Consider the following 236975-nt stretch of genomic DNA (forward strand, 5'->3'; position numbering starts at 1 on the left):
AGCACTTTGGGAGGCCGAGGCGGTTGGATCACGAGGTCAAGAGATCGAGACCATCCTGGTCAACATGGTGAAACCCCATCTCTACTAAAAATATAAAAAAAAAATTAGCTGGGCATGGTGGCGCGTGCCTGTAATCCCAGCTACTCAGGAGGCTGAGGCAGGAGAATTGCCTGAACCCAGGAGGCGGAGGTTGCGGTGAGCCGAGATTGCGCCATTGCACTCCAGCCTGGGTAACAAAAGCGAAACTCCGTCTTAAAAAAAAAAAAAAATTCAAAGTGCACTGTCAAGTATATTTAAGTAATCTTTATTGCTCCCACTGGGAACTTAGGAATTCTCTAAGAGCTCTGCTAAGTCTTTAATTAATATAATCTTGATTATTAATTGTTGAATTAATGTACTTAATTCAACAACTGCTTATTGTGAACCCACTGATTCAAAATACTGTGCTGAAAACTGTAAAAAATATAGGAAAGAAAGCATGAACCCTTCCGCTTAAGAGGCTTAAAGTCAGGCCGGGCACAGTGGCTCACGCCTGTAATCCTAGCACTTTGGGAGGCCGAGGTGGGTGGATCACCTGAGGTCAGGAGTTCAAGACCAGCCTGGCCATCATGGTGAAACCCCATCTTTAAAAAAAAAAAAAGAAGCTTAAAGTCTAGTTGAAGGCAAACATGTATACACCTAATTACAACACAAAGAGGAAGGGATTAGATGCAGTAAGGGAGGTATTAGCAAAGTCGAATGAGAGTACAGAAGAAAGATTATAGTAATGCCAACTGGGCAGGGTGGGAAAGGCTATACGGTTATTTGTGGCAGAAAGGAGGAACAGAAAGACTTTCTCTATAGTTAATGTAGTCTGTAGGATTTCCTCACAGAAAGTTAAAGTTGGAGAACTTACATGGCTTAAACACTTAGGATGCATGTCTGGGCTAGTGGAAGCCCTCAGACCAGGTAGTCTACCCATGCCCATCCCCAGAGGATCTATCTTTTGGTTCACAAAATTCTGAATTGAAGAATCTATTTAATCATGGCTATGCATGAGTATCTGGATTAGAAGTAGCCTACCAAACAATTAAAATCAAAGTTTTGGCATGCCAAGTAAGCAAAAACAGGCAAGCAGTCCTTCGAACAGAATTCTCCTTTAATGAGGCTTGCTTCTTATTGGGTTTGCTGTCAAAGGAGAATAGACATGTATTTTGATAGAAGAGAGGAACATACAGGGAAATCATTTCTTAATTTATATCTTATATTTATTTATTTATTTCTCACATTCATTCACTGACACTTTCTTCTGTGTTCAAAAACCACCTTAGAGGAAGGTAAAATGGCTATGCAGAAGTTCCTCTAAAAAAACAAACCTAAAGTTGGCCCAAATGTCAGTAAGAATGAATGGTAAAATACCTATTCTGTTCAGTTTGGAATATAGGTCCATAAAATACTTCTCTCATAGCCCTGAAACCCTGAGAACAAATTGAGTCGATTTTAGGATGGAGTTTTAATCAGCTATTGTTGCTTTCCTGATTTAAATAAGACTCATTTTATGAGTGCTTGCATTATTTTTCAACATCTGATCACTTTTGATATGCAGGTGCTAATGAAACAAAGGATGTATATCATTGGATAAATATGAACACTATATTTTTTTTTGAGGGACGATATATATTCTTAAGACTGTTATTGAATTACGTTTTACTAGTCCTAAAATATTTAGAGTTATGTACTTAAAAGATACAGAGCATAGGTATTAGATCCACACAAAATATTTTAGTCAGTGAATGTTCAATGTAGCAGGTAGAGATGAACTTGGCACTTCTTGTAGACTGAACTGAGAACAGACTCTTCAGCCATAAAATGCACTTAACAGTCTATTTAATAGTGGTGAGGTCCTTGAAAATGCAATATCCATGCTAATCTCGCCTTTTTCTAAATCACAGATGAAAAATAGGTCAGTTAGGTAGAGCCTTCTCTTTCTATTTAAAGTGTGACATTTAATCTATTTAAACAACTACCAAAACTTTATTAATTCAATGTAAGATAAGTGTGCTGAGAAAGTAGAGAACTTTATTAAGAACACAAGGTTTTCCAAAATTTGATTTGGATGTCTTAGATCTCAGGACTCAATAAAAATCTCTACGTGGGGGTTTCAATCAAATCAGTAGCAGCAAGTAAGAACCAGAAAAGAGCAACCCAGAATGTAATTAAATCTCACACTGTGAAATGGCTTAAAGGAACTGGGTATTTTACAAAAGGTAAGAGGAAAAAATTAGAAGAGGAGCTTCCAGAGAAGGGTTTTCTGCTTCCCTGATGCCTCTAGAGAAAATTCATTTGGGAAGTGAAGTATACACAATCAGAAAGCTTCCAGCAGAGAACAAACCAAGGAGTCAAATTAGTGTTTAATGTAACTAGATACCAGCTTTGATGCATTTCATTTAAACCACAATGTTCTTTTTTTTTTTTTTTTTTTTTTTTTTTGAGACGGAGTTTCGCTCTTGTTGCCCAGGCTGGAGTGCAATGGCGCGATCTCGGCTCACCGCAACCTCCGCCTCCTGGGTTTAGGCAATTCCCCTGCCTCAGCCTCCTGAGTAGCTGGGATTACAGGCACACGTCACCATGCCCAGCTGATTTTTTGTATTTTTAGTAGAGACGGGGTTTCACCATGTCGACCAGGATGGTCTCGAACTCTCGACCTTGTGATCCACCCGCCTCGGCCTCCCAAAGTGCTGGGATTACAGGCTTGAGCCACCGCGCCCGGCTAAACCACAATGTTCTATAGAATTCTTTGGAGAAGAAAATGCAGAGTCTCTGATGAATTGTAATTAGGTTTCACTGGGGTCTGCTTTAGAGAATGTTCACACTTTTCCAGCCCCTCTCATTTCTTTGAATAGGTTTTAGCACTCTCTCTGGCCCCACCCTTCCAATCAGCCCAAATGTTTAACTAGGGTAATACAGTAGTCCATCTTTCCCGAGAAGAGTTATAAAGAACAAGGGCTCTAGTATTTGAAAAGTAAACACCACAGCAATATTCCACAACAGCTTTGGACAGGGGTTTTGAAATAATTTTTTTTTTTTTTTTTTTTTTTTTTTGAGACAGAGTTTCGCTCTTGTTACCCAGGCTGGAGTGGAATGGCGCGATCTCGGCTCACCGCAACCTCCGCCTCCCGGTTTCAGGCAATTCTCCTGCCTCAACCTCCTGAGTAGCTGGGATTACAGGCACGCGCCACCATGCCCAGCTAATTTTTTTTTTTTTTTGTATTTTTAGTAGAGACGGGGTTTCACCATGTTGACCAGGATGGTCTCGATCTCTCGTGATCCACCCGCCTCAGCCTCCCATCGTGCTGGGATTACAGGCTTGAGCCACCGTGCCCGGCTAATTTTTTTTAATTTTTAAATTTCTTCTCATAATATACTTTCTCTTTAAAAAATTTAAAAAAAATTTTTTTTTTTTGTTTTTAATTTAATAAAGACAAGATCTCACTATATTGCCCAGGCTGGTCTTCATCTCCTGGGCTCCAGCAATCCTCCCACCTCAACTTCCCAAAGTGCTGGGATTACAAGTATGAGCCACTATTTCCAGCCATTATATACTTTCATGCGTTGTAGATTTGGGTGCTACAGTTGAAGGGAGAAGATGCTTTCCTCCTTTTAGCTCTCTTCTCTGGATCCTAAAGAAATCCTAAAAGAGAAAGGGCACCTAGAGGTTATTTCTCCGGCCTTAACTGACTACTGTAGATTCAATAACAGTTTAGTTCTGTGCAGTTCAGCTATTATTCCAGAAAACTAACTCCATCAATTATAGAAAATAACTTTTTATAGATAGAGTTTTTACAAACCTATCTTCACTACATATCCAGGAAGGATTATTTTCCTTTGTGCCATCAAAGCGCCCAGGTTCTTGCCTTCATTTTATGAGAATCATTCCGGTGATATGTAGTTGCTACTATTATTGGGCACATGTGGTATCTCATTTAGATTTTTAAATCCATGTTTTTAAAGGCAGAGTTTTGTCTTGACAATATTTGCCATCTCCTTTCTCATTAAAACCAAACCCCAAACCTACTATCAAACAAAATGGTGATACAAAAATCACATCCTACATATTTTGTGTCCTGCCCCTCTCTTCAGCATTCATTTATAGTTTGGTAATCTTTTAAAAACTTTGGTGGACAAAAGCAAAAAATCAAGTAAGAAGCAAAGACTTCATTTTGTGTTTTACCCTGTTTCACTGGCATGGACTTTGATCCTTTACCATAAATAAAAATCTATTTTAAAATCTGACTTTAAATCTTGATGTATTTACTGTAAATTTTATAAGTTGGAACCTTGTACTATCTTGATTTATATGATTTTAAAATGGATTTCTTACCACTTCCCTTGGGAAGAATATTTGGTTTGAATAGTTCTTATTGGCAGGTTGCTTCCTTTATGTTTAGCCCAAATTTTCATTTTCAAAGACCGTTTTAGACAAGTACCATGATGGCTCTAAGCCAGTGGATCTGTGTGCCACATAATAGAGTGTGACAATCCACCCAGTTGTGAAAGACACTGAAGATAAAGTAATAAAGCAGCATTTGTGTCATCACATTGGCTTTACAAATCTACTTAAACACTGACCAAATAGTGTTATTCATGATTGGGAATTATGGGTGTTTATAATTGTCCCAAAATATGTTGGGCTAAGTTATACTATGTATCATAGATTTAAATTTAAATTCAAGATCCTGGGCTGAGAGAGATGCAGATTTGTGACATTCCTTGGAGGTTTAGGGGTCCATGAACCAATGAATACATTATATTGTCACATTAAAGAACTCTTTTTATCCATAAAGACATGACATGTATTTTTTTTTTTAGATGGAGTTTCGCTGTTGTTACCCAGGCTGAGTGCAATGGCGCGATCTCGGCTCACCGCAACCTCCGCCTCCTGGGTTCAGGCAATTCTCCTGCCTCAGCCTCCTGAGTAGCTGGGATTACAGGCACGTGCCACCATGCCCAGCTAATTTTTTGTATTTTTAGTAGAGACGGGGTTTCACCATGTTGACCAGGATGGTCTCGATCTCTTGACCTCGTGATCCACCCGCCTCGGCCTCCCAAAGTGCTGGGATTACAGGCGTGAGCCACCGCGCCTGGCATGACATGTATTTTTTATGGTCCACATAAATAAAATTGTTCTTATATGTATGATTATATACATAGATACAGTTGAAACATCTGTATGTATATACATAAGAATGATTCCAGCTGGCATCTGAAATTGACAGTAAAAATAACAATGATTATATTCTTCCAGACTGTGTATAAAATAGTGGTGTAAGCTCCTTCAGGGCAGGCTAGTTAGTCAATAAATATTTGTTGAATAAAGGAGTATATTCACAAGTAATTATAAATTTAACTTGATTAGCATCACTTAAACAATAAAGGAACCAAAATCGCAAACAATTCAGTTTTAGAACGGGCGTGGTGGCTCACACTCGGAATCTGAGGACTTTGGGAGACTGAGGTGGGTGAATTACGTGAGCTCAGGAGTCGAGACCAGCTTGGCCAATAGAGAAACCTCATCTCTACTAAAAATATAAAAATAAACTGGGTGTGGTTGTGGTGCCTGTAATCCCAGCTACTTGGGAGGCTGAGGCAGGAGAATTGTTTGAATCCAGGATATGGAGGTTGCAGTAAGCTGAGATTGCGCCACTGCACTTCAGCCAGGGCAACAGAGCGAGACTCCATCTCAAAAAAGGAAGGGAGGAGGGAAGGAAGGAAGGATGGAAGGAAGGAAGGAAGGAAGGGAAAGGAAGGGAAGGAAGGAAAGGAGGGAGGGAGGAGCGGGGGGGAGGGAGGCAAGGAGGGAAGGAAAGAAGAAAGGAGGGAAGGAGGGGAGGGAGGGAGGGAGGGAAAACATATTATTTTAGCTCTTTCCACAAAAAGGACTAAAATCAAAAGCCAAACCAATAGCAATGGGCATCCTCAACACATAGATTGTGGTCTTGAAATACCATTTCCTGCTTAAACGAACCAGGGTTCTTGAAGAAATAGCTAATTACAGATTTGAAAAATAAACATACAAAAATAAACCTGGAACATGTTATCCCAGAGAGTAAGGAAACTACGACTTAAGTAAAGACTGCTAGGTCGTGTCAAAAAGACTCAGAAGCCAACTTAAAGAGACTCCCACTAGCCAAGGGACACACTGAGCACCAGTAAGCACAGTAACTACACTGGATTGAAACACATCGAATGTGAATTGTCTGTCGCATTCTCCATGAGTTCATGATACTTTAAAAAAACAAAGTTGTCCGCTGGGCGCAGTGGCTCATGCCTGCAATTCCAGCACTTTGGGAGGCCGGGTAGGTGGATCACAAGGTCAAGAAATAAAGACCATCCTGGCCAACATGGTGAAACCCTGTCTCTACTAAAAAAAAAAAATACAAAAGGGGCTGGGTGGGGTGGCTCAGGCCTCTAATCCCAGCACTTTGGGAAGCTGAGGTGGGCGGATCATGAGGTCAAGAGATGGAGACCATCCTGGTCAACGTGCTGAAACCCCGTCTCTACTGAAAACACAAAAATTAGTCGGACATGGCATGCGACTGTAGTCCCAGCACTACAGGTGGTGCACGCTTGTGGTTACAGCTACTCGGTAGGCTGAGGCAGGAGAATCGCTTGAACCCGACGGGCAGAGGTTGCAATGAGCCGAGATCATACCACTGCATTCCAGCCGGGGTGAAAAGAGTGAGACCCTGTCTCAAAAAAACAAAACAAAACAAAACAACAAAAACAAAACTTAGCTGGGTATGGTGGTGCGCACCTGTAGTCCCAGCTACTTAGGAGGCTGAGGCAGGAGAATCGCTTGAAGCCGGGAGCGGGAGGTTGCAGTGAGCTGAGTTGGGGCCATTGTATTCTAGCCTGGTGACAGAGCAAGATTCCGTCTATCAAAAAAATTAAAAAAAAAAAAAGTCACCAATGGAGGAAGCTAATAAACCAACTCATTATTTTGAAACCTCTTCCCCTCCCCCTCACTCTTTCTCTCTCCCTTTCTTCACACACACACACACACACACACACACACACACACACACACACACAGTCACCCTTGTTTCAGACCACAGAACAGTCTTATAGATGAAAGGAATCTCTTTTGAAACTTCAGAAACTAACATCATATTTGGAGGAATTAAAGTGGCATCAACCTAAAACCTCTGTCACCTAGGCTGAAGTGCAGTGGTGGGGTGATCTCGGCTCACCGTCACCTCTACCTCTCAGATTCAAGCAATCCTGGTACCTCAGTCTCCTGAGTAGCTAGAATTACAGATGCCACCACACCCGGCTAATTTTTTGTATTTTTAATAAAGATGGGGTTTCACCATTTTGGTCAAGCTAATCTCAAACTCCTGGCTTCAAGTGATCCGCCCATCTTGGCCTCCCAAAGGGCTGAGATTCCAGGCATCAGGTACAACGCCCAGCCTAGTTTAATTTTTCTTCCCTCTCTCCCTCCTTCATTCCCTCCCTCCCTTCCTTCCTTTTTCCTTTCTTCCTTCCAATAATCGAATAAAATAAATCCTGAATGTATACCAATATTTAACTTCTAGGCCTGGTGTGGTGGCTCACAGCTGTAATCCCAGCACTTTGGGAGGCTGAGGCCGGCGGATTGCTTGAGGTCAGGAGTTTTGGGCCAACCTGGCCAACAGGGTGAAACCCCATTTCTAACAAAAATACAAAAAAATTAGCGTCCGCCTGTAGTCCCAGCTACTCAGGAGGCTGAGGCAGGAGAATCACTTAGACCCTGGAGGTTGCAATGAGCCAAGATCGCACCACTGTGCTCCAGCCTGGGTGACAGAACAAGATTTTGACTTTATGTTACATATTTAACTCAGTTTTCCCACGCCAAGAATCATGGTCTCAAAACACCGGGCATGATATAATTTGAATAGCATATATATCTTCATTTTCTTTATCCCACTTTACACATATAGTAGCTTCAGAATAACAATTCTTGCTGTAATACCCACAATACAATTACCAAAAATCATTTAATTAGTTTATTTTACAGATTTTTTTCCCCTTAGGGTATATCACACTGGGAATTAACCATAAAATTACTGTTTTTTTCTTTTCATTTTTTTGAAACACGATCTTGCTCTGTTGAGTGCAGTTGCACAATTATGGCTCACTGCATCTTCAACCTTCTGGGCTTATGTGATCCTTCCACCTCAGCCTCTCTAGCTGGGAACACAGGTGTGTGCCACCACACCCAGATGATCTTAAAATTTTTTTCGTAGAGATGGGGGTCTCCCTATGTTGTACAGACTAGTCTTGAACTGCTGTGCTCAAGTGATCCTCATGCCTCCCAAAATGCTGGGATCACAAGCATAAGCTACTGCACCCAGGCCCTGTTTTTTCTCTTTCCTACTCTTCTTTTTTTTTTTTTTTTTTTTTTTTTTTTTTTTTTTTTTTGAGACGGAGTTTCGCTCTTGTTACCCAGGCTGGAGTGCAATGGCGCGATCTCGGCTCACCGCAACCTCCGCCTCCTGGGTTCAAGCAATTCTCCTGCCTCAGCCTCCTGAGTAGCTGGGATTACAGGCATGTGCCACCATGCCCAGCTAATTTTTTGTATTTTTAGTAGAGACGGGGTTTCACCATGTTGACCAGGATGGTCTCGATCTCTCGACCTCGTGATCCACCCGCCTCGGCCTCCCAAAGTGCTGGGATTACAGGCTTGAGCCACCGCGCCCGGCCTTTTTTTTTTTTTTTTTTGAGACGGAGTTTTGCTCTTGTTACCCAGGCTGGAATGCAATGGCTCGATCTCGGCTCACCGCAACCTCCGCCTCCTGGGTTCAAGCAATTCTCCTGCCTCAGCCTCCTGAGTAGCTGGGATTACAGGCATGTGCCACCATGCCCAGCTAATTTTTTGTATTTTTAGTAGAGACGGGGTTTCACCATGTTGACCAGGATGGTCTCGATCTCTTGACCTCGTGATCCACCCGCCTCGGCCTCCCAAAGTGCTGGGATTACAGGCTTGAGCCACCGTGCCCGGCTCCTACTCTTCTTAATGGGATCTCTTTATGTTGCCCAGGCTGGCCTCAAACTCCTGGGCTCAAGTGATCCTTCTGCCTCACAGCCTCCCGAGTAGCTGGAATTACAGCTGCGCCGTTACACTAGCTAAATTATGTGTTTTAAAGTCACTTGGAACAGTCTCTTTGTGTAGCTGAGCCATCGGCTGGATATACAGTTAAGTTCTTTTGTTTCATTTTATTTTTGAATTTTAGGAATTTATTTTTTCCATTTTAATTTTGCTTTATTATTAATTTAATCAGAAAATTTCATATTCTGACTTCCTCTAAGTAGACTTGAAAATGAATAAAAGTAACTAAGATTTATGGGTTTATGTTTTTCTTTTTTTAAATTATACTTTAAGTTATGAGAACAGAACTTACATTTATAATTTACATGTAAGAACATGCAGGTTTATTACATAGGTATATACATGTGCCATGGTGGTTTGCTGCACCCATCGACCCATCATCTACACTAGGTATTTCTCCTAATGCTGTCCCACCCCTAGGCCCCCATCCCCTGACAGGCACCAGTGTGTGATGTGCCCCTCCCTGTGTCCATGTGTTCTCATTGTTCAACTCCTATTTATGAGTGAGAACATGTGGTGTTTGGTTTTCTGTTTCTATGTTAGTTTGCTGAGAATGATGGTTTCCAGCTTCATCCATGTCCCTGCAAAAGACATGAACTCATCCTTTTTAATCCATGGTGTATATGTGCCACATTTTCTTTATCCAGTCTATCACTGATGGACATTTGGGTTGGTTCCAAGTCTTTGCTATTGTGAACAGTACTGCAATAAACATATGTGTGCATGTATCTTTATAGTAGAATGATTTATAATCCTTTGTGTATATACCCAGTAATGGGATTGCTGGGTCAAATAGTATTTCTGGTTCTTATCCTTGAGGAACCCCCACACTGTCTTCCACAATGGTTGAACTAATTTACACTCACACCAACGGTGAATTCCTATTTCTCCACATCCTCTCCAGTATCTGTTGTTTCCTGACTTTTTAATGATCGACATTCTAACTGTCATGAGATGGTATCTCATTGTGGTTTTGATTTGCATTTCTCTAATGTGATGATGAGCTTTTTTTTTTTTTTTTAATGTTTTTTGGCTGCATAAATGTCTTATTTAGAGAACTGTCTGTTCATATCCTTTGCCCACTTTTTGATGAGGTCTTTTTTTTCTTGTAAATTTGTTTAAGTTCCTTTAGATTCTGGATATTAGTCCTTTGTTGGATAGACTGCAAAATTTTTCTCCCATTTTGTAGGTTGCCTGTTCACTCTGATGATAGTTTCTTTTGCTGTGCAGAAGCTCTGTAGTTTAATTTGATCCCACTGGGCAATTTTGGCTTTTGTTGCCATTGCTTTTGGTGGTTTAGTCATCAAGTCTTTGCTTATGTCTGTGTTCTCAATGGTATTGCCTAGGTTTTCTTCTAGGGATTTTATGGTTTTAGAACTTATATTTAAGTCTTTAATCTATCTTGAGTTAAGTTTTGTATAAGGTGTAAGGAAGGGGTCCAGTTTCAGTTTTCTACATATGACTAGCCCAACACCATTTATTAAATAGGGAATCCTTTCCCCATTGCTTGCTTTTGTCAGGTTTGTCAAAGATCAGATGGTTGTAGATGTGTGGCATTATTTCTGAGGCCTCTGTTCTGTTCTATTTGTCTATATATCTGTTTTGGTACCAGTACCATGCTGTTTTGATTACTATAGCCTTGTATTATACTTTGGAGTCAGGTAGCATTATGTCTCTAGCTTTGTTCTTTTTGCTTAGGATTGTCTTGGCTATATGGGCTCTTTTTTGGTTCCATATGAAATTTAAAGTAGTTTTGTCTAATTCTGTGAAGAAAGTCAATGGCAGCTTGATGGGGATAGCACTTAATATATAAATTACTTTGGGCAGTATGGCCATTTTCATAATATTGATTCTTCCTATTCATGAGCATGGAATGTTTTTCCATTTGTTTGTGTCCTCTCTTATTTTGTTGAGCAGTGGTTTGTAGTTCTCCTTGAAGAGGTCCTTCACATCCCTTGTAAATGGTATTCCTAGGTATTTTATTCTCTTTTGAGCAATTGTGAATGGGAGTTCACTCATGACTTGGCTCTCTGTTTGTCTGTTATTGGTGTATAAGAATGCTTGTGATTTTTGCACATTGATTTTGTATCCTGAGATTTGCTGAAGTTGCTTATTAGCTTCAGGAGATTTTAGGCTGAGATGATGGGGTCTTCTAAATATGCAATCATGTCATTTGCAAATAGAGACAATTTGACTTCCTCTTTTCCTGATCAAATATCCTTTATTTCTTTCTCTTGCCTGATTGCCCTGGCCAGAACTTTCAATACTATGTTGAATAGGAGTGGTGAGAGAGGGCATCCTTGCCTTGTGCTGGTTTTCAAAGGGAATGCGTCCTCATTTTCCAGCTGGAACCATGGAGGGTGTAGAAGAGAAGAAGAAGAAGAAGGTTCCTGCTGTGCCGGAAACCCTTAAGAAAAAGCGAAGGAATTTCGCAGAGCTGATCAAGCGCCTGAGAAAGAAGTTTGCCCAAAAGATGCTTCGAAAGGCAAGGAGGAAGCTTATCTATGAAAAAGCGAAGCATTATCACAAGGAATATAGGCAGATGTACAGAACTGAAATTCGAATGGCCAGGATGGCAAGGAAAGCTGGCAACTTCTATGTACCTGCAGAACCCAAACTGGCGTTTGTCATCAGGATCAGAGGTATCAAGGGTGTGAGCCCAAAGGTCCGAAAGGTGTTGCAGCTTCTTCGCCTTCGTCAAATCTTCAATGGAACCTTTGTGAAGCTCAACAAGGCTTCAATAACATGCTGAGGATTGTAGAGCCATATATTGCATGGGGGTACCCAAATCTGAAGTCAGTAAATGAACTAATCTACAAACGTGGTTATGGCAAAATCAAAAAGAAGTGAATTGCGTTGACAGATAATGCTCTGATTGCTCGATCTCTTGGAAAATATGGCATCATCTGCATGGAGGATTTGATTCATGAGATCTATACTGTTGGAAAATGCTTCAAAGAAGCAAATAACTTCCTGTGGCCCTTTAAATTATCTTCTCCACGGGGCGGAATGAAGAAAAAGATCACCCATTTTGTAGAAGGTGGACATGCTGGCAACAGGGAGGATCAGATCAACAGGCTTATTAGAAGAATGAACTAAGGTGTCTCCCATGATTATTTTTCTAAGCTGGTCAGTTAATAAACAGTACCTGCTTTCAACTGAAAAAAAAAAAAAAAAGAATGCTTCCAGTTTTTGCCCATTCAGTATGATATTGGCTGTGGATTTGTCATAAACAGCTCTTATTATTTTGAGATACGTTCCATCAATACCTTTATTTTTTTATTATTTTTTATTTTTTTTTTTAGCAAAAACAGGTGTTGAATTTTATCAAAGGCCTTTTCTGCATCTATTGAGATAATCATGTGGTTTTGTCATTGGTTCTGTTTATGTGATGGATTATGTTTATTGATTTGCATATGTTGAACCAGCCTTGCATCCCAGGGATGAAGCTGACTTGATTGAAATAGATGAGCTTTTTGATGTGCTGCTGGATTCAGTTTGCCAGTATTTTATTGTGGATTTTTGCATTGATGTTCATCAGCAATATTGGCCTGAAATTTTCTTTTTCTGTTGTGTCTTTGCCAGGTTTTGGTATCAGGATGATGCTGCCTCATAAAATGAGTAGGGAGGAGTCCCTCTTTTTCTATTGTTTGGAATAGTTTCAGAAGGAATGGTACCAGCTCCTCTTTGTACCTCTGGTAGAATTTGGCTGTGAATCTGTCTAGTCCTGGACATTTTTTGGTTGGTAGGCTATTAATTACTGCTTCAATTTCAGACCTTGTTATTGGTCTATTCAGGGATTTGACTTCTTCCTCTTTAGTCTTGGGAGGGTGTATGTGTTCAGTAACTTATCCATTTCTTACAGATTTTCTAGTTTATTTTTGTAGAGGTGTTTATAGTATTCTCTGATGGTAGTTCGTATTTCTGTGGGATAAGTAGTAATATTCCCTTTATGATTTTTTATTGTTTCTACCTGATTCTTCTCTCTTTTCTTCATTAGTCTGTTTAGCAGTCTATTTTTTTAATCTCTAAAAAAAAGTCAGCTCCTGTATTCATTGATTCTTTGAAGGGTTTTTCATGTCTCCGTGTCCTTCAGTTCTGCTCTGATCTTAGTTATTTCTTGTCTTCTGATAGCTTTTGAATTAGTTTGCCCTTGCTTTTCTAGTTCTTTTAATTGTGATGTTAGGGAGTTGATTTTAGATCTTTCCTGCTTTCTCCTGTGGGCATTTAGTACTATATATTTCCCTCTAAACACTACTTTAGCTGTGTCCCAGAGATTCTGGTATGTTGTTTCTTTGTTCTCATTGGTTTTAAAGATTTTTATTTTTTTACATTTATATTGGGTTTAAATATTTTATTTATTTCTGCCTTAATTTCATTATTTACCCAGTAGTCATTCTGGAGCAGGTTGTTCAGTTTCCATGTCGTTGTGCGGTTTTGAGTGAGTTTCTTTTTTTCTTTTCTTTTTTTTTTTTTTTTCTTATTTTTTTTCTTTTGAGACTGAGTTTCGCTCTTATTACCCAGGCTGGAGTGCAATGGTGTGATCTCGGCTCACCGCAACCTCCGCCTCCTAGGTTCAGGCAATTCTCCTGCCTCAGCCTCCTGAGTAGCTGGGATTACAGGCACGTGCCACCATGCCCAGCTAATTTTTTGTATTTTTAGTAGAGACGGGGTTTCACCATGTTGACCAGGATGGTCTCAATCTCTTGACCTGGTGATCCACCCGCCTCGGCCTCCCAAAGTGCTGGGATTACAGGCTTGAGCCACCGCGCCCGGCCTGCAACAACTTTTAATAAGGACTATGCATTAGTGTAATTTGACTTCAGAGAATTTTTTTTTTTTTTGGACTGGTAGAATTTATTCAAATGTGGCTTAATATAGGCATTGGGGCTTGCCCATGGTGCTCTTGACATACGTAAAAGGCCCGGACATTCTGCCAATTTTTCTTGAGCAATGACACCAAGAAATGGACAGCCAGATAAATGTTACACACAAGCTCATCGTCTGTCATCTTCACGTGACCAACAGCCACAGCCAGACATAACACCTTCTTCATTTGGAACTTGATTGTGGACTTCACCTCATCCACTTTGGCCACCATGTTTTCATTGTGTGTGAGCAGGGAGGGGAACTTTCTTGCCTTATTTAGGCCTGGGCGGAGGATTCGTGGAATCTGCTTGATTAGAGACTCTGAGGCCAAAAATGCATCATACTTCTTGGCCAGCTTCTTGACCAGTTTTTTATTCTTGTTGAGTTTTTTCAGCACCTCGATGTCCATGTGGGGGATATCCACGGCCTTGGCCTCGTCACAGTGCTGCTGGTCCCCCAGGACACACACGGAGAACTTGGGGCGAGGAGTGGACTTAAGCCTGACGGTGCCCGAGAAACGCTTGTCCTTCTGGGGGTCATAGTTCTTCAAACTGATCTGCAACTCCACCGTCTCCAGGAACTTGCGGCGCTTGCACTGGTTCCCGTGCAGGACTTCCCACACCACCTCGCACAGGGTGTCCTGAGAGACTTTGCTGCTCATGGCTTCTCCTGCCGTGCTAACCGGAAAAGAGAGCAAATTTTTTATTTTTGTATTTTTTAGACAGGGTTATGCTCTCTCACTCAAGCTGGAATGCGTTGGTGCAATCATGGTTCACTGTAGCCTCAACCTCCCTGGGCTCAAGCGATCCTCCCATCTCAGCCTCCTGAGATTCTGGGACTATATGAGCATACCACCAAACTCCACTAATTTTTAGGTACTTTTTGTAGAGACCGGGTTTTCGCCATGTTGCTCAGTCTGGTCTTTAGTTCCTGGGCTCAAAGGATCTGCCCACCTCAGCCTCCGAAAGTGCTGGGATTACAGGTGTGAGCTACTGTGTCTGGTTGTGGTTTCAGAGAAAATTTTCAGGTAAGAACAGTAGGCTTCTGGTGGGGATGTAAATATATATATATGTATGGGCTGCTATATGGTAGGGGAAAGAAGACACTGCAAAGAGAGGAAAAGGCTATGAAAAAGTGAACACATGTTAGAGTCAAATTATAATAGCTATTATTTATTGATTGCATACTATATGCCAGGCAGTATGTTCACGTTTTATATGCATGATTTCAGTTTACTCTCATTAAAATTCAAAGAAGATGACATTATTATGATTCTTTTCTTGCAGGTGAAGTAATTTTGTCAGAAACATTAGGAGACTTTACCAAGTTCACACAACTGGAAAGCAGAAGAATTGAGATTTACTTTATTATTTTTATTATTTTATTATTTTATTATTTATTATTTTTATTTTTTGAGAAGGAGTTTTGCTCGTTACCCAGGCTGGAGTGCAATGGCGCGATCTCGGCTCACCGCAACCTCTGCCTCCTGGGTTCAGGCAATTCTCCTGCCTCAGCCTCCTGAGTAGCTGGGATTACAGGCATGCACCACCATGCCCAGCTAATTTTTTATATTTTTAGTAGAGATGGGGTTTCACCATGTTGACCAGGATGGTCTCGATCTCTTGACCTCGTGATCCACCTGCCTCAGCCTCCCAAAGTGCTGGGATTACAGGCTTGAGCCACCGCGCCCGGCCCAGAACTGAGATTTAAATCTAAACCTGTTTGTCTTCAGAGTTAGACACCAGTTCTAATCACCTTTCGACACTTCCTCTAAACTTGATCTACTCTACAGTTTTGCTATGGCTTATCCTTTTTGGTTATAGTAAATGCTATCATTCAAAATGGATTTGCTGAGCATCTGTTATATAAAGGCACTGGACATTCAGATGCGAAAGATAATACCTATTGGAGGTAAAGAGCAGGAGAACGTATGCAGCTGGCAGTGGTGGGACAATTCAGCTATGAATTAGTGACTGTGATGTCTCTTCTACTATGTATTCAATGAACATTTTGAACATCAACTTTTTGTTAAATACTGGGTCAGAAGCTATTGGGTTCAGAAACAGGAAGGAGAGATTGCTATCAACTTAAATCACTTTCAGGTGTATATTTTTCACGTATTATTTTTTTCACATACAATTTCTGAAATTATATGTGTTTTACAGTAATTATTAGCTTAAATGGTAGTATTGTTTTCTTCCTCAGTGGTACATAAAATAATGGTGCTTTTTACAAGTGGTAGAACTTTAGATTAAATAAAATATGATTTTTGATCTGCCAAACATGGTTCTTGTTCACAAAATGCTTAATAGTTATGATCCTGCAATGTACTGGATTTCTTTCTATGTTTGTAACCATGTAATATCCTTCACCAGTCTACCTTCCTTCTCTTGGCCTGAGATCATGCATTTATTCAAGTAAAGTTGCTTGTTTTCTCTCTATACTGTCTCCATCACTGTTCAGCAAATGAAATGCTTTCATCTCTCTATCTTCACCCCAACTTCTTTCCTGGGCTCTGATTCATAACTGACACCTGAGTTTTATAACTTTCTTGTCTTTATGTCACCTTGAACTCAATACAGTGCTCCATCTTTCCCTCCAAGCCAGATTATTCTCCAGGCTTCCCAAGATCTATCGGTTTTTGGGAGCCATCCTTGATTCTTCTCTCTCCTTTGTTTCACTCCTACACATCTAGTGTGCTGCTATTAAGACCTGTACATGTTTCTTCTTGCATTGATCTCTTCCTTTCCGGTTCCACTATTGCCATCTCAGTCCAGGCCCTTGTCTAATCATGCATGGACGGCTTCAGTCCCTCTGTAATTCATCTGACCCATTTTTACCAATTTAGTTTTTCTCTAACATGGTATTGTACATGGACTCCCTGCTAAAAGTCATTAAACAGCCCCTTACTGATCACTAGATACATTCCAGACACCACAGCCTGGTATTCAAGGCTCTCTATAATTACCACTCCTTTCCAGCTTCATCATCCACTGTCTAAACTAGAGGAAATGTTCTGCACTTTTCAGCTGCCACAATTTTTGGCTTGAACCATTTCCTTTGTCTAGATTCCTACTCTCATTCTCTGGGCTCATCCGAGACCAGGCTTTCCTTCAAAGCTCAGCTGACTCCTCCAGGAAAAGCATTTCCTGATGGTTTGCAGTTTACAGTGAACTCTCTTCTCCTAACTCCTACAGTGCTTAGTGCATATATAAGTAATGTAACATTTAGTATGTGTTACCTTCTATAGCTTTTTATCCTTTTATGCATAAAAATGTCTTTCCAATGAGAATTAAATGCCTTGAGGGTGGGGAGCTGGCCATATTTCTCCATATTCCCATTGCTGATGGTCTTTTAGATATAATCATCTTTTAGACCTGGAAGTTCACCTAGCCCTACTGATTCCTTTCACAGTTGAAAAAAACGGAGGCCCAGAGAGAAGCTGTTCAGACTCAGTAGAAAGTCATAGTCATAGCCAAATATTTGCTAACCCTTATAAATTGTAGGGTTGGCTTACGCAGAATGGCAAGATTCATAAGTGGGGAATGAGGGCATTCTCTGAACAAAGGAAGGCAGGTAGAAATCATTACAACTGTCCATGCATGATTGGACACGGGCCTAGACTGAGACGGAAACAGCGGAACTGGAAATGAAGGGATTACTGCGAAAGGAAACGTGTGCGGGTCTTGCTAACATACTGGATAGGTATTTTTAACAAGTTTGGGAATAGGTGATTCACGCTGCCCGCTGGGGCACGTGTAGTGGCTACCTGAGGGCAGGGCTGTCCTTCTGCGCAACGCACAGGCTCTTGAAAATGGCTGGATGTTCAGTAACGTTTCTTGCTTGAGGTGGCTGCCCAGTCCTACCACATTCTTCTTCTCAGGCATGCAGCTGGAAGAAAGCGAAGCAGGTTGGCTTTCTTGCTGCTCAGTGGCACAGACCCAGAGGAAGCCCTACTTACTGCCTGGTGGTGAGGACCGGCCGAGGCTCTCCGCTCAGTGCAGCCAGCCAGGACCCGCCCCTGACAGGAATCTGTGGGCTAAGCAGCCGCTCTGGTCTTGGCCACGATCCCAGGAAAGAAGAGCAAGGGGCTTTCCACCTGCCCCTAGCCTAACCCGGGTCTGGGACCTCTCAGGTTCCAGCGGCTCTCGCCCCACCTCCTAAGCCGGCCGCCGCCCCTCCCCTCACGCTCGACGGGCTCGCTCCCGCACCAGGCGCGCGGGGGGTGCGCGGGCGCGCGGAGGTGGAAGGCCGGAGGGACAGTCGGCCGCGGGGGCGAGCGCGCAGGCGCCTTCCTGGGACCCGCTGCAGGCGCAAATTCCAGCGGCCGGCGGGCGGCGGGGTAAGGACAAGGGATCCCCGGGATTCTGGACCCGGGGCCGATATGGGGAGGTGCTGGGGGCTGGCCACACGCCACGAGGCGGCGCAGAGCTGGCGACCCGGCTCTCAGCTCCGCTCGACTCCCTGGAATGCGACACGAGGCCTCCCCAGGCCTTCCCGCAGGGTCGCCTGGGGGTCCGGTGAGGAGACGCCGTGATAGTCATGGCCCTTCCAGGCTGGGGCGGTCCTGGCGCCCTTGTCCTTGAGGTTCAGAGGGTCTGGCCCCAGGAGGAGGGGCGGAGAAACGTGAAAAGGGATCCCTTTCGCCCCGTATGCTCGACCGGTTAGCTGCACTCCGCGGTGTTGTGTCCACTGCGGGGGAAGGATCTTGCAGACTAAGAGGAGCAAAGTCGGCTCTGGGACGTGGAGGGCGGGCTTGGCACTTGTCGAGATGCACCATCAGGGTAAAGGAGGACGAAAAGCGCCTCTACTGCCTGCCTAGCAACTTCGTGGCGGGTGGTTACTGTATTCTGACTTACAGGTGGAAAAAGTCGCAAAGAACCCTTTTTCTGGTTTCAGGAAAATAGAGTGGTTAAAAGCCTCGCATAAAATCTTTAACCACATAGGGCTCAGTAGACTTAGGTATCGCCCCGCTTCATGTACACAGACACTCGCAGCTCCATTCAGCAAATACTTCTTGGGTACCTGTCTTCTGCTAACACTGGCTACAAGTAGGGAATAGAGAGTAACGACTGAGACAGGAGGATCCCTGCTCACAGGGAGCCTTTACTCTAGTCGACACATCCATCTACTTTCCTTTTATGCTTGCTTTTTTTTTTTTTTTTTTTGAGACGGAGTCTTGCTCTGGAGTGCAATGTCGGTGTCTCTCCTCACTGCAACCTCTGCCTCCCATTTTCAAGGGATTCTCCTGCCTCAGCCTCCCGAGTAGCTGGGATTACAGGAACGCGACACCACGCCCGGCTAATTTTTGAATTTTTAGTGGAGATGGGTTTCACTGTGTTGAGTGTTGTCCAGGCTGGTCTCGAACTCTCGACCTCAGGTAATCCGCCTGCCTCGGCCTCCCAAAGTGCTAGGATTACAGGGGTGAGCCACCACGACCAGCCTGTTTTATAAATTGTAACTTGTTAATTTATCCTAAAGTCAGCACATCTCCTAACTACTACTCAAACCAAGAAGCAAGATTCACAGCATTTCAGACCTCTGTGGACACCCCTCCCAATCACCATCCCTTCTTTCCTCCTCAAAGGTAACCTTTCCTGATTTTTAACACCATAGATTAGTTTTACCTATTTATGAACGTTTCATGGAACCATATGATAGATATTCTTGGTGTTCAGCATTTTTACTGAAAATTGTGTGTGTGAGATTGCACCATGTCATGTGAAAATACCATTACGGATAGTGAAAAGAATTAGAAAGCATTTTTTTTTTTTTTTTTTTTTTTGACACAGTCTGACTCTGTCGCCCAGAATGGAGGGCAGTGGCACGATCTCGACTCACTGCAACCTCCGCCTCCCGGGTTCAAGCGATTCGCCTGCCTCAGTTTACTGAGTAGCTGGGATTACAGCTGCCACCACGCCCAGCTAAATTTTGTATTTTTAGTAGAGATGGGATTTCACCATGTTGGTCAGGCTGGTATCACTCCTGACCTTGTGATCCACCCACCTTGGCCTCCCAAAACACTGGGATTACAGGCACCACTGGGCTCGGCAGGAAGCAAATTAAAGAAGGTAATGATATAAATAGTAAGGGGAGGAAGCTTTAGTAGGGTAGTCAGGGATGATGTTTCTGAGGGGGTGATTTGAGATATGGCATGAATGACAAAAGATTAGCCATTCCAATCAGTTCTAGAGTTATTGCATGATGTTTTTAAGTAAGAAAATAATTAGGACCAGGCACAGTGGCTCATGCCTGTAATCTCAGCCCTTTGGGAGGCTGAGGCGGGTGGATCACCTGAGGTCAGGAGCTCAAGACTAGCCTGGCCAACCTGGGGAAACCTCATCTCTACTAAAAATACAAAAATTAGGCAGGCATGGTGGCGGGCACCTATTAATTCCAGCTAATTGGGAGGCTGAGGCAGGAGAATCACTTGAACCTGTGAGGTGGAGGTTGCAGTGAGCCAAGATCGAGCCATTGCACTCCAACCTGGTCAACAAGAGCAAAACTCTGTCTCAATAAAGAAGAAAAAAAAAAGCAAAAAGAGAAAATAATTTTAGATCGTTAGGTGGAGGAATGTACCAAGTTTGCCTTAAAAATTTTAGTTGATTTATTATATTTTCTGAATATATTTAAAGTGTATCCTGTGGTTAACATGGTCCAACATTTTTCAAAGAGAAGAGGAAAATGTCAATTTGCTGCTGCTTTTTTTTTTTTTTTTTTTTGAGATGGAGTCTTGCTCTGTTACCAGGCTGGAGCACAGTGGTGCAGTCTTGGCTCACTGCAGTCTCCGCTTCCCGGGTTCAAGCGATTCTTCTGTCTCAGCCTCCTGAGTAGCTGGGACTACAGGGGCGTGCCAAACGCCTGGCTAATTTTTGTATTTTTAATAGAGACGGGTTTCACCATGTTGGCCAGGATGGTCTCAATCTCTTGACCTCGTGATCCACCTGCCTTGGCCTCCCAAGGTGCTGGGGATTACAGGTGTGAGCCACTGCTCCTGGCCTTTCTTTTTTTTTTGAGATGGAGTTTTGCCCTTGTTGCCCAGGCTGGAGTGCAATGGCGCCATCTCAGCTCACTGCAACTTCTACCTCCTGGATTGAAGTTATTCTTCTGCCTCAGCCTCCCAAGTAGCTGGGATTACAGGTGAGTACCACCACACCCAGCTAATTTTGTACTTTTAATAGAGATGTGGCTTCACTGTGTTGGTCAGGCTAGTCCGGAACTCCTGACCTCAGGTGATCCGCCCTCCTTGGCCTTCCAAAGTGCTGGGATTACAGGCCTGAGCCACTGCACCTGGCATCGATTTGCTGCTTACTTTAAAACCCCTAAGGAAAACTGTAAAAAAAAAAAAGTAAGTGGTTGAGTTTTACTGCTTTTGTATTTTTTCTCACGATTTGGGGCTATTCTTAATGATTCTTAGAAAGGCTCATTTCTCTAAGATGGAAAGTTGGTGTGGTTAATGCAAGTATGTTTTGGAAGAAAAGTAAAAACCAAACTAGATGAATTATTTATTGGAAGACTTCACCAAACTAAATACAAAGACAAAATTCGGCCGGGCGCGGTGGCTCAAGCCTGTGATCCCAGCACTTTGGGAGGCCGAGGCGGGTGGATCACGAGGTCGAAAGATCGAGACCATCCTGGTCAACATGGTGAAACCCCGTCTCTACTAAAAATACAATAAAACTAGCTGGGCATGGTGGCGCGTGCCTGTAATCCCAGCTACTTAGGAGGCTGAGGCAGGAGAATTGCCTGAGACCAGGAGGCGGAGGTTGCGGTGAGCCGAGATCGTGCCATTGCACTCCAGCCTGGGTAACAAAAGCGAAACTCCGTCTCAAAAAAAAAAAAAAAAAAGACAAAATTCTTCCTTCTTGCTGTACCAAAGATAATTACCCTTTTGTCCACAGTTGCAATTTTATATTTACCTGTTAGTGAACATGTTCTAAACAGAATTAACTGTGTCATTACCAACATATCTGTTGTTTTTCTTTTCTCAGAAATATTCTCTTGTGAGGTAAATCTTTGCTATAGCTTTAGATGTATTAAGTCCCACTTAATAGGGAGATCCAACTTTTGATGTATATTCCCAACTAAAGGACTAAGGAATAAGGAACTTAAAATACCACCTTTCCTTCACATTCCTTCCTACTACCCCTCCCCCGGAATTCTCTATCTATCTACGTGGTTTACTGGATTCATTGTTGTAGGTACTGTGCTCAGCTAAATCTTGGTATCTTTTTTCCCCTTAGGCTACTTCTACACAGACATAATCAATTTTTGACTATTTGGCAACCAAGCATCATTAAAACCCTCTCAAACTTCTAATTGCGAAGAATCGATAACATTTGAAGAAGTGATAACATTTCTCTGAACAAGAAGGGAAGTGACTGACCGCATTTTAAAAGTACTCTGGCACTGGTGCTGTGTTTTCTTCCCTTCCCTAAATTTGAAGAACTATGGAGAAATGGTACTTGATGACAATAGTGGTTTTAATAGGACTAACAGTACGGTGGACAGTCTCTCTTAATTCTTACTCAGGTAATACATTTTTACTGTTTAAAAGAAAAGGAAAATTTTCCTTTGTTTGGGGAAAAGTTTACTGTTTTCTGACCAGGACAGAGAAGAATTTCAGGCCTTTTTGATACGGTCGAGAAAATACATTTAAATGTCTAATTCTGGTAGAAAAAATATGTATAAGAGCTAAATAGAAGTGTGCACTTTGTGATGTAAAAAAGCAAACGTGTTCTAACAGGTAAGATGACAAATTGAGAAATGATTCTGCATTAAACATTGAATAGGAAAATGAGCTAGCACTTCAAGGGAGGGGTGGAGTCTGTTTAGGGTAGAGAAGCATATTACTAGATTAAAGGGAAGTAATCAGGAGATAAGAATAAGATTGGGAGTGAGGGAGGGGGAATTGACGGAGTATGCTTCTGGAGACTGTTGGATTGGCTTAAATTTAACTCTGCAGGTACCTATTTAGCACATTTCATGTTCCAGGCACTGTGCTAGGTTCTGAAAATAGAAGGTGAATATCCAGTACTCACAGGGTCCACATTTTAATAGTTAAGTGGTCACAATACAAGGTGATAATTATAATGTAGAAGTATGTGTGAGGTACAGAGGTGAGAGAGAAGTGAATGATCAGGATGCATTAGGGAAAACTTCAGGAAAGATGTTTGAATTCAAGGTTTGAAGGATGAGTCAGAATTTTCTAGGCAAATGAAATGGAGAAGGCATTATGGGGTACAGGAACTTGTGCAACAGACATGGTGTCATAGAGCGTGGTTATTATAAGTATTCAGTATTTGAGTAGCATAAAAGGAAAGAACAAAAAGGATGAGGAGAGAGTGACCAGAGAGTAGTTTATATAGTTAGCTGGGCAAATTATTTGGTTGTAGAAAAATAATTTTTATGGTAGTGAAAAAGGGTCACAGGAAAAAGAGATAGGTAAAAAGAAAAATGAGACAATAATAATAGTTGTAAGAGTGATGATATACACAGACACATATATATACGTAGACACATATTTATTTTGTACAATGCCTGGCTAGTACACATTTACTATATACACAGATATATATATGGATATTTACATGTAATTATATGTGTGTCTGTGTGTATAGTAAATGTGCATATACACAGACACACATATGTAGATATTTTATGCATATCTGTATATGTGTGTGTTTGTATACAGTAAATGTGTATATATGGATATGTATGTCTGTGTATATAGTGTGTATGTAGAGAGTAAATGTGTATGTGTCTGTGTATATTGTAGCTCTTTTTTTCCCCTTTTTTGAGATGCACTCTCACTCTGCTCTGTTGCCCACGCTTGAGTGAAGTGGCATGATCTCGGCTCACTGCAACCTTCACCTCCTGGGTTCAAGCAGTTCTTCTGCCTCAGCCTCCTGAGTAGCATGGGATTACAGGTGAGCTCTACCATGCCTGGCTAATTTTTGTATTTTTAGTAGAGATAAGGTTTTACCATGTTGGTCAGGCTGGTCTTGAACTCCTGAACTTGTGATCCGCCTGCCTCGGCCTCCCAAAGTGTTGGGATTACAGACATGAGCCACTGCGACCAGCCTGTAGCTTATGCACACACACACACACACACACACACACACACCTCCACACACCCACACACCCCCACACCTCTTTATATGTTTTATAAGTCCCTCTTTTTCTTTTTTTTGAAGACAGCATTTCACTCTCATGGTCCAGGCTGAAGTACAATGGCACGATGTTGGCTCATTACAACCTCTGACTTCTGGACTCAGTGATTCTGCTGCCTCAGCCTTCCGAGTAGCTGGGGTTACTGGTGTACACCACGATGCCTGGCTAATTTTGGCATTTTTTTGTAGATACAGGGTTTCACCATGTTGCCCAGGCCGGTCTTGAACTCCTGAACTCAAATGATCTGCCTGCCTCAGCCTCCCAAAGTGCTGGGATTACAGGTGTGAGCCACCATGCCCAGCCAATATTTTAACCAGACTATAGTTTTTTTTTTCTCTTAAAACATTTTTTTTGAGGGAGGCCAAGGTAGGTGGATTGGCTGAGCTTAGGAGTTCAGCCTGAGCAACATGGTAAAACCCTGTCTCTACTAAACATACAAAAATTAAGTGTGTGCTGGCACACACCTGTAATCCCAGCTACTGGGGAGGCCGAGGCACAAGAATTGCTTAAGCCTGGGAGATGGAGGTTGCGGTGAGCTGAGATCATGCCACGGCACTCCAGCTTGGGCAACAGAGCAAGACTCTGCCTCAGAAAAACAAAAACAAAAAACACACACTTTTTTGGGCTATTTTAATTTTTATTTATTTTTGATTTTTTTTGAGACAGAGTCTCGTTCTGTTGCCAGGCTGAAGTGCAGTGGGGCAATCTCAGCTCACTGCAACTGCCACCTCCTGGGTTCAAGTGATTCCCCTGCCTTAACCTCCCGAGTAGCTGGAACTATAGGCATGTACCACCAAGCCCAGCTCATTTTTTGTATTTTAGTAGAGACAGGGTTTCACCATGTTGGCCAGGCTGGTCTCGAACTCCTGACCTTGTGATCTACCTGCCTCAGCCTCCAAAAGTGCTGAGATTATAAGCGTGAGCCATCATACCCGGCTTATTTTTTTTTTTTTTTTTTTTTTTTTTTTTTGAGACGGAGTTTTTCGCTCTTGTTACCCAGGCTGGAGTGCAATGGCGCGATCTCGGCTCACCGCAACCTCCGCCTCCTGGGTTCGGGCAATTCTCCCGCCTCAGCCTCCTGAGTATCTGGGATTACAGGCACGCGCCACCATGCCCAGCTAATTTTTTGTATTTTTAGTAGAGACGGGGTTTCACTATGTTGACCGGGATGGTCTCGATCTCTCGACCTCGTGATCCACCCGCCTCGGCCTCCCAAAGTGCTGGGATTACAGGCTTGAGCCACCGCGCCCGGCCACCCGGCTTATTTTTGAATTTACTTTTTTTTTTTTGGAGACAGGGTGTCCCCCCGTTGCCCAGGCTGGAGTGCAGTGGCATGATCTCGGCTCGCTGCAGTCTTGGGCTCAAGCGATCCTCCTGCGTCAGCCTCCTGAGCAGCAGGGACCACAGGCATGTAACACCATGCCTCGCAATTTTTTTATTTTTATTTTTAGTAAAGATGAGGTCTCACTATGTTGCTTAGGCTGGTTTTGAACTCCTAGGTTCAAGCAGTCCTCCCGCTTCAGCCTCCCAAAGGTGCTGGGATTACAGACATGAGCCACTGCGCCTGATGTTTTCAAATACTTTGGCTTATAGTTTCTCTTCTGCATGAATTTAAAGGATTTACAGAAAGGACTTGTAAGCACTACTGTATTTTGAGTATGAGTATTTTCTTTTTCTTTTTTTTTTTTTTTGAGATGGAATTTTGCCCTTTCACCCAGGTTGGACTGTAGTGGTGCAATCACGGCTCACTGCAACCTCTGTCTTCTGGGTTTAAGTGATTCTTCTGCCTCAGCCTCCCAATTAGCTGGGATTACAGTAGGTGCCTGCCACCACGGCTGGCTAATTTTTGTATCTTTAGTAGAGACAGGGTTTCACCGTGTTAGCCAGGCTGGTCTCAAACTCCTGACCTCGTGATCTGCATGCTTCGGCCTCCCAAAGTGCTAGGATTACATGTGTGAGCCATCTCGTCTGGCGAGTATGAATATTTTCTTTATTTTTATTTTTTTGAGACGGAGTCTCACTCTGTCGTCAGTCTGGAATGCAGTGGTGCTATCTTGACTTACTGCAACCTCTGACTCCCTGGTTCAAGCGATTCTCCTGCCTCCTTCTCCTGAGTGGCTGTGATTACAGGCATGCACCACCACGCCCAGATAATTTTTGTATTTTTAGGAAAGATGGGGTTTTACCATGTTGGCCAGGATGGTCTTGATCTCCTGACCACGTGATCCGTCCATCTTGGCCTCCTAAAGTGCTGGAATTATAGGCCGAGTATTTTCTTTAGTACTTACCACAACCACTGAAGGCAAGTAATATCTTTGATTTACAAATGGGAAATAAGACAACCAATAAATAACAACTGGGTTTCAAATATACTTGTATTTAATTCCAAAATCAGTGCTTTTATGACTCTGCTCTATGGGTTCTGAGAAAGAAGAGTCCCTGAACTAGGCAGTTAAAAGATGCAGAAATGAATTTGAGGAATATTGAGAAAGTAAAATCACTTAAATGTAGCAGTTGACTTGGGCTCAAATCTTAGCTCTTTCACCTGTTAGCTGCCTGATCTTGGGGAAGTTATTTAATCTCCCTGAGCCTCTTCTATTAAGTGGGGTATTTTTTTTTTTTTGAGACGGAGTTTCACTCTTGTTACTCAGGCTGGAGTGCAATGGCACGATCTCGGCTCACCACGACCTCCACCTCCTAGGTTCAAGCAATTCTTCTGCCTCAGCCTTCTGAGTAGCTGGGATTACAGGCACGCGCCACCATGCCCAGCTAATTTTTTTTTTTGTATTTTTAGCAGAGACGGGGTTTCACCATGTTGACCAGGATGGTCTCGATCTCGTGACCTCGTGATCCACCCGCCTCGGCCTCCCAAAGTGCCGGGATTACAGGCTTGAGCCGCGCCCAGCCTCAAGTGGGATATTAATACACACTTTAAGAGAGTTCTTGCCCAGGCAGTGGCTCACGCCTGTAATCCCATCACTTTGGGAGGCTGAGATGGGCTGATCACATGAGGTCAGGAGTTTGAGACCAGCCTGGCCAACATGGTGAAACCCTGTCTCTACTAAAAATACAAAAACTAGCCGGGTGTGGTGGCAGATGCCCGTAGTTCCAGCTATTATGGAGGATGAGGCACATGAATTGCTTGAACCTGGAAGACAGAGGTTACAGTGAGCCAAGATCATGTCACTGCACTCTAGTCTGGGTGACAGAGCAAGACTGTCTCAAAAAAAAAAAAAAAAGAAAAGAAAAGGTTCTTGTCAGGATTGAGATTAAAAAAAAAAAGGGAGGGGAGGTTCTTGTGAGGATTGAGATAACATGCATAAATTGTGTTTTCTTTTTTAATAGTGTAGAAATATAACCAGCACATTTTATAGTTCATAACTCATCTCATTTGATCCTCACATCAGATCATTTAACCCTAAAATGTCTGCTATGTGGGAAAAATAGGTCTTGCTGGTGATTAAGTCTTTAGGGTGACCAAGAATAATAAATGATGGTTTCCCTAGAAAAGTTCACAGTCTAGTGGAAAGGGTGGGCTTACAAATATATACCACATGAAAATGTAGACTGGGCATGGTGGCTCATGCCTGTAATTCTAGCACTTCGGGAGGCTGAGGCGGTCAGATCACTTGAGGTTCATGAGTTCCAGACCAGCCTGGCCAACATGGTGAAACTCCTTTTACAAAAAGAAAAATTAGCCAGGCATGGTGACATCTGCCTGTAATCCTAGCTACTGAGGCCTCTGAGGTGGTAGGACTGCTTGAACCCAGGAGGTGGAGGTTGCAGTGAGTCAGAGATGACACCACTGCACTTCAGCCTGGGTGACAGAGTGAGACTCCATTAAAAAAAAATGTAGTGTGGTATAGGCAAATACTTCATTTCTTTTACTTCATTAAAATGACTTTGTCAGGTTTGATATAAAGGTTATGCTATCTAGCCTCATAAAATGAATTAGGGAGTATTCTCTCTGTAAAATCTGGAATAGTATGTAAGATTGAAATTGTTTGTTCCTTAGATGCTTGGTAGAACTTGATAGTAAAACTATTTGGGCCTGGAATTTTCTTCATAGGGAAAATATTTAGTGATTTAACTTTTTTTTTTTTTTTTGGAGACAGAGTCTCACTCCATCGCCAGGCACCAGACTGGAGTGCAGTGGCATGATCTCGGCTCGCTGCAACCTCCACCTCCCTGGTTCGAGCAATTCTCATGCCTCAGCCTCCTGAGTAGCTGGGATTACAGGCATGCGCCACCACGCCCAGCTAATTTTTGTATTTTTAGTAGAGATGGGGTTTCACCATGTTGGCCAGGATGGTATCGATCTCTTGACCTCGTGATCTGCCCGCCTCGGCCTCCCAGAGTGCTGGGATTACAGGCGTGAGCCACTGCGCCCGGCCTGTGATTTAATTTCTTTATTCATTATAAGACCATTTAGGCTCCCTCTTTCTTCTTGAATTATTTTTGTAATTTATATATTTTTAGACATTTTTCCATTTCACCTGAGTTTTAAAATATATTGGCTTAAGATTATTTATAATATTTTCTTACCTTTTATGTTTCTGCTGTATCAATGATTATAGTTCATTTTTCATTTCTTATATAGCTGATGTTTCATTATTTTAAAAAATCAGTCTTTTTTTTTTTTTTTTTGAGATGGAGTTTCGCTCTTGTTACCCAGGCTGGAGTGCAATGGCGCAATCTCGGCTCACCGCAACCTCCGCCTCCTGGGTTCAGGCAATTCTCCTGCCTCAGCCTCCTCAGTAGCTGGGATTACAGGCACGCACCACCATGCCCAGCTAATTTTTTGTATTTTTAGTAGAGACGGGGTTTCACCATGTTGACCAGGTTGGTCTCGATCTCTCGACCTCGTGATCCACCCGCCTCAGCCTCCCAAAGTGCTGGGATTACAGGCTTGAGCCACCGCGCCTGGCTAAAAAATCAGTCTTATTAGGAGTTTATTAATTTTATTAGTACAGTCATACATTGCTTATTGATGGGGATTCATTCTGAGAAATGCATCATTAGGCAGTTTGGTCATTGTTCAGCCATATAGAGTGACTCACACCAAGTCAGATGGTACAGCCTACTACACTGAGGCTATACATTATAGCCTATTGCTCCTAGGCTGCAAACTTATACAGGATATTACTGTACTGAATACTATAGGCAGTTGTAGCACATGGTAAGTATGTGTGTATTTAAACATATCTAAACATAGATAAAGTGCAGTTAAAATACAGTATAATTATCTTATGGGACCATCATTGCTTATACAGTATGTTTTTGACTGAGATATCATTATTGTGGCACGTGGCCATATTTTTCAAAGAACTAATTTGATGCTTTGCCCGTAGTCTCAATGATATATTTGGGATTGTTTTTCAAAAAAACTTGCCAAATTGGATGCTTTAGCTCTTAAGTTTTACTCTGTTCTTTTCTAATACTATCATTTAAGCTATATATATAGAGTCTTGCTCTATTGCCCAGGCTGGAGTGCAGTGGCATGATCTTGGCTCACTGCAACCTCCACCTCCCGGGTTCAAGCAGTTCTTCTGTCTCAGCCTCCTGAGTAGCTGGGATTACAGGCATGTGCCACTATGCCCAGCTAACTTTTTTGTATTTTTAGTAGAGACAGGGGTTTCACTGTGTTGGTCAGGCTGGGTCTTGAACTCCTGACCTTGTGATCTGCCTGCTTCGGTCTCCCAAATTGCTGGGATTACAGGTGTGAGCCACCACACCCAGTCAGTTGTTATTCTTTTGTAGGTAATTTGCCTTTCCTTTCTTGCTGCAGTTTTACTATGATGTATCTTGATGAATATGAAAACATTTGTCATCACAGGATTTTCTGTGATTTCTGTCTCTAAGGAATGATATTTTCTGTCTGTTCTAGAAACTTTTCAGCTACTCTGTCTTCTTATTTTTCTTCCTTTTAGAAGTCTGATTAGATATATGTTGGATCTTTGGTTATTTATTAATTCCATAGATATGTATAGGCCATTCACTATTGGCCAAGGGCTGGTGATACAGCAGAGAATAAAATAGACAATAATCTCTTCCCCTCATTGACTTTATTGTTCAGTCATCTCTTCAACTATTGTATCTTCCATATTTCTATTTTTGTACAACTCTTACTAGATGTATATTGGGTCTTTTCATTATGTCTTCTGTGTTTCATAATCTTGTATTTTCCATCTTAGGGTTCTTCATAGTGCTTCCTTTATAATCATCAAATCTGCTTTTCTGTTCATGACTTTTCAGCTGTGTTTTACGGTTTTTTTTTTTTAACTCCCCATTAAATGTTAAAGTTTCAGTTAGTACATTATTTATTTCCAGGAGTTTTGTTTGAATCCTTTTTAGATCTTGATCGTTGCTGGTAGTCTTGTTCCTTCAGCATACTTTCAAGGTCTTCTTTTACATTGTTAAGCAGTTAAACCATGCTTATTTTATATTCCCTATGTAAAAATTCTAATATCTACATTCTGATTTCATAGTTTTTGTTTCTCCTGACTAGCTCATGGTATTTTGTTCTTCATGAGTTTAGTGATTTTTAATAAAATTGTGAGTTTATGTAATTTGGAACTTCTATCTGTAGGAATTCCTTGAGGCTTGAGTTCCCTGTGTATTTTTCCAAATAGGGTTTATGTTGCTTCCTGGTAGGCACCTGGGGCACTATTAACAAAAACCAAACTAAATTATCAACTTGTGGTTTCTTTGGGCCATGTACTTGGTGTGAATTTGGCCTTAACCTGGGTGAATGCAGGCATATGGTTCGGAATTTTCACAGGACTCTTTTTCCTTTTTCCTGTACTACCAGAAGCCAAGGCCGAGATGAGTACTGTCTTCACTATCTTTCCAAAGGCATTGTTTCTTAAATCGTAATAGAGGGTTCTCTGACCTTGAATTCCTGCCTGTTTAGGTCCCAGGTTTTGGCTCCTTACTGATTGCACAGGGCTCCCGGTAGCCAGGCTATGGACCACCAAAGATATTGGATACCCTCAGGGCAAATGCTTACTTCTCTGAATCTATATTTCGTTGTTGTTTCTGGGAGCTCTAAGGAATTCTTTCATTTTTACTGCTAGTTCAGCCATATATTACAATTATATATTTATAACAGTAGGATATGTTTTTAATTATATAAAAACAAATATAAAACATATATATAAAACATTATATAATATATATTATGTATTGAATGTTATCTAGGATTTTTACTGGAGATGTTTTTGGACCCTTTGTCATATTGCTGGAAACCAAAGTGCCATCTGTGTTTTTAAAAGCTCCATAGTGGCTGGACGCAGTGGCTCACACCTGTAATCCCAGCATTCATTATTGCCTGTCTTTTGGATAGAAGCCATTTTACCTGGGTGAGATGGTATCTCATTGTAGTTTTGATATTCATTTCTCCCTTGATCAGTGATGTTGAGTACCTTTTCATATACCCATTTGTCATTTGTATGTCTTCTTTTGTAAAATGTCTATTCAGATCTTTTGCCCATTTTTTAATTGGATTATTCAAATCTTTTTCCTGTCGAGTTGCTTGAGTTCCTTATATTCTGGTTGCTAATCCCTTGTCAGATGAGTAGTTTGCAAATATTTTCTCCCATTCCGTGGGTTCTCTCTTTGCTGATTGTTTTCTTTGCTGTGCAGAATCTTTCAAACTTGATGTGATCCCATTTGCCCATTTTTGCTTCAGTTGCTTGTGTTTGTAGGGTATTACTCTAGAAATTTTTGCCTAGACCAATGTCCTAGAGAGTTTCCTCTATGTTTTCTTTTAGTAGTTTCAGAGTGTGAGGTCTTATATTTAAGTCTTTAATCCATTTTGATTTGATTTGATTTTTGTATATGATGAGAGATAGGGGTTTAGTTTAATTTTCTGCGTATAGCTATCCAATTTTCCCAGCACAATTTATTGAAGAGACTATCTTTACCCCAGTGTATGTTTTTGGCACCTTTGTAAAAAATGAGTTCATTTTAGGTGTGTGGAATTGTTTCTGGGTTCTCTATTCTGTTCCATGGTCTGTGTGTCTGCGTTATGCCAGTACCATGTGGTTTTGGTTACTATAGCTCTGTAGTATAATTGAAGTCAGTATAATGTAATTCCTCCAGTTTTGTTGTTTTTGCTTAGGATAATTTTGGCTATTTGGGATCTTTTGTGGTTCCATATAAATTTTAGGATTGTTTTTTCTATTTGTGTGAAGAATGTCATTGGTAATTTGATCGAGAGTGCATTGAGTCTGTAGATTGCTTTGGGTAGAATGGATATTTTAATGATATTGATTCTTCCAGTCCATGAACATGGAATATTTTTCCATTTTTTGGAATTTCTTTCATTAGTGTTCTGTACTTTTTTTTATTAAGATCTTTTACTTCTTTAGTTAATTCCTAGGCATTTAATTTTATTTGTGGCTATTGTAAATGGGATTAAAAAATTTTTTTTTTCAAATTGTTCACCATTGGCATGTAGAACTACTACTGATTTTTGTATGTTGATTTTGTATGCTGCAACTTTACTGAGTTTATTTAACAGTTCTGATAGTTTTTTGATGGTGTCTTTAGGTTTTTCCAAATAAAAGATTACATAATCTGCAAAGAAGGATAATTTGACTTCTTCTTTTCCAATTTGGATGACCTTTATTTCTTTCTCTCATCTGATTGTGCTAGCTAGCACTAACAGTATTATGCTGAATAACAGTTGTGAAAGTGGGGATTCTTGTTGTGTTCCAGATATTACAGGAAAGGCTTTCAGTTTTTCCCCATTTCAGTATGACACTAGATTTGAGTCTGTCATATATGGCTTTTATTGTGTTGAGGTATGTTTTTTCTAAACTCAATTTTTTAGGAGTTTGTGTCAGGAAGGGACGTTGAATTAGATACTTTTTCAGCATCAGTTGAAATGGTCATACGGTTTTTGTCCTTCATTTTGTTTATTTGATGTACCACACTGATTGATTTGCATATGTTGAACCATTCTTGCAACTGTGGGATATATCAGTGGAGTAATGATGAATGATCTTTTTATGTATTGTTGAATACAGTTTGCTAGTATTTTGTTGTGGATTTTTGTGTCAGTGTTCATTAGGGATGTTGGCTTATAGATTTTTTTTTTCTTTTTTCTTTGGTATGTCTTTCTCTGGTTTTGTTACTAGGGAATACTGGGCTCATAGAATGAGTTTGGAAGTATTCCCTCCTCTATTTTTTGGAATTGTTTGAGTAGGACTAGGATTAGGATTTTTCTTTAAATGTTTGGTAAAATTCAACAGCGAAGCCATCAGGTTCTGGGCTTTCCTTTGCTGGGAGACTTTTCAGTTACTGCTTTGTTGTCATTGCTTGTTATTGATCTGTTCAGGTTTTGGATTTCTTCATGGTTCAGTCTTGGTAGGTTGTATGTGTCTAGGAATTTATCAGTTTCTTTTAGGTTTTCCAATTTATTGGCATATAATTGCTCCTAGTAGTCCCCGGTGATCCTTTGAATTTCTGCAGTGTTGGTTATAAAGTCTCCTTTTTAATCTCTGATTTTATTTATTTGAGTCTTCTTTCTTTTTTCCTTAGTCTGACTAAAATAGTGTTTTAATTTTTTTTTATCTTTTCAAAAACTTTTTGTTTCATTGATCTTTTGTATTTTTTTTCATTTCTATTTAATTTATTTCTGCTCTGATCTTTATTATTTCTTCTACTGATTTGGGGTTTATTTTGCTCTAGCTTTTCTAGTTCTTTAAGATGTTTCCTTAAGTTGTTTATTTGAAGTTTTTGTACTTTTTTTATTTTAGGCATTTACCGCTATAAATGTTCCTCTTAGTACTACTTTCACTGTATCCCACAGGTTTTGGTATGTTGTGTTTCCATTTTCATTTGTTTCAAGATATTTTTAAATTTTCTTCTTAATTTCTTCATTGGTACACTGGTCATTCAGAATCATATTGATTAATTTCCATGTGTTTGTGCTGTTTCCAAAATTCCTCGTTACTGATTTCTAATTTTATTCTCTGTTGTGGTCAGAAAGGATACCTGATACGATATCAGTGTTTTGAATTTTTTTTAAGACTTGATTGGTCTATCTGTGTGTGAAGGAGAAGAATGTGTATATTTTTTAGCCATTGGATGAAACGTTGTATAAATATCTGGTAGGTCCATTTAGTTTATAAGACAGATTAAATCTGATGTTTCTTTGTTGATTTTCTGTTTGGATGATTTGTCCAGTGTTTATGTTGTTTATGTTGACATCTCCAGCTATTATCCTATTGGAAACTCTCTTTTTAGCTCTAATAATATTTGTTTTATATATCTAGGTGATCCAGTGTTGGATGCAAATATACTTACCATTGTTATATCTCTTGCTGAATTGATCCATTTGTCATTGTTGTTATATAATGACCTTGTCTTTTTTTTTTTTTTTTTGGAGATGGAGTCTTGCTCTGTCACCCAGGCTGGAGTGCTGTGGCGCAATCTTGGCTCACTGCAACTTCTGCCTCCCAGGTTCAAGTGATTCTCTTGCCTCAGCCTCCCAAGTAGTTGGGACTACAGGCATGTGCTACCACACCTGGCTAATTTTTGTATTTTTGGTAGAGATGAGTCTTCACTATGTTGGCCAGCTGGTCTTGAACTCCTGATCTCAAGGCAATCTGCCTGCCTTGGCCTCCCAAAGTGCTGGATTTACAGGTGTGAGCCACCATGCCTTGCTTCTTTGTCTCTTTTTTATAGCTTTTTGTCTTGAAATCTGTTTTGTCTGATATAAGTATAGCTACTCCTACCCTTTTTAATTTCCATTTGCATGGAATATTCTTTTTCATTCTTTTATATTCAGTCTATGTGTGTCTTTTTAAGTGAAGTATGTTTCTTGTAGACAATAGATGGTTCAAGCGATTCTCTTGCCTCAGCCTCTCGAGTAGCTGGGATTATAGCCACATGCCACCACGCCTGGCTAATATTTTTGCATTTTTAGTAGAGACAAGTTTTCACCATGTTGGCCAGGCTGGTCTTGAACTCCTGACCTCAATTGATCCACCTGCCTCAGCCTCCCAAAGTGCCGAGATTATAGGCATGAGCCACTGTGCCCAGCCTAAGTGACGTGATCTTGGCTCACTGCAACTTCCTCCTTACAGACTCAAGTGATCCTTTCACCTCTGCCTCCCAAGTAGCTGAGACTACAGGCACATGCCACCATGCTCAGCTAATTTTTATGTTTTTACAGAGATGGGGTTTGGCCATGTTCCCCAGGCTGGCATATAACATCTTATAAGTCATTATTTTAAGCTAATGATTACTTAACACTGATTGTAAAAACTAACAAATAAGCAAAGAGAAAGCTAACAAAAACTCTATACCTTAACTTTATTCCCCTGCTTTTTAAGTAGTATTTTTTTTTTTTTTTTCCCGTCGCCCAGGCTGGAGTACCATGGCACAATCTTGGCCCACTGCAACCTCCGCCTCTTGGGTTCAAGCGATTCTCCTGCCTCAGCCTCCTTAGTAGCTGGGATTACAGGTGTGTGCCACCACACCCAGCTAATTTTTGTATTTTTAGTAGAGATGAGGTTTCACTATGTTGGTCAGGCTGGTCTTGAACTCCTGACCTCAGGTGATCCACCCACCTTGGCCTCCCAAAGTGCTGGGATTACAGACATGAGGCCAAAAGGAACATTTTATCATGGAAAATTTTAGCCAAATTCTCTTCTCTTAAATGTTTAAAATTTCCATTTAAAGGCAGTAAGTATTGTTAACAACAAAACTTGTTTTTAAAATTCAAACAATTATGAATAGTTCAACAATTAATAAAATGAATATTTAAGTAGTGCTTAAGCTCATTTTTCTGAGAATGAGACAAAATTGAAGCTGGGTAAATATACATTAGTGTGTTTTCTTTATGTAATTCTGAATCTTATGTAAATGAATTTGTAGAATTAATCACTGTGGATGGAATCCTTTTTGCCCTTCCCAAGCGAAGCTCCCATAGGTACAGTTGGGTTGTCCTTCTGGGTTGCTTTAAGGGCACTTTAGCAGTTTTTAAAACTTAAGTACTAATTTCATAGCCAGTGTCAGCTGAATTTATTGAAGTAGGTCAGACTCTGGATAGGAACTTGTTTCCCAACCCTAAAGAGAGTCATTATCCATTCTTCTATTTGTTAGAGTATGGTAGTAAATTCTTCCACATTGACCACAAGTCTAGAGCAATTTCAGAAAATCTAGATAGTTGGATTTCTTCAGGTATAGAAAAATTACTTAAGATTCTGTCTGACTTTTATTATCCCAGTGGACTGAAAACAAAACCAAAACAAATAAAAAGGAAAGTCAACTCCTTTCCACCCTCAAAGAAGCCAGATTCAATGGTTGTAATCTTTAAAATAGAAACATAAATCCCCCTGCCAAAGAATATATGTACAAAAATGCAGTTAATTCTTTGGGGAATTCTTTTCTTAAAAATTTTTTTATTATTGTAGGTTATTCTTCTCTCCAGTTTAAGTAAGCTTTTACTATACTATATGCCTATCAGTTTCTCTGTCTATAGGATGAAATAGTATAATCATATGATAAAGTATATGGTAACTGAAAGCATAAGTATTATGAGAAGTCAATAATTAGTGATCAATATGTTTTTAATTTATGAAGGAAGGCTTCATGGAAGATTTAGGATTTCAGATGATTCTTGAAGGTTGGCTATGAGTTGATAGAAGAGATGTATAGATGGCCGGGCGCGGTGGCTCAAGCCTGTAATCCCAGCACTTTGGGAGGCCAAGGCGGGTGGATCACGAGGTCAAGAGATCGAGACCATCCTGGTCAACATGGTGAAACCCCGTCTCTACCAAAAATACAAAAAATTAGCTGGGCATGGTGGCGCGTGCCTGTAATCCCAGCTACTCAGGAGGCTGAGGCAGGAGAATTGCCTGAACCCAGGAGGCGGAGGTTGCGGTGAGCCGAGATCGCGCCATTGCACTCCAGCCTGGGTAACAAGAGCGAAACTCCGTCTCATTAAAAAAGAAAAGAAGAGATGTATAGAATATAGGATAAGCCGTATGAACAGAAACTTTGAATTTCAAAGTGCCAGATAGTAACTTAAAGATGTTTTTGTGTAAAAACTCATATATGGCATTGTGTTAAAGCAGCCTCGGCATAATTAATTGGTCCACCATCACAAATTAATGTTGCAGATTAATAAGTGAAAAGTCAGGGATGCACAAACCCAAGTCTTTTGAACTTAAAAGTCCTTGCTGTATTAACATTAACTGATAATCTATGAGTGTGGCATTGAGAATCTACTAGATGCTATTATATTCTGAGAATATAAAAATTAATAAGACAGTTCTTTCTGAGAGATAGAGACACACGCACATGCATGTATACTATGGTTAATTTCTTGTGCAAATCACTCAGTGTATGTATGCTATAGAAAAGTTAATCTGCTTTTCCCATCATTGTCTCATAGTGGGAGTATCTTCTTAGAGATTATAGCATTTAAAGAATATTGGTATAATTCAACAATTAAATACAAACATTTTACTTCATGTAATGTTCTAAAACTGGAGAAAATCTGGATCGGATTTCAATAATATATCGTTCTTCAGTGTGGCACACTTTCCTAATGGATTAATGAATATATTTGACTATATGTGATTTTTACCTTACGTGCCAGTTTAACAAGCTGTGATTATACTGCACCTCTTTGGGTCTTGTCACGATTTTATAGTCAACTGTTAGTTATAATAGTGGGTGGGTGTTTACTCTTTATTAAATGGAGATACCTTTATATCATTTAAAATGATTTAAGAGTAAAACTATTTAATCATGTTATGAGGTATTACAGAACAGCAGCTAAGAGCATGGATTATGAAGCTAGTCTGCCTGGATTCAAATCCAGACTTTGCTACTTAATACCTGAATGGCCATTGGCTTTGTTTTTCCATCTGTAAAGTGGGGATAATGATAGTACCTATTTCATACAGTTGTTGTATTTGGCATATAATAAGTACTATCAAGTATTAGTTATTATAAGTCCATTATCTCTTATTTGCAATTTCGAGATTTAAAAAAAATCAAACCATAAACCCACAGTTTTTATACAACTTATTTGACAGCAAAGCCTTACCTAATTAATGTCTTTGTAAGATATAGTCTGTTATTTTTTTTTTTTTTGAGATGGAGTTTCGCTCTTGTTACCCAGGCTGGAGTGCAATGGCGCGATCTCGGCTCACCGCAACCTCCGCCTCCTGGGTTCAGGCAATTCTCCTGCCTCAGCCTCCTGAGTAGCTGGAATTACAGGCACGAGCCACCATGCCCAGCTAATTTTTTGTATTTTTAGTAGAGACGGGGTTTCACCATGTTGACCAGGATGGTCTCGATCTCTCGACCTCGTGATCCACCCGCCTTGGCCTCCCAAAGTGCTGGGATTACAGGCTTGAGCCACTGCGCCCGGCCGATATAGTCTGTTTTTGACCCTATTCTTGACCTTATGTTATTTATATGTAGTTTGTAAAAGTCCTTTGTAATGGCTGGGTGTGGTGGCTCATGCCTTATAATCCCAGCACTTTAGGAGGTGGAGGTGGGCAGATCACTTGATGCCAGGAGTACCAGACCAGCCTAGCCAACATGGTGAAACCCAGTCTCTACTAAAAATATAAAAATTAGCCAGGTGTGGTGGCACATGCCTATAATCCCAGCTGCTTGGGAGGCTGAGGCATGAGAACCGCTTGAACCCCAGAGATGGAGGTTGCAGTGAGCCAAGATTGTGCCACTGTACTACAAACTGGGTGACAGAGCAAGGTGCTGTCTCAAAAAAAAGAAAAAGTCCTTTGTAAAATGCAGATACATGTTATTATTTTAGAATACATCTTGAGCAGTATAGTTGACAGCCTTATGAAGTAAAAATAAACTTGGATATAATTATTATTAAGTACAGTCAGCCCTCTGTATCCATGGGTTCTATATCTGTGGATCCAGCGAACCATGGATTGAAACTAATCAGGAAATAAAAAAGGATGATTGTGCCTGTACTGAACATGTGGACTTTTTCTCTTGTCATCATACCCTAAACAATACAGTATAACAACTATTTATGTAGCATTTTACATTGTTATGTATTATAAATAATCTAAAGATGATTTAAAGTGTACAGGAGGATGAGCAGAGGTTATATGCAAATACTGTGCCATTGTATATAAGGGATGATTTTGAGCATCCACAGAGTTTAGTATCTGTGGTAGTGGGAGGTGGGGATCCTGGAAGGAATCCTCCACAGATACTGAGGGATGATTGTAGTGTTAACAATAGCTGCTATTTATTGAAAGTTTACTGTGTGCCAGGCACTATGGTGGGCATTTTATATCCATTTTCTTATTTATTCCAGTAGTCCTCAGTAGGGAAGCTGTATTGGTCCTGTTTTTAATGTGCTGAAGTTTAGGGAGATTAAATAATTTGCCCAATGTCACACCAGCAGTGTGCAAGCAGTGCTAAGATTACAGACTTTATTTCTCTGACTTTTTTGGTAACTCCTGTGTTCTTTTTATAACCTACACTGCCTCTATAATTTAGACAGTTTTCGTAAAGAAATAAAAGTCACTGATATGCTAAAGTACATTGTTGTTTTGCTCTTTTTTCCTTTCATCTTAGGTGCTGGAAAACCCCCTATGTTTGGTGATTATGAAGCTCAGAGACACTGGCAGGAAATTACTTTTAATTTACCAGTCAAACAATGGTATGGTAATTTTAACTTGGTTTTCTTGTTTATCATAGTTAATATAGATTGTTTGAAAATATTTAAGAGGACAAACACACTATTTTTTTCATCTTGAACATCCTCATCTCTTGCATACTGATGCCACATATGGATTGTCTTGCATTTTGTAGGCCTGTCTTTTGAAACTTGATAGTCCTGAAAGTTAATTCGTATACCTAATTAGGTGGGCTATGATGCTGAACTAGCACCTGGATGATAAAAATCTGAATGTCTATATGTCCTCTGGATATAAACTATGGAAGCATCATCATAGGCTACAAACATTTCTTCCCTGTTTCCTCATTCACTGTTTCTCTTGCTAAAGATCACTGTGATTGTAGCTACAGATAAAAGTAGATGAGAGCTCTGGCAGTAGCTGATGGCTGAATTTGCAGAGCTGAAAAAGGGACCAAAGGGAGAAGCCTACAATAATAGGACTTGTTTTCAACTCTGAAAATTTCACATATATCCTTTTGGTTCACTCTTGAATACCCTGCATCTAGTATAGGGCATGGCACATTGTAGACCCTCAATAAAAACTTATAATAGGAATGAGTATTTAGGTGTTCATTTTCTTTTCTCTCTCTCTCTTTTTTTTTTTATGAGATACAGTCTCACTCTGTCATCCAGGCTGGAGTGCAGTGGCATGATCTCGGCTCACTACAACCTCTGCCATGCGTGTTCATTGTGATTCTCCTGCCTCAGCCTCCCCAGTAGCTGGGATTACAGGCACCTGCCACCACACCTGGCTAATTTTTGTGATTTTTAGTAGAGACAGGGTTTCACCATGTTAGTCAGGCTGGTCTTGAACTCCTGACCTTGTGATCCACTTGCCTCAACTTCCCAAAGTGCTGGGATTATAGGTGTGAGCCACCGCACCTGGCCTATGTGTTCGTTTTCATATGGTCTCATTTCTGTAGCCTTCTCTTTGTATTATGAAGGAGGAGGTCAGCTCTACCCTTCTTTGGTTTTATGGTATAGTATATATCGAACCTTCTGTTTCTCAGAACTCAGAAAGCTCCATAGAAATTTTTGTTAATTATTGTTCTCTATTATAATTGAGCAGTGGTGATTAACCTTAATTTTATATACAAGTCTACCTGAAATATAAAGTAGCAGTAGCTTAGTAGTAAAGAGTGTAGGTGCTAGAGTCAGACTGCCTGAGTTCACATCCTGCCTTTACTATTTATTAGCTGTGTGACTTTGGTAAATTATTTAACTTTCTCAACCACTGTTTTATCACTTGTAGAATGAAAATAATAGACTACATATTTCACTGGATGTGAGGATTGAATAAAATGATCCACGTAAAGCACTTAGGCCAGTGCCTAGCATGTAATGAACTCTCAACAAATGTTAGCTGTGGTTATAGCATCATAGAAATTCATGCTTTTGTCATTTTTATTGAACATATCCTGATAACAGTTGATGCCACTACTTACTGACTTACTAGATGGCTGGTAGGTTATTCGCTTAGAGACTGGCTATATAAACTGTTCATATTATATTGTTGACTACTTTGGCCACTGCTTTTATATAAGCCCTTTATCAGAGAGTTTTATGCAAGAACTTCATATTGAGCTTCCTATTGATAGGTTGCCTGTTCCCTAGTCAGAGTTTGGACTGTTTCAAATGAAAGAGGAACCTGAAACACTTTAAATGTCTCTTAGTAGGGGAATGATTAAATAAAGTCTATTTCTTTTTTTTTTTCTTTTTTTGAGACAGAGTCTTGCTCTGTTGCCAGGCTGGAGTGCAGTGGCACGACCTCAGCTCACTGCAACCTCAACGTCCTGGGTTCAAGCGATTCTCCTTCCTCAGCCTCCTGAGTAGCTGGGACTACAGGCACATGCCGCTACGCCCAGCTAACTTTTATATTTTTAGTAGAGATGGGGTTTCACCATGTTGGCCAGGATAGTCCTGATCTCTTGACCTCATGATCCATCTGCCTCGGCCTACCAAAGTGCTGAGATTACAGGCATGAGCCACTGCACCCAGCTATAAAGTCTATTTCTTATGTGCATATTTTTTTCTAGGTAGATACCTAGAAGTGGAAACTCTAGAGTAACACCAGAATATCTCTTTCTACATACCCTGACAAATATTTCATAACATCAGACTTTTTAAATTGGCATTCCCAGGAGCAGTTGTGACCTGAGCATCTTTTATTGTATTTGTTGATAATTATATTTGTTTTCCAAATTGCTTGTTCATTTCTTTCCCTCATATTTGTAATGGATGATCATTTTTGTAATGATTTATATGATTTTTAAATAGTTATGCTAATTTTCTATACTGTGTAACAAATGACCCCAAATGCTAATTGCTTAAACAGACATTTATTATCACAGTTTCAGGAGTTTGGGCCACAGATCAGGAGTTTGGGCACAGCTTAGCTAGATATTCTGCTCAGAGTCTCTCTCAGTGGCTGTAATCCAGATGTCAGCTGGGATGCAGACTTATCAGAGGCTCAACTAGAGAAGGATCTATTTCCAAGTTTCCTCAGGCTGTTGGCAGAATTAGTTTCCTTGCATCTGCAAGAGTGAAGGCTTCAGTTTCTTGTTGAGAACCACTTTTGGCTCCTAGAACTCACATGCCATTTGTTGCTATGTGGTTTCTTCAACATGGCCATGTACTAAAATATACCAGCTTGCTTCTTTAAAGTCAGTGAGAGGCAGTCTGACTAGTCTATCTGCTAGCAAGACAGAATCTTACGTTTAAGATTAAACAGAAGCACAAGAGTGACATTCTATCACATTTACCATATTGTATTGGTTAGATGCAAGTCATGGGTCTTGCCCACTCTCAAGGGGAGGAGACTGTACACATGCAAGGGTCTGAACACCAGGCAATGGTATTCTCGGTGGTGACCTTAAAGTCTGTCTACCACAACAGTATTGTACACTTTAATCATTTTCCTCACATGTGTGTATAGGTATATAAAATAAGTGTCGGCCAGGCGCGGTGGCTCAAGCCTGTAATCCCAGCACTTTGGGAGGCCGAGGCAGGTGGATCATGAGGTCGAGAGATCGAGACCATCCTGGTCAACAAGGTGAAACCCCGTCTCTACTAAAAATACAAAAAATTAGCTGGGCATGGTGGTGTGTGCCTGTAATCCCAGCTACTCAGGAGGCTGAGGCAGGAGAATTGCCTGAACCCAGGAGGCGGAAGTTGCGGTGAGCCGAGATCGCGCCATTGCACTCCAGTCTGGGTAACAAGAACGAAACTCCGTCTCCAAAAAAAAAAAAAAAAAGCGTGTCTTCTTTCTGTTTATTCTTTATTCTTGTCTGAATTTTTTAAATGATATCTGTTGTCTTATAAAACTTTCTACATTTTGATGTATGTACATTCTTTGAACTATTCTTGCAACTTTTTTGTACCTTTGAAACTGTTTCAACCTAAAATTTTTTTTCTTTAAACAAAAATATCAGTGATGACTCTGTGGGTTGTCAGATAAAACTACATCTTAAAGTTAATGGTAATACTCTTGAATGTAATTTTATAATTTGTGTGGCAGCGAGTTTTTTTTTTTTTTTTTTTTTTTTTTTTCCTAACTAAACATCTACTGAGATTACATGGGAATTCAGTGAGAAAATACATTTCAACATATAAATAGTGTTTAGACAACTTTTCAGTTATTAATATATCTAAAGTATAGTATATAAAGCAGGAGTATCAACTAATTGCTTTGTTTCTACTGATAAATTTTGAAGCTTTACTTGAAACACTTTTTTCTTTTTTCTTTTTTTTGAGATGGAGTCTAACTCTATCACCCAGGCTGGAGTGCAGTGGCACAATCTCAGCTCACTGCAACCTCTGCCGCCCGGCTTCAAGCAATTCTTCTGCCTTAGCCTGCTGAGTAGCTGAGATTATAGGTGCCTGCCGCCATGCCCAGCTAATTTTTGTATTTTTAGTAGAGATGGGGTTTTACCATCTTGGGCAGGCTGATTTTGAACTCCTGACCTCATGATCCACCTGCCTCGGCCTCCCAAAGTGCTGGAATTACAGGCATGAGCCACTGCTCCTGGCTGAAGCACTTCACTTTCTTTTTTTTTTTTTTTTAAATCCTCCAGTCTGATCCCACAGGCTCAGTATGCTTCACATGTGTAAAGACTCTATACACATGTAAGACAATGTTGACAAATTAAGAGAGGCATATCTTTTTTTTTTTTTTTTTTTTTAAGAATAATAAGAAAAAGAATACAGAAGAGGAAGAAAGAGAAAGAGGAAGAGAGAGAGAGAATGGGGGTATTGCTTTATTGCCCGGGCTAGAATGCAGTCTAAATATGGGTATGCCTATAATTGTCTTTAATAATGGAGACATGAAAGAAAATGAGGGAAGAGAATAACAAACAAGGAGCCAACCAACATTTCGTTTAAACTTCTAAGTTGATATGATGTGGTACTGATAAGAGTGTATATTTTGTGTAAAGTGGAGAGTTCTATAAATGTTAATTACATTTACTTGTTCCAGATCTGAGTTCAAGTCCTGGATATCGTTGTTAATTTTCTGTCTCATTGATCTGTCTAATATTAATGTTGAAGTCTCCCACTGTTATTGTGTGGGAGTCTAAGTCTCTTTGTTAGTCTTGTATGTCTGGGTATTCCTGTATTGGGTGCGTATATATTTAGGACCTTTAACTCTTCTTGTTGTTGCATTGATTCTTTTATCATTATATAATGTCCTTCTTTGCTTCTTTTGATCTTTGTTGCTTTAAATACTATTTTATCAGAGGCAAAAACTATAACTTCTGCTTTTTATTTATTTATTTTTGCTCTCTGGTTAGTTGGTAAGTCTCTCTCCATCTTTTGTTTTGAGTCTTTGTGTATCCTTGAATGTGAGATGGGTCTGGATGCAGCATACAGTTTTAGTTTTTTGTCCAAATTGGCTGTCTGTCTTTGAATTGGGGAATTTAGTCAATTTAAATTTAGAATTAATAATGATATATGTGAGTTTAATACTGCCATTTAATATTAGCTGGCTATTTTGCCCATTAGTTGATGTAAATTCTTCATTATATTCATGTTCTTTACTTTTTGGTATTTTTTAGAAAGGCTGATACTGTTTGTTCCTTTCTATGTGTAGTGGTTCTTTCAGAAGCTCTTGTAAAGAAGGCCTGGTGGTGATGAATTCTCTGAGTGCTTGCTTGTTCACAAAAAAACTTTAATTTTCCTTCACTTATGAAGCTTAGTTTGGCTGGATGTGAAATTCTTGGTTGAAAGTTCTTTTCTTTAAGGATGTTGAATATTGGTCCCCACTCTCTTCTGGCTTGTAGGGTTTCTGCTGAGAGATCTGCTGTAAGTCTGATAGGCTTCCCTTTGTGGGTAACCTGACCTTTCTCTCTGGCTGCCCTTAGCATTTTCTCCTTCATTTCAACCCTGGTGAATCTGACGATTATGTGCCTTGGAGTTGCTCTTCTTGAGGAATATCTTTGTGGTGTTCTCTGTATTACCTGGAGTTGAATATTATCCTGCCTTACTAAGTTGGGAAAATTTTCCTAAATAATATCCTGAAGCATATTTTCCAGCTTGGATTCATTCTCTTCCTCACATTCAGGTACACCTATCAAGCGTAGATTAGGTCTTTTCACATAGTCCCATATTTCTTGGAGACTTTGCTCATTCCTTTTTATCCTTTTCTCTCTAATCTTGTCTTCTAGTTTTATTTCATTAAGTTGGTCTTCGACCTCTGATATCCTTTCTTCTGCTTGATCAATTCGGCTGTTAAAACTTGTGCATACTTCATGTAGTTCTCGTATTGTGTTTTTCAGCTCCATCAATTCACTTATTTTCCTCTCTAAATTTTATATTCTTGTTGACATTTCGTCAAACCTTTTTTCAAAGTTCTTAGTTTCTTTAGATTGTGGATTGTGTTAGAACAAGTTCTTTTAATTCACAGAAGTTTCTTTTTTTTTTTTTTTTTTTTTTTTTTTTTTTGAGACGGAGTTTCACTCTTGTTACCCAGGCTGGAGTGCAATGGCGCGATCTCGGCTCACTGCAACCTCCGCCTCCTGGGTTCAGGCAATTCTCCTGCCTCAGCCTCCTGAGTAGCTGGGATTACAGGCATGCGCCACCATGCCCAGCTAATGTTTTTTGTATTTTAGTAGAGACGGGGTTTCACCATGTTGACCTGGATGGTCTCGATCTCTTGACCTCGTGATCCACCCGCCTCGGCCTCCCAAAGTGCTGGGATTACAGGCTTGAGCCACCGCGCCCGGCTAGAAGTTTCTTATTATCCCCGTTTTGAAGCCTGCTTCTGTAATTGGAACACACTCGTTCTCCATCAAGCCTTGTTTCGTTGCTGATGAGAAACTGGGATCCCCTGCTGAGGAAGAGGCGTTCTGATCTTGGGTATTCTCAGCCTTTTTTGACTGTTTTCTTCACTTCGTTGTAGATTTATCCATCTGTGGTCTTTATAATTACCGTCTTTGTAATTGGGTTTCTGAGTGGATGTCCAACTTATTGATTCTCAGCGCCGAAATCTGAGCAACCCACTGCACCGACTAAATCAGCGGCGTTAAGATTGATGGTGCTTTTCTGACTCTGCACCAAGAACCGACGCTCTGAGGCGCCGGCAAAACCGCCTCGCTGGTCACAAGAGTCGCGCTGGCGACCCGTGGGGCTCCTCAGCTGGGAATCTCCTGGTGCGTGAGCAACAAGAATTCATGTGAAGGTGTGGCATCCTCTCGTTCTTTGCGTTTTCACTGGGAGCTACAATCCCGAGCTGCTAGTGATCAGCCATCTTGGATCTCTCTCAGCACTTCACTTTCAAGCTGTCTTCTTTTATGCCTCTTTCTTCTACTTTATGAATTTCCATAAGAATGTGGAACACTGTTAAAACTCTATACATTTTTTCCTCCTAATCCAACCATTGACTTTATTTTTAGTATATATTGTCATATGCTTATCAGCTTACTGTCAATGCCTCTTTTACTCATCTCCAGTGGATCTCAAGGTTAAACTAAATGAAAAATTGGTTTTGTCTATTTTCAGAAGCTGAAAACCAATTCAAATTGTATTGGAACAATGGGATTCTTGAATTACTTGATGGTTTTCCATTGCTGTATCCATCTTAGTTGTTTTGTGGCTAGTGGCCAATTGAAACTACTATTGAGCACTTTGTGTCAGGCACTGACCTCGCAACTTTACTTGTTTACTTTATGCTTCAACAGCCCTGAGGCTGATACAGTAAAACTTTATGCTAATGTGCTCTATAGTAACATGAATTTGGAAATGACACAATTGTTACCTGTCTTCAGGTATCTCTGTCTAGGCAAGTGGGTCCTTTGGTCTCCATTATTTGCCTGGCCCAGTTTCCCAGATTTCAGCTGCCAAAAAGGGGTCCGACTAAACCCAGAGATTCTTGGACTTGCTGCTTCTTGGCTTCAAGCCCCAGCCAGACATGGAACCCTAGATTGCTCACATGGATGTTTCCAGAGGGACAGTGGCCACCAGCTGGTACCATACTGTAGTACTCTATGCCTAGATGTCTTGACTGTCTATCATGCCTTGATAATTTTAATCCCCATCTCTTCCATACAAAACTATGTTTTATGTAACTGACACTAAGAAGAGTAGACCTTCTGAAGGTGATTAATAGGTTATTTGATGGGATCATGTTGAATGCTAATTTAAAGAAATGTTTTTAATCCAAAAAGTAAGAGATTGTGATATTGAGGCATTGTGACCTATTTGAAATAAGCTTATGAACAATGGTAATTTATGGGTTATGTAATTTGGTTTGTACAGTGGTGAAGTGTTCTTATGAAATAAATTGAGTAGAAGAAGCTGCCTAGTTATAAAGGACGTGATTAAGAAATTATGTCAACTTAATTTTTATTTCTTGAGTCATGGTAGTTGTATATAGTTCCTTCACATCTGGCCAACCAGAGGAGCCTATCAATTTGTGGACATTAGACCTAGTTTTCTTCCTAAAATTCAGAGAACCTTGCATGTAAGGAGGCTCTTGTTACGTGTTGGTTGAATTCGTTGCAAACAGTGTTCTTCTTTTCGTTGTTGCATATTTTTTGTTGTACGAGTATTAGTCATTGACGCAGCCTATTAGGATGACACCGAATCCCAGTTTGCCTAGGAGAGTCCTGATTTGTGTCTGTTGTCATGGCTTAATTATTAATAGCTTAATAATTAGTAAATTCCATTATTAAGCTTAATTGTAATAAGTGAGGTGTGATATTAAATTATAAGCCTACTTCTTGAATATTGATTAATGGAATGGTACTTTCTTCTTTCTTTTTTTTTTTCAGGTATTTTAACAGCAGTGATAACAATTTACAGTATTGGGGATTGGATTACCCACCTCTTACAGCTTATCATAGTCTCCTGTGTGCATATGTGTAAGTTTTTCTTTCTTAATGTAACTCTAAACTTTGATGCCCTTGGCAGATTTAGTAAGAAACAGTGTGATTGGGCTTTCTTGACTAGAGGAGAGATTGCTTGTAGCTGCTATTATATTTAAAAAATTTATTTTGAGACAGAGTCTTGCTCTGTTGCTCAGGCTGGAGTGCAGTGGCACGATCTTGGCTCACTGCAACCTCCACCTCCCAGGCTCAAGTGATTCTCCTGCTTCAGCCTCCTGAGTAGCTGGGACTACAGGAATCTACCACCACATCCAACTAATTTTGTATTTTTAGCAGAGACAGGGTTTCACCATGTGGGCCCGGCTGGTCTCAAACTCCTGACCTTAAGTGATCTGCCCGCCTTGGCCTCCCAAAGTGCTGGGATTACAGGCATGAGCCAACGTGCCCAGCCACTGCTAATGTATTATTTATTACAAATGGGTTTTAAGAAATAACTATTGGGGCTGGGCGCAGTGGCTCACGCCTATAATCCCAGCACTTTGGGAGGCTGAGGCAGGTGGATCATGAGGTCAAGAGATGGAGACCATCCTGGTCAACATGGTGAAACCTCGTCTCTACTAAAAATACAAAAAATTAGCTGGGCATGGTGGCGCGTGCCTGTAATCCCAGCTGCTCAGGAGGCTGAGGCAGGAGAATTGCCTGAGCCCAGGAGGCAGAGGTTGCGGTGAGTCGAGATCGCGCCATTGCACTCCAGCCTGGGTAACAAGAACGAAACTCTGTCTCAAAAAAAAAAAGGAAATAACTATTGGCTGGTCATGGTGGCTCACGCCTACAATCCCAGCACTTGGGATGCCGAGGCAGGTGGGTCACGAGGTCAGGAGTTGGAGACCAGCCTGACCAATATGGTGAAACCCTGTCTCTACTAAAATTACAACAATTAGCCGGGCATGTTGGTATGTGCCTGTAATCCCAGCTACTCAGGAGGCTGAGGCAGGAGAATCACTCGAACCCAGGAGGTGGTGGTTGCAGTGAGCCAAGATCACATCACTGACTCTAGCTTGGGCGACAGCAAGACTCCATCTGAAAAAAAAAAAGAAAAAATAATTATCAAAATTTGAACATTTCTATAACTTTTTTGGAAGACATTTAGCAAGAAATGCAAAAAACCTAGTTTTGTTTTGAAGTAGAGATGTTATCCGTATGTGTAGACTACTGAGAAATATATCTAATATGTGTTAGTGTGTATAAGAAAGCTTTTTTTCTGGAACAGCTCAAAGTAAATGAAAAATATAGATCAAAATGGTTACTGACTAATCTGTCAAGTTAGAAACTAGAATAATTGTAGTGTTTCATCTTTGACTTAAGATCAAAATTAGAATTCCTCCTCCTTTTAAAGAAACTGAATAGTTATAGAGATAACTTCTATTTTGGCAGAGACCCATTTCTACTCTGTAGTGGTATTCCATCTTAGATTTGAAGTGTGTCAGCAAAAATTTGAGGAACTTCTTCACAATATCTCATGAATTCATCTTCCTTGTTTAATTTCAACTTTACAGCCATGTGTCACTTCACAATGGGAATACATTCTGAGAAATGTATGTTAGGTTATTTCATCCTTATGCAAACATCATGGAGGGTTCTTTAGTAGGCAAAATGGTATTGCCTGCTATTTACCTAGGCTATATGGTATAGCCTATTGTTCTTCGGCTACAAACCTGTACAGCATGTCACTGTACTGAATACTGTAGGCAATTATAACACAATGGTATTTGTATATTTAAACATATAAAAACATAGAGTAAAAATATGGTAGTATAATCTTATGGGATCATTGTCCTACATGTGGTCCATTGTTGACTGAAATGTTGTTATGCAGTGTCGTTTTGAGTGTATTTCATATTTTGCAAAAATAAGCTTCCTGGATTGAAAATAAACGCCCAAACATCATCATTATAGTATTCAGGGTTATTCTAATATGATTTAAAATTTCATTTATCTTTAACAATTGTGTTTAGTTTTATGCAATGATTTATTATTATTAATAGCTATTTATTATAGCCAATTGTTATGATAACTAATTATAAATTGTAAACATGATCCTATTGGATCAACACTAGCATATTGCTTTTTACAAAGTATGTGTTTAGTAAGTGAAATGTGACATGCCAGATTGGTTTTACACTGGAAGTTCAACTGTGAAGATAGGGCTTGTAGTTAGACATAGTTTTCTTGGAAGATAGCAATGCAGATGCTGTTTTATAGCTTCAGTCCGTTTCACATGATTGAATAAAAAGAGTAAAGCTTAAGCATTGACTCTGTTGCCAGTTTTCAAATATTGATAAATTCATACATCCTCAAATATCCTTATTGCTAAAAATGATGAGGAATAAAGTACCTGTATATATGCTTTGATTTGCAGGGCGAAGTTTATAAATCCAGACTGGATTGCTCTCCATACATCACGTGGATATGAGAGTCAGGCACATAAGCTCTTCATGCGTTCAACAGGTAAAAGAGCAATAGGTATTGAATGTAAAGTTTGATTTTTAAAAAAATTTGGAGAAAATGGTAAAGGCACTATTATTGTTCTTACTGACTTTAAAATTGTGTAATTACACCTACACACACACACACACACACACACACACACACACACACACATATATATATATATATATATATATATATATATATATATATATACGTGATCTAAGACCAAATGTATATCTAAGCTAAAACATGAAAGAAAGAGTAGAAAGGAATAATTCTGGGTGCTTTACATTTTTTTTAATCTTAGTTCTTTGAACACCCAAATGAGCTAAATAACTATTATTCTTATTTTAAGCTGAGGAAAATGAGGCACAGTTAAATGAAGCAAATAGCTTTACTTGAGGTCAGATAGCTATAAGTTGAAGCTTTAATTTTTTAGGCTACTGCTTTAATGTCCTAATTCTAAATCTATTTATTTTTTTCTTGATGCAAACCTTGCAGTTGTTATCTTATGCGCTATATATTGTTGTGCAGTTTCTAAATTAAATAATCCACTCCACAAATGTTCATTGAACATCTGTGTGTGCTGTTGTAGGAGCTTGAAAGTAATAAGCTTAGATTTCTTTAAAAGCTTTACATGACTTATGCTTTAATGCTAGCCCAGTCCTTTTCCTTAATTAGTCTAAATGTAGTTTTGTTCTCGTTACAGTTCATCCAGTCATGGAATCTTAGACCCAAGAGAAACCTGTTTTGTCTCCTTTCCCTCTCCCACACCACTCCCCTTCTCCCTCCAATGCTGTCATCCTTTCTGAACCACGTAGTCACCATGTGATTATTCAGCTACTGGACCAATACCTATACTTGCAGGGAACTCACAACCTTTAGAGATAGCCTGTTCTATTTTCAGAGAGCTCCGATCATTAAAAATTACCTTCCTAAATTGAACTTCCACCAGTCATTACAGATTCTGGTTTTTTTGGGTTACAGAGAACAAGTCTGATCCCTTATATCCCTAACATCCTACAGGAATTTGAAGTCACCTCTTCTCTAAGTTAAATGTTCCTATATACTTTAGCTATTCCTTAAATGACCAGTTTGTTGAATGTGATTATGGTTTTGAGGCCACTGTTTGACCACTCCTTTGCCCCACTCTGGGTATATTCCAGTTTGTCAGTTTCATCTTTAATGTGGCATCTGGAGGTGAACATATTGACAGGTTGCATGCATCTAACTTTGACAGTTTACTGTCACTTACATTTTTCTTGACACTGTACTTAGGTGTAAGAAAAAAATAAGCTCTTTAGAAGTTATGTTATACATTTGAAGATCTTATATATTTATTTTTCTTTGTTCTAAAGGATTGCATGTTAAAAATTATGAATTGCTTTCCTTTTTTTAAATTTTTTTTTTTAAGTTTTCTCACCTGTTTCTCAAGCAAAAGTTTGTATTTTTCAATAAGGACTAATATTTTAAAAAGCTTTTCTTACACATCACTGCATTTCAGTTATTCTTTATACTAGGAAATTTAGAGTATATAGATTGAGATAAAATATTTCCTTGCTTTGAGTATTTTTAATTTTTAAGTCCAAGTCAGAGCAAAGAGAGAATGTTAGAAACATGTAATTGATTAAATGTATGAATTTGTTAGAGAAAATTAAGAGAGGCCTGTGCAGTACAGCAATTGAAATTAGGCACAGGTGAAGGGATTGCAAAGGGCTGAATGTGCAAAGGACCTGTCCATAGTGGGACAAGAACCTTGTGTTAATGAATTCTCAGTCAATGTTGGAGGAAGGGAGGCAGTTAATGGGTAGTTGTAAATCCTGATGGACTCATGTTTAAAGTCATTTACTTGTGTTTTCAGTTTTAATTGCTGATCTGCTGATTTACATACCTGCAGTGGTTTTGTACTGCTGTTGTTTAAAAGAAATCTCAACTAAGAAAAAGGTAGGTTTTAAAGCAGCCTGCCAGTTCATCTCTGAAATGTATTCTTTATTAGTCTAACTATTAAATATAGACCTTAGGGAAGCCATCCTTTTGGAAATAGAGTAATTAGGAATATTATATCTTCTATCAATTAATTTTCACTTCAAAAACATCAACTTACAGTAATTATTTTAATATACTACTAATATACACTGAATTTTGGAAGTTATGTACTGTTGAACTACATGCCCTGCTGAATTTGTTACTGAACTTGTAAAGCTGAATTTTGAGCTGGCTTGTGAGAGTGACCAAACTGAAAGACATTTTGAAAAGTTGTATATGCTCAATTCATAGTTATCAAACATTATTTTTGGTTATTTTAGATAGGTTAACATTAGATTGACTTCTCTAATTTGTATATATGAAAGGACTTCCTCTGACAAAACCTTTTAGTGATTTTTTTTCCTTTTTATGGAAGTGTCCCACGTCACCTTCATGAAAACTTCATTGTCTAAAGAGTTGTATAAAAATTGAATATTTTATAAAAAGAAAGTATAACACCTCTGGAAAAGGGGAACATTTGCTCTTATGTTAGATGAAAACCACACTTTTACCCTGCTTGATTTGTGTAACAGATTATTTTCTTATTTCACAATATTTTTCTTTACAGATCGCTAATGCATTATGCATCTTGCTGTATCCAGGCCTTATTCTTATAGACTATGGACATTTCCAGTATCCTTTACTAATGTAGAAATGAAGTCAGTTGCATGTTAGGAAATCTAGGCTCAATGTGTACAATTACTAGAGCTTGTTTAAACCAAAACAAGTCAGTTGCCGTTTAGCAGTGGACTTAATATATTTGAGGCTATTACACATGATTTCATGTTTGTTTGTCACTTCTGTACTTTGAATTTCTATTTGGAAATAGCTTTCATTGTATGTTATTTTAAAATCACATAAGCGATATGTTCTATTAAATGCAAGCTTTGTCTTTTTAAATTTATTGAGATAATTTCCTTGACCCAGGAACATATATAATTCTGTGAGTCTTGGCTTTGCTTTGTGGGGTGTCCTTGGAGTATCTTGTGACTGGGACCTGCTAGGGTCACTGGCATTTTGTTTAGCTATAAATTATAAACAGATGGAACTTTACCACTCCTTGCCATTTTTTTGCTTTTTACTTGGCAAGTGTTTTAAAAAAGGCCTCAAAGGAAAAGGGTGAGTGACTTTTAAACAACAGAATCCAAAAATGTACTTCAGATAACTTTTTTGGCATATGTACTTGGAGGAAGGTGACCTTTCACTTTGCCTTTTGGTGATTTCTTATATTTTGGCTATAGGGTATGTGGGAAGAGAGGGATTAAGTCATGTTCTATATTTTCTTTTAAATTTTCCTAACTAAAGAAATATTTCAGTTCATATACATTTACTGATAATGTGGATTGGCTAGTTAGAACTTTGCTGTAGGATTTTATCACTTTAGAGTTTACTACATTATATACTTCTTAGATATACATCCCCATTTGATATTTTTCTTCATAAATGCATTTCCTTATTTCTATAGGAATGGCATCTAACATAAATGTTAATTAGGATGGTGATAACAGTCTTTTTGCTGAAGTACACATATTAGCTATTGTAAATTTTTTTACCTCTGATTTGAGCAGACTCCCATTTTAAACCTATATTGGTAACATAGATTTAGCATTACTATACATTTGCATGTATTATGTTCAATGAGACTCAGATTGATTTTGCAGAATTCTTAACCTTTCCCTATCTTACTGACTACCTTTGTTTTCATTCTAGGTTTGTATTGCTAGTTAAGCTAGCTTGTACTGTTGTGGCTTCCTTCATTCTCTGCTGGCTGCCATTCTTTACAGAAAGGGAACAAACCCTGCAGGTTCTAAGAAGACTCTTCCCAGTTGATCGTGGATTATTTGAGGCACGTTTAAAAACTTTCCTTTTCTTTCTGTTACTTTACCTTCCCTGTGACCTTTAGGGGTTTCATGTAGAAGACACAAGGAAAAGGAACTTCAGCCACTTTCCTCCTGTAATCATTTCTTGCCAGTTATTGCTTGATTGATTAATTGACTGATGAGACAGGATCTTGCTATTCGTAGTGGCTATTCGTAGGTGTAATCATGGTGCACTACAGTCTTGAACTTCTGGGCTCAAGTGATTCTCCTGCCTCTTCCTCCCAGGTAGCTGGGACAACAGGGTATGTGCACCTTGCCAGTTATTTAATCCCTTATATACTGTAACTCCTAGCTGAGCTGGCATTTTTTAGTACATTACATCAATAGGTAATAATTATGCCATCATCAGATCCATAATTCAGTTATATATTTTTGTAATGAAATAGGGTCCATAATGAAAGACAGCATGAGAAGTTTCAGCTGCCATTTTAACAGCTGTGTAATTTTTTTGGTTTATATTCTGTTTTTAGTCTTAGGAAATTATTTGTAAAACTAATAATCATGTTTGCTTCAGAAAGATGTCATAATTCCTTATGAGATATATAACCTTCATCCATTGTAATTTTTAATGAGAATCTTTCATTTCATTTAATGCTAGTTTAATCACTCTTGTTAAACTTTTATTACATGAATAATTTGGTCATTTAGATTTGGTAATTAAATTAAACAAACCATTTTTCTGAAACAAAAAGGCCTTTTAATAAAGTTAGACAGAAACAACATATTTATAGATAATTTGCTTTTGGATAACATTTCTTTTAAAAAGAATTTTAAAGGCATTATATCTTCCTAAGTTTTGAATATATAAATTTCTATAGAATATCTTTCAATGGACTTATAGGAAGATGGAACCAGCATTTTGAAAGAGACTAAGATAGGAGTTTGGTATTGTGAAGGAACAGAAATGTATGACTGTATGTCAACAGGATGATGGTAGTGATGATAATAAATAATCACTATGGTTATAACCACCACTTACTAGGTGCCAGACACTTCCATGTAATTTTATTTGATCCTTACAGTAGCTTTCTGGTAGCTATTATCCCCACTTTACAGATTAAAAAACTGAGGTCAAAGATTCCTATAACTAGTATGTAGCAGAGCTGATTTGAATTTTGAAAATTGTTTTCCTAACCTCTTCTTTGTATAACCTCTAACACTTACATAAGGAAAAGTTTAACTCTCTCTGTAAGCTGCCTATTTGTCTTACCTTCCATTTCAGAAATGGCATTTATCATAATTATAAAAATGAGTATCAGATATGTTTGATGGTTTTGCCAGTCTCTTTCATTTACTTGTTGCTTTCAAAATCTGAAGAGCATTTTCTTTGATCCAGCAGAGGAAAGTGGGATGGTATAGCTGTCAGTGATAGTTACTTTTTTGATGTTAAGTCTGCACAGCTGTAAGTCAAGCAGCTGTGTAGAGAATGGGTTTCACCAGCATGAGAGCTGTAATTGCAAACTTAATTTTGAAAGTGATCCTAACACAACTGCTAATGTCTATAGACTTTTTGATTTATTAGCAATTAGCTCTTGTCATTGCTAGTAGCTAGCAGGTTACTCTGTTACTCTAACTTCAGGTGTGTGATAAAAATGAGTCAACTGTAGTATGCATTCTATAAATGATGGAAAAAACATTTCTTAGAAAAAATTTCAAAGATGAATAACTTTAGTATTCAGGGATAGTACACTGCTCTTTGAAAACTATTAAGTATTTGGGACTGTCTGGATTATGGTGGGTCAAAACTTTTGATCAGCTCCCTTGCACAAAAATGAAAAATGCTTGAGACAATGTGTACATATATGTTTATTCCTCGAGGATTTAATCTATTTAGTTATAATTGTGACTAAAAATTTCACGTCTCAAAAAATTTATTAGTGATTACAGGCTGTACTTCATGGGTTTTAATGTTTCTTTCAATTATACCAGAATATAATGCTAACAAATCTCTTTTAAGGATAAAGTAGCCAATATTTGGTGCAGCTTCAGTGTCCTTCTGAAGATTAAGGATATTTTACCACGTCACATCCAATTAATAATGAGGTAAGAGAATCAAAGTTTGTATGTAGTATTTTATAAGTTACTCTCTAAAAGCGTTATGGTATTATTTCATTTATTTGGCATCATTAGGGAATGAGGTATTTTTCTTTTTTTTTTGAAACGGGGTCTGGCTCTGTCACCTAGGCTGGAGTGTAGTGGCGCAATCTTGGCTCACTGCAACCTCCGCCTCCTGGGTTCAAGTGATTCTCCTGCCTCAGCCTCCTGAGTAGCTGGGATTACCTGCCACCATGCCCAGCTAATTTTTGCATTTTAGTAGAGACGAGATTTCACTATGTTGGTCAGGCTGGTCTTGAACTGACCTCAGGTGATCTGCCCAGATTCAGCCTCCCAGAGTACTGCGATTATAGGCATGAGCCACCGCATCCAGCCAAGGTGTTTTTCTTTAGAAGATTTTCCACATAACTTAGACCTATTGCTCTATATAATAAAACTCTTCTATTCGAATTATTGTATGTGGAAGTTTTTCTGAATTGTTACCTTGTTCTCTCCTTGAACATAAAGTACATTAAATATGATTGATATTATGTTGAAGAGTCATGATATTCAGTGTGTATCAGTCAGGATCAATCAAAGAAGTAGGAGCAGGGGATCACTGTAGTGTGTGTGTGTGAATAAATGACAAGGAATTGGCTTATATAGTTGTAGGGGCTAGCTAAGCAAAACAAAGTCACAAGGCAGGCAGTCTGGAGGGAATATCTAGGGGGAAGGAAGAGCAATTCAGACCCAGATGCTGTTAGGGAAGTCCTCAGCGGTCTTTTAAAGGGCTTTGATCTGATTAAGTTAGGCGCCTCAGGGCAAGCTCCCTTTTGATTAATTTAAAATCAACTCAGTAGGGGTTTTACATCTGCAAAATTCTTTCACAGTAGATTAGTGTTCAAATAACTGGGAGATGAGATGGGTGTGGCCTCTCTCTGTCCTCCAGATCTTATGAGAATTTCCCTTGTAGCCCACCCTAAAAAGCATACAAGGAAATTCTAGGGACATTCCTTCAGCCTAGCCAAGTTGACAAGTTGAAAGCTGTAAGTGGGAAAATCAATTATTGTATTAGGTTATATACTTGTTTTTAGGCCTTTCAAGGGCTATGTCCCATAGCACTAAATGGTTCCAGGCCACTTTGCTTGTTGAGTCTGTCTGCTTTTTTTAGTTCTTTTTCCTCCCCACCCATTAGCCATCATTAGGCAGGAGAAGCTCTAGTAGCTTCCTGCTCCCTTTCCATCTTGTTCTTTATGATTTACCATGGGCTTGAAAATCAGATAATCAACTTTGTGAAATGAGAGCCAGAGAGACTTTTGTGAGTAAAGTTTGTGAATGTTTGTGTTGCAGATATAGCATTCTCTTATAATTCATTATGTTTTTTTATTTTGAATGTTCAACAATTGACCTTCAACTATGTATCTTTGTATATTTTCTATACATTAAATATGAAAATAAAAGAAGCAATATTTAGTATTATGAAGTTTGGTCTTTAAAATATTTAGTGTCATGTATAAAAGTATATATCTCTCAATGTATAGATTTTTTTTCAATATGTAGATTTTATTTAAATGTTATTTGGTCTTTAAATTTAATAAATAAAAATAAACTATAACTTGAAGTCAACTTAAGTTGATAAATACTACGATCTTTAGATTTAAGAAATATTTTCTTATTTAAGCTAGATTTATACCTCTACAAATAAAACAAATATTTGATTTTTATTATTTTTTTAAGCTTCTGTTTTACATTTTTGAGCCTGCTTCCTGCATGCATAAAATTAACACTTCAGCCCTCTTCCAAAGGATTCAAATTTACACTGGTAAGTTTTTCATTACTGTAGACACTTAATTCTTGCCACAACTGAACTTTTAACAATTATTTTCTTGCTCTGAACAGGATTTACTGGGTTGGGAAATAAGACATTTATTTATTTGACAGACGTTTATTGAATGTTCCCCATACTTAGATTCTGTGTTAGACACTAAGCTAAGCAATCAGAATAATCTTTCAGTTAATTCAATTATTTAATTTCTTTTCTATTAGTTAATGAGGGAATACAAAGCAGAAAACAGTGGCAAAGAACATATGTAGCTTAAATAGTTATGTGATAAAACAGATGGTATTAAGTTCTATCAGGTACAAATGGAGTCCTATGATGGTGTGGGAAAGGGAGATACTATCTCAGGGGGAGACTTCAGAATGCTGTTTAGGGCAAGTGGGATTTGAGCCCAAATTTGAAAATGGGGTAAGATTAGAACAGTAGGTTATATAGCAGAAGAGAAGTTCAAAACAGGAGGAAGAAGTTGAAGTTCCAGAGGTGGGAAAGGATGCAGGATATTCTATTAAACAATATAATTTCGGTGACCTTTGTGTGTGTGTGTTGAGAGTAGGAGAGGATATGGTGAGAGATAAGGGTAAAAATGGACCAAATTACTGAAGACCTTGAATGTCTTGGTTGAAAAGGTTTGGGGTTTGATTTATGCGCAAGAGAAACTAAAATGTATTTTTGAGAAGGGGAGGGGACAGGTGTCTGTTTTAGGAGGATGACTTGTATCACTTTGAAGATGGGCTGGGTGCATTTTCTATAGTTTAGGGTTTTTTCTGAGTAGGTTTACAAAGTCTTCTTGGTTGTATTTCTGTGGCATTTAAAATTTTGTTCCTGTTTGCCATGGTTTGTAAAATGACATTTAAAACATACATTAAACTATCAAGAACATTTAGTATATGAAAACAGTAAGTCCTAGTGGACTTATGTGAGGCAACATTTAGAAATTAGGGTTCCAAATCTGGGACTGTCAGTTAAGTACATTGCATAAAAACAAGCCAGAAAAGTACATAACAGTGAAATACTTCAAAAGTGCATCTCATACCATATGCAGAAAGGATAGTTTCATGTTCCTTTTTACTTTTTAATTATCTTTTTATTGCTGATTTCTGTTGTTTGATTCTGTGAATGAACTCTGAGCATACCAAGTCATCTGTGGTTAATATTCTATCGGATAGTTAGAACACAATGGATGTGGTATAATGCTCTGATGTCTTCAGTAGGCTTAACCTGAAATTTATTTCAAGCTTATGATAGAATTGCTGTTTTTCTAGAAAATAGAATGCTAAATAAATGCACATTTCAAAGATAATGGGCTGGGCATGGTTGCTCATACCTGTAATCCCAGCGCTTTGGGAGTCCAAGGTGGGTGGATCATGAGGTTAGGAGATTGAGACCATTCTGGCCAACATGGGGAAACCCAGTCTCTACTAAAAATACAAAAATTAGCTAGGCCTGATGGCATATGCCTATATTCTCAGCTACTCGGGAGGTTGAGGCAGAAGAATCGCTTGAACCCAGGAGATGGAGGTTGCAGTGAGCTGAGATTATGCTACTGCACTCCAGTCTGGTGACAGAGCAAGACTCCATCTGAAGGAAAAAAAGAAGGAATAGAATTTTAGAGTTTGAGTAACTTTAGCAGTGTTACAGATGATAACTTTTAGGATTATAAGACAGAAAAATAATTTCTTTTTCTTTATTTTCTAATTTTTGTCTGTTTGGTATGTTTTAACAGAAGCCATTGTGTTAAAACTTTTTAAATGTAAGATTTTTGTTATTTTGTTTTTGTTGATCATGCTTCGAATTCTTACTGTATACTTCTGAGAGTTTTAAGAACATTTCCCATTATAATTATTTTAAAAGTATTTTTCTTTCAATCAAGTTTGCCTGAATTATATCTCAATACATATCTATTATTGAGGTAATTGATAGCATGAATACTGGTGTGTATATATAGCAGGAGTATTACCAGTTAGGAGATTATTGCACTACTACAAAGATGGCTGGTGGCTTAGACCACTCCTCTGCCACCCTTAGCAGAGGGGAATGGAGAGAAGTGGATGGATATTGTATTTAGGAGGTGCTATAGCTATTATTTCCTGATGGATAAGATGTACAGCATGGATAAGATTCGAAGTTTCTGCTTGAGCAACTGGATAGTTATCCATATCTTATTTGCAGAATGTAAACTTCTGAAAATAATTTTTTATTTACAACTCCAAATAGCATGTGATGAATTTATTTATTTATTTATTTATTTTTGAGACGGAGTTTTGCTCTTGTTACCCAGGCTGGAGTGCAATGGCACGATCTCCGCTCACTGCAACCTCCGCCTCCTGGGTTCAGGCAATTCTCCTGCCTCAGCCTCCTGAGTAGCTGGGATTACAGGCACGAGCCACCATGCCCAGCTAATTTTTTGTATTTTTAATAGAGACGGGGTTTCACCATGTTGACCAGGATGGTCTCGATCTCTTGACCTTGTGATCTGCCCGCCTTGGCCTCCCAAAGTGCTGGGATTACAGGCCTGAGCCACCGCGCCCGGCCCGAATGTGATGAATTTATAAAACATTAATACATTTTAATGAAGTGCATATTTCAAAACACCGAAATAAATTTGTTTTGCCAGTTTTAGATTCTGACCTTCTTGTCTTTCATGCTTTTAAATTTAAATTGTCAGAGATTCCAAGGGAGGATGAATGTATGATTGTTGTGTCTGAGGTATTTAGTAGTTTTGTTTATTAATAACTAAGTATAATGAACTTATATTGGATGGTTAAAGCTTTATAATCATTTTTTGAAAAAATATTTCAGTTTTTAAATTTGATTAACATATGCATATCAGTGTTGTGATGGTATTTTACTTCTAAAGAGAAGCTTTAATAAACTTTCAGTTTTCAGTTGAAATGATTTTTATTTAATTTGTAATTAACTTGATATGCTATTTTGCAAGTTGTTATATCTCATTTTTCCCCTTTTTTCTTAAAGGTTAGCTGTGCACTATCATTCTTTTTATTTTCTTTCCAAGTACATGAAAAATCCATTCTCTTGGTATCATTGTAAGTAGAAACGTTTGAAGTATGTGTTTATAATACAACTTTATAATTTACATACAAATATTTTAATGCGAAACAAAACTACCCAGATGTTATATCTTTGCATAAAATTATTTCATAGTCATGTTTTTTCCAGAAGTTCTGATTTTATTTCTTTATAAAATGTATTTTAAACTGAAAAAAATTGATAGAATATTATTGACACAGTTTTAATTTCTTCCTGTTTTTTCATTTATATTTTCTACATGCTACAGTTTGCATTAACAGTTCCTTTTGACCTGGTCCCAGCTAATCATATCATTAAACAAATATTTCATTCAATAAATATTTATTGAGTGCCTACTATTTGTCAGGCACTGTTCCGTGCACTTGGGATATATTCCAGACAAAAGTCCCTGCCTTCTTAGCTATCATTCTTAAGGATAGATGCTAATAAAAAAATAAAAACAAAAAATTAGTATGTTGGAAGGATATATAAAAAATACATCCTCCAAGGAGGTTTTGATCTGGTTGGAGCGTGTTTGTCACTTCCCTTTTTTTTTATTTCATTCATTTCCACATCTATTCAGTAGCCTTCTTCTTTCCGTTAACTTCCACAGGGTCGTTTGTATGTTGCCTCGCTTCTCTTTTTTGCCACAAGCTTAGGTTAGACCCTATTGGCAATCTGTAACCAGACTACTTTGTTTTAGAAGCATTAAATTTTTTTCCTGGTCTTCATAGAAAGCAGTGGGTGACAGCTGGGAGTATAATATCCTCATGTTAAAATATTATTTGCATAGAACCCTTTGGGATACTGAAATCCTCTTCTAGGTCAATCCCAACCCACTACTGCTCTACCCCTCACCTTGTATTCACTAGGTTCCTGTGAAAGATACATGTACAGAATGACCAGTGACAAATGGCAGGCAGTATTGCTTTTATTAGTGGAACTTTGGACTAAAACCTTAGTGCAGAGCTGGGCTGACCAGTGTGGAAGGCTTCTTGGCTCTAAATAAAACAGTCTTGTATCATTGTAGACTGGGAAGACTGCTTAATGCCATCCCCTGAGGCCCAAACCTGAGTTAGAGCTTACCACTATTATATGAGGCTACGCTAGGCTGACCCTACATAAATCACTGGTACCAGGGGATGGAACTGTGAAAAGGCATTACTTTCAAACATGTATTAATAGATTTCCCCAGAATTTCTACACACAGAAAAGCAGCTCATTCAGGACCTGTTATCGGACCAGATTAGTTCTCAGACACTGAACTTCTCAGGTTCATTTTCTACAAATGCACCTAGATTATTTGTAACAGTGCGTGGCTTTAATCTGTTTTTGGTAAATGATATTACATTTGCATTAAAAGTTCCTTTTGACCTGGTCCCAGCTAATCCTATCATTAAACAAATATTTCATTCAGTAAATATTTATTGAGTGCCTACTATTTATCCAGCACTGTTTTGTACACTTGGGATATATTCCAGACAAAAATCCCAAAATCCCTACCTTCCCTGCCTTCTTAGCTATCATTCTTTTTTTTTTTTTTTTTTTTTTTGAGACGGAGTTTCACTCTTGTTACCCAGGTTGGAGTGTAATGGCGCGATCTCAGCTCACCGCAACCTCTGCCTCCTGGGTTCAGGCAATTCTCCTGCCCCAGCCTCCCCAGTAGCTGGGATTACAGGCACGCGCCACCATGCCCAGCTAATTTTTGTATTTTTGGTAGAGATGGGGTTTCACCATGTTGACCAGGATGGTCTCGATCTCTTGACCTTGTGATCCACCCACCTCGGCTTCCCAAAGTGCTGGAATTACAGGTGTGAGCCACCGCACCCGGCCCAGCTATCATTCTTAAGGATAGACACTAATAAAATAATAAAACCAAGAAATTAGTGTGTTGGAAGGTAATAAATATCATGATGGAGAAATAAAACAGAGCAAGAGTAATTGGGAGTACTGGAGAATGGGATACAGTTAGAGGTTGCAGTTTTAAACACAGATGTCAAGGTAGGCCTCATTGTAGAGATGAGGAGGGCAGGAATTTAGCTGTGTGGATATCTGGGAGAATAACATTCAGGCAGGGGGACAGCCAGCGCCAAGGCCCTAAGACGGTACAGTCAGTATGTGTAGAAAACAACAAACTGGCCAATGTGGTCAGAGTGGAGTGATCAAAGCAGGGAGTAACAGGAGATGAAGTCAAAGAAGTAATGGGTCCAAATCATGTAGGACCTTGTAGGCGATATTAAGAACTTTGATTTTTATTCTGAAGGGAATAGAGAGCTATGAGAGGGTTTTGAGTGAGTAAGAAATGTAATCTGACTTGATGTTTTAAACGGATCACTCTTGCCATGAGTCAAGTATAGATTGTATGGAGCCAGGGTAGAAAACATGGAGACTACTTAGAAAGCTATTGCTGTAATCCAGGTGAGAGATGGTGGAGACTGGGATCAAGATAGTAATAGTGGAAGAGGTGAGAAGCAGTCACATTGTGGATATAGTGTATAGATGTAGCATATGAGGGAAAGAGAAAAATCAAAGGCATGTCCACGGTTTTTGGCTTGGAACTAGAAGGATGGAATAGCTGCTGACTGGGATGAGAAGTGGAACAGGATTAGGCTAGGACTGGACAGGGTAAAACATTCCCAAGTGCTGGACAGGCTTTTGGACATCCAAGCAGAGATCTAGATTTCAGCATTTGGATAGGAGACTGGAGTGGATGTATGAGTAGAGTTCCAGAGAGGTTGAGCTGGACATGAAAGTTTAGGAATTTGTCAGTAGAAATGATATTTAAAGTTAAGAGAGTGGATCTGATCACCAAGGAAGTGAGTATAGACAGAAAAGGACCAAGGACTGAGACCTGAGTCCCCCAGTGTTAAGAGGTCTGGAAGAAGAGGTAAATAGGAATGGCTGATGAGGTAAGATTAAAACCATGAGAGTTAGCATCCTGGATGCTAAGTCAAGAAGGTGTTTTAGAAATGCTTCTCAAAACCACAATGAGATACCATCTCACACCAGTTAGAATAGTGATTATTAAAAAGTCAGGAAACAACAGATGCTGGAGAGGATGTGGAGAAATAGGAATGCTTTTACACTGTTGATGGGAGTGTAAATTAGTTCAACCATTGTGGAAAACAGTGTGGTAATTCCCAAAAATCTAGAAGTAGAAATACCATTTCAACCAGCAGTCCCATTACTGGGTATATACCCAAAGGATTATAAATAATTCTATTATAAAGACACATACACATGTATGTTTATTGCAGCACTGTTCACAATAGCAAAGATTTGGAACCAAACTCAATGCCCATCAATGGCACATATACACCATGGAATACTATACAGCCATAATAAAGGATGTGTTCATGTCCTTTGCAGGGACATGGATGAATCTGAAAACCATCATTCTCAGTAAACTAGCACAGAAACAGAAAACCAAACACCACATGTTCTTACTCATAAGTGGGACTTGAACAGCGAGGACACATGGACACAGGGAGGGGAACATCACATGCTGGGGCCTATGGGGGACTAGGGGAGGGAGAGCATTAGGAGAAGAAATACCTAATGTAAATGATGGATTGATGGGTGTAGCAAACCACCATAACATGTGTATACCTATGTAACAAACCTGTACATTCTGTACATGTATCTCAGAACTTAAAGTATAATAATAAAAAAGAAGATGTTTTAAGGAAACGAGGTGATCAGTTGCATCAGATGTTGCTAACAGGCCAAGTAAGATGAGAGCTGAGAACATATTTGCCTTAGCAATATGAAAGTCACTGGTGACTCTGTTAGGGTCAGTGTTGGTGGAGCGATGCAGAGAGAAGCCTGATTAGGTAGGGTTAAGAAAAAATGAGAGAAGAACTAAAGACAAGTAGGGATAATTTTTATGTTTTTATTTTTTTTGAGACAGGGTCTTATTCTGTCACCCATGCTAGAGTACAGTGGCATGATCTTGGCTCACTACAGCCTCCGCCTCCTGGGTTCAAGTGATTCTCCTACCTCAACCTTCTGAGAAGCTGGGGTAACAGGCAGCACTACTATGCCCAACTAATTTTTGTATTTTTTGGTAGAGATAGCATTTCACCATGTTGGCCAGGCTGGTCTTGAACTTCTGACCTCAAATGATCCCCCACCTCAGACTCCAAAACTGCTGGGATTACAGGTGTAAGCCACTGTGAAGAAAGTTTTAAAATTATTTTTTAAATTGTGGTAAAGTACACATAGCCAAAATTTTACATTGTGAATTAGTACATTCATACTGTTCTGGCAGCATCACCACTATCTACTTCCAGAACATCTTCATTACCGCAAAAGGAAATCCCATACCCAAAGCAGTCACTCTCCATTTTCCCTTCCCCCTGTCCCTCTAACTACTAATCTGCTTTTGGCAAATCTCTGTAGATTTGTCTGTTCTGGGATGACCAAATAGGAACAGCTCTGGAGTGTAGTTCCCAGCAAGAACCATGCAGAGGGTAAGTGATCACCGCATCTCCAAATGAGTTATTACTGCCCACAGACCAGGAGATTCCCAGGCTGAAAAGTGGCATGAGTTTCCAGCATGGGGTTTCAGCCAGTGTAGTGGGTCTCTGCACAAAAACTCACACAAATGCAGGCAGCCATTTCAACTGGCACCTGGAACGTCTGGGAGACAGAGCTGCCCATTCAACTATCTGGCTTAGTGGGTCCCACCCCCACAAAGACCAGCAATCTGAAATGCTCTGGATTGAGAGTTTCACAGCAAGCACAGCTGTACCCGGGACAGTCCAGCTCTGTGGAGGGAAAGGCATCTGCCATTACTGAGGCAGTCCACCACTACAGAGGCAGTCTGCCACTACCAAGGCAGTCTGCCATTACCGAGGCAGTCTGCCATTACCGAGGCAGACCACCATTACTGAGGCAGCTGTAACTATAACTCTATAAGTAAAAACACAAGGAAGTTCACACAGCAGCTGGGCAGCGCCCATGGAAGCTCAGCAATGCCTCTGCTGGCAGACTGTGATTAGGCTACCTCCTTGCTGGGCAGGGCATCTCTGAAAAAAGGGAGCAGCATGTCAGGAACTTATAAATAAAGCCCCACCTCCCCAGGACAGAGCACCTGGGAAAAAAGGTGGTTATGAGTTCTGCTGCAGGAGATTTAAATATACCTGTCCAGCATCTCTGAACAGAACAGTGGAGCTCACAGCGCAGCACTTGAGCTCTTATAAGGGTCAGACTGTCTCTTCAAGCGGCTCCCTGACCCTGGTATATCCAAAGAGACACCTCATAAAGGAGAGCTCAGGCTGACATCTGGCAGGTATCCGTCTAGGATGAAGATAACAGAAGAAGAAACTAGCAGCAACCCTTTCTGTTCTGCAGCTGCCGCAGATAATCCCCAGGCAAGCAGGGTCTGGAATGGACCTCCAGCAGCCCTACAGCAGAGGGGCCTGACTGTTAGAAGGAAAACTAAAACACTGAAAGAAATAACTTCATCATCAACAAAAAGGACGTCCACTCAGAGACCCCATCTGAAAGTCACCAACTACAAAGAGCACAGGTAGATAAATCCACGAAGATGGGAAGAAACCAGTGCAAAAAGGATGAAAACACCCAAAACCAGAATGCATCTTCTCCTCCAAGGGATCACAACTGCTCACCAGCAAGGGAACAAGGCTGGATGGAGAATGAGTCTGATGAATTGACAGAAACAGGCTTCAGAATGTGCATAATAACAAACTTCTCTGAGCTAAAAGAACATGTTCTAACCTAAAGCAAAGAAATTAAGAACCTTGAAAAAAGGTTTGACGAAATGCTAATGAGAATAAATAGCTTGGAGAAGAATATAAATGACTGGATGGAGCTGAAAAACACATGAGAACTTCACAAAGCATACACAAGTTTCAATAGCCAAATTGACCAAGCAGAAGAAAGGATGTCAGAGATTGAAGATCAACTCAATGAAATATAACAAGAAGGCAAGATTAGAGAAAAAGTGAAAAGAAATGAACAAAGCCTTCAAGAAATATGGGATTAAGAGAAAAGACCTAATCTACGTTTGATAGATGTACCTGAATGTAATGGAGAGAATGAATCCAAGCTGGAAAACACTGTTGAGGATATTATCCAGGAAAACTTCCTCAACCTAGCAAGGCAGGCCAACATTGGAGTCAAGGAAATATAGAACACCACAAAGATATTCCTCCAGAAAAGCAACCCCAAGGCACATAATCATCAGATTCACCGGGGTTGAAATGATGGAAAAAATGCTAAGGGCAGCCAGAGAGAAAGGTCAGGTTACCCAGAAAGGGAAGCCCATCAGACTCACAGTGGGTCTCTCAGCAGAAACCCTACAAGCCAGAAGAGAGTAGGGACCAATATTCAACATCCTTAAAGAAAAGAACTTTCAACCTGGGATTTCATATCCAGCCAAACTAAGCTTCATAAGCAAAGGAGAAATAAAATCCTTTATGAACAAGCAAGTGTTGAGAGATTTCATCACCCCCAGGCCTGCCTTACAACAGCTCCTGAAAGAAGCACTAAACATAGAAAGGTAGTACCAGCCACTCCAAAAACGTACCAAATGGTAAAGAGCTTCGACGCAATGAAGAAACTGTATCAACTAATGGGCAAAGCAACCAGCTAGGAACAAAATGGCAGGATCAAATTCACACATAACAGTATTAACCTTAAATGTAAATGGGCTAAATGCCCCAACCAAAAGACAGACTGGCAAATTGGATAAAAAGTCAAAACCCATCGATGTGCTGTATCCAGGAAATGCATCTCCCGTGCAAGGACACACAAAGGCTCAAAATAAAGGGATGGAGGAAGATTTACCAAGCAAAGGGAGAGCAAAAAAAAAAAAAAAAAGCAGGAGTTGCAATCCTAGTCTCTGATAAAATAGACTTTAAACCAACAAAGATCAAAAGAGACAAAGAAGGGCGTTATATAATGGTAGAGGGATCAATGCAACAAGAGCTAACGATCCTAAATATGTATGCACCCAATACAGGAGCACCCAGACACGTAAAGCAAGTTCTTAATGATCAACAAAGAGACTTAGACTCCCACACAATAATAGTGGGAGACTTTAACACTCCACTGTTACTGTTAAATCAACAAGACAGAAAATTAACAAGGATATCCAGGACTTGAACTCAGATCTGGACCAAGCAAACCTAATAGACATCTACAGAACTCTCCACTCCAAATCCACAGAATATACATTCTTCTGAGCACCACACCACACCTACTCTAAAATTGACCACATAATTAGAAGTAAATCACTCCTCAGCAACTGCAGAAAAACGAAAATCATAACAAAGAGTCTCTCAGACCACAGTGCAATCAAATTAGAACTCGGGGTTAGGAAACTCACTCAGAACTGCACAACTTCATGGAAACTGAACAACTGGATTTTGAATGTTGACTGGATAAATAATGAAATGAAGCAGAAATAAAGATGTTCTTCGAAACCAATGAGAACGAGGATACAGTGTATGAGAATCTCTGGGACACATTTAAAGCAGTGTCTAGAGGAAATTTTATAGCAATAAATGCCCACATGATAAGCAGGGAAAGATCTAAACTTGACACCCTATCACCAAAATTAAAAGAGCTAGAGGAGCAAGATTTAAAAAACTCAAAAGCTAGCAGAAGACAAGAAATAACTAAGATTAGAGCAGAACTGAAGGAGATAGAGACACAAAAAAACCCTCCAAAAAATCCAGGAGCTGGTGTTTTGAAAAGATCAACAAAATAGACCACTAGCCAGATTAATAAGAAAGAAAAGAGAGAAGAATCAAATAGATACAATAAAAAAGAATAAAGGGGCTATCACCACTGATTCCACAGAAATACTACCATCAGAGATTACTACAAACAACACTATGAACATAAACCAGTAAGCCTGGAAGAAATGGATAAGCTCCTGGATACTCGCACTCTCCCAAGCCTAAACCAGGAAGAAGTTGAAACCCTGAATAGACCAATAACAAGGGCTGAAGTTGAGGCAGCAATTAATAGCCTACCAAACAAAAAAGCCCAAGTTCAGATGGGTTCACAGCAGAATTCTACCACACATAGAGGAGCTGGTACCACCCCTGAAACTATCCCAAACAATCCAAAAAGAGGGAATCCTTCCCAAATCATTTTATTAGACCGACATCATTCTGATACCAAAACCCAGCAGAGACTCAACAAAAAAAGAAAACTTCAGGCCAATATCCATGATGAACATAGATGCAAAAATCTTCAATAAAATACAGACTAACCAATTACAACAGCACATCAAAAAGCTTTCCCATCACGATCAAGTAGGGTTCATCCCAGGGATGCAAGGCTGGTTCAACATTCGCAAGTCTATAAACATAATCCACCACATAAATAGAACCAAAGACAAAAACCACATGATTATCTCAATAGATGCAGAGAAGGCCTTCAAGAAAATTCAACAGCCCTGTATGCTAAAAACTCTCAATAAACTAGGTATTGATGGAATGTATCTCAAAATAATAAAAGCTATTTATGACAAATCCACAGCCAATATCATACTGAATGGGCAAAAACTGGAAGCATTCCCTTTGAAATCTGGCACTAGACAAGGATGCCCTCTCTCACCTCTCCTATTCAATATAGTATTGGAAGTTCTAGCCAGAGCAATCAGGCAAGAAAAAGAAATAAAGGGTATTCAATTAGGAAAGGAGGAAGTCAAATTGTCTCTAATTGCAGACAACATGATTGTATATATTGAAGACCCCCATTGTCTCAGCCCAAAATCTCCTGAAACCGATAAGCAACTTCAGCAAAGTCTCAGGATATAAAATCAATGTGCAGAAATTGCAAGCATTCCTATATACCAATAACAGACAAACAGAGAGCCAAATCATGAGTGACAGTTGTTACAAAGAGAATAAAATACCTAGGAATACAACTAACAAAGAATGTAAAGGACCTCTTCAAGGAGAACTACAAACCACTGCTCAATCAAATAAGAGAGGACACAAACAAATGGAAAAACATTCCATGCTCATGGTTAGGAAGAATCAATATTGTGAAAATGGCCATAGTGCCCAAAGTAACCCCTTCAAGCTACCTATGACCCTCTTCACAGGACTGGAAAAAAACCACCGTAAACTTCATATGGAACCAAAGGGAGCACACATAGCCAAGCTAATTCTAAGCAAAAAGAACAAAGCTGGAGGCATCATGCTATCTCACTTCAAACTATACTACAAGACTACGGTAATCAAAACAGCATGGTACTGGTCCCAAAAGAGAGGTACAGACCAATGGAACAGAACAGAGGCCTTGGAGGCAATGCCCCACATCTACAACCATCTGCTCTTTGACAAACCTGACAAAAGCAATGGGGAAAGGATTCCCTGTTTAATAAATGGTGTTGGGAAAACTGGCTAGCCATGTGCAGAAAGCAGAAACTGGACCCCTTCCTGGCACCTTACACTAAAATTAACTCCAGATGGATTAAGGGCTTAAACAGAAGACCTAACACCATAAAAACCCTAGAAGAAAACCTAGGCAAAACCATTCAGGACATAGGCTTAGGCAAGGATTTCATGACTAAAACACCAAAAGCATTGTCAACGAAAGCCAAAATAGACAAATGATATCTAATTAAACTCCACAGCTTCTGCACAGCAAAAGAAACAATCATTAGAGTGAACCGGCAACCAACAGAATGGGAAAAAAGTTTGCAATCTACCCATCTGACAAAGGGCTAACATCCAGAGTCTACAAAGAACTAAAACAGATTTACAGGAAAAAAGCCCATTCAAAAGTGGGTGACGGATATGAACAGACACTTTACAAAAGAAGAAATTTATGAGGCCAAAAAACGTATTTAAAAAAATGCTCATCATCACTGGTCATTAGAGAATTGCAAATCAAAACCACACTGAGATACCATCTCACGCCAGTTAAAATGGCAATCATTAAAAAATCTGGAGACCCATATGCTGGAGAGGATGTGGAGAAATAGGAACACTTTTACACTGTTGGTGGGATTGTAAATTAGTTCAACCATTGTGGAAGACAAATGTGGCAATTCATCAAGGACCTAGAAATAGAAATTCCATTTGACCCAGCAATCCCATTACTGTGTATATATCCAAAGGATTATAAATTGTTCTATTATAAAGACTTATGCACACATGTTCATTGTGGCACTGTTTACAATAGCAAAGACCTGGAACCAACCCAAATGCCCATTGATGATAGACTGGACAGGGAAAATGTGGCACATATATACCATGGAATACCGTGCAGCCATAAAAAACAATGAGTTTGTGTCCTTTGTAGGGACATGGATTAATCTGGAAACCATCATTCTCAGCAAACTGACAAGAATATAAAATCGAACACCACATTTTCTCACTCATAGGCGGGTGTTGAACAATGAGAACACATGGACACAGGGAGGGGAGCATCACACACTGGGATTTGTTGGTGGGGGGGATGGGGAGGGACGGTTGGGGGGCAGGGAAGTTGGGGAGGGATAACATGGGGAGAAATGCCAGATATAGGTGACGGGGGGATGGAGGCAGCAAATCACATTGCCATGTACCTATGCAGCAATCCTGCATGTTCTGCACATGTACCCCAGAACCTAAAGTGCAATTAAAAAAAAAAAAAAAATATATATATATATATATATACACACACACACACACACACACACACACACATATATAAAGATTAAAGAAAGATTTCCTTCTGATAAAAAAAGTTTGTCTATTCTGGATATTGCATATAAATGGAATCATAATATTCTTTTGTGTCTCGGTTGTTAATATTTTCAGGGTTCATCCATGTTGTGTCAGACCTGTATTCTTTTTTGTCCCTGTATTGCATTGTATTGATACACTACATTTTGTTCATCATTCATCAGTTCATGGACATTGGGTTGATTCCATCTTTTGGCTGTTGTCAGTAGTGCCACTGTGAATAGTCAGGTACACGTTTTGTTTGAGTTTGTACCCAGGAGTAGAATTACAGAATCACATGGCAGTTTTGTATTTAACTTATTGAAGAACCACCAGACTTTTCCACAGTGGCCACACCATTTAACATTCCTACTAGTAATATAGGAAGGCTTAAATTTCTCCATATCCTTGATAGCACTTATTTTCCATCATTTTGATTATAGCCATGTTAGTAGGTATGAGTGATATCTAATTGTGACTCTGATTTGCAAGACTAATGATATTGAGCATCTCTTTATGTGCTTGTTGGCAAATACGTCTATCTTCTTTGGAGACAAGCCTATTTAAATCCTTTGCCCAGTTTTTAATTGGGTTTTCATTTTTTGAGTTTTAGGAGTTCTTTATATATTCTGGGTATTAAGCTTTATCAGATAGATGATTTGCAAATAATTTGCAAATATTTTCTACCATTCTTTGACTTGTCTTTTTTACCTTCTTGATAGTGTTCTTTGATGTACAGAAGTGTTTAATTTTGATGTGTAATTTATCTATCTTTTCTTTTATCATTGTATTTTTTGTATATATCTAAGAAACCAGTGCCAAACTGAAGGAAATAAAGATTTACCCTCATTTTCCTTCTAAGAGTTTTATAGTTTTATGGATTTAGCTCTTATATTTATGTCTTTGATCCATTTTTAGTTAATTTTTTTTTTTTTTTTTTTTTTTTTTTTTTTTTTTTTGAGATGGAGTCTCACTCTGTCACCCAGGCTGGAGTACAGTGGTGCAATCTGAGCTCACTACAACCTCCACCTCTTGGATTCAAGTGATTCTCCTGCCTCCGCTTCCGAAGTAGCTGGGACTACTGGTGCCTGCCAGAACACCTGACCTATTTTTATATTTTTAGTAGAGACGGGGGTTACATCATGTTGGCCAGGGTGGTCTTGACCTCCTGACCTCAAGTGATCCACCTGCCTTGGCCTCCCAAAGTGCTGGGATTACATGCCTGGGCCACTGTGCCCAGCTGAGTTTTTATGTATGGTGTGAGGAAGGTGGACTGTTCTTCAGAGGAGTTTTGTTGAAAAAGGAAGCAGAAAAATAGGGCAATAATTGGTAGAGAAAATGGGGTCAAGATAGGTTAGTTGGTTTGTTTAAGAGAGGAGCAATAAAGGCAGTGGAATGATCACAGAGAAGGAAACTGATGGTACAGCATCTCAAGAGAAGGAAGAGTTGCTGGAGCACTGTCCTTAAGTGAGGGAGATGGGGTAGGAGCTAGAGCACAAATGGAACAACTGACATCGGACAGATGTATGCGTCATACCTCTTTAGTAAAAGAGGTGAATGGGCTATACTGGTAGAAATGGTGGGAAGAGAGTAAATGTGAGTGGACATCTGTGAGAGTTCTCTTTTAACTGCTTCAAGTTTTTTATTGGAGAGGGAAAGTCATTAGCCAAGAGTGGGTTGAAGCTGTTGGAAGTAGGAGGGAGAAGTGTGAAACATTTTTCTAAGGAGAGACAGAGTGTAAATGGATCAGGGAAATACATAGTAATTGCAGGACAATTGAATATCATGATCATGTATTTAAAGTGAGACCAGTTCGTTTGGGTAGATGTTTTTCTCTAAAGCAGTTGTTCAGTATGGTTGGAGTAAGTGCTGGTGGAGAGTTGGGCATTTCCAGGTTTATGGTTTTGTCTAGTGAGGATAACTCCCTTGCTTGAGGGCATAAGAATGAATGCATGAGAGTGATTATAATCATTGACCTTAGAATTTAAGGTACAGGTAAAAAGGGAAAAGGCCATCATAGGGATGAGGGAAAGTGAAAAGGAACAATCAAAAGATTGTTGGAGTTGGACTAAAAGGCCAGAGAGTGGTGAGAGTACAGTTCATGAACTGATCATGGAGGAGCTGCAGTCTAAAGTATGATCCTAAGAGAGAGGATTAAAGATGAGGTCACTAGAAGAGAGGCGTTCTAGCAAAATTGCCAGTAATTAAGTCGGTTTGTAGAGCGTGATAGTGAGAAAGGAGCTGAAATCTTTGGATCATGAGGGAAGCAACCCTCTGGTTGGTCAGTAATTACAAGATGAGGAATAATAGGGGATAAAGCGTGATAACAAGAGATTCAAAGCTAGAGATTATTAGGGTGGAGAGAGGGAGAACCGGTGTGAAGGTAGTGAGGAAGATCAAGGAGGCTACCTCCCACCTCCAGGCCAAATCACTTGAAGACTGTGGAAACAACAAAAATAGGCACAGCTGAGAGGGCAGAAGGCAGTATTGTCTTCAGAGGAGAGATCCAGGCATTGTTTCAAACAAGGTGGTAAAGGGAGGGGTTCAGAGAAAAGGTTGAGGATGTAGGGGATTTTGCTGTTTGGTGATGAATTTTAAGTACTTTGAAGTTAGGAGCTGAGTTATAATCATCTTTGTATTCCTTTCAGATCAGTGCTTATATGTAAAAAGTTTTTTTAAAAGACAAGGTCTTCCTCAGTTACTCAGGCACAGTAGCACAGTCATAGCTGACTGCAGCCTCTGACTCCTGGGCCCAAGTGAGCCTCCCACTTCAGCCTCCCAAGTAACTAGTACCCCAGGCATCCATCACCATGCCAGGCTAATTTTTAAATTTTTTTGTAGAGATGGTATTTTGTTAAGTTCTCTAGGCTGGTCTTGAACTCTTGACCTCAAATGATCTATCTTCCTTGGCCTACCAAAGTGCTGGGATTACAGGCATGAGCCACTGTGCCTGGCCCCTAAACAACTCTTTGATAAAGCCTGTGGTTCCAGTTATTGGTATTGTGCTTCCTGTTCTTATACTATTGCCCTTTTCATGTAGCTCTTCCTACTAATTTCTTCCTCCTTTTAATTTTACTATTATCAATTTGTTTTCCTTTATCCTCTTGTCGCTCTTGTCCTCTCCAGCGGCATGACAATCTCGTCTGCAACTCTAGTTTTAACTTAGTGGAGTAATATGTAACATGAAAGAGCATAAAAGAGATGTTTGAAAACAACAATACTGGGAATTCGTATTTACCAAGTAGTACAAAATATATGACAAAGACTTCTCCGATTTGTTTATCTGACCCTTTTTTTTTTTTTTTTTTTTTTTTTTTTTTTGAGACAGAGTTTCGCTCTTGTTACCCAGGCTGGAGTGCAATGGCGCGATCTCGGCTCACCGCAACCTCCGCCTCCTGAGTTCAGGCAATTCTCCTGCCTCAGCCTCCTGAGTAGCTGGGATTACAGGCACGCGCCACCATGCCCAGCTAATTTTTTGTATTTTTAGTAGAGACGGGGTTTCACCATGTTGACCAGGATGGTCTCGATCTCTCGACCTCGTGATCCACCCGCCTCGGCCTCCCAAAGTGCTGGGATTACAGGCTTGAGCTACCGCGCCCGGCCCCTGATCCTTTTTTTAAAGCTACTTGTCTGTATGATAGAGAAAAAAAGTACCATTAATGGCATACTGGAAGCAGCAATATTCTAGTTATTATGAGGAGTTGACACCTCTGTGCCTGTGTCTAGGCTAATTTAGTCTAGACTGTTTAAAAAAATGAATCGGGGCTGGGCGCGGTGGCTGAAGTCTATAATCCCAGCACTTTGGGAGGCCGAGGCAGGTGGATCACAAGGTCAAGAGATCGAGACCATCCTGGTCAACATGGTGAAACCCCGTCTCTACTAAAAATACAAAAAAATTAGCTGGGCATGGTGGCGCGTGCCTGTAATCCCAGCTATTCAGGAGGCTGAGGCAGAATTGCCTGAACCCAGGAGGTGGAGGTTGTGGTGAGCCGAGATCGCGCCATTGCACTCCAGCCTGGGTAACAAGAGCGAAACTCCGTCTCAAAAAAAAAAAAAAAAAAGAAAAGAAAAGAAAAGAATCAGTAGTGCATGTGAAGACCTTCCTGGCTTTTTTTAAGCTACCCCTGAAAATCAGACAGATAAAATGTGTTTAGAGTTTCTACAATTAGGAGTTGAAATTATATTCTATAATATTAAAATATTTTTTCTTTACCATTTTAGACCAGTCTGCTTAGTTTTAAGTGACATTCCTTTTATGTCTACTTGGTTTTTACTTGTGTCAACATTTAGGTAAGTCATACCAATTTCCATATATTTTCAGTATGATTCTTGTAAACTAATTTAAAACTTTTTTACAAAGTGGTTATGGTTTGAATTGATGATTCTCTTTTGATTTTTAAAAATTTTCCTTTACAGTATGCTACCTCTTCTATTGAAGGATGAACTCCTAATGCCCTCCGTTGCGACAACAATGGCATTTTTTATAGCTTGTGTAACTTCCTTTTCAATATTTGAAAAGACTTCTGAAGAAGAACTACAGTTGAAATCCTTTTCCATTTCTGTGAGGAAATATCTTCCATGTTTTACATTTCTTTCTAGAATTATACAATATTTGGTAAGTTCAGTTTTTAAGAAATGGCACATATTTCAGCATGCCACTGTTTTAAAAAGTTATTGAAATATCTATTTTATAGCTTTTGAGACATAGTTCACATAAATTCATCCATTTATACAACTTAGTGGTTTTAAGAATGTACACAGATTTGTACAACTATCACCATCATCTAATTTTGATTATTTTTATCATTCCCAGAAGAAATTCTGTACCTATTAGCATTCATTCCCCATTCCACTCTCACTCCTAACTCCCTTCCTTGGACAGCCACTGTCTAGTTTCTGCCTCTATAGATTTGTGTACTTTTGACATTTCATACAAATGGAATGTATTAGTCTGCTACGGCTGCCATAACAAAACACCAAGCTGGGTTGCTTAAGCAACAGAAATTTATTTTCTTAGAGTTCTGGAGATTAAACGTTCAAGATCAATGTTCTACCTTCAGTGTTGGTTTCTTGTGAGGCCTCTCTTCCTGGCTTGTAGAAAGTTTCTACTTTGTATATCATACATGGAGAGAGATCTCTGTTGTCTCTTTCTTGTAAGGACTCCAGTACTATTGGATTAGGGCCCCACTCTTAATCATCTCATTTAATCTTATTTACCTCCCCAAAGGCTCTATCTCCATATACAGTCACACTGGGAGTTAGGGCTTCAACATATGAATTTTAATTCAGTCCATAACATGGGATAATAAAATTGTGGTATTTTATGACTGGGTTCTTTCACTTAGCATATTTTTGAGGGTCATTTATATTATAGCATATATCAGTAGTTTATTCCTTTTTATTACCAAATTATATTCCCTTATATGGGTATAGCACATTTTCTTTATCCATTCATCAATTGATGGACATTAAGTTGTTTCTACTTTTTTAGTATTATCAGTAGTGCTGTTTTTTTTTAGTGTTATGAATAGTGCTGTTGTGAACATTTGTTTACAAAGTATTGAGTGCCCATATGTTTTCATTTCTTTTAGGTATATACCTGGGAGTAGAATTGCTAGGTTATATGGTAATTCTATGTTTAACATTTTCAGAAACTCCCAAACTGTTTTCCAAAGTACAGCACAATTCTTTATTCTCACCAACAATGTGCGAGTGTTCTAATTTCTCCACATCTTTGACAGCACTTGCTGTCTATTTAATTATAACCATCTTAGTGGGTATGAGTGGTATTTCATTGGAGTTCTGATTTTCATTTCCCTAATGACTAATGATGTAGAACATCTTTTCATGAGCTTATTGGCCATTTGTATATTCTCTTTGGAGAAATGCCTATTCAAATCCTCTGCCCATTTTAAATTGGGTTGTCTTTTTATGAGTTGTAAGAGTTTTTAAATATATATTCTTGATATGAGTTCTTTACCAGATATTTAACTTGCAAGTATTCTCTCCCCTTCCGTGTTGCCTTTTTACTTTCTTGATGGTATCATTTGCAGTACAAAAGTTTCGATGTTGATAACATCCAGTATATCTATTTTTTTCTTTTGTTACTTGTACTTTTGGTGTCATGTCTAAGAAACCATTGTACAACCAATGGTCATGAATATTTACCTCCATATTTTTGTCTAAGAGTTTTAATATTTTTTATATCTATGCCTTTGATTCAACTTTGAGTTAATGTTGTATATGGTTTAAAGTAGGAGTATGACTTTATTCAGTTATTTTAGTTCCATTGAATTGTCTTGGCACTCTTGTTGAAAATCAGTTGTTCTTAAATGTAAGGGTTTATTTTTGGACTCTCAGTTCTGTTCCATTAATCTGTATGTCTATCCTTATACCACTGCCATACCGTCTTCTTTATTGTAGCTTTGTAGTTAGTTTTGAAATTGAAAATGTGAGTCCACTGATTTTGTTCTTTTATAAGATTGTTTTATCTATTTTACATCCCTTTATTTTCATATTATTTTTAGAAGTTTATCCATTTTCTCCCAAAACCCAGCTGAGATTTTGATAGGGACTGAATTGATTGTGCATATCAATTTGTGGAATATAGCTGGTTTTTGTTTGTTTGTTTGTTTGTTTTTGTTTTGAGACAGGGTCTTGCTCTGTTGCCCAGGTTGGAGTGCAGTGGTGTGCAACCTCTGTCTCCCAGGCTTAAGCAATCTTCCCACCTCAGCCTCCTGAATAGCTGGGACTATAGGCATGTACCACCATACTTGGCTAATTTTTTTAGAAATGGAGTTTCATCATGAATATTGCCATCTTAATATTTAGTCTTCCAGTGAACAAACACAAGATGCATTTCCATTTATTTAGATATTTAATTTCTTTCAACAATGTTTTGTGGTTTTCAGTATATAAGTTTTAGACTTTTTATTAAATTTACTCTTAAGTATAACGAATGATCATAAAGCATAATTCTTTATAACAATATTGTAAAGGACTGGTTTTCTTAATTTCATTTTCATAATGTTCAATGCTACTATATCTGAATACAATATTTTTGTATGTTGAACTTGTGTTCTTTGGCATAGGTTTTTAATGGATTTCCTACAGTTTTCTATATATATAAGATAATGTAATCTGCAAATCATGAGTTTTACATCTTTCTTTCTGATGTGGATGACTTTTATCTTTTATTTCTCTTACTTGCCTAATTACCCTAGGACCTGTAATACAATGTTTAATACAAGTAACAAGAGTGGACATCTTCTATTTTCTTGATATTAGGGGGAAAGCATGTGGTCTGTCACCATTAACTATGATGTTAACTGTGGGCTTTTAAAAATAGATGGCCTTTATCTGGTTCAGGAAGTTTCTCTTTAATTCCTAGTTTACATGATTTTATCATGAAAAAATGTTGGATTATAATTCTTTTTTGCATCTTTGATCATGTGTTGTTTTTTTCCCCTCTTTATTTTATTAATATGATACATTTCATTGATTGATTTTTGTATGTTGAATTAATCTTGAATTCTTGGGATAAATCCTACTGGATCATGGTGTATAATTCTTTTTATCTTCCACTGGCTTCAGTTTGCCAATATTTTCTTGATGATTTTTGCATATATATTCATAAGAGATACTAATATGTAGTTTTCATGTGATGTCTTTGTCTACTTATAAAGTTCATATATTTAAGGGATATCACATTTTTTTCAAGGCTGTCTAATATGCTAGATTGCAGTCTATTTGAGGGCAAGAACTCTGCATTTTACACATACCATTTTATCTGTAGCATCTATCAGTGCCTGGTAAAGAATAGGTGATCTGATTTTTGTTGAATGAATGGCTATTCATCTAATTATTATAATGAAAAATTAGGGGCAGCTCAATTATCCATTAGGTAAAAAATGATACATGAATAAGTATATAAGCTCCATGGAATATTTGGCAACTATTACAAATGTTATGAACTTTTTGTTGTTTTGAGATGGTCTTACTCTGTTGCCTAGGCTGGAGTGCAGTGGTGCATTTATAGCTCACTGCAACCTAGAACTGCTGGGCCCAAGTGATCCTCCTTCCTCAGCCTCCTGAGTAGCTAGGATTATAGGCACACAGCATCATGCTTGCCTAATTTTAAAATTCTTTGTAGAGACAGGGTCTCGCTCTGTTGTCCAGGCTGCTGTCAAACTCCTGGCCTCAAACGATCCTTGCACCCTAACCCTTGCACCTCAGCTTCCCGAAGTGCATTAGAGGTGTGAGGCACTATGCTCTAATTTCTTAAACATGTTTTATAACTGTAGAATAAATCAATAAACATGCCTATTAAAATAGGAATTCCATGCCTGATATACAGTAGGCAATCAGAATGTGTCAGGCCTTTTATTTTTCCAGTCGTCTTATGCAGACTACACTTTCATGGTGGAAATAACAGGTTATACTTACTTATTTTTTGAGATGGAATCCCACTCTGTCACCCAGGCTGGAGTGCAATGGCGTGATTTTGGCTCACTGCAAACTCCGCTTCCCGGGTTCAAGCGATTCTCCTGCCTCAGCCTCCCGAGTAGCTGGACTATAGGCATGCCTACCATGCCCAGCTAATTTTTGTATTTTTAATAGAGATGGGATTTCACCATGTTGGCCAGGCTGGTCTCAAACTCCTGACCTTGTGATCTGCCCGCCTTGGCCTCTCAAAGTGTTGAGATTACAGGCATGAGCCACTGTGCCTGGCCCAACAGGCTATACTTATTTACATTTTGGGGGACTACATAGAGGATTGCCCAAAGTACCCAGAAAACAAAGAAAGAATGACTAACTTTACTAGGGGAGTGTAGGGGAAGGTTTCAAAGGAGATATTTCATATTTAGATCTTGTAGGAAGACAAGGCAGGTATCTTCAGGGCAGAGTTGAATGGGTATCCTGAGGGTTTTGCACTTTAGATAATTACCATGGAGGATGGGGGTGTGGGAGGCAGGAAGTTAAGCAGTGAATAGGAAAGACAAGGTAAGGATTAACTTTACTCAGGGGTTCAAATGGAAAGTGGATATAAAGTTCATTTTTTGTTAGCACAAGCCCAGATTCCTGAGTGTATGTCAGACTCTAGCCCTATTGTGATATTCACAATCTGGTCCAGTGATCTTAAGGTGAGGACCACCAGGTTTATTTGTTCTTTAATAAATAGTTTTTGAGCACTTACTGTATGCCAAGCATTGTTCTGGAGGTTGAGGGTACAGCAGTGACCAAAACTAACAGAAATTCTTGTTCTCATGGAGGTCGCATTCTAGTGGAGAAATCCGACATCAGCATATGTAAAATACATAGCATGTCAGAGGGTGATAAGTGCTATAGAGAACAACAAAGCAAGGGAGAAATGGATATGATATCTGGGCGGGAGGGGTGCGGGGATTAATGCAATTTTAAAATGGTAGGGCTTTCTTGAGCAAAAAACCAAAGGAAGTAACGGAGTAAACTGTGTAGATAATTGAGGGTAGAACATCCTGGAAGAGAAAACTGCAAATGCAGTGAACATCATGGAGGTCATGATGATTGTAGCTGGGTGAGGGAAAGAAATAATAGGACCAAAGATTAGAGAGCTAATAGTTTCCCATAATGGGACTAGAATCTGACTTACACTGTGTGTGGGGTGTGTGTGTGTGTGTGTGTGTGTGTGTGTGTGTGTGTGTGTGTTTTGAGACGGGGTCTTGCTCTGTTGCCAGACTGGAGTGCAATCGCACAATCTTGGCTCACTGCAACCTCTGCCTCCCAGGTTCAAGCAATTCCTCTGCCTCAGTCTCCCAAGTAGCTGAGATTATTTGCGTGTGCCACCATGCCCGGCTAATTTTTTATATTTTAGTAGACAGGGTTTCACCATGTTGGGCAGGATGGTCTCGATCTCCTGACCTCATGATCCGCCTGCGTTAGCCTCACAAAGTACTGGGATTACAGGCATGAACCACCACATCTGGCCCTGACTTACATTTTTAAAAGGTCCATTTGGCAGCTATGTGGAGAACAGATTGTGGATAATGGAATCCATGAGAGATGATGGTGCTGTGGACCAGGGTAGCAGTGGAAGTGGTTAGAACTGGTCAGATTTTGGATATATTTTCAAGGTAGAGCCAACTGGAATTGCTGGGGTTGTGAAAGAGAGGTATTCAGGATGATTGCAAGGTTTTTAGTATAAATAACGGAATGGGTGGCGCGGCCATTTAGCGAGTGGAAGGAAGCATGTTGAAGGAACTTTTGTGTGTGGTGGGGGCAGTGTGTAGTTTGGGGAGATCAATAGTTTATTTTTTTATTTACGTTTAGTTTTAGATGTCTAGCACATATCCAAGTAGAGATAGTAAAGAGCACCTGGGTAGATGAGTCTAGAGTTCAGTGAAAGCTTATCTAACCTGCAGTTAAGGACAGCTTTGAATGCAGCCCGATACAGCTTTCTTAAAACATAGAGGTTTTGTGCAATTTTTTTTTAAAGCTCATCAGCTATTGTTAGTGTATTTTATGGGTGGTCCAAGACAATTCTTTTTCCATTGTAGCCCAGGGAAGTCAAAAGATCAGATAACCCTGGTTTAGGGGAAAGGACCAAGCTGGAGACAAAGTTGAGTCTTTACATATAGTTGGTAATTAAACTCATGCTACTGGATGACTCACTAAGGGTATGAGTATAGATTAGTAAGAGGAGTAAGTACTAAGCCCCAAAATGCAGAGGTAGGGGACATGAGGAACCAACAAAGATGTCTAAGAATTCACTGGATGAGATAGGAGAGAACCAGGTGAGTATGATGTCATGGAAGCCAAGTGAAGGAAGTGTTTCAGTGAGAGGGGAGGGATTTCAAATGCTAATGAGAGAATCAAGTAAGGCAGTAAGAATTGACCATTGCATTTAGTACACTGGAGGTCATTATGGATATTTGTCCATAGCAGTTTCATGGTGACTGGGGTGAAAGCCTAACTGGTATGGGTTCACTAGTGAATGGGACAAAGACTGGACACAGCATGTTTATAGGCAACTGTTTTGGGAAATGAGTGTAAAGCGGAGCAGACAAATGGGTTAATAGTTGGAGCAAGAGAGGGTTTTTGTTTAAAATGGGAGAAATTTCTATTTCATGCCTATTTAACACTGATTCAAGATCACAGTATTATGACATTTCAACCAGTCCCATATTTCTTAAGTTTGAAACTTTTATTTTGAAAATTTCATTGCCGATGTTTGCAGTTTCCCCTAAGGTTGCCTCAGGAAATTTTCCTTTAGCAGTCCTGGTAGCCTTTGTTTTTATCTGCTTGTAAGCTTTCTTGGTGCCTATCCTCGCTTTTCCATTTGGAATGATCACTGCATTACTCTCTATTTAGATCTTACCAATACTGTCGTAAGGTAGCCAGCAATTAAGGCATCCTTTAGGGTTCCATCTGTACCCCACATCCTACATGGAAGTCACTACTGTTTCTCACTGCTTGCTTTCTACATTTACTTATACAGCCTTTGTATACCCACATACTGTGCTGGGGATAAAATCCGTAAGATTTTGCTAGTCTTTGTCTTAAAGGAGTTCAGTCTAGAGCTACGGTCTGTCCAGTACAGTAGCCACTAGACACATATAGAAATTTTAACATATTAAATTTAAATAAAAATTCAGTTCCTCAGTCGCAGTACACAATTCAAATGCCCAATAGTCACATGTGGTTAGCAGCTACTAACTGGATTGCAGACATAACACATTTTCATTACTGCAGGAAGTTCTATTGTATAGCACATTGGCCTCAAGAAGACCACACTAACTGATGACCACACAACTACAATAAATGTGCTAATTATTTTGACTACTCATCTTGGTATTTAAGCCAGTCTGACTTTGCGATTTTAGTTAACATTCTCCTACGTAGGTGGAAAACTCTTTGAGGCCAGAGGACCACATTTTCTTTCATATGCCCTACTATGCTTTACTCATTGAGGGAATTTAGTGAATATGAAATATAATTTTCCATTTGCCATGGAAAACTTTTTCACAGATGGGTTCTCAGAATTAGCTTAGAATTTAAAAAATTGACACAGACTAGATATATATATATATTTTGGAAGTACATGTGATAATTTCATACATTCATGTAATGTGTGAGAATCAAATCAGGGCAACTGGGCTATCCATTACCTTAAAAATATGTATTTATGCTAGGAACATTCAACTTATTATTTTCTAGCTATTTTGAAATGTACATTAATGTTAACTATAGTCACCCTGCTGATCTGCCGAACAGGTTTTATTTCCTCTATCTACCTGTATATTTGTACCCATTAGCTTAGAATTTTATATCCTGTAGGGCCCCAGGCGATGCTATAAATTTAACTGACTAGCATTAACATCTATCCCAGATACCTTTCTTCAGTGCCTGGGTGGTAAGAAGCATAAGACAGGGGTCCTCAGGTTTTAGTTACACATGGGAATCCCTTGGAGGGCTTAAAAAAGTACTGAGGCCTACTCTAGAGATTGTGATTTAATTGTTCTGGGTGTGACATGGGCATTGAGATTTTAAAAACCCCTCATATGATTCTAATAGGAAGTCAAAGTTGAGATACACCAGTAAAAGAAACTGGACCCTCAACCCTCACCTTTAATTCTGCTCATTTGATAGCTATAAGTCATCAGTGTTCACCTTTTATACTATTCAGTAATCCATTTTTCCCTTGCAGTTTCTTATTTCAGTAATCACTATGGTGCTTCTGACGCTGATGACTGTCACACTGGATCCTCCTCAGAAACTACCGGACTTATTTTCTGTATTGGTGTGTTTTGTATCTTGCTTGAACTTCCTGTTCTTCTTGGTATACTTTAACATTATAATCATGTGGGATTCCAAAAATGGAAGAAATCAGAAGAAAATCAGCTAGCTGTATTCTTAAACAATTGTGAAAATATGAACAGTGCTAAAAGGTTTTGTGAACTTTCTGCTTTGTATAAGGAAAATTACCTAAAATTACCATTTTGAGAAAACCATGGAACTACAGGAAACAGTGAAAAGTCATTGTTGTCTACACAAAATAAACGTATATGGAGATCAAAGATCAATGGAGGCTTGTCTAAGTATTGCTTGGCCAAAACATATTGTGGTTTTATCAATACTCACAGCTATTCAAGTGCGGAAAAAAGAGAAAAATGTCCTTAATGCCAGTGTTTACTTAGGAAATGCACTTTATAAATGTCTTGAAAAAATTGAGAAAGAAATATTTCTTCATATTTGCTTTGTCTAAACCTAGTTCCTTTATCAGACCATATAGTAAGCTTAATGGGAGAATTGAGCCCCTTCTTTTTAATGGAAATCACTAATTTTGGTATTCAAACTTAGTTTTTCTTACATTTTAGAATGCAAGTAGTGTGTATTTCACTGTTTAGAAATTATACCTTAGGGAATTTGTGATAATCTTTTTAATTACTTAGAAGGCAATTTAAACTGTTTGAAGTTTGAATATGCTTTATTACACATGCAAATTTGATTTTTTTAACAAGGCAAATAAGTTAAACCATGATTTTATTTATTTCCAAGAATGAAGATTAACTTTACAATTAAAAAGGAGGGGCCGGGCACGGTGGCTCAAGCCTGTAATCCCAGCACTTTGGGAGGCCGAGGCGGGTGGATCACGAGGTCAAGAGATCGAGACCATCCTAGTCAACATGGTAAAACCCCGTCTCTAATAAAATACAAAAAATTAGCTGGGCATGGTGGCACGTGCCTGTAATCCCAGCTACTCAGGAGGCTGAGGCAGGAGAATTGCCTGAACCCAGGAGGCGGAGGTTGCGGTGAGCCGAGATCGCGCCATTGCACTCCAGCCTGGGTAACGAGAGCGAAACTCCGTCTCAAAAAAAAAGAATTTTCCTGAATTTAAATGTAAGTTTTAACTCTATGTGGTTTGAGTGAAGTCTTTTTAATTATACCCATCATTAGTTCTAAACTTCCAGAATCATTCTGTTTAACATTATATATATATGCTTATATATATATAAGCATATATATATAGTAGTTGTTGGTATGACATGGTTCAGAGTTACCATTGCCAGAGCATTGATTCATGTTAATTTCATCCATTAATACTGTATCACCCTGTATTAGCAGAAGCCCATATCTATTATAGCATTCAACTGGTAAAACTAATGCATGATATCCATGTTGTAGTTTCTCCTATAAAGATTTTTTTTAGTCTCTCTAATAAAGATAAATCAATCATTTTCCCATCAACATTTTTTAAGGAATATATTTCTTTCATAAGATAGCCATTAAACCATATTAAGTGGTGGTATATTTTTAAATCATGCAAGTCAAACCACACACACACACACACACACACACACACACACACACACACACAAACTGGTTCTAGACAGGGACAGTCACAGGCTGATATAAGAAGGTATGTGTTTCTAAGTCTGATAAAGAAAGTGAGTTTAGACAAAGCAAAAATCTAGAAGGATTTCTTTCTCAAAGCAAATGTGCATTAAGACTCAAGGGGCAGGTCAGCGCAGAAAAGCAGCCTTGAATCACTGCCGAATCAGCAGGAACATCGCTGTCCACGGTCACCATCTGTAATCACTGTGCCCAAATGTCAGTATCTTGGCTGGCTGGTGTAGCTTTATTTTAAAAGATATTTTTTGTAATAGTATACTTGTATTTAACATAGAATGTTGACTTAAATAAATGATGAGGAGATTTTAAGTTACAACTTATAAATAACTGGAGAATAGTATTTGGAAATAAAAGTATTATGTATATATATCAGTAAAATGAAATGCACCTGATTCAAGGCATATAGGTAAATTCTGTAAATAAAACAACTTTTTCAGATGATTTAATCTAATCATATTGAGTTACACTGTAGTTTTTATAGGGACTTGCAGCAGTTGTAAGTATCCCTCATATCTATCACAAACGAGTTTAAGAGTTTACATTGAACTTAGAGGGATTAGGTTCCAAAATACCAAAAAGAGAGGCCAGGCACAGTGGCCTGTCATCACAGCTGTTTGTTTGAGAGGGTGAGGCAGGATGATCACTTGAGACCAGTGAGACACCATCTCAAAAAAGGCAAAATATCAAAAAATCCAGTGATGAATTATAATCACAGAAGTAGGCAATTCCAAAGCATTTCTTTTAAACTCAGGGTTATGGGGATGTTTTAATATATATTTTGGTTATGCAAAAAATATTAAAGATAGATTTCTCACTTTCTTCACTAATATACCTGTCAAAAAATAAGCCCTTCAAAGTTATGTTCAAGTACATTTTAGATGGAGGAGGCATTTCTGAGAAATGCAGTTTTCTCACCTGCCAATAAACTTAGGTTTGCTTCTTTTCTTCCCCCCAAGATTCTATCTTAAGCTTCTAAAATAGGTTTGCTTCTTAAAATGAAGAGAATAGGGTATATGTCTATGTATCATATATGAGGCATACAGAAGTCATTTTCTCTTGAGGACTTAGGGAGGGTAGAAAAATCCCCGATGTTGCATTCTGTCCAAATGATAAACCACAACAAATTGAGTGAAACATTTACAAAAGTCAAGGCAGCCAAAGAAGCCTCTCTGTTCAACAGAAAGAAAAAGATGGATAGGATATAACTAAATAATGGTTAAAGTAACACAATGGTTTCAAGTCTCAATTCTGTTATGTTCATTGGAAGATCAGGGCCAAGTATATCCCCTGCAACTCTCCCTCCCCCCGTATAAACATTAGTTTTGTGTGTGGATCTTTCTGCTTTGTCCTTCATGTGGCCTCCAAGGGTGATAAAGTGAGAGTCATCTGATCTACAATGAAAAGAACTGGGAAATGATTCTCAGCAGACCCAGCTGTTCTGAAAGGCAAAAGCTTAGTATATCAAGAGGTCAAACATACAGTAACTGGTCTAATAGCATTAAGCACATACCTATATAACTTGGATTATATATGAAACCAACCTATTTCTTAACCCTGTATTACCCAACATAAGTTACTTCATAAAACGTTTTGGCTTACAACCTAAGGTTAGTTTTCAATGCTAGAATAATCCTTTTTTGGGTAACATCCTATTAGAAGCACTGTATCAGAATTTCTTATTTAAGCAGTATGAAGAAAATAATGAAGGTAATTTATATATTTTTATTAAAAAACCTTTCATTTTAAAAAGGTGAATCTAAAATTTCTCTAAGTGGAAAGTAAGTTTTTTTTGTTTTGTTTTGTTTTGTTTTTCTGAGATAGGTGTCTTGCTGTGTTGCCTAGTCTGGTCTTAAACTCCTGAGCTCAAGCAATCCTCCTGTTTCAGCCTCTTGAGTAGTAGCTGGGATTAAAGGCTTGTACCATTGCACACAGTGGAAAATGACTTGTTTTTGACCTTAATTTGTTAAATTTTGTTTCAGATTTCCATGTAGTTTTTATTTTCATGATATACTCAAATGACATCGTAATATTTTCTACTAATTTTGCTAAAACTTCGGGCAAGTACCAAAGGAATAACAGTTTTTCCCTACAGAAATGGTCAAGAAAAGCATAGGTTTCATTGTCAAGATAACATACTCTTTGATTCCCTTCACCCCTTTATTTTGGGAGTGACAATAAAAACATGATGGCGACAGAAAACACCACAGAAGAATTGAAATTTAATATTTCAAAATTTAGAAGGGATCACATATTGCCCTCAATAAAGGTCTTTTCCTTAAATTCAGTAGTCTGTGTGGTTTAGTTTAAAAAAACTTCATATTTAAAACATTTGGCCGGGCGCGGTGGCTCAAGCCTGTAATCCCAGCACTTTGGGAGGCCGAGGCGGGTGGATCACGAGGTCGAGAGATCGAGACCATCCTGGTCAACAAGGTGAAACCCCGTCTCTACTAAAAATACAAAAAATTAGCTGGGCATGGTGGCGCGTGCCTGTAATCCCAGCTACTCAGGAGGCTGAGGCAGGAGAATTGCCTGAACCCAGGAGGCGGAGGTTGTGGTGAGCCGAGATCGCGCCATTGCACTCCAGCCTGGGTAACAAGAGCAAAACTCCGTCTCAAAAAAAAAACAAACAAAAAACAAACAAAAAACATTTGTACTGAAAAATACATTCTAATATTTTATAAATGGTATTGACATTTTAAAACCTTGAAAATGTTTTTTTCTCTACAAGCATAGGAAAATAAAAACTCACTTCTGAGGTAGTGGCTACACAACAGACTAGATAAATTTAAAAAAAATTTTTTTAGGAATCTATAAATTAATAAGCAGCTGAGGCTTTAAATGGGAAAACTGGTACTTAATTCCACTCACCATTATATTTAATCTGCATTTCAGAAAAATATATAGCTCTACCAAAGATGCCATTTTTATACATGCTTTATTATTAAGTCTGCCCACAAGTGCTAGAAGTCCACAGAAATGTATGTGCTACAGAATATAAGTCAAGATCCTCCTCTCCATGTTGGCTTAAAGAGTCAAGAAGAAATGTATTATTTACATTGAGATTATCTACTGGTGTGTGTAGAAAGTTTAAATTAGCTGCAAGAAATTTTATCTAGACGTGCACCTGCCGACTGCTACAAGCTGGTATTTACTGGGCAGATTAATTACAAATATTTCTCTGTTCCTTTAAATATGATCAGGCAGATGCAGAAGTTGATGCTTATGGTGAGTGCATTTCTTCTAAATGCCTGTGGAATATAAAAGATAATTATGTTATCAAAAATTAGTTAACATGCATCTCATACATGACTTAAGAAATGATTTTAACATCCATTAATAATCTAATTTGGTACCTAGTTTAGTTAGATGCTGGCAATCTCTCATTTGCTTATTATTTTGTTTGAGATGGAGTCTTACTCTGTCACCCAGGCTGGAGTGCAATGGCATGGTCTCGGCTCACTGCAGCCTTTGCCTCCCAGGTTCAAGCAATTCTTCTGCCTCAGCCTCTCAAATAGCTGGGACTACAGGCGCATGCCACCACACTCAGCTAATTTTTATATTTTTAGTAGAGACAGGGTTTCACTATGTTGGCCAGGCTGGTCTCGAACTCCTGAGCTCATTATCTGCCTGCTTTAGCCTCCCAAAGTGCTGGGATTACAGGTGTGAGCCACTATGCCCAGCCTCATTTGCTTATTTTTGACTACTTTGACATAGCAGTCAGTATTCTTTACCTTATGTGACTATACTTACATGAGAGACTCCTCAGAGAATTTTAAAACTCCAACAGGGCCTACAGAAAACACCAAATTTACATGCCTTTTCTATAAGCCTAGGGGCCTTTCAGCAGGTGTTTCCTCCAACAGCTGCCCCCCCCCCACCCAAAAGACAATGTTTACTATGACAGATTCCTATTCAGAATATGTCCCTCTGGGGACTCCTAGTGGTGACAGAGGCTCATGTCTTTTCAGGCTTAGGACTCTCCCGTGAGAGAAAGCCTTTGAAGAAAGCAGTCATTGGCAACTGATGGCATACATTACCATAGGGCATGTGGGAAAAGATCTTTACAAATGACATAATAAGGCTGGGAGTGGTGGCTCATGCCTGTAATCCTAGCGTTTGGGAGGCCAAGGCAGAAGGACTGCTTGAGCCCAGAAGGTCAAGGATGCAGTAGCTATGATCGCAGCATTGAATTCCAGCCACGGTGACAGAACAAGAGCCTCTCTTGAAAAAAAAACTGATAATCCCATCTTGAGGTGATCTATGTCTGCTGTGAATTCCCATAACACTGCTTATTCTTCATTTGGTACTTACTGTAGAGAGGAATGTTTATATTTCTCAGTCTGAAGGGGAAGAAACGTCTGTCAACTCTTCCTCTCATTCCATGAAGTGTGATGAATTTGATTGGTCAAAGTCCAGAACATTCATTGGTCTACATTTTACTAGTAACATTACACAAATTTTTCCCTTCTTGTAGTTTCCCTATCACTGTCTACTCAATCCCAGTGGACCTTTATTATCATTATTATTATTTTTATTTTTATTTTTATTTTTATTTTTGAGACAGAGTTTCACTCTTGTTACCCCAGGCTGGAGTGCAATGGCGCGATCTCGGCTCACCGCAAACTCCGCCTCCTGGGTTCAGGCAATTCTCCTGCCTCAGCCTCCTGAGTAGCTGGGATTACAGGCACATGCCACCATGCCCAGCTCATTTTTTGTATTTTTAGTAGAGACGGGGTTTCACCATGTTGACCGGGATGGTCTCGATCTCTTGACCTCGTGATCCACCCGCCTCGGCCTCCCAAAGTGCTGGGATTACAGACTGAGCCACTGCGCCCGGCCTATTATTATTATTATACTTCCTAATTTCATGTAGTAGGGAGACCAACACATTCTATTGTGCTGTCCTGCCATCAAGCATGTAAAAGGCAGGCCTGTGATCTTCACAGCATTAAAGCCACATGGACTTGGGGGTCTTTCAAAGATCCAGATTTTAGGTTCAGGAAAGTGCACAGAGTTCAAGATTTACTTACTGTGAGAAAGAAGAGTGCATTTCTGCTTTAAGGCAATCTACCTTAGTTACCCCAAGCTTCTACCTCGGAGCTTGCCATGTTGGGGGTTATCAATTCCATCATCAATCAAGTTGATACTTTGATCCTCATTGGATTCACAATCCTTGTTTGTACTTGTTACCGGACAGAAGAGTCTGAACTTGTATCATTTATCATAACTTGCCTTGTTCTTGTGTCCTTATTAGGTTTCAAACTGTCATTATACACAGTGCTTTGTCCATACTAAGTCTCATCCTTGTTACCCAAGTGATTCATCCACATTGTTACTAAAATATCCCAGTATCCCCTGTTAACATTAGCCAAAATGTTTTTCTCTTCCCTTCTTTTGATGGTCTTAGCACTCTGGCTGTGGCCTCTGGGTTGCTGTCACCCTAACTTTCTCTCTTAATTCTAGCATTGTTTCATAAAGGCTTCACTTTTTTTTTTTTTTTTTTTTTTGAGACGGAGTTTCGCTCTTGTTACCCAGGCTGGAGTGCAATGGCGCGATCTCGGCTCACCGCAACCTCCGCCTCCTGGGTTCAGGCAATTCTCCTGCCTCAGCCTCCTGACTAGCTGGAATTACAGGCAAGCGCCACCATGCCCAGCTACTTTTTTGTGTTTTTAGTAGAGACGGGGTTTCACCATGTTGACCAGGATGGTCTCGATCGCTCGACCTCGTGATCCACCCGCCTCGGCCTCCCAAAGTGCTGGGATTACAGGCTTGAGCCACCGCGCCCGGCCAAGGCTTCACTTTTTAAAGGCTCTGGGAGTGAATTTGTATGGGACAGTCCTCCCCACTGAACAATTACAGGTCAAGAGGAATAATCACTGAAGTGTGACAGAGGCCTGGAGCTGTTGTGCAGGCACGGAATTTGGCCACAGTGGTATCAGGAGTACTATATGTTAGGTTTCTAGAGCAAAGGGACAAAATTGGGAATTTCATTCACATCCTCCCTTATGCATACCAGTCAGGCAGCTATGGCAAATACACAAAAGAGCAATGAGAAAATATGGGGAAAGAAATTTGGGGAAGCTTACGTAGAAGTTGAGTTCTAAGCAGGTTTTGAAAGATGGATACAATTTTGGCAAAAATGAGAGCAAAGGCATGCTAGGCAGAGCAGACAAGACCAAAGGTAAGGACATGAGACAGGCACTTTCTGGAGGAGGGAAGGTGTCTGGGAAATGGCAAGTAATAGAGTGAATGAGGCACAATGAAGAAACTGGAAAGGCAAGCTGTAGGCAGATCAGGGAAATCCCTGAATGTCAGTTTAAATGTGGATTTTATTGTACATACAGTAGAGTAATATCTTCTAAAGCATACATTTGTCCAGTAGCAGGACAGGCTGTAGGGGAAAGAGACCTAAGGGCAGCCAGGTAAGTTACAATAAAGACAAGGATATTTGGAAGAGAGGTAATAAAGGAATAAACTGGTCCAGTGCGTGTGGAAAGGATAATTAAGCATTCTCAGAAGTAATATAATCTGGCAGCATTTGGATGTGGGGACAAAAAGAGAATTTGACCAGTGGAATGATATAATCCCTAAAAGGAGAAGGAAAAGCAGCTTTGAAGGGGAAATGATGAAACCAGTATACTTGGGGGACATTGTATGGGAGCTGACATTGTGGGTTTATAGTCCAGGAGAGAGGTCACAAATAATTTGGAAACCATATACACTAAGGTGAAAAGTCAGGGAATGAAGGATATAATGAAAAAAATGCGCAAAGTGAGAAGAAAACATGGTCAAAAGCAGAACTGACGCAGATGCCTCAAAGGTGAAGTCACTTAATTTCATTGTCATTTTTCTTTTGCTTCTCACTGAAAGGGAAGTTGATTGGTAGCTCAACTCTTGATTCTTCCAAGTTTCTTGAAAAGAAACTCAAAAGAACACCCCAAAGCGTGGTTATCTTTACTAAAATCCATTAACACAAAGCTATTCTCAGTACTCCGAATTCCCTGTAAGTTTATTAAGGAGACTATCAAACACTAAATGTGCATGTTCATTTACTAAATGTGTAACTGTGAAGCCGTATCTATGATCACCATCTAATATGTTATCTGTTGGATTTTCATGGGTCAGAAATTTTATAAAATGTTAACCTTATAATGAACGAATATAGGTGTATGTGGATGGATATATATATGTATACATATATATTTATCTCCTATGACATACAGGATATGTAAAGATAATATGTATATATTATCCTTAATAGGATATAAAATCCTTGGCCAGTAGTGAAGCCTGACATTCATGGATTACTACTGGGTAGTGGCAAGAGCATAGGCCTTGGCAGCAGACTATTCGGTTTAATATCCCAGCCCTGTTGAAGGTGATTCTGGGACAAGGTACTTAACCTCATTTGTGCCTCAATTGCCTCACCTATAAAATAAAATAACTGTATCTACCTCACAAGTTGTTGTGAAGATTAAATGGGATACGTATAAAGTGCTTATAACACTGCTGGCACATAGAAAGTACTCAATAAGGCCAGGCGCGGTAGCTCACGTCTGTAATCCCAGCACTTTGGGAGGCCAAGACAAGTGGTTCACTTGAGGTTAGGAGTTCAAGACTAGCCTGGACAACATGGTGAAACCCCATCTCTACTAAAAATACAAACAATTAGCTGGGCATGGTGGTACTCACCGGTAATCCCAGCTACTCGGAAGGATGAGGCAGGAGAATCACTTGAACCTGGGAGGCGGAGGCTGTAGTGAGCCGAGATCATGCCACTGCACTCCAGCCTGGGTGACAGAGTGAGACACTGTCTCAAAAAAAATTCCCAAAAAATAAAACAAAAGAAAGTACTCAATAAATATTAACTATTATAAGCTATTATTTACTGTAAACAACAGAGCATAAGCTATTGTTTACTGCATAAAACAGAATAAACATTTTCATAAAAATCTGTGACATAATTTTCTATATAAGGTGCTTTGCACATATTAAGACTAGCTTGTCAGGAAGCTAATATTAATCACTTGAGATACCATTTCCAAATATATAATTATTTAATTGTGCTTTAATTTTTTTCCCTAAGAGATAGCAGGTAGCATACCTGGTAAGCTAAGAATTCTTTTTTTTTTTTTCCTCTGGACAGGGTCTCACTCTGTCACCCAGGCTGGAGGTCAGCGATCATATCTCACTACAGCCTCTACCATGTGGACTCAAGTGATCCTCCCAAGTCAGCCTCCTGAGTAGCTGGGACTATAGGCATGTGCCACCACACCCAGCTAACTTTTCTATTTTTTGTAGAGACAAGGTCTCTCACTATGTTGCCTAGGTTGGTCCTGGGATCAAGTGATTCTCTCATCTTGGCCTCTCACAGTGCTGGGATTATAGGCATCAATCACTGTGCCTAGCCCCTAATGCCAGTTCTTAATGTGAACCTTCAGTTACAGGTACACTAAACACTAATATATCATGACTTATATTGCTTTTAGCTTATATGCTATAATAAACTATTTGTAAACATATTATTTTTACTTGCATTGCTGAATCAATACGAACTGTTCTAAAGGCAAGGTATAACAAATTAATATATAATGATTTACTCAATTTAGCATATTTCCAAATTTAACAGACTGATTATATCTTCTTCAGTCAGATGTGTTCTACAGAAACTAATCTACTTGTGAACATCTATTTAGCTACTCTATTTAGCTATTTAGGTGAAAGGTGCTCGATTAAGGACCCTTTTACACTCAGTTAACAATGTGTCCTCTCTGACTTTTAAAGTTAGCCTCATCAGCTCAACAGTTCTTTTCCAATTACCCTCTAACAGATGTCAGACTGCCCTCCTGTTGTTTATAAGATGAGATTAATATAATTTCAACTAAAGCTCCAAAACTCATATCCCTGTTTTCTTACAGAAAGACAATACCAAATCTGATTTATGTAAATAAAATGTTCCCACTTAAACAGAACACAGTGAAATTTCACAACCTTAAACTAAATTAGAAAGGTGAAACAGTACCTCAGTTTAAAATGGCTTTAAGGAATTCATAGCTGTCAAGATGACATGATTCTATAGAAAAGAAGAAAGATTTTTTCTTCAGAAAACAGTTCAAAGTAACTTGCCACAGTATACGATGCAGAATAAATGTTGAATCAAAATGAAATTAAAACAACCTAAAGTATTGTTTTACATTAAAAACAGCCGCACTGAGGCTATAAATTCTCATTTCAACATCCTACAGTTAGCCTGACTCTATTTCAGAAGTTTTCATATTTATTATGAAAACCTCTAAGACATTTATTACAATATATGCTTGTTACCATTGTTAGTATACTCTTTGTGGTTACTAAAATTACTTGTCATTTGTGCTAGATTCTATACTCCTGAGGGCAGGACTATGTCTGCCTTGTTTGTCAGTGTGTTCCCAATGCTAGAATAATGCCTGGAGCATGGTAGGCACTCAATAAACATTAATGAAGTAAGAAAACAGCAATTTAAAAGTATTTGAAAATACTTAGAGAATTCTTTTTAAACATTCTTTTTGTTCATTCACACATTGGCTGCACTGCACGTGGACCTTCTATGCAGGCGCTGTACTAGACAGATAAGACTTTCTGTTTGCTAAAGAGGAGCCCAGAAAGATCCTGTAACCAGACAATTACAACACATTACATTACAACATGAAACATTTAAAATATTCAGACAAGTGTTGTGGGAGCGTAGAAGATGAAGCTAAAATTTAGCTTTACCTAGGAGAGCTGGGGAGAGCTTCACAGAGGATGTGACATCTGAGGCTGACCTTAAAGGACGAGCAGGAGTTTGCTAGACAGAGAAGCAAGCAATCTAGGTAGAGGGAAAAATAACAGTGTTCTGGAGTCCTCAAAGAGAGGTTCCAGAGGGCTGAAGACCTGATGCGAATAGTATGAATAAAAGTGACTACCCTCCTTTTATCTGAGGAGGTCTGAGCTGGAGGAAAAACTACCTAATATTTAATAATTACCAAGTCCTGCTTTTAACTATATAACTAGTTATATAATATGATAAACATTTGCTTTATTGTGTTTAAAATATGTAAACCACTTAGATAATTTATGTAACTCTTTTTTGTGGGGCTTTTTTGACTACTCTGAATTAAAAATGGGAAAAAAAGTTCACCTGTCAGGTGACATAAAACCAATTTCTACTAAATGTGCCAGAATAATTTTTCTCCACCTCAAGAACAGTCTTCAGTCTATTCATTACTGTCTTTTTATAGTATTTTTATTTAATAAAACCTATTAAGACTACCATACAAATCTCTTTACTTATGCTTTTATCTTTTAACTGATCAATTTTTATATTGCTGACATCCCTTCTTCACCATTTGCTCATTTAAAAATTCATAGTATGTGAGATATGTCTCTGGGGAAAATGTCTATAAAATTTGTTACAGCTGGCAAATGTGTATGAGTCAGTGATAGCACATGACTAAATGCTTCACAGAAAATAAAATTTGTTTCTGTAGTAAGCAGAACTGTTTAAATGTTATTTATTTTTATGTTTCAAAGAAAATATATTGTGAAGTGCTGCATTGATTTAATACGCAACAATGTCTGTGTACACGCTGTAGAAGGAAAATTTATGAAACCTTTGCACAACTCCTTTAATTGAATTTTCCAAATCTCTCACCACACACAAATAATCAATATCTTCTGCAGAGAAAACCAGTCAGAATTATTACAGTCTTTCTTTTCAATTCTGTTGTCATCAGCACATACAGAGCACCTGGATATTTGTAATGTCTGATAGCAAGTTATTTACACCTCTTAAACACCTAATTGCTACTAAGTGTGTCCAAATCTATAGTTTAAATTTTTTTTTTACTGATTTTATTTGAAAGAAAAATGATCATACTTCTTTTAAAGTATAAAAAAATTTAAATCATGGAAGAAATTATTTAAAAGGCTCTGAAAAGTAATAAACCAGTTTATTTTTACTTAAATCCTAGACAAATCTCAAGTAAGCATTTTTAGCAGTTGAAATGCATCCCCCAAAGCAATGACGAATAGTGTAAAACAAAGAGCATTAACATTATTAATAGAAAAAGTTATGACTCACGTATGGCATACATGATAGCCGAATCATTATAAAGAGCTGAGGACTATAGGTGTACATTAATGTATATTTGTGCTATCAAAATGAATGGCTCCATTTTTTAATCTCCAGATAAACCCAGAATGTTAAAGCAGAGGGGGAAGCTCTGTTGTTTCTCCTAAAAGTCATCATGTCTGAACTTCAAACCTCAGTGCTTATAAAACTGAGGTATCTGTTTGAAAAAAGATAATGTTTAATGTTAAAACAGAAAACTAAACGGGTAGTAGTCTTCTGGGATTGAAATTATTTAGCTGATATGATGAATACTTTTTCAAGCCTGAGTGGGGGAAAGAACAACATATTTTTATGTTTAAAAAATACTTCAGTGGGTGCTTAGAATGAAGAGGCAACGTCAAACTATTTTATAGTGTTAGAACAGAAGGAGTTTTAAATTTGTCCTGTTGTCTAAGAATTTGATAACTTTAAAATCCTATAACCAAGATAAATTTTACTATGTAAGAATACAGAAAGTTAAGAAAACAGGAACATTGTAGTTCATGCCTTTTAAAACAGACCAGAGTTAGACATTCTGAAATATTTTCTATTACAAACAGCTGAAACAGTCAAGTTTTTTGAACAATGTAAAGTTCAGATGGTTCCATTTCATTTAAAATATGCATACTGCAACCTACACAATTATTCTCAAAACAGATAAAATACGTTTTGGACTGAAGCTAAGTGTCTAGATTTCATATCTTGGCAACTGCTCTACAATTTGCTTACATTCTTTTCAAAAACATTTTGTTTATTGGAAGTACTAGTCATAGACAAACAATGATGGTATTTTGTAATATCTTCAGAAAAAAATGAAACTATTATGTACTATATAATGCCGTCTATTGACTAAAAAATATCTGTATCAAGTTGTTTTAAGAAGAGGTTGATTATGTAAAGTAAATAAATTTCATGCCTCACCATGTGATGATAATGTGACATTCCATCTGTATCAGCCCACTGAATAGTCATGTTTTAAATCTTCAGCATAACAAATTTAAAATAATTGTGAAAATTCACATCCAAATCAAACAGAAAAAGAACCTTTCATTTAATTATTTCCCTAATAGTCATAAAGCCAGTGTTACTGAGGAAGGCAAAATTAGGCTTATTTCCTAAGTAACTGAAGAAAGAAAGAAGTCTTCCTTTGTTTAAGAAATCTGTGTTTAGCAGAGGAGATCTTTTATTCATATACTCTCATCAAGACATCCCCATTTACCAGGTCCAGTTCTTATGAAATTATGAAAATCTCAGTATGCCTTTTAATTTTATTGTGTATGTTTTAAATTTCTCTTGAATAAGTTACATAAAGCCTTAAGAATGTGTGTCAGATGTCTATTTACTTAAAGCATTAGTGTTTTTACAATTATACTCTTACTGTAATAAAGACTGCAACTGAAGTAACTGAAATTCCCACAGAAATGAAAAAATAAATATTAGTAGAACAAAAAGACCAACTAGAAGAGGCAATGATAGCATAAATATTGAAATTCTCATGGTACTGTCTATTTTAACTATTCCAGGAAACTTTTATGAGAATCTGAAAGACAAAAGAACAAAACAAAACACCAAAACCCAGAAGAATCTGAAGGACATTCTTCTGATAGTGAAACAAGTAATTGGCTTATTCTCATTTTTATAATTACCTTAATATATCCTATACATATTATAGGGATGATTTTATTTTACTTATTTTCTACTATTATGACAAACTCCCAAAACATTTTAAAACTTAAACAATTCTGCGTAAAAATGAATAAATAATAAAAAAAAAGTAAAGTGGAAATTTCAAGGCCAGATTGCAAAATAAGGAACTAAAGCAAACTAGCTTGAGATGTCAAAAAAATTAGTAAAATCCCCTTAAAATGAATGTATGAGCAGAAAAGGGTAAAAACTGTTACCTTAGTAAAAAAATTTACATGTGTGTGCATGTTTGTATGTGTACATAATTGTTAACCAAAAAACAAACAAAAACCCCCAAGAACTAATATATATGTTAGGAACCAGAGAAAGAGGTAGGAAAAGCACTCAGGAAAATTATATAGCTCAAACTCAAATTACAACAAAAATAAGGTTCAATCTATTTTTCAGGCAATATGAATTTTCCAAAATTAGGTAAAATGCTAATGAAGTTTTAAATACCTCAGAAAATATAAAGAGCTAATGTAGCTCCTACCAAGAAACAGAATTGGAATATGACTTCATAGAATATAATACACATTAATACATAACATACTTATCTAGATACTATGTATTATATATTTTAAACTGAGTTTTCATTTAAACCAACAAATAAACAATAATTATTAGAAATTTACAAACATGATTTAGTGATACAGTCTCCTCTATGCAGGAAGTCAGTCCTTTGGAAAAATCTGGGCAAGTCAGCCTTAATGCCTAAAATAATAGAAAACAGTTTCAAGGCTGATCATGCATAAACACACAAATAATTGATGTATTTTAGATGGCCGTAAGGAAATGACAGAAGTATCCCCTGGAAGGAAAAATATTTTAATGAAGTACACATTAAAAAAAAAATTTTTTTTTTTTTTAGCCGGGCGTGGTGGCTCAAGCCTGTAATCCCAGCACTTTGGGAGGCCGAGGCGGGTGGATCACGAGGTCGAGAGATCGAGACCATCCTGGTAAACATGGTGAAACCCCGTCTCTACTAAAATTACAAAAAATTAGCTGGGCATGGTGGCTCGTGCCTGTAATCCCAGCTACTCAGGAGGCTGAGGCAGGAGAATTGCCTGAACCCAGGAGGCGGAGGTTGCGGTGAGCCGAGATCGCGCCATTGCACTCCAGCCCGGGTAACAAGAGCAAAACTCCGTCTCGAAAAAAAAAAATTTTTTTTTTTACATTATTAGCAGTGACAGTTCACTTATTTATTCTAGAATTTTCCTCTTATTCCTCAAAGCTGTTTGCAAAAGCCAACTATGTTAAGCCCAATTCTGATTAGTTCTAGGAAGTTACAGATTTTTAAAGAAATCACACTATTGGCATAGAATATATAGATTGGCAAGATTTCTTCCAATTGGGAAATAATAAACATTTCACTTTCCCAATGTGATCCTTTAAATGTTGTCAAGTTAGGAGAGATTGAAACCACTGAAATCCAGTTACACATTCTAATCAAGTTACACAACTGAAGTAAGAGAAAAGAGGTCCGGCGTGTTGGCTCATGCCTGTAATCATCACTTCAGCCTGGGTGACAGGGTACAATCCTGTCTCTAAAATATATAATATATATTATATATTTTATATAAACACACACACACACACACATACAGACACACACACATTTGTTTTTGAAAAAGAAGAGAGCCCAAGCTGTTGCCAAGAAAGAGCTACCTTTCATGTTCTTAAATTGTTGGCATCACAGTAGATGTTAGTTATTCAACTGAAAAGCTCAGGAAGCCTATTCAGCTGCCTTCCCACATAAGTTTTGGAGGAGTCTTGCCATAGCTGCAGCCTGCATTACCCAGCTGACCTTTTGATCTGACTGGCTGGCAATTCTAGCACTTTCCATTGTGAACCCATTAGTGGCTTATTAAAGGTTCTAAACTCAGGCTAATATGTCAGATTAGTTGGAGCAGTTTCAATTATGTGCCATGTTTGAATCTGAAAGCTGGGATGATTGGATGATTTCCTTTGTTTTAGGAAAAGATAACATAGAATAATGAGAAGAACAGAGTTTTTGAGGGCAGACTGGTCTTTGGTTGGAATCCTTGCACTGTCACCTAAGTAAAAGTCTTGGGCACATTACTGAATATTTTTTGTGTCTTTGCTCCTTGTCTATAATGACAATAACAATGCAGTGTAGCTCTCTTGCTGCATTGCTGTAAAGATGTGCTGATCCTAGTATTGAAAATATAGTAATTATAGGTACTAAATAAATGGCAGTCATAGGCATTTAAAAATGGTAGGCTACAAACATGGCCACCCATTTTAAGGCCTAATTCCACTTGCAGAAATTGCTAAATAGGATTCATGTCAGTACTATTAATCACCTTATATTAATTTAAAGGTTTCAGTATTTTATAGTTCATGATTGTTTTGCTTATTGAGGTGTGAATGTGTACTTCCTATGGAAACTTAGAAACTGTTTACTTAGTTTTCCATACTATGAAATGCCCAGAGGTACAAGAGTTCATAGTAGAACAAGGCACATTAATGATGTGAAAGTTTCCAGAATACTGGTTAGAAAGTAACTCTTAATTCTTCCAGTGCAACACTAAAAACTGCAGTATATTAATGCATTGTTGCTCCTATTTGTCTGTATTCTCAAAAAGAAATTTTAATAAAAAGACAAAACTTAAATCTTATGTAGTAGACTGCATTTCAAAAGACATTTAAAAAGTTCAATCATCAGAGAGTTGATCTCATCAGATATTATCTTCTGCTAAATGCAATATAAAACTTTTCAAATGAGATTCAGGGTCTTTTAAAAGAATACACTTCAAAACAGGGATCTCTGAGGAAAAAAGAAAACCACTAAAAAAGATTTATGATGATTAGTTTTAATTGACAAAATGGGATGAAAGCATCTTTTTTTGTAATAAACTAAAACACAACTACTTACCTCTGTGAGGAAGTCCTGAACTCTTTTTAAACAGTTTTTGTTTAGTTACTTTTGTCACTAAAAGAAGAAAAAAATCCCACGTTAAGAATTAATAGAATATGGATAATTTCTCATTATTCAAACAATTTCATGAGAAAAAAGTAATTCAAAATAATTTATAACTATCAAGTATAAAATAGAATACCTTATTATATCTTATTATAAAAATGGGTGGCCAGGCGAGGTGGCTCACACCTGTAATCCCAGCATTTTGGGAGGCCGAGGTAGGCGGATCATGAGGTCAGGAGTTCTAGACCAGCCTCGAACTGGTCTCAAACTCCTGACCTCGTGATCCGCCTACCTCGGTAGGTGAAATACCATCTCTACTAAAAATACAAAAATTAGCCGGTGTGGTGCCAGGCCCTTGTAATCCCAGCTACTCGGCAGGGCGGCTGAGGTAGGAGAATTGCTTGAACCCGGGAGGCGGAGGTTGAGTGAGCCAAGACCACACCATTGCACTCTAGCCTGGGCGAGAGACTCCGTCTTAAAAAAAAAAAAGGCGGGGGAGGCAGGTGGGGCACATTATGTTTAAAAAACCTACTACCAGTTTCCAAGGTACAGTCTTTTCACTCACATTCAAACAGAATCCCCAAAATAACACATCCTGGTGAAAGATATGTGGCTTCTTAAAGAAGGTAATAGTATTTTTATCACATGTCCAGTAATAATATATATAAAGAAGCCTAATGAATTTAAATATGAGACAAATTAATAGGCTTATCTTTAAAATTACTGTCAATGAAAATTCAAAAATTCTTACTTAGTTCTTTGGTTTTCTTCATTTCTCTTTTTAAGAAACGTGATCCACAGGAGATTCCAATGAGATTTTCAAGCTCTCTACTGCCCTCCAAAGCCTACAAGAAAGCCATCTCGAATGAGTTCAGTTTCTCTACACATACGAGATTACTGAAACATCTAGTGAAAATACAGTACTTGTTTCCTTCATTTGAAACACTTAAACTCTGTTAGGATATTTAACTTTTTCTGCTAGGTCAACTATTTCAAGCCCTAAAATGCCTGAATAAAAACAATTTATAAGGGCTGGGCACGATGGCTCACGCATGTAATTCCAGTACTTTGGGAGGCCAAGGAGGGCAGATGACCTGAGGTCAGAAGTTCGAGACCACCCTGATCAACATGGAGAAACCCCGTCTCTACTAAAAAACAAAAACAAAAACAAAATCAGCCCGGTATGGTGGTGTATGCCTGTAATCCCAGCTACTTAGAAGGCTGAGGCAGGAGAATCACTTGAAGCCAAGAGGCAGAGGTTGTGGTGAGCTTAGATCGTGCATTGCACTCCAGCCTGGGCAACAAGAGAGTGAAACTCTGTCTAAAAAAAAAATAAAAGTATAATTAACTAAAAAGACTAAACATAATCTACCAATTTATATTTAAATGTGAAAAGCCAGATATTACTAAAATATTATGGTTAAATAGTATTCTATAAAAAAAAATTCCCATGAAAAGTAAGTAAAACATACTCTGTGCAAACTCTTTCCTGGATTGGATTCTCCAACCTGGGACACTTCTTTCCTTTGCTTTTCAAACAGGGTAGTGGAAGTACAAAAAAATGCGAACCTGTATATTACTTAAATTTTGCATTATCTCCACGATTTCTTCCGACAATTTCTCAACTTTAGATAGCAACATCATGAATCTAGTAATAAAGAAAAAAATAAATCTTAGCAAGGGGAAGCATTTAAACAGGGCAAGATTTTCAGAGCTTTAACTCCTTGAAGGACCTTAGACTTAGGTTATCTCATTCTTTACAAACACAATATATATATATTATCAACTGTCCCATCCTTCGGAGTTTTACTTTCTAATTCCCACGGAGCAGTGGGATGGAAGACATAGTTAGCTGTTCCTTTCTCCACAATGCCATATTGAGAACACTAATATATCACCATTCCTTCATTTACTTTGATCTGAGTCTATGAATCAGTATCACCCAGTAATTTTTTTAAAATAAAAAAATAAGTTTTATGACTTTAATATATTTGATATAATAAAGTCATAAATATATATAAAGTTTAATATATTTGATATAAGTCATAAAACATAAAAAGTTTTATTTTTATAAACGTCATAAAACTTATAAAATAAGTTTTATGACTTTATTTTAAATTTGAAAATAAAAGGAAAAGAGGGAAACATCACTTGGAATTCAATCTTCTGAACATATCTCCAGTTAGCTTTTTGGAAAAATTCTCCTAGTTAAAAAAAAAATTGTATAGCTTTGTTATCATGTTTGTTTTGTTTTGTTTTGTTTTTAAAGAAATGGGGTTTACCTCTGTTGCCCGGGCTGAAGTGCAGTGGTATAATCATGGCTCACTGCAGCTTCAACTGCCTGGGTTCAATTGATCCTCTTACCTTGGCCTCCCAAAGTGCTGTGATTACAGGTGTGAGCCATGGTGTCTGGCCATGCTTTCTTTACCTAATATAACATTACATACATTTGGGGGGGCCACATATTAAAGGCTGCACAATATTCTATTTAGTAAACATACTAAAAATGATTTAACCATTCCCTTATTGTTAAAATTTTAGTTTCTTTTCTAATTTTAAGATCCCACCACTGTTTGTGATAATCTGTATCAACACAGTCTAACAGAAAACTAATGCAAGCCATGTATGTAAGATTTTTAGTAGCCACAGTAAAAGGAATAAAAAGGTAAACTTTCTTTAATAATTTTAATGTTTAAATATACTTAACTCAATACACTCAAAATGTTATTTCAACATTTAATCAATATAAAAATTGAAATATTTTATACTTTTTTCAAATCCATGTTTACTTCACATATTAACAGCACATCTCTTTTCATACTAGCCACATTTCAAGTGCTCATTAGCCACGTACTGTTTCAAATGGCATAAATCCATATCGATTTTATAAGAATCCAGAAATTCTATTTAAATGCTTTTTCAAGATTACATTGTTATTCATTGATATTTTTGTAAAATTTTGATATACAATGGGTATGTACAGTAAGCTTCAACAAAGTAAAATTTTATCTAAATATGCAAATAAGAAATGGAGACTTGACAGCTTTGTGCAAAAACTAAAAATTGGCTGGGCGTGGTGTCTCATGCCTGTAATCCCAGCACTTTGGGAGGCCAGGTTGGGTGGATCTTTTGAGGTCAGGAGTTCAAAACCAGCCTGGCCAACATGGTAAAACCCCATCTACTAAAAATACAAAAATTAGCCAGGTGTGGTGGTGGGTGACTGTAATCCCAGCTGCTTGGGAGGCTGAGGCAGGAGAATTGCTTCAGCTCTGGAGGTGGAGGCTGCAGCGAGCCAAGATTGTGTCACTGTACTCCAGCCTAGGAGGCAGAACGAGATTCTGTCTCGGGGGCGGGGGGACAGTGGAATTTTGGGTGATTTTTTTCTTTAAAAGTTTTCCTTATTACGTATTTTCAATCAGAAGTCATCTATTTGAGGCCCTGATTGCTTAACAGGAGAACCTGTTTGAGAGATGATATCATAAAGGAATTCCTGCTCCTTCAAATGGGATCCAAAGACTTGAAGAAACAAGGATTAAGGGACTCTCATCCAGGCTGGATCCTCTAGCTTCTCATATATGATGCCAAGCCTACTGAGTGCCTTCGGGGTACAAAGTAGAGGCAAATAAGTTACTTTGCTATGAGAAGGAATTTGAGGGGCTTGTTGTCTTACAACTTGTATCCCTTTCCTCAGAGAACTGGAGTTGTAGAGCCTTTTCAAACTGTCTTACCATATCTTAAAGAGCTGATGGTATTCCCTGTTAACCTATAGGATATTGTGTGGAAAGGGTCAGGACCTGCAGGGCTGCCATCCTGAATGTCTCCAAGGATCTGTTCACATAGAGGTAGATGTAAATGCTGTCTCCAAAAGTTGTATGATGTAGCATCCCCAAAGAACCTACTGGCAGCTCTCCTGATTTAAGATAGTAATTGAGGGGCTAAGCTAAAACAAACTGTTTGGACCATCTTGGAGAGTTGCATTGTATTAAATATCAGTTACCCGGGGAGGTTGTTTTCAAAACATCTTTGATATGCCTAAGGTACGTTTTCAAGGACACCTGTATACAATGTAGGATCAAGTAGACTAGTGAACATGCCATTGCTCTTCTCATTATTATTTTGATTTCCTTTCTTCTCTTCCTCCTTTTTCTTCTCCCTAGACAAAAATCATCTCTTTTTCCCACCTCAAAGGCAACCAAATTACCATGAATGGTTTTGTAAGTGTTATATAACTGTTAAATCCTGAAAAATTCTTAAGGCATTCTTTTCCATACCTTCTGACTCACTGAAGAAGCCTTCATAATCTTTGGCGATAAACTACTTGCTAAGCAGATTTTGGGAGAAATACTTCTACCACTTTCTTCATCCTAGACAAAATGAAATTCTCATAAACATCCTACTTGTGCTGAAAAGTAGATTTCCATTGCTACCAAGAGCCCTTTTCTGTATTTTCAAGGCATGGTTCAAATTCCACTTTGTTGCCCTAACATAGCATTATGGTTTGCGTAGAGTCCCTTAAGAGTCTTTAATATCATCTTGATGTTCCTTTACTAACGTATTTATTCCTGAAAACCAATAATCTTTCATTTCTTTCAAGCTGCCTAAAGAATATATTTCTCAAGTTCATTATGGTACAAAATTTCAAAGTTATTGTTGCTCTTTCAAGTTGGTGAGTAAAAGTATCATTGGGTTCCGTTCGTATTTTACAGAATACTATTTCCTTCTCAAACAGACTGGCCTCTGGCTAAATTGGACTAAATCCTTTATCCTATAATGACCCGTTCAGCCATCCAGATGTCAATGAGCCACTACATCCAGATATCCAGTGACTGTTGCCAGTTTCCTGGTATCCTTACAAGATTTAATCAAATTGGCATTGTGGTCAAAGACTACTGTAGCACAACCTGAGAAATCTGAACCCTCGCCTCCCGGGTTCAAACGATTCTCCTGCCTCAGCCTCCTGAGTAGCTGGGATTACAGGCATGCACCACCACACCCGATTAATTTTTTGTATTTTTAGTAGAGATGAGGTTCTCCATGTTGGTCAGGCTGGTCTCAAACTCCCAACCTCTGGTGATCTGCCTGCCTCGGCCTCCCAAAGTGCTAATATTACAGGCATGAGCTGCCGTGCTTGGTCAATTTCGTGTTTTTAAGGGTCTCAAGATTTTGGTTTAAATAAACAAAACTATGCATTTGTAAAAATAATATGAGGCATGTTTCTATTCAAATTAGTATTTTTACTGCATTTAAAATTTATTTTTTATTTAATTAAAAATAATTTTAGATTGGAAAACATGAACTTGTATTGACACCAATCATGACTTTTCTCTGTAGCCTAAGAAAGTGGACAGAGTGTGGTGGGCCAATATGTTTTTATCTGTAAGACTGACTAACAATGATGTACATACCTCTAAATAGCCAACTACTTTTTCCTAAAATGCAGATGAAAGGATTCATAATGGTCACAAATTAGTGTTGCGGATACATAGTTTAATATGCATCTACTATCCATCACTTTTCATGGAGTCATGGCATTGATCCTGGAGCTTTCACCTTTTATGTGAACTTTGGTACTGTGAAAACTGAGGCATTTTTGTTTAGATTAACCCAGACATGTTTCATTCCTAAGAAAAGCCTTTTGACAACAGGTTTATTCCATTCTGAGAAATGGCGACCTTTTGGAAACTTCTCTCAGAAACAGCAGTCACACATGTGGAACACTGGATTAAACTGAAAAATCTGGGCGCTGTTTGAGCACATATATTTCTACATGTGATCACAACATAGAGTTAAGACATTCTCCTCTCACCCTACACATTTTCAAAGGAAAATCCAATTTTAGAAGTGTGTACTTGCCTAACTTAAAAAACCCAATCGCTTGAAAGTTAGCCAGCAGGGTATTGCCACCAACCTAATAAAGTTGTTGGTTTTATCATATGCACCAGACAAATCTACAAGGCTAGTTTCAGTATTCTTCTTTTAAAGAATTTATTTTAAACCTATCATATCACACAGCATGTTTCAAACGCTGACATATAACTCCGTAATAAAACAAAGGCAAAAGAGTTTATCTTATTAGAAACAAGATACACCATCACTTATAGTCTTCAAATATTGCACTTTAACTTGCATAATCTGACAAAGCATTCATGAAACAGGCTATAGACGAGTTTTAACAGACAATACCTGTAAGCAGACATGCTTGTCCTAAATTTTTTATTAAGAATTTTACAAACATTACTTATATGGGTGGTAATGTAGAGTATCATGCCTTCTCCAAGCTGCATGGTGAGAACCACCAAGTGTGGTAGAACTTATGCCCTTCCAAGGCCATTATTCTTTTGGCCTGCAGATGGCAGCCTCTACCTCCAGGGCTCAAATGATTCTCCAACCTCAGCCTCATATGTAGGTGGGTCCACAGGTGCACGCCACCATGCTCAGCTAATTTTTTTTTTTGTAGAGATGGGGTCTCATTTTGTTGTCCAGGCTGTTCTCTAACTCATTACCTCAAGTGATCCTCCCTCCTTGGCCTCCCAAAGTCCTGGGATTACAGGCCAGTGATGGACATTAACTGACTATTCACTAGCTTTTGAGAATAAGATTTATTTAGAAACTTGTTTTGTAGTACTTTATAATCATTAACATTTAGAGTTCTCATATCAGAAAATAGATTATTTGTTCTAATTGGCTAAGAATGTGAAAACACATAATTTTAAAAGCATCTTGCTTTCTAAATTATAGCTATATAGTTATCTTCTAGGTTTGCTTTTGTGTTTTTTTGAGACAGGGTCTCACTCAGTCACCCAGGCTAGAGTGCATCATCTCTCACTGTAGCCTTGACCTCCTGGGCACCAGTGATCCTCCCACCCCAGCCTCCTGAGTAGCTGGAGCCACAGGCATGCCACCACATCCAGCTGTTTTGTGTGTGTGTGTGTGTGTGTGTGTGTGTGTGTGTGTGGTAGAGACAGAGTCTTGCTATGTTGCTCAGGCTGGCCTTGAACTCTTGGGCTCAAGTGATCCTCCTACCTTGGTTTCCCAAATGCTGAGATTACAAGAATGAGCCACTTTCATCTTCTAGTTTTATAGAATGTATTAGATATATCTACAGGTCATACTGTCCATCATAATAACACGCTGTGTTCTAACAACTTATTTATGGTCTGTCTCCCATTCACTGGGAAGACTGTAAGCTCCTCACGGAACAAAACAGGTTTTTTTCATCTGTGTAGCCTCAGCATATGACACAATAGTTATTTGTTTAATGAACCTAAGAGTGGTAGCTTTATTTCTGTTTTCTCATAATTTAGTTATTACTGCCCTGGGGATCATAAGCTGAGATCTATTTTTCCTGTACTGTGTATCAAAGACCTGAGATGAGAGCAAGTATCAGCAGAAGTAACTGACCCTAAGAGATACTTACAAACGTCTTCTTGATGGTATAAAGTTATACCCTAATCCAGTTTTCCTCAAACCTGTGTTCCATGGTATACTCATAATTATCTGAAAATGAGTGGGGAAAGGCAGTTTATACCACCAAATATGTTTGGGAAATTATTGGGTTAAATCAAGTTGAATACATTTATTCACTTCAGAACTTCTCAAGGCGCAAGCACAGTAGCTTATGCCTGTAATTCTAACACTTTGGAAGGCCAGAGGGAGAAGATCACTTGAGCCTAGAGTTCAAGACCAGCCTGGGCAACATAGAAAGATTCTGGCTCTACAAAAATAAAACAAATTTGCTGGGCATGGTGGCATGCGCCTGTGGTCCCAGCCACTTGAGAAGCTGAGGTAGGAGGACAGCTAAAGTCTGGGAGGTTGAAGCTGCAGTGAACTGATTGTGCCACTACAACTCTAGCCTGGGTGACAGGTGACAAAGTGAGATCTTGACTCAAAAAAGAAAAAAAAGTTTTAAGTAAGCTAGTGGTTTTCAACAGGGGTTATTTGGCCTTATAGGGACTATATGAGACATTCTGATTGTGACAAGTGTTGGGGAAAGGATGCAACTGGTATCTAATGGGTAGGGGCCAAGGATGCTGTTAAGAAACCTATAATGCATAGGACAGCCTCTACCATAAATAATTACCCAACCCAAATGTCAGCAGTGCTGAGAAACCCTGAAGTAATCTTATGCACTGTATGAAACTTCTTTTACTGGTAAATGACTCAAGGTAAACATATTTATCTTTTAAGACAAAAAGGAGGCACTTATTGGAGGAATGCTAGAGTATCTTCCATAATCGAAGGGAAGCTGAGGTTAAGCAAGGCTTAAGGAGCAACAGAAAGAAGCCAGAAGATAAACAGGACCCTGCCTAATGCTTCTCTTCCCTCTGGCTATGGGCTTCACTCTCACTGCAAACCAGCTCATATATTAATACAGGTGAAAAATGTGGCTGCCAGTACCATCTTCCCTTGAAGATCTCCATCTGAGAGGTAGTCTCTTTTCCTACTTCCAACTTTATAAATCCTGTGAAATAACTAACTGATTATGTTTAGGTCAGGTGCCTACCCCTGGACCAATCAACTGTGCAGGGTAAGGTCCTGTAAGACTTTGGTAGTCTTTAAATAAAGAAGCACATTATAGGAGTGATTTAAAGAATGTTAATCCCAGCAGGAAGAGATGCTGGGCAGACAAAATAAGACAATACACCATAGTGTCAATTACTCTAGCACAATGATTAAAAGAAGTCTGCTAGATGTAAAGCTTTGTGAGCTTAAGCTGTTATTTTACCTCTCTAAACATCAGTTTCTTCACCTGTGTTAGGGCACTAACATTATCTACCTTAATGGGTTGTTAAGAAAATTAAATGTGATAATATATGCCTAAGACATGGCAAATGCTCAATAATTACTAGCTATTATTATCCACATTTACTTACTGTGCTTTGTAAATCCTTAAGATGAAGATAGCTCCTTTTCTCCTATCTATTTGACCATAAAATTATGTTTTAACCCTAAGAACACTTACAAGCATATCTAAAGATACAAATATCCTATAGAATAGAGTTTGGAAAATGTCTCAGATCATGCCACGCAGTCCAAAAGCTAAAAATCTACTTAATCAATCATAACATGTCTGAAAAAATTGCTGGTGTTGTTCAAGACTTCATTTACAAGAGAGTTTGGGAGTCTATTAGTACAGAAATAAAGGAGATAGGGTACACCTAAGTACACAGCTCATTCAATTTTCACAAACTAAATATACCTGTGCAATCAGCACCCAGATCAGGAAACAGAACACTGACAACATCTCAGAAACTAAGAGTAACTACTATGCTAACTTTTAGCAGTATTGATTAGTTTTACTTATTTTTTTACTTCATACAAATTGAATTATAAAATATGAAACCTTTTGTGTCTAGTTTTTTCCCCATTCAACATTAGGTTTGTGATATTCAGCCATTGTTGTTAGCTGTAGATAATTTTCACTGTAATCCATTAGGTAAATACCATAATTTGTTTATCCGTTTGACTATTGATGGACATTTGGATATTTTCAAATTTGAGGTGACTAGGAATTAGGCTGCAACAATCATCATGGTATTTGTCTTTGGGTAAATACATGTATACATTTCTGTTGGGTATATACCCTGAAGTGGAATTTCTGTGCCGTTAAGTATGCATATATCCTGGTTTAGATGTTGTCAAACAGTTCTCCAAGGTGGTTTTCATCTACTTATACTCCCACCAGCTGTTTATTTGAGTTCTAGTTGTTCACATCCTCACTCCAGACCTATCCAGTATTTTCCTTATTTTCTATTTTCAGCATTCTAGGGGGAATGTAGTGGTGTTTCATGGAGGTTTTAATTTGCATTTCCCAGATGACATTTTCCAGTTAAGTACCTTTTCATATGTTTGCTGGTTTACATGAATATCTGCTCTTTTGAAGTACCAATTCAAGTCTTTTGCCCATTTTTCTATTGGATTGTCTTCAAAATCTTTTCACACTTTGTGGGTTGTAATTTCACACTCTACAAAGTTTCTTTTTATAAAAAGGACTTTTAAAGCTGTTTAATTCATCAATCTTTTCCTTTTATGTTTGGCATTTTACCTACTCTAAGGTTGAGTCCTCTAAAAGTTTTATTCTTTTACCTTTCATATTCAGACTTCCAATCCACCTGGAATTGATTTTTGTGTGTGGTGTGAGGTAAGGGTCCAGATTAAATTTTTCCCATACTGATAACAAATAACAGCGCTATCTTTTGTACAGAAAGGGATATATACAACTAACTCAGCTAAATGAAGATATTCATTAAAACATCTCACTCCTTTAATTCTTAGATTGTGGAATATCTTTAAATAACTTTTATTCTTTTTTTTTTTTTTTAAATCAGAACAGACTGACTTTCAGAAGGCTACCCTGAGAAAACTACTGATATCAATAAAGTTCTCATAATAATATGGCATTTCCATTGTACATCAGTTTGTCCTGAGGCTGATTCATACTAATTCCTTATGCTTCAACAACTCATGGCAAGTTTCTAAATTTGTACAGTTTGGATCAAACACTGAATCTACAATGACTCCATCAAAGTACTGAAGCTACAGGAAATATTCTAGAAGCAGATGCCTTGCTTCCTCTCTGGTATCTCTCCTAGCTATGGCATTTTGCAAATAAAAAAATGAGACTGTTGCTAAAACAAAATGTTATGATCATTTAAAACTGATCCACAGATGTGAAATGTTCAGTTTATTGACTGATTCACTGATTGACTGAACGAGATGAGGTCTCACCCTGTTGCCTAGGCTGGAGTGCAGTGACATCACAGCTTACTGCAGCATCAACCTCCTGGGCTCAAGTGATCCTCCCATCTAAGCCTCCCAAGTAGCTGGGATCACAGGTATGTACTACAACACCCAGCTAATTAAAAACTTTTTTTTCCCTGTAGAGACTGGGTCTGGCCATGTTGCCCAGGCTGGTCTTAAACTCCTGGGCTCAAGCAGACTGCCTGCCTCAGCTTTCCAAAGTGCTAGGATTACAGGCATGAACCACTGTGCCTGGCAATGTTCCATTTAATTTGGGATTTAAAAAATCCAAGAATTGAGGCTGAGGCAGGAGGACTGCTTTAGCCTAGGAATGCAAGTTCAGCTTTGGAAACATGGCAAGATCACATCTCTACAAAAAAGTAAAAGAATTAGCCATGTGTACATGTGTATTAACATACCTGTATTTCTAGCTACTCAGGAGGCTGAGGTGGGAAGATCACTTGAGCTCAGGAGCTCAAGGCTATTGTGGGCTATGATTGTGCCACTGCACTCCAGCCTGGGCGAAAGAACATTATTCTGTTTCTCAAGAAAAGAAAAATCTAAGTCTTTAGGCAGTAGTTTTAAAAAATAAAAGAAATAGAAACAACTGGAATAAATAACCTATTTTTAGCTTTAGTAAAAGCTAAAAATGGCTTTATTAGCTAGGACTGAGTAATTTTATGAATGAAAAAAAAAAATCAGAAATGCACCCTGGTGGGGTGCCGTGACTCATGCCTGTAATCCCAGCACTTTAGGAGGCCAAGGTGGGTGGATCACCTGAGGCGAGGAGTTCAAGACCAGTCTGGCCAATATGGCAGAACCCCATCTCTACTAAAAATACAAAAATTAGCCGGGCATGGTAGTAGGCACCTGTAATCCTATCTACTCGCCTGTAATCCCAGTTGAGATCAGGAGGCTGAGGCAGGAGAATAACTTGAACCCAGGAGGCAGAGGTTGCAGTGAGCTGAGATTGTGTCATTGCACTCCAGCCTGGACAACCGAGCCAAGACTCTGTCTGAAAAAACAAAACAAAACAAAACAAACAACAACAAAAAACCAAAGAAATGCATCCTTTTCCTTTTTTTTTTTTTTTTAAAGAGACAGGGTCTCACTACATCACCCAGGCTGGAGTGTAGTGGCTATTCACAGGAAGGACCATAGTGCCTTGTAGCCTTGAACTCCTGGCCTCAAGCAATCTTCCTTCCTCAGTCTCCTGATAGAAATACTTTTTTTTTTTTTTTTTTTGAGACATGGTCTTGCTCTGTTGCCCAGGCTGGAGTGCAGTAGCAGAGTATCAGTTCACTGTAACCTCCCTGTCCCAAGTTCAAGTGATTCTCCTGCCTCAGCTTCCTGAGTAGCTGGGACCGCAGGTGTCTGCCACCACATCCAGCTAATTTTTGTATTTTTAGTAGAGACAGGGAGAACTCCAGGCCTAAAGTGATCTGCCGGCCTTGGCTTCCCCAAGTGCTGGGATTACAAGTGTGAGCCACCACACTAGGCCCATTATTTTTATATGTCGTAAAATGTTGCAGCTTATACTTAAATTCACTAATTATAATGCCAACTCATGGAGTGATATACTTAGATAATAGAGATCTTTAGAAACAAATATGAAGAGAAATTAATAAATTAAATAAATGAAGGCAAATTCCTATGTAACTCATAAAAATGGTTTTTGCTCTTCCCTTGCCCCTTGAAGCCCACTGCCATGGGAGCTATTGTTTTAAAAATCTGAGCTCTAAATAAATTAGTTTACAAGAAGAGTGAAGGAAAGACACTATTAAGTTTAAGTGGGGCTGATTCAGGTTGAAAAACAACAGGCTTGCTTAACTGGTATCACTTTTGTCCAAAAACATTTCCTCGTTTACTGCCTATTTATACTTTATATAACTGCATCTGAAATTAATTTGGTTTAGCAGGCACCTGCTTTCAAATACAAGATTATCTGTGATTTATAAACTTTTACTTGATACTTGCTTTCACTGTATATCCTTTTGTACCATTTGAATTTTTTACTATGTACATGTATTTCATATATTTAAAAAACATTAAATAAGTTAAACAAAAAAGAATGCTTTCCTGTTAATATCTAGTTGAAATCAGTTCACTGAGGAAACAAAAGCTTTGATTAGGAGTAGGAAGAAATAATTTACAACAAAAATATTTGTGGGGCAGAAAAGACTGAAACATGCAAATATTTGGAGCTGGAGGAGCAGCATGAACAGCTACTTAAAACAAATAAAGGACAGATGTAGGAGATGCCAAACAATGAGGCTTCTTTGAAAAACTCTTCTCTTTGTCCCTAAGGTATTTTAAATGGCACTCAGTTTCCATTTTAATCTGGACTACTACCAACACTACCGTTCAGCTATGTTATCAAATAAATAGATCTGTGCCCTGACTTGGGGCTATAACCACAGATTATAACACTACTTGCATGGAAAATGTATTCTGAGTTCCATGTAAATTATTCCAAAAACATCTGTAAACATAACCCATTTCTAAATTGAGGAAGGTATACTAACTTACAACATAAGATCATAAACTCCCAGGCGGCAGGCAGTGGCTCACACCTGTAATCTCAGCACTTTGGGAGGCCTGGGTGAGTGGATAGATTGAGCCCAGGAGTTCAATACTAGCATGGGTAACATGGCAAAACCTTGTCTCTGCAAAAACTCCAAAAATTAGTAGGGCATGGTGGCATGCATCTGTAGTCTCAGCCACACAGGAAGCTGAGGCGGGAGGATCGCTTGAGCCCAGGAGGTTTAGGCTGCACTGAATGGTGATCACACCATTGTGCTCCAGGCTGGGCAACAGAGTGAAACCCTGTCTCAGGGTGGGGGGAAGAAAAAAAAGATCACAAGCTCCCAATGGGGAGAAATTTCATTTTCCTTATCTTTACTCTTTAGTGTCAATGATAGGGTGTGGTACATAGAAGAAGATACACTGAAATGGTAAATGAGACAAACATATGCACTACTTTGAAAATTTAACCCCCGTTCTGCTTAGTTCAATTCTTCCAGGAAGAAGACACAAATACAGTTGTCCCTCAACATCTGTGGAGAATTGGTTCCAGGAGTCCTACAGATACCAAAATCCATGGAGGTTCAAGTCCCCCATATAAAATGGTATAGTATTTGCATATAACCTATGCATATCCTCCCATATACTTTAATCATCTCTAGATTACTTATAATACCTAACACAATGTAAATGCTATATAAATAGTTGTTATACTGTATTGGTTTAGGAAAGTGACAAGAAAAAAAGTTTGTATATGTTTAGTACAGATGCAACCGTTCATTTTTTTCTCGAGATATTTTCAATCTGTGATTTGTTGAATCCACAAATGTGGAACACACAGATATGGAGAGCCATCTGTATTCTTCCCAGGCTTTGCCTATGCAGACAGCAGCTTTCTGCAGATAATGTCTAAATTCAAAGGCACCACCAGCAGGACAATATGAAAATGATTGGTTGCTGGTGTGTAGGCCTTCCAGATTCTTCTAGATCTCTTACTCTGCTGATTTCACTGTTTCTAGTCCCATCTTGAACCAGCTATTTATTAGACATTTTGTTCCTAAACCATGTATTATTTCTCCATCTGTGTAAATATGAAATAAGTGGCTTCCTCAATTTTATCCTGAGCTGGTCTATTATGTATAGACTGGGAGAACTAGGCTCAATGAGTATTAAAATTAAGGTATCATATATAACCATTATAGAATATCACAAATCACATCACAACTAAGGTATTTGACCTCTTTAAGAAATAATATTTCAGGTTACATATAAACTATTAATTTCTACAAACAAATGCTTTTAAATGGTCACTTTAACAAACGTTAACATCTTCCTGCAAGACACATGTATATAATTTCAAAAATAACAAACTTACTCATCATTGTCTTTTGTTGTAGATTCTGTGCTTTCAGTTAAACTGGGGTGATTCAATTTTTTTCTCTTTTCTATATATGTATAATAAAGAAAAGGATATAAAGTTAAAGGAGAAATCATTAAATTTTAAATCAAATTTAGATTGTCAAATTTACTTTAAATAGAAAGTAAAAAGGTTAAAATAAAGGTTAAAATAAAACTACAAATGGAAGGGAGGTAGAAAAGAAAAAGTATCCTATTTTGGTTTTTTCATTTCCCATTTTCCTAATTTCTTATTCACAATACCATATAAAAATAATCTTTAATAAAAAATTTCCATTGAAGGTTGGTATATTAAAGAGAAATCCAATATGATTCCATAATTAGGTTAAAATGCACTAGTAAACTTTATTAAATAAAGGATACTTTCATCAAATATTTTAATCAAAGATATCATATTAAGGCTTCTGGTTTGCATTATTTCACAACTTATTTTTTTTGCTCAAGTTAACAATGAAGGATTGGTGATACTGATAATCAGAAAATAGTTAAGTTCCTTATAATATCATTGTAAAATAAACTTGACTTTAGAGGTAAAAATATCTTTAATTTTATTTTAAATTAACCCTATATATTTATAGTGTATAACATGTTCTGAAATATGTTTATATATTGTGAAATGGCTAAACCAAACTAGTTAACATACCTATTTCCTTACATGCTTATTTTTTTGTGGTATGAACACTGAAAGTCTATTCTCTTAGCAATCTTCAAGTATATGTTATTAATCATAGTCAATTATACAATAATTGAACTTGTTCCTTCTGTGTAGCTGAATTTTTTATCATTTGGCCAACATGTTCCCAATCACTCTGCCCTCCCCACCAGTAGACCCTGGTAAGCACCATTCTATTTTCTATTCTATGATTTTGACTTTTTTAGATTCCACTTAAAAGTGAGATCATGTGGTATTTGTCTTTCTGTGCCTGGCTTATTTCCTTAACATAATAGCCTCCAGATTCATTCATGTCCCAAATGGCAGGATTCCCCTCTTTCTAAAGGTTAAGAGCATTCCATTGTGTATATATACCATATTTTTTAAATCCATTCATCTGTTCATGGGCACATAGGTTGATTTAGTATCTTAGCTATTGTAAAGAATGTTGCTATGAACATGGGAGGGCAGGTATCTCTCTGACATACTGATTTTATATCCTTTGAATATATACCCAGTAGTGGGATTGCTGGGTCATACGGTAGTTTTATTTTAATTTATTGAGGATATGAATCTTTAAATGCATATTTACTTAGCAACTCCTTGGAAAGATCTAAGTATAGCATTCATTATTTAAGATAACAATAAGATAAATAAATGGTTATATTCCATTTAAAATGCTATGTAGTTATCTAAGGTCATGGCTCATCTAAACTTTTACAAGTTTTACAAGTTGACAGAGGCATACATGAAGACATAGGATATAACTAAGTCATAATCCTTCATATGCCCAGTGGGTTGAAATGTAAGTTTGATTTTATAGCTTTAGTAGAACATAATGTTTGTAGTTATTAATGATCAAGCAGATCATTGTTTTTGAGCTATTTAGTTGTTTGTTCTAGAGTACTTTATACTACCATATATACTACGTATTTTAAACACATTTGATATATAATAAGCAAGTATATGAGGACACATAACAGTACAGTTAAGATTTTCAGTGTCTTGTATATACTGGCTTTTGATGTTTATTGAATGAATAAACAAGCAAATGAATGAATAACCCAAACTGTTTACCACTAATGAAAAACAGTCAACAGAAACTCAATTTCATTGAGTCCACTCATTCAGAAATTAACAATAATTTCTCTCATTGTTACTTTGGACCTCTGTCTTCGTTCCTCAGAAAAATAAAATCCTCTCATAATTAAATTGTTACTTCAAAATGTTCTCTAGTGGCAAAAGAAGAAAAACTTACAAGGCAGGAATTTTGTTAAAGCACTACTTATTTCTCCTGTTTATGAACTATGCATTATTTGACAAGTCTGTATCTTTAAGTTCCAAACAGAATAAATTAACATGGTTAAAAGTTTAGTAAAGAATATAAGGGGAAAATGTTAACAATATTTTGATTTTAGAGAACTTTGGAGTAATAAATTAAGATTTGTCTCTGAAAAATATTAAGCTGAAAATGAATGTTTTGTGAAAAACCACAAATGAAAACCCAAGTTATACCTTAAATCTTTACTTAAAAAAAAATTTGCCTAAAGGTCAATACTAATTTCCTGAATTTTGTACTATGCTGTTTGCATTCCGTAAAGCTCCAAAATTAAGTATTAAAATTACTTTCCTCCTTTAATTTGTAATTCATTTTCACATTTCAGCACTAATAGCAAAAAATGTTGAGTAAGAAATAGTAAAGAATGTTTTATTTGAATTTTCACTAGGTATTCAATGCCTTTCTAAATATTTTTATTATAAGAGAGCTAGTCAAATATCTCACCCTGTAAAAATGTGGATCAATAGTATTAATCTCAGTCTTCTCATGGAAGGACTTACGATTTTAAATAATTTTCAGCTGTTAAATATGAAGTTTTAATATTTTTAAGAGTACTATTTAGATGAATCTGTTATCAGACTGTTGAGTAATACAACATACTGAGTAGTAAATGAGTTTTCCAGTTACTTAATAATTACTGTCCTTTCTTTCATTACATTCTAGTAAAAAAAGCTAGCACAATGAACGTACACAAAAGGACTGTGGAGTCTATATGGTATTTCTCTTGTGAGGTTATATGTAAAAGTGAACAAACAGTTGTGTATTTGACTCTTTTCAAGTGCAGTTTCACAAACTATTGGTGATAAATGCACCATCACTGAATCTGAACTACCTTCAGAATTGTATTTGAGCTTTCCGGTAAGACTCCAGGGACCTCTTTCCCTAACAAATGAAGATAGCTTTCAACAAATTGTTAACACTTGGAAGCACAATCAGTAGTGATGACAATGGCTAACACATGGTATTAATTTGGGCCAGGCACTGCTTTAAATCTGTTACATGTGATACCTAATTAACTTGCACAAATCTGACACAGTCACTCCTGTTTCCACTTTACAGATGAGGAAATAGAAGTACAGAATGGTTACATAACTTATCCCAGCCCATAAAGTTAGTGAATGAGGACTGAAATCCAGACATTTAGCTGAAGACTGTACTCTTAACCATGATGCAGAGCTTATTAAGAGATTAATGTAAAGTCCAAACAGGTTTAGGCTGGTATCATGCTGCTTCTACTTCTAGGTACCCATACTTTATAGGTGATAAATATTATAGGCAATCATTTTGGTCTCAAACCAAAAGTTAAGAGTTGAGGAAAACCTTGATCCACAGAGGTTCAAGTGATTTGTCTATGGTGGTCACATATAAGTTAGTAGCTTCATTCTAAAAGGGTTACTTGTAGATCAAGTTGAGTCCTGTTGGCAAAGAGGTGAATGAGATACTGATATGGTCTTGCTATTCTTTTAATAAACCAAGTTAATTTTAATCAACTAGAGTGGAGGGTAAATAACCTCTTCAGAGGATCAACTCCCCAAAAATAACAGTGTTAATGATTTTTTTTTTTTTTTGAGACAGAGTCTCACTTTGCCAGCCCAGCCTGGAGTGCAGTGGCGCGATCTCTGCTCACTGCAACCTCCGCCTCCCGGGTTCAAGCAATTCTGCTGCCTCAGCCTCCCAAGTAGCTGGAACTACAGGTATGCATCAGCACACCTGGCTAATTTTTGTATTTTTGGTAGAGACTGGGTTTCACCATGTTGGCCAGGCTGATCTTGAACTCCTGACCTCAGGTGATCCACCAGCCTCAGCCTCCCAAAGTGTTGGGATTATAGGCATGAGCCACTGCATATGGCCAAATAGTTCTTTTTTACTCAAAATGAAAATACCTTTATTAAGTTCCATGGATAGAAATGTAATAATATTATTAAAACATTACTTACATTATTGAATAGAAGGGTATTGCTGAGAAAACTGAAATCACTTTTTATCTACTAAAACAGTAATATGTGGGAAGCAGTAACAAAAATATAGGTTTTTACATCTTTCTTTCAGGTTACTTTGTGTTGATTGGGTACTTGACAGTCTAGTCTGATAACGGATCTAAGTGTTATTCTTGGAAATATTAAAACTTGTCATATTAAATAGCTGAAAAGTATTTAAGCATAAGTCCTTCCATGAAAAGATTGAGATTAGTATTACTGATCTACATTTTACAGGGTGAGATGTTCGACTAGTTCTTTTATAATAAAAATGTTTAGCATTTGACCCACACCTCAGGTTGCTCATAACAGATTTAAGAAGATAGTTAATTAGCTCTTTTGGAATACATATTGTTTGTTCTTTCTGCTACTTGAAAAAAAAAAAAAAAAAAAAAAAACAGTCTTGCCAGAGGACTAACATTTCATTAGACTTTTCAAAGAACCAGCTTTTGATCTGTTGCTTTTCTTTTTTTAATTATACTTTAAGTTCTGGGGTACATGTGCAGAACGTGCAGGTTTGTTAAACAGGTATACATGTGCCATGGTGGTGGTTTGCTGCATCCATTGCCCTGTCATCTCATTAGGTATTTCTCCTAATGCTATCCCTCCCCAATATCCCTATCCCCTGCCATCCCTCCTCTAGTCCCCCAGGCCCCGGTGTGTGATATTCCCCTCCCTGAGTCCGTGTGTTCTCACTGTTCAACACCCACTAGAGTGAGAACATGCGGTGTTTGGTTTTCTCTTCTTGTGTCAGTTTGCTGAGAATGATGCTTTTCTTTATTATTGGCCTGTTTTCAGCTTATAATTTCTCTTCATATCATTATTTCCTTTCTACTTTGGGGGGTTCATTCTGTTGTTCCTTTTTAATCATTCTGAGTTGAATGCTTGGCTCAACAGTTTTCAATCATTCTTCCTTTTTAAATATAGTCATGAGCAGTGTAAGAACATTTTGGTCAATGACAAATCACATATATGACCGTGGTCCCATAAGATTATAACACCGTATTTCTACTGTACCTTTTCTATTCAGATATATTTAAGTGTACAAATATCATTACGTTTTGATTGCCTATGGTATTCAGCACAGTACACTGTATAGGTTTGCAGCCTAGGAACAACGGGATATACCATATAGCATTAAGTGTGTAGTAGGCTATGCCACCTAGGTTTGTGTAAGTACGATCTATGATGTTCATACAATGAGGAAATCACCAAACAATGCCTTTCTCAGAAGGTATCCCCATTGCTAAGTGACACAAGACTGTATATGCATTTATAAGTACAGTTGGCCCTGTGTATTAGTGGGTTCCACATCTGTGGATTCAACCAACCATGGATCAAAAATGTTTTCTTTAAAAAAGAATGTTTGCATCTGTTCTGAACATATACAACTTTTCCTTGTCATAATTCCCTAAACAATACAGTGTAGCAACTATTCCCATAGCTCTTATATTGTATTAGGTATATAAGCAATCCTGAGATAATTTAAAGTATATAGGAGGGTGTACTGGTTATATGCAAATACTACACTATTTTCCACAGGGACTTGAGAGTCCGTAGATCTTGGAAACTGAGTAGGTGCCGGGAACCAATCTCCCACATATGAAGGGATGACTGTATCAAGCTTCCATCAAGAACTGCTTTAGTATAATGTAGGTATAAATTTTTCCTCTAGGTGCTGACATGTTTTCATCATCATTCAATTTTAAATATTTTATACTTTCCATTATAATTTTTCTGATCAATGAATGATTTAGAAGTTTCTTGGTTTCCAAACATACAGGTTAAAATTTTTGGAGGGCTGCCTTTTCATTATTGATTCTTAATTGTATGAAATTTTAGTCAGAGTGTGTGAACTAGCTATATGACTGTAATTTTTAGTTCAGTGAGACTTCCTCTGTAATTCCAAACTCGTTACATTTTGGTGAAGGTTTTATGTGTGCTTTATATGTTGGGTATTATATATTTTTGACCACAGTTCATTAGATAAACTTGCTAATTGTGTACAACTTGTCTATATCCTTCCTAACTTTTTAGCTGCTTTATCGGTTTCTAAAAGAGGTAGTTTAAAATCTCCTACTTTGATTGTGGATTTATCAGTTTCTCCCTTGTTATCCTGTCATATTTCATCATGTTTTGTTTGAGTTTTTGTTTTAGATGCACACATGGCTCAGAATCCTTTTATTTTTGTAGTGGTGAATCTTTCTCTATCTCTTATGTAAAAAGCCTCATTATCTTAATAAAGCCTTTTAAGCATAAAGTCTGTTTTGGCCTATCTATTTTTGTATCAACTACTAGCTTTTTAAAAAAGCTAATATTTTCTTTTTCTATTTCTTCAGATTTAATTGTCTTATGTCTTTTCTTAAAGTCTAGTTAATAATGCAATTAATAAAAATGGCTACAATATGTACTCAACATATACTATTAGCATATGTCAAGTACTGTTCTAAGTGCTTTCTGTGTATTAATTCATTCAATCCTCACAATTCTGAGGTAGGAATTACTATCTTCCCCATTTTGCAGGCAAGAAAACAAAAAATACAATGAAGACGTCAACTGATAGATATCTCATCATCTGCCTGAAAATACAAGGACCTTAAAACATTGCTAACTCTTTTCTGTTGCCACCTTATCTTCCATGCTAATGTGGCCTATTATTTGTTTTTCATCTCTCTCCAATTGCTTGACTTTTGCTTTATAGTCAGCAAAACTTGTAATGAGATTAACATGTTTGCTAATATACTTTTTCATCATTGCTTTTTGCAATTCCACTCCTTTATCTGAGGTTCACATTACCTCTTAGAGAAGTAACTTCATTTGTAGTTATTTTAGTGAGAATCTATCAGTGGCAAACTCTGAGACTTTGTCTGAAAAGAGCTTCATTTCATCCTCATTTTCTGAATAAAAACTCAGTTGTGATTCTTAATTGATACTATTATTGCATTTTCTGCTGGAGTCCAGTGATACAGATAAGAGGTCTATCAGTCTGTTATACTCTTGTAAGTAGTATCTTTTCTCTGATTGCCCTTAAAATTTTGTCTTTGATGTTCTGCAGTCTTACCAAACTAGATGTGGATCTCTTTTACTTTATCCTGCCCAGACTTAACATGCTACTCTACTATACAAATTCTTATCTTTCCTTAATTATGAAAAACTGATAGTCCTTATAGCTTAGAATACTGCCTAAGCCCCATTCTCTGTATTTCCTCCTTGCAGAACTCCAATTTGGCAGATGTTGGAGAATCTTATTCTGCCCATCATTTCTCTTTATTGTTTTATCACATCCTCCTTTTATCTCTCTGTGCTGTTACACTGTTATAGTCTGAGTGATTTTTACAAATCTACTGTCCGGTTAACAAGTACTCTCTTTGACTATGCAAATTTGTTTATTTTCCTATTTTCCTTATTAAATAACAAGTCTAAAGTGTTCGTGGGAATAAAGGGGAAAAATTTACTTTCTTCTTTTCTAAAATGGATACAACTGACCTATGAGCAACTTGGGGGTTAGGAGTGCCAATCCCCCATATAGTCAAAAATCCAAAAACTTAACTACCAATAGCCTACTGTTGACCAGATGTCAGAAAGTTGATTAATACGTATTTTGTATGTTATATGTATCATATTTTGTATTCTTATGATAAAAGTAAGCTAGAGAAAAAAGTTATTAAGAAAATCAGAAGATAAAATGTTCACAGTATTGTACAGTATTTAACAATACTGTAGGTTTTTCATCTGTTTACAAGATGAACTGTCTGAAATGGTGAGGAACTACAGCTGCAGACCTTAATCTACAGTACATATCAAGCAATTCAACTTTTTCTTATAATGTCATGACTTTTTTCTACTTCTTGGGAGCACTTCCAGCATCACTAGTGGCACTTTATATGGGTTTCATGGTGTTATTCAAGGTTTCCAGCACAGTCCTAAACATGATGAAAAACGTATGAGAACCATGAGAGATCACTTTTTACCGCAAATATCACATGGTATTTTAAGTAGATACTTTCAACACTTGAGCTCACTACAACAGCAACAGGAGGTGGCTATGAAATTATTACTATAGTATACACTAGAGTTAATTGTATGCAGTTATGATTTTTTTCAGCTCAATCAATTCATTTATGTTCCTCTCTAAGCTGACTGCAGTTATGATTTAATACTGCATCTTTCTATTTGTTTACATTTCTCTCAACTGCAAATGGCACTTTGTAGGGTCTAAGTGTTTCTATGTATTAGTTTTAATACATTTTATTTTCTTATAAATTTGTATATATTTTATGGTAATAAATGATAGGCTAGTAGCTACATATATTTCATGCATTCATGGCATGCATTTTTAAAATATATTTACAGTCTAAAAAGTTTATCTTCAGGGTTTTATAAACTGTCACAGAACTCCAAAAAATTTTCCAATGTGTTTATTGGAATAAAAAATCTTCATATAAGCAGATCTGTGTAGTTCAAACCCATATTGTTCAAGGGCCAACTGTAATAGAAGAAACTTGCTGTGGGTTGGAGGAGGGCAGCTACATAATAATGTACATACAAATTAAAAAATATATAAATGACATATAACATACACACATACATATAGATTTATGTGTCACTTAACTATGGGCATACATTCTGAGAAATGCATCAAAAGGTAATCTCATTGTTGTGCAAACATCATAGGTGTACTTATACAAATCTCCATGGTATAACATACTATACACCTAGGATATAGCCTATTGTTAGCAGTTTACAAACCAGTACAGCATGTTACTATACTGACCACTGTAGGCAACTGTAACACAATGGTAAGTATTTGAATATCTAAACACATCTAAACATAAAAAAGTACAATAAGATACAGTATTATAATCTTACAGGACCATCATCATATGTGGTCAGTTGTTGAACAAAATATCATTGTGCAGTGCACGACTATATCATGTAGTATACATAACTGTCCATGCTACATTTTTATATGAGTGGCAGTGAACTAGGTTTGTTTACACCAACATCACCACAAAATGTGAATAATGTGTTGTGCTACAATGTTATGAAAGCTACCAGGTCACTAATCAATAGGAATTTTTCAGCTCCCTTATAATCTTGGGGGACTCTTGACGTCTATGTAGTCTGTCACTGCTTGAAACGTTATTACATGCTGCATGAATGTATCTGTTAAATGTATAAACTGAAGAGTTTTTTTGGTTTTTTTTTTGAGACGGTGTTTTGCTCTTGCTACCCGGGCTGGAGTGCAATGGCGCCATCTCAGCTCACCACAATCTCCGCCTCCTGGGTTCAAGCAATTCTCCTGCCTCAGCCTCCTGAGTAGCTGGGATTACAGGCACGCACCACCACGCCCAGCTAATTTTTGTATTTTTAGTAGAGGCGGGGTTTCACCTTGTTGACCAGGATGGTCTCGATCTCTTGACCTTGTGATCCACCCGCCTCGGCCTCCCAAAGTGCTGGGATTACAGGTGTGAGCCACCGCGCCCGGCTAAACTCAAGAGTTGAAATCCATTTTTGACCAATGTAGAGTCTAAGTAGAAGGAGGACATTTCATCCTTTTATAACTACAAAAAGATTTAAGGCTGGGAGCAGTGGCGCACGCCTGTAATCCCAGCACTTTGGAAGGCCAAGGCGGGCAGATCACAAGCTCAAGAGATCAAGACCATCCTGGGCAACATGGTGAAACTCTATCTCTACTAAAAACACAAAAATTAGCTGGGCATGGTGGTGTGCACCTGTAATCCCAGCGACTTGGGAGGCTGAAGCAGGAGAATTGCTTGAACCTAGGAGGCGGAGGTTGCAATGAGCCCAGATTGTGCCACTGCACTCCAGCCTGGGTGACAGAGTGAGACTCTGTTTCAAAAAAAAAGGATTTAAATCTAATATTAAGTCTTCTGTTCACATAGTACATGACTTGAATGTACATAGGAAGTACATATAAATTTACTGGAGGAAGAGTATTCCAGGTGGAAAGAACTGCAACACCTTGTGGCAAGATGGGGCTCAGCATGACTGACAAATAGCAAGAAGGTAAGAGTGGCTAAAGTAGTATAAAAAAGGAGTAGAAAATGAGGCAGTTGAGGTGGTCAGGTGTTAGATGGATATATGGCCTTACATGTCATCAAGGTTCTGGATCTTACCATGGTGTGATGGGAAGTGAGTAGCACCTAAAATGTCCTTGAAAATGTTATTTAAATTTTATATTACGTTTTGTATAATATTTTAAAAGTGGGAATTAAGAGATTATGATCTCATTTGGAACTTAAATGACTTCATAAGTCATATTTCTCATTTATTTGAAACTCAAGTTACTTCATAAAAATCAAGCTTTTTCATTTTTAAAACATGTACAAGATGACATATTAGAATAAGCAATGTAATGATTACAAATGACATAATCTGATACAGAATTCGGGACAAAATTCTGTTTTGAGACTTTTTTTTTTTTCTCTTTGAGACGGAGTTTCGCTCTTGTTACCCAGGCTGGAGTGCAATGGCGCGGTCTCGGCTCACCGCAACCTCCGCCTCCTGGGCTCAGGCAATTCTCCTGCCTCAGCCTCCTAAGTAGCTGGGATTACAGGCACGCGCCACCACGCCCTGCTAGTTTTTTGTATTTTTAGTAGAGACGGGGTTTCACCATGTTGACCAGGATGGTCTCGATCTCTCGACCTCGTGATCCACCCGCCTCGGCCTCCCAAAGTGCTGGGATTACAGGCTTGAGCCACCGCGCCCGGCCTTGTTTTGAGACTTCTATATGTGAATATATATATTACAGTGCACATGAAACACATGTACAATCTAATGAATAACTAGAGTGAATCAGTGCAACCACTATGTAGGTCAAAAAATAGAACATTGGCAGCACCTCTAAAACCGTTGCTATTTGACTTTTAATAAAAGAGCTTACTTAGGACTATAATCTGTGATAATTATCTACTTAAATGTCAACTGAAATCATGTGACCAATCTTTTTATGAGCAAAAGGAATGTTCCCTTAAGTCCATATTTAATTTCAATATGGAAATTGAGTATGTATCAACTTAAAATCGATTCACATTTCAGTATAGGGATGTACAATCTCTAAGACATTTATTTTTAATTAAAAATATATATCACATGTATAAAAAATAGAACTACAAAACTTAAAGATAATGTACACATTTTCGTACATTTTAGGGAAAGAGAACCTAATAGTAACAGCTTTAGGATTAAAAAGCATTTGATTAAAGTAAAATCAAAGACATTCAAAACTTTAAGATCTCATTATGTGTTTCATTATAATAAATTAGGCAAAATGAAACTTCTTTGTTTCTGGGTAGCTTCTAGTATATGCTCAGCAGTCATTAAATGTTAAACAATAAAATGTGAATTAGGCTAACCACAGTGTATCTAAAGCACACATTATTAAATTTGAGCCTATTTAAAATTTTATGTTATAAAACTACATGTCACTGATTCATAACCTTTCTCGAATAAATAAATAAGCCCAAAAAATCAAGATTTGTGTTTTCAAATCAATATTTTAGCAATAAACTACCAGAGGACAACAAATATGTTGGTCAAAATTAAAATTAAACTAATAATATTTTAAAATAAGGAACTTCATATTAAAATTAGATTTTTCTCTATGGAAAAATTCTACAAACATTTTGTAAATGCATTTGAAATAGTTAAGAAAAAGAAGGAAATGAAATACAATAAATAAAGGTAAGCTATATAAAGATATATTAAATGGTGGGTAAAACTAAATGGACAACCTGGATAAAAATAACATTTAGAAGTATCACTCTTTAAGTTGTAGTTCAGCAGTACCTGAATTATGCTCCCTTTAATTTATGCACATGATGGATAGCTTGTTAAGGGGCATATCTGTAACCATTATAATTGATAGTAGCTGAAGGCAAGTCAGGCCATAATTTCTATTTAATGGATGGGATAGTAAGGGAACAAGGCCTGCAGTTGCATTTTAAAATAAGTGCCAAGAGTTTACAGTTATGTCCAAAGTAATACCTATATTCTAGAAAGGGATTAAATTATTTGAGAGGAGAGAAACATCAGCTGTAGCAAGATCCATATATGATTAAATCAAAATTTTGATTTAACCAGTAACTAAAAAAAACTTACAATAAAAAGAAAAGAATGTTTAACTAACCATTTGATAGTCCATTTCTGTACTCTTGTTCTTTAGAGCTTGTGGGAGAAGCAAATAGACTCATTTGACAAGTTCCAGTTGTTGGAGAGTAAGTTATAATACTTTTCTTCCTTATGATTTTTGAAGGATCAAATGACTAGAAATAAATAATAATTTAGCACAGAAATAGTTATGTTTATAGATCTTTGAAATTACATACCATTAAAAAATCAGCAAAAATCAAACTCGTTTCCTTGTTCTTTCTTTTCAGATTACAAATATACTTAATAATCATTCTCAAAGTAAACATTATTCTTTCAAATTAGGTAGGCGTTTCAGGTCTCTACAACAACTAGAACATCTCGATTTGATATTTATGAAATTTTAGCATTAAAGAGTTACTACCTCTTGAGATGGTATTTCCAAACAGGTTAGAGATGGCCATTTCTCCCAACCACAGCCTGACTCTTGTTTTTAGCTGAATTTGAAGTATAATTATGGGTCCGGGGCAGGAAAACTCTCAGAGGTGCCTATTACTAAGCCTCACACAGAAACCTTAGGAAGGATCACTGCTGACCCACAGCTTCACAAAGTGGTCCTGATGTAGTATCTTGTTTCGATAACCAAAATAATGTCCAAACAATTGAGTCTGGCATTTAAGGCCTTTGAGAATTTGGCCTATCTTACACAATTCCTCTTGGCAGCTTCCTCCTTTGTGTTTCCATAGGTGATGGGCATACCTTTTATTACAGGTAACGTATTTTAATGTTTAAATTTTTCTGTCTGTCCCATTAAAATTTGCTCCTGAAAATAAGTATTTTTTTCACTTTTATATCCTAGAGAACTAAAAAATGTATAAGGAATGAATGACTTACAAGGAACAGTCAACTTGGCCATCTCACTCTACTCAGAATATACTAATTTGTTTATTGGTTTATTCATCCAATTATTCACTGCTACCTACAGCTCCAGTCACTAGGCTATGAGCATTTGGGCCTCAGATCATTCTGTAATCTCTGCTTGTAATGTCCTCTTTTTTATGCTCCCCAAGACCTAGTCTTTCTTCAGTTTAGGTCCTCATTCACGATCCCCTTATCATACTATTAATTGTTCTGTCTCCTGAATTTCCTTAAAACTTGCTTTCCATAAGGCTTACTCATCACCCACCAGCACTGCTAACAAATGTGTACAAAGAAATACAACAAATTGGCCGGGCGTGGTGGCTTAAGCCTGTAATCCCAGCATTTTGGGAGCCCGAGGCGGGTGGATCATGAGGTCAAGAGATCGAGACCATCCTGGTCAACATTGTGAAACCCCACCTCTACTAAAAAAAAAAAAAAAAAAAAAAAAAGAAATATAACAAATTGTTCTGGCCTTAAAAAGTGTCTACCAAAAGTTAGAACAACAACAAAGAGGTTTTAAATTAGTATGTATGCTACGAAATTCAGAGAAGAGGGAAAATTCAGTTGGCTACAGTAATCTGTCACAGAAAAAGGCATGAGAAATCTAAAATCAGAGGTGAAACAGACAGCATAGGATGGATCTGGGGGATATAGGAAAGGCCTGAAGGCTCATACATTGCCAATGTACTGGATATAGCTTGGCAGCAGATTTGAAAAAGTTACTTAACTCTGTATGGTCAACAATCTTTTATTTTTAAGAGACCTGTGGAAGAAATAGTGGCTGTCTCATCTTTTTTAATAATCCTGATATTAGTTTCAAAATCAATAGCATTCAAAAAAATGTGTTTACAGTTAAGATTTTAAATATTAGGAAAAAATATTTAATTATATTGAGAAATAAAAGGCATTTTTAATTTTATGTATCCATAGTGCCCACAAACGCAAGAATATCTTTTACAAAAATCAAACTATAGGCTGGGTGCAGTGGCTCATGCCTGTAATCCCAGCACTTTGGGAGGCCAAGGAGGGTAGATCATGGTCAGGAGATTGAGATCATCCTAGCTAACACGGTGAAACCCCGTCTCTATTAAAAATACAAAAAAAAAAATAGTCAGGCATAATGGCACACACGTGTAGTCCCAGCTACTCAGGAGGCTAAGGCAGGAGCATTGCTTGAACCCAGGAGGCAGAGGTTGCAGTGACTGAGATCGCACCACTGCACTCCAGCCTGGGTGACAGAGTGAGACTAGACTCTTTCTCAAAAAAAAAAAAAAAAATCCAACTATAATATCAAGTTATAACTCTAAAGCAATCTTTTTTTTTTTATGGTGAAAGAGTTTTAAGTCTCTTTATCAGGTGGTTACTATTACCTCTCCATCTTCAGTTTTCACCTGTTTATATGTACTCAGTCATAAAATATGACATTTATCCAATCCCTACTCTACTTTTCCAAGAATTTATTGCCCAGAACTATTACACTGTGTATGTACAAAAAATGAAAGTTGCTACCCAAATGTACATTTATCTCAATCTGTTTTCCTATTTTCACCAAAAAATTATTTTATCCAATTGCCAAATGTCTAAACATTTTCACTGTAGATCATATATTTCTTTTCAGAAACAATTTTCCAGCTTTTGGAAAATAACTCTATGTGTGTGTGTGTGTGTGTGTATTCTTGCCTTACTTTAAAAATACTGAGGCTTTTTTTTTTATTTTTGGTCATTTGTATTGGTTAAAAAAAAAGTCTACCTAAAACTACTATATGCAGAAGGAAAAATGAAAATCCACCCTTTCCCTGCTATGCCACTAAACAGTCTTCAGTAAATACACACTTTTGTTTATCTGCCCTACTGGTACACACAAAGGCATAACACTACTTCCCTAAGCTTTCTTTCCCTCAAGCTTGTACCAAGTTCATCTAACTTTTAATCTCTGAAGAGGTTTAAAAGTAATCCTAGATTCCATTTGAGAATTTCCATTCTTCCATCTCCCAAACTTTAAAGGTCTTGGCCTACTCATTAGTCTCCCACAGAGGAAGAATTAAGAATAGTAGGATTTGAGAGAAGATTGAGCTACTAACTGAGAAGACAGCACTCCTTCCACTCAGCAAGGACAAGTGCTACCCATGAGCCCTTCAGAAAAACAGGAAGAAAAAGTAAGAGGACTAAATTTGGCTAGAAAAAAGCAAGAACCCAGGATGTAAACAAAATGTAAAAAATAAATTTAAAAAAAAGTAAATAAAAGATGTCAGCTGGGCGGGGTGGTTCATGCCTGTTATCCCAGTACTTTGGGAAACCAAGGCGGGAGGATTACTTTAGCTCAGGAGACAACCCTGTCTCTACAAAAAAGTACCAAAAAATTAGCTGAGCATAGTGGCACTTGCCTGTGGTCCCAGCTACTCTGGAGGCTGAGGTGGGAAGATCGCTTAAATTCAGGAAGTTGAAGCTGCAGTGAGCTGTGATCATACAATCACCACCACTACCACCACCCCCAACACACACATGAAAACAGATGTCACAACCAACTTCTGTAATAATTTACAACTGCTTGGCTGGGCACGGCAGCTCATGCCTATAATCCTAGCACTTTGGGAGGCCAAGGTGGGTGGATCGCTTGAGGCTGAGTTCGAGACCAGCCTCACAACATGGGAAAACCCTGACTCTATTAATAAATACAAAAATTAGTTAGGTGTGGTGGTGGCTGTATTCCCAGCTACTTAGGAGGCTGAGGCATGAGAATTGCTTGAACTCAGGAGGGAGAGGTTGCAGTGAGCCAAGATCACACCACCGCACTCTAGTCTGGGAGGCACAGGGAGACTCTGTCTCAAAAAAAAAACTCCCCAAATACTGTTTGTAATATTTCCTAATTCCTTAGAGTTATTTAATACCATTTCTAAACAAAGGAAATGCCACATTCTAAGATTCTGCAATCAGCCCCGCCCAAATGCTACCGTACTTTTTATAAGGAGGTCTAACCTAGTACATTAGCAAAACTAAAATTTGGGCATCAATTTTTCTGCCTGAAAAAAAAAATCAATCTTCTCTCAACAATTTCAAATAGATGTGATATTTTCCTTCAGTATGTTTCACAGTTTGTAGCTTGCTTTGTCACCTGGTTTAAAGCATACACTACCAAAAAGGTGCCTGCATTTTATTGGTTTTTTTTTAAAACGTATTATATACAGTCTAGAAAGTACTAACTAAAAATTCTTGCAGGACGAAATATGGGATTTAAAGGATACTTTATCATTATTTTGAACTACTAGCCTATGCTAAAATATTTAAAATACAGATAGCATAGTGTCTGGCCAACCAGAAACAAAAGGGCAGCTAGAAGGAGACAATTCTTTATAAACTTATACTGGTTATTTAGGCTATGGGAATGTAAGATGATATAATTAATATGATTAATTATATTTGATATAATTAATATGCATTACTAGTACTAATTATGAAACTTACATTAGAAAACTCTAGCATTAGCTGCCTCAGAGACTTTTCACAATTAGGGCCTAAGGTTCCTTTAGGAGAGTACTAGATACTAACCACCTTCTTCTTCTTCTTTTTTTTTTTTTGAGACAATCTCTCTGGGTCCCCTGGGTTGGAGTGTAGTGGCACAGTCTTGGCTCACCGCAAGCTCTCTCTCCCAGGTTCATTCGATTCAATCACCACACCTGGCTAATTTGTGTATTTTTAGTAGAGACAGGGTTTCACCATGTTTGCCAGGCTAGTTTCCAACTCCTATACTCAAGTGATCTGCCTGTCTTGGCCTCCCAAAGTGCAGGGATTACAGGCATGAGCCACCGCGCCCAGCCCCAACTACCTTCTTATCAGCTACCACAATTACCAACCTTAATGATTCTAAAAATGTTGGGGTTTTGTTTTTATGGTAGCTATGGAGAACAGAAGCATTTTGAACTTATCTCAGTGATCTTACAGAGATAGCAGGGAAAGAATACGACTAATATGTTAGAGCTATGGCATTGAATTATGCATTCGCTAAAACTCATCGAATTGTACAGTCAAGATCTTTGAATTTAATATGTAATTTCACCTTGATCAAAAAAAAATTCACAAGAAAAATAAAATACCAGCTAAAAACATTGATATACTGATTTTTCTATTTATGCTAATTATTTTTTCACAATTTAAAGATACTAAGATTAATTTTAATAATAAAGGTATCATTACTATCATTCTCTTACACTGTAATTTTTTTTTCTAAGAGACAAAGTCTTTCTCTGTTGCCTAGACTGAAGTGCAGTGGCACTATCACAGCTCATTGCAGCCTTGAACTCCTGGGCTCAAGAGATCCTCCCACTTTACCCTCCTGAGTAGCTGACTAGAGATATGTATCACCATGCCAGCTTATCTAACAAAGAAAATTTTTTAGAGACATCACTATATTGCCCAGGCTAGTCCTAAATTGCTAGTCTCAAGCAATTCTCCCACCTGAGCCTCCCCAAAAGCTGGGATTACAGGCCGAAGCCACCATGCAGGCTTCCAGAGACTTTATGGTTTGGCTTTACTTCAGGCCTATGATCCTTCTTGCAATAAATTTTGTACATAAAGTGAGATATGAAGTACATATTAATTTTGTATATGAAATAAAATTAATTTTTTTCTATATGGTTACCATTTATTAAAGACTTTCTTTTCCCCCACTGAATTGACCCAGCATTTAAAAATATTTAACAAATTTAGTCAACTGCTAAAGATAATATGAACCAAAAACAGTATTAGAAATAAGATTTTCCAAAGAGAATGAAGAATCATGAAATCTTTAAACAATTATACTAACAGAAAGATAGCTGCGGTATGTGGAAGGAACTGTAGACTTAAAGTTGGAAAGGCTGGGCTCATATAATGGTTTTGCTGTTCCCCAGCTATGCTATCACGGACACACCACTCATCTGAATTTCAGTTTCCTCACTTAACTAATATATTCCCTCACTCAACCAGCAAAGAGCAAAGAAAGTAGGATAGGGCAGGTATGAGGCAACTGGCACTGTCACGTATCTCAGGCCAGGATCCACAGCAATCACTTTCTTCCCTCACAGAGGGAGGTGGGGATGGGGGTGAAGGCAAAGAAATTCCAATCATGCTATTCAAACAAAAAAAAAAGTGAGGGTTTTTGTGTAAAATCTCCTTAGAACCAGGATGCTTTATCTTAGGCTCTACTCTAGGCAACTTGTTTTCCTTTTAAACAAGGATATATAATAATATTTTCCTATGCCAGAATGAAAAGATTCAGCATGAAACTAGATTGATGGACCCATCCAAGAATCCACAACATTCTGTGGGACGGAATCTCTCTTCAGGTAGATTAGGGCAGGGCTTTTCCATGTGTCTTCTCATAGCCCATTCTTGAGACAGGGAGCCTGGAACTGTTCCAAGCAATGCATATGATGACAGGCAAAAGGGGTGGGGGCATGATGACAGGCAAAAGGAGCGGTTGAGGAAATGGTTGCAGATTTGCAACTCCTAAGCTTACTCCTACCCCATTCTGGGCCACTGTAATTTTTTTTTTTTTTTCTTGAGACAGGGTCTGGCTCTGTTACCCAGGATGGAGTGCAGTGGTGTGAGCACAGCTCACTGCAACCTCTACCTCCTGGGCTCAAGTGACCCTTCCACCTCAGCCTCCTGAGTAACTGGGACTACAGGTGCATGCCACCATGCCTGGCTAATTTTTTGCACTTTTGGTAGACAGAGTTTTGTGATATTGTCCAGGCTGTTCTCAAACTCCTGAGCTCAAGCAATCTGCTAGCCTCAGCCTCCCAAAGTGCTGGGATTACAGGTGTGAACCACTGCACCTGGACCTATAATTTTATTTATTTGCTCCTTTGAATAATTGCACCTTGGTCTTCACTTTCTCCAGGAGGTCAACTGTAGTAGATGTGTGCTAATGATGTATCCTGTGCATTTTAACTTTTTTTCTTAATAAAAATATTTTGGTTTTGCATTTTTGTATATTTTAATCTAAGGTCCTTATTTTTACACTTTGTTCTGAGGTACACAAGCAACCTCAGGGATAATTTGACAGCAGCTCCAGGTCGTCACAGTAGGAACACTTTTTGTTGTTAAATTATCACAACTACTTGGAGTATATAGCCTATTGGACTATCTCATTTTTGTCAGTAAGGGCTGGATTTTCTACTACAACATCTTCTTAGACTCCTCCAGCTTGATGTTTCTTAGGATACTTGGTTTTAGTTGATTTGTCCCATGACTTGATCACCTTTTACTGGAAGGTTGGACATGAGTATGAATAGAAGGTGGTGCAGAGAGGTTAGAGCCTAGGCCAGGTGAAAGGCCTAGAGAGGAAGCCAAGGTTACATGAAGTTGTCTATACACTTAATAAAGGATTCCTATTTCAAGCCTCTAATTGTGAAGTACTAGACTTGCTTTCACACGAGATCCATACTTCACTGAGATTAAACTAAATCCACCACACATATTGAGGGGTGTGTGTGTGTGTGTGTGTGTGTGTGTGTGTGTGTGTGAAAGTATGAGCTGGTAAGCATAAGTTTTTAGAATGAAATGTCTATACACATCTGTGTTGCCCAGGAATAAATAAAGCGAGGACAAAAATCCTTAATTTTTCCATCTAGGTGTGGTGGCACGTGTCTGTAGTCTTAGCTACTTGGGAGGTTGAGTTGGGATGATCACTTTAGTCCAGGAGTTCAAGGCTGCAGTGAAACATGATCATACCACTGCACACCAGCCTGGATGACACAGTGAGATCCTTACTCTAAAAAAATAAAATAAAATAAAAAATCCTTAACTTTGGAAAATTCTGGACTTAGAGACCCAGACCCATTACGAAGGGCTTTTTTTTTTTTTTTTTTTTTTTAAATAGTATCTGGAGTCACTGTCCTGCTGTGTTGCAGTAGTGACTGGAGAGTCATAGTAGCTAAAGAAAAAGGGAGTTTCATTTACCTGCTGTAAGAGCACTATAAACTTACACCATTTTGTTCAAACAGGGCAAATACAATGGAATGAACGTACTGGGTGACATGTGGCTCATCCTGGAGGGGAGACTAAGAAAGGGAAGATAAATGTATTCAAGTCACTCAGGAGCTTTTATATAGGTGCAAAAACTGTACATCAAAGGGGCCACAAAATTGATTAATTAGAGGTGGAGAAATGTAGCTCTATGTTTACTGATAGAAACCAAAGCTTTGGCCGGGCGCGGTGGCTCACGCCTGTAATCCCAGCACTTTGGGAGGCCGAGGTGGGTGGATCATGTGGTAAAGAGATCGAGACCATCCTGGTCAACATGGTGAAACCCCGTCTCTACTAAAAATATAAAAAATTAGCTGGGCATGGTGGCGCGTGCCTGTAATCCCAGCTACTCAGGAGGCTGAGGCAGGAGAATTGCCTGAATCCAGGAGGCGGAGGTTGCAGTGAGCCGAGATCACGCCATTGCATTCCAGCCTGTGTAACAAGAGCAAAACTCTGTCTCAAAAAAAAAAGAAAAAGAAAAAAAAAAAGAAACCAAAGCTTTGTGCAAAAGTCTGAATTCATAAAGAGAGGGAAGGACAGAAGGTAGGCTGAGTGTGTACCTGGTCTATTCTTTTCTTGATCCCTTCCCCACCTTCCTGAACTTCAGGAGACTGAGCTCCCTTGGGCTCTGATGATTTTATCACTGGGGTGTGTTTATTTGATGGTCGACTTGCTGTACTGGACACTTGTTTTCTGTTGTATTGTTGTAACACACACTGTTCCTTTCCCCCTCTTTTTCTTTTTTTCCAAGAAAATACAATGAATAAATAATTGTTGGTATGGGAAAAAAACAAAAACAAAAGAAGAAGAAGAAGACACATAATTATAAACATAAACATATCTAACAGGAGAGGCCCAAAATACATAAAACAAAAACTGGCAGAATTGGAAACGAGAGATAGAAAATTCAACTATGATAGTTGGAAACTTCAATTCCCTGCATTCAATAATGAATAGAAAACTAGATAGAAAATCACCAAGGCAACAGAAAATTTGAACAAAACTATATACCAACTAGATTTAACAGACATCTATAGAATCTTCCTCCAACAATAGCAGAATACACATTCCTCTCAAGTGCACATAAAATATTTGGCAGGATAGACAACATGTTGGGCCACCAAATGGGTCTCAACACATTTTAAAAAGATAAAAAACAATACAGTGTTCTCATAAAGAATGTTCTCTGGCTGCAAGGAATGACGATAAAAATTAGTAACGGAAGGAAACTTAGAAAATACACAAATATATGTAAATAAAACTATACATTGCTAAATAACCAATGAGTCTAAAAATTCTTCTTAGACTCATTGGTTATTTAGCGGTGCATTTAGGAATTTTTTTAAAGTAAGAAACACATTAAGAACAAAACGAGGTTGGGCACGGTGGCTCATGCCTGTAATCTCAGCACTTTGGGAGACCGAGGTGGGTGAATCACCAGAGGTCAGGAGTTTGAGACCAGCCTGACTGACATGGAGAAACTATGTCTCTACTAAAAATACAAAAGATCAGCTGGGCGTGGTGGCACATGCCTATAATCCCAGGTACTTGGGAGGCTGAGGCAGGAGAATTGCTTGAACCTGGGAGGCAGAGGTTGCGGTGGACTGAGATCATGCCATTGTACTTCAGCCTGGGCAACAAGAGCGAAACTCAGTCTCAAAAAAAAAAAAAAGAACGAAACATACAAAAACTTACAGGATGCAGTGAAAGCAGTACTGAGGAAAATTTACAGCTGCAAATAGCTATGTTAAAAAAGAGAGCTCTCAAATCAATAACCTAAACTTCCACTGTAAGACATCAGAAAAAGAAAAGCAAACTAAACCCAAAGTAAGCAGAAGAAAAAAAAAAGAAACAAACTAAATTGAGAATAAAAAACAATAGAGATCAGTCATTCCAAAAGTCAGTACTTTGAGAAGATCAACAAAATTGGCAAATCTTTAGCTAGACTGATGAAGGAAGGAAAGAAAGCATAGAGGGTGGGTAGAAGGAAGGAAGGCTTGGGGAGTCAAATCATAGTCAGCAATGTAAAAGGGATATTACTATTGGCCTTGTAGAAATAAAAGAAATCATAAAGGGATACTATGATCAATTGCATGCTAATAAATTAGATAACCTAGATGAAATGGGCAAATTTCCAGAAACACATAATATACTAGGATTGAATTATGAAGAAGTAGAAAATCTCAATAAATCAACAGCATGTAAAGACATAGAGTAAATATTCAAAATAGTCACAATAAAGAAAAGCCCAGGACCAGGTAGCTTCACTGGTGAATTCTTCTTTTTTTTTTTTTGAGATAGAGTTTTGCTCTTGTTGCCCAGGCTGGAGTGCAATGGTGCAATCTCGGCTCACTGCAACCTCAGCCTCCAAGGTTCAAGTGATTCTACTTCCTCAGCCTTCCGAGTAGCTGGGATTACAGGCATGAGCCACCACGCCCAGCTAATTTTGTATTTTTTAGTAGAGATGGGGTTTCTCCATGTTGGTCAGGCTGGTCTTGAACTCCCGACTTCAGGTGATCCACCTGCCTCAGTCTCCCTAAGTGCTGGAATTACAGGCATGAGCCATCGTACCTGGCCTTTCTAATGTTTAAAGAAGTGACACTAATTCTTCTCAAACTCTCAAAAAATAGGAGGAAACACCTCCTAACTAATTATTTGAGGCCAGTATTACCCTGATAGCTGAACATTACAGACTCAAATCCCTTATAAATATATATGCAAAAATCCTGGCAAATTGAAACCAGCAGCATAAAAAATTATGTGTCATGCCCAAGCAGAATTTATCCAAGGAAAGCAATGTTGGTTCAATATACAAACATCAATCAATGTAATACACCATATTAAGAGAATGAAATAAAAAAGCACACATGATCATCTCAATTATGCAGGAAAAGTAACTAACAAAAATCTAACATCCTTTCATGATAAAAACACTCAACATAGGAGGGGACCCAAGTGGCCGAGTAGGAGCACTCTGGATTGCAGCTCCCAGTGAGAGCGCAGAGGGTGAGTGGTTGCCGCCATTTCCAGACGGATTTTTATTGTCCACAGACCAGGAGATTCCCGGGCAGAGGAGAACCACGGGTCTCCAGCACAGCTGTTTCAGCCAGTGCGGTGGATCTCCACACAAAAAAACTCACATGGATCCAGGAGCCATTTCAGCTGGCAACTGGAGAACCTGGGAGACAGAGTCACCCTTTCAATTGATGAAAAGTACCACCAGCGCAGCTGTTTCAGCCAGTGCAGCGGGTCTCCACACAAAAATCTCACACAAATCCAGGTGCCTTTTCAACTGACAACTGGAATGCCTGGGAGACAGAGTCGCACATTCAACCGAAAAAAATGGGACTAAAACAGGGAGCCAGGCCAGGAGATTCCTGGGCAAAAAGTGCCATGAGCCCTCAGCATGGCTGTTTCAGCCAGAGCAGCGGGTCTCTGCACAAAATCTCACATATACACCATGGAATACTATGCAGCCATAAAAAACGATGAGTTCGTGTCCTTTGTAGGGACATGGATGAACCTGGAAACCATCATTCTCAGCAAACTGACACAAGAACAGAAAATCAAACTACCCAAGTTCTCACTCATAGGCGGGTGTTGAACAATGAGAACATGTGGACACAGGGAGGGGAGCATCACACACTGGGGTCTGTGTGTGGGGAACTAGGGGAGGAACAGCAGGGTGTGGGGAGTTGGGGAGGGATAACATGGGGAGAAATGCCAGATATAGGTGATGGGGAGGAAGGCAGCAAACCACACTGCCATGTATGTACCTATGCAACAATCTTGCATGTTCTTCACATGTACCCCAAAACCTAAAATGCAATAAAATTTTAAAAAAAAATCAACATACTAGGAATAGAACAGAATTTTCTCAGTCTGATAAAAGACATGTAGGAAAAACTCAAGAGCTAAATCACACTTAATGATGAAAAGGATGTCTGTTCTTGCCACTTTTACCTAACATTGTTCAGGAGGTTCTGACCAAAGCAACGGGCAAGAAGAAGAAATGAAAGGCATAGATTGGAAAAGAAGAAGGGATACTATTCCTACTTACAGATGTAATGAACTTATATACAGAATACCCTAAATAGGGCAGGGAGCCATGGCTCACGCCTGTGATCCCAGCACTTTGGGAGGCCAAGATGGGAAGATCACCTGAGGTCAGGAGTTTTGAGATCAGCCTCGACAATGTGGTGAAACTCTGTCTCTACCAAAAATACAAAATTTAGCCAGGCATGGTTGCACGCGCCTGTAGTCCCAGCTACTTGGGAGGCTGAGGCAGGAGAATCGCTTGAACTCAGGAGGTGGAGGTTGCAGTGAGATCAGATCGCACCATTGCACTCCAGCCTGGGTGACAGAACAAGACTCCATGTCAAAAAAAAGAAAATTCCCAAATTACTAATGCTAATAAATCAGTTCAGCAAACAGCAGGATATATAATCCATATGTAAAAATCAGTTGTATTTCTATACATTAGCAATGACTAATCTAAAAATGAAATTATAAAACAATTCCATTGATAATAGCATAAAAAGAATAAAATATGTAGGGATAAATTTAATCAAAAAAGTACAAGACATATACTGAAAACTATAAAACATTATTGAAACACATCAAGCGATATTAGAAATATATCTCATGTTCATGGTTTGGAAGACTTATTATTATTGTTAAGATTGTAAATTTCCCAACTGAATCTGCAAATTTGATGTAATCCTTAACAAAGTTCCAATTCCTTTTCTTTTTCAGAAGTGTACTGATTCCAAAATTCATACAGAATTACAAAGGATATGGAATAGCCAAATCAATCTTGAAAAAGAACAACAAAGTTGGAGGACTCATACTTCCTGATTTCAAATTTATGTTTTTTAATCTTAGAAACTTACAGTAATGAAGACCACATGGTAGTAATATAAACACATATATATATATAGATAGACAAATGGAATTTATCTGGGAATTCTGAAATAAATCCATACATTTATGATCACTTGATTTTTAACAAAAGTGCCAAGGCCGTTTAATAAAGGAAAGAACAGTAGTTTTGGCAAATGGTAGGGATTAGATTCATTTTTTTTTCACATGTGGGTATCTGTTTCAGCAACCAGATATCTACATGCAAAACAATGAATCTAGGCCAGGTGTAGTGGCTCATGCCTACAATCCCAACACTTTGGGAGGCTGAGGCGGGCAGATCACCTGAAGTCAAAAGTTCGAGACTAGCCTGGCCAACACGGTGAAAACCTGACTCTATTAAAATACAACAATTAGCCGGGCATGGTGGCATGTGCCTGTAATCCCAGCTACTCTGGGGCTGAGGCAGGAGAACTGCTTGAACCTGGGAGGTGGAGGTGGCAGTGAACTGAGCTCATGCCACTCACTGCGTTCCAGCCTGGGCGACAGAGCGACGAGGCTCTGTCTCCAAAAAAAAAAAAAAAAAAAAAAATGAATCTAGTCCGTACCCTTGTATAATGTACAAAAATTAACTCAAAATAGAATACCTAAATGAAAAAGTTAATACCATAAAACTCTTAGAAAGAAACATAGATAAAAATCTGTTTTCATGGATTAAACACAGTCTTGGACATGACATTAAAAGGACTATAAAAGAAAAAAAACAGGTAAATTGAATCTTGAAAATGTTATGCTAAATGTAAGAAGCCAGACATAAAATTATGATTCCATTTATATGAAATGTTCAGAATGAGAAAATCTATAGAGACAGAAAATAGATTAGTGGTTTCCAGGGGATGGGGAGAGGAGGAAATTGAGACTAACTGCTAACAGGTATGGGGCTTCTTTTTGGGGTGAGAGAAATGTTCTAGAATTGGACAGATGACATTAGGCCATGGGAATAATCTGACTTAGAAGTGTCTTAGTGCCAGGAATGGTGCCTCACACTTGTAATCCCAGCACTTTGGGAGGCCAAGATGTGCAAACTGCTTGAGCTCAGGAGTTTGAGACCAGCCTAGACGACGTAGTGAAACTAAAAAAAAAAAATACAAAAAATTAACTGAGGATAGAGGTCCACGCCTGTAGTACCAGCTGCCCAGAAGGCTAAGGTGAAAGGACTGCTTGAGCCCAGAAGGTTGAGGCTACAGTGAGCTGTGATCACACCATTATACTCCAGCCTGGGCAAGGGAATGAGACCCTGTCTCAAAGAAAAAAATAAAGGTGTCTTATCAATAGAAATGGAGTACTCTAGGCTGGGTATCTATATGTAAATCAGTAAACCTCCCCAGCAAAACCTGCACCACTACTGTTGAGCTGGCCTTGGTAAGAAGTATGCTCTTCTCTTTCCAACTGTAGCATCTTCTATTCCTTCTCTGAAGTGGCCTGAAAAAGACTGGGTCAAGCTGGATAAGTATATGGCCAGGTAACCAGTTGTCCATATAAATTCATCTGGACTGCCATCAGCAACAGTTTGTAATATATTATTCATCTTTATTCCTGAAAATCTATCTAGAAACAATGCTTGGAGAGCAACAACTCAAGCAGCCCAAATACTGTAGATGATAATAAAATGGAACCTTGTTCACCTTCTTTCAAGACTGAACAATTTGTGAGGCTCAGCAAATCGTGGTACTGGCAGTATACATTCCATATATTATAGGAAGAACCCAGGGTATGGTCCATATTTCTACTTCCCCCATTAGAAGAGGTGCATTAGTCTGTTTTCATGCTGCTGGTAAAGACATACCCAAGACTGGGAAGAAAAAGAGGTTTAATTGGACGTATAGTTCCACATGGCTGGGGAGGCCTCAGAATTATGGTGGGAGGCAAAAGGCACCTCTTACATGGCAGCAGCAAGAGAAAATGAGCAAGATGCAAAAGTGGAAATCCCTGATAAAACCATCAGGTCTCATGAGCCTTATTCACTACCACGAGAACGGTATGGGTAACTGCCCCCAGGATCCAAATTATCTCCCACCGGGTGTCCCTCCCACAACACATGGGATTTATGGGAGTACAATTTAAGAGGAGATTTGGGTGCGGACACAGCCAAACCATATCAAGAGGCATAAGAAAATGGCATTTGAGCCTTGTCCAAACATCATGGAGCATTAATCTCCATGAAGATCTGTAGCTGCATTAGGAATACTGGAAGTTAGGAGTTCCAGATATCTCTGGATATGGCCACTGCTTAGGATGAACAGGTTCCACCTCAACCAACTGGCATATAAGGGTCATCTCCTTCCCTTAGACACCAGAGTCTTCCTCCTTCAGCAACATATTGGTAAGGTAAAATGATGACAAAGTTACTACTAGTTCCACTATAGCTTCATAACAATTGTACTCCTAAAATTGTAGGTATACATTTTTAAAGGCCAGTTTTCTTTTACATGGGTGAAGGCAGCCTCAATGGGACCATGGACCACGTGGGTAGATAACTGGGAGCCAGGTTGCTTCAGGGCTAAATTGTTACTACAGTAGATGAAGTGTGTATGTAGCCATGGAGAGAAGCCCAGACTTAACACCAGAATAGAACAAAAGCTGTTAGCTCTAAGATGTAAATATAGAGCTACAAACAAATGATAAGGCAAGAGGACAAAGCTGAAAATCCAGAAATTGGTCAGGAAATAGAAAGGCCCAGGCTAGGAACCTCCTTCAGGCAAGTGTGACCATGTAGTATCAAGCTAAATCAATTGGTACTACTAAATCAGTTGGTACAAGCTTAAATCAATTTAATTTCTGTTTAAAGGTACAGAACTGGGCCAAACATAACAATGCATTTTTCTAATACAGGATATTAGCTGTGGCACTGGCTACCTTGACACGTCTTCATCTGAAGAAAAAATACATAGCAAGCCTGCCATGATGACAATTTACTTCATGAAGAGAATGAATTCTGAAATGGTCATTCTTTTCCATTTAAACAAAGCTACCATCTCCCAAAGAACAGCTTTGGGGCAGGAAAGAACAGTATTTCATTTCAAGCTGGACTACTCATCTACCAAAATACCATTCTGACCAAAGAAACAGATGCAGAATTACAGTCACAGCTGCATTCTGCACAGAACAAGTTGGATAATGGTATTCTAAATTGCTAATTATACTGTTAATGATTTTTTTAGTGTCATTGCAGTACTTTGCCACCTTTGTTTAAAAATTTTTAAAAAGCATGTAGGAAGTTTTCTAAATGGTAAATTTCTGTTTTGTTAAATACCAGTGAGTCTTCCAAAGAAAAATTCCATATAAAACCCACTTATTGAAATGGTATTTATATGTGAATTTGGAGGAGCCTATTTATTGACTAGCTATTTGTCTTAATTTACTTTCTCACCAACTTACCTGTATTTAAGATTACTGAGGTCATAAGTCTCTCAGTATTAGTGTTTGTATCTAGATCCATTGTTGGTATGAAAAGATAATAAACTAACATATGTCATGATATGCTGGCACTGGGAATGTGCTACAACTAAATTTACAAAAAGTAATGGCAACAGTACAATTTAATTTTCATTGTGATAACAATGGTACAATGTACTACAATGTTAGTATTATGCTGTTTAATCCATGCCAGCATAGCTGGGGAAAGTAATTACATTTTTGATATAAAAATGCTGGTAATGTTTTCATTTCATTTTAGGAGATTATAGTATGCAGATTAAAAGTACTGTCATTGTCCCGTATTGTTTCTTGTACATTTAAGTGGCAGACTACTTTTTTCCACAAATAGTGAATTAATTTCTACTAAATTATTTCATTAAGGTTTTTAAGTAATTAGTTTCTTAACTGAATACTTCAAGCTGGCCAGAAACTTCCGCATATTAGATTCACAAAAACGAAAATATCTTATGTGCAGAAAATGTACCAATCACAATTATATCACATTGTGTCTTGATAATTTTAATATTTAACAAGGTCAATCAGTAGTTAACACAATCTTATGCAATGACAAACTCTTAAGCAAATACTTACATTTTCTTCTAACAGGCTATCCAATTTCAGTGATCTTTTAACACTACAAACAAAAATTTAAAGAAATTTTAGATTTGACATGCTTTATTTAAAGTAGCTCAATAATTAAGAATATATATACACAAAGATTATATATATTAATTATATTAATATCAATATAATACTAATTATATTATATATAATCTTTGTGTATATATCTTAATATATTAATACACTATATTAATATAACATTGTATAGTTATTAATGTAATATATATTGTATATCATCTTTATTATTACATACTAATCTTTATTGGTTAGTTCTGCTAACCAATTTTATATTATTTATTAAAGCAGAATACCATATGAAGAAAGCTTATGACAGGTTTGATTCTAATTGCATATCTCTAAATGAGATCATAATTAAATATTTAAATGAGTTACTTTTAAAAATATATGCAGTTATAGATACATGGACTACCATACAATTTAAACTTCAGTCATATTATAAAAAGTCTTATAAAAGTTATATATTTGTCTGCTTTAAAATACCACTATTACAATATCATACATACGAGCAAAATAATTTATACACTTTCAGTGGAGTTGCTGAAAGTATAATACAGAAACAGTCCACTAGGGTTAAAGGTATGAGCAAAGTGAAAAAAACTTTTGCACATTAGTCTAGCTTTAAACATGATTCAGTGCAACCAGACTATGACTTAACTGAGGAACAGATGCTCTATGTCTTTATAAGTCCCCAATCCATAAGAAACTATTTTTTGTTTCCTTCACTAAACTGATTCAGGAACATGCCAGGCTCTCTGTGTGCAAAATCTGTTCTGCTAAACTGGATGCCCAGCTGTTGGTGACAATGCTTAGAAAGGAAAGCTGAATATTTATAATACTTTATTTCATACAGCTGTCTTCTAAAGAGCAGTCATCAACATTTTATTGAATGCAGACTAAATGCTCAAAGGAGAAAAAGGTCAATATAAATTAAAACTAGTTTTCTCAGTGACAAATACAGTGTTAAAAGTATTTTCTTGATTCCTGAGAAATAGAATTAAAATATTAAAGAATTAGAACATAAAGCAAAAAGATTGTATTATAAAGGCTGTATTACAGAAATCCCTGCAAACGTTTGTATTGATATTAGAAAATGACTATTCATAACTACTGATTTACAAAGAAAGGAATAAGAAAAAATAGAAGAGATGGTCAATCTAAGAAAATTACTGAACAATAAATATTAAATACAAAAATTTAATCTATTCTAAAAGCAGATTATTTTGCTATTATATCAACATTAGCGTATCACAACATTTCTTGAGATTAAACTAGTTTAAAGAATTATTTATACTTTTAGAAATGCACTTAATATCAATTTAATCTGATTTCCCAATGAGGCAAGAGAATAAAGGTACAGATAAATTAAAATGCAGACAATTTTTTTAAAATTTATACTTAGCTTTGGAATATATATTGCCCTATTTGGGTATGTAAGATGTTCTAGTATTTATAACACTTCAAAAATAGAAATTAGGCTGGGCATAGTGGCTCAGGCTTGTAATCCCAGCACTCTGGAAGGCCAAGGCGGGCGGATCACCTGAGGTCAGGAGTTTGAGACCAGCATGACTAACATGGCAAAACCCCATCTCTACTAAAAATACAAAATATTAGCCAGGGGTGTAATCCCAGCTACTCTGGAGGCTGAGGCAGGAGAATCGCTTGAACTCAGGAGGTGGAGGTTGTAGTGAACCAAAATCGTGCCATTGTTCTCCAGACTGGGCAACAAAAAGGGAACTCTGTCTCATTTAAAAAATTTAAAAAAGAAAATAGAAATTAAAAAAAAATAAGTTAAGCAATATGGTATTTCTTATCCTTTGTTCCTAAATGTTATTAAAATACAATACTATCTTTTAGAAGGAAACAAATTCCATCCTGCTATTAACTGTTCAAAATATTGCTTTATTATCAATGGCTAATTCTTAGAGAAAGTAAACAAATGTTTGCTTTTAAGAAGTTTACAGATTAGGCCCCAGGTTCATCTAAGAAACCCAAGGAAATACATAAAAAAGGATAAATAAGAAAGTAAGCTGAGTTAAAATAGGCTGTCATCTCCCACTTTATGCTTGGTGAAAATCTGAAAGTATTATTTACTGAGGGTAATGCAGTATTCAGGTAATTCACACATCTAATAAACAAAAGTTATAATACTTAAAAGAATCCTTAAAAGATCTAATAGGCAAGACTAGAAGAAATCTAAGAAATCACTTAGTTCAGCCAGTAGGGAAAATAGTTTGTGCAACTTGCCTACCATCACACATCTTGAGGGAAAGAAACTCAGATCTCAAGTCCTGGGCGTAATAAATCTTTATTGAATTGAGGAGAAGGGAATTAAAGAAGGGGAAGGAAGAGCAAACCCACTACAGAGTTTATGACCATCTATTCTTTTTTTTTTTTTTGAGACGGCGTTTCGCTCTTGTTACCCGGGCTGGAGTGCAATGGCGCCATCTCGGCTCACCGCAACCTCCGCCTCCTGGGTTCAGGCAATTCTCCTGCCTCAGCTTCCTGAGTAGCTGGGATTACAGGCATGCGCCACCATGCCCAGCTAATTTTTTGTATTTTTAGTAGAGACGGGGTTTCACCATGTTGACCAGGATGGTCTCGATCTCTTGACCTCGTGATCCACCCGCCTCGGCCTCCCAAAGTACTGGGATTAAAGGCTTGAGCCACTGCGCCCGGCCTGCGACCATCTATTCTTAACATTTTTTTAGAACTGGGCCAACCACTCTTTTACAATACAATCATGAGAATATAATAAATTGATTAGGAAACAGTAGGAATAGAGGAGATAGATGAAACACATGAAGGAAGAATAGATAAAATCTGATTAGATATATGAGTATTTTCCTAAACTATTTACTCTTTTGCTACCAGTATTAGCTAACCAAAGTGATATCTTTTTGGTAGTTCTGTAAAGTTATAAGCAGCTCCTGTGGCTGCTATCTTGGCTTTAAAAAGGGAGCACACAAAACTGGACAAAGGACTTGAATATACATTTCTCCAAAGAGATACACTAATGACCAATAAGGACATGAAAAGATGCTCAACATCTCTAATCATTAGCAAAATGCAAATCAGAACCACAATAAGATACTTCTTTACCCCTATTAGGATGGCTACTATTAAAAAAAATAAATAAATAAATAACAAGTGTTGGTGAGGATGTAGAGAAACTAGAATCCCTGTGCACTGCTGGTGAAACTGTAAAATGGTTCAGTACCTATGGAAAACGGTATGGCAGTTCCTCAAAGAATTAAATATAGAATTACTGTATGATTCCGCAATTCCACTTTGAGAAATAATTGAAAGCTGGGACACAAACAGGTATTTGTACACCAATGTTCATAGCAGCATTGCTCACAATAGCCAAAAGGTAGAAAAGCAATGCAAATATCCACTGACAGGTGAAGAGATAAACAAAATGTGATATATACATAAAACGAAATATTATTCAACTTTAAAAAAGAAAGGAAATTTGACACATGCTACAACATGGATGAACTTTGAAGATATTATGCAAAGTAAAATAAGCCAGTCACAAAAGGACAAATATTATATGATTCCACTCATAGGAGAGTAGTCAAGTTCATAGAGACAAAAATAGAATGGTGGTTGCCAGTGGCTAGAGGGAGTGAGGAATGAGAAATTACTGTTTAATGGGTAGAGAGTTTCAGTTTTACAAGACAAAAAAAAATCTAGAGATGAATGGTGGTGATGGTTGTACAAGACAAACATTCTTAATGTCACTTAATTGAACACCTAAAAATGATTAAAATAATAAATTTTGTTATGTATAACTTAGCACTATTTAAAAATAGATAATTTTAAAAAGGATATCTACCTACTGTGTCCTAATTACCTCCCTCTTATAGGTAACACCTTATAATCTCTGTAGGTGACTTCTAACTTCCAACTTACCCAAATTTACACCTATGCCCATAATTTACAAGTTATATTCTATTTCTAGGTGTACTAGGTTTAGATTCACTGGGATGAAAATTCTGGCTGCTACCCGAATTGCTGCTTGTGAGAATTTTAAAAAGATAAAACATTTGACATGCAATTTTATATACAGAGAGCATAACTATGTTTGTATAATTGCATTATTCTCTAAGACTGTCTTCCTCTTTTTTATTTAGCTTAACACATGGTAGTATCCTGAATAGAATTCTCTGGTTCATCAGAACAGAACAAGTAGATGAGTTTCATTACACAATGTTATTGACTAACACCAGTTACACGATTAAAGAAATTATTCCAGGAAAAAAAATCCCTATCATTTGATTCCTAATCAAAAATCAGGAATGACATCGCAGAAGATCACAAAATTATACGATTTGACGTTCTCTTACAGAACTTTTAAGACATTAGTTTAAATATGATTTTGAATAGCAGGACTGAGGGGAGGGATGGGGGGTGAAGAACAAACTTAGTAAAGCAGTTAAGAGTCAGGGAGCCTTCATGCTATGCTAAATTCTTCCCCAAGGTTGGGCAAATCACATAATCTCACTAAGCTTCATAAAGTTGATAATAACACTGCCCTGTAAAGTAGTAAGAAATTTCTGAGTGGAAGATAAAAATATCACTTAGTATTTCAGTGGTTCCATTTATTCCTCACTATATTAGAGATGATAATATTGCCAGCTACAACTTCACAAGAGTGTTTAGAGGATTACTGAGTATGCTTACGAGATTCTTAGAAATCCTTTGATGAAAGGCAATGGCCAAATTCACATCCCATGTGACTCCTTAAATGTAAACTGAGATATGTGAAATGATTTATTTTCCATTCTATGCATGAGAATAAGCAAAGAAGGGAGAATAATCTATTATCCTTTCTGTATTCTGCTTTTCATTCAAGCCTATGCTTGTGTTCAAATTAATAACAGTATTAATCACTAATATTGTTACTAATCACTCATTTAGATGCTTTCATATTGACCATACTGTTATTAAGTACTGTCACATACATACGTATAAAGGAAGGACATCAGTATGTCCTTTGAAAGAGTCTCTATTGTAAAGACTCAAAAACAGGTCTATCAGAATTAAAAATGGCAGATGGTGATGGACTTTTTTCTGTATGAATTTTATTTCACAAAGTAAACATAATAACAAAAAACTAACACTGATATCTACCATACCTTTGAGACTCCAACAGAATCATCTCTAAAAAGTTTCTCCTGACACTGTCCAGTTTGCACTAGAGAAGCTTCAACTCTACTCAACACTTGTGCATGACCCTCTCACTAAATTGTTAAAACAATCTATTTATGTTTTTTTTTCTTTCCCAGACTAAGATATTTATGTCATTAGCACCGTGTCTGTTAACTGGTAGGTTACGAGTTCTAAAAATGCTTGAACTATCTCTTCCATTAAAGTTAAAACTCCTAGATAGCACATATCTATTCATATTTGAATCCCCAAAGCCTGGTACAGTGATTGGCATACAAGTGTTATATAAATTAATGATTTGTTTAATTAATTGTATTTACTTTTTAGTTTGAAACACCAATCTCGAATTCAAGAATATATTTAGTTCCTTCAATTTTCTATGATGCTCCAATTTTGTGAACTTAAATAATTTTGGTTAAAAATTCCTAGATAGGACCTTTTTGTTTTTTTTAAAAAAAAGATATTTCCATCAATCATATTTAAGGTGCTTTAAATGCACAGCCTGGCACAGTGGGTTTCACCTGTAATCCCAACATTTTGGGAGGCTGAGGTGGGTGGATCTCTTGAGACCAAGAGTTCGAGACCAGCCTGGGCAATATAGGAAGATCCCAACTCCACAAAAATTAGCCAGGTGTGGTGGTACGTGCCTGTGGTCTCATGACTTGGGAGGATGAGGTGGGAAGATCACTTGAGTCCAGGAGGTCAAGACTGCAGTGAACCATGATTATGCCACTGCACTCCCAGCCTGGGCTACAGAGCAAAACCCTGTTTTTTTTTTTTTAAAAAAAAAAAAAAAAAAAAAAAAGGTCCCAGGGCCGGGCATGGTGGCTCACGCCTGTAATCCCAGCACTTTGGGAGGCCGAGGCGGGTGGATCACAAGGTCAAGAGATCGAGACCATCCTGGTCAACATGGTGAAACCCCGTCTCATAAAAACACAAAAAATTTGCTGGGCATGGTGGCACGTGCCTGTAATCCCAGCTTCTCAGGAGGCTGAGGCAGGAGAATTGCCTGAACCAGGAGGCGGAGGTTGCGGTGAGCTGAGATTGCGCCATTGCACTCCAGCCTGGGTAACAAGAGTGAAACTCTGTCTCAAAAAAAAAAAAAAAAAAAAAAAAGGTCCCAAACAATATAGCACAGCCTTATCTCTAAGGTAGTCTTTTTTGTTGATTTGTGTCTTATCAGTTCTGAAAAATAACTGAACTGTATTTCTTCAAATACTGCCTCTCCTTCATTCTACCTTTCTGAGACTTTATTAAGAAATTATTTTAGACTTTCTTGTTCTATCTTTCACATCCCTAAACTTCTTTTTCATTTCATTGTTCTCTAAGTTGCCTTTTGGGCAATTTCTTCAGATTTATCTTCCAATTATCTAATTCCTTACTCAGTTGTACCTAATCTACTGTTTAAACCATCCACTAATTTTTTAAACAATTCAATACATTTTGGGGTAACTTAATTTTTATGTAATTGTAAACTTTAAACAAGTTCCAAGAATAAAAACTGTCATTTACCCAGATTTACTACTTGCTTACATTTTGTCTCATGTGCTTTATCATTCTCTCTATACACATATATTTATTATATATGCTTATTCTTCTAAACCACTGAGAACTTGGAGACAGAGAACACCCTTACTCATAAATATCTCCATGTGTTTTGCTAAGAACAATTACATTAACACAATGATCAAAATTACAAAATTATCATCAATACATTATTAACAGTCTGTAGTCATATTTTATCACTTGTCCTAATAATGTCCTTTATAGCAACTGTCCACCCAAGTCTAGGTTCCAGTCCTGGATCACTCATTGCATTTGGCTGTCTCCCTCTAGAACAGTTTCACAACCTTTTGTTTCCCTTTACCTGGACATTTTTCAAGACTATAGGCCATTTTTATTTTTGTGGACTATCCCTCAGTTTAGGTCTATCTGATATTTCCCTATGATTAGGTTACGCATATTTGGCATAAATATCACAGAAGTGATGTTGCATCCTTGTGAGAGCATAACTTGAGGCACTTGATGTTGATGTATTGTAACATCAGTGATATAAATTTTGACCATTAAGACATTATCTTCCAGTTTTCTCCAATGTAGTAATAAGAAATTTTATAAAGAGCCAAAAATGATCATGTCTTATATTTAATAGTTAGCATTACGTTCCAATAAAAGGCTTTCTCTTCTCCTTCCTTTATTCACTTATATCACTACAGTGTCATAGATTTTTATGTTAATGGATTTTAAGCCATTCGTATCATTATTCATTTTGATGTTTAATTGTCCCAGATTTGGCAATGTGACCGTTCTCCCTCTTCACCCTGGCTCCTGTTTAATCTATGTACCCATAACTCCACACACACAAAATTTTCTCTCCACAGCTTTGGAATCAGCTTTTTCTCCAATAAGACCTAGCTCTTTTTAGTGGATAATGGTATTTAGACACCAAAATCTGGGCACTAAATGTGTTCACTGTTATTTATGTCATTGCTTTAGTCTCTCTCAGAGGACAGAACTGGAACACACATCACACACACAAAAACATTTCTATCTACCTCTGTCTTTAATATGTATATTTTTTTAAAACTATGATTTCATATTGACATCTCCAATGCCACGTCAACAAATCTGAAATTCTTCCATCCAAAGGTGAGAAACTGGCTGCCATCATCCACAATACATTTACTCATTTGACTAAGCCTAGAACACATAAAAACTAGTTTCAGAAGTGCTAACGCATACTATTATGGAAAGCAAATCTCTTGCTCAAGTTTAATATTTACCTAATTTTTCAAACGTAAAATTTACATATAGCAAGCAGCACAAATATTAAGTGTATAGACATGAGTTTTAACAAACACATACTATATCCTTGAAACTCACATCCCTAACAAGATACGGAATATCTGAATCCAACTTTATCACCTATACCATATACAACTCTACTGTTCTCATTTTTTCCAACAGATTACTTTTGCCTATTCTAGAATTTCGTATAACTAGAATTATACAATATGTACTTGTGTCTATTTTTCCTACTCAGCATAATTGTGAGATTCACCCTGGTTGTTGCACATCAGCAGATCATTTGTTTTTAATTAATATTCCATCATAGTAATAAACCATGTTTTCCTGTTGAGGACACTTGGTTTGTTTTTAGCTATGATGAGTAAATCTTCTAAGAACAACCTTTTACAAGTTTTGTTTTGTTTTCCTTAGCTATATTGCATTCAGTTTTCTTAAATAAATATTTAGAAGTAGAACTGCTGGATCATTGGGTAGGTGCACATTTATTCAACTTTATAAGAAACTGCCAAAATGTCTAACAACATGCTGTTGTTCACTTGTGTACCTTCTTTTGTTAATTACTAGTTCAAATCTTTGGGCCATGGTTTTAATAATATTTTTGTTTTTCTACTGTTGAGTAGTAAGAGTTCTTTGTTATCCTAAATATAAATCCTTTGTCTGATATAAGTCTGTTAAATGCTTTCTCCCAGTCAGTTGTATGAAAGTTTACTTTTTTAATGGTTTAATCTTTTGATGAGCAAAAGTTTAACAGGTAGATGAAGTGTAATTTATCATTTTTTTCTTTTGTAATTCTTGCTCCCTGTGTCTTGCATGAAATTTTACCTACCCCAGATTGTAACAATATTCTCATATATTTCCCTCCAGAAATTTTACTTTTTACATTTAGGATGAAAATATATCTCAAATTAATTTTGTGCATAGTGCAAGGTGAAGATCAATGTGTGTGTGTGTGTGTGTGTGTGTGTGTGTGTGTGTTTCCCCCACTGTTCCAGCACCACTTGGGAAGAAAATCTTCTCTTATTCCCACTGAACTTCTTTGGCACCTTTGTGGGTCTAATTCTGGACTTTCTATTCTATTTATCTATTTCTCCTTATGCCCAAACCACATTGATTTCATTACCAACACTTTATGCTAGGTTTAGTTAGTGTACATACTCCAACTTCATTCTTTTTTTTCAAAATTGTTTTGGCTACTGCAAGTCATTTGCCTTTGCACACAAATTTTGAAATCAGTTTTCAATTTCTATAAAATCCTTGCTTGAAGAACTAAAAATAAAACTACCATTCAACCCAGCAATCCCACTACTGGGTATCTACCAAAGGAAAAGAAATCATTACATAAAAAAAAAAAAATGTGTTTGTACATTTATTGCAGCACTATTCACAATAGTAAAGTTAGGAATCAACCTGAGTCCATCAATGGATGACTGGATAAAGAAATGTGGTGTGTATATACACCAAGGAACACTATGCAGCCATAAAAAAGAATGATATCATGTTGTCTGCAGCAAAATGAATGGAGTCGGAAATAATAATCTTAAGTGAAATAACCCAAAAACAGAAAATCAGGGCAGGCACGGTGGCACACATCTGTAATCCTAACACTTTGGGAGGCTATGCTGAGCAGACTGCTTGAGTCCAGAAGTTCAAGACCAGCCTGGGCAACGTGGCAAAGCCCCACCTCTAAAAATAAATAAATAAATAAAATAAGCTGGGCATAGTGGCATGTGTCTGTAGTCCCAGCTGCTCAGGATGCTGAGGAGGATCACCTGAACCTGGGAGGTGGAGGTTGTGGTGAGCTGAGATTGCACCACTGCACTCCAGCCTGGGTGACAAAGCAAGATCATGTCAAGAATGAAAGAATGAAAGAAAGGGAGAAAGAGAGAGAGAGAGAAAGAGAGAAAGAGAGAAAGAGAAAAAGAGAAAAAGAGGGGAGGGGAGGGGATCAACTGGCAGCTCACAGCAGTGATCTCAGTATTGTGAGAGGGCAAGGCATGAGAACTGCTTGAGATCAACATGGGCAACACAGTGACATTTTGTCTCTACAAAAAATTAAAAAATTAGGCCAGTGTGGTGGTGCACACCTGTAGTGCCTCCTAGCTACTAAGGAGGCTGAGGCAGGAAGATCACTTGAGCCCAGGAGGTCAAAGCTGCAGTGAGCCATGTTCATGCCACTGCAGTCCAGCTTGGAGGCAGAGTAAGACCTTAAGAAAGGAAAGAAAGAAAGGGAGAGAGGAAGAGGGAGAGGGAGAGGGAGAGGGAGGTGGGGGAGGGAAGGAGAGAGGAAGGGAGAGAGAGAAAGAGAAAGAAAGAAGAGGGAGAGGAGGGAGAGAGAGAGGGGGAGGGAGGGAGAGAGAGCGCGAGCAAACACCACATGTTTTCATTTATTAGTGAGAGCTAAACAATGGGTACACATGAACATAGAGGGAAATTACAGACACTGAGACTTCAAAAGGAGGGAACATGGGAGGAAGGTGGGGGTTGAAAAATTATCTATTGGGTACAATGTTCACTATTTGGGTGATGGGCACCTACAAGCCCACATCTCACCATTATGCAATATATTCTTCTAACAGACCTGCACATATACACCCTGAGTCCATAAAAAAATAAAAACAAGGGATTTCGTTTTTATTTTTTTATAGACTCAGGGTGTGTATGTGCAGGTTTGTTACAAGAATATACTGTAATATACTCCTGGACCCTCCCTCAAGCCCAGCCTCGCTGGGCTCTACCTGTGGCGCATGCTCCTGCCTCCGACTCAAAATGCCTGTCTGAGATGGTGGAAACAAGTTTGCAGCCTGCGGAAGGACCACGTACTACGCAGAAGAGGTGCAGCGTGATGGCAGGAGTTTCCACCGCTGCTGCTTTCTCTGCAGGAAAAATTTAGATAGCACAACAGGGGCAACTGACGATGAAGAGATTTATTTATTGCAAATCCTGCTATGGAGAGAAGTATGGGCCAAAAGGCTATGGTTACGACCAGGGTGCTGGCACGCTTAACATGGATAGTGGCGAGAAGCTGGGCATCAAGCCAGACTTTTCAGCCTCACAGGCCTACAACAAATCCAAACATTTCTAAATTTGCTCAGAAATATGGAGGTGCTGAGAAGTGTTCCAGATGTGGGGACTCTGTATATGCTGCTGAGAAGATAACGAGCTGGAAAGCCCTGACACAAAAACTGTTTCCGATGTGCAAAGTGTGGGAAGAGTCTTGAATCAACAAACCTGACTGAAAAAGAAGGTGAAATCTATTGTAAAGGATGCTATGCAAAGAACTCTGGGCCCAAGGGATTTGGCTATGGCTAAGGAGCAGGGGCTCTTGTTCATTCTCAGTAAGGTGTAAACCCAGAGCTAATCATCACACACTGAGAATCTCTTCATAATCTAGGCACAGATAATCTTTAACACTAAACTACTGTGAAATTCTACTAGCATTAAGTACTGTATATTACCCTGTCCTTGGATAGGCCGGCTAGCACATAGGAAGAGAGCACCGTATCATATCCTTTTACTTTACTCACCAGCATTTTGGGGGAACATTTCTTTTAAGTTTTAAATAACACTTCAGCTTGAAAAATAAAAATAAAAAAATAAAAAATTAAATTAGGTATAAATGATCATCCCCAAAAAAAGTAAAAAGAAGAAAAATTAGATTACATGAAAAATATAAAGCAGAAAAGATAAAGATAATACCAAATACTAATATAAAAGTTTTCATCCACTGAACTTTTTTTTTAAAAGATCCATTTTAAGGCTGGGCGCGATGGCTCACGCCTGTAATCCCAGCACTTTGGGAGGCCGAGGAGGGTGGATCACGGGGTCAAGAGATCAAGACCATCCTGGTCAACATGGTGAAACCCCGTCTCTACTAAAAATACAAAAATTAGCTGGGCATGGTGGTGCACGCCTGTAGTCCCAGCTACTCGGGAGGCTGAGGCAGGAGAATTGCTTGAACCCAGGAGGTGGAGGTTGCGGTGAGCCGAGATCGCGCCATTGCACTCCAGCCTGGGTAACAAGAGTGAAACTCCGTCTCAAAAAAATAAAAATAAAATAAAAAGTAGAAATAAAAAAAGCAAAACTTAAAAAGAAATGTTTGTTAGGATTATGACAAGGATTGCATTAAATCTAAACATTGGTGAGAACTAACACTTTAATAATATCTCATTTATCATTTACTAATACTCTTATTTATCTTCATCTTTAATTTCTCTAAGAAACATTTTGTAATTTTCACTGTAGAGGTCTTGCATATCTTAAGCTAAATTATATGCATTTTTATGTAATCATAAATGAAAAATATTAAACTTCAATTTCCAGGTGTTTATTGCTCAAATATAGAAATATGTTGATCTTTATACACTGATTTTGTGTCCTACATCCATGCTAAATAGTTCTAAAAATTGTTTTGTAGACTTTTTAGGATTTTCTTCATACATGATAGCATTGTTGAATCATTAATTTTACTTTTTCCCTTTCTTTGCTGTTGTTTTTGTTTGTTTTGAGACAGGGTCATCCAGACTGGAGTGCAAGTGACTGCAGCCTTGACCTCCTCGGCTCAAGTGATCCATCTGCCTCAGACTCCCAAGTAGCTGGGACTACAGGCATGTCCCATCACACCTGGTTAATTTTTGTATTTTTTTGTAGAGACAGACTTTTGCCATGTTGCCCAGGCTAGTCTTGAACTACTGAGCTGAAGCAATCTGCCTGTCTCAGCCTCCCAAAGTGCTGGGATTACAGGCTTGAGTCACCGCCCCCGGCCTTTTTTTTTTTTTTTTTTTTTTTTTTTTTTTTTTTTTTTTTTGAGACAGAGTTTCACTCTTGTTACCCAGGCTGGAGTGCAATGGCGCGGTCTCGGCTCACCGCAACCTCTGCCTCCTGGGTTTAGGCAATTCCCCTGCCTCAGCCTCCTGAGTAGCTGGGACCACAGGCACGTGCCACCATGCCCAGCTAATGTTTTGTATTTTTTTAGTAGAGACGGGGTTTCACCATATTGACCAGGATGGTCTCAATCTCTTGACCTTGTGATCCACCCACCTCGGCCTCCCAAAGTGCTGGGACTACAGGCTTGAGCCACCACGCCCGGCCAATAAATATTTATTGAGCAACTATTTTATCAGTGAGGACACTGAGTAGCACACAGCTGGTTAACAGACTCAAGATTCAAATCCTGGTTTGTCTTACTCCAAAGTCCATGATTTTTCCATTTCAAATCTTTAAAAAGTGAAGGTTTCAACACAGAGAAATGACTGTGCCACTAATTTTATAATGTACACAAAAAGAGGAACAAGATTGGATGAGAAAATGATTAGCCTAACGAAACCAACAGCAGCATTTATCTAATTCATCTGTTTCCTCCAAAGAATCAAAGAGAAGGCACAGAAAGCTACACTTGTGAGGACTTAATATAGGTAATCTCTAAATTCTTTTAAAAAACATTTTAAGTAGTACATGATACATAGTAGTAAGTAAATGTAAGCTGTACAAGTTATAAAACATAAGAAAATAAGCACCCATAAACTTACCACACAATTTAAGAACTAGATCATTACCAATATGATTGGGTATACATGCATCTATTTGCTTCCCCCAAAAGGCATCTACTAAACTGAATTTTGTATTTATCATTTCTCTGCCTTTTAACAATAATCTTATCGTACGCATACATAACCGTAAGTAGCTTATCTTTGCTTGTTCTTAAGCTTTATAAGGATAACAGATGTAGTCTTATACAAATTGGTTCTTCTCATTATGTTAAGATTCATCCATCCACTCTATTGTCACGGAACATTTGCTGATTCTTATTTATTTTAGATCTATTTGGACCATATATATTTCCAGAACTACTCATTTCTGTATTGAAGTTTTTTCCTCTCAAGGTTCTAAGAAATTAGAACAAAGAGAGATCACACCTCCTGTAAGTTGTATTACACATTTAGTCTTCCAAGGACATACCAATAGTCACCATTTCAACATCACTTAAAAATGAATCCATTGGCTGGCCACGGTGGCTCACACCTGTAATCCGAGCACTTTGGGAGGCCAAGACAGGTGGATCACAAGGTCAGGAGTTCAACACCAGCCTAACCAAGATGATGAAACCCCAACTCTACTAAAAACACAAAAATGAGCTGGGGACAGTGGCAGGTGCCTGTAATCCCAGCTACTCAGGAGGCTGAGGCAGGAGAATCGCTTGAACCTGGGGAAGCAGAGGTTGCAGTGAGCCGAGATTGTGCTACTGCACTCCAGCCTGGGCAACAGAGTGAGACTCCATCTCAAAAAAAGAAAAAAAAGTTCCACTTTTCATGTTTTTTTTTGGTTTCCCCACTCTCCTATATACAGTTCAGAGGTATTACCATTTGTTTGGCAAATACACGTTTGTTTTCATTGTTTTCTTGGAGAGGAAGAGAGGGAGAGAGGAGAGAGAGGGGGAGGAGGGGAGAGGGGGAGAGGGAAAGAGAGAGAGAGAGAGAGAGAGAGAGTGTGTGTGAGTGTGTGTGAGAGAGATATTATCTTTGCAGCTTTGTTTAAATGTGAGAACTAGATGATTTTTCCAATGCAGCAGTGGGGAGACAAGTCTCTTTGCTTAATTCTAGGGAAAGGAAAACCTCCTCAATAATCCATAACCTTTAAGGGCATCAGTTAAACATGCATTTATTGGTAGCTGTGTTGAATGCCGTTTTAAGTGATGGGTTTATCTGTAAAGCTAATAGCAGCCCCTCTCGCCTAAAGTCTTTTAGGATTCAATGAAAAAACGTAGATAAACTGCTTAACACAGCACCCACATTGTAATTCAAGATTCAATAAATATAGGTTATCATTTCTGTACAGCTTTTCACTTTCATGTCAATTCCTATTTCATACAAATATTTCCCTAGCTGTGTTAATTTGCATTTTACTTAATCCTGAAGTAAACTAAGGAATAGGTTACACTAGAGGGAGTACCTAAATCAGCCTGAGGACAAGGGCAGCCAGGGATAAATTACAGGTGTTTGATATCCACTCCACTCCACTCCCGCCCCCCCAAATTATTTAATGATTTTAAGTTTCTATAGGGTAGTAACTATTTTATGCATCTCAATATAGGATGGATGAAGGATAGGAAAACCAGATAAATATTATCTAGCACAATGCCTATTCCCACTATGTTCATTCTCAATAATCAGATTATTGGCGATGGATGGAAATTTAATCATGCAGTACAAACTTATTTGTATAAGTAAGAAAACTGAAGCCCATAGTCGATACGTGACTTGCCCAACAGTAACTGGAATCCAGGTATCTAGACCCAGTCCATTAGTTCTCCCACGGGTTTACATGAACGCGCCACGTTAAACGAGGCAAGAGACTGACAAACTACGAAGGCGTGTTTTCATCTACTCTGTCCCATCCTCTGTGTGTTAACTTTATGTTGTTTCAAGTTAGACACCACCTAAATACAGCCGTAAGTTTACAAAATCTGTTAAAAGCATTGTAGTAACAGAAAGTGAAGGAGGACTATTGCATGAGTACTCCTAGAGTGGAGCTGGGGGTCCCAAACAAGGGGGATTGTTGGTCAACAGAGGAGACAAGTTTATAATCCAAAAAGGAAAACAAGAAAGGCTGTTGGGCCACATAATATCTCATCTTCTTGCAGAGGGGCCCCCAAAACAGCAATACCTGGGAAGGAGATACCTACGGCATTTTGAGATTCGGGGAAGCACCACTGCCGCTGAATAAACGAACCCAGCAACTTCTGAGAACAGAAAATTCGCCAAAAGAGACGCCAGAAACATGAAAAGCGCGCGCTGGACGCTGTGTCACGCCCACCGCGGCCCGGCGGAAACACACTCCCCGCGACGAAGGATCCGGGTGTGCCCGAGTAAAGGAGCGGGCGGGAAGTCTAGGCCCAGGACAGCATCCAGTTCCTAATGGGTGTAACAGAGAACCCTCTCTCACTACTCTGGCTATTCCACCCCCGCGACAGACTAGCAACACAGCTGTCTCTGTTCTCCCTGGATCAGCGCTTCCTAGGTTTCCAGCCGGATCGTTTGGGGAAGGGCTCAGCATCTTATTTCCGGTGGCGGTGAGGGGCAGTTGCCATGGTGATTAGAGAACGGCCGAGATCTGTCCCGCTGCGGGGAGAGGATCGCGGAATCGCGGAATCGCGGAATCGCGGAATCGCGGAAGGGCATTGGCAGTGTTCTTCGTTTGTGAGCTGGACTGAGGTAGCGAACAGCTCGCTGTCTCTGCCTCTTCACCCTCTTTGTCCCTCTCTGTGCGGCTACTTCTCCTTCGCCTGCTTTGTTTACTTCTCTGTAATAAACATTTGGTCCATGTATGTACCTAAAACGTACATATAAATGCGGTTTTATTTCCAGAGGAATACAAAAATAGAGAGATGGTACCCGAGATTACCTGCAAAGGTATTTCACTGCGTAGGGACGGTAACGGGATGGCTTTCTGTTTTCACTTGGCCCTGCAGAAGCCTTAGGCGCCTGTGAACAGTTTATTTTTCTTGCTGTTGTGTGGCTGATTATTTATGAAGCCGTTTGCTGCAATGTACTCGCTAGGCCCCTGTCTCAGTCTCGGTCTGGAGTTTTAAATAAAGGAGGTTTCCAAGCCTGGGGGGTGCAATTATATGTTTATTTAAGCTTCAGTTTGGTCTCTCATTACAAAAAGGAAAAGAAAAAAATTCTGGCATATTTCTGCGTTGGGATTTCCACGTGAGAGAGTTGCCTTATTTGGAAAGAATATTTGAAGACTGTCCTAAAAATACTTACATTTAAAAATTGCTTATTGCAGAGTGAAATTTATTCTCCCTTCCTTCTTAAAACAGTTTTCTTTCACATTTGTGAGGAGATACATGCACGCATATGTGTTTAAAACTCTGGTGCGTAATTATAGTAATACCAATTTGCAGTAACCAGACTGTGACACCGCATCCCTGTGGGGTCCTTCTAAATCTGGTGTAATATGAAAGTGTCAGGCAGGCGGCCTGTGTATTATAAATAGGGTACTTCATCCATGATAACCGATTATTATCTTTCTTTCCCAAGTGTAAAAGATCTATATAATTCAAAAAGGTGCAAGTGATTTAGGCCTCCTGAGTAGGAATCCAATGAGTCCTGAAGGGGACCCTATCTGTGTCATCTTATTGTTGAACTTGAAATGTTCAATTTATTATGTTGGAGTGTATTTTTAGAAGTCAAAACTGGGTAGAGTAATGTTGGAAGCTGTTAGACCACCAGTACAATTTAGTACCCCATACATAGTAACCATTGTTCAGTAAACCTATATCCACATTAACAAAGAAGAAACTGTTAACGAAATTTATGGCTTTTTGCCACTTACTGCTAGCTGGGTGACATTGCTACCCCTCAATTTCCTCATCTGTAAAATGGACAAAAAAATACCTGACCACTGTAATAGGGATAAGACAAGATATATGACAGTTCTTTAAGCTCTTATGTACAGAGGTGCTATATAAACCCCAAATATTATTAATAAAGGAACACAGTAAAACTATGATAATACTATAAATGGGATTTTTAAAATTTAGCTATTTGAAATGTGGGGCTGTATTATTGAGATGTTAATGAAATGATCTTGTTGATTGTGTTGTGGAAGATGGATGTCAACTACCACTCACATCCAAATTCTCATTATTGTGGAGTTTTCCATTATCTGAAGTTTATTTAGCACTTATTATATGCCAGGCAGTATTGTGTGCACTTTACATGTCTTAACTGATTTGCTTCTCTTAAAAACCTGATGAAGAGTCGCATCTGACTTTCTTATTTTAAGAAAATGGATGTGTGCTTTTCCTTTGTTCAATGATTCTTCTTTTGTATATGTTATGTCTTTGTTCTTTTGGCTATGATCATATACTTGAACAATTGTATATTATACATATATATATATCTAAAATTAGAAATCAACTGGTAGGGCTTATTCTTGTTTAACATATGATAGTACATCCATATACAAACTATAATATTCATCTTTTTGTTCCACATATAAAACTTTTAATATCTCGATTTTTTATATATGTTATAAATTTTCATCTTTTTCTTCTATGTATGAAATCTTGATTCTTCTCCCTATATTTAAAAGACATGGTGACATTTGCATTTTAGTGATTCACATTGACAGATTTCTAAATTATTTTCCAATAGAATGGCGATCAGTCCAGGAAGCGATGCTGCTTTCTCCAGTCAGAAATCAACACCTTCAGAAAGTCCTCAAACAAAGAAATTTCCACAAACTGAAGAGGAAATATTTTATATGAATTGTAGAGCTGCCTACTTAACTGTCTTCAAAAGCAGCTTGGAAAACATTGTTTCTAAAGATCAACTTTACTTAGGTAATTTTTTAAAAATTTTAAATTTTTTGCCTTTTTATTAGATCAGAAAGACTAAAATTAGAACTACCTTGTTGAATCATCGCAGTTTCTTACTGAAGCTTGAATAATGGAACTACAGTAAGCTATTATGTCATTTTATATAGTTACATGTTCTAGGAACTTCAAAATAAAACTTTCAGTGTTTATACCAACTAGATGGGTAATTGAAAGCTTCTGTCAATTACTACTTGCTTAAGATATTTTTAATTCTCATTTTGATGCTTTAAGATTTATCATAATAAAATTGAAATACTTTGGCCTCTAAGTCACTAATATGAATTTGAGGAAAGTGTAAAGGATATGTAAAAATCAGTTGAATGTCTGAAAAAGTGAAGTATTGAGAGATAAGTGAACTTTTAAAAGAGAATTGAGTTTGGGGTTTTTTATTTTTTGTTTTGTCTTTTATTGCTCCTATCCTTTATTATATTTAAAAATTCTTCTCATTACCAAGATCCCCAAAACCACCAAATTTGGTCCTTGTCAGAAGTATCAAATGACTTGGAGGTCTTTAGTCATGAGAGAGTAGTAAATAGCAGTACTAGATAACACTGACTACTCGTCAGTTTCATCAAGGCTAATAACATTATGGGTAGAGAAACTGAGTTATTTTGCCAATTTTAGAATGATTTTTCTTAAACCAAAACCCTGATGTATTTTTGCAGTGGTGTCTTGAGTTTGTATGCAGTAAGATCTCTATTTGAGGAAATGTATTTTGAGGAATATTATTTGTAAAATAGTTTAAATGCAGATGCACATGACTGACTTTTAAAGTCATGTTTGATTTTAATTTACCTAATTTAAAAATTACTAAAATGTTCTATTTTGAATTTTAAGTATTTGTGTTTAATTCATATACATTAAATGTTTAGGCAGACATCAATAATTTTTTTTTTTTTGTGATGGGGTCTTGCTCTGTTGCTCAGGCTGGATTGCAGTGGCACAATCTTGGCTCACTGCAGCCTCTGCCTCCTGGGTTCCAGCGATTCTCCTGCTCCTGCCTCAGCCTCCTGGGTAGCTGGGATTACAGGCATACGCCACCACGCCCAGCTAATTTTTGTATTTTTACTAGAGACAGGGTTTGGCCATGTTGGCCAGGCTAGTCGCAAGCTCCTGACATCAGGTGATCTGCCCGCCTCGGCCTCCTAAAGTGCTGGGATTACAGGCGTGAGCCACCCACCATGCCCAGCCAATAAATTAAAATTACTTCTAATTTGCCATTATTTCTAAAATATCTGAGGGTTTTTTGTTGTTGTTGTTACTGTTTTGAAAATATGCTAAGATAAGGAATCTGCCAAGTTTAAAAATTTAACATGCCTTCCACTACTATGACATTTAGTTTGTGAATCAATGTATATGTAAAGGTGCTATCAAACTTATGAAATTATCTGGTAGGATAACAATGCAGTGTTTATTTCTTAAGTGTTATATACACTTTTGGTTTTAGGGTGAAATACTCTCTTAACATTGTAATAATTGATTTTAGATCACCTATTTTTAAAAAAGGAGTAATATGAACCAGAGTTGTTTCTTATTGCTATGTCTTTCATCTATATCCTTCTGCCACTTATACAATATGACATGTGCATTTCCATTTTAAGGTCAGATAAAGCAGTAGCATTACCATAGCTCTAAATTCCTTTTTTGTCAATTTATAAATAATACAGGCATTATAGAATCATGCCAGAAATTTAAAAGTAAACCCTGGCAAGAAGATCCATATCATGGTGTCAAAATTTAAACATCTACAGCTACGTAGTATTTTTACTGTCATCAAACTCAATAATTAGATCCAACTAATTCTAAACCTGGAGATGAAATTTAGTAGGAAATAGACTGTATCAATTTCTTAGATATGGGGATACCTACTTACTGAGTATGTGTTTTGGCATAATTAATTTTATTCTGAGAAAATTATTCTTTTCTAATTACCAGTACATTTTTTAAAACAGCATTTTCTTTGTTGCTAAAAATAGCAGCAAGCACATACTAAGCTGCCACTTGTGAGAAAAAGTTACATACCCTTTTTCTCAAAACTAGACAGAAAATATAATTTACTTTCATGTGGACTTTTGACCTTCAAATTACAGCTTCAAATGCTGGCAGGGATGTGGAGAAAAGGGAACCCTAATACACTGTTGGTAGGAATGTAAATTAGTACAATCACTATGGAGAACAGTTTGGAGGTTCCTCAAAAAACTAAAAATACAGCTACCATACGATCTAGCAATCCTACTACTTGTTATATATCCAAAAGAAAGGAAATCAGTATAGTGAAGAGATAGCTGCACTCCATGTTTACTGCAGCACTATTCACAATAGCCAAAATTTGGAAGCAGTGTAAAAGTCCATCAGCAGATGAATGGATAAAGAAAATGCGAGCTGGGCGTGGTGATTCGTTCCTGTAATCCCAGCACTTTGGGAGGGCAAGCCAGGTGGATCACAAGGTCAGGAGATAGAGACCATCCTGGCTAACATGGTGAAACCCCGTCTCTTCTAAAAATACAAAAAATTAGCCGCGTGTGGTGGCATGCGCCTGTAGTCCCAGCTACTCAGGAGGTTGAGGCTGGAGAATCACTTGAATCTGGGAGGCGGAGGTTATAGTGAGCCGAGATTGTGCCACTGCACTCCAGCCTGGGCGGCAGAGTGACTCCGTCTCAAAAAAGAGGAAAAAAAGAAAAGAAAATGTGGTACATATACACAGTGAATCACTATTCAGCCATAAAAAAAAGAATGAGATCCTACTCCAAGAATGTTATGAAGTTGTCAGGGAAAAAGAAAAAAAGAATGACTTCAGCTGCATCTCCTAAGAATTGTCCATTCTCCTACATAACCACAAAATCAAGTGTAAGGGTATTTGAATGAAAAACAAAAACAAAAACTTATAAGCAATTTTTTTTTACTAAATAAAGAAGCTTTGCATGACTAGAAAAATAAGGGAGGGTCAGGGATTCCAGAAAAAAAAAATGAGACCCAACATGGATAGAAATGGAGGTCATGATGTTAAGTGAAATAAGCCCTACACAGAAAGGCAAACGTCACATGTTCTTTCTTGTCTGTGGGAGCTAAAAATTAAAATAATTGAACTCATGGAGACAGAGTAAAATGATGGTTATCAGAGCTTGAGAAGGGTAGTGGGGGTGTGGGGAGAAGGAAAGGGGAGAAAATAGAAAAATAGAAACAATAAGACCTAGTATTAGCTAGCATAACAGAGTGACAGTAGTAAATAAAATAATTTAATTGTACATTTAAAATAATTAGAGTATAATTGGATTGTTTGAAACAAAAGATTAAATCTTGAGGCAATGGGTACCGTATTTAACCTGATGTAATTATTGCATACTGTATCAAAATACCTCATATTATACATCTACTATGTGCCTCCAAAAATTAAAGATTAAAAAAAAAGAACCTGCCGGGCACGGTGGCTCAAGCCTGTAATCCCAGCACTTTGGGAGGCTGAGACGGGTGGATCACGAGGTCAGGAGATCGAGACCATCCTGGTCAACATGGTGAAACCCCAGCTCTACTAAAAATACAAAAAATTAGCTGGGCATGGTGGCGCGTGCCTGTAATCCCAGCTACTCAGGAGGCTGAGGCAGGAGAATTGCCTGAACCCAGGAGGCGGAGGTTGCGGTGAGCCGAGATCGCTCCATTGCACTCCAGCCTGGGTAACAAGAGCGAAACTCCGTCTCAAAAAAAAAAAAAAAAAAAAACAACCTTAGAAAAGAGGCACTTTAGGCTTAACAATAAGGAAGAAATTTTGCAGAAAATTTTATATGATATTCATTGTTATAAAAATAATAGTTGTGTAAGTGCATTCTGTATATGTACCATGATTCAGTTAATCACTCCTTATGATTCAGTTAATCACTCCTTGTTTTAACATTGTTTCCTTTATTATTAGTAGCAGTAGTGTAGCGATATGATGAACATCTTTGCATACTAAGTCTTTTTAAAATAAAAATATTTTAGAGGCAAAAACATTTACAACTTCATTTACATCTATTTGTATTCCCAGCTTTTAGAGGGTGGGAGTTGCCTGGGGTTGGAATCCTAAAACACATATGCCATTTCTTTGATTCTGTGAACAGCTGAATTAAAGAATGGTTCATTTACACATTAGGCATAATACTTATATGTTGTTGCTAGAGCAGCATGGAAATCAAGGCTTTTGTCTACATCCAAAATGAAATGGTGGAAATAAAACTATTTATATTAACTTCCAGTACAATGAATTTCTGCAAAGCTTTTATAGGTGTATGGAAGATGGCAGTTACCACAGCTACAACTTCCGTTAGCTCTGAAAGTCACTAGCATAATCTAGAAGATGACAGAATTTTATTTATGGATTTCTAATATGTTATTACCCTTAAGTTATGGCCATAGATAGCAATTTTACACTTGGATGTAGACTCCTATTTAGATTATAAAATTTCTTTTTTTGAGATGGAGTCTCGCTCTTTCACCCAGGATGCAGCACAATGACAAGACAGCTCCCTGCAATCTCTGCCTCCCTGGTTCAAGCGATTCTCCTGCCTCAGCCTCCAGAGTAGCTGGGATTATAGGTGCATACCACCAGATCTGGCTAATTTTTCTATTTTTAGTAGAGACGGTGTTTCACCATTTTGGCCAGGCTGGTCCTGAATTCCTGACCTCAGGTGATCTCCCTGCCTCGGCCTCCCAAAGTGCTGGGATTACAGGTGTGAGTCACCACGCCCAGCCTAGATTATAAAATTTCTTTGGAACTAAAAGTTTGTATTGATGAACAAAAATCACCCCCTATGCTATACTTGTGCACAATAATGTTCAATAGAACTGACTCACTTACATCTATATTTATTACCCTGATCTGGTTTCTATTTCCATTAGGCTATTTCTTTAGTTAAATTTTTTTATGTTTATTGGTTCTTCTTACATTAGATTATAGAATATCTAGATTATCCTTTTTGATGCTGATTGATGATGCACAGATCTTGTGAATTCCTATAAAGATAGTTGGAACTATCCAATATGAGCTTTTATCATAGAATTTGTGAGTACAATTCAGGACAATTATACCTTTTAAAATTCTGTTAATTCCTTCGTAATGCTTAGGAAATTTATCATTGGTTCAATTTAGAAAATGTTATATTTCAGTATGCAGAGATTTATTTGCAAATTACCAAGTTACTTCTATTTTAGTGTGATATGACATACGAAAACATACAAAGCTTTCCTCACATGCACTTCTTTGCTCTTCATAGATATAAGGATGTGGTTAAAAATGAAGAGTAGTTTGACTATAGCATCTCTATAACAGTCTTCTCTCACAGTATGTCGACACTGTTGGTATTTAGCAGGACCATAACTGCAAAGGCATACTTTATTTGCATATATTTGACATTTGGAACATGATTAATGTTTTTGAAAGCTTAGTACCTAGCAATGACGAACAGTTTAGATATCATGCCTTGTTGACACTCGTATTCTTAAATGAATTATTTTCTCATTTCATTAAGGTATTTGTTTTTTAATTGTATGTATTTATAGGTTACAATTTGATATTTGAATACATATATACGTCGTATAATGATCAAATCAAGGTAGTCAGTATATCCGTAGCTGCATGCATTTATCTTTTCTTTGTGGTGAGACCATTCAAAAGCCTCTCTTCTAGCTATTTTGTAATACACAGTACCTTAATGTTAACTGTAGTCACCATGCTGTGCAATAGAATACCAGAACCTATTTCCCACTACCTGATTGTAACTTTGTATCCATTGACCAGCCTCTCTTCATCCTCCCCTACCCCCAGAGTACTTAGGTAGTACTTAGAGTTCCCTTTCCCAGTCTCTAGTAACCACTGTTCTGTTCTCTGCTTCTATTATATTAACTTTTTTTTTTTTATAAAGATTCCACCTGAATGAGATATACTGTATTTGTCTTTCAGTCTCTAGGTTATTTCACTTAACGTGTTGTCCTCCAGGTTCGTCTATGTTGTTGCAAATGACAGGATTTCCTTCTTCTCTATGGTCATTAAGGTATTTGTTTAGCCAGAAAAAGTACTAATTTATGCTTTTTGTGTTATACTTTTGTCCACCCCAAACAATTAAGTGGATGGTTGCTTTTAATCTCTTATTTCCTCTAAAAGCTGTTAAGTAATCAAATATTATCAGTTATTTAAACCATGTAGGTTGAGAACCAAACTGTCAGAATAAGAAAAAGCTATTTAATTCTGGAATTAATAATTAAAGAATCTTTAGGTGGTGGCATAAATATTTTTGTTTTTCAAAGTCAGGCATATCTTGGTATCACTAGATAAATCAACACCAAAAGTAATGGATTGGTATATGTATAGTGTTTTTTAAATATCATAATACATAGTGATTTGAAGAAAAAATATAGTTAAATATAAATTCCAAGTGTTACAGTCACAAATAATACTTGTTTTGTTGGGCAGCTCTCCAGCATGCAGGAAGAAATCCATCCCAAAAGACCATTAATAAGTATTGGACTCCTCAAACTGCCAAACTGAATTTTGATGATTTTTGCATAATTTTAAGGAAGGAAAAACCTACTTCAAAAGCAGAACTGCTAAAATCATTTAAACAATTAGATGTACATGATGATGGCTATATTTTACACACTGACCTTTATAAATTTCTAACAGAGGTAAGATCTGTAAAATTTGTAATATGTATATTTTGTAAAACAGCTCGGAATCTAGCTTTGACGGCCAAAGTCCACATTAAAAATAACTATTTCGTTGAGAGGCATAATAAATTACTTACATGTTATTTATAAAGTACTTAGGGATCCTTCTGGATGAAAGGTTCTTTGTAAATAAAAGATAAAGTATAAAATTCAGTGTATGTTACAGTCCCCTTGTGCTCTTGTGCAATTCATTACTGCCCAGAACTCTTTGAAAATCAGTGGTAGTTCCATATCTGATAAGTAAAAGGAAAACCAAGTATAAGTGGGATTAGGAATCCATTCTGTTTTTCGGTACAATGTTGGAAAATGTCATTCCCTAAATTCAATAGCAGTTATAACTGACTCTATAATACTCAGTTGTTAGAATTTAGTAAACTGAAATTCAGCATGCTTTCACAAAATTTAATAAAATTGTGAAATTTTATATAGCCACTCATTCTTTATATATAATACTCATGATTTATAATGAAACCATACATTCATACTTACTTGTGGAAAAGATTAATAGAACCATACATTCATACTTACTTGTGGATAGCTTCTACTATCCCCATGAATAACAAAGTAGTAATCATGTTGCTTTAAAATCTTGTTTTTTTTTTCCAGAGAGGTGAGACGATGACTCGGGAAGAAGTAAATGCCATAATAAATTTGGTTGATGTAAATGCTGATGGAAAATTTGACTACATCAAGGTACATAAGCTCACGTTGATGTAAATTTACATACTGTGTAGGAAAAGTGTTTTTATTTTTCCCCAGCTTTATTAAGGTACAATTGACAAAAATTATATATATTTACAGTATACGTGCAGTGTTTTGATATATGTATACATTGTGAAGCGATTAAATCAATTAACATGTCAACTAATTAACATGTCAGAAAATTATATTTAAAGGGATACATCTTTTTAATATTGGGAATGACATCCTTAAATATTGTGCATGAAATTTAATTTCTTCAGTTCCACAACTGCAATCTGATGACTGCATTAAAAATAATATAACCAAGTTAAAAAAACGTGTGTGCTCATACACACAGACAGATATACACACTAACATAGAGACTGTGCTCAGAAATTACCTTTTCTGGGGTAGAAGAATCATAAAAATTATTTTGAACAAATGCAAGTCTACACACCTTATAAAAAAATAATAATAAATCACCTCTCCTTGTGTAACATTTTATTTTCACTCAGAGTATGACCTCCTCATTGAATCATGGCTACATTTCACTAGGTCACTTGAGGCTGGTCAGTCTGATTCAAGAAAATAAAATGCGTAACTATCAATAGAAAATATATTCCATCTATCAGTCTATTCCTTGCCTACTAATGTTCATTTGCCTTCTCTTCTTTCCCAATGTATGATTTTGAATGTTTTACCCACTGGACTTTTATTTCCTGTAGTTTTGTAAATTATATATGACAACCAATGAGCAATGTCTCAAGACTACACTAGAAAAACTGGAGGTTGACAGTAAATTGAGGCGTCACCAGTTTGGAAACCACGTTGAAGGGTCCTCAGAAAGGGACCCATCACCAGTACGAAAACCATCACCTAGAATCATAAGAAAAACTGATCAGAAAACATTCTCAAATAAAGGTATTTACTTTTAACACTAAGAATTTCTTGATTAGAAATGGTCATATTCAGATAAATTTTTCCTTCTATTTTAGCGTATTAGTGATAAAACAAATTAGAATCTAACTTTTGTTAGCTACCATTTCTAGACTCTCTTAGCTGTAAAAATCTATTAAAGTAAAATTTTATTATGGAACTTGACTTAGCTATGCTCATTATATTTTATTAAAACTAAAATTTCAGACTAAAAGGTGACATATTGAAATAAGGATTCTTATTAGTAGCCTATAAATTAGGGACCATTAAAACCTGATAAATATGAAACTTCTGACTTTATTTCAGTAGGGAGAACAAAGAGAGTCAAAGTAATACAATAGACCTTTTGTACTACACTGTGTTTGGAAAGAACTTCTATTGACAATTTTTCATAATGTGAAACCAAATAATCATTACTTATTGCAGGTGACACCAGGAGTTCTTTACTGTCTGCAACCAGAAAATTCAAAACATCTCTATCCTTCACCATCACCATGGGTGCTAATAGTAACCAAAACTCAAAGTTAACGGAGCCAAACTTAATAAAGGTATAGTATTTTAAATTAACAGACATGACTTTTTTGGAAAAAAAATTTGATGTTAAGTTTATTAATAACTATGCAGTGTCTACAGGAAACCAGTAAAGTTTACAAAGTAAATTCGAGGTTTTTCTGTGGAATTTCTACCTGTAAGCTAGTGTAATACTTTTAAATTAAAAATGATGAATATTATTATAAGATCTTCAATTTGAAAATGGTAACACTGAAGTTTCATTACTTGATGAGTAGATTATTGAATTATATGCTTTAGCAAGCAAATATTTTGTTTTGTTTAACAAATATTTACCATAGGTGTTTCTTATAAATAAATCATTCATTCAATTTCAATTCCTATGAGAGAATGAAAACATTCTCTTAGCAAAGTCACTTTGCTAAGTCAATATTTGTAGAGTGTTAATATTGATCTTCTTTCTTTGTTTTCCCTTTCTAGACTCAACCTTTACTAGTTTTCTTTCAACAAAAAATAATAGCTACAGAAATACAAAACATTAACTGGAAACTGCTAGGATACATTAAAAATGTGCACCTAGAGACCTCTGTAAAAGGGGGAAAAATGGTTATGACCACATACTATAACTGCTGTTAGAAAACTGAACTGATTGTTCTCAGGAGCCACATTTTTGTTTCAAATAACAACTCTGTATTTGTTATTGAACTCTGAAGTCCCTTATATCTTTAAATTGCTAGACAGTGACATTTGTTCTATATTAAAATTTTAAAACATTATCTCCAAGGAATTTTGTTCACACTGTTTAGCAATCTGTACACCCTAAGCAATTTGGTGTGCATGTCCAACATGTTCATACACAATATTTAGTGTTCTAACAATATTATTTTCCACCAATGGAACCTTGTTGTATTTGCAGCTAAATTAATTGCTAATAAAATTAACTTAGTTAAATAATTATGGTTTACCTGATTCAAAAACACAAATAAATGTAATTTTAGCTACTGTAAAGAGAGATATAAATAAATATTAATGTGAATTATGATAAGTTATAGTAAGACTTTGTCTCTGCATCACTAGTTGGGCTCACACCAATATAATTTTTAAAATTTAGTTCAATTCAGCAAATATTTACTAAGCATGCAATGTGTGCCAGTTATTTTGCTTAGTGTAAAATATGAGCCTTGATTTTAAAAATACAAATTTTCATTTGACTATTAACAGTATACCAAGGTAGCGTAGCATAGTATTTATTCATTCATTTATTCGACAGATATTTACGAAATGACTACTCTGTGCCAGTGTTCTAGATGTTGATTAGATTAGTCATCTCGAGTTTTGGATAGAGATCTACCTGGGCTTGAGTCTCAGCTTTGTCTCTTAGTAACTGTGTGACCTTGGGTGAATTAGCAGCCCTTCAGAGTTTCAGTTTTCCTTTTTTTTTTTTCTTTTTTTTGAGGCAGAGTCTTGCTCTGTCGTCCAGGCTGGAGTGCAGTGGTGTGATATCGGCTAATTGCAACTTCCATCTGCTGGGTTCAAGCAGTTCTCCTGCTTCAGCCTCTTGAATAACTGGGATTGCAGGCTTGCGCCACCGCACCCAGCTAATTTTTGTATTTTTAGTAGAGACGGTTGCACCATGTTGGTCAGGCTAGTCTCAAACTGCTGACCTCTTGATCCCCTGCCTCAGCCTCCCAAAGTGCTGGGATTACAGGCATGAGCCACCACACCTGACCCAAAGTTTCAGTTTTCTTATCCATAAATAGGGAATAAGTATATTTGTGTGCTTTGAAAAGATTTAAATAATATGTAAACATATGTAAAGCATTTAGCACAAGGCCAAGGACAATAAATAATAGTGCTAATAATGTTAATAATATTTATTATATACAAAGGACATTAATAAATAATAGTGTTAATATTATTATAGAACTAAGGAATGACTGGGTGCTTGTATGGGAATGACGTGATGAAAGTATAGTTTAAGAAAAGTTAATCGGGCCGGGCGCGGTGGCTCAAGCCTGTAATCCCAGCACTTTGGGAGGCCGAGGTGGGTGGATCACGAGGTCGAGAGATCGAGACCAACCACGGTCAACATGGTGAAACCCCGTCTCTACTAAAAATACAAAAAAAATTAGCTGGGCATGGTGGTGCGTGCCTATAATCCCAGCTACTCAGGAGGCTGAGGCAGGAGAATTGCCTGAGCCCAGGAGGCGGAGGTTGCGGTGAGCCGAGATCGCGCCATTGCACTCCAGCCTGGGTAACAAGAGCGAAACTCCGTCTCAAAAAAAAAAAAAAAAAAAAAAAGAAAAGTTAATCTACTATTGTATTATATATGGAGACCTCAGTTAGAGAGACTATGTAAGAGGCTGATAGAGTTTTCCAAATATAAAGTGATGATAACTTGGCCTAGGGATAGCACCTGAATGTAATAAGGTAGGGGCAGGTCTAAAAGAAAAATGCCAAAATTAGTCTGTAAGTCATAATGATTATATAATAAAGAGAGTGCTTAAGTTTTTTATCTAAGTCAAGAGCAGAGAATGGTGTGGATGATAACTGGGAATTAGGTAAAAGGTACTAAGATAATTTAATTATTAAAAGAAAAGGACATACCATCAACTTTTTAATTCTGTGAGTTTCGTATAAAATGTAATGTCTTTTGGAAATAACTGATAGCTCTGTACATCTTACCTTTTAATATCCTCTTTCTGATCTTGATATTGCCCAATGTTGCTTACTATCTCGTATTTCTCAGATGAGCTGAAATTATTATTTTTTGAGTCAGTGACCCTTTTGTTATTCAACAGTGTTCAGTCCTTTGTTACATATTTCTTTTCTTTTCTTTTCTTTTTTTTTTAAAGACAGAATTTCACTCTGTCACCCAGAGTGGAATACAGTGGCAGGATCTTGGCTCACTGCAACCTCCACCTCCCAAGTTCAAGTGATTCTCCTGCCTCAGCCACCCATATAGTAGGGATTACAGTTGTGTACCACTATGCCTGGCTAATTTTTATATTTTTAGTAGAGATGGGGTTTCACCATGTTGGCCAGGCTGGTCTCGAACTCCTGACCTCAAGTGATCCCCCTGCCTGGGCTTCCCAAAGTGCTGGGATTACAGATGTGAGCCATCACATCTGGCCACGTTTTTCTTTAAGTCTTGTTTCTTGTTGGGGGATTTTCTGGTAAAAAACAGAGACTCTGCTAGACAAATTCTAAAAGAACTGTAATATTTGAAGTTTTCTTTTTTTAATTTCATACATTCCTAAGGTTTTATAACCACTCTGAAAAGGATGTGGTTATGAATATACAGAATAAATTATTGATTCAATAAGGATTGTTAAATTAATTTTCCAGATACTTTAAATCTATTTTAAACAAGTTTGGGTATGTCATCTTCATGTGGAACAGAAAAGTATGGAATTGGGACAGAGAAGTACTTTTCAGAAATTAGAAAATTGTTGTAATGGTCAGGTAAGGGTAAACCATACTTTAAACCATAAATCCACACAATTGATAAAGGATTTGAATTACAAAAGGAAAATAAGATTCTTACAGGCACTAAACATGTATTATTTTCTATTGGCCATACTTAGTTACTATATTCTATTCGATTTAAAATTCTGAGTTCTGTACATTTACTTAGGTTCTGTAATGGTCAAGGGATGTCAGGAATTTTCGTCTCAGAGAGAAATAGTTTCACCTTCCTTGCTAAGACCATCATGTTTAGAATTAGAGTAAGCCCCAAACTATCAGTTGTAAACTCCAGAGATGCAATACTTCCTATGTTCAGATTCTTAGAGTATACCTACATTTATGTTTTTTACATATATATTGTATAGCATATGCACACACATCACACATATGTTGTACAACCTATATATTATAAATGTCTGTATATATATATATATAGCATCTATAATATACCATTTATATATATTATATATAATATATATATGACAATATAAACATTTTAAATTCCAAATGGTTCATTATCTGTTAATTTTTTTGAAAGCTACAGATAATGATTTTGTTATATAAGTTTCTCACATTTTCAAAATCTTTATCAATTCAACCTGTCAATTAGATTTCAGCCCGCATCAATTTTACCCTTCCTGAATTATCTATTTAAGCTTTTATTTTTTAAGCATATATAGTTTACAATTATTTAATAACAAAAAAATTAAAAAACTAGTTACCTACTTGTCTTATCGCACCCCAAAGCAAACAGCGTCCTAATAAGTATGTGACACAGGATATCTTTATAAAAATAAACAGTAGTGATGATGATGATAGTGAAGAGTTCCTCCTCTGACTAAATCTATGGCAGATCTACTGCTTAATAGTTCTTTCTCACCAAAAATTTTAATAATAATACAGAATTTGTATGTTAAAACAAATCATATTCATTCACTACAGTGTTTCAAGAAAAATGTAGCTATACTGATATATTTGTTTTGATAACTAGAATTTTTTGCTTTGGTATTTGGTTTTGTACTTTTCGGCATTTCCTTATATGCTATGAATGAAAATAAGTAAAATTTGTATATGGCAAATAAAGGAAATAACAGTTCAGTTTGCAGTTATGTGAATTTTCCTGAACTGGTAGAATAGAGCACCACCTCATGCCCTATATAAGAATTACAAGCTATTATTTTATTTCTGCCTTATAATGTCAAAAAATTATATAATACTTGGAATTTCTTACTCTCATTCCAAAATTATTTTCAAAAGTCAACCTTCTTTTATTTTTTTCTTAATACTCAAACTGTCAGCTTAATCTATAATCCTTTCAAATTGATTTATTTGAATGAGCCAGCCAATTTTGTCAGTACTTTTTTCTTTTAGTTCATAACATTTTTGTCTAGGTCCTAGAGAAAAACCTTTGTATGATTGAAAGTCTCTGTGTTTGAAAGGAAATTTTAAGTTGAATAAGCATTGTATGGTTACTAATTCTGGCAGATCTTAAGAAGTTGAATAATTCCTTTTAAACAATAGGAGCCTTAAGTTCTCCTAGTGAAGTTATTTAGAATTCAAATTGATCTGCTTATCACACTGATGTTTGGTTGATATAAGTAATCTGATATTTGTCTTACTTTAATAACTGTTGTCCCACCATTTTCCAGCCTTATTACTCCATATTAAATGTTATAGTATGTAGTTTGGCTGTTTTTCCAAAGAAACTCCCAAATTCTCTTCTGTTACAGCATTATTTTTTAGACATGGAACTTAGGAGAGACTTATAATAAAAATGTTTAATTTGTTCCCCAGTTAAATTTTATAAAGCTATGTTCTGTTAGTCCATCTGTGGCACTGCCCCAGAGGTAGCATCAGCACATTGAAAAATCCTTCCATCTTTGAGTTTCCTAAATGACACAAATTATGTTTACTACCAGTGTATCAGGCAAAGTGCATTATTTTTTAAAGTTTAATTTAACCATTTTTTTAAAAGCTGGGGTTAAGTCTGCTGTGCTGACGATTACAAAGGAAATTTAAGAAATTTTGCAGCTACTAAATTCTATGTTTTTAAAGTAAGAAAACCAAATAATTAAGTTTATCTTAACACTTAAATGTATGGAATCCCAAATGATAATGCCTCACTATACTTTATTATAATGATATCATATTCATAAAGTTTCTTTTAAAAACTGACTTTAAAAATACCACTGCAGATATTTAAATGTGAAATAGAGCAGAACTTACAATATAACTTATACACTGGAGAGAAAGTGAGGAGACCTGGGTTTTGGTTGTAGTTCTGCTGTCAGTTGAGAACTACGGCTTTCCACATATATCGCTTCATTTTTCAGACTTTTTTTTAAATCAATCAAAAGAGAAGTCTGGACTAGATTACTTTTTAGATTTCTTCTACCTTTTAAGATTCTGTAATTCTAAAGTAATATCCTTTACCATTCCAAATAGGTAAATATAAAAAATATATTTATAAAATATATTGGAGGAAATTCCCTCTGATGCTATAATCAAAACTGATTGAAAACATTTCAGTGTTTTCCATTTAATGTCAGAATCATAGGTCAAACTGTCTCAAAGTGTAACGTGTCTAAATATTGCATATTTCTTTCATTTCTAATCTTTAGCAGTCATCATTATCCAAGGTCATGTTGACTATATTAAGGGCAATTGGGTCTGAGGTAATGTCAGCATCTGTTGTTAGTCCATGTATATGCCCATCCAAGAGATTTACAGGGAAGCTAAATGGAAGTCTGTGCATCATTACTCTTGACTGATAGTTGAACTTGGGCCAGGCATGGTGGCTCACGCGTGTAATCTCAGCACTTTGGGAGGTCGAGGTGGGCAGATCACTTGAGGTCAGGCGTTCAAGACCAGCCTGGTCAACATGGTGAAACCCCGTCTCTACTAAAAATATAAAAATTAGCCAGGCATGGTGACAGGCCCACGTAATTCCAGCTACTTGGGAAGCTGAGGGAGAAGAATTGCTTGAACCTGGGAGGTGGAGGTTTCAATGAGCCGAGATTATGCCACTACACTCCAGTCTGGGCAACAGAGCAAGACTCCATATATTTTTTTAAAAAGTTGAACTTATGCCACAAGCCCAATTTTGAACCTCATTGTATCACAGATAATAAAAATTTTGAATTTGGCACCATAGGTACATTTTCTTTTAGAAACATAATCTAAATGTAGAGTCCAATAGTCTTGCTACAAATGCCTTATGAAACTCTGAACCCATATAAACTCTGGCTACCTCAATTTTTCTGTTTATTAAAATGACTAATTTATATCTACCTCATACTGCCTCATAGGGATGTTATATATAATGACTTGACTCTGTCATGGGCAATATACTTAACAAGGTAAATTTCAGTAAGCTAAGGTCACATCTTAATTTCTTATAATTAAAAATACACATATCTTGTATACCCCAAAGGTGTGACAGTGCAGGTCATTAATGACTGGCTGAACTCTTGAGTATAGTTCAGTTTATAATGACAAAATGTAGTTTAAGAAGAAATTTCCAAAGAAAACATAAAATAAAAAATAGAAAACATATAAATTTAGAGATAACCAAAATGAAAATAAAAAGGAAGTAGAGAAAATACATTCATTAACACTTAAAAAGAGTGGTCAATATCTAAAATAGTCAGAAGAATTTATTAAACTATGTAAGAAAAATGCCGACTCTGCAATAGAGTATGCGAATAGGAGAATGGGTAATTTACACAAAGACAACAAAAATAATAGACATGGGGGAAATGTTCAACCTTGGTATTAATAATCATAGACATGCAAATTAATGCAAAAGTTATCACAATACCATTTTTACTAGCAAATACTTGAGGCACATACAAATATATGGAATACCATAATGAATGTTTTATGTACCCACACCTTGCTATTAAATTATCCCACATCATCACCCAATTTTTTTCACTGTAACACAATACTAAACAAATAATGGTAAAGTTATTACATTATATACCATTGGTGATATTGTAAAATTGCCATTACTGTTTTATAAAGCAGTATGGGAACACATGCCAACAGCCTTAAAGATATACATAGTTTTTGCCTAGAATTTCTTCTCAAGGAAATTATTCATCAGAAGAAAAACATTTAGACAAAACAGTATTCTATTAATATAGTGATAAGAAATTAGAAATGGCCTAAATGTCTAACATTTTAGAAATAGTTAACTAAATGGTGTACCAACTCAATTTTTTTTTTTTTTTTTTTTTTGAAATGGAGTTTTGCCCTGTTACCCAGGCTGGATTGCAGTGGCATGATCTTAGCTCACTGCAACCTCTGCCTGCTGGTTTCAAGCGATTTTCCTGCCTCAGCCTCCCTGAGTAGCTGGGATTACAGTCGCCTGCCACCACGCTTGGCTAATTTTTGTATTTTTAGTAGAGATAGAGTTTTGTCACATTGGCCAGGCTTGTCTTGAACTCCTGACCTAAGATAATCCACCTACCTTGGCCTCCCAAAGTGCTAGGATTTCAGGAGTTAGCCACTGTGCCTCGACCCAACTCAATTTTTAAACATAGAACCAGTTAAATTGAAATTTTGAATATAGCATAACAAAATGGTTTTTCTTGTGGTAAAATATGTGAAACATAAAGTGTATCATTTTACTAATTTTGAGGTATACAGTTCTGTGTCATTAAGTACATTCACACTGTTGTACAACCATCACTACCACCACCATACATCTCCAGAATGATTTCATCTGGAACTCTACTCATTAAACAATAGTTACCACCATTCTACTTTCTGTCTCTCTGAATTTGACCACTCCAGGTACCTTATATAAGGGCATCACACAATATTTGTCCTTTTGTGTCTGGCTTATTTCACTAAGCATAATGTCTTCAAGACTCATTCATGTATAGCATGTGCCAGAATTTTATTCCTTTTTAAGACTGAATGATATTCCCTTGTAAGCATTTATGATATTCCCTTGTAAGTATTTACCACATTTTATTTATCTTTTTTTCTGTTGATTGACATTGGATTGTTTCTACCTTTTGGCTATTGTGAGCAGTAATGCTATGAACATTGGCAAACATATCTGTTTGAACTCCTGCTTGTAATTCTTTTGGTATATACCCAGAAGTTGGAATTGCTAGATCATGAAGAGTTATAGGTTTGCTTTTTTGAGAAATTACCATAATGTTGCTCACAATTGCTTCACCATTTTATGCATTTTATGTTCCTATCTACAATGCACAAGGGTTCCAATTTCTCCACATACTCACCAACACTTGTCATTTTCTGGTTTTTTGATAATAGCTATCCTAGTGGGTGTCAGGTGGTATCTCATTGAAGTTATTATTTGTCTTTTCCCTAATGATTAGTGATGTTGAGCATTTCTTCATTTGCTTATTGGCCTTCCATATATCTTTGGAGAGCTGATCATCTGATGATTCCTTTGCCCATTTAAAAAAATCTGGTAGTTTGTTTTGTTGTTGAATTCTATAGGAGTTCTTTATATGCTCTAGATATTAATCCCTTTTTGGATATGTGTTTTGCAAATAATTTCACCCATTTCATGAATTACCTTTTCATTCTGTTGGTCATGTCCTTTGTTGCACAAATTTTTTTAAATTTTGATGAAGTCCAATTTATTTCATTGTTGCCTGTGCTTTTGTTGTCATAGCCAAGAAATCATTGCCAGATCCAGTGTCAGCTTTTCCCCTACATTTTCTTCTCAGAGTATTATAGTTTTAGCATGTTTAGGTCTTCAGTTTAAGTTAATTTTTATGTGTTGCACAAAAGCCCAAATTTATTCTTTTGCAGATTGATATACAGTTTTCACAGCCTCATTTGTTGAAAAGACTGTCCTTGTCCTCATCAAATGGTCTTGGCACCCTTGCTGAATTTGACCATATATACAAGGATTTATTTCAGAGCTATCCATTTTATTCTGTTGGTCTATATGTCTGTCTTTATGCCAGTACCACACCATTTTGATTACTGTATCTTTGTAGTATGTTTTGATATCAGAAATTATGAGTCCCCTAGCTTCATTATTTTTCAACAGCAAAATATTTTGGATATAAAATTAAAATTTTAAAGTAGAACATAAAGCAGTGTTTATTAGAATGCAAAAAATAGGTCTACATAAGGTCAGTATTAGGATTACATAAAAATCTAAGTAGTGCATTAGAATGACAGCTATTTTTTTAATTTTTAAATTACTTATTTTAAATATATCAAAATAATATAAAGTATGGAAATAATTATGATGTAAAATAGAAAAATGAGATGTAAGTATAAGTTGGGATAATTTAGTCTTTTTTTAAAAAATGTGAATGAGAAACCGATCTCAAGGTAAATTATTTTTGCTTTTTCAGTGCCATAACAAATCTTTCTATAATGAATTAAAAAATATTTATGATGTTATTGTTATAGAGCTAACACCCACCTTTTCAGTAGTTATCAATATTATTAAAGCCTTGAACTTATTATCTAAATATCTTTACTTAAAACTCTTCCTTTATAAAGTCACATCAACACCTCATTAATACTCTAGTTTTAGAAGTCATTAGGAGTAGAACAGAAATAGGTCTTACATTACAGGTAGTCAAGCCTACTAATAATAAAGTGAAAAGCATTTTTGCACATAGCTATGGTAATGACACTCATGACTTCAATAAAGAATCTTCTACTTTCTGCCCAAGGTGCCATTTTCCAGTTTTACTCATTTTTTTCTTTCTTTCTTTTTTTTTTGATATGGAGTCTCCCTCTGTCTCTCAGACTGGAGTGCAGTGATGCGATCTCAGCTCACTGCAACCTCCATCTCCTGCGTCCAAGCAATTCTCCTGCCTCAGCCTTCAGAATAGCTTGGATTACAGGTGTGTGCCACCACACCCAACTATTTTTGTATTTTTAGTGGAGATAGGGTTTCACCATGTTGGCCAGGCTGGTCTAGAACTTCTGACCTCCAGTGATTCACCCGCCTCGGCCTTCCAAAGTGCTGCGATTACAGGGATGAGCCACTGCAGCCGGCCGAGTTTTACTCGTTTCTAGTTATGAGATCCCATATATTAATTCAGACTAGAAGGGATTTAGCTAGACCAAGAAATGGTAAAGCCAATATAGAAAAGTCTTTCTCAAAACTGATATTTTATATTTATCAGCATTATTCTCTAGCTGTGAAACTTTTATGCAGCATGCTTCTAGTTATCTGCACTTGAAACAATTATTTTGCTTTTATATTTAGTCATTTTTTCTTTTAATATATTTGTTTTAGCAATCCTTAATTCTTCCTTCTTACTGTGCTCCTAACACTAATCTCACTCTATTACAGCAACATATTTATGTATTACTTTTCTTCAATACTTCTCCCACTCTCATGAACTTTCTTTTTCTTTTTTTTGAGACAACGTCTCGCCCTGTTGCCCAAACTAGAATGCGATGGCCTGATCTCACCTCACTGCAGCCTCTGGCTCCTGGATTTAAATGATTCTCCTGCCTCAGCTTCCTGAACAGCTGGAATTACAGGCGCCTGCCACTGAGCCCAGCTAATATTTGTATCTTTAGTAGAGACGGGGTTTCACCACGTTGGCCAGGCTGGTCTCAAACTCCTGACCTCCTAATCCACCTGCTTCACCCTCCCAAAGTGTTAGGATTACAAGCGTGAGCCACCGCACCCAGCCAACTTTATTTTTCTTACTTCTTCTCTCACTTATGTCTTTTCCTAACTTTTCATCATTGAAATGCTATCTATTCTTCATGGTATAGTTCATCTCAGTTACACACTCAGTTTACAGCCCCTCCACCCCAATCAGACAATAAATATTTGTTGCACCAAGGCGTTAGGTACTATTTTAGGAACTTGGATTATAGTAAATTCTTTTGCATATGTAATAATCTTTTTATATTAGCGATATATTACTGCCAATTATAATTGGATTTTTTTTTTGAGATGGCATTTTGCTCTTGTTGCCCAAGCTGGAGTTTAATGGTGCAATCTCAACTCACCACAACCTCCGCCTCCTGGGTTCAAGCGATTCTCCTGCCTCAGCTTCCTGAGTAGCTGGGATTACAGGCATGCGCCACCATGCGTGGCTAATTTTGTATTTTTAGTAGAGATGCGGTTTCTCCATGTTGGTCCGGCTGGTCTCAAACTCTCGACCTCAGGTAATCCATCCACCTCGGCCTCCTAAAGTGCTGAGATTACTGGTGTGAGCCACCACACCCCACCTATAATTGGATTTTGTTATGCTGTTTTTTACCTCCTATGTTGTACATTCCTGGAGAGCAATGATTATATTTGACATTTCTTTTATATCCTCCTGAGTTTTCTCCTCATTACTATACATACTGGAAACACTTAATAAATATTGTTTGAAATAATATTTTTCCTTTGTTTCAGGACTGGCAATGCATGCAATCAAAAGGTTGCTTCTTCTTGGAAGAAGATGGTGAAATCGTTAGTCATCAGTACAGGATGCAAATAGCTCAGAGGTCCATGGTTTATCTGACAATTAAGCCATTAAATCTGAGTCAAGTTGAAGGCAAGTTTAAAGTTTTTGTATATTTTTAAAATGTCAGTTGGTACCCTCTTTGAAAGTGCTTATGTTAGTATTTCATAGTACTAGTTAGGGAAGAAAATAATCTGCCTAAGTGAGAAACATATGCTTACATTTCAAGAAAGTGTTGGCGTATTCATAGACTGTGTTAATCATATGAAAAGCAAGTAAATTGCTTTGTGTATATGTTTAAAGCATGTTTTATTAAAAACAAGAACTTTCCCCAAACCTTTCTGCATCTAGAATAGAAGAAAATAAAAGAAAAAAGATATTAACTGATTTCCTCATGATATAGAACTTTTTTGTTGTTGTTTGAGACGGAGTCTCCCTCTGTTGCCCCAGCTGGAGTGCAGTGGCTTGACCTCGGCTCACTGCACCTCTGCCTCCTGGGTTCAAGTGATTCTCCTGCCTCAGCCTCCCCGAGTAGCTGGGACTACAGGTACGCACCACCTTGCCCACCTAATTTTTTGTATTTTTAGTAGAGATGGGGTCTGATCATGTTGCCCAAACCGGTCTCAAACGCCTGGCCTCAGGTGATCCACCTGCCTTGGCCTCCCTTGGCTGGGATTACAGGCGTGAGCCACCGCACATGGCCAGAACTAACTTTTTATTTGCTAATTAATCTTAGCTTTTTCCACTTAGCAATTTTTAAAGTTAATATGTCAAAGAGAAGTTCTGCAGGGGCATAATTTGGAACAATATGAAACTGCAAGTATTTTTTAATATCTTCAAAACCCTTTATGTCTTAGACAATATGTATTAATTATCTTTGTATTCATGGTAATATTCTAGATAAAAAATAATTTTCTAGTGTCTAAAATGGTTATTATATAATTTTTAAGCAATGAACGATATCTGTAAGGGTTATTTCTCTAGATACCTTTTTTAATGTTGATTGTTCTAAATCAATATTTATTTTTCTTTTATAATATTTATATATAAGCATTTTTTTTTAAGATGGAGTTTTGCTCTTGTTGCCCAGGCTGGAGTGCAATGGCGTGATCTTGGCTCACTGCAACTTCTACCTCCTGGGTTCAAGTGATTCTCTTGCCTCAGCCTCCTGAGTAGCTGGGATTACAGGCATGCGCTACCACGCCCAGCTAATTTTTTTATTTTAGTAGAGATGGGGCCATGCTGGTCTCAAACTCCTGACCTCAGGTGATCTGCCCACCTTGGCCTCCCAAAGTGCTGGGATTACAGGTGTGAGCCACCACGCCCAGCCATAAGCATTTTCTTACTAGAGAATTTTCCCCCACCCCCATTCTTTTTTCCTCCTAAAATAGAGATTTTGAAAGTTTTCACTGAGTATCTTGTAGGATAGCTATAATGTTTGGCAGATGATACTTTAAGTGACAATAACAATAGTTATTTTTCACAGAGAGGAATCAAGATAGCCCTACAGCCAGGCGCAGTGGCTCACGCCTGTAATCCCAGCACTTTGGGAGGCCAAGGCGGGTGGATCACAAGGTCAAGAGATCGAGACCATCCTGGTCAACATGGTGAAACCCCGTCTCTACTACAAATACAAAAAATTAGCTGGGCATGGTGGTGCGTGCCTGTAATCCCAGCTAGTCAGGAGGCTGAGGCAGGAGAATTGCCCGAACCCAGGAGGCGGAGGTTGCCGTGACCCGAGATCCCGCCATTGCACTCCAGCCTGGGTAACAAGAGCAAAACTCCATCTCAAAAAAAAAAAAAGATAGCCCTACAAATTCAGTGTAGTTGTTAATTCTCTGTATTCTTATTAATAAGATTCCTTTATTCATTTGCTTATCAAATAGTTATTGAGGGCCTTACGTACCAGGCATCAATTTAGATGTTTAGGATACATTAGAGTACAAAAAAGACAAAAATCCCTGCCCTTGTCAATATGCATTTTAGCGGGGGAAACAATACATAATAAACATAATAAATAGTAAATGACGTGTTATGTAGGAAAATGTTATGGGAAAATTGGAGGGAAAGGGAGATGATGAATGCTGAGGGAATGTGGATTGTCATTGAAATGGAGTGATTAGTGTATGCTTCATTAAGAAGGTGACATGTATAAAGACTTTGAAAAAGGTGTATGAGTTACCAACTGCTACATAAAAAACTACCCCAAAACTCAGTAAAGCTTAAAACAATTAAACATCTATTGACTCATGAATCATTAGATCTGGTAGTTCTTAATCTGAGCCAGGCTTATTTTTTTATCTGTAGGGCTTGCTCACACAGTTATGGTTAGCTACAGGTTAGCTGGTGGCTGGCTTTGCTAATCATGGCCTGGTTCACTCTTCTGTATGTCCAGCTGGGACAACTTGACTCAGCCTTATATGATCTTTAATAATCTTCCAGTGAACTAGCCTGGACCTGTTCTCTTGGTATCACAGGGATCTGAAAAAAAAAAAAAAAATCAGAAGCACAGTAGAACCTCCTGAGGTCTGGGTCAAGAACCAACACAGTGTTACTTCTGTTATATTCTGTTGCTCACAGAAAGTCACAAGTCAAGTCCAGATTCATAGGTTGGGAAAATAGACTAGATCTCCTCGTGGAAAAGCTGCAAAGTCACATTGCAAAGGGCTGTAGATATTGGCGGACAGCCATTTTTGCTCTCTTTCACAGAAGGCAAGGGAGTAAGCTTTGTCGGTGTAGGGTGCTGGAAGTGATGGACAAAGAGTGGAAGAGGTGGCAGAGCATTTCATGCAGAGAGAATACCCTGTGCAGAGGCTCTGAGAGTGTACTGGTGTTAGAAGAACAGAGGCTAGAATGTCTCAAATGGAGTGAGGAGAGAGTTGTAGGAGATGAAGCCGGGGATAAACAAGGACAAAATCAGGCAGAGGTTTCTTTTTGCCATAATTAGGACTTGGCTTTTAATCACAGAAATGAGGTTTTTTCCCTCGTTTTTTGTGAGTTTCTTTCCCCTATATTTAAGGTCAAGATTTTCTCTTAATCTTTCATTTTCAGCAGTTTGAATATGTGTCTAGGCAGTTTTTGGTTTTGTTGTTAATGCTATTGCCTCAGTTTTTTGGTATTTATCCTGCTTGGGGTTCTCTGAGCTTCTTGGATTTGTGGCTTGTTCCCTTTCATTATTTTTAGAAAATCGTCTGCCTTTATTTCTTCAAATATTTCTTCTGCCCTCTTTCTTCTTCTTCTACTTGTATGGCACCTGAGATCTCTTCCTCCTCTGCTTCACCACAGGTAACCCGGGGCTTGCATCTCATCTCGCCTGAGAAAGATCTGTCTTTCCTTGGATTTTAAGCTTATAGTTGCCTGAAACCTCAGATCTAATGGGATCATGAAAAGTTATGATTTTGTAGTTCATTAACTTTTTCTTATTGTTAGGAAAGGAGCAATATTCTTCCAACTCTCTGCTCCGTTACAGGGTTTTGAGTAGAAGGCAGGACATAATCTGACTTATATTTTAGCAAGAGCAGTCAGGTTACTGTGTTGAAAGTAGACTGAAGGATACGCAGGGAAAGCAAGGAATCCAGCTGGGACATTACTGCAGAATTCTAGGAGAGGACTGGCAATGCTTTGAACCAGGATGTAGGTGGGAGAGGGGACAGTAGAGTTTCTGGGTATATTTTGAAGGCAGAACCATAGGATTTCCTAAGGATTGGTCTTGGTATGTGAGAGAAGAAAAGGATTAAAGAGGATTCCAAGATTTTTGACCTAAGCAACTGGAAAGAATGAGTTACTATTAACTTTGGTGGACAGTGTTTTAAAAAGGGATTGGGGATATCCAATTTTGGAAATAGAAATCCAGATGGAAATGTTAAATACACAGTTATATGGGTATTTAACTGTGTATTTAACAGAGCAAAGATCGTAAAGATATTAGTTTTGGGGTTACCAGCACATAGATGTCTGACATATCTTCCTCCTGTGGTCCGCCGCTGCTTAAATCCTATTTCTCCCTGAAAATATCTGTTTTTCCTTGGATTTCAGGCTAATTGGTTGCCCTGCAACCTCAGCTCTTGATGAGTTCAAGGAAAATTATGATTTTTAGAAAGTGAGTATATAGAAAATATTTCTTACAAGGTCGCTGTATTTAGGTTTGTGCCTTATTGCAAATGCTATGATGTTTACATATAAAAATGGAATGTGCGCTGGGATGGTGGCTTACGCCTGTAATCCCAGCACTTTGGGAGGCCAAGGCAGGTGGATCACGAGGTTAGGAGATCAAGACTATCCTGACCAACATGGTGAAACCCCATATCTACTAAAAATACAAAAATCAGCTGGGCGTGATACATACCTGTAGTCCTAGCTAATAAGGAGGCTGAAGAAGGAGAATCACTTGAACCTGGGAGGTGGAAGTTGCAGTGGGCCAGGATTGTGCAACTGCACTCTAGCCTGGGCAACAGAATGAGACTCCGTCTCAAAAAAAAAACCCAAAAAAAACAAAAAAACAGAATATGTGTTTCTAAAGAAAATATCCAAGAAGAAACTAGTAACTTCTTTTTTGTATAGGAAAGAATAGGTAGTGATTGCTTATTTTAAGACATTTGGGCTTTTTTTTCCTGTTTGTAGGAAAACCATCCCCTTGGTTATCTGTTGATACCGCCTTGTATATTCTCAAGGAAAATGAGAGTCAAGCAAATCTACAGCTTGTGTGTTTTACCGAACTACGAAATAGAGAAGTATACATATTTATTTTCTAATGTTTAATTTTTAAATATAGTATGAACTGCAGTTTGGGGAAAGTATTTTTCTATATTTTATTTTTTAAGCTTTTATATACCTTTGAATTAAGGTATAAACAATACTTAAACACTATAGTTATTATGTGTTTTATTAATTATAAAGGATTTTTTCTTGTTTGCTGAGATTTCTTAAGAATTAAGGATAGGAGGTGGGCATGGTGGCTTGCACCTGAAGTCCCTGCTACTTGGGAAACTGAAGCAGGAGGATTACTTGAGGCCAGGAGTTCAAAGCTGTATTATGCTATGATCGTGCCTGTGAATAACCACTGCACTTCAGCCTGGGCAACGTAATGAGACCCTGTCTCTAAAACTATTTAAATAAAGAATTGAGGATTGGTTGGTAGCCTTGAGTGTTGGCTTGTACCTTGTAAGTTGGGTAATATTGTACCTCACTTTCATCTTTTCTCAGTGCCCTGATGCCTCACATGTGAACATTTGATATACTCAATAAAAAAGGTTGATGCCAGTATATTTTTTCCCTGAATGCAAGCAATTCAAGACTTTGGAAAAGTTGCTGGAGATGTTTGTCTTACTTATATTACTACCGCAAAACAGAAAAACTTTAAGATTACTATCCTCAGGCTTGACTTATTTTATAGGGTTCAAAAATAGACTGATATGAAGAAATGCTTTTAAATGTTTTTATATGTTGCCCATGGGGTTGTTCTGATCTTTTCTAATTATATATTTACTCAGAGGCCAAATATGTGAGGCCAATACATAAATGTAGCTATTTATTTTATGAGGACTACAAAATACATCTGTTATACAACAGAAATAATACTATTCAAGGGCTTACTGCAATATCATATTTAATCTTTATATAGACTCAATGACAGACAAACATTTCCCTGATGGAATGTTATATAAAAGTCTTTATTGTAGGCCTCCTAACAGACAAGAATAGACAAGAAACAAATAAAATTGGCTGAAGTTAATGTTTTGACTAAACACTTTAGAACTGACTACAAAGTTAAGTTCAAGATAAAGCATTATCTAAAACAATAGCTGTTTCCACTTTGTTTTGGGTAAAATTACTTTCTTATGAGATTACATGTGTAAAAAATTAGTATATAGCAAAACTATAATAAAGTTTTCATGAGTTTCTATTTACCTTTTTACAGGCTTCTGTTTAATCTGTAGTATGTTACATTTACAAAGGATTTTTTAAATTTGTATTTATAGTTTCACAGCTATTTTCTTATAGATGAATTGTGCCCATGAAAAAAACTTTCCATTTGCCATCCACAGTGGCAATGCAAGGTTATATGTGCAGATAAGGGAGGATCATGGGATAATATGTATTAGGAAGAAGCAAGATCTATTGTTTTACACTGGAGTCGACATCTGGCCAATTTCAAAGCTTATGCTTTTCAAAGGATGGATTTGGTAAATATTTAGTCTTTTTTTTTTTTTTTTTTTATAAGACAAAGTCTCACTCTGTTGCCAGGCTGGAGTGCAGTGGCATTATCTTGGCTCACTACAACCTCCACCTCCTGGGTTCAAGTGATTCTGCCTCAGCCTCCTGAGTAGCTGGGACTACAGGCACGCACCACCATGCCCAACTAATTTTTGTATTTTCAGTAGAGACGGGGTTTCACCATGTTGGCCAGGATGGTCTCAATCTCTTGATCTTGTGATCCACCCACCTTGGCCTACCAAAGTGCTAGATTACAGGCGTGAGTCATCAAGCCTGGCCAACATTTAGTCTTAAAACTGTCTTTTGGTTATATTGGATTTCTTCTTGTATCAAAATAGGGGACATGGTGACCTCAGGAAGATTATGATTTATCTGAGTTTGCAGGGAAGAAATAGAACTAAACCCAGAATTTAGATGAGCAACTTTATTTTGTATATGAGTCTCCAGAATGACCTAAAATATACCTGAGTTGTTGTTTGTTTATTTATTTAGAGATAGGGTCTTGCTCTGTCACCCAGGCTGGAGTGCAGTGATACAGTCCCCTGTAACCATGAACTCCTGGGTGCAAATATCTTCCTGCCTTAGCATCTCAAGTAGCTAGGACTACAGGTGCATTTTTATTATCGTTATTATTTGCAGAGATGGCATCTCACTATGTTGTCCAGGCTGGGCTCCAACTCCTAGCTTCAAGCAATCTTTCCACCTTGGCCTCCCAAAGTGGTGGGATGATAAGTATGAGCCATTGTGTCTGGCCCTATACCTGAGTTTTAAAAGGAATTTTTGGACATAATACCTGAAAGGATTCCCTTAGGTTAGTCTGTACCGAAGTTATTACACACATGTAGAAATTGCTTAGATTTAATATATTTAACAGAGACAAATGCCAGCTTTTATAGAAACCTTTGGGCTCCAGAAAGCTCTTAGGAGATACATGGAGGGATACCATTCACTTTTTTTTTTTTTTTTTTTTTTTTTTAACAGAGTTTCACTCTATTGCTCAGGCTAGAGTGCAGTGGCACAATCTCAGCTCACTGCAACCTCCCCCTCCCCCTCCCGGGTTCAAGCAATTCTCCTGCCTCAAACTCCTGAGTAGCTGGGATTGAGGGTGCCCGCCACCATGCCCAGCTAATTTTTGTAATTTTAGTAGAGGCGGGATTTCACCATGTTGGCCAGGCTGGTCTCAAACTCCTGACCTCAAGTGATCTGCCTACCTTGGTCTCCCAAAGTGCTGGGATTACAGGAGTGAGCCACCATGCCTGGCCTGCTTCCTTTTATAGAACTGGAGAATAAAATGTTTTCCTATACTGTGTCCTGGTACTTATGATAAATATCCAACTTTGATAGGAAACAAAATTTCACATAAAGCTGGTTTATTTGGGATTCTGCTTCTTGTTTTATAGTCTATATTACATTACAAAAAGTAAAGTTCCAGAGCTTTCATCCACATAACTGAACTCTTATAAATATGGTTAATTTATACCAATAGTGAACTATTTGAAAATATATTTAATTTTTATTTTATGTAATTGAAATCTGATTTAGAAATCATATATTTATATCTGAATCAAATTAGGAAACCATAATCTAGAATATTATAACTTTTTTTAAAAGGAGCTCAGTGTTTAAATAAAAAAATGACCTTAAGATTTATCTTTGCTTCCTCTTGAAGGTATTTGCATCACAGACATTTTTGAAGATTATTGGGGAAGATTTAGAAGATATATAACTTACCAGTTACAGTTTTAGGCATTTGTTTCAAAAATATATAAAGAACTACTATATCTAATGATTTCGTCATGGGATTACCATTAAGAAAAAGAATTTGAAACCTGTAAAAAGATTGATAGAACTATAATAGAATTTGTAAATATTGATTTAAAAATCATTTCTAATGAGTCCCTTTCAGAAGAAATATTGAAAGCTTTAAATTAAAAGATTTTAATATGATTGTTTTGTTTCATTGTTTTGAGAAAAGGTGTTTGGATGGACTGGTGAACTAGGACCTGGAATTTACTGGTTATTTCCTTCCACAACTGGCTGTAGGCTAAAGAAAGAAGTAAAACCAGTAACAGATGAAGCCCAACTTGTATATAGAGATGAAACAGGGGAATTATTCCTTACAAAGGAATTTAGGTAAGTTTTGTTTATTAAGGTTAAAATTATAACATCTAGACTGGATAGATATTAATAGCCTGTGTTACTCCCTTTCCTTTGGCCAGCCCCTACTCCCATCCTCAGATTCTAATTCACCAATTCAACTGTTGTGATAACCTGTATGAACCTGGAGGATATCCTGCTAAGTTAAATAAGCCAGGCACAGAAAGATAAATACTGCATGATCTCACTTACATGTGGGAACTTTCTTTTTTTTCAACAGAGACAAAGGTTTGCTCTGTTACCCAGGCTGGAGTTCACTGGCACAATCATAGCTCACTGAAGCCTCAGACTCCAGGGCTTAAGTGATCATCCCACCTCAGCCTCCTGAGTAGCAGTACCTGGGATTACAGGTGCTTGCCAGCATGCCTGGCTAATTTTTTTTTATGCGATGGGAGTCTCCCTGTGTTCCCCAGACTGGTCTTAAACTCCTGGCCTCAAGTGAGCATCCTGCTTCAACCTCTCAAAGTGCTGGAATTATAGGTTTGAGCCACCACACCCAGCCTAAAAAGTCAAACTCATAGAAACAGAGAGTAGAAGAGTGTTTACAGGAGCTGGGAGTGGTGGGGGTGTTGGGGATATATGTTGGTGAAAGGATACAAAATTTTAGTTTGATAAGAGGAGTAAGTTCAGGAGATCTATTGACAAAATGGTGATTGTAGTTATATATTGTAACCTTGAAAATTGCTAAGTGAATAGATATTAAATATTTCCACTAAAAAAAGATAAGTATGTGAAATAATGAATATGTTAATTAACTTGATTTAGTCATTCCACAATTATACATATATCAGTAAATCACATTGCATACCATAAATCTATATATCAAAACATAACAACTCATTCTTTTTTTTTTTTTTTTTTTTTTTGAGATGGAGTTTCGCTCTTGTTACCCAGGCTGGAGTGCAATGGCGTGATCTCGGCTCACCGCAACCTCCGCCTCCTGGGCTCAGGCAATTCTCCTGCCTCAGCCTCCTGAGTATCTGGGATTACAGGCACACGCCACCATGCCCAGCTAGTTTTTTTGTATTTTTAGTAGAGACAGGGTTTCACCATGTTGACCAGGATGGTCTCGATCTCTCGACCTCGTGATCCACCCGCCTCGGCCTCCCAAAGTGCTGGGATTACAGGCTTGAGCCACAGCGCCCGGCCACAACTCATTCTTTAGGCATCTGAAAATGTTCTTCCATTTGCAGATCTGGGATTGTCATTTATTTCTGGGTTCCACACATTTGGCAAGTCAATTTCAGTCAGACATCTACCAGTTTCTCCCTATAGGTCTACCTTCTCTAGAGGAAGAAGAAAGTAGATAGGAGAAAGGAAAAAAGAAGGAAACTACTACTATTCATTGAGTTCTTACTATGTGTTGGGATACTGTGGTTGCTTTACAAGCTTGTTTATCTCATGTAATACTGGACTGAGCCAAAATTGTATTTGGATGCATTAATTTTATAGTTTAAAGAAATTGTGTAATGCTATGATATTACTTCCATTTGAATGTTATCCTCATAGAACCCCTATTCAGTGTAGTTGCCTTGGAGACAAGATATAACTAGCTATTTTATAATTTTAGGTCTACTTTATCAGATATATTTGAAGTGATTGATTTAGATGGAAATGGTCTTCTTAGCCTTGAAGAATATAATTTTTTTGAATTGAGAACAAGTGGTGAGAAATGTGATGAAGATGCTTGGGCTGTCTGCAGAGGTAAGCACTTTTCTTTTTCTTAACAGATGTATAAAAATATATATAGCACCTTTTCATCCCTAAGAAATAAGAAGTCAAACTTCTTCATGAAATATTATTATAGCATTTAGGACATTTTGAAAGTAGCAGCATTGTTTGTAGATCATAAAAACTTAAACATTTATTTTTCTTAAACGGATAGTTGGTATAATACTCAAGTTAAAAGAGAGTATGAATTACTTAATCATAATTTCAGTTTTCAGCCTCTACTCTTTGGGGTTTAGAAGACAAAAAACTCACCCTTGCAGTTGATAAAACTGGGCCTGAAGTGGTCAAGAGCCACAAACGATGACCAGGAGAGGGCAGCAAAAAGCCAATAAGCTAGAGTTTTACTTACAAATTAAGGTTTCCAGGAAGTTGTTTATATTATACACGTTAGAAATTCTTCAGTGCTTTTTATATTTGAGTTTAATTTTAAAAATCCATCTATGGAAGTATTGAAGCCAAAATGCCAAGATGGACAAAGAAAATCACTGAGAATGGAGCAAAGTCAATTGTCACTTGGAAGAATTTTGGGAAGACAAGCTTGCATATTTAAGCCAAAGACTGCAAGATCAGAGGCGAAAGCCAAAAGCCACAGCCAACTATAGATCGTGGAGCAAGAGGTATGAGGAGACCAGAATGCAGTCAAGAGAGATTAACTCACATATGCTTTCACTGGAATAGTAATGTGTGGGTCTTAAAATGGTCTAAACTTGGCAAAGTCAGTGAGCCAGGTTGGGAGTCTGTTTACCTAAATAGCAGTAGGGTATAATATTTATGTAAAGGAATATTTTAATATTTCTCCTTTTAGCTGAAAGTTAATGTGATCAACAATAATAAATGTATATTGATTTGTAATATTAAACTTTGATTAATAAGATTCATATACATAATAGAGAATTTCTATAAGAAGATGTAATTATCTTATAACTTTAATGATATAATCTTTTAATTGGCATTAGAGCACATTCCATAAGAGCCAATTTATGGTTTTCTGATGGTAAAGTTGGTGGTAAGTAAAATTCTAATTTAAAATTTTAATTAAATTGGCAGAGTTGATGGTTAACATTTTTGAGAGCTTACTATTTACCATGTACCAGCTGCTGATCTATGCACTTCTACACACCAACTCTATGAAGTAATACTTTATTATTCTCATTTTATAAATCAGGAAATAGAATTAGAGGTTAAGTAACTTGACCAAGGCTTCACAGCAAGACAGTTTCACAGATAGTCAGAGTCCAGAACTTTGAACTCCATGCTATCAAAAAGTATCCAAGATTTATTGACTTGAAAATGATTTGGATGAATGTCTACTTCACCAACATTAATAATACTGCAAAGAAATGAGAGCTTTTAAGGTTTTAATGTTTCCCCTGAATAACAAGAAAGTGTACTGTTTATCTGTAAGATTATTTTAATAAACTTTTTTTATACTTAAAGATGCTTTTATTTTGTTTATTAACAGATTTTATTTTTAGAGAAATTTTTAGGTTTACAGAAAAACATAGGCTGGGTGCTGTGGCTCATGCCTATAATCCTAGCACTCTAGAAGGCTAAAGCAAGATAATTGCCTGAGGCCAGGAGTTCAAGACCAGCCCGGCCAACATGGTGAAACTCCATCTGTACTAAAAATACAAAAATTATCCAAGTGTGGTGGCAGGTACAGTAATCCCAGCTACTCGGGAGGCCGAGGTAGGAGAATTGCTTGAGCCTGGGAGACAGAGGTTGCGGTGAGCTGAGATCGTGCCACTGCACTCCAGCCTGGGTGACAGAGTGAGACTCCATTTCAAAAAAAAAAAAAAAAAAATCTTCCATATATCCTTCCTCACCCACAAGTTTTCCCTATTATTAACATCTTGCGTTTGTATGGTACCTTTGTTACAATTGATTAGTGAATATCAACACATAATCATTAACTAAAGTTAATAGTTTACATTAGGTTCACTCTTTTTGTTTGTTTGAGATAGAGTCTCTGTCACCTAGTATGGAGTGCAGTGGCGTGATCTCGACTCACTGCAACCTTGGCCTCCAGGCTCAAGCAATCCTCTCACCTCAGCCTTCTGAGTAGCTAAGACTACAGGTGTGTGCCACTACATTCGACTAATTTTTGTATTTTTTTGTTGAGACAGATTTCACTATGTTGCCCAGGCTGGTCTCAAACCCCTGAAGGATTCAGTCTTGTCTTGTACAGTTCTATGGGTTTTGACAAATATATAATGTCATGTATCCACCATTACAATATCATGTACAATAGTTCACTGCCCTAAACATCCCTGTGCACCATTTATTCATGTACCTGTTCATCCCCCTGACCCCGGCAACCACTGTTCTTTTTACTATATCTAGAATTTTGCCTTTTCCAGAGTGTTATACAGCTGGAATAAGACAGTATGTAGCTTTTCCAGCCTGGCTTCTTTCACTGAGCAATTTATATTTAAGATTCCTCCATGTCTTCTTGTAGTTTAATAGCTCATTTCTCTTTAGTGTTGAATAATGTTCTATTATATGGATGTACCATAGTTTGTTTATGCATTTACCTGTTGAAGAACATTTTGGTAGCTTCCAGTTTCTGACAGTTATGAATACAGCTGCTGTAAACACTTGTGTGCATGTTTTTGTGTAGACTTAAGTTTTCTATTCATTTCAGTTGAATAATTACTGAATTCTATGGTGAAACTATGTTTAGCTTTGAAAGATCCATCAAACTGTCTTTCTATGTGACTATTCCATTTTGTATTCCCACCATCAATGAATGAGAATTCCTGTTGTACTACCTTCTTATCAGCATGTGGCATTATCAGTTCCATGGATTTTAGCCATCCTAATAAGTGTACAGTGGTATCTCATTGTTGTTTTAATTTGTAATTCCCTAATGACATATGTTATTGAGTATCTTTTTATATACTTATTTGCTGTCTGTATATCTTCTTTGGTGATGTGTCCGTTTAGATCTTTTGTCCATTTTTTAACTTGGAATTTTTTTTATTGTTGAGTTTTAAAAGTTCTTTATGTATTTATAATATAAGTCCTTAATGGATGTATATTTTGCAAATACTTTTCCCCAATGTATGACTTGTCTTTTTATTCTCCTAATGGTGTCTTTCACAGAGCAGAAATTTAAAATTCTTTTTTTTTTTTTTTTTTGAGACACTCTCACTCTGTCACTCATGCTGGAGTGAAGTGTTGCCATCTCAGCTCACTGCAACCTCCACTTTCCAGGTTCAAATGATTCTCGTGCCTCAGCCTCTTTTGTAGCTGGGACTACAGACATGCACTACGATGCCCAACAACTTTTTGTATTTTTAGTAGAGATGGGGTTTCACCATGTTGCCCAGGCTGGTCTCAAACTCCTGGCCTCAAATGATCCACCCACCTCGGCTTCCCAAAATGCTGGAATTACAGGTGTGAGCCACTGTTGCCAGCCTGGAAGTTTTTAATTTTAATGAAGCACCATTTACAAAGTTTTTATTTCATAGGCCATGCTTTTGGTTTATATGCTTTTGTTGTTGTGTCTAATACCCCATCACCTAGATTGCCTAGATTTTCTCCTATATTTTCTAGGAATTTTATAGTTGTATGTTTTACATTTGGGTTTGTGACTCATTTTGAGTTAATTTTTGTGACAGGTGTTAAGGTCTGTGCCTAGGTTTGTCTTGTTGTTGTTATCGATGGTGGTGTTTTTGTTGTTTTTGCATGTGGATGTCTAGGTGTTTCAGCACCATTGTTGGAAAAGAGTATCCTTTCTCCATTGAATTGCCTTTGCTCCTTTGTCAAGTATCAGTTGAATATATTTGTGTCGGTCTATTTCTGGACTCTCTATTCTGTTCTGATCTATTTGCCATTCTTTCACCATTACCACGCTATCTTGATTACTGTAGCTTTATAGTAAGTCTTGAAGTCAAATGTTAGTAAATTTTTTAAAAAATTAATGAGGATTGAGATTTTTACATTTTAAAAATAGATTAACATGTTCTCACTCATAAATGGATATTGAACAATAAGAACACATGGACAAAGGGAAGGGAACACACACCAGGGACTGTTGGGGGTGGGGGGATTAAGGGAGGGATAGCAGGGGGTGGGCAGATTGAGGAGGGATAACATAGGAGAAATACCTAATATAGATGACGGGGATGGATGCAGCAAACCACCATGGCATGTGTATGCCTATGTAACAATCCTGCACGATCTGCAAATGTACCACAGAACTTAAAGTTAAAAAAAAAAAAAGTAAATTAGTTGTTGATAGTCTCTATGCTATAGTATCTATATATGTTTTTAAATGTATTTATATTATATATCAAATAATTTTTTCATCTTGCTTTCCTGCATAGTAGCTCTAACCTCCGTTTTTGTGGCTACCGTTTCTCTTCATGATTGAATTTAATCTTCATTTATTTTTTTCCTTTGAAAAAGTTATGAATAACTTCCAACTCTAAACATTTTAAGCTATTAATTAGTCAACCAGTTTTAAGCAGTTATGTCTCTGCTGCTTTTCTTACAATAATGCATACAAAAGAGATGCTATCTCAAATAGAGTACCTTAGGTATATTATAGATGTGAGTTGGAAAATAAGATCTTTCCTGTTGTAGGAGAGCTAACAAAATATCCATAATAAATAACTACTTATTTTCTATGTTAGAGACAAATTCAGGAATTATACATGTCTAGAAACTTCTAGGTAAATTTAGTTTTGTTCATAAATAGTGTTAAAATGGGCATACTTAGATTTACCTTGGAAAATGTAGTTGATTCATGGATTCCAGAGTGCTTCCCACTATCTGTCAGTCTTTCAAGGCTTGGGGACAATTTAGTTAAAATTAGAGGAATTACGCATATAGTAGTCTCCTTAAATATGGCACTATTCACATCTTTCTTTCTGAAACGCTAGTAGTTTGGGGAGTATTATATCAAATTTATCCTGTTTCTGCTGGCTTTAAGTGGCAAATACATATGAAGCATTTTAAGTCGTTGAAATATATAGCAATGTATGTGCTAAATAAGCAGGTAGATTGGAATTTGCCTGGAAATATTATAATTTCCTCAAATTTTAGAATATATTTGCACTATTTGTAGCTTCAGGATTTATTGAAAAATGAAATCGTGTACTATGATGTAAGCTGAGTTATGGGAAATTAGAAGGATAGCTCTCAAGAATGTTTTGACTCATTTTTATTCCACTTTTAGATTGCTCATAGATTCATAGGCCTCTTTTAAAATAAATATCTATGCATAATAATATATCATAGACATTTTATTAAAGGTATGAACTTTTACATTATGTAAGAAAAAACTTTTGATTGTTTAAACAGAGAATTTTGATACAAAGAAGAATGAACTAACAAGACAAGGATTTATGGATTTGAATCTAATGGAAGCCAATGATCGAGAAGGAGATCCTTGTGACCTTTGGGTAACTCTACATTCTATGGGCTACAATAAGGCTCTGGAGTTGACAGAGGTAAAGCATTCTTAAAGTTTTGCCAACGAATTCAGTGTACATAATATTTTACTTTATGAACATTTTCCTGACATGTAACTTTCAAATTGGACACTTAAATCTTTAAACTTTAGTATATGAATGAATCCTGGGTGCAACATGTTTCTGTTGGTTTATACAAGTTCTTGTTCTCACCTGAAATTTAGTTACTGCCAACATTAAAATAATTTAGAGACCAAAGAGTTTAAGTATATAATATGCAAGAAAAAAAATTGGTATTTAAAAAAATCATAACTGGAAAAGGCAATTTGAGTTACTGAAGTCTCATTTATATAGGGAAACTCTTTATCTTAACAATTTAAAGACTCAATTAGAATAAGGAGAATATGTCTGGATTTCTGATGTTTTTACAAAGGGTACTTTTGGGGTTAATATTTGTAAAACCCTTGGAACAGTGGCTGGCTCATACAAAGCACTCTGTATGTATCAGCTATCATAATTATTATGATTATTAACATAGGACTCGTAATAAACCAGAGGGGTAATAAAAATTTGAAAATTAGGACTTATTTCTTAAATTCTGTATTTCTTTCTCTTTTTTCTTTTTCCTTCTTTCTTTTTTTTTTTTTTTTTCAGACAAAGTCTTACTCTATCACCCGGCCTGGAGTGCAGTGCAGTGGCACAATCATAGCTCACTACAACTTTGACCTCCTGGGCTCAAGTAAGCCTCCTGCCTTAGCTTCTTGAGTAGCTAGGACTAGATGCCCCCACGTCCAGCTAATTTTTCAACTTTTTTCTTTTTTTTTTTTGTAGAGATGGGGTTCTCACTGTTTAACCCAGGCTAATTTCTGTATTTCATGTCAGATTTAAAATATAGAATTTAAGAGTTTCAGTTTCAGGCCACAAGTTAAATAACAATACAGTTGTTTATACTGTTAAAATTAAAAATAGTCTTTGTCCTTTTTCTATACTTGAATCAACTTAAGAGAGCAACACTAACATTGACAAATTTTGTTTTAGATACATTTAGACTTTGATTTAATTCCTGGTTTTGACATTATTCAAAACCTTCATTAACCTGTTTTCTGAGAGGTTCTCTATTGTTCCCCGTTTTTAGAAATAGGAGGTAAATAGTTACAGTAATTATTTATATCCTACGTTAGCCTAACATTCAGTGACTGCCACATTTTAATCATGTATAAAATTAGCATCTAATATATGAACACTATTGATTCTGCTATACATGTTGTTGCTTAATAGTGAAATTAGTTAAGAGCAATTTAAGACTTTTTGCTGCAGTTACTGATGTCATTTACATTTGAAACTATAAGCAAGAACAATTTCTGGGCTAACATTTAATTTAAATTTTATTGATTTATTGAATAGGTAATATATTTGCATCATTTAAATTCAAAAGGTAAAAAAATATATAGCATACATTGGAAAGTATCAATAGATGATGAGATTGCCACTCAGTAACTGAAAAAAAAGACAAAGCTGAATTGATTGCTTACTATAAAGGTGAGTTATGCTAGTCAGGTACAGTCTCTCCACTAAGAGCACAATGCTCATTTATATAGGGTTTGGGGGAGGCACGGAGTTCAGGGAAGGCCTGGCTTTTAGACGCATGAATGAGTTAATAGTATCTGGGGAAGCATGGTTACTTGAATGAGACTGTTGATTGGTTGGCACTTAGCAGTGTATTTACTGATGTGAATCCATCTCTGATTGCCTGACTTTCAAAAGTGAGGAGCTGACACTGGTTGCCTAACATAATTGAAGTGGAGTTGTTCCTGATCAGTTTAACAGATTTAAAACCTTTTTTCTCTACTGACTGTTTGTTTTGCCGTGCAGAAGCTGTGGAGTTTGATTAGGTCCCATTTGTCTATTTTGGCTTTTGTTGCCATTGCTTTTGGCGTTTTGGTCATGAAATCCTTGCCTACGCCTATGTCCTGAATGGTTTTGCCTAGATTTTCTTCTAGGGTTTTTATGGTGTTAGGTCTGAGGTTTAAGTCTTTAATCTATCTGGAGTTAATTTTGGTGTAAGGTGTCAGGAAGGGGCCCTGTTTCTGCTTTCTGCACATGGCTAGCCAGTTTTCCCAACACCATTTATTAAACAGGGAATCCTTTCCCCATTGCTTGTTTTTGTCAGGTTTGTCGAAGATCAGATGGTTGTGGGTATGTTGTATTTCCTCTGTTCTGTTCCATTGGTCTATATCTCTGTTTTGGTACCAGTACCATGCTGTTTTGATTACTGTAGCCTTGGTGGGAATGTAAATTAATTCAACCACTGTGGAACACAGTGTGGCGATTCCTCAATGACCTAAAAATAGAAATCCCATTTGACCCAGCAATCCCATTACTGGGTATATATCCAAAGGATTATAATCATTCTCCTATAAGGACACATGCACACGAATGTTCATTGCAGCACTGTTTACAATAGCAAAGACCTGGAAACAACCCAAATGCCCAACGATGATAGACTGGATAGGGAAAATGTGGTACATATACACCATGGAATATTACGCAGCCATCAAAAATGATGAGTTTGTGTCCTTTGTAGGGACATGGATGAACCTGGAAACCATCATTCTCAGCAAACTGACACAAGAGCAGAAAATCAAACACCACATGTTCTCACTCATAGGCAGGTGTTGAACAATGAGAACACATGGACACAGGGAGGGGAGCACTACACACTGGGGTCTGTTGGGGCGAATGGGGGAGGGACGGGGGGTGGGGAGGTGGGAAGAGATAGCATGGGGAGAAATGACAGATACAGGCGAGGGGACGGAAGGCAGCAAACCACACTGCCATGTGTGTACCTATGCAACAATCTTGCATGTTCTTCACATGTACCCCAAAACCTAAAATGCAATTAAAAAAAAAAAAGTTTTTTCTTATCAAATTTGTTTATTGTTTCTTATTTTTTTACTCATTTATTTTTCTTATTAAATTCTCCAATTTAGATTGAATTACAGATTATACATTCCCTGTATCAGCCTGTGAAGATCGTCTGTTAAAGAGCAACATAACTTCTTTATTGCTCTTGCTGAAACGGCATTGCCCCTATATCACCGTAACTGAATTGCTCTTTTACTGAATTTAATAAGCAAAACTTTCGTGTTTAGTTTTCCCTTTTTTTCTTTTCTGTTTTCTTTTTTAAAATAGAATTTTATGATATTTCTTTCTAGATTCAGAACTGGGAAAATTTACTTTCTTTTTTAAAGTACTACATAACTTTTTATTCTACTTTTGTATGGGTTAACAGGTAGTTGAGAGCCAAATATTGCGCTAAACTTAAGTAGCATCCCATAATGTAGGTTTTACTATTACAGTCTTCCCCATCTTCCTTACCACATATATTGTTAATAGTTTTACAATGAATAATTTACAGTTAATAGTTTTCTTACTTGTTGTTTGCTTCCTCTATTAAGTTAGTAGGATAAAGAAAATAAAGAAATACAAGATCAAGCCCATGAAAAGAAAAAATAATAAAACCGTAAGGCAACCCTTTAGGATGTGATAAGATTTTAATTTAAAAATTTTAGAATGTACAAAAATCACTAGCATTCCTATACATCAATAATAGTCAAGCCAAGAGCCAAATCATGAAAGAGCTCCCATTCACAATTGCCACAAAAAGAATAAAATGCCTAGGAGTACAGTGAACAAGGGAGGCCAGCATTCTCTACAAGAACTACAAACTACTGCTCAAAGAAATCAGAGATGACACACACAAATGGAAAAACATTCAATGTTCATGGATAGGAAAAATCAGTATCATTTAAATGGCCATACTGCCCAAAGCAGTTTATAGATTCAATGACATTCCCACTAAACTACCATTGACATTCTTTACAGAACTAGAAAAAACTATTTTAAAATTCATATGGAACCAAAAAAGAGCCTGAATAGCCAAGACAATTCTAAGCCAAAAAAAAGCAAAGCTGGAGGCATCATGCTACCTGATTTGAAACTATACTATGGGGCTACAGTAACCAAAACAGCATGGTACTAGTAGAAGAACAAACGTATAGACCAATGGAACAGAGTAGAGAACTCAGAAATAAGACTGCACACCTACACCTGTTTGATCTTTGATAAACCTGACAAAAACAAACAATGAGGAAGGGATTCTCTGTTTAATAAATGGTGCTGAGATAACTGGCTAGCCATATGCAGAAGATTCAAAGTGGGCCCCTTCCTTATACCATATACAAAAAGTAACTCAAGAGGGATTAAAGACTGAAATGTAAAAACCCTTGGAGACAACCTAGGCAATACCATTCAGGACATAGGCATGGGGAAAGATTTCATGATGAAGATGCAAAAAGCAATTTCAACAAAAGCAAAAATTGACAAATGGGATATAATTAAATTAAAGAGCTTCTGTGTAGCAAAAGAAACTATCAACAGAGTAAACAGATAGCCTACAGAATGGGAGAAAATTTTTGCAAACTATGCATCTGACAAAGGTCTAATATCCAACATCTATAAGGAATTTAAACAAATTTATAAGAAAAAATTCTATTAAAAAGTGGTCAAATGAACAGCCACTTTTCATCCAGCCAACAATCATTTGAAAAAAACTTGACATCACTGATAATTAGAGAAATGCAAATCAAAACCATAATGAAATACCGTCTCACAACAGTCAGAATGGCCATTATTAAAAAGTCAAAAAATAAAAGATGCTGGTGAGATTGTGGAGAAAAAGGAATGGTTATACACTGATAGTGGGAGTGTACGTGAGTTAACCATTGTGGAAGCCAATATGGTGATTTCTCAAAGACCTAAAGACAAATACCATTCGACCCAGCAATCCTATTACTGGGTATACACCTAAAGGAATGTAAATCATTTTATAAAGACACATATACATGTATGTTCATTGCAGCGTTATTCACAATAGCAAAGCCATTGAATCAACCTAAATGCCCATCGGTGGAAAACTGGATAGGGAAAATGTAGTAAATATATACCATGTGATACTATGCAGCCATAAAAAAGAACGAGGTCATGTCCTTTGCAGGGACATGGATGGAGCTGGAAGCCATTATCCTCAACAAACTAATGCAGGAACAGTAAACTAAATGCCCACATTCTCATTTGTAAGTGGGAGCTAAATGATGAGAACACATGGACACCTAGAGGGGAACAACACACACTGGGGCCTGTCAGAGGGTGGACAGTGGGAATAGGGAGAGGATTGGGAAAAATAACAAGTGGGTACTAGGCTTAATACCTGGGTGATGAAATAATTTGTACAACAAACCCCTATGACACATGTTTACCTATGTAACAAATCTGCATGTACCCCTGAATTTAAAAGTGTAATAAAAAAGAAAAAAATTAGAGAATATGTTTTAACATGGACGTTTTATGATGTTTTACTTTCAGTGAATATTCAAATATTGATCCTCTTTGGTTGAATCAAACTGATAGCCATGACTTTAAAAATGCAGAATATTACCAGAATCTACTCAATACTGAACAAATAGATTAAACCTTAAAAAATGCCACACTCAATATTATAATTATTATAAATAATCTTTTTAAATATTTACAAAGGTGATGTGTATGAAAAATAAACCCAGGTCTTCTACTTTTTAGTTCAATGATTTTTTAATTTTTTTTCTTAAAAGGGTAAATTTATTATTGCCAAAGGTTGAAGTTATTAAAATATTTTTAAAACAGATATTTGTATGTTCTACTAAAATTAACTTTAGACTTCTTTCATTTCCTTAAAAGAGGACTACCAATTTGTGAATTTATTCAGTTATTCAGCAAATACTTATTGAATACCTACTATGTGATAACTGCAGGAAGGAGGCACTGAAGATACAAAGATGAATAAAATAGTCAAAGTTCTTGCCCTTATAAAATTTATATTTCATGAAGGAGAATGATTATTAAATTATTAATTAATTAAAATGATTTTGGCCAAGCACAATGGCTAACGCCTGTAATCCCAGCACCTTGGGAGGCCGAGGCAGGTGGATCACATGAGGTCAGGAGTTCGAGACAGCCTGGTCAACATGGTGAAACCTCGTCTCTACTAAAAATAGAAAAATTAGCCAGATATGATGGTGGGTGCCTGTAATACCAGCTATTTGGGAGGCTGAGGCAGGAGAATCGCTTGAACTCAGGAGGCAGATGTTGCAGTGAGCGGAGATTGTGCCGCTGCACTCCAGCCTGGGTGATAAGAGCGAAACTCCATCTGAAAAAAAAGTTTTTAAAAATTATTTTAAAGGTATTTCAAAACAACTCAAAGGCTGATGTAGAGAACAGTGGAGAAATGAGGGAGATTGAGGGACCAGAGTAAATCCCGCTACAGAGGTGGCACTTAAGCTTTACCTGGAAGCGGAAGAACAAGGTACCCATATGAAAATACATGAGGATAATCTTCCAAGTGGAGAGAACACTATGTATGAAGGGCTTCATTTGTACTAGGATCTGAAAGATCAGGATAGCTGAAGCGTAGAGACACAGGAGACCAGGTTGGATGGAGAGGCAAAGGCTCTTTTACCCCACTGGCTCTTTTTTTTTTCCCACCACATTGTAGGCTGTGGTAAAAAGACTAAGGTAGATATTAGAAAAATTTCATTCCAAATACAGAAAATATTTTCAGATCTCATATTTTAAAGGTGTTTTTAGACTAAACATTTAGTCAGTGCTCTGTGTCCATGCAGTAAGCTTTGATTGTGAATGTAGTAATTTATTTAGAACGCTTTGATGAATTCTTTCAGTAGCCCTCACATTAGAAAAGAAAATTAGATAACATGATATTTGTTAGCATTGAACCAAATGAAGAGATGTTATTATGGCTCAAAGGAGGTATTGTATTACTGATTTGCTAGAGATTATTATTTTCTTTTATTTTATATTAACATTATCAGTTAATATGCTACTAAAAAGTCAGGATTTCATGCTTGCTTATTAGTCAATTCATAGCACTAAAATTTTCTTCTTAAAGTGTATTGGAAGGTCAAGATAGAAGGTATAATGTATCTTACGTGGTAAACACATTAATAAATAATCTATTTAAAATTCTATCAAAAGGCTAAAACAAGATTTGTTTCTTTTTCCTTATCAGGCATGTCCATTTGTCATTGATATCTATGCAGAAAAATGTAAGCCAAAAATTAAAGCTGTCCATATGGAGGCATGTAGTAGACAACTTGAGAAGGCCATTTGTAAATCTGTTCTTAGCAAGGGTGATCCCAAAGTAATGGATGGCTATGAAAATATCATTGTGCATACTTACAGTTGTGACACCTGGATAACATCAGTTGTTGAAAACAAGGTACCAAGTATAAGGTGGTTCTCCTTACTTTGCTACAAAGTTTACCAATATATTTCATCTTATTCCTTACTCTATTCTTAAGTGGTAATTAAGTATCCCATCACATTAATAAGGTTTATAATGCATAATTATTTTTTCTCCTCAGGTTTCTAACTCAAATTAGGTATGATAATTTTTATATGGTTTTTAAAGGTTTGAGATTTTTTTTTCTCTTAAAATATTAGAAAAATTAAACATTTTGATATTAATAAAAATAGAGCACAATCTGGGTGCAATGTATTTTATTTAGTTTGTTTCTAAAAGTTTTTACATATACATAGCTTTTAATAGTAGCTGTCATGTTTTAATGAAATATTATAAACAAGGAAAAAAATTCAACCCAGATTTTTACAGCAATATTGCAGAGATCCTATAGATTATCATTATTTTATCTAACTAACTATATTCTACTGTCCAAGACCTACTTTCATCAACTTGATTATTTCTACCTTCGGCTCTCTTCCCTGCTATTAATACTATTGATTACAGGTCAAGAGAATATGAGCATAAATTCTTAGGCAGAAATATCCAGTTCTCTAGAAATTATAAATTTTCATAAAACTTTATATAAGATGGCCGGCTGCTTAGTACTGTTGACTTATTTCTTTTAGTTCCTAGGTGAGACATATTATTTTTATGCCTGCTATACATTTCTTAGAATACTTAAGATTTGGAAGTGTTTTTAGTCAATCTGAGAGTATATTATGTAACTAACTCTTTTAGTTACAATAGGAGCCACCAGAAAGTGTAAAACATGATCTCTGAGTTCAAGGAATTTATGGGCTACAATTGGAAAGACAAAATTAATACTCTTGAAAGACATCAGAGAATAATTAAATGTTATATAATGTAGTACTGTTTGTGTATGTAATAGGGGTTTTATTCTGTTTCCTTTGTAGTTGTTGTTAATTTGGACCGTAGAAGTTGGGGAAGGATTTATATGAGGGAGAAGGGAGCTGTGGTATGGAGCATTGAAGGATGACTAGGATTTAGATATGCAAACAGACAGCCTTTAGAAGCAGGGGAAATAGTGTAAGGAGAAACATGGGAAGGATATATATAGTGTTTAAAGGAAAGAGTAAGAATATCTGCTTTGCAGAAGCAGACAGCTTTATTTGGAGGAAGATTAGGAAGGTAAACAACATACAGAATGGATCAAATTTATGTATGTTACCTTGAAAACAGGATAGCAGAGTTCAGGCTTGATTAAGCTTGGGTCCCCACCTAGTAGATTGCAGTTTTCAAAGAGACCAATCATGCCCCGGAGGGTGATTCCTAAGATCCATCATGGTTCCCTTTCTTCCCTCTATGTTTTGCTAGGGTTAAAAAGGTGGAAGGGAGTCACCACTTTACCCCCTCTCTGCTATCACTTATTATTTCTCAATTCTCTGCCTCCTTTTTCCTTAAGGAAAATTCAACTCTTCACCAAAATGTAACGATATTGCTAACATTTTAGAACTTATCTTGTGCCAGGCACTTATATATATTGGAGCATTTACTTCTCAAAACAACCCTATGGGATAAGTGCTATTCCCATTTTATAAACAGGAAACTGAAGCACAGAGAAGTTAAATAACTTGCAATTGATTACACAGCTAAGTGGTAGAAGATTTGAGAAATAAATTCAGGCAGTCTAACATTACACTACCCCCTTTGTAGTCATTAGGGTGTGATCACAGATTCTTAGTAGGGGTATATTTTGACTCCTGCATTTTTCCGATGTTTCAGTGTTCTGCTTTCCCTTGCTTCCTATCCATCCTAGGGGCCATTGTCTCTCATGTCAGTTGTCACTTCTTCCATAAAGTCTTCCTTGAAACCCCAGTCCAAGCTAACGTTCATCTTCTGTGTTTTTGTAGATCCCTGGAAATACCACTATTACAAGACTCAGCAAAGTGTTTTCTAATTGTCGTTTGTCTGTCTCCCCTAGAGTGTGAGCTAGGAGTCAGTAATTGTATCTCTTATCTCAGTGCACCTAGACCTTAAAACAATGCCTGATACACAGTTGATACTAGATAAATATATTTATTTATATATTGTGAATGAAGGAGTAAAAAGATGTTTTAGACATATTAGTTGGAAGGTAGTATTAAAATGAATGGAAGTAGAAAAAACTAGAGATAACAACAAAAGAAATAGACTATTGCTATCATAAGTCAAGGATGAAATAATGTGACCCTGGTATCCATAATACCCTGGGAATAAAGATTAAAAGGTAGGTAAATTTAAGTCACATTTAAAAGAAAAAGTTTATATAAGTGGTGACAGATTGGAAAGAAAACAAATGAGAACGAATCACAGATACATAGTCGAAAGAAGTAGTCAATTTGTATGAATTCGCAGTGCACTGTATGATATTAAAACAGAATTTCAGGGTTTACTCTGAGCCTTATATTTGACTGTAATAAAGAGAGGACTAGCAACTTATGAAATCTTTTTTTTTTTTTGTAGTCAGATGAGAAAGTGATTATTCACATCAACAATGAGCTAAGTAAAAACTGCATAAACAACAGAGGACTCAACATATTTGCAGTAGAAGTGGCACCCAAATCTACAATGGTAATGTATTATTTTCTAATTAAAGACTTTTGTTTTATGTCTTTGAAAAAATTTGCTATTAATGCTATGAGTAAACATGTAGATATAAAATGGAGTGGAAAATTATTTTAAGTATGGTATTGTATCAGTATCATTCTATGCTTAGAGACAGGAGAGTTTGGTTCTAATCCAGTTGTCACTGTTTGGTTGAGTGACTATGGGAAGTTCATTTGCTTCTATGTTCCAGTCTCTTTAAATGTAAAATTAAGATAATATCACTAGTTTTGCATACTGCACAAAGTTAATGTAAAGATAAAAGTAAAATGATGTACATGAAAGTACTTTTGTACATCATCTAGAAATGTAAAGTATTAATAGTAATTAGAATTTTGATAACTCAAAATGTTTTTATCTGCATTATTAAGATTTTCTAAAGTAACTTGAGAGGAAAAATGCCCCTGAGTTTTAGATAAGCAAAGAAGTCAAGAGCTAGAAACAGCTATAGTTCCGGTGTTAGCAGGACTCTGGGTTTCTGATTTAGCCAGGGGTTCAAAGTCAGGGACAGATTAATAGACCTACCTGCTGTGCAAGTGAAGGGAGAAAGGAAAAAGCTTCCTATTCTTACCCTTTCTTTCTCCATACTATCCATAAAATCCTAAAACATTCTGGAACAGGATAAAGAGATTATCTTTTGTTTCTCCAATTAAGATTTTAGAAAATTCTCTAGGTTTAGCTAGGGAAGGATATTTTCTCTTCTTTATATCACTCTTCTTTACCCACATTCACCCACACCAACTGACAGCAACTATATTAGGGTAGGATTTAGACTGGATTATCCTGTTAGATCTCAGATCACAGATTGCTAGTCTCTGCTAAGGATAAATATGGTAGAATTTTATCCGTACAGCATATTCTTATTACAAGGCCTAGCAATGTTGTCCTATTTAAAAATTAGCCAAAAATAACAACATATAAAAAGAGAGTAAAAGCTTTCTATTTTTATGTGCAGGTTTGTCAACATGTAATGCCTCTGAATGAACAACAAGAATGGATATATTATTGTATATATTCTCTTATTTCTTAAATAATTCTACTTAGAACTTACCAAACTAAGAATTATTTCAGATTTAGTCTGTTATTCACTAATCAACTAAATGCTACTTAATTTAACTGACGTACCTAAATAATAATCTATTCAATTTGTATGCATTTTTATTTTATGTCCATGTTATATACTTTACTATTAAAATATAAATAATGCTTTCAATATGTGGTGTTCTTATTTAGTAGGAAATCTAAGCACATTTTATTTTTGAATAGCAAGTCAAAATAAAACTACAGGTAAGATTTTTAAAAGTAATATTCAACAAATTCTACAAAATCCTCTACACTTTAGGTTTTTGTACTCTTAAAAAAAGGCCGGGAAAAAAAGGCCGGGCGCGGTGGCTCAAGCCTGTAATCCCAGCACTTTGGGAGGCCGAGGCGGGTGGATCACGAGGTCAACAGATCGAGACCATCCAGGTCAACATGGTGAAACCCCGTCTCTACTAAAAATACAAAAAATTAGCTGGGCATGGTGGCACATGCCTGTAATCCCAGCTACTCAGGAGGCTGAGGCAGGAGAATTGCCTGAACCCAGGAGGCGGAGGTTGCGGTGAGCCGAGATCGCGCCATTGCACCCCAGCCTGGGTAACAAGAGCGAAACTCCGTCTCAAAAACAAAACAAAACAAAACAAAAAAAACTGGTCTGGTGTGGTGGCTTATATCTGTAATACCAGTACTTTATGAGGCTGAGAAAGGAGGATTCCTTGAGTCTGCGTTGAGCTATTGTGATACCACTGCACTCGAGCATGTCTCTAAAACAAATAAATAAAATGTTAAATAAAAATAGCCATATAATTTTCCTATCACACAGAAAAATTAAAGCAAAATTTGGAAAAAGTTATTTTACGTACAGAAGTCAAAATCTAATGACAGTAGTGGGAATATTTTGTTCTAATAGTAAGCTTTTATGAATTTATTTGTGGATTGCTTTTAATTAATTTTGAAATAATAGGAATTAAATTTATTTTATATTTAATAAAGGAATACAGGGTATGAAAAATTATATTAAGCAATTAATAACTGTATGACAATATCAGTTAGAGAGTACTTGCCAGTAAATGTCAGCTTTTGAAATATCAATACCATTATGGCAGTATATTATTTTTGTACCCAGTACATATTAGCACATAGTTTAAATATCATTTGGGTTTTTGACCCTTGATTTAGCTATCTGTAAAATGCGCTGTCATTGTCTAGCAGTTGGAGTTCTTCATATGATGTGTCTTTAAAAGTAATAAAATGTGCAAACATTTTATTAATTGCTAAATGCCTTATAAGTCCAATAAATGTAACCGTATGTTCTGTTTCAGGTGTGTATTGAGTTACAGGAAATTAATTACCTGGATATGATACTAAAATCACATAATGAAATTGTTATCTATGTCCCAAATTGTAAAGGGGCTTTTATTATAGGATGATAGATCTTTTATAATAGATGACATATAGTGGTATACTGAATCATAGAAACTCAAGAAAAAGAATAATGAGCATTTAGGACTTAACCTTCCACCACTGTCATCACTTAAATATATCAACCCTCTCCCTCCCCCCTTTTCATTTCTCACTTATTAGAGGGAAAAAAAACCACACTGTCTTAATGATCTTATTTTCAATTAGTCATTAGAAAAGACAGTTATTTTGTTTCAAATTAAACTTTCTTCCAAGTAAATGAAAACTCAAGGGAATCAATTATATAATGAATATAAACTAGATTACATTTTTAAAATGTCTTTAACTAAGTTACTTTTTAAGAATTACTTGTGTACTATGGTACTGGAATATCCAAAAAAAAACTTAATTCAAGTCCTCAAATACTTGACTCATGGGTTGGTAGTAATTCTGTAACCAACTAAATAAAATTGATTGACATGTAAGAATGTTTTAAGTTTGCGTGGTGCTTCCTTTCTTCAGAGTAGTTTTTCACAGGTTGACCATGTTATTTTCAAAGGTACCTTTTGCATGTGGTTTAATAAAAGCACATTATCCAGCCTTACTAACAAGACATCTAGATGGGCTGAGCCTGGTGGCTCCTGCGTATAATCCCAGCACTTCGGGAGGCTAAGGCCAGTTTAACCCAGGAGTTTGAGACCAGCCTGAGCAACATGGCAAAATCCTGTCTCTAGAAAAAATATGAAAATTAGCCAGGCATGGTGGTGCACACATATAGTCCCAGCTACTCAGGAGGCTGAGGTGGGAGGATCACTTGAGCCCAGGAGGCAGAGGCTGCAGTGAGCTGAGATTGCACCACTGCCCTCCAGCCTTGGTGACAGAGTGAGGCTCTCTCAAATTTAAAAAAAAAAAAGACATCTGGATAAATCAGATCTCTTCTGTGTTCTAGATTCCATCCCTGCCAGTTTCATCAGTGTTCCCATTAAAACTTCTCAGGAATGAATTTTATCTACAAACATTCCCTTAGTATTATCTTTTCCCCATTATTACTTATACATATTCTAGCTAGACTCTTTAAGAAGGCTCTCATTCCCCATCTCTTTCTAGTATCTTATTTCTGTCCTCATTATCACAGCAAAAGGACTTGAAAAGAATGTTCATTCACTTTGTTATACCCACTTTCTTGACTCCCATTCATCCTTTCTTTCTTTCTTTTTTTTTTTTTTTTTTTGAGACGGAGTTTCACTCTTGTTACCCAGGCTGGAGTGCAATGGCGCGATCTCGGCTCACTGCAACCTCCGCCTCCTGGGTTCAGGCAATTCTCCTGCCTCAGCCTCCTGAGTAGCTGGGATTACAGGCACACGCCACCATGCCCAGCTAATTTTTGTATTTTTAGTAGAGACGGGGTTTCACCATGTTGACCGGGATGGTCTCGATCTCTTGACCTCTTGATCCACCCGCCCCGGCCTCCCAAAGTGCTGGGATTACAGGCTTGAGCCACCGCGCCCGCCCAATCTCATTCATCCTTTCTACTGAATTACCAAACAGTGGCTATTCCCTCCCAGGACATCAGTAACCTCCCTGTTACTAAATCTGGAGGATATTTTAAAGTCTCCTCTCCAGTGTTAGACACTGTAGATATTTTGGAAACACCACATGCTTCAGATTTTTTTTTCACCTTTGACTTTTTTTTTTTTTTTACCTAAACTTTTGTATTCTCTCAGTTTCCACATCTCTCCCACCTTTTTATGTAATGTTTCCTTTTTGCCTCTCTCTCCCCTTTTCTTCCTTCAGATATCAGTGAATATGTCACTTTTCCTAAAAATCCTTTCCTGATTACTCCACCGGCCAACTACTTTGATGGTACTGACACTTAGTACTCACCCTTTGGTGTAGCACTCATCGTATTTGGATTGGTGTTCGTTTACCGGTACATTCGATTAGGTTGAAAGCAGGACAGTTAAAACCTAACATATACCATAGAAACTATAATAGATGTAAATATTGGAAGGATAGTTGGATAAAATGAGTGGAAAATTAAAATAAATTTACATGTATGAATATTTCTGAATTCTTTAGCATATTTATAAATTAAAATTAGAAATATAAAAATTAAGTTTCATTACTATTCAATTCTATTTACCCAGATGTTTTTATTGCATTGGCAAAGTTTAAAAAACTAATTATCTAACATGGAGTTTTAAATTATAGACTTACATGATAACTGTAATTCCTTCTCTAAATTTTTATAGTTCTGATATTTTAAAACAAATTTAAATTTTAAGTATCAAATATTGTTATAAGCCATGCCATATTCTTAAATTAGTATATTTAATAATTTTGTTGATTTTATATTACATATTAGAGTAGAAATTTTTTAAAGTCAATGGCCTTCTTTTAAAATCTTTTTGGTTTAGGTTAAATATGAAGCAGAAACTTAATATATTAGACTACACTAATATTTTGGATGTAACCCAGGAAAATGGATGTGTATTTCCGATTTTGGCCACCAGAGGGTGAGCATATTATTTTGTTTATTAGAGAGATGGATAGTAAATTTCTCAGCACTGTGTTAGGTCCTTTATGACTTCTAACACTACTTTTGGCAAACTGTATTGAGCATATTATTTTGTTTATTAGAGAGATGGATAGTAAATTTCTCAGCACTGTTCGGTCCTTTATGACTTCTAACACTACTTTTGGCAAACTGTATTGGACACTATGGCTATATGCATATTCAGCCATATAACACCCATTTTTTTGAGACAGAATCTTGCTCTGTCACTCTGGCTGGACTGCAGTGGCTCACTGCAGCCTTGATTTTCTGGGCTTAGGTGATTCTCCCACCTCAGCCTCCGGAGTAACTGGGACCACAGGCCTGCGCTACCACGCCGAGTTAGCTTTTGTAGTTTTTTGTTTGTTTGTTTTCTGTTTTTTGTTTTTTGTTTTGTAGAGGCAGGGTTTTGCCGTGTTGCCCAGGCTGCTCTCAAACTCCGGGGGTCAAGGAGTTTGATTGGGTGCCTCAGCCTCCAAAAGTGCTGAGATTACAGGTATGAGCCATTGCCCGCAGCCAACACCAATTCTTTTTTTTGTTGTTGTTTTGTTTTTTGTTTTTTTTTGTTTTTTGTTTTTTGTTTTTTGAGACGGAGTTTCGCTCTTGCTGCCCAGGCTGGAGTGCAATGGCGGCGATCTCGGCTCACCGCAACCTCCGCCTCCTGGGTTCAGGCAATTCTCCTGCCTCAGCCTCCTGAGTAGCTGGGATTACAGGCACGCGCCACCATGCCCAGCTAATTTTTAGTATTTTTAGTAGAGACGGGGTTTCACCATGTTGACCAGGATGGTCTCGATCTCTTGACCTCTTGATCCACCCGCCTCGGCCTCCCAAAGTGCTGGGATTACAGGCTTGAGCCACCGCGCCCGGCCAACACCAATTCTTATTAGAGAATATATTGTAATTTATAAAGTGGATACTAAGTCTTAATGAGTTTGCAAGTATAAGAGCATTCAAAGATAGCCCTGCTGTCTTTACATAGCATTATAAAGCCTATCTTTGATGCTCAGCCTAACTTAATTTCCGGGGGGTAAAAGAACAGTGTAATGATTGATTTGAGGAAAAAATAAAGCAAATAGTGGACCTGATTTAGAGGATATAAATGAGATTCATGTGGTGAGATAATGTGTGGGCCAGAACTCTAAGAATCACTATTGAAAGTCTGAGGGGTAGGCCAGACACAGTGGCTCGCGCCTGTAATCCCAGCACTTTGGGAGGCCAAGGTGGGCAGATCACCTGAGGTCAGGAGTTTGAGACCACCCTGGCCAACATGGTGAAACCCCATCTCTACTAAAAGTACAAAAAAATAGCTGGGCATGGTGGCAGGTGCCTGTAATCCCAGCTACTCAGGAGACTGAGGCAGGAGAATTGCTTGAAACCGGGTCATGGAGGTTGCAGTGAGCTGAGATTGCATCACTGTACTCCAGCCTGGGTGACAAGAGCAAGACTCTGTCTCAAAAAAAAAAAAAAAAGAAGAAGAAAGTTTGCTTTGACATGTCTGTACTTGTTACCCATGGCTAGTACTATGTAAGGAAATGAAGAATAAGATACCCTCAATTCTTATGAGTAATTCACAAGCTGTCTATATTTGTGATATTTAACCAAAGTTAGTTTGTACTTTAAAAATAAGTACTCTGGGCCTGATGTGGTGGCTCATGCCTGTAATCCAGCACTTTGGGGGGCCAAGGCAGGCAGATCACAAGGTTAGGAGTTTGAGATCAGCCTGGCTAATATGATGACACCCCACCTCTACTAAAAATGCAAAAATCAGCCAGGCATGGTGGCGCATGCCTGTAGTCCCAGCTACTCGGGAGGCTGAGGCAGGAGAATCACTTGAACCTAGGAAGCGGAGGTTGCTGTGAGCCAAGATCGTGCCACTGCATTCAAGCCTGGGTGACAGACTCTGTCTCAAAAAAAAAAAAAAAAAAAACAACTCTTTTTTCACCCAGTACATTTCTAAAAATATATATGAATGTTTAACAAAAAATACTTACATATGATAAAGGAGTTGGAATGTGGTTCCATTTCTCAAAATTTAAATATTTTTCAACTTTTTCTTGACAGAGTTGATAAATATTCAACATTTGAACATTCTTAATTGTATTCTTACCTTTCCAATTGAACACAAGAGTAAGCAAGCTAAAGGCCAGCTTAAGTTCAGTTATCTGATTCAGGCTAATGTCAGCGTGTTATGAAAATGAAATGGTGCCAGAATGCCAGTATTGTAAGCTTTCTGGCAATTTCTGATATAGTATGAAGAATTACTAAAAAGAAAATTTATCTCTGCCTTTTAAAATATCCATTACAAAAGTGTCCAGAATTGGCTTTTGGAAAAAACAAAAAAAGGTTTTTCTTAGTAGAAAAGTAAAAAATAGAAGTAGAATAGGCTGGGGAATAGTACCCAGGGAACATCCAATTAGCATGTATCTATTACATATTAATTAGTTATAATAAATAAGAATTAGGTATCATCTCTGTCCTCAGGAAAAGAAAGCTAAGGAAATGAGTTACATGTTAACCTGTTAGGGAATAACATTAAATCTTAAATTAATAAATGCTGATCATTCAGCATTAAACTAATGATGTGAATATGGAAACAGAAGAGGAGGGGAAGACTTGGCCAATCGTTGGACGATTGAAGGCATGAAGTTTACTTTGAAGCTAAATAGTGCTTTGATTTGTTTTTACTCATGTAATATAATGTATTTTAAAATTTAAGTAATATAAAATGACATTTTAATAACTATTAAAGGAAATGAGGCATAATCTTTAAAATACTAAGTCGTACTACACCAAATTGTTAGACTAAGTTTGATAGAGCAAGTTTGGAAAAGTTGGAAAAATGAATGTGGGCTGGAAGAATCAGGGGAACCTGAGCTGTAACTAAACTTTAAGTGACCTTGAAGAGATAGGAAGGATTTAGAAAGAGGAAAGGAAATGGAAATTTAAGGTATTTTCTAATGTTTTTCACTTTTCCTAGAATGTGTTATTGTATCTCTGCCTATTAATATCACAAGTAATAAATCAGTCATATACAAATTGAGTGCCTAATGTGTGCAAAGTACTGCTTTAATTATTGCTTATATAGCGGTGAACAAGCCAGACGTTGCTCCTGCCCTCATTATACATTGTCTTATCAGAGAAGATAGATTGTGAACAAGTATTACAGGCTGTACCTCCAACATACATTTTTTAAATGCCTCATCCTTCATGAAACCTTTCTTTTTTCTCAACCCAGAAGAAACTGTTCTACTTCTTGAACTTCTATTTTAAAACTAATACTTTTTTCCTGTGGGGTTTTATTTCAGATCAAAAGTTATACAGTAAATTTGACCCTTTTTTGGTGGGTTGGGGGGGAGATGCCACAGTTCTGTGAATTTAACACATGTATAAATTCATATAACTACCACAACAATAAGGATACAGAGCAGTCTCATCACCAGAAAACTCCCTCATGATATTTCTTATAGTCACATCCCCATGACCTTACCTCTATGCATACTCCTATTCTCTGGAAACCACTATTTTCCATCACTATAGTTTTGTTTTTGAGAATGTTATGTAAGTGGAATCATGCAGTATGTAACCTTTTGAGACTGAATCCTTTTATTCAGCATAATGCCTTTGATTACCATCCAAATTGTATTAATAGTTTGTTCCCATTATTGCTGAGTAGTATTTTATTATATGATTGTATTATAGTTTGTTTATGCATTCATCCACTGGGTGGTTTCCAGTTTTGGGCAACTATTAATAGAACTGCTATAAAGTTCATGTACAGATTTTTACATGAACATAACTTTTTAATCCTCTACAGTAGATACCCACTGGTGGTACTGCTGGATCATATGGTAAATACACGTTTGACTTTTTAAGAAAATGCCAAAGTGTTTTCCAGATTGGCTGTACCATTTTGCATTTCCATCAGCAATGTAGGAGAATTCCAGTTGTTCTGCATCTTTATCAGCACTCAGTATCATCTCCATTTTTTATTTTAGCCATTCTAATAGATGTGCAGTGGTATCTCATTGTGATTTTAGTTTATATTTCCCTAATGGCTAATGATGTTGAACACCTTTTCATAGGCTTGTCATCTGTATATATAATATACTTTTTGGTGAGGTGCTTCTTCAAGCCTTTTGCCCATTTGAAATTAAGGGTTTTTTTCCTTTTTCTTTTTCTTTTTTTTGATACGGAGTTTCGCTCTTGCCCAGGCTGGAGTGCAATGGTGTGATCTCTGCTCACCACAACTTCTGCCTCCTGGGTTCAAGTGATTCTCCTGCCTCAGCCTCCCGAGTAGCTGGGATTACAGGAATGCACTACTACACCCAAGAGGTGATGGCGGTACATTCCAACCCCAGGGGAACTCCCAACCTCAGGTGATCCACCCGCCTCAGCCTCCCAAACTGCTGGGATTACAGGTCTGAGCCACTGCGCCCAGCCTTGATTCTTTATAAATTCTGGATCTGTCTTTTATTGGATATGTTATTTGAAAGTATTTTCCTCTCTTCTGTAGATAGTATTTTTATTCTCTTAATTGGATCATATGAAGAGTGAAAATTTTTAATTTTGAGGAAGTCCAATTAATCAGTTTTTCCTTTAATGGATTATGTACCTGGTGTTAGAAGTTGTTGTCTAACCCCAGGTCACAAAGATTTTTCTTCTGCTTTCTTCTAAAAGTTGTATAGTTTTACTTTGTACACTTATATGTATGATACATTTTGAGTTAATTTTTATATGAGTTCTGAGGGTTAGGTTGAGGTCCTTCCCCACCCCCCCACCCCAGACGCAGTTTCGCTCTTGTTGCCCAGGCTGGAGTACAATGGCTCGATCTGGGCTCACTGCAACCTCTGCCTCCCAGGTTCAAGCAATTCTCCTGCCTCATCCTCCTGAGTGTCTGGGATTACAGACATGTGCCACCACACCTGGCTAATTTTGTATTTTTAGTAGAGACAGGGTTTCTCCATGTTGGTCTGGCTGGTCTCAAACTCCCTGGCTGTTCTTGGACCTCATGTGATCCGTCCACCTCGGCCTCCCAAAGTGTTGGGATTACAGGTATGAGCCACCATGCCTGGCCTGAGGTTCATTTTTTTTTTTCATAGGGTTGTCAGTTATTTCAATATCATTTCTTGAAAACATTATCCTTTTTCCATTAAATTGCTCTTGTACCTTTGTTGAAAAATGCACTGGTAATATAGAATCTTAACTTTGCATGAGTCTATTTCTGAACTCTATTCTGTTCCATCAATTGATGTGTCTTTCCCTTCACTAATACTACATTGCCCTGATTACAGTGGCTTCATTGTAAGTCTTATATTCAGGTAACATGCTTTTTCCAATTTTACTGTTTTTTTCCACAATCATCTTAGCTATTTTAGTTTCCTTCCTTTTTCATATAAGTTTTAGAACTTGCTTGGTTATATCTACAAAAAAAAAAATCCTGCTGAAATTTTAACTGGTATTGTGTTAACTGTATTGATCATTTGGAGCGAATGATATGTTTATTGTGTTGATTCTTCGCATTCATGAACATGGTATTGCTGTCCACTTATTTAGGCTTTATTTCTTTCATCGGCATTTTGTATTTTTCAGCATACAGATCCTATATATCCTTTATTAGATTTATACCTAAATATTTTATTTTTATGAGCTGTTTGTGTTTTTATTTCAGTTTTCAGCTGTGCATTAATAATACATAACAATATTATTAATTTTTATATGTTGGCTTTATATCCTGAGATCCTTGCTAAACTTATTAATTTGTCCTAGGAAGCCTTTTTTAAAATTTTTGTTTTATAGATTCCTTGGGATTTTCTACTTAGAAAAGCAGGTAATCTGCAAATAAGAACAGTTTTATGTCTTTCTTCCCTATTCATATGCCTTTCATGTCTTTTTTCTTACTTTATTGAATTGGCTAAGACTTCCCACTAAGATGTCAAATAAAAACAATGACAGTAGATATCCTTTCTTTGCTCAAGTGGGAAAAGCATTCACTCTTTTACCACTAATTTTATGTTAGCTGTGGATGTTTTTGTAGATGCCCTTAATTGGGTTCCAAAAGTTCCTTCTCTTTAGTTTGCTGAGAGTTTTTATTAAGAATGGATGCTGACTGGCCGGGCGCGGTGGCTCAAGCCTGTAATCCCAGCACTTTGGGAGGCTGAGGCGGGCTGATCACGAGGTCAAGAGATCGAGACCATACTGGCCAACACGGTGAAACCCCGTCTCTACTAAAAAAATACAAAAATTAGCTGGGCGTGGTGGCATGTGCCTGTAGTCCCAGCTACTTGGGAGGCTGAGGTGGAAGAACTGCTTGAACCCGGGAGGCGGAAGTTGCAGTGAGCCGAGATTGTGCCACTGCACTCCAGCCTGGCGCCTGGCAACAGAGTAAGACTCTGTCTCAAAAAAAAAAAAAAGAATGGATGCTGAGCGAGGAGCAGTGCATTGTGCCTGTAGTCTTAGCTACTCAGGAGGCTGACACAGGAGGATCACTTGAGCCTGAGCATTCAAGAATCCTGTGTCTTAAAAAAAAAAAAATTGGATGCTCAATGTTGTCCAATATTTTTTTCTACCTCAATTGATGTGGTTGTATGGTTGGTTTTTCTTTACACTGTTAATATGATATTTTACACTGATTGATTTTCAAATTTGAACCAGTCTTCGTTTCCAGGATAAATTCCACTTAATTGTGATATGTTATTCTTTTTATATATTGTGGATTTTAATTTGCTAATACAGTTGACCCTTGAACAACATCGGGTTTGAACTGCATGAGTCCACTTATATGTGGATTTTTTTCAATAAATACATTGGAAAAGGTTTAGGAGATTTGCAACATTTTAAAAAAACTCACTGCATAGCCTAGAAATATACAAAGAGCAAGAAAAAGTTAGGTATGTCATTAATGCATAAAATATGTAGATAGTGGCCTGTTTTATCATTTACTACATAAAATATACACAGACATAAAATCTATTATAAACAGTTAAAATTTATCAAAACTTATGCACATAAACACATACTACACATGGTGCCATTCACAATCAAGACAAATTAAACATAAAGATGCAGTATTAAATCATAACTCTATAAAATTAACTGTAGTACATATTGCACGACTGTAATAATTTCATAGCTACGTCCTGTTGCTATTGCAGTGAACTCAAGTGTTGTAAGTATCCACTGAAAGTACCACGTGATGTGAGGTTAAACTCTGTGTGAGCAGTTTGTCTCTCCAGTAAATTGCATATGAAGGTAAAGAAATCTCATGGTTCTTACGTATTTTTCATTGTATTTAATGCAATATTGTAAACCTTGTCTAACACTATGGGACCCATTCAAGGTGCCACTAGTGACCCTAGAAGTGCTCCTATGTGACCCATTCAAAGTGCCACTAGTGATGCTGGAAGTGCTCCTAAGAAGCACAGCAAAGTCATGACATTACAAGAAAAAGTTGAATTGCTTGATATGCATTGTGGATTGAGGTCTGCAGATGTGGTTGCCTGCCACTTCAAGATAAATGAATAAAACATAAGGACCATTGTGAAAATAGAAAAGGTAATTCATGACACTGTTGATTCAACTATGCCAGCAGGCATGAAAACCTTGCCCTTTTTGCAAAATACCTTTTCATCTCATATTGGAAATGCAGCTTTTATATGTGTGCAGGATTACTATAAGAAAGTCATACCTATAAATAAACAGGATTCAAAAAAAGGGAAGTCATTATATGACAAAGCAAAAGGAAGGTTTTTTTGTTTGTTTGTTTGTTTGTTTGTTTTTTGAGACAAAGTCTCACTCTGCTGCCCAGGCTGAAGTGAGTGGTGCCATCTCTACTCACTGAAACCTCTGCCTCCTGGGTTCAAGCAATTATCCTGCCTCAGCCTCCCAAGTAACTGGGACTACAGGCATGTGCTACCAGGCCTGGCTAATTTTTGTATTCTTGGTAGAGACAGGATTTCACCATGTTGGCCAGGCTGGTCTTGGACTCCTAACCTCAGATAATCCACTCACCTCGGCTTCCCAAACTGCTGGGATCACAGGCATGAGCCACTGTGCCTGGCCATGCAAAAGGAAGTTTAAAGACCTAGAGATCAAAAATTTAATGCCAGCAAAGGATGGTTTGATAATTTTTGAAAGAGGTTTGACTTTAAAAGTGTCAAGATAACAGGAGAAACAGCTTCTGCCAACAAAGTGCCCTATTCTGGAAAAACATGCCATGAAAGACATTTATTAGTAAGGAAGAGAAGCAAGCACCAGGATTTAAGGCAGGAAGGAATAACAAACTCTACCATTTTATGAATGCAGTGATATATATATACATATAATTACACTTTAGGTTCTGGGGTAGATGTACAGAACATGCAGGATTGTTGCATAGGCACATATGCAATGGGGTTTGCTGCCTCCATCCCCCATCACCTATATCTGGCATTTCTCCCCATGTTATCCCTCCCCAAATCCCTACCCCCACTGTCCCTCCCATAGTCCCCACCAACAGACCCCAGTGTATGATGCTCCCCTCTCTGTGTCCATGTGTTCTCATTGTTCAATACCCACCTATGAGTGAGAACATGCAGTGTTTGATTTTCTGTTCTTGTGTCAGTTTGCTGAGGATGATGGTTTCCAGGTTCATCCATGTCCCTACAAAGGACACAAACTCATTGCTTTTATGGCTGCATAATATTCTATATGTGCCACATTTTCCTTGTCCAGTCTACCATCGATGGACATTTGGGTTGGTTCCAGGTCTTTGCTATTGTAAACAGTGCCACAATGAACACACATGTGTCTTTATAATAGAACGATTTATAATCCTTTGGATATATACCCAGTAATGGGGTTGCTGGGTCAAATGGAATTTTTAATTCTAGGTCCTTGAGGAATTACCACATTGTCTTCCACAGTGGTTGAACTAATTTACACTCCCACTAACAGTGTAAAAGTGTTCCTATTTCTCCACATCCTCTCCAGCATCTGTGGTCTCCAGATTTTTTAATGATCACCATTCTAACTGGCATGAGATGGTATCTCAATGTGGTTTTGATTTGCATTTACCCTCTTGTAAAGCAGGTCTGGTGGTGACGAAATCTTTGAGTGGATTTGGGGTGGAGAGTTCTGTAAATGTCTATTAGGTTTGCTTGGTCCAGATCTGAGTTCAAGTCCTGGATATCCTTGTTAATTTTCTGTCTCGTTGATCTGTCTAATATTGACAGTGGAGTGTTAATGTCTCCCACTGTTATTGTGTGGGAGTCTAAGTCTCTTTGTAGGTCGTTAAGAACTTGCTTTATGTATCTGGGTGCTCCTGTATTGGGTACTGTATTTAAGATCGTTAGTTCTTTTGTTGCACTGATCCTTTTACTATTATGTAATGTCCCTCTTTGTCTCTTTTGTATTTAATGACCCTCTTTGTCTCTTTTGATCTTTGTTGGTTTAAAGTCTATTTTATCAGAGACTAGGATTGTAACCCCTGCTTTTGTTTTTGCTCTCCATTTGCTTGGTAAGTCTTCCTCCATCCCTTAATTTTGAGCCTATGAGTGTCCTTGCATGTGAGATGGGTTTCCTGGATACAGCACACTGATGGGTTTTGACTTTTTATCCAATTTGCCAGTCTGTGTCTTTTGACTGGGGCATTTAGCCCATTTACATTTAAGGTTAATATTGTTATGTGTGAATTTGATCCTGCCATTTTGATGCTAGCTGGTTGCTTTGCCCATTAGTTGATGCAGTTTCTTCATTGTTTCAATGCTCTTTACCATTTGGTACATTTTTGGAGTAGCTCATACTGGTTGTTCCTTTCTATGTTTTGTGCTTCTTTCAGGAGCTCTTGTAAAGCAGGTCTGGTGGTGACGAAATCTCTGAGCAATTGCTTGTTTGTAAAGGATTTTATTTCTCCTTCGCTTATGAAGCTTAGTTTGGCTGGATATGAAATCCTAGGTTGAAAGTTCTTTTCTTTAAGGATGTTGAATATTGGCCCCCACTGTCTTCAGACTTGTAGGGTTTCTGCTGAGAGGTCCACTGTGAGTCTGATGGGCTTCCCTTTTTGGGTAACCCAACCTTTCTATCTGGCTGCCCTTAGCATTTTTTCCTTCATTTCAACCCTGGTGAACCTGACAATTATGTGCCTTGAGGTTGCTTTTCTTGAGGAATATCTTTGTGGTGTTCTCTGTATTTCCTGGACTTGAATATTGGCCTGCCTTGCTAGGTTGGGGAAGTTCTCCTGGATAATATCCTGAAGAGTGTTTTCCAGCTTGGATTCATTGTCTCCATCACATTCAGGTACACCTACCAAATGTAGATTAGGTCTTTTGAAATAATCCCCTATTTCTTGGAGGCTTTGTTCATTTCTTTTCACTCTTCTTTCTCTAATCTTGTCTTCTCATTTTATTTCGTTGAGTTGATCTTCAATCTCTGATATCTTTTCTTCTGATTGGTCGATTTGGGTATTGAAACTTGTGTATGCTTCTCGAAGTTCTTGTGTTGTGTTTTTCAGCTCCATCAGGTCATTTATATTCTTCTCAAAGCTGTTTATTCTCATTAGCATTTCATCAAACCTTTTTTCAAGGTTCTTAGTTTCTTTGCATTAGGTTAGAACATGTTCTTTTAGCGCTAAGAAGTTTGTTATTACCCACTTTCTGAAGCCTGTTTCTGTCAATTCATCAGACTCATTCTCCAGCCAGCATTGTTCCTTTGCTGGTGGTGAGTTGTGATCCCTTGGAGGAAGCGAGGCATTCTGGTTTTGGGTGTTTTCCTCCTTTTTGCACTGGTTTGGATTTATCTATCTGTGGTCTTTGTAGTTGGTGACTTTTGGATAAGGTCTCTGAGTGGACGTCCTTTTTGTCGATGATGAAGTTATTTCTTTCTGTTTTTTTTTTTTTTTTTTTTTTTTAGTTTTCCTTCTAACAGTCAGGCCCCTCTGCTGTAGGACTTATGGTGATCTACTTCAGATCCTGCTTGCCTGGGGACCACCTGTGGTGGCTGCAGAAGAGTAAGGGTTGCTGCCTGTTTCTTCTTCTGTTACCTTCCTACCAGAAGCATACCCGGCAGATGTCAACCTGAGCTCTCCTTTATGAGGTGACTCTTTGGATATACCGGGGTTGGGGAGCTGCTTGAGAAGACAGTCTGTCCCTTATAGGAGCTCAAGTGCTGAGTTGTGAGCTCCGTTGCTCCATTCAGAGCTGCTAGGCAGGTACATTTAAGTCTGCTGCAGTGGAACTCATAACCACCTTTTTTCCCTGGTGCTCTGTCCTGGGAAAGTGGGGCTTTATTTATAAGTTCCTGATGTGCTGCTGCCTTTTTTCAGAGATGCTCTGCCCAGCCAGGAGATAGCCTAGTCACAGTCTGCCAGCAGAGGCATGACTGAGCTACTGTGGGCTCTGCCCAGCTGCTGTGTGAACTTCCTTGTGGTTTTGTTTAAGAGGTATAGTTAGAACTGCCTTGGTAATGGCATTCTGCCTCAGTAATAGCGGACTGCCTCAGTAGTGGTGGACTGCCTCAGTAATGGCGGATTGCCTCAGCAGTGCCAGGAAACGAACTGACATGAGGCAGTCTGTAATAAGGGTCCTGATTATTCAAGACCACTTTTTACTTCTTTTGTGAAATGGACCGTCTATGAAATGTGCACTGAAACTAAAGCAAACAGTGGAAGATGGATATGGATTGGTACTGTATAGAAATATTTTTACAGAAATGAAAAAGCAAAAAAGTCAGACAAAAATTACAGTGCAGCCGGGTGTGGTGGCTCAGGCATGTATCTCAGCATTTTGGGAGGCTGAGGTGGAATGATTACTTGAGGACAAGAGTTCAAGATCAGCCTGAGCAACATAGTAAAGCATTGTCTCTACAAAAAAATAAAATTAGCTGGGCATCGTGGCACACAACTACAGTCCCAGCACTCAGGAGGCTGAGGCCAGAGGATCACTTGAGCCCAGCAGTTCGAGGCTGCAGTGAGCTATGATTGCACCACTGCACTCCAGCCTGGGTGATGGAGCAAGATCTTGTCTAGAAAAAAAAAAATTATAGTGCATTTCCATAGTTATACTGACTGTGCCTGCCTCTTCTGCTCTGCTACTCTTGAGACAGCAAGATAACTTCTCTTCTTCTACCTCCTTCTCAGCCTACTCAGCATGAAGATAATGAGGATGAAGACCTTTATGATGATCTACTTTCACTTAATGAACAGTAATTATATCTTCCTTATAAGAAATAACATTTTCCTTTCTCTAACTTTATTGTTAGAATACAGTATATTAATACATATAACATATTAAATATGTGCTGTTTATGTTCCTTAAGGCTTCTGGTCAACAGTAGGCTATTAGTAGTTAAGTTTGGGGTAGTCAAAAGTTATGGATAGATTTTCTACTGTGGAGGAGTGGGTAACATTCGTAAGCTCTATATTATTTAAGTGTCAACTGTACATTGTTGAGCATTTTTGTGACCACATATTAAAGGATGTTGGTCTGTAGTTTTCTTAACTGGAAATGTCTTTTTCTTGTTTGGGTATCAGAGTAATTCTGGCTTCATAAAATGAGCTGGGAATGCTTTCTCATTTTCTGGAAAATACCGTAAAATTAGTGTTATTTCTTTAAATGTTTGCTTGAATTTCTCATTAGAAACATCTGGGCATGGAGATTTATTTTGGAAGAGATTTTTTTTAAATACAAATTCCATTTATTCAGCTACAGGATATTCACTTTACATGTTCTTGGTTGAGTTTTGGTAGTTTGTGGCTTTTGAGGATTTGGTCCATTTTATCTAAGTTGTCAAATTTATGTGCATAGAATTTTTGTTTAATTGTCAATGAAGTCTTTAGTGATATCCCTTTTTCATTTCTGATATTAATAAAATGTGTCTTTGTCAGTCTTGCTAGAGATTTGTCATTTTCATTGATCTTTTCAAAGAACCAACTTTTAGTTTATTGATTTTCTCTATTTTTTTTGTTTGTTTTTAATTTTATTGATTTCTGCTCTTGCCTTAATTAATTCCTTCTTTCTGCTTACCTTGGGATTATTTGTTCTTTTCCTGTTTTCTTAAGGTAGAAACTTAGATTATTTATTTAAGATCTTGCTTTTTAATATTAGCTTTAAAAATCAGTATCTTTTTGTAGCATATACTTTGTACATTTTATTAATTTGTATACATGCCTAGATTTCCCTATGTTAATATGCTGGAGTACAGGGATCTTATTTTGGTTGGCTAATCTGGGACCTAACTGACTATCCTATACTATGTGTTTAGTAAAAAATTTGATAGGTGGTTTGAAAAGGAACAGATGGATGAAGGGAGAGTAAGTGAAGGTAATGAATAAAACGATTTCAAAGATGGCATCAAAATTAAGAAAAATGTATAACAGAACCTAAGAATCATATCTGGAGAAGTGATATCAAGGGGAAAAAAGAAAAACAGTTCTCTCATGAGGAAAAATTGCTAATACCAGCCAATTCTAAACTAGTTCTGATAGACTATGTTCAGAATCTCAAGGTAGCATACAGAACACTCCAAGTACATTGCAGCAATTCTACATAGTGAAATAAACAAATGACTCTGTTTCTTAGACAATTCAAGGAAAAATACATTTTTGACCTTAGTTTTTCAGATAATTTAAGCAAGATAATAATTTGGAGATAATTATCTCCATGATTTTCTTGATTCTTTCCTTTACTTGTACTATACCTGGTATACATTTCTCTAGTGCTTATTGATTGTAGAGGCTTAGGATAGCCTTTTTTTTTTTTTTCCCTTATTCTGGCTCTTGCTGGTCTTGCTGGTCACCTGAAATCATGCTTTACGCCTCCAGAGAATCAAGCCATAAGTTTCCTGGCTCCTACCCCTCCATAAAATTAAAACATCTGTGCATTAGTCTGTTCTCATGCTGCTATGAAAAAACACCTGAGACTGGGTAATTCATAAAAAAAAAGAGGTTAATTGACTCACAGTTGTGCATGGCTGGAGAGGCCTTAGCCAACATGGTGAAACTCCGTCTCTACTAAAAATACAAAAATTAGCTGACCATGGTGGCATGTGCCTGTAGTCTCAGCTACTCAGGAGGCTGAGGCAGAAAAATCGCTTGAACCTGGGAGGCAGAGGTTGCAGTGAGCCGAAATCGTGACACTGCACTCCAGCCTGGCAACAGAGCGAGACTCCATCTCAAACAAACAAACAAACAAAAAAACAAATTTTCTCACAGTTCTGGAGGCCAGAATTTCAAAATCAGTATAACTCTGGGCCAAAATCAAGGAGATAACAGGGCTGTACTTCCTTGAAAAGTTTTAAAGGAGACTGCATTTCTTGTCTCATCCAACTTTTGGTGGCTGCCAGCATTCCTTGGCTTTGACTACATCACTCCAATCTGCCTCCTTGGCCTTCTCTTCTGCAGTCAAATATCCCCCTTTCTCTGTCTTGTAAGGACACTTGTGATTGCATTTAGAGCCCTCTTGGATAATCCAGGATAATCTTCCCATTTCAAAATTCTTAATTATATCTGCAAACTCATTTATACCATATAAAATAACACTCACAGGTTCTGGGGATTAGGACATGTATAACTTTTAGGAGCCATTTTTTAACCTACCACAGCATCTAACAAGGAATCGAGAATACTGATGAAATGAAAAAATGAAGATATTCATTATCTCTTGAAAAATGTCCCTCATAATCTGTATTTTTAAAAATCTTATCTTTTGCCATTTGAAATATTAATATTTGCATATCAAATATTCATATAAATTAATTCAGACTGATATCCTTTATAGAAGATTCCAAAAATGAATTCTAAGGAAAAAGTCCAATTTATCACATATATCAATCCTTTTCATATATAGCCTCATGAATAACCACTTGACACTGAAACATGAGTTCAGAAACTATTATTATTTTGGCACCGGAACAAACTTAGTTTCAGAATCACAGCTTCCAGATATCTATTAACTTTTATTCAAGTAAAAGTTTTAAACACCTGAATAACTTATGGATACAAATGGACACTGGTTTCATATTGCTTCCATATGTAGGAACTAGTGATTTCAGCAAATTACAAATAGATCAGACAAGAAGAACCTATGATTTAGACCTCACAAATGAAAATGACATTTGCAATATTGTTCAGTATTAATTTGGGTTCATAACAGAATCATCAGTTATTTTCCAGCTACAAATAACTGTACATTCTTATAGATTATTTAGAACTGACTTACTCATTAGAGTTCTGTAAACTGAGAGACTAGTTTCTAGTTAGAGACTAGCTTAGGATATTCTAGTCCTAAACTGGAGACATCCTCAATATTCCTCATTATGATTATTCCACCATCACTTGATACCACCAGACAGGAAGATAAGGGTACACAGATACAGAGCTGTTTTGTTTTTAACAATAACATGACACATGCCTTTCAAATAGGTGCTAAGGCTTTTTCTATATATTGCTAATGAATTACTTTTCAATATTTCTTACTTTGATAATTGGTTTCTATATAAGCCATGTAACTAACAACTGTTAACTGTTAATGCCACTATATCGCCCCCTTCACCATCCAGTATTTTCATTACAAACTCCATGCATCCTTTTTATTATAAATTTTACATGTAATTTATAACTTTATAAATTTGTAACTTTATTTGTTGCAGTCATCAAAGATTGCTATCCCATAGTAAATACATTTCTTTAAATCATTACAATTGGAATACAAATGATGATTCGTGAATGGTGACAGTAAAGCTGTCTTTAATGAATACCGTATTTGGAAATGGGATTTGACCAAGCATCATTTATCTAGCCAGAATTTAACCTGCCTCCCATTTATACACACTAGTATATGTAGGCAGATAAATAATTCAGTTTTTCCTTAACTGAGATAGAACCTAGCCAAATTCTAGGTAATTTGCTGTAGGAAGGCTTCTAAGTGGCATGTTAATAACTTGGAAGGCTTCTAAGTGGCGTATTAGTAACTTGCTCAAGAAGTGGATCTGGGCCAGTCACAGTGGCTGGCCAGGTGTGGTGGCTCAAACCAGTAATCCCAGCACTTTGGGAGGCCGAGGCAGGCAGATCTTTTTAGGTCAGGAGTTCAAGACCAGCCCGGCCAACATGGCAAAAACCTGTCTCTACTAAAAATAAAAAATTTAGCCGGGCATGGTGGTACCTGCCTGTAGTCCCAGCTACTCGGGAGGCCGAGGCATGAGAATCACTTGAACCTGGGAGGCAGTGGTTGCAGCAAGCCAAGACTGCACTACTGCACTCCAGCATGGGCAACAGACCAAGATTCTGTCTCAAGAAAAGAATTTAAAAAAGAAGTGGATCTGCCTTGTCTTTGAATGTAACCTAACAGATTTGAGCTCTGGTCTATGAAGGCTAGATAGCATAACAAAGATAGACATATAACTCTTCCTCCTGCTGGGTGAATGTTTCTAAGTAAATGTTCTTTCAAAGGTAGAAGAGCCTAATTTTTTCATGCTTCCTTTAAATGCTGGAGTTTCTCAGAGTTCAGTATTAGGCTCTTTTTTTCCCTCTATTCTATATTCTTTTCCATAGGGGATCTTAACCACTCTCATGCCTTCAAATGCTATCTATACTGGATTATAAATTCATATAACTTGGTTGGGTCTCTTTTCTAAGCTCCAGACTTTATTATCTAACACCTTATTCTATACCTCCTCTTGGATGCATGACAGGAACATCAAATGTTACATGTCCAAAACAGAATTCATAGTCATGCCACAGTACCTTCAAACCCAGATAGTCCCTGACTTAGGATGGCTCAATTTAAAATTTTTTCATTTCACAATGATGGGAAAACTATATGTGTTCAATAGGAACCATACTGTACCCATGTAATCATGTTTTTAACTTTCAGTATTTGATAAATTAATGAGATACTCAACACTTTATTATAAAATAGAATTTGTGTTAGATAATTCTGCCCTACCATAGACTAATGTAAGTGTTCTGTGCACATTTAATATAGGCTAGGCTAAACTATGATGTTCAGTAGGTTAGATATATCAAATGCATTTTCAATTGATATTTTCAATTTACAATGGGTTTATTGGGATGTAATGCCATCCTAAGTCAAGGATCACTGTATTTCTTATAATATTCCCAATCCCAGGCTGCTAGGAGACACTACGTATTTTCAGTTAACCTATATATATCACCATGTCCAGCTGGCTCTACTTTCTGAAGATATCTTGAGTCTATTCACTTCAATTCCTCTCCCTGGTACAATCTACGAGTTTTCCACCTGCCTACTTGATTTCACTTCATCTTCTTTTTTCTTTTTACTCATTCACACAGTAGCCAGAGTGATCTCTTAAAAATGCTCTTACGTCAGTATTAACCATTACATAAAAGAAAAAGAAAAAAAATAAAGAAAGAAAAAATGCTGTTATTATCACAATTTTCCTTTGATTAAAATCCTTTCAGTCTGAGTGTGGTGGCTCATGCCTGTAATCCCAGCCTTTGGGAGGCCAAGTGGGCAGATCATGAGGTCAAGAGATCAAGACCATCCTCACTAACATGGTGAAACCCCATCTCTACTAAAAATACAAAAAATTAGCTGGGCATGGTGGCAGGCACCTGTGTCCCAGCTATTCGAAAGGCTGAGGCAGAAGAATCGCTTGAATCCAGGAAGTGGAGGTTGTAGTGAACTGAGATCATGCCACTGCACTCCAGTCTGGGTGACAGAGACTTTTTTCTCAAAAAAAGAAAAAAAAAAAACTCTTTCAGCATACTACAGAGATGACCCTTGAAGATATTATGCTAAGTGAAATAAGCAAGACACAGAAGGATAAATATTATTGCACTTATATAAGAGTAATAAAATTCAAAGAGACAGAATAGTGGTTTTCAGGGGAAGGAGGGAGGAGGGAATGGGGAGTGATGGCGCAATAGTTGCACAACAATGTGAATGTACTTAGAGCCACTGAATGTACACTTAAAATTCACTAAAATGGTAAATGTTATGTATGTTTTGCCACAATGAAAACAGAATGCTTTTGTTTGCTCAATGTTGTTATGATAACAATTTCAACACCTGACACCCTCTACAAGGCCCAATATGATCAGGCCTACCATTCCACCCCAAGGTTTTTATACTGCAGTTACACTGACTGTCTTTTTTCAAGTTACTGATGACACTAAATTCCTTTGTACTTTAAACTTCCCTTAACATTCTTTCTGGAATAAAATGCTCTCCTTCCTTTTTTCACCTGGCCAAGTACTATTATTCATCATTTTATCCCTCAGCTTATACATCACTCCCTCCAATGAGAAATCCTTGTATTTACAGCCTAACAGCACCTATACTTCTTCATTGCACTTATCACAATTATGATTTCTTATTCAGTATCTGTCTTTTCCAACACATTACAAGCTCTGTGAGACCAGAGACCATTTTGTCTCGTTCATCAAACATCTTTCAAAGGGCTGGCATTTTGTACAAGTTCAAAACATATTTATAGAGTCAATGAATCAATACATAAATGAATGAATACCATCTAAATGGTAAAGAATAATTCATTAATGAAATAATATGAGGGCCAGGTGTGGTGGCTCGTCTGTAATCGCAGCATTTTGGGAGGCTAAAGGTGGGTGGATCACTTGAGGTTAGGAGTTTCAGACCAGCCTGGCCGACATGGCGAAAACCCATCTCTACTAAAACTACAAAAATTAGCTGGGTGTGGTGACATGTGCCTGTAATTCCAACTACTTGGGAGGCTGAGACATGAGAATTGCTTGAATCTGGGAGGCGGAGGTTGCAGTGAGCCAAGATTATGCCATGGCACTTCAGCCTGGGTGATGGAGTGAGACTATCTCAAAAAAAAAAAAGAAAGAAAGAAGGATTACCACTTAAAAGGCACTTCAAAGAAAAAAATGTAACATTTACTTATCATTTTTAAAATAATACAAATTCCTTATAGAAAACCTGGAAAATATAAAGAAAATAAACATTACCCTATCTTGCAACCCAGAGGTAATCATTTTTGCACATCTTGGTATATTTCCTTCCAGTCCCTTGTGTGTTTTTATGTGTGTGTATGTCTGTATGTGTTTCTTGAAAAAACTCTCAAGTGGAATAATATGTATACAATTTTGTTTCTTCTATTTATGTTGAACCATTTACTTATTCCCATATTTTAAGTAATTCTGATTTAAAATATCTTTTGATAAATCTTTGACCCACATCTTGGATTTTTATTAGAATTAATAAAACTAGTTATACTATGTGAACATGAAAAAATATGAATTAGAAAACAGATAAAAGGAATACACACCTCGCCATAATCTAACAATATAAGAATGATAACTTACTTTTTCTGTAACAACTTAATTTTTTCAAAACTTCATTCTGTTCAGGTGGCAGAGACTCAGATTTCTGAAAGCAGATATAAATCTCAGTTCACAGAGTTAGGTGATTAGGAAATAATTTTTTTTTTTTTCAGAATTCATCTTTATTTCTATTTCATTTCACTGAGATAGCCCGTCTCAGGCCACGATTAAGTAAAGTTTGCTTGTAGAGTGCCAAAGCATATGGGAGAAACATCTGGTCTTTGATATCAAATGTCTATGCAGGCATACAATCATCCTGTTTTATTCTTGGTCATTGGTCCACAATGCCAGTAATTCTCTCATTTCTGTCTTTAAGGGCTCTTCAGGTCCAATAGCTTCTTTCCCAATCTCAGGGCTACCCACAGGGGAATAAGACTTAGATTCTGTTGCTTTTCACCCAAATACTAAAACTTGGAAATCTCTGCAAGTCAATTTATGAATGTGGGTAGAACGTGTGAATATAATGATACGTTACTCCTATGAACATGTTACAAAAGGCGATTATCCAGGTAGGTCTAGTCTAAGCACTCAGCTCTTTAAAAAGCAGTTTTTTCTTTGGCTGATGGCAAAAGAGTTAGAGAATTCAGTCATGAGAAGGACTCAATGTAACAGAGTGGACTCTGGCTGACAGCTAACAAAGAAATGGGGACCTCAATCCTACAACTGCAAAGATCCTAGCTAGCAACCTGAATGAGCTGTGTTAAAATAAAATCAGATCAAACTTTAAAAATTTTTTAAAAGTTTACTGTACATACAAAGAACAGTTTACAAACTGGGAGACATCTAACCAAAAGTGGCAAGAAGCCCAGCTCACAGCAGTTACAGTGCAACTTGTAAACATGGAGGAGGAAGTATTTTGACCTTTGTTGTATTCTTTTTAAGGCAAGCAGAGCTGCTAAGCTGATTTGTCTATAGCCGATTGGTTTAATTTCATTGAAACACCCCATCAAGGATATTTTGTGTTTTGTGTATATCTAGAGCAAGTGTTTCAGGGAAATAAGGATGATTTAAGTTTTGGCTACCTGACTACAGGTGGTTGGACTTAAAAGATCTAAACTGGAGCCTCTATTTTTATTTATCGTTAACACTTGAAAGCAGATTCTTCCCAGAGCACCCAAATAAGAAGCCAGCTTGGCTCTTGACTTCGAATCAAGGTGTTCTTCCCAGAGCCTCGAGATAAGAATGCATCAAGCTTGGGTGGGTTCTTATCTTGAGGCTCTGGGAAGAATTCAATGAAATTAAACCAACTGGCTATAGACAAATCAGTTTAAACAGATATGCTTGCCTTAAAAAGAATGTAATGAAGGTCAAAATACTTTCTCCTTGACATTTATAAGCTGTTATATATCCATGATTACCAGGAGGCAATTGAACCTGGCCAAACCTTCTGATTTATAGAATTAGGACTTCTGATCTATAGAATTGTGACATCATAAATGGGTGTTGTTTTCAGCTGTTGAGTTTGTGGTAATTTGTTATACAGCAAACCCAAAATGCTCCCAAATCCAAATTCAAAATGCTCCAAAATCCAAAACTTTTTGAGTGCCAACATGATACTCAAAGGAAGTGCTCATTGGAGTATTTCAAATTTGGGATTTTTGGATTTGGGATGCACAACCATTGTAATGCAAACACTCCAAAATCTCTAACAATCTAAAATCTGCAACATTTCAGGTACCAAACATTTCAGATAAGGGATACTCAATCTGTAATACAAGGGGATTGCATAAAGGCATGATTATCAGGAGGCAAGGAACACAGGGATCATGTTAGGTCTGTATAAGGGGCCACAGTAACCCTGCCCAGAACAGCAGAACTGCCAGTTAACTCATAGAACCATGAACAATCATAACGAATGAGGGTTGTCTTAAGCCATTCACATTTAGACTGGTTTGTTATGCAGTTAAAGCTGATTATTACAACTTCTGGGGTGACAGAAGTATAGATCAATTCCTCTTAAATGAAAAGTCCCATGATATTTTCAAAGACACTGAAGAATACAGAAAGGGCATGGGGTCTGAATTTGAGCCCATGACTTCATAAGTTACCATTTATTGATGACTTAGCACTGTGTTAGGATCTCTACATTGACTATCTAAACCAGGCGTCCCCAAACTA

General features: G+C 37.4%; 3 protein-coding genes, 1 non-coding gene and 3 pseudogenes across 15 annotated transcripts; 4 read left to right on the forward strand and 3 right to left on the reverse strand.

The window, feature by feature from the left end:
* Positions 1–11470: 11470 nt before the first annotated feature.
* On the forward strand, positions 11471–12307 carry LOC120366030 (large ribosomal subunit protein uL30 pseudogene; annotated as a pseudogene).
* Positions 12308–13999: 1692 nt separating this feature from the next.
* Positions 14000–14673, reverse strand: LOC101035625 (large ribosomal subunit protein uL1 pseudogene; annotated as a pseudogene).
* A 3562-nt stretch (positions 14674–18235) lies between these two features.
* On the forward strand, positions 18236–85235 carry ALG6 (ALG6 alpha-1,3-glucosyltransferase). Of its 8 annotated transcripts, none has more exons than XM_039474150.2 (16): positions 18247–18338; positions 19478–19583; positions 22240–22528; positions 39761–39845; positions 48128–48217; positions 50601–50689; positions 52533–52615; positions 53265–53329; positions 53630–53815; positions 54407–54542; positions 56534–56619; positions 58348–58432; positions 61424–61494; positions 76396–76464; positions 76591–76789; positions 84860–85235. In XM_039474150.2, the coding sequence occupies exons 3-16, from the start codon at positions 22447–22449 to the stop codon at positions 85055–85057; spliced, it is 1524 nt and encodes a 507-aa protein (XP_039330084.1). In that variant the 5' UTR covers positions 18247–18338; positions 19478–19583; positions 22240–22446; the 3' UTR covers positions 85058–85235. The 8 variants fall into 8 exon arrangements, with proteins under 8 accessions (XP_039330082.1, XP_039330085.1, XP_039330084.1 ...); XM_074380947.1 differs by lacking the exon at positions 19478–19583 and adding an exon at positions 21039–21136; XM_074380946.1 differs by lacking the exon at positions 18247–18338 and adding an exon at positions 18363–19376.
* Positions 85236–89481: 4246 nt separating this feature from the next.
* ITGB3BP (integrin subunit beta 3 binding protein) lies at positions 89482–161768 on the reverse strand. 2 transcript variants are annotated; one of them, XM_010348187.3, is made up of 9 exons: positions 161648–161768; positions 145939–145981; positions 129125–129260; positions 116965–117034; positions 103896–103974; positions 103078–103171; positions 102279–102335; positions 95588–95638; positions 89482–89813 (listed from the first exon to the last, which is right to left on the reverse strand). In XM_010348187.3, the coding sequence occupies exons 1-8, from the start codon at positions 161650–161652 to the stop codon at positions 95589–95591; spliced, it is 534 nt and encodes a 177-aa protein (XP_010346489.1). In that variant the 5' UTR covers positions 161653–161768; the 3' UTR covers positions 89482–89813; position 95588. The 2 variants fall into 2 exon arrangements, with proteins under 2 accessions (XP_010346489.1, XP_074237051.1); XM_074380950.1 differs by lacking the exon at positions 95588–95638.
* Positions 156736–157308, forward strand: LOC104653162 (cysteine and glycine-rich protein 2 pseudogene; annotated as a pseudogene).
* Positions 161769–161872: 104 nt separating the features above from the next.
* On the forward strand, positions 161873–214182 carry EFCAB7 (EF-hand calcium binding domain 7). Of its 4 annotated transcripts, none has more exons than XR_012512442.1 (14): positions 161873–162176; positions 164127–164314; positions 170793–171004; positions 171653–171739; positions 172453–172648; positions 173090–173211; positions 185022–185163; positions 189691–189800; positions 193259–193416; positions 195011–195144; positions 200482–200630; positions 201246–201330; positions 201996–202130; positions 207712–207794. XR_012512442.1 is itself a non-coding variant. In XM_003921477.2 (14 exons), exons 2-14 carry the CDS (start codon positions 164128–164130, stop codon positions 211577–211579), a joined length of 1890 nt encoding a protein of 629 aa, XP_003921526.1. In that variant the 5' UTR covers positions 161874–162176; position 164127; the 3' UTR covers positions 211580–214182. The 4 variants fall into 4 exon arrangements, 3 of the variants coding, with proteins under 3 accessions (XP_074237054.1, XP_003921526.1, XP_074237053.1); XM_003921477.2 differs by lacking the exons at positions 201246–201330; positions 201996–202130 and adding exons at positions 210409–210516; positions 211505–214182 and having other exon boundaries at positions 161874–162176; positions 207712–207921; XM_074380953.1 differs by lacking the exon at positions 201996–202130 and having other exon boundaries at positions 207712–207820.
* LOC120366204 (U7 small nuclear RNA) lies at positions 176337–176399 on the reverse strand. Its single transcript, XR_005580942.1, has one exon. It is a non-coding gene; the product is annotated as a U7 small nuclear RNA (small nuclear RNA).
* Positions 214183–236975: the final 22793 nt, after the last annotated feature.

The sequence above is a fragment of the Saimiri boliviensis genome, chromosome 11 (genome assembly GCF_048565385.1).
Source record: "Saimiri boliviensis isolate mSaiBol1 chromosome 11, mSaiBol1.pri, whole genome shotgun sequence".
NCBI classification, from domain to species: Eukaryota; Metazoa; Chordata; class Mammalia; order Primates; family Cebidae; genus Saimiri; species Saimiri boliviensis.

Coding starts and splice junctions, on each gene's coding strand:
- ITGB3BP (XM_010348187.3), bottom strand. Junction 117,035..129,124: donor CAGAAATGGACTATCAAATG/GTTAGTTAAACA, acceptor ATACATATATAG/AAAAGAGAAAAAAATTGAAT. Junction 95,639..102,278: donor TTCAGGACTTCCTCACAGAG/GTAAGTAGTTGT, acceptor TCTTTTCTATAG/AATCATGTCATCTTGACAGC.
- ALG6 (XM_039474148.2), top strand. CDS start 22,447: ATGGAGAAATGGTACTTGATGACAATAGTGGTTTTAATAGGACTAACA. Junction 53,816..54,406: donor AAAGGCCTCAAAGGAAAAGG/GTGAGTGACTTT, acceptor TTTTCATTCTAG/GTTTGTATTGCTAGTTAAGC. Junction 61,495..76,395: donor TCCATTCTCTTGGTATCATT/GTAAGTAGAAAC, acceptor TTACCATTTTAG/ACCAGTCTGCTTAGTTTTAA.
- EFCAB7 (XM_003921477.2), top strand. CDS start 164,128: ATGGCGATCAGTCCAGGAAGCGATGCTGCTTTCTCCAGTCAGAAATCA. Junction 189,801..193,258: donor CCGAACTACGAAATAGAGAA/GTATACATATTT, acceptor TTTTGAGAAAAG/GTGTTTGGATGGACTGGTGA. Junction 210,517..211,504: donor TGGCACCCAAATCTACAATG/GTAATGTATTAT, acceptor TTTTATGTGCAG/GTTTGTCAACATGTAATGCC.